Below are 287629 nucleotides of genomic sequence, written 5' to 3' on the forward strand. Positions count from 1 at the left end.
ATATAATACATTGTTGATTAAAATATATAAATTTTCAAATACAATCTTATGATATATTTGAGTAAATTATACGTATTCATTAATAAATTTCTTTTTTAGATGGCAGAATTAAAAAAAAGTAATGGCCAACTTTTCAAGGAATTAAGCGAGGCTAAATTCGAATTGGAGACAATGAAATTAAAATTTTCAGAATTTAAACATAGTTCTGATTATCAACCTGGAATGTTGTCAGGTAAAATTTTACTATTTTCTTTGATTTTGAATGAGTTACATATAAGGGAAGATTACTATAATACTATGTAAATTATTTTTTTCTTATGATTATATAGATCTTATTCGCGAGATCAGGGAAGCAAACAAAATGTGCGAGGAAGGATTAGTGATAAAAATACAATCTATGATGGAGGAGAAATCTAATCAAAGATTCGTGGATATAGAATTATTAAAGGTATGTATACACTTATATTTTATATATTAAATAATATTTACAAAATTTTATTTAATATAAAAAATATAAAGCAATTAATAACGAGAATAGATCTTGTAAAAATATTGCAAGTTTCAAAATATCAGGATAAATGATTCATAATTTTGTATATTTTCGAAATATCTTATTTATAACTAAAATAGAGTTTTTTTTTTCCAAAGTTTAGTGACTCGATCTTTCACGTAACTATTGTAGATATACTACTTATGTGTTGGTACACGTTTTGTTTGATTAGGATAGCCAGGTGATTCCAAGATCCTTTGTTCATTTCTTTTTTCGATCCTTTCCCTCCGATTATCACTTATACGCGAATCTCTATCAGATGATTATGTTCGTATTTTTCCAACTTGGAGCGTGAAAATTTTATCATTTTCTTCATTTCCCCACACAAAGGAAAATTTATCTCTACCTTCATTTATTTGTTTTTTTCATGTTAAATACTTGATCAAAGTCATCTTTTTAATATAACGCGTAGATGAAAATTGATTGAATTTTTCCAAGCGATAAGATGAAGAATACCTTCTTTTTAAACAAGTTAAAATTCATTAAAATAGATAAAAAAGAAAATACGGAAGTGAAATAAGGACATATACAGATAAGGGTAGCGTCATAAGAATGATCTTATTCCTGACCAAAGGGAGATATTGACGTTATAACTGACTGTCAGTTGATATCGGAGAACCTAATGTAGACATAATACGAAATATCCGTGACGTGGTAAAAGTGATTAGGTTTCACATGGGGGAGAGAGACGGGATGAGAGAGTGAGCGAATGAATGCTAGAGACAGAGAAAAAGAGAGAACGAGAAGAAAAAAGAAAGAGAAAGAGAAAGAGAAAGAGAAAGAGGGAGAGAGAAGGGAGGTGCCTGGAGAAGGACGCGTTTGAGGAGTGGAGAAAGGTGGAGGATGGGGCACTTAACGGCTGTCAGAGCCGGTCTCCCTCGTCCTCTTTTCCCTCTTTGCCCTGTCTTCTCAGGTTTCAACCATCCATTAGCCTCATCAACCGAAGCGATGGCGGCCACCGCCATGCCGCTTGCCTATTGGCAATCTCGTAATTGAACCTCCGGGAACGTTTCATTGTCGTAGATGTAAATGTAGTTCAGTTAACTATGGACGATGCTCGTTGCGATCGAATAAAATACGACGATATTTATACGCGTTCAATTTTATCATCGCGTCCTTCTATCTTTCCAATAAATCGACGTGTCTTTATAAATTATGCTTTTTTATTCTTTTTTATTCTTTTTTATCGTCGTTTATACCGTTCTCTTATGAAACATATAAAAACATACCTTTTTTTTTCCTGTTCAGGGCCAAATATCAAAGCTCGTGAAGGAGAAAGAGGAAAGCGAACGACGAGTATCCAAGTTGGAGGAAGAAGTAGCTATACTGAAGACGAGCGCAAAGTGAGTGGCTTTGTGTTACCTTTTAACGTATGAAAAAGATGCTTCTTGTGTGGTAAGAGGGTTTGATGAAGGAAAGAGGTCTTTACAAAATTTCATATAGTATTATTCTCTATCTGTCGTAACTATTAGAGCGATCATATTCGTCAAGTCCTACGATACACGTATAACATCGTTTTACATAAATCGCGAAAACGTATCAATATGTTGTTGCATTGGGGATAAAAAGAAACAAAAAATGAATGATTGTCTCGTCCAGTATTCGTACGTTTTGTGATCGAAATCATTTTGACGGTAAATAAATAATCATAATAATGAATAAATTGGATTATCGTTGAATATTTTTGACCAGGAGAGAATGGTATTCGTTGTCTAGGGTGAACACTCCTTGTTCGTGATATCGGACGTTAAAAGTAATAATAGTTTGTGATAAGAAACGATAGGCCGGTACGGTAATAAAGAGCAATTCTATTCCGGGATAGCAACGAGGGCCGAGAGATAGCAGCTTTCGAGGAGGAGACTTTGGCCTTGCGACGGGAACTACAGGAGGCACTAGCAACTAGGAATCTGACCGATGGAACGACAAAGCACGGGACAAAGTGCGTAAATGCGATATCAAGATCTGTCACGCCTGTAATTTTCGAAACGCCCCGTATAACGAGCACCCCCGTGCGTACCGCTCTTACCGAGACCTGCAACCTTGTTCCCGCCATCTCCTCCTCGATTCCCAGCACGTCCGTCGTCTCCGATCTCCGTTCTCGATCTTCGGAGTATTACCGTCTTCTTGACCGCGATAACAAACAGGAGGAGGAGAAGGAGGAGGAGGAGAAGAAGGCCAATTTGCTAAAGTTCGGCCTTGCCGAGTCTATGAACGAGGGGAAGGAACACGACAAAATGGTCATGTTCCCAGCCGAGCCACCATTGTTTCTGCTTGCCAACGAGGAAAACGTAGAACAGTTAGAGTCAGTTCAAGAGAATCGGCGAAACGAGAAAATCGACGAGGCAGAGAGAACGAGAGCTGCCGGAGGAGGAGAAAAAGAAAAAGAAAGAGGAGGAGGAGCTGGAGCTGGAACCGGAACCGGAACCGGAACCAATACCAATGCCAATACCAGTTCCAATCAGAGAAAAGGATCGAAGAGATCTCGTAAGAAAAAAACAGCCGCGGCGAGAAAGACCGATGATAATAAAGAAGATTCCATTTGGACGACGCGATTGGTAGCAACGACACCCTCGAACACCTCCCCGATAATTAACGAAAAGAGAGAAAAGGAAGAAGAGGAAGCTCGTCGTTCTCCTCGCGATCGGCTCGTCGTCGAGAACGTACCGGAGGTCACCGTCGTCGACGGTGGCTCCTTCGTACCAAAAGATCTTTGCTCGGGAGCGGGAATCCTGACCTCCAGAGTCCTGACAGCACCTTCACGCGCCACCTACACCACCGCCTACATTTAGGTTCCGTACGCGCGGGGCCCGACAAAAAAGCAAACCACTCGTCGGCGTATCGCCGAGGGCAAAAGGGGGCTTCAAAGGGCTTGCTAGAGGCTACTACTATGTACATGTCGAATAGCACGTAGGTCTCTATCATACACTCCTCGTGCATGCACTCTTCCTAGTTTTATATCTTTTTTTGTTTTTTTTTTTTTTTTTTTTTTTTTTTTTTTTTTTTTACCCGAGATTACGTCGATCATATTCAACAGGATTTCACAAGCTTTATTACCTATATTGATCCTTCCTGCGATCTCGTTCTTTTTAAACGATTGCAATAGTCTGGTTAGTCTGCGCGTACTCTCGGGAAAAACGAATGATTCGTAGGATGCTTGGAATGTCTCTGGAATATCGTCCTTTTTATTATTTACTATCTCTATTCCTGTTAATAATGTGTTTCATTTCTTTTTTTTTTTCTTACTCCATTCCCATTTCTTTTCCTTCACCGTTTACGTTTACACGTCTTCTTACGCTACTCCACGTATGCACGTATGCACGTATGCACATATGTAAGTAAGTATTTATATACTTGCATATCTCTCACTGTTTGGTAATCACACAAGTCTTTTTAGACTTTCTAATTCTTACGCACCTTCTCCTCCCTTTGCACAAATCGGCACGATCCCTTCCTCCCTCTCTTTATTCTTCTTCCATTTCTTTGCTTTTTTTATTTATTTGTTTTTTTTATAATTTATAGTACGTGGCACTGCTTTATACCAGCACATTTCCTTTGCTTGCTTCTGAATATTTTGATGGTGCTTGATCGGTTCTGATTAGAGGTGGTCCTATTTGAACGGATGAGAACGTAACGAATGAAAATGAAATGAAACGTGATTTGTCAGAATGGACAAGCTGATGGACGGTCTACGAAAAAAGGCAAAGGTCACCGTAAACAACGACGACGGCGACGAAGAGGAACGTGTCTTCTCTTCCGTCAATCGTCGTTCGTCTACCTGCCCTTCGTTCGATATTACTTCTACGGGAAAACGATGTCGTGCCTCGAAAAATTCTTCTCCACCCCCGCCTCCGTCATCGTCGTCATCATCGTCATCATCATCGTCGTCGTCGTCGTCGTCGTCGTCGTCGTCGTCCTTGGCATCCTCGCGACTCGAAAACGAACCCGAGACCGAAGAAGACGAAGAAATCGGTTTAAACATCGACGAGGATCTTACCTCGACAAATTTCAAGGATTATACTAATCGTTCTGATTCTAAGCTAACTAATATACACGACAATTGTATGAATCTTTCAGGACCCGTTACCGACCTTTAAAAAATAATCTCATCATCCCTCTTTATCCTCGATATTCCTCGATATTAATATCTCTCTCCATGCGCTTGATTAGTTATTAAGAATAATTTATTGTTAACTTCCTTCGTCCCCTCTCACAATCCCTTCTACGTATTTGACTTAAAAATCTTATGGTTTCACTTATTTTTTGTCGTTAACGTTAACTTCGAGTACTTAAATGAATGATCGCTTTAAATGAATTTTTTTATCTCTCTTTTTCTCTTTTTTTTAAGTAAAAGCCGATGAACGAGAGGTTTTGCTTTTTTCTCTAATACTTTCCCCATTTTTTTGTATACGCGAAGAGCTTCTTATTATTATTCATATTATTGTAAAAATTGTTCATTTTATATGTATATAGGTATATATAGAAGATACACATATACTCTTACGTATTTGTTCTCAAACGAAAACAAATTATCTTGAAGATCTGAAATGATTAATTACCGCGTATTATTCTTTTCGATATAATTACTGCCAAATCATTTTTGTTTCTCTTTTTTTTATTTTTACTTGTTTCTTTTTTTAAAGCGAAAATAGCGAATGCACGATCTTTATTGCGTCCATAATATTTTCATTTAAACGATATACAACGATAAAGTAGTGATTCTTCATTGATTAGTTCGTAAATTATAATAAACTATAATATAAACGTAGGGAAAAATATTAGTAATATTAGGAATGAATAATTGAAAAAAAAATAAAAATAAAATAGTTGTTAAGGAAGAAATGATCATGTTATTGCATGATCATCGTCGAATAGATTATTATATTTTCGTATTTGCATGTAGGATTTATTATATTAAAATAATATAAATTGTATATAACAAAAGAATAACATTTAATAGAAATGTATTTTAAACGAATGATTTAATTATTACAGTCGAGCAGAGAGCGTTGCAGTTTGAATTCTTTTGCACTTTCGTGTTTGAATTTTGTTTAAATTTCATTCGATCTAGTAACATTAATTTGCAGTTATTACTCGTTATTGTTAGATAAATAACGTGCGAGCAAAATATCAAAGCAATTTATTTTGTCCTAAGACGTAGCAATAAATTATATCGACGCTCAAATAGTCGAAATATTTATGACATTTTTTAAAAGTATACATATTTAGAAAAAATACATATAATTTTGTCGTTGATAGGAAAATTTATATTCCAAAATTTGACGTAACTTCGATAAAGAGTTTAATTCGTTAAAAGTGTTTATACTGGTCTGGCGCTTTAAATATATTAACTTACTATAAATAATAATATTTTATTTTTAAAACTTTTCTAACGACGATCAATATTTTATATAAATTCTAGTAATTGATCTAATCAAATTAGTTTTAGATACTCGAAAAGTTAACAATTGCCTTATCGCATATAGTGTTTGCAGGAACAACATAACGTTTAAGTTGGATTGTAAAAACACAATAGGAGCGATAATTAAGTGATATATTGTTTTTATTAGAATTAACCAAAGATCGGGATTTTCTTATCTTTTATTTTTATTTTTATTCTCTTCCATGTATAGAGTTTTATCATAAAGAGAGTAAATACGATCAAACTAAATAGTTAACCGTTTTACTAATGAAACACCTACTAATGATAATGTTTATATGTAGTATATAAGTTTAACTAAGCAAATAATTCGTCTCTTAATCGAAATAATAAATAAATAATTATCTAAAAAAAGACTATTGGAAGATAAGGCCGTAAATAATGTAAGTACGGTTTCCCGTACTATGAAATTTCAAGTTAAAGTGTATTTTCATGAACATTTTTTATAGACTTTGTAGTGCTTCTGATTAAACAAACCTGTGTGTCATCGCAGAATCGCATATATTCAATATTTAATCTCTTTGTAATAACGATCTTTGATAGAACTGTATATATATATATGTATATATATATATATATACATATATATTATATGATTTAATGTTAACCGTATTTGTAATATTTATTTTTTTTTTGCGGCAGCATTTTTCAGTTCAGTACTTTTCAAATGAATAGCTTCGTATCGTAATTAAACGGCTGCTGCAATTCCCTCGTTACATACACACGCTTACGCACATACACGCATATACACCGTGACGTGTATATTTTTATATCACTTTGCATACGAGGTAAGAAATTCTCAGGTGACAATTTAAACGTCGTCGTGTGTAGGTTCGACGAGGCATAAATTATGATAAGAGTTATGATAAGTAGTAGGGCCATGATATGCTGCGCTGAAGAAAGAGAGAGAGAAATACATCGTGTTCGTATATTCGAAATAATCAATCGGATTCTTCTCTCGTATATTGTATTATTTTTGTAAAATGATAAAACATGTGAAATATTTTGTTAGCCGAATTTTAATCTATTTAATAATTCCTTATGATATAATATAACGATAGAAGGGATAAAGAGAAAAATTTGTACGGTTAATTTTCGTCAGTTCGAATAATAAAAATATGAGAAAAATCAACATCGTCCTAGAGATTTTTCTCTTTTCTTTTAAAAAGATTAAAAGTAATGTAAGTACACGCGTATCGTTTTAGTAATCGATTATTTCGATTTTTCCTTATAAAATAGATTGTTGGTATAGTACATTGTATATATTGTAGATACGGGGAAACCGTGTATTATTTTGATTAGCAGAAAACGTTTAAGTTAGTTTCTCCTTAGGTCGTTAATCGTAGTAGTTCTTACTCATTTCCTTCTTGCTCGTTTCGTTCGAGATGATCGAATGTTTATCCAGTGTCGTATCTCGTCTAGGTATAGGGTGTTCCAAGTGTTGTGATTAGCCAGACGCGGAAGGTGTTATTCTTGCGTATGGATCTATGTTTTTGCGTGCTGCGCAACCTCCCACGAAGATCGTCTGAAACAGTAAAAGGTATCTCGGTAGTATCTCGATAACAAGGTAGTAAGAAAACATTATTTCGACATCGAGATCCAAAGTAATGCTAAGGGAAACTTTCTACTTTCCACCCCCGCTAAGATTCTATCTGTATTTCTTCTTTTACAGATATTTATCGCGTAATATAAACTACTATGCCGAATTATTTTATTTCTAATTAAAAAATGATAAGAGTCAATTTATAGTCGTATAGATAGAATTACAATTTATTTTTCTTTAATTTGATCAACTGACGCATGCGTATTTATCGGTAATGATGAAAACATGTTTTCAAGATTCATCATCATCATCATCATCATCATCATCATCATCATCATCATCATCATCATCATTGTCGTTATCGTCGTCATTTCTCGGCGATAGATTTACAAAGAATCTATATATATACCTTCGAAAGAAACCTTCGAAGGATCAGAGCGAAAAGTACCGCGGTCGTAAATCGATTATGGTTTTATGGTGGCGGCATTTGCGACAAAAAAGTTTTTCGTTTGCGCGTACAACTGCGAACCTTTGTTCTTCCTATCTTGAGCAATGAATTGGTTGTGTTACCTTGTGCGCAGGTACTTTTGAATGCTTTTATGACGATTGTAGCCGTAACGCAGTATGCAGGTGAGAACGGAAGAAAAGAGAGATAAATAGAGAGAGAGAGAGAGAGAGAGAGAGAGAGAGAGAGAGAGAGAGAGAGAGAGAGAGAGAGAGGGGAAGAAAGATGGGTTAGAAATATTAGGTTTCATTTTCTTATTGCAAATAAAGAGTTTCATAAATTATAATAAAATAAAATAACAAAAAAATAACGCGAAGATACGAAATTCATTGAAGATAACTCCAAACGATGGCCACTTCCGATGATATATACTTAACTAATAACGTAAGAGGTATTTAATAGTCTAAAATAATAATAATAATAATAATAATAATTAATTATAATAATAAAAAAAATAAAAAAGACAAGTTACGCGTTAGCTTTTCCTATGTGCATTCACCGAACGGCACGATCGATATCCCATGGAGAAGTTAACTCGTGGGAGTAACTCAGGTTCTCGGATAATTGAAACTTGTCGGTGAACTCTACGAGTCATCGCGTGAGCACGTTGCTGTTCGGGAGTGTGAGAGAGAAAGGGATAGTGGGGGTTGAAATTATTAAAATTGACTCGGTCGTAGAGTGACGTATGGGAGAGGTAGAGGGAAAGGATACTCGGACTAAAAATCGCCGCTAATTTGTGCCTTTTGATCCGCGGACTCATCCACCACCTGTCCTTGGACTACCTTTAGCGTCCCTTATCGATCGTCAAGCCTGACGAATTTTCCTTTACCTAAACGTACATATGATATTCATCAAAGTTAAAACCCGTCTAAAATGAATCCATGGTAAGATCAAGAAACGAGGTTTGAGGAGGCTAAGTTAGATCCTTTCAAAATTACGTTGGAAATATTTGGAATAGACGAACGATAATACAAAAGAAAAGGTTTAAAAGTCAATGTTTTCGTTTTCTCTTTTCCTTTTTCTATTTCTTTTTTTGTTCCTTCCTTTTGTTTCGTTCGGTTTTTCTCTCTTTCTTTCGTTCTCTTTTTCTTTGACTTTTTCTTTTTTTTTTTTGTCTTTTTTCTTTTTTCTTTTTTACCCTGGCACGATAGGCTGCTTACAACTTTTACCTTTTTACAACGTTTACACGGAAACGGTGAAACGGAAATTTAACGAGAGAACGGCGGATAGAAAATGGAGAAAGAGGGGTAGGAGAAAGAGGTTGAGGTGGTGGTGGTGGTGGAGGTGGTGGTGGAGGTGGAAGAGGAAGGGGAGAGGGAGCTGGGCTCTTGTTTGCACAATCGATCCCCCCGACCGTACGTGCTTTTACATGTACTGAAAGAGCTTCCTTTCTAGTCGGAGAACGTTGAAAAAAAGAGAGATAGAGAAAAATAAAGGAGAAAAAAAGGAAAAAAAAGGAAAAAAAGAGGAAAAAAAAAATGAAATAAGAAGAGAAAAAAGAACGGGGGAGGGAAAAAAAAATATAGAAAAGTCTATTTCCTCTGTTCGTTTTCCGACGAGAACCGCGACGAACAGAGCTCTCTACCTACGATGATGCACTCCCCTCGCGACATTTTACATTTGCTCTCTCATTTCGTATCTCGTGACTAATTTTTCTTCACGTTTCCCTCGACGTCACACTAGCATTCAGATTTCAAAGTACAAGAAACCGAAGTTTTCTTCGATGAGTCATTATATGATACATTTAAATTTTGTTTTTATTTTTTGTGAGAGAATCAAAGTTCGAGAGTCAAGGTCCATAATTCCTTTTGTTACCTTCTAAATAAATAGAACAAGGTAAAAAAAGAAAGAAAGGCTATCTATCCGAATTCTTGGAAATTAGTGTAGATAGTTAAAATGAATAGTTAAATCGTTCAGAATCCGAAAATCTTATCTCTTCGTGGTCATCGTCCCTATAACAAATAAAATGATTAAGGAAAACTACGAACATTTAAGGCGAGGATTGAGAAAATACCTGGACCAGCGATTTTTAAAAAATGAAAAGCAAAAAAAAACAAAGATAATAAAAAATGGATACGATAAGGAAAAATAGATGGATATTTGTTGCGTGTGCTTTATCGTGACGGAGGTGGTGCAGACGCTATCCAGACACGTGCCGTGCGTGCTTCGTTGTGCTTTTCTCAGATTTGCGAGGGCCAAATCATCGGATGGGTTCTATCGGCCCGTCGGAGGGTTGCTCGGATCACCCCTTCTCTATCTTTCTCTTTCTCTCGATCGAGAACAAGTAAGAAATAATAGACTCTTCCCACGTTTCTCTTATTTTTCTCCTTTCTTTTCTTTTTATCATTTGTTATTTTTATTCTTATTATTATTTATTATATTTTTCATCGGAAACATTTTGTAAATACGACATATTACGATTTTGTACGCGATTAGACCATAACTATCGTTGTTACTTACATCAATTTTTCTTTTTGTTCTCTTTCTTTTTTGTTTTGGTTACCTTTATGAGTGATCGTTAAAAAAATGTACAAATGATTGTTGATCGGATTTAAAAGCACGGACAAACATGCGACTATAATGGAATTTAGAATACCCTAATAAAAAAAAAAGGAAAAAAAAAGCATTAAGAACGTCGGCCATCGGCGATGGTAAATCTAATTTAACGTTTAACAAGTTAATTCAATAATTTCCTGCGAGTGTGAAAATTGTGTTAAATTAAAAGTATTAAATAAAAATAACAAATACGATTGGAAATGATATGCATATATATATATATGTATATTGAAATTGTTTACTCGTTTAATGCAAATTTATATTTTTACATGTGTATTTCTCTATGTGTGACTGTAATATATTTACTTAATACAAATGAAAAAAAATGATCTCGTTTCGTTGATAAGCAAATTAAATATTAAAATGATACTCGTAATATTACACAAAATGTATGTTGTATTTTTTGTACCGGTAAGATATTTTATTTGAGTACATTCTTTTTTGATTGTTGATAAAGGCAGTAAATCTGTGCTGGTTAAGGTGGAGGGGTGGAGGATTGTCAGCGTTAGAAAAATAGAGTGGAACGTTCGCGGGAAGAAATGGACCAGAACTCTGATACATCTACCTGTCGTGTTATCGCAAAGGTTTGTTCTACTTTGGTCTATGATGATGGGTGCTAGCGATTCTTTAGGATTTGTTGCTTTAACGTCAGCAGGACAACACAGAGGTGCTGTCAAGAAGTCAATGTTTCACGCCAAAGAAAATCGTGTGTGTTCACTTTTGAGATACGTTAGAAAAGTATATAACGGGGCTATGTTTTTGGAAAAGGCAATTTTGTTAAAAAAAATAATTCGAGTTCTCGGTTAGATTTTATCCCTTGTCACGTTATAAATAATATCTGAGAAATATTATTTCTTGAAAAATATGAAAATTATCGTTATAATCGCGTAGAATACATTTTATTTCGAATAGATTTTGTTCGGTATTCCTTTGTCTTCCGTAATTCCATAAAAATCTAAAAACTTCAGAAAAGTAGATAGAAATATTATTCCATGAACATGGAATGATCTTACGAAAGAAGGTATATAGTTTCTATATGCGGCGAGGAATCATCATTGGTGTTAATAATACAAAGAAAGGGATGAGACCACCCACGTGGAAGGGTCAGGTAGAGTAGTCGAGTCTTTTGGGAAAATCACGAGTTACCGTCGCTTCGGATCTCCACGGTTCTCTTCGTTCCTCTTCCGTCGTCTCTCTTTTGTATTTGTTTTTAAAATGACCAAACACATTTTTATTATGGTCAATAGTCATAAGTAACCTTTTTTCTTTCTCATTGCCATTGATCATCGGTTATCCATAATAACAGGATTTTTATAAATTTTTGAAATGGGTAAAGAGGTGTTCGAAGTGCTAAAATAACAATTGTTGTACGTGTAGAAAAAAGAAAATAAAATAAAATAAAGAAAGAGAGAGAGAGAAAAGGTTGGTAAGAAGGGGAAATGCAAACCTTGACGCAAAGGCAAAAGAGTGTTGTCGCGCGCGTTTAATCGTATCTTCGTTTAAAAGCGGCCGTTTGACAAATCGATCGAGTCCGCGATATCGGTAATCTAGGTCAAATAGCAAATCGTTATTTAATCGTAGATTAAGGACCGAGACTAACCGAGACAAACAGATCTCGATTGCGCACTTGTATCCAGACGGGACGAGGCACGAGGGGTACGATTTGTTATAACGTAGAATGCTTTGCCCGGCACATTGTAGCTACTTGTTTACAGGGACAATATTTTCATTCCGCAAACAATTCGTGGCTCGATAAAGACCCGGTACAGGTGGGTGCTTGGATCTAACGTTGTAACGTGCAGCTCGTTCGTGAATGCTTCTATACCTATACTATGCGTGTTTACGAATCTCTCGAGTAAAGTATTAGCCGACTCTAAACGCTCGAATCATCGAGTTGTGTGCCTTCAATTCGTCGCTCGACTTTTCAACGATATTTCCCTTCCCCCCTCCCCTCCCCTCCCCCCTCACGCCGTTATTGCGTGTGATATATTATATCGACAGGTATCTTACTTCTTTTTTTATTTTCATAATTATCGAATCATTTTTCAATTTATCTTGAACGTTAAATTAAATGATCTCCCGTCCTGTAATTTCTACAAAAAAATATTTTCTTCACCTTTCAATAGGCTAACGAAAATTCTATTCTATATTAAGATATAAGTTTTCTTTGTAAAGCGGTGGAGATAGGTATTCATGGAAATGTCGTTAGGGTTGACGATAAAATCATTATAAATTTGTTTTCTATATATGAAAAATTTAAATCATATTAGAAGAATGCATTAAGATAAATTCCTAATATAAAAAGAAAGATATTCATAAGTTTACAATATATAATCGTACAATAAATCTTGTTTAAAATAATAAAATCAGAAAAAAGATAGCAGGAAGAAAGGGTCTCTCGGTAAAATAGCTATTTTTGAGTTTGTAAGCTGAAAATAAGAAAAAAATACAATTGAATTAACGAGAAATGTGTAGCCGGAACGGCACAATAGATGTGACTAATCGTTTAAGGGGACGATCTTTGTATTTTTTCATGATAGTTCAACAAAAGCTAATAATTATAATAAAAATGTTTATATGCGTTCGTTCGTTTTTTATAAAAAAGAAAAAAGAACATTATCCGTATATATTAACATAAATAGATTAGTAGAAGAAGTAAAGAATAATTAACGTCGATCATCGATAGCCGGATCGGTTGATTTATTCATATTGTTTTAATGCAAATAAATAAATAAGTACATGCACGTGCATACGTTTGGCCACACAGACTGATATTTCAAATAAATCAATATTCTTGTTAATTATTTAGCCCGAAAATTAAGAAATACATGATCGTTAAATTGTTTTCTAAATGCATACTTCTGGGACAAACTGGTGTTAAACATTGCGTTAATTTGCTCTTATTTATTATGATAGATAATCAAATTAATCGTAATTTATTTTTGATAGGTCATTATTTAATTTTGAATCACCGCAATTTGAAGATAAATAATACACGTAATAGCAGCGTATACTTATATAACAATCCTTTCTTTACATTTCGGATAAAACTAAAATGTACAAATAGTAAATACACATATATATTAACAAGTAGTTTTTTTAAACGACAAAAACAAAAAAGGATCGATCTTGCGTTCAAATATTTATAGCTGGCCTACGACAAGATCAAGCTGTTTGTTAACAAATGTTGTATTAACGAAATTTGAAAATAATTTGAAATGGTAATAAATAAACAACGAGGAATTTGATAAACGATAACAAACGTATATCTATGCATCTATTTAGGTTTATCGAAATACCTCGTTCCGATAGGGAAGAAAACCGAGATTGTTACGATGGGATGAATTCAGCATATGTGTTAGTCCTTCACCGATAAAATAACATCCTTGTTCGCATCACCCAAACGAAATTGAGAAACACCGCACGAAAAAAAGTACACCTTAGGAAAAAAACAAATAGAAATAAATTCCGATAAGATGTAAAAAGGATAAGAAAAAACTATCACGCTGACGCGTGGAAAAAAGATAAAGATAAAAGAAAAGTAAGCTGGACATCGGGCTATCTCGTGAAGAAGGAGGAGAAGGTGATGATGAATAAAGGCAGGTAAAAAAACGTTGCGAGATAAAAAAAAAACGAGGGAAAAAAAGGGGGAAAAAAGGGGGAAAAAAAAGAGGCGACGATTAGAAAGGTCGGACGAGGAGAGCGATAGGTGTAAAAACGCGTGGCGGATCGGTCGTCGCGAGGGGCCGGGGGGCAGGGGAGGAGAAAGAGAACGAGAGTGAAAGAAGGAAGGAAGGAATGAAGGAACGAGAGAGAGAGAGAGATAATATGAAAGCAGAAAGGAACCCGAGAACGTGGTCGTCCCGACGCTCGACCCGACCCGACGCCCGACGCCCGACCCGACCCGACGCCCGACCCGTCGACGGCGGCGCTTATCGGCCAAGAAAGAGGAGAGAGATTGCGCAAGCGGCCTTCGGACGTTTCACAGAACCCCGAGGATACGGCGCTTGCGCTACTAAGGGAAACAGAAAGAGAAATGATAAAGAGGGGGAGAAGTTGTGAGCACGATTCATCGCATCTCGAAACTCGGTGCTGCGGCCACACCACTGGCACGAGAGGCTAGCTTATTCGATTGGTTGGTCGAACCGAACGGTGGGGATGTAAATGTTACGATTGGTTCGAATAGAACGATCGGGCGCGGCGCCATATTGCGCAGAGTAGGGGCTGTGTTTGAACAAGTCTTGGCCGACTCAAGAGTAGCGGACTACACTCGCTAACCGGCCTCCATCCATACGGCATACAGAGCTAGAGAGTAGTGTAGAGGTGAGGTGGTTTGAACAGGCACAATTTAAACAACCCGAGCGCGCTTCTACGCGACGAACGGCTAGTGTCGCCGCCACCGTCGACGTCGTCGTAATAGTCATCGTCGTGTTGTTATCATCATTGTTGTTGTTGTTATTGTTAATTGTTGTTGTTGTTGTTATTGTTTTTGTTGTCGACGCCGCAGCCGCCGCCGGTATTATCGTTCGCGTAAGTGTTCAGGTCTCGCGTCGTTTGTCAGAACAACAATTCCAATTTGAAAATATACCGAGGCCGACCCGTGTGCGCGTACGACGAGAACCATACACTCGCGTGTCATCAAGTGTCCTTCGCGCCGACCCGACGGACGTGCATACATTCCTTCATTCGAGAAGAACTAAGTGCACGAATAGGAAATAGATATCTTTCGTGAGAGTCTATTGTTCATTTTGAAAAATTATCACTGAAATTCCGGTGAACTTTCATCAAAGTGTGAGGACACGAGGATAAGATTTTCAGTGCTGGTAAAAAGATTTAGTGAGTTTTTCGTGTAATCTCGAGGAATAAGGACAAAAAGGAAAAGAAAAGGAAAACGAAAGATTTCGAGTTAAAGAAAATAAAAGTAAATTGTAAAATATAGAGAGTGAAGGTTTAAAAATTCTTGATAAAAGAAATTGAAACGTTAAACGCGTGCCAGAGTGAGAGACGCGTGGATTAAAGTGAAGGAAGTACGGGAGGATATAAGATTAAGGGGTCACCGGATTATCAGCAGTCGTGGTACCGAGGCTTTCATGATTCCCGCTTGACGTCTCGACAACAGCCCACCCCGGCGCCGGTGAGCTCTATGACCATGCTCCAGTCGCAAAAGCTGTATAGCGAGGCTGGCAGTCTCGGTGGTGCCATGACGAGCGCCGCGATGTCCAGCATGGGCAGCATGGCACCCACGTACAGCTCGATCAATTCTATGGGCTGCGTGTCTATGGGAATGTCGATGGGCGTTGGAGTTGGGCCGAGTTGCAGTCCTCAGGGAGCCGGCGGATTCAACATGAGCACGATGAGCTCGGCGATGGGGATGGCTTCCATGGGAGGCGGTGGAATGGGCGGCTATGGAGGTACGTCAATGGGTGGCGGTGGCGCCTGCATGAGTGCCGTTGGTTATGGCCCTTTAACGCCGGGAGGTGGTACCGCCGTAAGCCGAGATCCATTGTCGTTAGCCGAGCCGGACTCTCCGAATTCTGCCCTTCAGCGTGCACGCACCGACAAATCTTATCGAAGAAGTTACACGCACGCGAAACCGCCTTACTCCTACATTAGTTTGATCACCATGGCGATACAAAACGCGCCGACCAAAATGCTCACGCTATCGGAGATTTATCAATTCATCATGGATTTGTTCCCGTTCTATCGGCAAAATCAGCAGAGATGGCAAAATTCGATAAGACATTCGCTGAGCTTCAACGATTGTTTCGTCAAGGTACCGCGAACGCCCGACAAACCGGGCAAAGGTTCCTTCTGGACGCTCCACCCGGAGAGCGGTAACATGTTCGAAAACGGTTGTTACTTGCGCCGTCAAAAAAGGTTCAAAGACGAAAAGAAAGAGTTGTCGAGGCAAAATAACAAACACCAACAACATCAACAGCACCACACGGCGGGTGCTGCGGTCGCTGCCGCCGCCGCTGCTGCAGCCGCTGCAGCCGCCGCCGCCGGTCACAACAGCCCTAATTCTCACGATCTCGGACATGGCGGCAAGAAAACGCCCTCGTCCCTTCATCACGCTCCGCAACAACAGGACGACAAAGACCTTCATTCTTTGGTCTCGTCCCATCATCACCATCACTCGGCGGCCGGTCTTCATCAGCATCACGCTGCTCTGAAAGGCGACACCACCGATATCGGTGGATTGTTAGGACCAGATCTCGGTACGACTCACGACGAGCTTACGGCTATGGTCAGTCGTACTCTTCATCCTCACTTGTTGTCCGATCCGGCGGCTCTTCATCACGGCATGGCAGGTAGCTTGAAACAAGAGCCACCTTATACGGCTGCCAGCCACCCGTTCAGCATTACCAGGCTATTACCCGGTGCAACGGCAGGAACTTCGCCGGGTGCTCAAGACACGAAGCCGCCAGAGATGAAGATGTACGATCAGATTCATCAGAGTTACGCGAATTTCAGTTCGCCCCATCATCCGCACGCGCATTCCGCGCCGCCGAGTCATCATCATCACAACGGGATGCATGCTGGCTCGAACACCGGCGGGGGACCCATGCATAATATGACCAATCACCATCATCAAGAGTATTACCAGAGTCCTTTGTACCATCACGCGACCAGCGTGAGTACCAGCAGTGCGCCTCCTCCCCCGTCGGTAGCGACGGCGGCTCCGGGATTGTGACATCACGCTACCCACCCCTACGCCTTGGCTTGAGTCGCTGCCGTTGCGGCCTATGCCGCTGGTAGTACCGTCGCTAATTTAACCCATCATCCTCGGACAATTCTCGACGACGTTTTTCCTTCATCGCCACCGCCGTTGCCGCCACCACCACCACCGCCACAGCCACCGCCACCGCCACCGCCACCACCATCGCTCCCTCCTCGGTCTTCCTCTTCGTCTTCTCTCCCACAACATCATTATCATCAACAAGAACAGCAGCATCGTCGTCGACGTCGATCCGACGATAGCTCTTCTTGGCTAGACGAGTACGACGAATACGAGGAAGATGAAGAGAACGACGAGGCGGAAGGTATCGCGTGAAAAGGAGACTCTGATTCGATCCAAGGTACGGCCAAAACCGGTATTCGAACAATGATCTCGAAAATTCTCTTTTCTATCGCAAATCACACTTCGTTTTGATCATTTTATTATCTTTCCATCCTCTACGATACGTATTGTTTTACTTGGAAAGTATGACGCGTCGGCGGTCATTTGCGATTTATTTCCCTTGCTTTCCTTAATAGTTTTCCTCGTCCTCGCGAAAAAAAGTGAAAAAGCCTTGGACTTTGATTCACGCACGTTCGAGTTGCTAACTCGCGGCAGGGTGTGTGTTGATGATGATGATGGTGGTGGTGGTGGTGGTGGGTGGTAGTGATGATGACGAAGACGAAGGTGGTGCTACTGCTGCTGCTACTACTACTACTACTACTACTATGGAATTTTAAAGGCATAATTAATGATCATGGGTGCGTACGTCTAATCGATAAATGTATACATTGCAAATTGCAATCGAATGGCAAAACCAAAAAAAAAAGAAACGGTGCGAAAGTGTCTCTCCGATATGCGACCGATTAGCTTCGAACATCGATATTCGATAAATATCTATACATATATCACTGTATTGGTCGCGTAAACGTGAAAACGTTATTTATGTTTTCACCCTGTTGGATATTATTGCGAGGACAATATTTTCGATTCTATATTTACACGCGAGACGAGACGAAGAAGAATATGCTTTGACGCGAGCTTAATAAAGAATTTTAACGGTTAGTCGAACCAAGAGATTAATATTAATAATAATTAACAAGAAAGAGAAAAAGAGGAAGAGAAGATGATGATGATGATGATAAAGAAGAAGAAAAAGAGGAAGAAGAAGAAGAAGAAGAAGAAAATAATAATAATAAAAGAAGTAAAACGTTGTTGCCACTGCGATTACATTTAACCGATAATGCAGACGATGCTTTATAGTTTTTGCGATAGTTTTATTTCGCGCACAATCGTTCCTCGAGCCTCCGTCCACGATCCTGTACTTACGTAGCATGGAGTGGTATACAACGATTCTTATAGACGCTAGAATTTAAATAGAAAAGAAGCTCGTAGTGTGCTTTACTTTCAAACTAAACGATCGAGAGTTGACTGACCATCGATCGCGATTCGTCTTCTTCGACAATTATTTAACTCGTTTCTTTTTTTTCAAAAATTTTTCATTTTCATTCGACTTTCCGCTCAAACTTATTTCTCTTTCTCTATCATTTGTCTCGATGATTTTCTAATCAATCACTTATAAGTATAGATATATATATCAAAGTATGGGAAAATGTGTGCGATGCTTTGCGTATACGATGCGTGAAAAAAGAAAAAGGAAGCTTTTCATTGAACGTAACTTCGAGCGAATGCGATGTTCGAGTATCGATATTACGATTGGTATTATCAAGCGACAAGAAATCTTTCGATCAAGAAATCATTTACCGATTAGTTATTTTCTACGTATATTTATTATCGTTTGTGTTTAGAAAAGCACGCTCGCTTATTTTCGGTCGTTGATCTCGATTTCGCGCGTCACACTTATCGCCATCGGTCTCTAATACTACTACTACTACTACTATACTATTATTACTACTACTACTACTATTATTACTACTACTAATACTAAACTACCGCATATTTTCAACGTATATCGTGGTGGATGATCTTAAGGTATATGTTAAATCAACGATTTATATTGTTATCGCTCTTTGCGATCAAACGTTCGATAGAAATCAATGGCGATAAGAAGAAAAAACGAAGAAAAACAAAAAGGATGAATATAAAATAAATAATATTAATAATATATTATTATAATAATAATAATAATAATAATAATTTCGCTCGAGTTCGTTCGCACGAGGATGCATCTTCGAAATGATTCGACGTTGAATTACATATGCAATGTTTGTAGCTGTTGTCGTCTAAGATCTATCGAAGAAGCATTATCGTAATGATAGCGGGAGAAGAAGAAAAATAAACGAAAAGAAAATGAAGAGAGGTAGAGGATTTAACTTGAGCAATGTTACCTTGTACGCCTATGTATTTATAACGTTTCGGTGAGTTTATCGATCATTATTACATAATATCATCGTTCGGCCGTCGTTCAGAAGCCGTTATCTTTTTAAGCGTGCTCGTAGAAGTTATAAAACCTAAACGTTGGTACAACGAGATCGTGAATATACGGTGTGTATCGTCCATACCAAATATACAATTATTATAATTCACAATCGGTCGGAGACACGAAGCAACTGTTCAAAAAATTAATTCATTAATTAATTAAATAGAAAAATATACAAAGAAAAGATAAATAAAGAACAAGACAAAAATCAAAAGAAGAATAAAAATGTGAGGAGGAAACGGAAGGCGACGAAGAAGAAGAAGTAGAAGAGGAAGCGTGTATAAAAAAAAAATAAACAAGAAAAAAAGAGAATAAATCTGAGAAAGATAGGTTGTTGGCTGCGGTGCTGTTTAAATAATGACGGAGAATATTAAAATTAGGGTGGTGGGTGATATGCCGGCACAGGGCGACAAAAATGTGATAATCCGCGAAATTAAATATTAATTAGCGAACGTATACTCGCGAGGACGATTATATGCATTTTAAATGCGTCCACTTGTGCGTGCGTGCATGCGTACGTGCATGCGTACGTGCATGCGTACGTGCATGCGTACGTGCATACGTGCGTGCGTAAGCCTCTCTCGCGCGTGTCCCAACAAACGGATATAAAAGAAATATTAAAAAAAGAATGAAAGAAAGAGATAAAGATAATGATAAAAGTAATGAAATATAATATAACATAAAACGTTTTTCGAATGTGATGGACGATTAAAATAACAATGTTTTCGCCCACGAACGTTTCAAGAATGAATTTTCTTGTGAATGCGTCGCGCAGGATACGTTCAGTGTTTTTTTGTATGATACGTGTAGATAGTCGACAACGTGTAACACGTATAATGTACAATATTCTATGTTACAGAGAGGTATATATATAATTAAATAAATACAAATATAAAAAATATATATATAAAAATAAATGGAATCTTTAATGATAAATAATGTTAGGTGTATACATATTATATATAAAAATGTATGTATGTGTGTGTGTACGCTGATGTGTGTGAAAGAAATGCAGAAAGAGAGAGAGAGAGAAAAAGAGTTAGATCAATTGAGAAAACGAAAGAACGAAAGAGTGAACGAGCAAGTGAGAAAGAAAACGGTGTCGCAATGCACTGTAACCGCGTATTTCAAAAGTATATATGAAGATAGAGAAGACAGAATTTTTTCATTCACGCGCTATGTTTTCTTTTTTATCCTTGCTTACATTCGCACAGATCTGTTGAAGAAAGTTCATAGGGATCTTTTTTTTTAATCGTCAGAATTAATAATAATAATAATAATAAAAAATGACACTTTTGAAATACGCGTCTAGCACATAGAAATCTGTACATAACGACTGGCGTATCGCAAGAGATCACTCCTCCTGAATATTATTATAATTATTAGTATTATTATTATTATCATCTCTTCATCATCGTAATAATAATATAATAATAATAATTATTATTATTATAATAAAAATTAATATTTTAAGGCATGTAAACAATGGAGCGGTAATAGCTCGTAGCAGTCAACCAGAAGTTGGCTGGTTAGGTTGGANAATACAAATAAATATTATAATAATTATTATTATGATAATACAAATTATTATTATAATTATTATTATTACTATTATTATTATCATTACTATTATTATAATTATTATTTTTACTATTATTATTATTATTATTATTATTGTCATTTTTATTCTTATTATTGTCCCTATGATTACTATTATTATTACTATTATTATAAGTATCACTGCAATTATTATATAATTTGATTGTTTTATTTTAATACCGTATTACGTCTCGCCGTCTCGCATCATCATTGTTTAATTATTTCGAGAGAATTCGGCCGATGGAAGAATCAAGGACGAACGAACCTTGTCGACAGATCTCGAGTGGAGGAGGCATACGAAATTGAAAATCTCAAAAGAACGACGAAATCTCATACACTTGTATATTAAAAATGCTTTCACTCTTACTTGCCTTGCCCTCCGCCTTTTTATCAACCATTTCAACGAAAGTTTCTTCCCTCGGCTGTAATTCGTGCTGCTCGATAGATTATTTTACATTCCTTTTTTTTTTTTTCTTTTTCTTATTATTCGTCGTTTTCTTTTCTTCTTTTTTCCTTTCTTAAGAAATTCATCTCCCTTCCATGGTATTGCATTACAGTTTCACATACGGCGAATCCCCCCCGTACGTCACGCAACCTTCGAACGTCGTTGGTCCGACCGATAAGGGTTGTTGATAAATAGCGAGGTGGACAAAAAAAGAAAAAGAAAAAAAAAAGAAAGTAATATTATCGCGGTTAGGACGAAACGACGAGAATCGAAGATGTAAGTGTTTCAATAAAGCAACGTATTTCTATGAAATTTGATCAGTTTACATATTTTTTACACGGCACAGACGCATCCTCACGCATACACACCACAATGTTTCCTATCTCTTAATATCCATTTCCTAAATTTATTGTACGTTACCTATACTGAACGTATATAAATAGTGGCTGGGCCGAATTATATCTTTTATTTGTTCCTTTTACAGGTAGAAAATAAGTTTCCTCGATCATCGAGATATCTCGTGTGAAAATATCTCCAATGTTTTTTTGGGGTGATTCAAAGTTTGATTAGGGAAAGAGAGGGGAAGGAAGTTTTTTTTGTACGACTAGTGTATATTATATTCATTTTTATTATACACAGCTCAAGAGAAAATCCGTTTATTTGTTCCGATACGGCCCAGACGATTAGCAAGAGTGTGATGAACCCTACTTATTCAGAGTTTATAATTAATTCATTTCAGATACGATCCAAATCAAAGACGAATATTGGAAATACAAATAGGACAAGTGAGTATCCATGAAAAAACAAGATAAATTATGAACAGGTGTATCGCAGAGTGTTTTTGTATCGTGTTCGTTAGATGATATCTATTTAGTTAAAATACCGGAAAAGAGAGTGAGAGAGAGAGAGAGAGAGAGAGAGAGAGAGAGAGAGAGAGAGAGAGAGAGAGAGAGAAAACATCCCGTGGCATGTAGCTGCATACGCGCATAGACAAATCAGAGAGTTCTTATCGTCCTGTTTGAAATGAAAATATTCATGCGCGCGATGCGCAAATGAAGTGGTTGTCTATACGATAATATTTAACTTCCATTCGGATACATTTGTACGAGCACTCGAAGATGTGCTCGTTGACATAGAGCCTTTTGTCGGATAAGTGCCATCAAATATCTTGTGTAAATGACCTAATCTCGCTATTACTTTATACAATCGATGGGCTATGCTCATTAGAAACAGAATCGCTTGTTAGTTATTTCGTATAAGGGAATGTTTACATGAAAATTCGAATTCGGATTTTAAGTATCCAGAGAAAGAGAAGATAAAAGATAGCGTCTGTTTTACAAAGATCTAACGGGTCATTATCGCGATGACTATATATCTATATATAATAAATAGATAAATACTTACATAAAGACATACGCGCGCGTACTCCTAAGTAAATATATTTCTATATTTATTGATATAAACTCGAGAGAGGGAGATGACAAAATCTTTGAAATAAAATTCAAACGGACGAGCTACTCGATACTATGAATTTTCCCAAGTAAGTATATTTTTATGGAGCAAACAATAACAATGTTGGATATTTGATTCGACTGCAATGTATGAGTCTTACATAGTTAACGGCTGGACGATCTAGGTGCAATTTAGCGTGGATTATTTGGTATGATATACATCGTTAGGCATATAACTACGTATACATCTACTTACCTACCTACCTACCTACCTACCTACCTACCTACCTACCTACCTACCTACCTTCCTACCTTCCTTCCTTCCTTCCTTCCTATCGTGAGGTACTACAAAGCTGTGTATCGCACCAATATTTGACTAAATCATGAACAATGTTTGTGTGTGATTGTATACACGTACTCGTAAAGTGCGCGCGCGCATACACACGACATTTAAACACGCACGCGCGCGTCTGTGTGCGTAACTTACGTAGTTGAACGTGCAGTTTCACGAGGAGAGCTCCCCTCTCTCTCTCTCTCTCTTTCTCTCTTCCTCACGTTATATATCATGAGAGGGGAGTGTTGGAGGATCGAAAGGGAAGAGGTTCGTGTTGATAAAAAAGGGAAAGAGAGAGAGAGAGAGAGAGAGAGAGAGAGGGAAGGGAGGTTTGCCGTATCGACTCGAATGTTCTCTCTCTCTTTCTTTCTTGCGCGCGTGTGTTGAGTGTCGTGTAATCGAGCTACGTGCAACAGTGTGCTGGACCATACATACCAGTTTGTAATCTCTCTTTAGGTTGTGTGCACGTGCAGCCATAATGCGTCGGAGATATCGCGCGCCAGGTACTATCTCGTTGCAAAGCCTTGACGTTCAATGTACGCATCTTGACGTTTAATAGTAAACGTGTTGGAAATAAAGAGAGAGAGAGAGAGAGAGAGAGAGAAAGAGAGAGACTATTTTTTTCAATAATAAAATTAAACCAAAAAATGCAGGACTGTTGGATTATTTTGGAATTTGTTTGAACCTATTTTAGAAAGTAAAGATCATCCGATAAGACTAGTAGATAAAAGATGACGATAATAATAACAATCGTATCATAATAATCGATAATACATCTCTTATACTAAAGTCTCGTATCTCGTGTCTATATTCTATGTATTATCTCGACTAGTTATTTGTTTTTCTTTCTATTTTCAATAGTATTTATCGAGTATATCTTACTGTAAAATAATCAGAAACTCTTGAGAAAGTTCTGATTTAAGAAAAGAAGGATCGAGTGAAAGAATAGATATCTAGGATAATCTTCCCAGTCTACGCGGACCTATGAAAAGCCTTAATCTCTTCTTTCGCGAACGATTTAATCTCCGACGGCACAATTTTGTCTGCGAAAATCGAAAGACAAAGTCTGTGTTCTTTCTCTCTCTCTCTCTCTCTCTTTCTCTCTCTTTCTCTTTGGTAGTTTGCACTCAGGCGACGTGATCGCCGAATTTCTAGCGAACGTGCGGTCGAAATCGTGGGATATCCGGTTTACTTAGGTGCGGCCGAGAAATTGAAATTTTCGTAAACGGATTAGGGAGCGGTCACATACGACAAACTCCTTGTTAATTAGAATGTAATCCGGGTGTTAATGTCACGCTTGGCACGTACCATCTATCTACCTAATAACATTCCCTAACTTTTGACGATCCTTTTTATTTTTTGTCCTTTCCTTTTCCTATTATATTCCCCGGAATCTTTTCTATGCGAGGATCAATTGAATTGTAAGTATACCTGAATATATACATCTACGAATAAAAGTAACGATAGGACGATTTTGTGTAGACTCGGAAAAAAAGATCTAAACGATAAGAAATCGTTTAAAGGTGGCAACAATTAAATAGCAGCAGGGTATTCTCTCGGTGAAAGGGACGAGAATAAAAATTCATCTTTGGGAGAAGTTCGTGCTGGTTTTGTCTCTATCCCATGGGGCTTTTTAATATTTCACGCGGTGCTACATCTCGCCATTTCTCATTCGACCAATTTCCTTTGGTTCTTGGACGCTTTATATATCTCTATATATTATCGCCTTTTCTCTTTGTCGCGTTCACGAGTTTCAACGGTGGCGGAGAGAGAAAATATAAAATGAAATCAAATGAAATATAAGAATAAACGAGGAAAGGAAAGGAAAGGAAGAAAGAGAAAAAATAACGAATGACCACGACTTTTAACTCTTATTTTCTTGATTCCGTCAACGTCGAATAGAAGTCTAGATCGCGTTCATTCATGAATCCGAACGCGTAACAACTACGCGTCGTAATGCCGAGAAAAAGACTTCGAATGGGCATTACCGATCGACTCTTTAAGCGTCGTTCAAGATGTTCTCAATTATCTTATCTAAAGTAAAGAGATCATCCAGGGTCTGTATCGATTTTACACGCTTATCAACAAATATATTCGCGTTGAAACTATATCGAGCAAGTACTTTACTAGAATCAGATTCACCATACTACGCGAGCAAGTAAGTATGCATATGTATGTATATGAACACACGCGCTCACGCATACGCGCGCGCGCGCGTATAAATAGCTAAACTCAAACGTGTATATCGTAACTATTATGATCTACTTCGGTAAGTTGTTATCGTCGATTCGATATGGGAAAAGAAAAAAAATGAAAATTCGATAAATTACGATCTTATTGCGTCTACGATATCATATTCGCATTAGGAAAAAAAGTATAGAAAAAGGAGAGAAAGAAATGAATTTGAAAGTTCGATCGTTTCAGCGTTCGCAGTTGAAGTATCCTTTCGGTAAGGATTCTTGCTCGTTTCTCTCGTTTTCTTGGAGAACGAGGCGGCAAAGAAGAGGAGTTGGAGTGTAGTATGGTCGTGCAGGAGGAGGAAGGGTGGAAGGAAGAGAAGGGGAGGAAGGGGGTGGAAGGGAGGAGGGAGCGTTGGTGATGCAGCTCGAACGACGAAGCGTTGCCATCGCTACGGCGAGGTATCAGGTTGCTTTCTGGTTGGTCGAGGCGAACGCGGCCTACGAGAATTGTGGTCCCGCGGGGTGCGCGGAGGAGGGCAGCCTGTGGTATTGACGCGCCTCGGAGAGTGAGAGGAGGTACCGAGCACGCAGGCTCGTTCAACATGGCCGACACCTCGCGCACACCCACACATCGATAAGCTCGAGTTACCCGGCTCTCACTGATAACCAAGTTCCCCGTGCTCTCGCCGACCTCGCCATATTTCTCTCTCTCCCTCTCTTCTTTATTCTCCTCTTTTATTCTTATCTCTTTCTTCCTACGCGCTACGCCGCTACTAGCTGCTCCGCTTTCTTTAAAGTCGCGCTCCGTCCATTTCTATCGGTCTCTTCCACTCTGCTTTCCATCCACTCTATCTCCACGTAGATATATTTCTTCCCTATTCTACCTATCTCCATTGTTCATCATTTTCTTTTCTTCCTCTTTCCTATTTTCCACCGTACGTTCCGCTCTCTTGTCTACCCCTTTTCGCTATCGCATGAATAGCAACTAAAATTTCATTTAAAATTAGTACGCATTAGGCGTTGGACAGAAATATTTTCTCATTTGTCGTCTAATACCAACCCGATCGCACAATTTCATAGAGTTTTCCTGAAACGTGCCATTTGCGAATCTCCATTAATGGCGTTTTAATAGAGCCGCGTTTCCAATTTCACGCACGACACCAGCACCCTCCACCCTCGCCGGTGTTTCCTTGCTTCCATTTCCCGCGCTTTTTCACAGCCGAGGAGTTCGATTGTTATTCGGTCGGTGGTTAATTTCGATGGTAGCATTGCGTCCCCTCTTCCTGCGACGGACAAACGACCGATTCGAATGAAAAACAGCTTTCGGATGGTCGTGGCAGTGTTGCCGATCGAAACTCCTCTGATATTTGCCGGGACATTCATTTGTCGGTGCCACCTTCATTTAGCTTTTTCGCGTAGAGAAAAGGCAAAGCTTTGAAATTGATTGGTAACGGGTTGTAAAAGGTTGAAAGGATGCGAGCTTTATAGTACTTTTAATGTTTTTTCTCTCCTCTTCTTTTATTTCGTATTCGACCATTTCGAAAATATTCATCATCGAAAATGGAGCACCAGGGTTGTTTCGTTAAGGAATTAACGAACGAACGATGGAATAAAACATATCTACGAACAAAAATAGGATAGATTTTGACGCGGAGATTAATTCTAAGCTACTTTCCGGTGTCTCGCGTACAATAAATATGGACTAAACGATCCCTTAATTCTTAGGGCGTCAAAATCAGCAGGGCGAGTCGTGCGGGGCCGAAATCAGGTGTGACGGATCAAAAGCGGGCGCACATGTTGCATTCTCGTAAAGACCCCTCCATTCTCGATGTCTCAACTACACCCTCGATCTACAAAGCTCGAAGCCCGATTCTAACGCACCATCTAATTATACGCTATTATGTATACTATAGTTCCTTAATAGGATGAGACCATAGGAAGGAAGATTGTTAATTCGCGAGGTACAAAGTTACTCTTATGAAAAGTAATTCGTCGGGTTCGCATAAAGTTCTTCTTCGCTGTAATCCCTCGTCGGATCGATCGATGACCGGCGCGTATTTAAGACCATCGTCGTAATGGCCGACCAACGCGAATAGTCATGGCATGATCATCGGCATGGTCATCGGCCTACAAATCCGTATGATGCTTCGACCAGCACGTCGTGTTTCAACGAGAGAGACAGAGAGAGAAAGAGGATGTACGAGCACGTAGAACCTCGTCAATCTCTAGTCCACTCTAATCCACTCCAGAAAATTAATACGTCACTCATGAAACGTCCAGCCTGTCATCGAACGCGTAGACCGGAGGAAGGAACGTTTGTTGGATGCGTTGCACACTTTCTTCGCTGCGTTTTGCTTTAGGTCGCTCTTTTTATTTTTTTCTTTTCCTATCTCTATCTCTATCTCTCTGTTTGTCCATCGGCGATGACGGGAGAGGATGAGAATAGGGGGTTGGTAGGAGGGATGGACAGCATATAATTAATCACCGCTCATCCATCATGCAGTCTTGACGCGCGCGGTCACTCCACGGATAATAGATTTGCCTCTCGTAATATTGCGACCGTGTCTGCTTTTCCGATAGCAACGAACATTTCACCATCTTTTTTCTTTTTTCTACACTTTTTTCGTTGTTTTCTTTTATTGAAAACGAATCCAATTTTGTCGTCATTTAATGCAAGTTTCTATTGCACGAGTACTACGAAGACGTTTAAGTACAATTCGTAATTTGGCGCCTTAATCGGTACCACGCCGGTACACGCATGCGCACTAGTTTTCAGTTTCTTAGTTTCCGCGCGTCCTAATCTTTTTCGCGAAGAGATTAATTTTATTTTTAAGTGTGTAATATAGTTCGAAAGTTGTTGATATACGTTTTATGGTGTCCATAGGATGCGAGAAGATATGGATTATTCGGTAAGATCACTTTGTTCTTTTATACTACAACAATTTACAACAATTTCGATGCATTCGAATAATATATTAAAACTTGATATCGATCTAGAATCTCGTTTCTTATCAAATATTGTTGTGATGCAATTTATAAAAGGAATGTCAGGCCGAATAAGTCAAGTGCAGAATCATCTTTTAATCTTGAATCGGTTTTTCCATCGTTCCGTGAAATTAGGTTATGTGATATAATGTTATCTATTGCTATTTTTGCCAATAGGATAATCGTTGCGTTTATTTTTATGATCGACGACGACAATCAAATCTAATTGAACGTATTGTTTGTTTTTTTTTTCGAAGAATCAAAGTATCGTACTATTTAAAAAATGTTCGGTGAATTACGTTTATATGTTTGACGTCGTATTATTATTTTGAATTTTGTCGCATTTGAATGAATAATATATAGACGTTAGGAATATATTTCGGTAAGTAGTTTTCTCGGTAATGAATTGTCGGTACTTTGATCATTAATGAATAATGAATGTAAAAATGGTGGTCGGTCGGTCTTGGTCGATTGGGAACAATGCGAAGCGTCTCGTCAAATTTGCAGCGGCGCACATTATTTTCCGCGCAAAGCGACTCGATTTTACTTCATTCAATAATCTGTGTACGCGAAGCAAATACTGCTTATAGTTCAGTTGGTTTAAATAACCGCATGCTCAGAATATTCGATGATTATTTAGAGTGAAACATACGGGACGATTTGCAAATGATCGAGGGTTGTTGCCGTTCTGCGCACGGTCGTTAAAAACATTTCGGATGTTTACATTTAATAACAATTATTTCCAGGCTGACGTTTCTGGCTTTTAATCCGGCGTTATCCTGTCAGCGGATAATTATTCCTAATCAATGCGGGATACGCACACCCGTTTGCATGGCTTCGAAATGTTCTACCACGACGATGGGAAAAATTGTATTCTCGTTAATAATTCGATTTACAATTAAAATATGATCGTGCATACATTTTCTCCCCGTTCGAACGAACAAAATGAAAATGTAAAGAAGCTATCCGAACGTGGATTCTCTATTTTGTTACACAGAGAGAAAGAGAGAGAGAGAGAGTAATATTGACAAATTAACCGGAAAAACGTTTTATTTATCGAAAAATAAAGAGAGAGGAACGCGCGGGGATATTATTTTGAAACGTATATCGTCTTTCCCTTTAACGAATTTCTCTGCGTGCGATGATTCGTACAGGACAAACAAGACGATTGTAAAAGACCACCTCCGATTTATACGGTCGACGGGACGTTCGTTCATCTAAATACTCCTATATTTTTGCTAATTCTTCGAACAATCCTTTGGGATTACCCCTTGCACGCGTCTACCAGTCTTTTTCTCCCTTTGCCAATTCTCCCTCCGATACGTTTCTATCAACCCCCGACGCACACTCGTCGAAACGGAAAATGAAGATCTCTCAGGCATGCTCTACAATAGACGGAACGTATAGACAAAATAATACAAGTAAAATATTGAAAAACAAAAAAAAAACTTATGAACAAATGTAAGAATTTTGATTAGAACAAAATCCAAAGGAATAAATTGTAAATAAGAATCTATATAGAAACATCTAAATATCGAATTGAGCAAATCGTATGGGGCGGGTAGCCGCAACGAGTGTAGTTAGCGTTTCATGGGGTGTTTTATTCGCGGGTGTTGCACCAGCGGCGTATCCACGGGGGTCGCAAACCGAACCCCATAGCCGATGTTAAACGGTGCGATCTTAAGCCGTATCCCCATTGAACACCCTCGCCACCACCGGCAGCAGTTGGCACGGATCCGTGCGCGTAGGGGCGTTTACGCGAGATTTACGTGATGCGACAAACAACTCCATTAATGTCGACAGATACGTTCGACCTTTCGTCAATCTCCCACCCGGGAGTCTATATGCACCTATACATACATCTGTACATTTATTATGTATGTATTCCAACACGATGTCTCTTCTATTTCTGTGTTTCCATATGGAATGTTTTTACAAATGTTACCTCTGTTTATATAATCAAATATTCAGACAAACCTTTATAATATTTATCGTCGTTTAATTGTGTGACCTATGTTTTGATTTCTTACATACTTTATTACATGTTTTCTTATTCGCGAGTCAGTCAGTTGTCGTCGGAAGGTTGGAGAGTAATCAGCACGGTAAAAGACTTACATATATTACTTTTACCATTATTTTCATTCAATTTCTGTAATATCGAGTAACGTCTAATCGATTAGAAGTGAGTATTGCAATCAGCTTTCTATCGATTTCTTTAAAACAATTTCTTTGTATTTTCATTGTCTTTTTTAATATTCTTAATATTACAGTTACTTTTTGTCGGATAGAATATATGCTGCATCGTACTTCGAACTATACGATCTTATTTTTTATTTGATATAAAACACGCGGTTGTTCCTCGTAGATCTTTTTCATTGGATACTTTGTCTTTTACGCGAATTTTTACGCGAATTTTTACTTGTACATTGTATAAAACGATGATCAAACGAATGGATCGTCATAATAATATGTGTGTGTTTACACGTTGTAAATTATAGTTCTCCTATTCGTTATTTACTCTAACGCAGTCCATAACACGTACACACACACACACGTACACGCACACCGAGAGACAGACGGTGCATTCTTTAGAGAAGACCGATAGGTTCGTCGGTTGTAGGTTGCTAGGATCGGAATAATAGAGCCGGCAATGGTACAGGCTTAACCGAACTAAATCCTCGTTCAGTCGTGTGAGATACAATAGCCGATAGGCGAGGGGTTAAACTTATTCTGATTTCTGCCACGCGACCAATCCGTTACCGTTGTTCTTTTTCTCTCTCCACTCGTTTAACGATAGAATGCATCGAATGCTTCCGGTATCCGTAGCTAATTCTCTCGTTGACGTGTCGCATTGCTGCCGAAAATTGAATAAAAGTTATTAACGCGTTATTGAACGATCACACAAGTATCCACGTTGTACACGTGTATCTAAGCGTGCAAGCAATTCACGTAATTATCCAATCGTACAATACGTTATTATTATAATAATATTTTGTAAATATGACAATGCTTATTTATACATTTTTTTTTTTTAGTATATGTGTTTTCATTTGTTACGAAGTAGAAATTATTTGTATTTAAATAAAAATAACTACAGAGTCCACGAGCGCAAAGCGCGTTCTCACTAAATTTTTAATATTTTCATTCAATTAATTAATAAACAACGTAAGATTATTTTTCCTTTTTCCGTGTCGTTTAAAGTTTACAATTAGCTTTACTCATTTCATTTTGATCCAACGTGTACAATAATATTCATTATCTCAAAGAAGTAAAAACGAACGTATCTGAGGAAGGTTTCTGGAATATTTTCGAGCGTTTTACTAGGAACGAGAGAAAAGTATGCAAGCGTAATGGAAAATAATAAGAGCTTTATTTCTGATACAAAGACACACGGGGATGTCGGGATCGTTAAGAAGATGGGCGCCAGGTAGAACTCGCCGTTATCTTTACGCAAATAAAGTCTCGTTATCATCGTGTGAGTATTTCACTGCGAGAGGCGGACGGAAAGAGAAAGAGAGAGAGAGAGAGAGAGAGAGAGAGAGAGAGAGATAAATAAAAAATGAAAAAATAAAAAGAAAAGAAAAAGAAAGAATAATCGCAAGAGATAGTATACCTATATATATAAAAAGAATTTATTTTAATATATATACTTCTATAAAGATACGCACACGTGTACGCAAACATCTGCGCGCGAAAGAAATGCAATAGATAAATTCATTGAAGGATTTTTAAGTTGAAGATATCGACGACGATAATATTAGATGTCGATCGAGTAGTTTGTTAGACTATGTTATATGCTTTTATCCTTAAAGTAGACGGTGTATTTTCTCGTAACGGAAATCGTTATCATAAGGTTCGATAAGCCGATACTACGAAGAGTTAGGTGATCGGTGAAAGTCGCGAAAATACAGAGAGTTCCATTCGTTTCTTGCTAATATAAGAGTCATCGTTTAAGTTCTCGAGGAAAGTTCTTTGTGAAAGCCGCGAGTCTATATTATATTTATCTCTGCTTCTTTTTCTTTCTCTCAGGTAAATGGTAGAAACTTGGAGCGCGAGTTCGCCCTTAACAGTTCGACTATATACCTACGAAGATACTTTGCTGTCCCTGCGAACGAACGGAGAAGTGAAATGGGCACGATTCGATGTTTGACCCAACTTGCTGAACAAATAGCGGCACGTTGAAAATTTTTTGGAAAGGGCCCGGCTTTCTCTCTCTCTCTCTCTCTCTCTCTCTCTCTCTCTCTTCTTCCATGTGTTCACGTACGTGTTGGTGTATGCGTTTTTTCTCGAGAGGGGTCCTACTTCTCTCTTACTTCTATGACTGCGTTCTTTCCTCGTCTTTTTTTCTTTTTTTTTTTTTTTTTTTTACAAGGAATCCAACGTTTAACACGAAACGAGTCCTCCTCGGTGTGTACTCGAAGCGGCAACTTTCGACTTTTAAAAGGGTACCAGAGAGTATCGGCGGCATTTCGAAAAAGATTAGACGAGTAGGGGGTCCATCCCCTCTACTCGATGCTTATTTTTCACAACGGTATTTTGATATTACTATCTACCAAGCTTGATAGTTTTTTTTTATTGATTTTTTAGTCGAAGTTCATTTTTCTCTTGTAATATCAATCATAATAATATTCAACGCGAAGAACGAGAGGGAGAGAAAGAGGATAGCGTGCAATAGCATATCATTGCAATGTAGTATTGCAGTTTATACTTGCGACGAGTTAAGAGATTGCTATTGATTGCTTTGTTTGCGAAGAACATACAATTCTCCGATGCACCGGAGTCGACTCTCTGTCTCTCTCTCTCGTTCCGTAGAAGCGTACGGGACACGAAGCGGGCACGCAGCGTGCTAATATTGGTGCGGAAATTACGTAAAACAAAGGAAACGCGCAACTGAGCTCTCTGTGTGTTTCTCGACAAATCGTTCGATCGATCTTCTCTATGCTCGAAGAAGAAAAGCCTCTTAGCGTAGTGCATCCTTGGTTTGGTTGCACGGATGTTTCGTCTTGTTCTACTTTCAGATCATCGACGTAACACGGATGAATAATCGATCGAATAAACTCTGCAATTTTACACTAATAATATCAACGTTAAGATTTGATCAACCCTTTTGGTTAATTTCTTACAGTTTTCGGAGTAAGTTTCGCCAATTTCTTTATTCGTTCAGAGCACGTGTCAAAAATGAATTATTGGCAACATACAATTTTAAGTCATCACTGCGCAGGCAGGAGCGTTCAAATAATTATATAAAAATGAAAAGAATACTAAAATATGAGCGTTGCATTCAGAAATTTTATTAATTAGGTGCATTATTTCCTTTATACACATGCGTAACTTTCGGAAGAGCACATAAACAAAATTGAATAAAGGTAATTATCTAGAGAACAATGACTCAGTTCAACGGCGAATTTTGAAGAGGATGGTACATAGATCGTATACTCCGAGCTTTTAAACAACAATACACATTTGTATCGATTAATTAAGAATTATTTGAATACTCTAATGCACTCTACTAGATTATTTAAACACATATATATCGTTTTAAACATTACTTACTTATTAACATATTAATCGTCGAAGAGGGACCATCTGGAAATCGTGCACGTACATGATAAACGACGCACACTTGCAAAGACGTTAGAGGTGTTAGTAGAATGACGTCGGGAGGATCTCCCCGATCTTGCATTCGTTCGGTTAAATAGTAGAGAGTAAGAGGAGGAGGAGAACTGACTGGGAGGACAGTTGAAAGTCGAGTATGATGTAGGGGGTGAAGAAGGTAGTAGTTCGGGGGTTGCCGAGGACAGGATTGTCATGGAGAGAACGACGACAATGAGAAAAGCAAGAGGAGAAGAAGAAGGGCTGGAGGAGAGAGGTGGAAAGGAGCCACCCACGGAGCCGACAAAGTCCGACAAAGGCTTCGCCACTTGTCCGATCTCTCGGATCTACGCAAATAGACGCCTCCGCGAGTACCTTCGCAACCGTCCACCAGGCTTTAACATCTATCCTTTCTCTTCCCTTCTCCATCCCTTCTCCATCCCTTATTTTCTCTCTCTCTCTCGACGACTTCTCGTTGTCGTCGTGGCCAAAAGTACGAGCTACAAAACCGCAGTCTAGTTGAAATCATTTGTTTGCTTCCCTACGGAATACCTACGGCTTTTTTTTTCTCCTTTTTCCTTCCTTTATTTTTCCTCCTTCTTTGTAATTTACTTACTCGATATTTTTCAAAGAGGGAGAGAATCAAAATCGAGACAGAGAGAGAGAGTATTATTTCGATTGATACCGGAAAATGAGGCTCCTTTTCCCCAGCGCATTCTTCCACTTCCTCTTCTTAATTCCTTCAAACAAAACTGAGACCTCTTTAAATATACCATGGAATCAACGGCATGCTAACATAGAGATCTCATCGCGAATCGAGTATTCTGCTTTCTCTCGCTAGCCAAAGTATCGCTGTAATAAAGTCTTGGCCAAACGCCATACTATGGAATTTTCATCTCCGACGATCTCTATTATGGTTTTTATATCGTTCAATATTTTACTCGGTCTTATAATTAATTTTAGGTTAGTAGAAATGTGTAATTTATGGATTAAGTCGAGATTAGATTATTCGAATAATATTATTTTCAGTTGCATCGGGTAAATCATAGGGGGGAATAACAGCGATCGTCTCCGTCTTCTTTTTTTTCTTTTTTACGATAATGTTGTGTACACCTACACACCCTATAGATATCCATCCTTAACGTTATCTCACCATGATGCTTCTTATCTCTACCTACGCGATGAGAACTTCTCGATCAGAAAAGAGCTTCCTAAGATTATTTCAATTCCCAATTGATTCTTATAGACTTTTCTTTTTCTATTTTTATTTGCGAAATATTCACGGGTTTCCTTCGAACCGTTCCAACTTCTAAACAGAAAATCGAGTGTTTGCACTGGAGACGTTTCGAATTTGGCCGAGTGATGTTAAAAATTGTAGAAAAAAGGAAAGAAAAATAAAAGCAAGAGAAAGGGAAAGAGAGAATGTGCTCGCCGCAGAGAAAAAGGAGGCGGGAAAGATGTCGAGGACGCGTGCTCGTCGTCGAAATTCCGAAGACGTCGTCGTCGTTGACTCGAACCGTTGGTAACCAGGTGAAATCACGTTTCCGGAAGGATGAGTAGAGACGCCTTCGACGATTTCCGAATGTCCCGGAAATTCTCGCCTCGCTTTCTGGATGCTTTCGTGGGTTTAACACATATCTCAACGCGTTTCCCGTATTTTATTTCTTACTTTTTTCCTTTTTTCCTTTTTTCCTATGCAGTTACTCACGCAATTGTTCCTACCTTTTTACTGTCAATTTTAAACAATGAATATTTATATGTACAACGCAATGTTTCCAACTTTTTATGCATAGACGCGCATTTTATTATAAAATTGTATTTTTATTGCGAGAGCACCGTTTTAATGCAAATGAGATTGCATTGTCAACCGAATATTACCAATTTTCTTGTCTATTTATGGCAAATTATATTTTTGTAACACACAATTTGAAATGTTAATAATTCTAAATTAGTTTCTGTGTACAAAAATGATAAAACTGCATTATAAGTAAATACTTCCCCGTATGTGTGCTTACATGGTATACACTCGTACGTGCGTTATTAAAAAAAATTGTCTGGTCGAATGGAGAAAATAAAAAAAAAAAAAAAGAAATGATGTGACATTTTTACGATAGAATAGTCGAAGTCGAAGGCGATTCGCTCGTAAACGTAAGACGTTATCGCAAAGTAATGTAGGTCGGACGTAAACAAAAGGTGCTTTTATCGATTAATTATCGAAGAAAACTATCCATGATATCTCGCGACGGTGCTCCCGCGGAGTAAAACAATACTCTGCGAGTCTTTGTTTCTCCGATGGTCGAGGTGTCATGAGTATTTTTATCTGAAAAGGGTCGAGGACCCATTATCGCTGTCTGTGCAAAAGCGTGTAAATAAAAGGAGAACGTATCGGAGAATTTTCAGTTCCTGAAGAGAGATGCGTCTGTCGTAAGGGACTTAAGGTGTAGGCGTCTATCTTTACGCGCGTATTTGTCTATGTATAAACGTTAGATATATGTGTTAGGTATACGTGAGAAAATAATTGCTCTTTAAACAAGACTCGAGTAAATGATAGGAAAACACATCCTACTGTCATCGCGATCACCATCGAAGACAGATCGCATCGCATGCATTTAGATGTATGCGTAGAGTCTATCGAAGTCGTATATTAAAATGCACCATCTACGATCCGTGCTAATTAAGATCGTGCCGATTGATGTTCGTACGGTCGATAAGTGCAACGAACGATATAACGCAGTGGTGTTGCTAATTAACCGTGCAATATGTACTGCTTAAAATTTCCGAGGGGAATCTGAATGAACGTGTCCCGAGTCGCGCTACGCGGTTAATACAAATGTATATTACCGAGTAAATAAATAAATATTTGGTCATGAGCGGAGCAGCTCAAATATGTTCAAGCAATGTCAGCAGCATCTCTGCCGTTTCTATCTTTCCAGTTTCTCTCTCTCTCTCTCCCTCTCTCTCCCTCTCTTTCACTCTCCCTCTCTCTTTCTACCTTCCCTTCGATCTATCTTTTCTCTCTTTTACTCTGGTGGAAAACGCGTGCTTAGCCAAACTCGTTCGTTTCGTCTATCTCGCTTTCACCCGGATTCGATTTTTTCTCTCTCTCTCTCTGGGTTTATTCGGTCGCTTTTTCATTTTCCTATTTCTTTCTCTCATTCCCTGTCGAGAGATGATGGTCTTCTTTCCGTCTCTATTTCTCTCTTTCTCTTTTTTCTCTCCGCCTGGCTGGCTGTTTTGATCTTTTTCTCTGTTTCTTTTTCCCTTCCTCTCATTGTGGTCGCACATGTGGATATATATACTTACTATTATGTCGCCGTCATAGACGCGAGCTCGCACATAAACTCGTATCCAAGGACGATAGAGAGGATGGTGGTACAATATGTACCCAGTCTATCCCACGGTTGACTCTTGCTATTTGATTCTTGAATCATTCTGTATACGCGTGCGAGAGAAGCGGCGGTTAATCGCAGGTTAAATATTTTGGCCAATCGGAACGCGCTACTCCGTGGGCGCGGTCGATTTGCTTCCGAACGTAGCTTCCGGCTAACGAGCGTACACCAAGATTTCGATTTTGAGGTTTTCGGTGTATGCGCACCGGTGTGCAGTAATGCTACCGGTACTCTGTTAGAATTCGCCTAGCCGAAAATTCGACAAATATCAAATGAGTCGGGTTCGCAATTTCTATCTTCCATTTTCATTTCCTTTTACATTTTCAAAGAGAGACAAAGTGGAACGAAAATTTATTAAACTCGAGTCGAAATCGAGGGCTAATTAATAGGACGTAGCGCACTTGTGTAAACTCGCATATGTCGAAGACGGTGTGCGCGTTCGCTTGTAATTCTCGTCAATCGGCTTGGCACGCGAAGCAAACCTACGAATTCGAATTCGAATTGAAAAGCATCGCGAGAACGACGACTGTTTAAATAGTTCCTACGAACGAACGAACGAACGAACGAACGAACGAACGACTCCAATTCATTGCCGCCTTTACTACCTTGTTATTATTTGTCAAAGCTCATCTTCTTACATTAAATACTACTTCTTCACGTTTCCGTTCTCATTTCACTCATTTGCGCCGATTCGATCCCACTTTAAAATAGAGAAAAAGGCTTCTTCTCTATCATAAGGAATAATTTTCCACGAGGAAAGATAAATTTTAACGAAAGAGGAAAAAAAGGGAGAGAAGGCTACTCGTATGTATATATATATATATATATATCTCTTTGTATATATGAAAAAGTACGAGTTTCGTAGAGACTTTTGATATCTACCTATCTATTCTCCAGGTTCATATCCCACCCCATAAATACGTTGCCAGATAACGCAGACTTCGCTATGTCGGTGATAAGATATCCGACGAAAAACGCTCGGTGGAGATTGTAAAAGTGAGATCGTTCGACGCCGGTGGAACGAGAATAACGTGTTACGTGTCTTTTTCAAATATTATTTTCTACCAAGCTTTTTTTACTTTTCACGATATTCCTTTTTTTTTCTTTTTTATGTTCTTATTATCGATGTCTTCGTAGACGTATCTTCTCTGATGAAGAAGTTAGCCTTACCTATACCTATACGTACACCTATGTATCGCATCGTAAAGCAGCAGCAACAAATGCTCTTTTCGTAAACTTGTGCAAGATCGAGAAGACCAATGACGTAGCAGAACGCGTGACATTAATTAAGATCCTCGTGATTAATAACTGGCTGACGCCCGTTTACTTCTCGAGTCTGTCCGACGTGTTAATTTACAAGTCCGTCTTATTCTCTCTTACGTATATCAAACTTTAATTCATTGTGTATGCATCTCGTCAAGTTTTATTATTATAAATGAGAAATAAGACGTTGTAAAAAATGTGTATAGGGCACGGTTTTTTTCTTTTTTTTTTTATATCGGATTTGATTTTATTTGAAAATTTGTGTTCGCGTCGAGTAGCGCAGACGTTTACCTTGATCGATCATTTAGAAGTAAATCGGCGCGCAATTGATTCTCGTTAGAGATAAGAGAAACGAAATGAACAAAAGAAATAAAAAGAAAAAAAAAGGAAGCTATGGCACAGAGTAAAAGTCAAGTTTGAAGGTATTGCCAAGCGTAAGGAGAAAAGATGGTCGGAGGGGGCGCGCGTCTTCGTTCGTTAATTTAAGAATTTGCTTCGTTAGTCAAATCACGTTCACATCGTTGCCTCGACGGTAGTTGATACAACTAATTAAGGAATCCCTAGCCCGAGGAAAACGGCTCCGTAAAATCGGCTCCGTAAAATCGGCTCCGTAAAATCGGCTCCGTAAAATCGGGTTACTTGCGAGGAAAGAACATTTCTTTTTTTTACTTCTTAGACGTCGTTTATTCCGGATATCAATGACGATTAATTAGCTTCGGCTTTTAACGAAAATTCATTTGCGGTTTCATTCTTTTTCTTACAATTCTCTTGATTTCTTTTTAAACCTCGATCGTTTAGGATAATTTTCTTCTAAAGAGATAAGTTAATGCTATCGATACCATCCAAAGATATACATTTTTATTTTTCTCTCTCGATAATTATTGCAACGTTATCGAATACTTTTCAAAACATTCCTTATAATTACGTAATATCATAAATATCAATATTTACATTGTTGTAATCCGCTTGTAGATGGCAAATTTTTTTATCGAAATCATAATTTATCAGCTGGGCAAAAACGATCGGTTATCAAAAATTCGTCCTCGGCGATCGATCATTGCGAATCAATGTATCGGTCTTTCGGTTTCAAATACGCAGATTCGAAAAGTAATTTTCGTCATTTCGGTGGGGATAATGTAATCTGTCACAGGTGCAAACAGTTATGAATCATTCGTCATAGATGTTCGCCTGTTAGATACCTAAGACATTTTCTTTTTCAACGTGATTGATAATATTACGATGGAGAAGTATTTTTTTCAAGGAATTATACTTATCTAACGGTTAAACGATTGTACCTTATCTCTTCTTATACGAACGAGAATGAGTCAATGTAAGCATAAAGTTCAACAATTTCTTTTTAAATGTACGAAGGGAAAAGCTTCATCTCAAACGATTCCAACAAATTTCTTTTGATTTTCTTCATGGCCTTTATTTTTACATCGGAAATTTCTTGATCTTGAACAAATTCATTACAAAATTCTATCACCCTTATGATAGTTATATCTACTTGTTATTATTTTAATTAACCCAATGAATGGGAATTTTTGGTAATAAACGTTCCTATTACAATACTTTGATCCGGGACAAATGGTTCATTTTGCAGTGCGTTCCGCAATTTGTGCCAGTCGACCTTTGATTTGCGAGACGAGTGGGTAAACGCTGATTGATTCTTTCTCTCTTCTTCGAAGATATGATAACCGTAAGCGTACAAAATAACCGAGCGAAACGGTACATTTTTTGTTTATTACGTAATAACATCAAATTATAAAAGAACTGAATAGAAACGTGTTGCATGAATGATTTGACTAGAAGCAGGTTGGAAGAACGATCGTTGATTCAGATTTTTGTTAAATTAATCGTTGCATCAAAGTTAGAAATAATTGTGAAACGACGTTTCTTTTTTGTTTTATAAGTCCCAATCGCAAGATAATTTTGTCCATTAGTTCGTATATATAGGATATATATACGAACGATTATAAAAAAGAATACACTTAGACATTTCTCAGAGGGAAGTTTTCGAAGCGAGGCCACAAAAACGTTTTTGGAGAGGTGTAAAGGGCAGGTAATTACACGGGCGCCCGATCGATTCCTCGGATGGGTAATGAATTTTTTACGATACACGCTTTGAACGGATCCTTTCGCGAACGATGAGGCCCGTATCCGATCGTTCAAAAGAGGAGGAGGGGGGGGAGGGAGGGAGAAGTCGGCCCGAATTGAAACGACTTTCGACTTGTACATTCGTTTCCCAACTTATTTTCTACTATTACGAAAATCCATTTATTAACTTTTATTATTTCACCGAAGAAACAACATCTTAATTCGAACGTATCTTATTTCGTTTCGTTCGATTAATAAAACATACATATATCGAGCAACGAATTTCCTTTAGATTTTCATCGCGATCGATTACATCGGTACGTAATAAAAAGGCTATGCGAGATAAAACGAGGATAATTTTGGTTAATTAGTTTCAGGTGAAATACAATCACCGACGCTAATAAAGAGTTAAAATAACGTAGAAAGAGAGAGAGAGAGAGAACGAAAATAACCGGCCATTAAATACTTTTATCGTGTTACGGGCTTCGCCGTAAGTGCAGGTAACTTAACGAAACTCCACCCTTCCTTCCTTCCTTCCTTCCCACCTTCGTTTTTCTTCACTTCCTACGTTTTTTTTCGTCTTTTCGTTTTTTATTTCATTTTTTTTTTTTTTTCTTTTTTTAACATTGTCTCGCGCGAAAAGGATGTTCCATGGCGATAATCGATAGCGCGCTGCGGTGTACTCGATAATCGAGGAGCGAGTACTCGAGAGCCGCACTACCGCTGTGATCGGTTTGTGTCGAGGAAATTCAGGGGTTCCCTTCTGCGCTATAAACGCACTGTTTGCTCAATCTATACCACCTACCTATCTACTACCCTCGCCTAGTCTTATTCACCCTTACACATTCTGAGAGAGAGAGAGAGAGAGAGAGAGAGAGAATATAGCAGAGATGTATACGTGTGTATATAAATATATGTATATAGATATGCGTATATAAAGTACATATATCAAGCATATACTATATATAATATATAGAAAACGTTTATATATATATATATATATATATAGTATAGTTTAGCTAGCCAAGCAAGCAGTCAACCTGCCAGTAAAGCTAACGTCGATTATCGATTGAACCTTATCGAGCTATCGGTACGTTCTCTAATATGCGTTTACCGTTTCGTCCTTGGTATCGTGCGAGGTAGGGGGAAACAAAAGTGTAGGCAATTTTAGACGTAAAATCGGCCCCAATTAGTGAACCTGATATTTGGGACGCGAGAATTGCGAGAGATCGATCGATGCGAGACCGAAGCAACCATACACATATATACAAGCATAGAGGGAGAGAGAGAGAGAGAGAGAGGATTTTAGTGCAGATTGCGCGCGCTTTTAGCGTGAGCTCGAGAGTAAAACATATGGCGAATTGATATGTACATATGTGTATACGTAGGTAGCATACGTAGGTAGCATACGTAGGTAGCATACGTATATATGAATCTGCGTGTGTATACCTATATCGAATTAAGTTTCAATATAGCACCTCTCGATGTGCCTGCTAGCTGCTAGTTCGCGTTGAACGCGTTATACAACCTTACGTGATGCACGAAAGCTTGTCACGTAGATATCCCGGGTGCGCGAGTCACGTTGGATTATTTAACCCCAAGAATAGCATATGTGATCCCTCCTTCCCCCATTTCTGTCTGCTAGTTGTCTCCCGTAACGACGACGCGTTATCGCAATTAACCCCCGTTGAAATCAAACCTTTGATAGCGATCGCATATAAAAACCCGTTTTATATCCACCCCCTTCCTCCTGCCCCGACGAAACTAAAATTCATCTTTTTCTTTTTTTTGTCTTTTACGTTTCGTTTTCAATTATTTCTTTCCAATTGTAAGCGAACTCGTTGCTGTGGATTTACAGATTACGATATTTGTTGTTCGTCGTTTAGATTTAAAGATCGATCGATAGGTCGGAAAATGTTGTTTCTTATTGCACTTGCAGTATCGATCGTTGACCCCTATGGTTCAACCGAGATAACAAAAACGAAGAAAAAGAAGAGGAAAAAATCGTGAGAGTAAGAGAGATATATCCTGGTGACTTTGTTCCGGGCAAACTATTCGTAAGAAAAGAACAAAAAAAGATAGAGAAAGAAGAATATCTCGATCTTTCCAGAATCGTTTGAAGTCCGTAGTATACGAGAGATATTTTCTATCTTTTTCTTTCTACTTATCGTTTCTCGCGTCATCTATTTGTTCTTCCTCTGCACTTCTCGAAGAACGGACGAAACGAGACAACATTTCGCTCAACGGCGAATCGAGTTAATGGCGTTGTAAATACATATATACATACACATATATGTACATACTTAACATCTGCGATATATTGCAGACGTTAAAACGATAGAAAAGAGAGAGACAAAGCGTTATTGACGTTTAATAACACTGGACATGCTAAAGAATATTGAGAGAGAGAGAGAGAGAGAGAATTAAAAAAATATATACTGGATGTCAGAAAAGTTCGTTCAGAAAGAGAAAATAAAAATAAAAGGAAACGTTAATACTAGCTTCTTTAAATAGAATGATAATACTTTGTCCAGTTATTAGAAAATAATATACCTGCGAAGAGTGATGTTAAATTCGTCAGTTTTGGAACACCCTGTAAAATAAGATGGATTTGGCCGATCGATTTGATGTACTCGATCGTCTCTCGGGGTTGTTTTAATTCTCAAATCGATTCGTTGTTGCCGATAAGAAAAAGAAGAAGAAAAAGAGGAAGAAGAGGAAGAAGAAAAAGAAGAAGAAGGAGAAGAAGAAGAAGCACGCGTGCATCGCAAGGTAAAAGTCTCGCTTTTGTAAACGGGCCACCCTCAACGACGGTGATGCGGAAGGGCAGAAAATCCCGTAGCTCGGCCGAGCTGCACGCAAGTTTCAGTGCTTTCGAGTAGTTATGGAGGGCGCATGCCTGCATATTTCATGAGCAAACAGACTTGAATCCCTCCCCGGCCGTTTCCCTCACCCTTTGCCACCACCCTCCTTTCCCTAGCCCACATTGCTCCTGGCATGCACTGCATCCGCACTTCCCTCGCTTGCTTCGACCCACCACCCTAAACACCACCCTCCCCCTTACCCTCTTCCTTCCGATTCTACGTACGAGCTGCCTCCTCCCTTGTAGTAGGAGCTTTCGCGAGAGTCTGGGAAAAAGCTTCGAAAAGATTTCCTTCTTTGCTAAAGCCAACTCGCTCGGTTAATCGTCGAGAGACTCCACCTACTTAAACTTCTGTTAAACGATTAATATTTTCCAACGAACAGTGCACACACACGTATACCTTATGCTTTCCCTCCCCCTGCTTCTTTTTCTTCTTCTTATTCTTCTTCTTATTCTTCCTATTATATTTTTGATGCATAATTGGAACGAAGGTTAAAAAAGGAAAGTTTGTTACATCGAATGATGGGTAATGCTCGATTATTTAAAGCGAACTCGAGTAAGCATTAATAACGCGATAAATAAATTCGTAAATATTTTGTTTCAATATGCGGAGATATATCAGTTTTATTAAAACTTGCACGCTTAGCACGCTGCTTCTCATTTTATTGCTCCATTACCGGAAACGTATTTATTCCGTTTTCTTCTTATTTTTGTATTATATATTTTCCTTTCTCTCGTAGATTATAAATATTCGTCTTGAACGTTATCGATCATTTATCGATCCAGCCTTCGGCCGATAAAATGGACTAAACGTTGTCGTCGCGTTTGTGGAAACATAGAGCAAATAATTGTCGTCCTCGCGTTTTGCTCGTGCGGAACGAAAGTTTTATCCTAGTCCCTCTCTCTCTCTCTCTCTCTCTCTCTCTTTGTGGAAAATTTCTCGAGTTCGTCGACCTCTCGCCTGTAAACATAGATTCGAATTTTTCTTACGGATCTTTTTATTGACAATTGGCTCTTGGTTTGTTAATATCGCTTAAAGATTTTTCCTCTATCGATCGATCGATCGATAGATTGCGCAGATTAATCATTTCGAAGATCATAAAATCTTGACGTTTCTTTTTTACAATCATTCATTTAAACTCGCGCAACTCGTTGTAACTTTATCGAATGAATCAAGGGACAAATGTGTGCGCGTGTGTGTGTGGGTGGGTGGGTGTGTACGCAGAGCAAAGTATCAGACGATCATAATCTTGTACATATTTTTCATTGGCTCTCTAATCGCCGTTCTAAAGACAACCTTTCAAGTAAAGTCGATGCACGCAGCTCCGATGCCGGGAATTTCTTGTTTGCTTATTTGCTACGTGTAAACAGGCGCGAGTTACAACTTTCGTTGCACAAACAATACGGACATTGTACCCGTCACGTTCCTTCGTTTTATTCCGCGGCAACGATTCGCGACGACACCTTTCCTAGCTCTAGCTAGCTAGCTACGACGTTCTTACTTTCCTTCGGTAAACAACAAAACGATACGATACGATACGGTGATTATGCGACTCGATAACTCTATACTAGTTCAAAATCGCGTCTTTATTTGAAAAATCATGTAACCAAAATATTTCACAACTTTGTCAATTGGTCGTATAAAAAATACATAGTAGTCAACATTAACCTTGCGTAAAATCGATCTAACGAGAAAACGATTACATCGAGCCGTCATCCGTAACTGATCTGCTGAGTCAATGTCTCTCTCGCTGTCTCATTGTGAGGCCCGATAAGAAGGGATTTTCCTGAATTATAATGAGAGAACGAAAAGAGGAAAGGGGGAGAAGGAACGGATGAAAGAAGAAAAAGTAAAAAAGAAAAAGGAGAGAGAGAGAGAGAGAGAGAGAGAGTGTCGTCGCGGTCAGAAAAGAATCGCAACATCCCTTAACCCGAGATAGGGTATTCATTTCAATTAGATTATGGCGTGGTTGGAATCGAAATCACGGTGGCGCCTCTCAACCAATCAGAGCCTTTTAACAATACACCCCTTGTATACGTAGGTACACTGGTTTTACCTCTCTTTTTGTCTTATTTTCTTGTTCTCTCTACTCACTCGACGCGCATCTCGAGCGGCAACAACAATACGAACAATAGTTCGCGTACCGAACTCACGTGGCTGGCGGCCGGTTAATATCGGCGCGATAAAGAACCGAACGATGTTTTACAAACAGCTATGCGCCACGTGTGCCCACCCCATGTCAAAACATTCCAAAGTTCGCGCACGGTGGTCGCGTGCCCTTCCATCCACCCTTCCTTCCTTTCCTTATTCCCACAATCCCTACGAAAGAACCGGACGAATTCGAAATTCTATGGGAAATCGAGAAAGTCCAAGTTTTTGTTTTGTTTCTTCGAGGGTAGATTTTAATTTCGTGCCATTTTTATATTTTTTGAAATAACGTACAATATATTCTGCGTTTTGTATTAAACACAAATTGTTCTATTATATATTGTTTCGTATAGAATGAATCACTTTGATCAGTGGTAAAAATTCGTATAAATAGCCGCACGGATGGTATGCGTGTGGGAAATCATTAGGACGAGATTCGTTTGGAATGAAGGGGAAGGGTAAGAAAGAGGGTGAGAAGAGGAATACAGATCGACCGCCTAAGGGAATTGGTACCTATGCAATATATTGGGTGCCCTCCAAGTATCATCGAAAACTAGTTTACATGAACTAGTACCGTTTTGCGATTAATTTCTCTGTTCTCAGAGACGATTGCTTTTTAAGTAGACACTTTGGTGGTAGTTGTGGGAAAGCAGTTCGAAAGACGAAAGTACTCTGGGGGGGCTAAAAGAAGATAAAAGAATAGAGTATAGGAAAGTTTCGATTTTTCGTTTTCGGCAAACATTTTGATATCTTTGACAAATGTTGAACGTCTTCTTCACCGTTACAATTACCATAATTAACAAGTCTGGGTTTGGTCAGTCGGTGGACTTAGTTTTATCAATTCACCCATCGGACGCGTTATTCTCGAAATACATTTTTTTTATCCATTTTCTTTTCTCTTCCATTTCGAATGTAAATTCTATTTGCAAAATTTCAATTCGCTACGACAAATTTTGATTATTACGTAAATTGAATATTAATGAGATAACAATATTTGATAGATAACATGGGAACCGTAGACGGTTAACATTGCCCGCAACGTTTTACCATGTCAACTGTGTACGGTCTCAAAATTCGACAGGTAATTCTGATAATTCCAATTTACGACGTCGTTAGAACCGCTAATTGTCTGATTTATTGGTGATTTGCCGATAATATGATTAACGTACGCGGATGCTACGAGACATCTTAACGTGGCCTCTTATTAAACTTGCGAGATGGAATTCGTATTTAATTTGAATCATATTGTCTGGGCGTTAAACGCGTGGAATTCATTCCAGTTATTAATTAGTTAATAGAAACAGAGAGAGAGAGAAAAGGGTTGGGGTGAATCGTTTTGTTATTTGCTTTCAAAGATTAGAATTCATCGATGGATATTGTACGATCGGATTTTAGCGGGAATTTACAGAATGGTATAATGACATTTATACTGCAAACATTTTTTATTAAGTAAATATGCGTACGCACCGCCTAGCTTGATAAGCAGCTTGTACATATATACATACATTTATACATAATACATATAGATATATATAAAATATATATGCTTATGTATTTATATATATATATATGTCTCTCCCAATGATTGCATCGTATGTGTGTACATAAAAGAATACTAACAAAATGCAAGGTATAGTTAGACCAATAATAAACATTCTAGTCATTTGTGAGATCGCGCAGTGCAGTTTACAGAATCATCAATGAGAATAAGACAGGTTAAAAAAGTCATAAGCGTTATTTGAAGATCGTACTAAAAGTAACTCGAACGGCGTGACTTCAGTTTGTGTTTACGTTGTAGCTTATCTCTATTGACATTTGAAAATATTCAGCATTGTTCGCGACGATCGCTAAATTGTTTTGTAAATTTAATAAACGAGCGCTTTCGATCGAGCTTGTTTGCTTTAGTTCGTCAATTCATAGTCGCGTTGCTGGTCACTCGTCGTCGTCGTCGTCGCCGAATTCAGTTCAATAAGGAAAGTTGAAAAAAGAAGCACCGACGTCGATTGAATAGAAGATAAGGGATATAATAGTTTCTTTAGGAAAAGATCTTTAGGACGATCACCGTAGGGGGTTGCGTGTCTTTTTCGAGTGGTCGAGTGGGAGTGGGGGAAAAGGGTAAGCGTTTAGACGGCACCCAGCTGTGACCCCTTCCAGTTGCAGCAAGCAATAGAACGACTTTCTCTTTCTTTCTTTCATTTTATTCGGTGGTCTGGAGGCAAGCTTAGGTTCGTACCTAACTAATAACGGGGGTGGTTGGACGCGTGCTCGCCGCACGCTGCGCGCTCGCCACCTGTTCTTCGAGCGAGCTGCCAAAGGGTGAAGTTACGATCATCGCTAATATTTTCAACCTAAGGGCTGAGCTTAGCGCGATCTTCGCACGCTATTAATAATCCCCGTTCCGTTTCCTTTCTTTCGGATGATCGTTTTTGCGATCACGCGAGATGGTTATGGAATTTTTCGTCGCGACGATGACAACGATGACGATGAGGACGACGCTGACGACGCTGACGACGACGCTGACGACGACGACGACGACGACGACGACGACGACGACGACGACAGCTCGATCAATATTTGCGCAGCCGCGAGCAGAAACCACTACGTCACTCGACCTTCCGTGGCCACACGCGAAGAGAGAAACGCTATATATATGTATGTGTATACGAGAGTATATAAGCGTCCTAGTCCTAAACGATGCACCGAACTTCAATAAGATGGAAAAAAGAAAATGGGCAATTGGATGTTTGTCGTGGCAATTATTTTCATCCAATGGAATGAACGTATCGCCAATAGACGACTCGGAGTTGGTGGCATGCACGCTAAACGCTCGTAATGAGTGATTATCTTATTTAGCCTAGTTAACACGTGGTACCCAAGGTAGCAGCAAGTGTGCATGGCTCGTTCGTTCTTAGTGACACGTGCCTAAGAAGAGGACTGACAAGGTGAAGGAGGAGGAGGAGGAGGAGGAGGAGGAGAAGGAAGAAGAAGACGCAGGCGCGAACACATCTCTCCATCTTACGCAATTTCATTTCTAATAGACGTTCTTACGTCTTCTTCTTCTTCTTCTTCTTCTTCTTCCATAGAGTATATACTTTTCTTCATCGAACGGTAGAATAATTTTCAAAAGCGCAAGCGCGCTTCAGGGAATTTTCTTAAGAATTTGTAGGACAACTCTCTAGACGAAGAAATTCCCTCGGAAATGGTGCGACGCGTTACATACATATACACAACTAGTACGTAACGTGTAACATCGAGGAAGGGAAGAGAAAGAGGAGGAGGAGGGGGGGGAGACTTTCAGGACCCGGGCGCGACGGGTGTTTGAACGACAAATATTTTGTCGTCAAACTTCTGTCGCGCGGAATGAACGTGTCTATATGTGCAGGGCTAATACAAAGTGTTTCGCGGGCATTTGCTAAAATCAGATTACATTCCTCGAGCCCGCGGATACGCGATCTGGATCTTCAACTATCCTTTGTCTCTTTCTCTGTTTCCTATTGAATTTCGCTGTAACTCGTTAATAAGACGAAAAGGAAGCGTTTTGCTACTCCATTTCTTATTGCGGATATATCCAATTGGTGGGATGGTTTGTTCCTCGCTTAGAAGAGCGTCAGCACGATGCGATAATGACTAATTTAAACATCGTAGAATACGCAAGGTTGGGTACCAGTAGATATATCTCTTCGACGAGGTCCAAAACCCCCTTCGGCGCGTTTAAACGCGAGAGTAAGCGTATTTACATGGAGCTCTAAGAGAACGCGTGTAACGGAGCTCGGCTCCTAGTAAATCTTGGATTTGTTGCGTCTACCGGCGCTTATAAACGCTTCTACTAACATACGATGGAGTAGATAAGAGGAGGATAGCGATGTAGATGTATATACCACTGGTGTATGCCAGAGTGAATCGTGTTACAATGATATTCTCTTTTCCGTTTCTATGTGGTGTGCTACGACGACCGACGATCCGCGTGGTGCATCCGCGCATCTCGTCGTTGATCCTTCCTTTTTCATTCGTTAGTTTTTTTTTATCAAACAGAGTAACCCAGAGGAGAGAAAGAAAAGGGTCGTTCATTCGTTCCTTTTCTTCATTCATGTCTACGTTCTACGCAGAGTCGTTTTGAAACGGCTGAAGATGCTGCAAAACGAGCGTCGAGTGCTATAAAAGCAGCTGCCGTTGCCTATCCCGATCACTTCGCACCTTTGCGAGAAAAGCATCTAGTCTTTTTTTCACGCCAACGCACCTTCTTCTTCTTCTTTTTCTTCTTCCTCCTCCTCCTCCTCCTCCTCCTCCTCCTCTTCCTCTTACAAACCGGCCCAACCCATCTCGTTCCGTAAAACTCTGTGAGATATTCTTCTTATTATTTTTCTTCTTTCCTTTCTAAAGAATATTAAACCAAACGATACGCGATGTACTTCACCTACTATATACTCGGAAATAACGTAAATACATTGAAGATCGCTTAATTATACGCGAGATAATATACACGCAATTAACCCGATGAGTACTCGTTAATATTATCTACGTAGGTCTCATGATCGTTGTTTGTCTACTTGGAAGGTTCGTCTCGAAAGAACAAGGAAACGAGAGTAAAACGGAGACACTTCGATCGTAATTAATTAGAAATCTTTGAGATAAGAAAGAGAGAGAAAGACAAGGAAAAATCACTGATGCGTATTTATTAATTTTTCAATGGCGTATTTATTAGCAAGTTGTTCGTAAACAACCTTGAATAATTAACATTGTCAACGCGAACGCAAGAAATTTATTAAGAGATCCTAATAATTATTTCATCCTTCTGGAAATGAATTATACGATGGAACGTTAAATGAATCTTACGGTTGATTGAACATCTAATGATACGCCTTTATATATATATATATATATATATATATATATGTTACCGTCAAACCCGGAAATCAGTCATTGCTAGTAATTAAATATAATAGTAATAGTATTATTATTATATATATATAAAAAAGAAAAAAAATTGTACAAATCCAGCGTGAAGCGATAATAATAAAATCATTGTTATCCGTTTGCAGGAAATAATAAATACTCGGTTTAAAAATGATGCTAGGTACGTAAACAAAAATAAGAAGGAAAGAAAAACGCACGCACCGAAAAGTATGACATGACGAACTTACGAGGAGAGTATATCGTGCTAATTGATTTTGCCTCCTTGCCTTGTCTTCTCGGTTTTACCTCTCTCTCCCAGAAGAGAGATTTCCGTTTTAGCTCGGGGCCACTGGTATCCCGTCGACGACATTAATATTTCATTAATATTTCGCTTGGTATTCCAAGAAAAAGTGGTGGATACGGCGAAGGTGCGCTTTATTAATAAAACGCGCGGTGCGACGCGACGATGTTTTCGAAGCGTCTTTCATAAGAGAGAGAATGAAAAAGAGAAGGAGAGAGGTGGAATTTCTCGTCTCATCTTCTTCGAAGACTGGTCGGGTCGGTGGTAGTTAATTAAGTGCTAACAAGGAGAGAACCACGCAGTTCACCTCGAACCGACTAAGATTCTTCTCTCCCTCTCTCTCTCTCTCTCTCTCTCTCTCTCTCTCTTCTCGGTGCTCGGTTAAAAATTCTCTACCGAGACTGTAGATTTTTTTCTTATTACCTCCTTCTCTCTTCCTACCTTCGATCACCGTCCTCGCGCAAACTCCTTCTCGTCGTTTTCTCGTTTGTCTAACGTGAAAAGATGATTCGATAAAATAATCAAGACAAATATGCTCGAGATATATACGATATAAATTCTATCTTCTTCCTTTTTTTTTTTTTTTTATATTTAACGACGTAGTTTATATTAAAACGCGTGTTTAAATGTCTATTCATTTTTCAGATAATACAAATATATACATATATATGATAATGTTAATTAATTACCTATTACATACAATTTTTTAAATGTTCTACCAAATGCGCCTAGTTATTTAGGGTAAAACGGTACGGTTTCCACGATCCGATTGAATTATACAATTTAATATTGACATATATATACATATGTATATTTATTTTAATTTTATTTATTAATATTTTGTATTCTCTGTTTGTCATGTAATGTTCGATAATTACAATTTACACGTTAATTTATACAGCTACACATTCTTTTTTAATCGTTTATTCATTGTTTATCGATATTTCTGTTAATCGTTTATTTTTAATCCAAAGCGACAAACTTTCCATCGATTATGAATATACATATTTATTTATTTAAATATATGTACTTTAACTTTGTCCTTTTTTCAATCATTACTCATTAATATTCATATTTGTAATGAAATATTGACCGTAAATGAAGGATTGACTCGCGAATTGATAGAAAATTTGTCAACGTTTGGTAGATGATTTTCAACCGATTATAACGAAAAATCGTTTAACAAGTAACGACGAATATTTCTCGTTGTAGTAAAACGAGGATCGATGTCAGATTAGAAACGGGAGATTTAGATTCCTACGAGGAACCAGTACAAACAATTGCAGGGTATTTCTAAACTCGATAGCAATTTTTTGGCGACTTGGAAAAAAATAGAAAAGAAAAAAAAAAAGAAGAGTTTGTCGTGTGTGCGTGCGCGGATACTGGTATTCGCGTAAAATCACACAAGGACGTTGAGAGAGGCGTTGGTCAACAGTATCTCACTTTCCGTTTATTTCTCTTAACCCTACAATTTTTTCTCTTTTTTTTTCTTTCTTTTTTAGCGGCAACGGGAACCGTAGGCGGCTGTAAGAGGAACAAAGTAAGAGAGAGAGAGACGCGACTAAAAGAGGCAAATTAAAATTCATGAACGCTTCGAGCGTCGATGAATTAAAATTCATGACGAAATTATCGCCGGGTACTCGAAAACAAAGGGACGTGCGAGTTAGGCACACCACTCGTCGAGTCTCGAGAATCATTCTCGCCAAATGATACGGCCAAAGAATTTGGCTCCCGCGTAAAAAAGACTTTCAAAGGAATTATCTTCCTCTATCGGCGCGTAATTTGAAAATTCGATATCTAATTTTCAAATAAATTACCGAGCTTTGACGCATACGGATGCATAGAGTATGTAATACCTGACTAAACGAAAAATACCCGATAATATATTTATTCCTCTATTAGAATGAAAAAAAACACTGGAGTACTCGGATTATTAGTAATTTCTCCAGTTGAAAACAAGTGAAATTAATTTGTAAGGTAACTAACATTCAATCAGACTAATTTGCGCAATTGACAAAGTGTCGGGAAATAATTAGCATAGCAATTTTCTTATTAGCTGCATCTCCCTTTCTCTAGCGCAAAAATAATAATAACATAGAAGATGAGAAAAAGAGAAAACAAAGAGACAGAAACGCAAACCACCCTTGTAGAAATAATCGTAGAGACAGTTGATAGCTCGGAGCCAGGAACGTGAAGAGGGACGTGAAGAGGGACGAGTGGGAGAGGGTAAACCCAGTAGCGGCAGTGCTTTTTCCGCTTGCAAACGTAGAATCGAAAGACTCCGCGGGCGCGAGATATTCGTAGGAGCAAATCAGAGCCGGTAATCCTGAGCGACAGGGAGGCTTAGCACCCCACTTCTTCTCGAGGGTGAAGAGGGAGAGAGAGGAGACCGCGTTAAATGCACACCAGAGTATGCGTGGAGGGATTCTGAAGCGGCATTGTGCGCTACACTCGTGCACCACGTACGAGCCACCCCGGCTGTTCTTCGATCCTTGCCATTGGTAGTCCCATTGCGATCAGGGGTCACGAATAATGCTCGCTAAACGCTACATATTGCTCGGTTTGTCCCGAATTTACCGAGGGATTTGAATAACGATTTGCAGACCAATTTCCTTCTGCGTTCTCTTTCTCTCTCTCTGTTGTTATCTATTTTGATCCTGCTAGTACATCTCAAACAAGATGAATAATTTTGTTAATCTCCGTTCGCGCTCCTATTACAATTTCACGCTTACGTTTCATTTTTTCAATTTCATTTGAATCCTTTTTCGTGTGTAATAATGTACGAAAGATTTGGTAGGATTTTCTAGGTAGGGTCAGTGGTTCTGTGGTCTCGCGTATTAGCATTCGTTTGACCGGAAACGTAAAATCATTAAGCGGTTCTACTTTGCGGTTTTACGTTCGATCGTCTCGTAGAAAACCGCAAGATATACCTAATATTATATCCTACTTCGGTGGATTTTATCCGCTTTAAGCACGGTCGCAATCGGCGACTGGCTAACCTTTTAAGGACTTTCATTGAGATATTTAATTTTATGCGACGGCGCGCAATATCGCGATACTTATCAATGATTAAGTAAAAATGTTGGGAGAATCGATGCACTATCGTTTGAAGTATCTACTTAAATACAATGGTTTCGTGGAGAGAGAGAGAGAGAGCGTCACCCTGGACCACTCGAGGTTTGATGTAAAACCACAGCTTGGCGTGACATCGTATTACTTCTAGGACACTCGAGTAGGAGTACTCGATGTGTGCTCGATGTAACGGAGGATAAATTCGGAAAGGAAAAAATACGATATAAAAGAACATTTCGATTAAGTGGGATTTTGTTACATACGTTTATCGTTCCGATATTAAAATAATACAATTGATAATGAATCAAAGTTGTGTAAATTAATAATAAAAGAGTACGTCTTCATATATCGTGTAGGTTTAAAGAATACAAGAAAATAATAACGATTCTGCGTCTGACATCGCAGTAAGTATCTCGATACTCGTAGGCAATTCGAAGTATGGGTACGTCGTTCCCATCCTTCTGTACAACCGCGACATCTAAACATATTAACCTACTACAAGAAGGAGCGTGTTGTACTACGTGACCCAAAGTGCGTCGAGAACGGAAGGAGCTGGACGTCCCACGTGGTGGTTTGCTCGAGGACTCTCAACGTCATTGCTACAGAAGCGTTACTTCGGTCCCCAATCGTACCAAAGCTTCTCTTCATATGAAACATTGAAAAACGACTTAAACAGCTGTGCTACGTTGCTAAGGTTTCCTCCTATATACGCGAAGAAGAAGAAGAAAATGAATGAAAGACTAGGTAGAGAAGGTTGTATTTAAAAACAAGCGAATGCTCATAATCGTTAAGGGATTATGTACAGCGTACAGTAGATTTGACGACGAGGTAGAATGCACACACACACACACATGCGCGGGCGCACACAAAGAAAGACGTAAGAGGAAATAGCAAAGGAAGGGAAGAGCAGAGAGAAGAGATAAAACTAGAGATTAAGGTGAAACGAGAAACAAGAGTTTGGAAGTCTGAGGCAAGGTGAGCTTGCCTGGAAACTTTTCCAGAAGAGTTCGAGTGTAGAGTTTCAGTCGCATTAGACTGGTAAATTCTGAATCTAGCCGACGCTCCCGACTGCCTTTCCTTCGCTCTTTTACCGAGAGAAACTCCGAGTTATCTTCTCGAGACTTTCGAAACCGCCTCCTCTTCGCCCTCTCTTCTTACCCACCCAAGTCTATAGTAGCACCTTTCTCTTTCTTCCTTCCTTCCTTCCTTCCTTCCTTCCTTCCTTCCTTCTTTCGTCTTTCCAAGCCCCAAAGAGCTCGGATTTTACTTCCAAGAGTAATATAACAAGAAAAGGAGAGAGAGAAAAAACACGCCAGCTAGTAGAAGGCCAGACTCCGAGTTTTATTAATTTCGAAACTTTCCAAACTGATAATTAGATCCCCGTGGATCCAGGCGTTAAAGACTGACTGAGAGAAGTCCAATTGTAGGTCGTCCGTGAGAACGATAAAGCACCTTTCTTTTTCTCTCTTTCCTAGCCATGTACAAATTAAAGGGAAAAAGGGTAGTTACGTTTAACCGTTATTTACATTTTGGTGTTTATTTGAAACGTATTCCTAGTTTCGATCACTGTTTCTCCTTCTTTCTCTGTTTATATCATTCTAATGACTTTATTTTATGGCGATAGGATAATGTGTCTATGATAGTCGCCGACGCTGAATGAAGCGACACAATATTTGAACCGACCAACACTACCACTGGCACTAGCACTAGCACTAGCACTAGCACTAGCACTACTCGTACCATCATCTACCCAACGCTCCTCCATTGCTAGACAAATATACTCCGAGTCAACATTCACAATCCGGAATACAGCTACGTCGTCCTGTCTGATTGTGTTCTCCGTAGAGAGGAAACGAGAGACGCGTTGCGAGAGGACGAGATTGGCTAGAGATGTACGCATACTTCTCTACCTGTGTATCTATGCATTTCTATACGTGCTACGTAAATACATGGGACATTTTGTTCCTCGACGCACTTCCATCATCATCTCATTTGTTGCGACAATGTAAGGCCGTCAAAATTTCATTTATTACATGGACGCGACGAAAACATTCGAATACGCGTTTCAAACGAATTATTTATCTTTTTGATTTTTCGGTCACGCTAAACGTCGGACTTTGACACTGCGACAATTAAATTACATGACACTACGCAAAAGTATCGGATCATGATATAAGGATGATATACGTTGTTAACGCTTAAATAAAATTGGCGTACTATATCTGTGCATTATCCATCTCCGGCGGGCAGGTAAAGCTCGCGAGTTTCTATTATGGGGTCCAACGATTCGGCGTAAGCGTCTACCTATCTTACTTAAACAGCACGTTGTAACACATAGTCCCGGGCAAGGATGAAAGGCGGGGCCTGCACCAGCCAACCAGCACACAGGATTTCCATCTTAGCTCCGCTCGTACAGGACCACTGTCGAGCTATATACTTCTCGTAAAAGTCCTGCAGCTACCATAAATCCGCCACAACCGTTAATATACATATACCTATATATATATACATATCGCGTTAATATATAATACTTATATTGTAGAACATTGAAGAATCATGATTTTCTCTTTAGTCGATTCTAGCTGGTAACGGGACACTACTAGTAACGTAGAAATCTTTTTGTTCTTCTCTATTTCTCTTCTTATACGAACGGTGAATTTCGAGGTGAAAATCTCGGAGAGTTTCCGCAATTATGTATCGTCTACGAGAGCTCCAGGCAATATCGCGAATTTCCGCTCGACGAAGCGTGTTACTCGTTCTCGCTTTTCCTCCAACCTTCTTCTTTCAATGTTCACGCTGTCCCAGAGATTCGACTCGAGGGACGTCGATTTCTCGTTCTTCCGTAAAACCGAGAGGAACAAACTATAACGTACCTTTCATTATCTTTCATTTATATTGAATTTTTTCTAATGTAATCACCGCCAAATATAAAAGTTGAAAATGTTGTAAGGATGTATTTTCTTTGACACGATTCACGCATGCGAGAATGGTTCGTTAGAGAAAATAAAGTAGGGGAAATATAAAAAGAAAAAAAAAAGAAGATAGGTTGATTAAATGGATTGCACGAATGCATGGGATTTAGTAACGTCAGCTTCGATAAAATCAGTCCCATCATTTTTCGGTCCGATCACGTATTTAACTTAGCTCTCGAGGGAAAGGTAAAACCGCGTGCGGAATGTATTCCGCGTTGCATCGTCCACCGAGAAGAAGGGTGTGTGCTGGATGTGCACACGGAAGGAGAAGAAGAGAAAAACAGGCGGCCGACGGTGTGGCAGGCAGCTGAGTGTACATAGGGCCCTACTATGAGCTTTCCTTTTCTCTTTCGCTCTTCGAATTGTACAGGAGGAGGATGATGATGATGGGGTAGTGGATATATCGGGCGTGCATCGGGACCTATGCAAACACGAGGTATTCTTCGTCGAGCGTGTATTTCCGAGACGAGACTATCCAGCCGAGAGTGGTGGTGGTGGTGGTGGTGGTGGTGGGTCCGTAGTTCGATTTAATGGAAGAATATGCGAGAGGATCGGGGCACGGACGCGTACGAGTACGTACCTGCTTGAAAACTCTCTCTCTCTCTCTCTCTCTCTCTCTCTCTCTCTCTCTCTCTCTTTTCTCTCTCTCTCTCTATCTCTCTGTAGTGTTCAGCTTCCAACTTTACATTCTCTTCATTTCTCTTGCTCTCTAGGTTGCTGAGACAAAAGCGAGTGGAAAATGGAAANTCTCTCTCTCTCTCTCTCTCTCTCTCTCTCTCTCTCTCTCTCTCTCTCTCTCTTCTATCTATCTCTCTGTAGTGTTCAGCTTCCAACTTTACATTCTCTTCATTTCTCTTGCTCTCTAGGTTGCTGAGACAAAAGCGAGTGGAAAATGGAAACAAGGAAAGATGAAGAGGCTACGATTCAATTTCATTTTACCTTGTGTTTCCGTCTTCTTGTACCATCCTTTTCGTTCTCCCAATGCGAACACAGCAGACGAGGGAGCAAGGGAAAAAGACAAGTTAAGAGGGTGAGGAGGAGGAAAAAGAGAAGGGATGAGCGGCATGGGAGTTTCGCTCGAAAGCTCGCAGCTAATACTTTCCTCCCCGCAACGTTTCCAGCAGGATGAAGAGTCGGTCTTTGCCGGTGGCTGCTGCTGGTGCTGTCGCGAGGGTCGAGAGGAACGGGAGGAAGAAGCGGGTGGAAAAAGCAGGCTCGAGGAGCACAGGGAGAAGGCGGTGGCTCTCCGAGGAGTAAAGGGGGACGAGGAGCTATAGCTTGTAAGTGAATTTTATTGCGCGATTATATTGAATCCCTCGGAGCCACCAGCTACTGTCAAAGCCCTCTTTTCTCTCTCTCTCTCTCTCTTTTTCTCCAAGCGAAAGCTTCCCCCGGAGGTTACGAATTCGCCGGTGCTCAACGCGTTAATTCCAAATTCCCCGATGATTCTTGGGACTTTAGATTCTTTTTACCTTGCCTCTCAACAATCTAGACAATCGAGTATTAACGTTCACCGTAATAATATCCTGTAATCGTTTCGTCCACAAAATCTAAACGATATATAATTCGTATTTTTGATCTATTACAAAATGATGATCGCTTACCTTTGTCAAAGTAAATAGTCTCGCGTTATTGTATTTTTTTTGTTGTCTTATCGAAAGAAAAAGAAAGTAAAAAAAGTAGACCGTTTTGTACCATTATGATTTATCCGGAATTGTGAGCACCGCTTTCGAATCTCGAGGGTTGCTGCACGGTGTACTCGTTGGTGGTAGTGCGGCGGCGCACCGGATACCAAATCGAAGCCATTGCCCATGGGGATGTTTACACGTTGGATCACGACCGCCATGACGAAATTCGGCATGGTCGAACGGTGCGATTGACGTTGCGATTTCTCGAGAACCGCCCTATGTCGCAATTTGTTGTTGCTCTGCAATTTATTTATCTCGTTCGAATTAGAAAAAAAGGTATTGAAGATATAGGCGAGAGCGAGAGGTAATCGAAAAAGTGTCTCTCTCTCTCTCTCTCTCTCTCTTTTTACCTTCGTTCGTTTCTTTCCTAACTCGTCTCCAGAGTAATGCCAGAGGTTTCTTTTGAAGAAAGACAAAAATGCTCGACCGAAAAGAATTCCTTAGCGCGGTCTCAATCTCGTAAGAAATTAAAATACTTCGCGGCTTCGCGGATCTTCCAAAAGGGATAGCGAGAAGAGATGAGATATATCCCGGGAGGATAAATTTATCTCGAATTATTAGTCATTTTTTTGTCTTTTTTTTATATAACCGATTGAGATTTAACACCGAGAGTCGAATAGTTATGACTAATATTTTGGAATTCCCCGTAGAGGCGCCGTAGATCCGTATAGTTTCGTATGATTTTTAATAAACACCGATCAGACAGCCAGATGTACCGGTCGGTACTTGACTCGGTCGTTCGAGGAGGCACTCGCTCGGCTTACCGGGGCACTCGATGCACAAAACTGATGGACGGACAGGCATCATACCGGCCCTACTGCATCGAACATATTACGTCCGGAGTGCGCGGAACAAAGCTTACCCATTGTTTCGTGCCGTCAATAATCCACTTGCCCCGACTTCGAGGACCACTAGGTAGGGATGGCTGAATTGGAAAAAGCACCGAGGAAACACCGGGAAACCAAAGGCCTAACCCTCCGCTTATAAAGAAAAGGGAAAGACGTACCAGCTGGATTTCGAGGTCAATCTCGTGCAAAGACCTTCCTCTCGCTCTTTGATGTCCGTCCTCCCTTTTCATTTTATCGTTTCTTGCCTCGATTCATAACCTGACCACGACCACCACCACCCCTTTTCATTCTTTCTCGTATCTTCTTCTTCTTCTTCTTATCCCTTTTTAATTAATTTTGTCTTGGGGAAAAAAGAAAGGAAAAAAGGAATCGCGGTCTTGTTTTTGAACAACGTCCAGCTAGCGTGCGAATGCTAAAAGCAAATAGAAAGTCGGAAGAGAGAGAGAGAGAGGCACAAAGGACTCGCTCGAATATCGAGTTGGAAGGCAAGGAAGGCTCCGAAGCGTCGGCAATCGAATGATTAAAGGCGACTTCGCCTGGCTGCTCTGGATAGGGCGAAACTCCCGACGGAAATCAGAGTCTTGCTGGCCATCCAGTCGGATTCCCTCTTTCTAGCCATCAACCAACCTCGCTATACACCCCTCCATCCTCCACCCTTCACCCTCTCTCTCTCTCTCTCTCTCTCCATCCCTTCGTCCTCGTGGCCCTCTTTCTAAAACCACCCATCCCGCCTCCTAAACTCTCCAGCATCCGTATCCCTCTTGGCAAACACGAAGCAGTTCGAAGTACCGGAACAGAAAGCTAGGGATACGCTAGAAGCGAAGAGCTGGATACTATCGAACGGTATCTCTGTCTGTGTGTGTGTGTAAACGATTCGTGCATAGATGTAGATATATCGTACTAACACTAGGAAACCCTTATCCGTATAGAAACGCGTTGGCTCGCCTATATCTGGATATACTTCGGTTATAACAACGGCGCCGTTAAGCCAATAACATGCATCAACATCGATATTTCTCTAGGAAGATTTACTTCGCGTAAAGATTCTTTCCCGATGAAACTCAGGATTTTCGATACAAGCGTATACGCGTTTTCTCCTACCTACCCGCATATATCCCTTGTTCATTCATACATATATACATATGTATATGTAAATACTTTGATCATACATACATGTTTGAAAAGAAGCAAACATCCGTTAATAACCGTTTAAATCCTTTAATAAAAATAATCAATGCGGTCAATTATTCGATCGTTAAATACACTTTATCGAATATTTATGTAATTCTGATTTAGTTTATTCATTCGCGATATTTAGGATTGCCCGAGGATATGAATTCGCATAATATCTTTATAGAATTTCGTAACAAGCGGATGATTAAAGTTTAACGCGCTTTCGATCGAGTTAAGCTTTATTATTATTCGATAATCAACGATTAGAAGTAGCTCGAATAAACAATCGAACTGAATATACGACACGAAGTTATCACTTGGTTCTCGTCCTTTGGCAAACGAATGTTTCATTCCAACTTGGTTATGCGCATCATGTACTAACATCATTACCCATTATTTTCTTTGAAAAATTACACGAAGAGTGCTCTTTGTACAATCTTCTCGCGTATCGTTCTAGCACACGATGTTATTTTCTGGTAAAATCACTCGCGACAAAGTAACTTGACCGAAATAGAACGAATGCAAGAAACTCGGTAAAATGGCAGTACGTAGATCTGGTCTCGTTTACGAGCTCTTAAGAACCGATCGTTCGATCAATGGATTATCCGAGAAGGAAATCTTGCAACGGATTAGCGAGAGACATGATATATTTGCCGGTAAAGTTCTGAGAAAACAAATCTCTGTAGCACTTAGGCGTGGTATCGATTTTGGAATCATTAAAAAACGTTTCAACAAATATAAGTATGTTGGTCTTGATATAGTGCTACTACTAATAGCATGATCTATACGATCATTTTCTTCGAGCGAAAGAACAAAATGTCACAATTTCTTCAAACAGATTCGAGCCAGGATTTCTCGTTAATGTATCTTGGAAAAATCAAACGTCAAAGCGGAAACGATCGAGGAGCAAACGTAAAAAAGGAGGACAAACGAAGAAGGGCAGTGCTAAATTTCGCAAAGTTTCGACCAACAGGAAAAGACAAACTCGCAAGGGAAGGGTCATAGTACCTAAACCAAAATTACCGGCACGGCAACCATGGACACAGGAAAAACGAGATCTGCGAAAGGAAACGATACCGAGGCTCGTGAAGCATCGTTAAATTCTCATTTTCTTTCTCTACCGATCATTGTAACATTTATTTAACGAGATATATACACGAGTGAGAGAGAGAGAGAGAGAGAGAGAGAGAAAAAAAGAAAGAATAAAAAGAAATTCTATTCTCTTTCTTTTCAATTGGACGTTAGGTTGGAAACCGTTTCCCGGCGTAAATTTTCACGTCAATTAACAGCGAAATAGAGTTTTCTTTAATTTACCCTGTAGACGAACAGCGGTAGTTAAATAGACTTTACTTCAAATGTCTCTGAAGATTGGGGTGAGGGATACTTTATATTTCATTGCAAGTAAAATAAGAGACCGTGTACCCTAGAACATTTTTTTTTATATCTTTCCTTTTCTTTCTTTTTTTTTTTGTTGTTTTTTTTTGTTGTTTTTTTTTTATTCCTCGTCATAATGTATTTCAGATATATTCCTACGAAATATTTTTTTAAATTACGGTTTACGAGAACCACTTTATCGTCTCTTCTTTCTGTCTAAAAAAAGAAAAGAAAAAAAAAGAAAGGTGAAAGCCCCGTCCCAAAATTCAGGAAGTTTTCTTCCCATGAAATCTGCCTTCCGCTCCCGAAATTGAGATCCTGTTAGAGCGAAACTGGTGGTTCAAACGATGCGACCATTTTTCCTCGATCCTGGATCCACATAATCTCGGTAGCTTGATCCAAAGTAGAAGGATCAATGGGTAAAGAACATTGAAAACTTTTCGAATTCTTTCATTGACCACATTTACCGTCTCGTTTCTCGATCGGACACGGCTAGTTAGTTGGGTCTCTTCTTCCTTTCTCAAAATCTATCTTCTTCTGACCGACGATTATCGTTTTCTGTACTCTTTTCCCCCCTCACTTTCTCCTCTTTTAGCATCTTCAGTACGAGGTAGCAAGTTTAGATGCTCCGTGCAAATCATCGTAAAATCGGCATGTCCAATCGGTAGTTCAGTACATCCGGCACCTGTTCAACTTTCACCGATTAATATTACGATCCCACGATCTTTATCGTAATCTACAAAAATTCAAGATTTATCTATTAATTATTTAAATATATAATTGTCAATCGCATTGTCAATCGCATTGTCAATCGCATTGTCAATCGTACGATGTGATTGGAATTAATAATACTATTTTAATGGTAAAATAATAATGGTGTTATAGGGAGAATATAAAACGTCGTTTCTAAATCAAATCTTACAATAAGTATATAAACTAAAAAAAGGCACTCCTATGTGGTTTTATGCATTTGTTAGGTGTATACCGTATAATTTGAAGAGGCCATTATTTCTCAATTAACGAGAGTAACCGTAACGCATTTTGTAAAGTTTACCTGTTCCTGGAATGAGCTCGTAAAAGCATTGACGTTTTGTTAACCGTAACTATAAAAGGAAGAGAGAAAATTGTTGGCATCGACGACTAAATTGGCCTCTTTCTCTTTTGTTCCGAAATAGTAGTAGTAGTTCGTCCTATGCAATGGCAAATACAAAACTCGTAGACCTTTTTCTGCTGAGGGTTGCACAGCGGGGTTTCCTATTTAATGCCGCTAAGGTAAGCTTGTAAAGTCGTCAATAATGACCATATGTTCTAGATTTAGAGCCGATCAATTAGCGACGCCGATATTTTTAGCCCTTCTTTTAAATCGACCGATGTAATCTTTCCTGCTATTAGTCGAGACGTGACGTAACAGTTGAAAATTTCCCTATTGTTTTTCGATCAAATTTACTTTCCTAAGTCTTTTTTACGATTACATACATATATCGGTATTAGTGATTTATTTATTCAAGAAAAATGAAATAGATTTTCAACGATGATACATTTGGAAACGTTATAGAATACAAGTTTTGCTTATAAAAAGATACATTAGTTGTATTACAGAGTTTACGTATTGTTCATTTAAAAAAAATAAGAAATGAAAAATGGAATGAATGAATACTCGTAGAAACGAGTCTGTCTCGTGAATAGTTGTCTCATAACCTGACGAGGAACTAACGTGGAATTGAATCGCGAGAATGAAAACTTCACGTTCCATTTTATTTCTTTTTTTTTTTTGGAATGCAGCTATCCCATCCGATAGATCGTCTTATTGTCCGCCAATCAGTCGGAATTGAAAACGAGTCTTCTTTACGAGTTAGTCACGCGAGAACTTTCCCTTCAAAAAAGCAACCATTGTCTCCGTTTCGATGCTGGATCTAACTTTAGGAATATATTATCGATATAAAACTACACTATTGTCGAAATAAGTTTCAACGGGCATTATCCGTGCACGCGCGTGCCGCAGGTGTTTTTTTGAACTCCGTTTAAGATGGCCACTTCGTAGATACCTATTTTTTTCTTTTTTTTTCTTTTTTTGTTCTTTTTTTGTTCTTTTTTTGTTCTTTTTTTTCCTCTCCCCCTTCCTTTTATCTTTTCTGTCCATTTTTATTTTATATTTACGTCGCTTGCGTCATCGCACCAATCGACACGCGTCAAGTCACGACAGTACGTTGCATTCATTTCCTGTTTGAAAAGAACGAAGTCGAGTGCAACGTTATCTAAGTTCCATCCGATGATCTTCAAATAATGTGTTAGTCGAAGTCCAGGGTGTCAGAGGCCACAATTCCGCATATCATCCATATGTGTCAGGATGATTTATTTTTTAAACTATTCTTTATGAATATTTTGTAAATTATTTCTTAAATGAGGGATTATAAATTAATTTATTATTAATAAATGCGTAGAAAAAAATGTCAATGACCGATATTGATCGTTTAAGCGTTAGATCAAATCCGAAATGTCTTTCGATCTTTTGACAAAATTCCCATGCATTCGTAAAAACATAATGTGCTAATCGATTATATATAATGCAACGGGAAAATAAGATTTTGCGATAGTAGAATTATATCGTAAAAGAAGATAATTAGCGGGCTTAAATTATTATGTAGGCGTTGTTGCGAACGAGGACAAAAGTCGAAGGGTGGTAGTGTAAGGGTCGAACGACAAAGACTAGAGAGCGTCGTCTCGGCTCGAAGCAATTAGGAGCTTTATTGTTGCGAAGGAGGCTCGTTTCATTGGCACGAGGCGTGATATATTGTGACACGGATAGGAGGACAACTATAGTAGGTTTATTCGTCTCTAGTAGAATCGAACTAACAGTTACAGAACTTAACAGTTCTCCCGCTTTTAATCGGTTCTATCGTTAACGCCAAACGACTACGTGATCATCCAGGAACCATAACGGATCGTTTCAACGGTAACGTTTAATTAGAAAACCTTTTCCAAAGAATTTATCTTTAAGAAAGAATATTCCATAGAAAAGAGATTTCGTGAGAAAGGTAAAAGGCCCGGGGCCCACGTGAAATTCGGTAACACACGCAATAACGCTTTTTTGTGATACACGAACGTATCCGGTCTCGCCGTTATCTTCGCGTTATCTTCTTTTCGTGAGGTTAGCTTTCCTTGGTAGTCCTTATTTTAGTTTGTTCTTCACCGCGTCACTTTATCCGTCTCTCAAATTTCCTTTTTCTGACCGAAATTCTCCGGACTTCAAACATCTTTTATGCTCCTATCTACCCTAAACATGTCACCTTTTATTATTCGACTAACCAACAGTACAAATTTCCCACTTTGGGAAGATAACGTTCACTTTTATCTTATATCCTCTTTCTTCGTTTTTTCGATAAACGATAGTTACAATTTCATATCATTTGCATCGCGTATCACAATTGAAAAGTAATATAATATAAGAGGAGGACAACAAAATATAGAAACAGAGTGGCATGGTCGGAACAATAACACACGTTACATTATTTTTCTTTCGTTATCGCGTAGAAAATGGGGAATAGTAAGCCGAAAGAACGTTTCATTTTGTTAGCGATTCGAATTAGTCCTCTTTCATCGTTATCGTTGTAAATATACGCAGTCGATTGGTATCACCTTCTTCTTAGGGTTATTACCAATAAGAAGGAAAGAATGAAGGAGGGAGGGAGGGAGGGAGGGAGGGATTGGAGAAGAAAAGAAAGAGAATGCTTGATGTCAAAAAGAAAGAAAGAAAGAAAGAAAGAAAGAGAGAGTGAGAGAGCGAGAGAGTGAAAGGGTAGGAGAACTAGAGAAGGAGGTGGAGAGAAAGAGAAAGAGAGACACGGATCAAGGATAGTCTTTGCCAAATACCAATATTTGCGAGCGCCCTGTTGGTACCCCTGCTCGACTCGAGCCGGCCCGACTTAACTCCACCGATCCGGCCGCAACTCAACCCCCACCAAAGGGACTCGTTGGTTCGCGGGGTGATTCCTCTCCCTCCTTCTCTTCCTCCCTTCCTCTCTCTCTCTCTCTCTCTCTCTCTCTCACGCTTCTTTTTCTCGAATCACGCGAAAGAATGACGAGGTGTCCCGTGTCAAACATGTACATATCTTTTTGTCTTTTTTTTCTCTTCTTTCTATATCCCGGTAAGAACGTCAAACCGTTTGCCGTTTCATTCGTATATTCGCGCGAGCTAAACTATTTCTCTTTCTATGATAGAAAAAATAATGATAATAATAGATATAGATCGATCAATCTATCATAATATCTGTTTCGATCGTAGGATGAAAAGACGAACGATCCTCGAGGACGACCCAGATTGATTCTCGGGGGTTGCACGTGTCCTATGTATAACGTGGACCGCGATTGGCTTTTTGCCCGAGGCCATGGGCTTGCTATATCGTTTTCGGTTTGCGTGTGTCCTGTCTGTGTGTCGGCACAAACTCGCGAGAGAACCTCGTACGCCGAGCGTATATAGCAGCGTCCGATGCAATAAATAATAATTAGGCGCTAATTAGCGGCGGCCATGTTGCCAGTCGACAATTTCCGAACGGTGCTGGAGAAACGTCAAACGGAGGGAGGAGGGTTGTTAGAGAAGGGTAGGTGCTCGGTTTAATCGCGTACTATACCGTGTTCCAACGTGTGATTACCTACGCCCAGAGAGAGAGAGAGAGAGAGAGAGAGAGAAAGAGCGATATTATGCGGACGAATTCTTTTTTTTTCTCTTTTTTTTCCTTTTTTTTTTTTTTTTTTATTATTTTTCTCCACTTTCTTCGTTGTTCAAACACAACGTTTTATATTGTTACGTTAGTTTTAATATCACGTTATACGATTATTTCAAGGTAATCTTCGGGGGAGTAATAAATCAACGAAAAAATAGGGAGTAATTTTCGAAAAATTCCCTTTTTTCTCCCAACATATATCGCAATATGAATTCGACTCGCGAACGTTTCCTATATTACACGATTTCATTCCTCGTCCATTATGGTTTATTCGTAAAAAAAACTCTCTGATTTATCAGTATTACGGAGAATAGTCGTTCGCGCGTTAAACTTTAATTCGCGTTATAAGTCGAAAATACCCTCCTAAACTGGTGTATCGTTTAAAAAACGTGCGTTTTCTCTAACGAAGAAAATAATTCGACTCGGGGATTATTCGAATACTTTTGGGAGTTTGTTTATGCGAACAAGCGAGAGAGAGAGAGAGGCCGTGCTCGCCTCGAACATGTTGACGATGTCGAGGCTAGCCCGTGTGGCTGTAGGATAATAGCAGGGAAGAAAAGGGGAGAGGGGGAAGGAAAGGAGGTGGTGCAGGTGCTGGTGCTGGTGCTGGTGCTGGTGCTGGTGCTCGATTTCACGCGGTCGATCGTTGCACCCGCAGCTCCACCCTCGCGTTCCTGCAACCCCTACACACCCCACCTCTTCTCGGGATTCCTACGAACGCAGGAAACAAGTAACCGAACCGCGTGTTAACGAAGCACCTTTTCTCTGGATAGGAGGAGAGAGAGAGAGAGAGGACATCTTGTTGGCGGAAAGAGTACGCTTACTTGGAAATTTCGTAAATAGGTACTTCTCTAACGCCACAGTCGAGTTTCTGCAAATATTGAGACTGTCTAGTACAGGCTCTGACCGATGGATGCACGCCGCGCGTTCTTCGAACGAGAGAAAGAACGTCGTTTCTCGGGACTTTGTGAAAATAAAACGACGAGGACGAGTTCTCCTTCGTCGTTTGTCGAAGCTCGTTTCACCTCGACCAAGGTGCGACCTACTCGATAACGTTCGCACCATCTCTCTCATCGTGGCCTCTATTCTTTCTCTTCAAAGATCTTTCTCGAAAAAAGAAAAGGAACGAATGTAAAAAACGAACTTTCACGGTATTTATTTGATTTCCCAGTCGCATTCGATAATTCGGTCAAATTCGTTCGATCGAGCGACTAGCGTAATTTTCCCCAACGATTTTCCGTTTGTCTTCGTCGAATGATGCGGGCTCGCGATGCACAAAGATTCCAACCGATACGCGCGTCTATCTATTTATGCGTATCTATTTATATGTATGTATATATATAGATATACGTAGACGAGCGTCCGATGGAAGGAGGAAAATTCGTCGGTGTTTATCGTAATTCAGTCGCATTACCATTTAGATTAGTTAGATTTGCAGGTAAACAGGAGGACGCGATCGTGAAACACAAACACGCGGGAACGGGAGCGCGAGCGCGACGTTGACATTTTCATTTCATCGCGATAATTACTTTCAAACGAATGGCTTTTTAAGTAGATTAAAATATTCCCGTACCGTGCGCACGTCTGCATTCGTATAATTAATACATTTTCGAAACGACGAGAGAGCGTTAGAGAGAACGAGAGAGTGAGAGAGAGAGATGAGGACGATAACATTGCGTAAAGCGTAGTTCACCGCTTTTACGTGACTTTTTTAAACAAAACTTTTGTTTTAAACAAACAAACGAGAAGAAAAAAGAAAACAACTCGCATCATTGCGAAACTCGACGAATCTTTCTTTCTCGTCGATAGAAATTCTCTCTCTCTCTCTCTCTCTGTAACTCTTTTTGTTCCGTTCGGTTATTTTTTTTCTCTTCTTTGTCGGTGGACGGAGAAAGGTCACGCCTACTGGAAAATATGTCCCTTCGTTTTACCGAATTACACACGGGTCTCGATTTTATCGCGCGCGCAAAACACAATGGACATCAAAGAAATTAGCGAAAAGGGCTACAGGAACGAATCGTGTGCATAAGCATACGGGTTGGTTGGCCGAACACGCGATGGAGATCGAATAAACAAGCCTGTTTACCGGCAAATGTAATAATTGCTTCATACTTTCCGCTCGTGCTTTCGACTCTTTCCGATAGTCGATCGCATAATTCGGCACAAAGAGAGAGAGAAAGAGAGAGGACGGGGCAGATTTACATTTTCACAATTTACACTTTATTGGAGTTTGTACCGCACTGTGGATACGGACTTACGCTTAACAAAGCTCGCTCGTTGTTCGGGAGGCGCATTTTTAAAAGAGCGATAAAGTTTATTAATTTTCAGGAGTAATATTTTCAAAGGGAAAAGGTAGTACCGCGATCTAATATTCTCGGGGAAGTAACAGCAAGAAAAGAGGGAGAGGGAGGACGTTACTAGGGACAGTTTAAAGCTAGCTTCTCTCTAGGGATAACGAAGAGTATGATGGCCGTATTCGCAACAGACGGGCTGCAGCGCGGGTAAACAATGGCTCCACCTCCTTCAGGAAGACTAAGCGTAGAAGGAACAGGAGATATACGCGTCCCACGCGTGTGGGTGAGGTGCTTATTGGGTCCGCGTTACCAAAAGCCACCCCTGAAACCACCCCGCGGCCGACTGCTGCGGAGCAGAGAAACAACCCTCTAGCCAAACATCGCAACATCAATCAGCACCAGTCACTCGACCGTGGACCATTGGCGCCAACATAGCGATATTGCCTAGATTTACATGTTCCACGGGAAAAATATAAATGATCGTTCGCGAACCCATCCGTCCTCCCTTTTAATTGACAATCGACAACAAAGATACGCGTAACTGGAAATATTTGCGTGTTTGACTATTAATCCACGTTATCGATTCTTGCAATTTACGTATCGTACATTAGAAAATGTACTTCTTTTTTTTTTTTTTTGATAGATCTACCGTACCTTTTAAAAGCTTACGAAAGATATTATCCCTCGTCTAAGGTTTAAAAACACGGTTGATCGTTTGGAGGAGCTCTCGCAACCGGTCGAAAGATAACACGGATCTTCCTTTGCATAGCATTAGTTGCGATATTATTGTAACGTAGTAATTCTCGCCCCTCTAACGATTTCCCGCAGCAAGTTTTCTCCCCCTTGGTTCGAGTATCTCGCGATTTAATTTAATACCCTCGTGTTCCCGTTCCCTACCCTTCCCTTGCAAACTCGAGACCAACCTTCGAGACAACTTTCCTCTCTCCCTTCTTTCTTTCAAATTTCTTCTTTTGACTTTCGACGTGTTATCGATTGGGGTTATATTTTTGTTGCGAACAAATTAATGAAATCTTTGGGAAAGAAAAATCGGTTCGTTTGATTTCTCGTAGCAATACACAGGACAATCGGTCGATTTTCAAGCCCGGCTTGTCGATGACGATGCTGCTGGTGGTGGTGATGGTGGTGGTAGTGATCCCATGTTGTCGCAGTGACTCAGTATTTGGACAAGAGAACCTCTTGCGTTTCTTGCACGAGCTCTCTCTCTCACATCGCATTTCTATCATCTAGAAGAAAAAGTCAAGTTACAGAGAAATTTGTCAAATAATAAAGATTTTCGCAATCGTTTAGGTGGTAATCGCGTAGAAGATAAGTTAGCAGTGTAACTCGGTACGAACGACGGGTGCCATCTTGCAGGTTGTCACGTCGGCAGGTATAGGTATCTATCCCATTTGCAAGCAGTCGCATTATTGTTAGCCCTAGCTATGTAGCACACCGCGATGTACATACGACGCTTGTGTACACACGTATCTCAGGGTAGATAGCTTCGTACGAAAGCTCATCCTCCTCTTGCTCCTTCTCTTCGTTCTACTCTCTATGTATAAGTGTATATATATATATATATATATATATATATGCGCGTAGATATCTACACGGATAGATATACATATGTACGTATGCACGTATGCACGTAGGAGGTAGCAGAGGGCGTAGCGAGGCAAGCTCGTGCGATTTCTAGCGAGAATATAAGGGAGAGAGAGAGAGAGAAGGTTTCCATGGGCATGATAGAGGTGGATATAGCTAACTCCTGTAGCTCTCCGCTACGTATTGCGGGCGTGTGTGCGCCAGAGGGTGGTGTAATATAGAGAGCGGCTAAAGGCGGACGTAATTTCCTGCCCGTCTGACAACGCTGCAGACATGTTTGCGAATCTAACACACACAACCTACTTAGAGGCTACATGTGTCCCTAGGACAATGCGCCGACACACGGTTAATCTATTCGTCGCAGGTGTGCGCCGTGTATACGTGCATCCAGCTTGCAACGTCTACTGCACACGGCCCGAGGCGCTTTGATAGGAGTACAGAGAGAGAGAGAGAGAGAGAGAGAGAGAGAGAGAGAGAGAGAGAGAGAGAGAGAGATAGAGAGTAGTTATTCAAGAGAAGAAGGAGAGTCGAAGAGAGAAGATATTCTTTATATAATTCGATCGAAATAACGAGCCATTAATACACCTTCTACGTTTTCAACTTATTCCAAAATACCCGTTTTCGTTGCATTAACCCTTAAGAACGATTCGAATGGGCCTCTCGTGACAAGTTAACAGGTCTCCTTTCCTTTTATTTTTTGTTTTACTTTCCGACCGACGAAAGCATCCCCGCCTTGGTCTCGATAACCGACCGCCACCACCGAGCTTCAGTCCACTTCACTTTGAATCGGCTCGCACTACTCGCGCGCGCGGCACGAAGCACAGACTCGTCCAAACATTTCGGACTGCCTAAGGAAACACATTTGCCTGCGGGCAAACACTGCGAGCGGCGAGGTTAGGTAAGGAGACGTGAGAAAGAGACAGAGAGAGAGAGAGAGAGAGAGAGAGAGAGAGAGAGAGAGAGAGAGAGACGAGAAGCAAAGCGAAGCTAGGCGTCTTGGCGCAGCCTCGAGCTAAAGTGGAACGCAGAATGTGTCTGGGACTGTTTGCACTGCAGGACAATATTCCGAGTCTTTTGAAGGGCGAGCCGAGGAGAGAGAGCCCTGTTATTTCGCCTCTCTTTCGAGACCACCCTCGCCTCCCCCTCCTTTGCACTCGCTAACCTATCTCTCTCTCTCTCTCTCTCGCTTTTCTTTCTTTCCCCATTTCTTTTCTATTTTACGACTTGCGTTCTTCTCGTACACGATAAATCGTTGTTGCATGCAAAGAAAAGAAAGAATGAAAGAAATAGTGGAATAGCACGCGTAGAAACTTCTGAAGATCGCCGTAAAGCATCTATTTTGGATACTCCAAAGAGAGAAAGAGAATCTTTCCCGTGGTCTTCTCGTCTTGCTACGAATCGCGTCATAAGGCCTCCGTCAAAAGGCGTGAGCCGAAAAACAAACATGGTCCTGACCTCCTCTGACCTCCCCCGGCCATCATTGAAATTTCAGCATAGGGGAGAGAAAACGGTACCATCTCTACGGTTCGACCCTTCTTCTTTTACCAATCGAAGCCCATCGCCAGAGAAATGGTAACGCTACGAGGGAGAGGGGGAGCCTCCAGCGAGCAGCCTGGGGTTATGAGATTTTATGAGATCCAAAGCGGTTTACGCGTCTACGATTCTTTACCTCCCTCTTTTTCCCTCTTCCTATCTTTTCACGATCCGAGATTATTTTCGGATATTGTGCTTTGAAACGAAACGTAGTAGTAGGTATATTTGAAATAATCACTACGCATAATGATCTCTCTCTCTCTCATTCTCGGTAGACATTGAAATAAAATCGTAGATAATTCCGGTGGGACGACTAGTATGTATTACGATACTCGACGACAGCAGCCTTGGTAGTGTTACAAAGAGGAAACTACGAAGAAGACTATTTTTCTTTCCCTAGATGTGTTCTATCTCTTTCTTCGTTATTACGAGACGATGAAGAGGACTACGAAGAGGGCAGGATGGGCCTGGCTCTCTCTCTTTCTCTCTTGTTCTCTCGTTGATGTTATGTGGGTCGTTCCGTCTCATCTCGTTCCGTTCTGTTCCAGGACGGCTTGCGAGCCCAACTTGCGTCAATATTTGACTCAAACACGTTAAAACAATACCCAGGCCCCGGAGCAGAGAGTCGTTTCAACGTGCTTCCCGGAATTTTATCTCGCGTCAGAAAACGCCTAACGACTTCCCGCCGCAGAGAATTTCGGCACGGGTTAGTTGGAAGGGTGGAAGGGATCGTTCGCTCGCTCGTTCGTTCGTTCGCTCGTTCGTTCGTTCGCTCGTTCGTTCGTTCGTTCGTTTTCCTTTCTTTCCTTTTAACTTTTTATGTACATTTTCGTTTTAGCCTCATCGACGAAATGACACACGCGATATTATTCGTTCGATTCGCCAAAATTATTTCCACCAAACGATCCATTCGTCTTCGGATATTAAACTTTCCTAAATTGTCTCCCTTTTCTTCTTCCATTCCCGTCCATCCAGTCTTCTTTTGACGCAAATAGAATGCAGTGCCTAGGTTTGGACATTTCGAATGAAAAGGGCCAAGCGAGATGCGCTTGGATATCTGTTGGCGGCAGTGAACGACCCCGGTCATTCTCCTACGCCATTTCTTGGCCATTCCATGGTGTTTAGGTACCGTTTACCGTACCGTTTCACAAGCTGAATGAGCGTGTAACGCATTGCAAACATTTTACCGTTGGTAGTGGTGCTGGCGGCAAGCGAGTAAGCGAGCGAGGAAGCGAGCGAGGAAAGAGGGGGACAATTCTGAGCGGTACGACATTGTGCCTAATGTTTGGACATGTGTTCCGCTCCGGTCACGCCTTTTGTTATCATTTTCTATGCATGTTTGCCCGTTTAAAATGTTGTTTTAGTGCTCGCATCTCGACTCAGTTATCCACTGGCACCTCTTCCTCTCTCTCTCTCTCTCTTTCTCTTGAATTTCTAAAACGACACGCGTCGTTTTTCTTCTTTTTCTTATTTTTTATTCCTTTTTATTTTTCGCAAGATTTCAGTAGAGGATAGACGTAGGCACTCGCTCGAGAATACTCGTGCAACGTTCAAACGGCAGGTGGCGAAATTTGCGAGATTCCTTAATTGGACGGATTCTCGGTGTTGACGATGCATCGTTATTAACGTTTACTGCGCTCGAGTGAGGCGCGATATATCATTCGGAAACGTGCATGTCATCCCTTCGTATTCCACGCCCCAACGATATACGTTCGACATTAGTTTGGTAAGCGTTGCCAGTGAAATTGCACGTTCAGGGGCTGTTGAGGAGTTTACGGGGGTTGGCCGGGACTGGGAAGGGCGTTATGCTTTGAATACTGACGTTTCCTGGGGACACTTTTCAACGGGACAACGGTGGTCGTTGTTGATATCTCAAAACAGGACAGCCTGGACAAATTGCTTGGGAAAGACTCTATAGGTGTTTCTATTTATTTTTTTTTTCTTTTCTTTTCTTTTCTTTTCTTTTTTTTCTTTTTTCTTCTTACGTTATAGTAGATGATATCGTCCAGTTCGATTTATCAAAAGCCAGGGTAATTGTTTTCCTCCCTTTATTTATTCTTTTTTCTTTTTGTTGTTGTTGTTGTTGAAAAATAACTGATAATTTAAGAAAAGAAAATAAACGAAAGGAGTGTATCAAATATTTATTCGATTCTTCTCACAACTTCTCCCAAAACTTCAGTCCAGGTCTGACACGAGAAAGATACATTGGATAGATCTATTGAAAAATATGTCAAAAGAATCCCTAGGAGAAAGGCACAACAAGAATTTTACGGCGATTGAACTGCGTACAATCGACAATGGGAAGCCGCATCCGGACGTTTTGACTTTTTGTCCGGGATCTGACCATTACAATTTCCGTCGGTGATGAACGATGATGCTCTTTAAAAACGTACAAACCGGACGTCTAAGAGTTTGTTAAAAAAGAAAAACACGCGTATCTCTTCCATTATATGTACTTTCTCCTTCCTCTCGTCGACAGGGAAAAAATTCGCACGTAACGTTAGACTCGATTCCATTTCCCATCGGTTTTGTCATCGTTTTTGAAGATTTATTAAAAACTTGATCTTCGATACAGTGATTTGTATCGATACAGGCTTACACGTATGCACAGGTAACTACATACGTAAGCGAAATTCGAAGGTTTCACCCTAAAGTTTGTAGCCCTATCTAAAGGACAGGAAAGGGGCCGACTGGCTCGAAGCACGGATTGGATTGGATCGGCTTAACGCTGATTTAAGCCAATCAGCAAACACCCAGTCACCAGTTCTGAACTTCAACATTGATCTCGTTAGCTCTTACAAGTTCAATGTTGCGTTCGGAGTTTTGGCGGAACGCGGCATTCAACTCTGCCCTTGCGACGATGTACCAGCCCTTTTTACTCATCTCTCTTCTTACTCTTCTTCATCCTTTCTTTTTCGAGCAAAGATCCGGTCTCTCTCTCTCTCTCTCTCTCTCTCTCTCTCCCTCTCTCTACCAGCAACTCTAGCCGGCTTTTTCGAAAGGTATTACTACGATCCTTGGATAAATCGTTCATTCCAATAGAAAAATACATCGGACGTAGTACATTATTTGTCTCAATAAATAATAATATGGAAACACGCGCTCTTGAAATTTCTTGCCTCTTTGTAAAGAAGGAAAGAAAGAAAGAAAGAAAAAGAAAAGAAAAAAATAAAATGTCGATTATTATCTAGTATTTTTATTTAGATAATAATCGTTCTTATTGACAATGTGTTATGTCATCGTCAATTACAGGGGATTTCGGTAAACAAAATATTATTACCGATTACAACACTTTACATAACTAATGTAATCGCTTGAGTAACCACGAACGATCGGATAATTCGAATGGATCACCCACCGGTGCGGCCTAAAGATATAATTAAACACGCTTCTATAAAGTCATACACGCGCGGGGAGTACACGCAAGGCACATAGCGGCGTAGAACGAGGTAGATGTTAGTATTTTAAGCCTATTTAAGTGTGTTTGTCGTATAATATTGACATCGTGCTCACAAGCAAAGAGCACGCGTACACATGTACACGCATAGTCAGTCAGCTCGACGGTCTTTCCCTCTCTCTCTCTCTCTCTCTCTCTCTCTCTCTCTCTCTCTCTCTCTCTCTCTCTCTCTTCTTCTCATTCCCTTTCTCTCTCTTTTTCTCGCAAAGACCGTCGAGGAGGAAAGACACGCACAAACGAGAGAAGGAGCCAAGGGAGCCAACCCAGCCGAGCTAGCGAGTGAATCAAATCGCGGTGTGTGCTTGGCAAACGACGCCGAGCGTCGCGACGCTCTTCTTCTTTTTCTTTTCCTTCTTCTTCTTCCTCCGCTTCCTCTTCCTCTTCCTCATCCTCTTTCCTCGACGAGAAAGGAACGCAAAAACTTTGACGTAAGTGGCAAACTCGTCGACGTTCGCTTACGCGATTTCAAACTCCTTCAATTCAACGAACTAACGCTCCAACTTCTCATGCCTACGGAATGACTTCGTTTATTTTTTCTTCTTTTACTCTTTGTGCATGTACATTTACTATTTTTATTTATTTATTTATTTCGTTACACCTGATGCATCATCGATTAATAATATACTTGCTCGGTTTATTCGTAGACATTTTTCTTACCTCGAAGATTATAATTAGTTTATTATGAAATTTGTTAGTTAAATTACGTTTGATTATTTTTCAACGTCGCGTCTTAATCGGAATGCAAGCAGGATGTTCGATTTCTCATCCGGTAAAGGATGAAATGGCAAAAGACGGAGTTTGATCTCCCAGGAGAATCGCGTTAACGTTAGGCTGTTTAAAGGGCGGAGCATAGAGGAGTCATGCTTGTAAACGGTAAGCAAAAGGTTGTCAGCGAGCCAGTAATCTCCTGGTAATCATGACAAATTACGGTCGAAGTTATGGACCACGTTCTCTATGGCACGGCATGTTACGGTCCTCTATAGTCCTGAGAATGAACGAGGGCTATGGTGCCAGGTGGGGCGAACCCACCCCATGCTGTGAGCCAAACAATTATCTAACACCATGGAACACGCCGCTAGCACAGCGGGAAACCGGACAGAGGTAAAAGGCCCTTCGGTAGTTTCTCTCGGAGATCTTTCGAATTAGCCAAACACACAAGAATCCTTCCTCGATCTTTATACCTTTTTAAGCACGAGCCATACTACGGAAGAAAAACGCCTCTTCACATTTTTTATTCCTTTTTTTCTAAATAAGATTATTTTGTTTCACAAAAGAAAATAGAAGAACAGAAAAGAAAAGAAAAGAAAAGAAAAGATTTGGAATGTTTTGAAAGCTTTGGTGGTCGATTGCTATAGATGAAATATATTGTATTGTAAATACCAATTGAATCACAATAAGAACAATTTGCGGTAGATCGATCGCCGTCGTCGCAGGTCACGCGTCGTTCCGGCAAGAAAATCTTAGCAAAGTGTTTGATTACTCGAAGTATTCATCACTTTGCGTATGGATTTATCATTACAGAAAGCAGTTATAGCGTGTTAGACGTTCGGAAGGCGCTGTGTCACTGCGCTGGTGTTTAGCCAAGATATTTGGCCTCGCAAATATTTGGAGATTGTCTACAGCTTCTAACCACTGCGCTCTACTCTATCGGCTCTTGTTACATTTAATTAATGCTATGTACATTTGTAGTATCCGTTCGATGCTCCTCGATATCGAGTCTTTATTCGTTTGTTTTTGGATTTTCTTCTTTATTTTTCTTTTTTTTCCTTCTTTCATATTATCTAGATATAATATTTTCTTTATCATTATTTTCTCCCCAATAGTATACAATAGAAAAGAGAGTATGATTTATTTACATCGGTATTGTGACGTATTTATTTAAACGCAAGCTCAGCTAAACCACCGTCCACTCACGCTAATATCATGCAAGAATAGAAGAGGACACCATAAAAAAAAAAAAAGAAGAAAGGGAAACCGCATATACGGTGTTTCGAAGAACGTGACCCGAACCAACCTCGATCGACCTAACCGATTATTATTAGGTTTCGTCCTTTATTTTCTTATAACGTGCGTACTTTGCGGCGACGTGCCCTAATAGAGCGAATCGATGCAAGATTAATACAGTAATCGGCCCGAATGTTTACGCAACCGAGTCCATTATCTCTGCATCGTTCTTCGACATTTTATTCGACCAAGCGAATTTCATAAAATACGCATATTTATTTTTTCTCTTTTCCTTCCTTTTTTTTTTGTTTTTTTTTTTTTTTATACGAAAAACCGTCCGACGGATAATTTAAATGAAACGATTTTATACGCGTATTTTGTTTCTCTCTCTCTACCTCTCATTTTTTGAAGCACTTAATATTCCTATCCGTAGCAGGCCAAACGATGTTCATAAAATTCACGTTCTCCATAAATAAATATATTACCGGGTGGAAAAGGATGAGGCACGACGATGACGACGGTAATTCATTCAATATTTGGCAGGATATTTAACGCTATACGCGACGACATGTTGGCGAATTAACGTCATAATTCGAGGTCCGCGATGTTGTTTACGTTGCTTTTCCGCATACATATCGGAAATTAAACTATAAGCAGTATCTCTCCTGTTCGACGATAAGAGGATAAGGTCGGTTAAGGGATATCCTAGTTGAATTACCGTTACTTCGATACGACGTGCTACTTTCTACACGCGTGGTATCTAACGAGAGGACGTACGCGAACTATCTCTAACGGGTGATACGAGTAAGACAACGACGACGACGATGAATCTTTCCAAAGTTTAATCGAAACATTTTCAATATCGTTATTATGAAATACCAAAATTCCCCCTAAAATTATTTATCGATTAAAACTAAAAAGAAATGGCGAATATAATAAGGAAAGAGTCCGATGAATGCAAAGCATCGATCCTTTTTTCCCTGTTTTCGAAAAGCTTGATGACCTAGCCGTTAGGAAAGTACGGATAGGCAAACACGAGTACTACTACTACTACATGCGAAAGCAAACGCGAGACTTTGATCGGAACTCAAAGCACGAGTTACGCGGGTATTAAGCTTTCGCTCGTATATCCGTGAGCCCGTGTCACGTGGTCACCCGGTACGTGAACGGTTATAATGTATGGCCTAGTCAGGTTCGGCATGGTCCAGTAGGGGGAGTTTGGTTGACAAATCATTAACTATGCATCGAGCCGGCCTGCAAATACTCGTTACTAGTGCTTCCCCGTTCTGGGCCACCCTCTCTGCGACCCCCGCTTGCCACCCAGCTTGCCACCCAGCTTGCCACCCAGCTTGCCACCCTTCGTCACCCCCTCGTCACTGGGAGCGGCCTGCCACCCATCGCGAGCTACGGACGCCTCTCTCTACGGGCACGGCGACGGCCCGACGACGGCCCGACGACGGCCCGACGACCTAGCCAACCCCTAAATACATCGCTCTAACCATTATGCAGCATTATAACGTCGATGCGCGCGCTCCAAACTACCTATCGATATTTTATGAGGACCGCCGTCGAGCCGTTTTCCCTCTTTGATCGCAACACATTGCCTTCCGTACTCCGCCTTTTGTACAAAGATTATTCAACGAAACTTGCGAGCTCCAAACCAAACCGTGCTGCTAATCAAAATTACAAAGTAGGATCGAACGATTGAAAATACGAAAGAAATGGAGAAATACGATCATTTCTTCTATCTGGCTAGTAAGGCGCATCGCGCGTCAAACAAAAAAGGGCTGAAAATTGGAAAAAGGATAGCTGGGACTGCGGTTTCGAGCCATTCGTATGTACATGGGAATTTGTTGTCCGTTATGCGGCGTGCATAGAGAAAGATAGATAGATAGATGGTGGGAGAGGGAGAGGGAGAGAGTGGATAGGGCGATATCGAGCAGACGAAGGTTAGGGTATAACGCGAGGGTCGGTACCAGCATACGGCGCCAAGCTGGAACGCAACCCCCGGCCCGTTTCACCGGTTGTTGAAAGGAGAAAGACGAACGAGAGAGGAGGAAGAAGAGAAAGAGGAGGACGGGGAGGGGAAGGAGAGGAGGAGAAGGACGGAGGGTGAGCGAATTCGCAGCATTAAACATGGTGGACTCGCGCATTGGTTGCGCAGTAGCTGGGCGTTACGGACCGCACCATCGACCAGCGAACTATACGCGGTACTGTACACCAACCGTCCTGCGGCGAGTCCGCTTTCATCCCCTCTTGCTATCAACCCCCTCCACTTCGCTCCAACTCTTTCCATCTCTTACTCTATTTCCTTCTATCTCTTCTAGTTCCCTCCTTACAAGCTCAGGTGGAAATGGAGTAGAGATGGTTGCGTGGATACCTACGTGCGTGGCTAACCTTGCACGTCCTCCTTAATCCGTTCCCATCGGTACTTCGGTCAAAGTCGAATCAAACTATTGTATAAACTGTCCGATGGAAATATACAAGACTTTTTTTTTTATTTCATAAATGGTCTCCTTCTAATTGAAAAATATAAATAGCCCTAGAAATTATTTCTCTCTTTTAAATATAATCGAAAGGAATAATTTTAGTGATCGTGTATCTTCTTTCGAAGTCATTTTTTATCCTACTTTTTTTTTGAATAGATAATTGTATATAATGTATAATAAAATATATTATTACCATTGAACCATCGATCCATTTTTTGAATGAATTTTGTGCAATGAACGCTCCAACCGAAGGATTTTACAACGTAACTCTCATCGAATTTCCGAGAAAATGTTAAACCCCGAAGAAGAAGAAGAAGAAGAAAGATTTTCAAGGAGAAAAGAAAAAAGGGAGAAAGATGCCCTGCGGTTTTCCACGATTCGCTAACGTAAGAGAAATAAAGAGGAAAGGCGAAGAAGAGGGTGGACGAGGAGCAACGAAGATCCGTTGGAAGAGAAGATGCGCGAGTATAATAAAGGGTAAACATTCCTCCGGCGGGCCAACCCCTTACCGCCGAGGGGTCCTTTGCGATTTCGTGAGATTTTCAGTTAATTTTCTGGTTCCTCTTATGGATCACTCCATCAAGCATCCCCTACCAGTTTTCTGGGGCTATCTCTCGTCCACCATTCGAATTCTCCGACAAAACCCCTCCCACTTCGTAAGAGTTTTCAACCCTTCCAACGAAGCAGCCTGGTATAATATTCAATTACATAGCTGCAAGTAAAGTCAAACAAGCCCACAGGGCCTGCAAATCTCTCTCCTTCCTGTTCTGGGCTTGGTCGAGACTTCCGACCGGCTGAACGGGGGTGTATAGAAACTATATCTATATATAGATATATATATATATATATATATATGTATACGGAAAATGGGAATATATATATTATATCTGTGTATAAGTCTGTATATATATATATATATAGGTACATACAAACGCGCTGCGTTGCTCCACATCGCTTTATCGTACCGGTTTCTCTACCTTCCGGAGATGCTTGCCTACGGTAACAAAGAGAATACGAATATCTCTTCTAAATGAAAAAAGGATTATCTAACGCATTTATTTTGTTTTTATTTTATCTTTCTTCATTTTGTTCAACGAAAAGATATATATTTTGTTGTGAATGAATTTATCAAAAGACATCTTATAGAAGGATCGAAAGGAAATAATGGCTGCGGCGATCCGATAGAATTTTGTCGACGACAACGAAATTGAATTCGCGTGGCAATACAGTGTAATATCCCACGTTTGTCTCTGTGAGTAGAGGCAACCCTCTCTCTCTCTCTCTCTCTCTCTCTCTCTCTCTCTATCGAGGCTCGTAACTACCCCTTGACGTACCACCGGCAAGCAAGCAGAATGAATTAAATATGAATAGACAGAACGGTTTGCGAGCGAAGAATGACGAGAGACTAACCGATTCTTGTATGCTTCCCTTGATTCACCGGACAAATGGTCATTTAATATTTCTCACATACGAATCGAGCTGTATAATCGACAACACCTTCTTCCTTTTATTTTTGTTTTCTATCTAAATTCGTATCAGTTGGATGACGTCTGTTCTGACATTGGTTAGTTTTATCGATCCTTTCGTTACTATATTTTGGATTGTAAAAGAACGAAGGTTGCATCTTTTTAGCTAAAAAACTCCCGAGCCTTTCATCGTCTCCTACCTTCTTTCTTTTCTTGATGAAAAACCCTCCCTCTCTCGCTCTCTCTCTCTCTCTCTCTCTTCCCTTTTCCTCCTATCTTCTTCTTCTTCTTCTTCTTTTTCTCTTCCGTCGACTCCAAGGAACAGGAACAGCCACGCTCTTAATGCCAGCTAATTAATAAACTTTTACCATCTCCGTGTTTGTACCCAACCCTATCATCACCCTCGCAATCCACCCACCTCTAGTCTACCTTACCACCCTCGAGCTCTCTTTCTCTCTTTTTACTCGAAGCTGCCTTCGAATTCATCTTCTAACTGGTTTGCTTCAAAGGGTAGCTTCGTTCGTTCCTTCCTTCCTTCGTACGGCCCCCTTTTCTGTCTTCTTCCTCCCTCTCTTAACTTTACCCTTTCGAGAACGATTTCGAACCCGGTTCAAAGACACCGTACAATTCTTCACTTTTCCTTTATCAGATAGTTCCCTTTTTATCTTTTACATCCTACCTTTTTTACTTACATTAGAATAAAAAGAATATTTTACATCTTATATTTATTTGTTAAATGCATCTTTTTTTTTTTCTTTTACGTCCAAAATAGAAATTGATTTATTATGTTTCAAAGAAGAAGAAAAACATTAAAAAGCAAATAATTGATTTTCTGTGCAGATACTCGGGATAACTATTTGGGACCACCACCAGGAGAGAGGAATTATCTAGAATAACTCTGGATGATAAGTTTTAGATATAGCTAAGGTCGAGATCTCAAAAGATCCCCGTCCCTTAGATGTTTGCACGCAGCGTGCCGTAATACACGTTTGAGTATGTGGTGTGTCTGTGTGTGTATGTGAATGTCTAGAGGAGAGAAAATTATGAGCCAATAAAGGTTTCACGAGGTCGACCGAAAGAAGATAGAGCACGTTGCGCCGGGTCCGTCGGAACGACGCAATCTACGACTTCTTGCTTCTCTAACGACGCGAACGTGGAATAACCGTGTATTTCTCTTTTCCCTAAATATTCGATCCTAAACCCAAGTAGTATAGTCTGTGAGTATCGATCACGTTTAACGTCCCCTTTCTCAAAGGTTTCAAAATAAAAATAATCAAACTCTCTGAAAAATAATAACTCTCTCTCTCTCTCGATGATTATTGCGATAACGATCGAGTAGTCCTTTGAGTAGTAGTCCTTTTAGGTAGTCCAATTAGGTGATCATTAATTATTATTACATGGAAGATCGTCGAGTTATTTACACGTGTGCCGATGTCCTCGATGTACTCTTTCCGTTCACGTGACCACCAGGTTCAGGGAAAAGAGGGTCAAACGAGAAAGCTAACCCTCATTAGGCACCGTATATCAGGACAAAGTCGCGTGGCAATGACGTGTAATTATTACGCGTCGAGTATTACTTGCATATTACCAACAGAGAATAACGTTCGGCGAACCTATTAAATACAGCAGAAATGTACGTAAGGTAAGTCTTTAAGATAACTCGGCAATTTTATTTCAGGTAGGTGTGACACGTTAGGATATAACTGATTCATTGCGCGAATGTTCCCACGAACGAATAGAATGAACGATCATTTGTTCGAATAAAACGACAAAATTATAGGTACCCAACTACCTATCCTTTAACTTTGTTCTTTACTTTTTACAAACGTACAAAACCCAATCGAATTCGGACTTTGATTGTAGATCAAAGATCAATTAGAAAGTTAATGTACCTAGACATTAGCTGTTCGCACGACGGATACGTTTGGAAGAGTGATAATTATTTGAAACACTTTTATTAAGCGAAATCAAGCGAGTCGAGAGAGAGAGGGTGGGTAGGGAGGTGGAGGGGAAGGGACGATTAAACTGGAAAACGTGGAAGCAGAAAGTGTGCAAAGAAAGTTCCCTCGCTGGATGTCGATTTAAATCGACACACGGATATCTATAGGAGTTTAACGAACAACTAGGTATATTTGCCAGACATAAACGAAATGGCAATCGTTAATTATTATTACATGGAAGATCGGCGACGTCGCCGGTACCATGGCGTTGCGGCCAGATATCTATGCTACACCACTACTCTGTAATAATAGGCACTCGCTCAAATATTTCCTCGGTTAAATATTTGATCTCGTTTTTATTCCATTTATTAAAAGCCACGAGCGAAAGGCGCGGGGTCGTTGGGTGGTGGTGGTGCTGCTGCTACTGCTACTACTGCCTGCTGCTGGTGAAAAGAGGGTGTGTGTGTGTGTGTGTGTGTGTGAGAGCACGACGGACCGTACGCTCGCGAAATCCACATCTACGATGATTTAACGAGCCTGCAAATAGAAAGACGACGACAACGACGACGACGACGACGACGACGACGTCAGTCGGGTCGCGAAAACTTCCAAGGACCGATTAGATCTTTGCGTTTGTATATTTTCTCATCAGTTCCACGTTCATAGCGATTCCTAACATCTTCTTTTTCAATTTCAATAATCTCTATAACTCTTGAAGGAAGATTCGCTAGATTCGTCATTTTGTTCGTGTCAGTCAATATAAGCGACTTCTCCAAGTGAGTATTATTAGCATCGGGTGAGCGTAAATCCAAAGGTAATCGAAACACGTATCGCTTTCCGATATCGTATTTGCATGTTACAGGACTCGCGTGTTTTCCTTTCGTGGTCGACGCCGAAGAACGTATGTATATATACCTACATGTTCTGGGAAATCTATGGTAAATAGAACCAAGAGTTCGATCAAATTCTTCCCACGTTTGATATGATTTCGGTGTCAGTGTATAAAAATCGGTAATGAATGCGATTGGAAAAGTATTGAAGAACGTGATACTTAACGAGAGAGACAGATAGAGAGGGTGGATGAGAGACGGATATTGAAAGATCGATCTTCTCTTCGGATAAATGACCTTGGCGTTTTATCAAGATTAGCATCGATAGCGAATTCTTTAACGTTAGAGCTTCGATGGTCAGAGTCAGTCAATATATTCAGGGTAGCGAAAGAGAAAAGCAACGGAGAGAAAAAGAGAAAGATAGAAAGTCGCACTAGAACGAAGGGTGGAATGATCGTAAACGAGAGCAAGTGGGAGAGTAGAAAAGTAGGAGAAAGAGAGAGAGAGAGAGAGAGAGAGAGAGAGAGAGAGAGAGAGAGAGCTAGAGGGTGGAGAAATGGGTTGTACGATCGAGGGGGAGTGGCGCAAACATTTGCCTGCCGCCCGGTAAATTAAAAGCACACAGAGAGGAGAGAATAGAAGTGAGAGGAGAGTGAGTAAGTGAATGAACGACCGAGTAAGGGACGAAGGATCCTAGGTGTCCATAGTTTCCTCTTCTCTTTCCACTATATATCTATTCTTCGTTGCATCTGAAAAAAAAAAACGAGATACATGCAAATATGATATATATCTTACATTTAATGTATATATTGCGGTCATTGTATAAAATTTCCATTAAGATTGGGTAATGTATAATTTCAGCATGTTTTTCTTCCCCTTCCCTTGCAACGTATCTCGCCTACTGAATTATGAAAAATATTCTTTTCAGCCCTCCGCGCCTAAATGACCAACCATTTCGGCAAATTCATCGACGAAAAATCGTACTCATCTTTGCTCGAACCGATTCCTTCCGCCACAACCAACTGAAGCATATATTTTAGATTGATCAAAACCTTCTATGCATTCTATAGATTGACCGTAACATGTATATGTATAGATATTTGTATAACTGAAAAAACAAGATAGGCACACACGCGTTATCTCTCTTTGATGCCAACAGAGGAAGGATGTTCGAAAAGTGTCTTGATCAAAATTCCATTTGATTTTGTCTTTTTTTTTTCGTAATCGTTACTTTGTCATCCACCGTTTATGATTCGTTTGGCAGATTTCCCAGCAGGAAGCAGCATCTCCCAGCAACGCAGCGTCCATCAAACGTCCTCTTGGCTATGCATGTCGTTTGTGGTGGTTGGCTACGGAGAAGGGGGTAGTAGCGCGAACCTCTCCGTGTTGACAGACAAATATTTGTCGCGGCATACACCACCACCGTCAACCACCAGCAACTCTGCCGCCTCCGACGATCTCGACCTTCCTTCCTTCCTTCCTTCCTTCCTTCCTTCCTTCCTTCCTTCCTTCCTTTCTTCCTTCTTTGCTTGTTTCTTATTTTCTTCCTTACTTCCGCTCGATCGTTTCCAAACTTACCACACACAAGTTTAACAAATGATTTAACGAATACAGATTTATAAGAAAAATTGTAAGATTCAATCGTGCAGACGAGTACGTATAAACACGTGTACATAGAAGAGTAAATCTGAAAATAATAGAAAACATCGAGTACGGGAGAGTGTAATCAAGCGGGAAAAGAACACAAGAAACGATGCAAACGTTTGGATCAGAGATGTGCCATCCAATGTCGTGTTTCGCCGACGTGTTAATGCCGAGGACGGGCTCCGAAGCAGGAAACGAGAATCGGAGTGGGTGGAACGGAATGCAATCGAGTCTTTGTTGCGCTTTTGACCCGGAACTCAGCTAGGCCGACTAGTGTCTGCCCGTGTTTGTCCCGCGCAAACTTTGTTTTTGCAAATAGAACCACGTGTTCCTCCGTTCCCTCTCCCTCTCTCCACTCTTCTCCTACTTCCACCTCCACTCTTTCTCATCCTCCGTCCTCCTCTCTCCCTCTCCCTCTCCCTCTTTCTCTGAATCAACAGCCCCTTGCGCATACACGCGACAGGTGTCCAATCGGGAAAGCGGAACAAAAAGTAGACTAATTCGAACGCTTTGTGGTCGATTCGATCGAAGATTCGTTCGGTCGTCCGATGAATTTCTTCGTCGCACGTTTCGTTCCAAGTCCTGTCATCCGTAATGCGTGTAACGCGTTAACTGGAGAATTTGAAGCTACAAAATGTCCCATCCGGATCGACCTACTTTTGGGAAACAATGGGAGAAGACAAAAAAAGCGAATAATAGTAAAATGGGCCAATCGTGTATCGTTGAAATTGAAAGGTTAAATGCGTAAATTGAAATCCTAGCTTAGTGAAACTGGAAACTCGAAACTCTGGCAAGGTGAGATTTCGAGTCGGTGGGTAGGAGGATGTTGTACGATTCGATGGAAGGTAGAAGCGTACTAATTGAAGGGCCGGTTACGAGCAACACGGTAGCAAGTCTCGTAATTAGCACCTTCCTGGACCACACGCGCTGTTGATTCCACGTATTCGACGGTGCGTCCTTAACGTCGAGTCAACGAAAAGGGAGATAGAAGCCTCTCCTTTGAAACTCCCTTTCTAATCGTATAAACAAAGATCGATCATGCGAATTAATTTCGATTATTCTGAACAATTCGATCGTTCGTTCGTCCTTTGTATTTTAACTTTCTTAGGAAAAGTCAATTCTCAACTTTCTTATTTTATGTCGTAAAACGAGGAGAAAAAGAGATATCTTCGACGGCGGGCGAAGGKGAAGTCGACATCGAAAAATGAAAAGCAAGATATTAAAACGAAAGAAAGAAAGGAAGAAAGAAAAAAAGCAGCGACTTTCGGAAGTTCATGAAAGTTCGTTTACACAACTCTTTCCCGCGCTGCAATGCATTATGCTCTCGAGACGAGCTGACCTGAAATCTTCGACCTCCGCTGCTCTTCAGGAGGGAAGAGCGACGCAACTCGTCATTCCGGTACACCTTCTACAAGTTTGTCACGCATACAGGGTGCTCCGAAAGTATAGGACCAACCTTACGTTAAATCATTCACAAATGTATAAAACTTATCGCTGCTCGCGCGAATCCAGTAATAACAATTTCTCTTAAATTGGCAATATCGTGGAAATTTTATGAAATTATTTAATCGAATAACACACAAAATGTATCTATTTAAATATATTTGCTCTTAAGGTCAATTTCATTCAGTATCATCCGTATTAAGAACATGTTCGTTATTCTATCCGCATTATAATTGATATTTGAAATATTTGTAATTTTTCAAATCAATCCGAGGGAACTTAAAAGTCAGGAATGAAAATGAGGAAGACGCTTCTGGCTACTCCTTTAAATTCTTTCGGTCGAACAAAATATCTATTTTACTTGCGATGTCGTTTTCTATACCCGGTACGCAACTCGTCCGACTACTTCGTCCGATGGAGTGCTGCATCCGTGCGCACAACCCTTGAGTGCACTCGAGACCAAGTCAAGAGTCCCTCTCTACATGGGTGGTCCATTCTTCTTACGCATGCATTATATAAGTTCAGTAAAGTTCACACCATGGATAACTGAACGAGAAACTGATCGTTTACCACTATCGGAGAGACGTGTTCTTCCAAATACTTACATATTTCTTTATCCAATTACGATTTAATCAATTTTCTTTTAGATATAAATCATATAGAAAGAAACTAAGATTTAATGACATAGTCGATGGATCATCATCATCATTATTGAATTAAGAATGTAAGGTATATGCTGATAGAAATATAGGGACGACAAAGGGCCGAAACGGTAGGCGAATTTTGCCTGCTGGTTGTAGATAAGAATAGGCCATATATCGTCCATCCAACATCCCCACTTACATCACCATAACTTTTCAACGTGCTGGAGATGTCCCATGCAATATACGTGAACGTTGCTTCAGATATTACATTCTTTTTAATTATTAAACATTTCTTGAATTCTTACTAAAGAATTATATACCTAATCAAACTGATTAATGTAAAAGAATTGTGTGAACTCATCAATTTAATTCGTAATATTTACGAGTATGCATTTTTATTGATGCATTTATATAAAAATATATTAATACTGTATTAAATAAATTTGAAATATAAATTATGCGTGAATAGATTTCTGAGGGAAGAATTTATCAATGATTTTTAAAATTATAATAAATCGATAGGAGTTTTCGCGTTAACGACTGTAGGTTCATTTACAAAGGTTCGTCGATGGGGACGCCATTATCGCCGATTAACTTCTGGAAGCTGCAACGTTGCATTAGATACATCGTCGATAAAACAGAATGCGACATGAAAATAATTGAGTTTCTTGTAGTTACGAAGATCAAAGATATTTTTTTTCTGATCTATAGATCTAATTTTAATTTATTATAAGCTTCCATATAAAAATTGTTTACTTATAAAATATTTCGATTTGAGTCTTACAATTCTGAGCTTTATTATTATGAATAAATACATAAATTAAAACGAAAATACTTTCATTGAAATTATATAATGACATTTGTAATAGATTTTACTCATAAATATCACATTAAATTATTCAAAAAGAAGCTGTACTGCATTCAAGAAATAACAACAGATTTTGTTAATGGAAACGAAACTGTTCATTGATATGATTCACGAATTACATTTCTCGTTTACTTGCATACAAAATTCTTGAATAATAAATAAACTTACGTATGTTTGTGTGTATATATATATATGTTTCCTTCGAAACGTGACTTTAATTAATCGGAAGATATATTGACGATACTTTTCGAAAGGGCCATCGAGATAGTTCTCGATTATCGAATGTTTTCGATTTATCGAATCGTTACATTGAATAATCGAATGGGCATTCACGTCGTAAAATCTGCCATTTTAATAAGATTTACTTAGGAAAACAACCTTTTCTGTAATTGCATTATTTATTACCAAAGTTTCGATAACGGTTAAGTCAATTTTTGTGTAATTTTTTGAATTTATTATTAAGAAAAATGCTCGGAATAGGTGATGTCGATAAAATAGAAAAACCTACAGTACTCGAGGATATTGCCAGAGCGGACAAAATCAAGGAGGAAGCCAATGAATTTTTTAAAAGTACGTTCTGTAATTTTATCTGAATTATAAATGTCTTGTTAATTTTTAATCATCTTGTTATTTTTTTCTATTCATTTATGAGAATCATTGGTAGTGCATACTAGAGTCACGTTTCTTTTTAACCTGACTTAATTTTCGTGATTAGAAAATTCATTGAATATATTACAAAGATAAGTCAATAACGTTAGAATTGTATTAAATCTACGATAATTCTATTCAATTATAAAGAAATAATATTGTTATTTATTTTTTATTTTACTGTGTTGATATTATTTCATATGTTACATTGGATTTTTAATATCGTATCAATTTGATATCGTTCAATACTCTTTTAACTATTAGTTACATGCTATTTTATTGAATATATTAAAATAAATAAATCCATTTCATTTACTTATATTCCAGTTCAAGCTTACGACAAAGCCATAGAATTATATACAGAAGCCATCAAATTAAATCCTAATGTAGCACTTTATTACGGCAACAGGAGTTTTGCTTACTTAAAGACAGAATGTTTTGGATACGCGCTAAAGGATGCATCCAAAGCTATTGAATTAGATCCTAATTATCTCAAAGGATATTATCGTAGAGCGACAGCTTACATGTCGCTGGGTAAATATAAATTAGCTCTTAAGGATTACAAAACTGTATGTAACGCAAGACCAAATAACAAAGATGCTTGTGTAAGATATAAAGAATGTTATAAGACATTAAAAATTAAATCTTTTGAAGAAGCTATCTGCGTACAAGAGAATGAGGAGAGTTTAGCTTTATTGATCGATTTAAACATAAGGGGTAAATATTAATTTTCTAAACAATTTTCTTTGTAATAAAAGTATCAGTGAAAATTTCCTTTATCGTGCGCTAAGTTAACATTGGACATTTCAGGTGCCAAAGAAGATGAAGAAGGGCCAAGTTTAGAAGATGGCAAAGTAACGCTTAAATTTATGCAGGATTTGTTAGAATGGTATAAAAATCAAAAGAAATTATTTATCAAATATGCCTATCAAATTTTAGTAGACGTTAAAGCATTGTTTAAGGCGCAACCAAGTTTAATAGATATTACCATACCAGAAGATAGTAAATTTACGATTTGCGGTGACATACATGGACAGTATTATGATCTATTAAACATATTTGAATTAAATGGACTACCATCGGAAACTAACCCCTATGTATCCTTTTAAGACCAATACTATCGTATGCTCTATATCATACTCTTGTTTGTTATAGCATTCAATACTTAGAAATTGTATTTGTTACTAGCAAAGCATATTCCTCCTTAATGATGTGTAGTTATTTAATGGAGATTTCGTAGACAGAGGTTCTTTTTCCGTTGAATGCATATTCACTTTATTTGGTTTTAAATTATTATATCCAAATCATTTTTTTATGTCTAGAGGTAGGTAGTATATATTTTATTCTACGATAAGCTGAAATTATCGAAATATATTATATTCGATCTATTAGGTAATCACGAATCTGCAACCATGAATCAAATGTATGGATTTGATGGAGAAGTTAGAACCAAATACTGTCCTGCGATGGCAGAAGTGTTCACAGACGTATACAATTGGCTTCCTCTTGCGCATTGTCTTAATAAAAGAGTACTCGTAAGTTTACATTAATAATTATTTTATTATATTTCTCTTTTTTCCTATTGCATATTTCATGAATATGTTTTTCAAGGTAATGCACGGTGGATTATTTTCAAGAGACAATGTAACTTTAGAAGAAATTAAACAAATTGATAGAAACAGGCAACCACCCGAGGAAGGTGTAATGTGTGAATTATTGTGGTCTGATCCGCAACCACAAATGGGTAGAGCAGCTAGTAAAAGAGGTGTAGGTGTACAATTTGGTCCTGACGTAACACAAAGTTTTCTTGCCTTAAATAATCTTGATTACATTGTGAGAAGTCATGAAGTTAAAAATGAAGGTTACGAAATAGGACACGATGGAAAATGCATTACTGTATTTTCTGCCCCAAATTATTGGTAAAACGAATGAAATTATGTTATGCAAAGATCCCATATCATTGTTTGATATCATTAACTTTAGTTATAAATTTTTAGTGACACAATGGATAATAGAGGTGCCTTTATCACGCTTAATGGAAAAGACATGACACCATGCTTCACCTCATACGAAGCAGTGGTATGTATTTTTTTCTTTTCTTTTCTTTGTCATACAACAAAATTAATTAATTTTTGTATTTGTTTTCCAGCCTCATCCAAATGTAAAGCCAATGATATACGCTAACCCGTTAATAAAATTCATGTGCTAGTGGAACACCTTATGTATATTATTGAAAAACAAATAAATAAATAATGATAACTAAGTACGAGTAGCCCAATCAAAGTGTGTATGATATATTTGATACTGAAAGAGAGAAGGTAAAAACAACTTATGCTTCTCTACAACAATAATTATTGTATTCTTTTAGGAGCTAGATAATTTTCTGTATCATAGTATATGCAAAGAATGCATATTGACGGGTACAAAACTGAAAGAAAGTTTGCTTGTTTAATCAATTCGCAAACATAATTATCAAGTTCTCTTGTCTATGATAAGATCAACGCCTCATTAATACATCAGCAATTTGTGTTTTGCTTATAAAGCAAAATAATACACGAAAGGAATATTTCTATTTTGTACCCTTGATGAAACCACCATATTCATTAAAGATTAAACATATTTGCGCACAAATGAAAAATATGGTCTATGAAAAAGATTTCTAATAAAAAATATTATGTTAGTATATTTGCATATAAAAAAAAAGGCAAAACTCTCTGTTATTTGTTACTTTATTCATTTATTCTTTACTGGATAATGGTGGTTTCTTTTATAAGACAGTGAATATTACATATATATAAAAGAAAAAAAAATCTAATAGATATGCGATTTGGCATGACTATGTAGTACAATATTCCAGCCAATCACTTTTTGTCACATCATTTGTGACTACTTTTTTGCAAACTTATCGTGATTGGTAGAATTCATTTAACCGAATATTTTGTTTTGTTAAATAATAAATAATGCTTATAATGTACATAAAATATGTGTTATCTTTTGAACAAACGTTTAAATACGAAAAATATTAGCAAAATACTTACGACAGCATAGAAACTATTTCATTTGGCAGATTATTTCGATTGGCAAGATTAACGTTTATAATCTTAAATCTTTTATCTTCGTGTAGCTTTTGAAATATCACTGGAAAACGTGGTATTTTATGCTTTTGCGGTATGGTAGCAATGATAAAAGTCTTCTTATTCGGCGAATTAAAAAATATATTGTATATTTCGTCGTGAAACTTTTTACTGCACATTTCCATTTTTCCAATCTCGTCAATCAATAATATATCCTGTTGAACAAAAATGAATTAGCGCGGAGAGAAATTATAAAATTAATTAAATACATTGATACTTACCGTATCAGTTTTTATAACAGGCAGAACAAATTTTTCAAAATTGTCAACAAACACATGATAATTTCCAATGCGATGTTTAGAAAATTCTTGTTGACTTAATCTAATTTTGTTTAAACGTTAAGTATTAATAAAAGAAAGTGTATAAATAATTGATAAAGAACAAGAAACTAACTCGGTGCGTGCTAAAGGTATCCTCTTCTCTTTATCTTTAATAATTACAATATCAAATCCTATTCTACTTCCATTTACCCCACGAACTTCTTCCGTATAAAATCCATCTAACGTACGATTTTGTTTTTCCAATATGGAAGCAATATTCATACAAACCGTGGTCTTTCCTATTCCTACAAAAATAGAAAAATAGAAAAAAAAAGAACGAAATGAATGAAATACGAAAACAATTACAATAATAGTTTTGAAAATAGAAATAAGATTTTTTAAAAAGTCGCGGTAAATACCGGGTGGACCGGTGAGAAGTACGCAAGAAATGAACGAGGTGGCGCTGGAATACATGTTGCTCAGTAATCGTATTTTCGTGTTTACGAATGAAATGGTTATCGGCCAACCAAAAGTGATTTTCAGACAAAGAGACGAAGTCTAACGATAAGATAAATAGAAGATAGAAGAACAAAATAGTGACTTTATGTGGATCGACAAGAATAATGTTTTTACGTGTAATAAGAAGACTGTTATTAAAGAAAAACAAATGCGAGAATGGTCAGAAGCACGAAGCAAGGTACGGAAACACTCGAAGTTGCGGCTCGAACTAACCGCGAAGAGGGATACATCTACGGCGATCAGCTGATCGACAACTCGAATTCTCAAGAGGAGACAACAGAGCGTGATCGGGTAGCCTGAGCAAAAACTCGCGCGTGTCTCTATCTCACCTAACGTATAACTGCGTGCGCGTTGGCATTGGATGCGTGACTGTTAGGACTTCTAGACGTTTTATACGTAAGTTAAAAAAGTTAAGCTAACCAGCCGTCAACAGCATGTATCTATCTCATTAAAAAAAAAAAACAATTGACAATTTAAAGAATTATTTTTCGAAAAGAAAAATAATAATAAGCGTTTCGATTTATTAACTGTTTTTCCATTTTTTACTCGCAGTTAAATATGCGTGTGTGTGTCTTTCTCTCTCTCTCTCTCTCTCTGTCTCTCTCTCTCTTTGTCCATCCCACTCTTTCTCTCTTTCTTTCTCTCCCTCTCCCCGTCTCCCCACTCTGGTTTCTTTTTCTTTCTCTCTTTCTCCGTTGGGACTGCGATTCTGTTACAGTTTCCTACGCAAGAAGGGAGGGGTAAAGGAGATAAGGAAGGAAAGAAAGTTGAAGCAAGGGTGATATTTTGGTAAGAAGGATAACGAAGACACATTGTCGCTATATAGATGGAAGAAAGAGAAGAAAGGTGAAGAAGGACGGTGGTGTTATCCCTTTTGGTGTACGTGTCGTCGTGCCGATAACCACAGAGAAGAAATGGCTCGTCCTTCCAATTCTAGTCCTCTTTCCTACGTTTTCGCACGACAGATCGATGACAAAATCGACCACTGTAAAAGACTCGTTAATTCGAGATTTGTTGAATCCGAAAACTTATTTAGAAAAGATCTCCTATCTCATTACGGTTGTGTCAACGCCATCGAATTTTCACGTCAGGGTGATCTTCTGGTATCTGGTAAGATTTCTCATTCGACTTTACATATTTTTCTATATATATTTTCAATTATTGCGTCAATATATTCGTCGAATTTAAATGTCGGAGGTCGACGAAGGATCGAAATGTTTTTAGTTTGGGTCGGACAAAAATATATTTTATAAAAACATTTGATTTCGTATCTCTTTCGTAATTGTTAGCTTAAATTCATTCGATACTTCTCGTGCCATACGTATTTTTCTATAGATCTTTTTAATTTGCCTTTTAAATGTAGAATAATACAAGAGATTAATTAATTCAATTTTATATTACAGGCGGAGATGACAGAAGAGTTTTATTATGGAAAGTAGAACAAGCGATACAAGGTATTGGAAAACCTACTGTTATGAAAGCTCAACACGTTAGTAATATATTTTGTCTCGGATATGACAACAGCAAAACTAAGATATTTTCTGCGGGAAACGATGATCAAGTTATAGTTCATGATTTGCAAACGTAAGTAGTTCCAAAGTTCGTTAAATTTTAATTAGAACCTTATTAATCTAATTGCTATAAGTTATTATATTGTATTACATTGATATACGATACATATGTACAGATCAAAATTTTACTTTGACATTATAGTTGCGACGTCCTCAATTTCTTCCTACACGAAAAGCCTGTATACGGTTTATCCATTCATCCTCATAACGATAATGTTTTTGCAAGTGCTTGCGATGACGGAAGAATTTTAATTTACGATATTCGAGTATCAGGTGCCATGGAAACTTTTTGTCTAGCACAATATAAGACACCCTTTCATTCTGTTATGTTCAATCCAGTCGAACCCAGAATGATAGCCACTGCCAATGCTAAAGAAGGAGTTAGTATGTGGGATATAAGAAGACCGCTGAGGTATTAAATCTAAACTTGATAAGAAATATATACGATATCTAATATTAATTAAATACAATTTTAATATTAAATTGTTAATGCAGGCCCATGTTGCGTTATGGAAATGAAAGTCCAGCTCAAAGTTGCATGAATGCAAGATTTAATTTAGCTGGGAATAGGTTGTTAGCATTGAGGAGAAGGCTACCACCAGTCTTATATGCTGTCGACTCTTCTTCCTACCTATGTCAATTTGATCATCCAGGGTATTACAATAGTTGTACGATGAAAACTTGTTGCTTTGCTGGTGATAATGAAGAATATGTACTCTCGGGTATTTAACATAATATATATTTGTAAAATTATAAAATGTCAAAATATATATTATATTAATTTCATTTTTTTAGGTTCAGACGACTTCAATCTTTATATGTGGAAGATTCCATCCGAAGGTGTAAAGTGGGTAGATTCCGCTCATATGGTTTTACGTGGTCACAGATCGATTGTTAATCAAGTTCGCTATAATCAATCGAGTTGCGTACTCGCATCATCTGGAGTTGAGAAAATTATCAAGATCTGGAGTCCATTTTCTTTGGGCGGCGGATGTTTAGGTGGCCTAAAGGTATTTAAAGGTATAATAATTATTTTCTATATTTATAAACAACGGATTTATTAATCGAATTAATTTCTTTTAGCGTGATGCTGGAAAACAAGAAAGGCAACGTCGAGTATTTACGCACGACGAATACATTGGTTTAGTATTACGTAGCGGCCAATTTATGACCCATGATTATAGTCATCAATCAACTAGGGAAGATCCAAGAATGATGGCATTTTTTGATTCCTTAATACAACGTGAAATTGAAGGATGGAGTTCAGAAGACATGCCAACTGCATCGCAAACTCCTAGCGATTCGGAAAATAATCCTACGACTGGACGTACCTATAGTGCAACAGATTCAGATGGTATATCAAATATTTTTTATATTCATTTAAACCTAGCATTAGAAAATAAAACATTTGCTACATTTTTATCTCCTTTTTTTGTTAATTTTTAATGTTTTTTTTTTTTTTTTATACAGATTCTATCGCGTCAGACCGTCACATAATGTTAAGTGTTCTAGGATCGGCAGTAAGTTCTCGTAGTTCGTACGGGGGTGGTGTTGCCCCTGAACGGCCGCTAGAATCACCTAATAGAATTACGCAACTCATAGCAAATCGTAGAGAAAAGCTTATGAGACTCGCCGGGCTGGAATGTGCTACGGCATTAAATAATTCATCTAATACAGTTCCTGAACCTTCTGCTTCAGGCTATGTTAGTGAAGGGGACAATTCGCAAATAAAGTGTAGATATAAGCCAAAATCAAAATTAAAAGGTGTGAAAAGAAAACACGGTAGGATATCTGGTAGGAGGAGCAGAGTTAGAAGAAAGTGTACTGTGTTAAAAATTCATAGTGACTCTGATAGTGATGAGCAACCTGTTGATGCGACCCAACCGAGTACCAGTTCAGGAGTCATTTCTAGGAGATCACGATATACTACCAATGCATTAGAAAATGATTCTAAGCTTCTTTCAAGTTACAGCAGCAGTAGTTCAGAGGATAATGATCATTCTGGAAAACAGAAACATTTGAAAACCGATTCAGATTCTTCCATAAAAACTCGCAGAAAGAAACATAGAAAATGTAAAAATAACATTAAACGTGATTCTAGTAAAAGTAAAAGCAAGCAATTACAACTCGATAACGATGGCGGAGGGGAAAGTATTAAAAAAGAGTATGTAAATGGTACTAGTACAACAAAAAATCAAGAGGACGAAATCTCCACACCAGTTAAGAAATTGTGTAAAGTTCCTTCGACTCCCGATAGTGGTATTACATCTGGAGTATCTACTATCGAAAAAAATAGTAATGAAATACAAAAAGGGCATAATGGTGCTGAGAGCTCTGATCACGAACAGAACTTGAAAAGTTTGGAGTGTTTCAGAAAAAAAGTAGACGTAGCAAAAAGAAGCTACCGCAATCGATCTACGCCTTTATCCCAAACGATTTCTACTACAACAGATTCTTCCGATTAATGTCCTCTTACCTCTAAGCTATTAATCCCTTTCCCTTTGTACATAATAAATCTGTGATTCCTTGAAGTATATTTTTATAATACTAAGTTTGATCATACGTAAGAACTGTCGGTTTTTCTATTGTGTCTTTTTAGGTTTTATCAATATTATACTAGTTCTTGCGAATCTCCTGCATTTTATCATACTTTCTTGATGCAACAAAAGACTGTTATGATTAAACTAAAATTTCCTATATCTCTACATTTAGTACTCTTCATATTTGAATTTGTTACAACATTATTATTACAATGAAATTTAAAGTAAAATTAAATACTTTGTGTTGCTTTTTATTTTGATATCAGTCCTACTTACAAAGAAACCGACAGTCTAATCGGGCATGAAAAATTTGTTCTTTTTATTGCAAAGTAGAAACGTTTATAGAAATCGATTTTCAAATTCCATTTAATCTAAACTATCGGAACATCACCAAGAATTGTAGTTAAATCAATACTACATTAGCTATAATATTATAATCTAGCTAATGTATACTGTTAATAATATGGTTTATAAGTGTGATGGAAATTAATAAAATAACAAATTGATACATACATATGTATATATATATATATATATATATACGTACGTGCATACATACATTTCTTTTTATGTGTTGGAACTTTAAAAAATGATTATAAATACGTCATAATTTAATCTTGCATTTATACATCCTTATTAACTAATTACAAGTAAATAAAAATCATTACTTCAACGTATGCATTAATTTATTATTAACATATGTCGTATATTAAAGTTCTTTTATTTATATTTCTTTTTTAATTGGTTGACATATATCTGATCTAATTATGACTCATAAGTAAGTGATTGTGGTTTCCTGGAACACATACTTTCCTTCTAGGTGTATAACTTATAATGAAGCATCTTAATAGTCCGCAGTTCTATCCAACTACTTATAAATATATATTTATTCAGACCATTTTTGTCCAAAATTTATTTTTTCTAAATATTTTCAAATGTTGCTTTGTGGTTTTTTGTTTAAAATCTTTCTTTCTAATACGTTAGCTTATAATTTGGATATTACCAATGTTATTAAATTTGTTATTCCACAAAAATTAAAAGATACACGAAGTAGTTATTTTGGATATTCTACTGCTCTGTATAATAATGGTAAAAATGTTTCCGGAGTACTTATCGGTGCACCAAGAGCAAATACCAGTGATCTTCCATCTATATTAGAACCAGGAACCGTTTACATGTGTTTGTTTAATAATGTATGTAAGGAATGGGTCGTTGACAAATCTGAAAATGAATTCTATGAGAATAGAAATAATTCATGGATCGGAGCAGTTGTTATGACAGGGAATAATGGAATTAATTCTAAAGTTCTGGTTAGTTATCAAATTTATTTTTTGAATATTTTCTTTCAAATAATTTATTTCTCTTGGATAGGTTTGTGCTCCACGATTGATAAAAAAATGTGGTATAGAGTGGTATATAACTGGTATGTGTTATTGGACCACTGCCACTAGCTTAAAATCATTTGAAAAAGAATCTGAGAAAATATCAGTCGATGGCGATTATGTTAAATTGCATAATTATCTTAAACGTGAATATATATATCATTTTGGAATGGGTCAAGTTGGTTTTTCGGCAGATATAAGCTTCGATAAATCAGAATGGAATGTTGCTTTGGGTGGCCCAGGTTTATTTCATTGGAAAGGTGCCGCGGTATATTTTACAGAATCAACTTCTGGTTTTAAACAAACTATTACCGCAAATAATAAATTGGACTCTTATGATTATTTAGGTATAGATATTGAATTAACATATTAAGTTTCAATAAATTATAATATATATGAATAAATATTATATTTCAGGATATTCAACAACTTCCGGATTTTATTTTAGCAAAACAGAACGATTGTTTGCGTCAGGTTCGCCGAGAGGTAATGATATGAAAGGATGTGTTATAGTATATTCTTTTTCCAAACATTCAGAAGAAGATATAAATATTAGTAATACCCTGAACGGTTACCAATGTGGAGAATATTTTGGAGCTACTTTGGCATCGTGTGATCTTAATAATGATGGTAGAGATGATTTAATTGTCGGTGCACCTTTTTGGACTAGAGATATGGATGAGGGTCGAGTATACATCTTTATTGCATGGGAAAATGTACTTTTATGATTTCTAGTTATTTCTATATGTTTTTATTATTTTGATTGATTATCTAATATCTTTGTTTTTTTTTGCAAATGAATGTAGAATAATTTTATAAAAGGATTAGAAATTGAAGGTGATGTAAGTGGAGGAAGATTTGGCTCTTCTATAACATGTTTAGGAGATATTGATTATGATGGATACAACGATATAATAATTGGGGCACCATATGAAGGAAATAGCGGTGCGATATATTTATACAACAGTGATAAAAATGGAAATTTAAAATGTAGTCAAAAGATAGTTGGTTCGGAATTTTCACCAAATGTTCGTGGATTTGGTATATCAGTATCGAAACCTTTGGATATAAATGGCGATAAATATCTTGATATTGCAGTAGGAGCTTATTTGTCTGAGCAAGTTTTTCTCTTAACATCCATACCTGTTGTTTCAATAGCAATAAATCTTGTATATCCTGATAAATCATTGTCTAGAGATTCCAAATTTTTTACCATTAATATTTGTACTAGTTATAAAGGTGTACACGCTCCTATGGAATTAAGTAAGTTTTGCAGATTTATATTATCAGAATATATGGCTTAATATAATATGAAAATATTCACACACATATAACATTATAATGGAAATATATTTTTAACAGATATTACTCGTTATTTGGAAATAGATCTGTTATATGAAAGAGCAGTATATTTGAAAAATGAAAAAACATATTTTACCTGTACTTTACCAACTGCATTAAAAATATCCGAACGTCAATGTGATTCGTTGAAAATTCATCTTAAAGTAATTAATTTTTCTTATTCAATATTTTGATTGTGTATTTGAATAAATTAAATAACATATATATTGTTCCATGATTCTAGAACAATATTCAAAATGTGATTGATCCGATTACATTATCTGTGGTAGTAGATATAAATAATAACACGCAAGAAGTTAATAAGTCAAGCAACATTGTTCATAGATCATCAGCAGTAATAAACAAACTAAATTCAAAAATTAAAGATGTTATTCAGTTACCATTTATGTTAGAATGTGGTACTGATGATATTTGTAACTCAGACTTACGAATATCTCTTCGAACTAATTTAAAATCTAATAATACATACATTATTGGATCAGCATCAGACCTTAAACTTATTATTAATGTTCATAATAATGGTGAGCCCGCTTATCAAACACAAGTACACATTTATATTCCAAATCCCTTGTTATTAGCAAGTATACCTACGGCATGCCTAGAATCAGCTCGGACGAATGAAGATGTTTTGCATGTCATTTGCAAGATTGGAAATCCTCTTACCAATGAAAACAACGTAAGTTCTCTTTCTTCTTAATACATTACTATGTAAATTAATAATAATACAAAATAATTAATTACTTTAGAAAACAATTGTATTAGAATTGGATACAAGTAAAGTTCGTTTTGATGTCAAGAGTTTGGAACTATTTGCAAATGTTTCTACTCAAAGCAAAGAAATTAATGAAATTAAAAAAAATTATACTATGACTATTTACTTTGATATCGACGTTGACATAGCTATAGCAGGGTAAGTATTATAATATTTATCAATAAACTATAGTGTCAAAGAATATTTTTGTAATCATAAAATCATCTATTTTAGAAAAGCTCCAGACAATGTATACTCATACTCTCAGGAAGATGAAGGAAGTTTACAAAATATCCAATTTAAACATATTTACGAAGTGCAAAAGTTTGGACAAAGTCCAATTAACGAAGCTGCTTTAACGATAGAGATTCCAACACTTTTGAAAAGTACTGATTATGATATAGAATTGATTAGTATAAATCAAACTTCTGCTCATATGGATGGTAATATTCTTAACTTGAAAATCAATGACATGGATGATAGTAAAGATTTTCAGACAAATATTAAATTTCTTGGTGATGGTCAGTTTGACGTCAATAATACATCAATAATTACTTCACCTGGAAACAGTTTAAAAAAAACGACAAATGCATCTCTTGAAAATAGAGTACTGTTCATTAATTGTAGTAATCAACAAATTGTGTGTAAAAGAATAGAGTGTAAATTAAATCCTTTTACAAGTTCTTTATCCGTCGCCCAGCTCATAATTACTTTAGATTTTAAAGTGTCAAATATTTTATGTAAGTTTGATAATTATTTTACAACAGATAGCTAAATTATTTCTATATTGTAATCTTTATAATTTCTTACTTGAATTTTTGTATTTTAGCATCCTTTTTAAAAGAAAAAAATATAATATTATTTGCGTCTAAAGGCAGGGTGAACATCACTCAACCACCTAATGTTATTCAAGGAAGTACAAATAAACCAGATAGTACCATCATAATTACAAAATTCCAAGGATCTCCAATAAATGAACGCGTAGCCGTGTGGATAATAGTTTTATCAATATTTCTTGGAATCGTATTTTTCATATTAATTCATCTAGTTCTCATTAAGTTGGGTTTCTATCAAAGAAAGAAAAAAGAACAACTGGAGGCTTTAAAAGCTATGTCAGATGTAAGTTTATATACATTATCTGAACAAATACGTTCGTATTATTTTATATTTTCATTTCGAATATTTTAGAGTAAAACTCCTACGGTTCTAGAAACAACTTCGTCTGAACTTGTTGATCCAGACAGAGTAAGTGAATAAGAAATATGTTATTAAAGCTTTTTTTTCATGTCTTCTAATTTATTTTTGAAAACAATTATAATAAATAGCAACGTGCATAAACGTTCATTACAATCGTATAACATGTAAAATAGAATATATATTCATTTTAAAAACCACAATTCTTTATAAAAATATAAGTCGTAAAAATAGCAACATATTTGGTAAATTTATTTGTGCTATTGAGTGTAATCTGTGTTATAGAGCGTTAGCAAATAACGAAAGAAAGTTATATAGTGTGATGTATAATATTAAAAGAAAACCCTTATTGCACTAATTTTACTGGAGAGCATTAATACGTAGTCGCATCACGCGTATTGGAAGATCTTTGTTATTCAAGACGACATGAATCAAAACGTGAAGGTGATATTAATCGCTTCCGTTAACCTGTTATTGTATCTTGTTAATTATATATTTTCTCTTTATCAACTGTTAGAAGAGATATTTGGTAAGTCATAATAACGAACATATTATGAAACATTTGGCAGTAAGCATTTTTGATACTTTTGTTATTTAAATATGAATTTTGTATAGGCCAGAAGCGTATTTTTTTACTTTTATATATACTTTTTGTCTATATTTATAATTTATTCTTAAACCACACAAGAGAACTGCAAGTTTAATTGCAGGTATAGAAAATGCAAAACTTAATACTTCAGATCTTTGAAAAAGAGAAAGAGAGAGAAAAACATTAATATCGAATAATTTTTCTTAACTAGAGGCACTTCTCTTGTTTTCACCTCATCTACAAAACGGAGTATTTAATCATCGAGACCAAGTCCTTTGGATATTTCTTCTGCCGTCATTTTGTTTCCTCCTGATTCAGGAGGCTTGTTCATATATGCGGAAGGCATTGGTGTATTTGATGGTACATAACTCGGAGGTTGTTCATGGGATTTCTGTATTACAAAATTTGACAAATAGATCAATAGTATGAAAAGTAGTCAAATATATAGTAATGATATTCATTTTTCTACTCACATCTTTTCCGTGTTTGCTTAATCCATCCATAGCAGAACTAAATAATGAAGAACCAAGGGCAGAACCTATACCAGACAAGAAGCTCGAACCACCAGATGCAGGTTGAGATCCTCCATACGGTGCTGAATATCCACCATAGCCTCCCGATGGTTGGTATGCTGGTTGTTGAGCTCCACCACCTCCAAGAACTCCACCAAGAATAGATCCTAATGCTCCACTTAATGGGTCAGTATTACTTGGTGGTGGTGGTGGTGGTGGTTGATATGCTGGCCGTTGTGCTCCAGCTCCACCTTAAAAAAAAACAAATTGTAAGAATATGTAATGTCATTAATTGTTCCTTCAAAAAATAACGTTAGTTCACAGAAATCATTTTCTTCCTCTTATAACTTTTTGTTGAATTATTTTTTATATGTAATACCTAATGCTCCAAGAATAGAGCCAAGAACATCGCCACCAGGTCCTTGAGAAGGATAGCCTTGTTGCGCATGTAAATTCCTTTGTATAGCGCTGGTTGCTATATTGGTGGCTATAGCAGTAAGTGTACTTGAAAGTGCAGAACCACTTTCACTCTTTGTATTAGGAGCGTCTGTTTTTCCCATTTGTTCCTCTTCTTTCTTTCTCTGTAATGTTTAATCAATGTTACATTTTTTTCGTTTTCAATAGAATAATAATTACTCAAAGTTGGAATGCATACATTGGCATATTCCATGGCAACCATACTACCTGCAGCAGCTAATCCACTCCAAGGTATATTACTGAACAAACCACCGAATGAATTTTCTTTCTCACCCGATTGATTATTTTCTGTAGAAGGACCATAAGGAGAAGGTGGTGGACCGTAACCCGGAGGTGGAGGACCATATCCCGGAGTTGACTTAGTGTCTAAACTTGGATACAAGCCACCTGGTGCTGTTTCAATCAACAACATTGATATGGTAATTATCTTTAAGAATTATTTTGTAGAAAAAAATATTAAGAATAGAAAAAATATTAATAAATTCTTACGAGGAGGACCAAATTCTGCAGACGGAACTGACGGCATAGGTGGGGAAGAACGTGCTGATCCAATGGGTACATGTTCATAAATAATGCTTGATACTTCAACGTCACCGTCGATCACTAAATGCGTTACTTTTTCGTACGGTAATCGATGCGCAAATTCTGCAAAGTGTCTGCCATTTATAGCAATTTTATAATTTGCATGATCGCATAAAATAATCATTTCAAATTCTTGACCAGGTCGTATGCACAAGGGACCTTCATCCTCGTTAGCTCCCCATGTCATAGATTCGATATGGTTTCTTGTAATAACACCCTCAGAAAATCGTGGTGATATATGAAGGGCTATATCATCCCTTGGGTTTAATATCGGCCCTAATTGATAATTGACAGCAAAGCGTACAGCATTTTCAGGAACTTTACCCCGGATCCTTACCATTTTTCCAGGTTCTAAACCATTTTCAACCGTTCCCACATAAGGAATTTCCTAAAAAAAAGATAATCAAAAAGAAATTCATTTATTAAGACAGTTCGTTTACATGACAGCTCATGTTTATTAATAAAAGGTGCGGTAATATATTACCATCATCAATATAGTTTAATGTAACAGCAATGCGGATAATATTAATGTACCGGATAACTCATATTTTATTGAGAATAGATATACATAAATGGTAATAAAATAATAAAAGATTAACTTACCGGATTTGTTGCAACTTCTGTAGCCATTATAATATAAATTAGTGTAATACAATTTAAGAGAAAATGATAGATATTCAACTGTACGTCACTACTGCGTACAAAAAATATGACGCGCAGCTTCTTGGCCTTCGTTTATATACCAACTTCTATTTGCAGTGGTGACGTATCGGTATGACACAATTTTAACTGTAAAGTAAAGTAAAGTTTAGTTCCTCTCGTAAGTAACAGATGATGCTAAAATCTTCTTCTAATACTGATTTTGATCACTAGGTGATGTTAACGTTATGATTGTGTACAAAATTCGTTAACAATAAAGTTAAGTTTGTTCACACGCAATTCGAAAGGTTATTAATTAATTTAAAGTAAAGTTCATATAAAAGGAAGATATATGTTTAGTTTATATTTTCATCAAATTTTCGACCGCTGACATTGAATTGTTTATCTTATTAATTAATTATTGTGGATTTCGTTAAAACGATCGGTAAACACTGAATACAATTAACTGATATTTCAAATTACAATAAATAATATTGACAATTCTTCGAAATAAATTGATTGTCTGACAATAAGATTAACAAAACTAAATTTGGTTTCATGATTTTCAATATAAAGTGAACGTTTGTTTTTGATACATTTTATTAAAATAATTTAGCAAATTGTTCATACACGTTGCGTATCATAATATAATATAAATATTTAGTGATCTATATATTATAAATCATGTTAAAAACAAGAAAAATAGGTTATTCCATAAGGAAGAAAATTAGAAGTAATCAGACCAAGGTTAAGAAGAAGAAGAAGAAATGTAGGTCTGTACTCAGATTATTTTCTTATCTTTGAATATATATTTTAATTTTTTAATAATGCAACATAATTTCAACAATGAACAATGAACTTACAGCAAATCACGAAAAAAAATGAAAACAAATGGGAGAGTGGAAGAATATAAGCCATCAGATTTGCTTACTGTAAGTATTCATAAATTTTCTACAATTTGTCTTATATAAATTAAGCTATTTATGTGTTTTCCATAGACATTGAATTATATGTATTTCTTTCAGATGAATGGTTCTTCGCCTGGACAATCTCACAGTTCCTCAACTACTCAACTAAGTAATCCTCCTGATCAGAAAAAAGTAGAAAAATATTCTGATACGAAAGCGATAGTTCCCTTTAATAATAAGAAAATTATTCTTTTACATAAAAACAAATATACGTGGGAACAATCTCAAGACGATCTTTTCCATTTCCTTCATACACAACGAATTAGGTTAACTCTTCCGAATCGATCATGGTCAATACATTTTACGGATAAACCAATACGTTCCATTGTTATTAGCGAAATTACTTTATATTGCAATAGCATGTCTGGATATATACCTCATTACTTAAAACAAGTATGGATTAGGTTTATGTTATCTTATTCTATTGTAACAAAAGTTTCTCTCCTTTTTTATTTTTTTTAAATCATTTTATTTTATATTTTCTTTCAGGTTGTTTTGCATGAAAGAATGGCATATGAAATTTTTTTATTCAACTCGAAAATTATAGATGATTTATCTCCGATAGAATCAGTACCAGATCTAATGAAGGTTATATCAAAAATAAATAATGTAAAACTTTGCTACGGTGGACCTGAAGTAAGTTCCTCTAAAAATATTAATTTAGAATGCGCTTATAAAGATAACAACAAATGGAGACATAATTTATGCACTATGAGAGTAAGCAAGGGTGATACATGCGCGTCATGTCTTACATTAGAAGATAAATTAAAAAAATGTATAGAACGTACCAAACGATTGAAAACTAAGACCTCCAGTAAATCGCGTAAAAGAAAAAGAAAATCTTGATATAATAAATAACCTTTAAGCGATAAAGTAACGTTTGTGTTTCTTTTCATTGATCTCGTTATTTATTTCTAAACAATGAAGCATTTTATCGATGCGTCAGAAATCATATTACTTCCTGCAAACTTTTTGCGGAATATGTGTGAAAATTCAATGCATGAAATTAATCCATTTTTCGTATTTGAGTATTTCTATTTTTGTATAATATAGTTTCTAGTATGCAATATTCAAATAGTTTTGTGTTACAAATTGTGTGATATGATTTTTATACATATACATATATATTTTATTAATTTATATAGAAATTAATTAAAAAATAAGATATTCATTTAAATATATACTTATGACATTAATTGTATGTATGTTTATAAGTTCGTTGGTTTTACAATTAATGTTCTTTATAAGTATATATTAAACATACATTACATTATAAATAAAAAGAATAAATTTTAGAATAGAATTTTTATAATATAATAGCTTTTTCGTAAAATATGTATCCGACAATCCAAGATTCTGAAAAGAACGACACACATTTAGGAAGCAGAAGGATCGTTTATTTAAAACGTACACTTAACGATTCTTTATTAGAGACTGTTATAATTTATTTCATATAAACATTTGATACAATTTGATGTTTTTACTTTAAGTGTTTATTTTTTAATCGGAATTAATACAGTAATTAGATTCTATAGAATACAATATATTATAGTTAAATGAATGGAGTAATGAAAAGTGATCAAGATTCGATTTGGCATGATATACAATGATGACGTTATCAGTGTACTTTGATAGAATTTAAAATGAACCTTTTTTTTTCTCGTGAGCAAATATTTTCATTGTAAAAGAATAAAGCGATAAGAGTAATATGTTATCTAAAAAGGGTGCACACACACACCAAAGGGATACCGCCGCCGATCGTTCGTTCAATTTCGAATAAATTGAAGAATTTCATCGAATTCGAAAACTCGGAAAGGCCAGGCATTTTGTTTATTCGCTAATTACATATTTCATATATTTTTGTAACAGTTTGGAAAAATCAAAAGAAACACGTTTCTTCTTTTTTTATATTTATTATAAACACGATTGATTCTTGATATTAATCCTTTCGTTAGCAGCAACCTATATAAAGATCGGTATAAATTCGATAGCGAAAAGTATGTCGTAACGAAAGGGTTTCAATTTGATCAATTTAGAATAGATTTTTGTATACTCGAGACAAGAGAAGTATTTGGAAAAATAGTTCATTTTATAAAAGATATGTTCGCGTATAGCCACATCCGCAAACGTTGAGATATACGGCTTGCATATTATCAAATGATATCTAATAAAAATTATTATTAATGATAATATTGCGAAAATTAGAATAAAATTTTTGTCAACTTTTTTATATTGTTATTATTATTATTATTTCCAGTCAAAAACATATTTAAAATCTACTTTACAATCGATGACAAAGGAAGTTTTTATTTTTATCGACAGTTTCGATTTTAGAGTTCGATGTTTGATAAAGAATCGCAAGAAAAAATACATATCGTTGTGGAAAATTCACATGTATATATATATTGTATATGTGTATGTATATCATTATTTTAATGACAATGAGTTTCATTGGTATACATAGGTGTGTATGTATCCGTTAAGCGGATAGGCTTTTTTATACTAAGAATAAGCTTTGTATGTATAAAATTGTTGACATTATTTAAAGGACCAACTTGAGATTTTCTCCTAAGAACGACTGAAAAATAGTAGTATGATCCGTTTGATATGAGCAGAGCTAACTGTATCTTATATTCTATCATATCTTACCCTAATCGTGTTCGTAAATATGTATATACCTTAATAATAAATATACAGTAAATATACATTTATATTCAAACAGTGACAAATGTTTTTCGCGCATCTTACGGAGATATTTTACTGACTTATATTTATCACGTTTTATTATTAATTTCTTTTTTTTCTCTTTTTTTTTCAAATGAAACAAAAGTATAACACGCTAAAAAGTATATTATTCATTATACAGATACATACATTTCTTCCTAATATATGTCCTTAGAACGTTAGAATGATTAATTATTATTTTGCACATATAATATTGAAGATTGTCTATGGATTTATTGATCAAAAACGCGAGTACATTGTCACTGTTTGAACACAGTGTTACTAATTCGCATCATATATGGACTAGATTCGCGCGATTATTTCTAATAATAATATTTTTCTTAATTGTTAAAGTATTGCAAGGAAAAGAACAAATATTTTTATGTTAGATGTTATTATGAGAGATTGGAAATGTGATTTTATATTTCTGTTTAACGTTTAAGCACTCAGATCTAGGTCGAAGCGAACTATTATGTTATACCAAATAAAAAAAAAGAATAAGAAAAAAGAACGAAAAAAAGTAGATAATGGTATACTTCTTTGATATTATACTTCGATTTTTAATATTAGGTATGATTTTTTTACAATTGGCAGCAAATATGACAATACGAAGTATGTAATCGAGAGTTTTTCTATTATTTCAATTTGCCATTTAAATAATATAATACGAAAATAGATGTAAATAAATAGCACTGATAATATGATTATGCCAAAGGAAGGTTTTTCTTCTCTTTTTTCTTTTTTCTTTTAACAATAACGCTCCGACCGTATAATAGTTAAATCTATTTTATTCATTTTATTGCAAAGTCAATTAGGATTTGCGTTAGGGAATAATCATAAGGGAACATCGTTGTATCGAGAGTAAATATTATTGCAGTGCTACACACGAACAACGCAGCAGTTTTAATATTGAAATAATTGTCACAGAAAATGATAATAATATTTTAATAATTAATTAAATAATGAATTCTTTCATTTCCATTCGTAATAAATAATATGTCGTGCAATCATTTGACTTTGCAAACGTGTGAATATTTGATGAAAAGTTTTAAAGTTATGGAAGGCTCGCTTAGTTTTGCTAAATATGCGTTACACATGTACATAAACGATGTATAAATTAATTAAGTACAAAAATTACAAACTTATTAACAGAATATATTGGCAAGACTGGGGATCGGCCGGATGAGAATACGTTTTATTTTCTTTAATTAAATAGCTCACGTTTATTTCACGTTTTATTATCTTTTTTTTGGGGAGATCGTGGGCAGGAAGAATGTTGAATTTTTTCTTTTCTTTTTCCTTTTCTCTACGTTTCATTTCATATCATAGTCTTCGACGAAATGTATTTGCATTTTCCTAAAAAGACATTTTAACAAGAAGAATCGTTAATTGAATAATTTAAACGAAAAATTAAAACAAATTGACCTCTTTTTATAACATTTAGAATTTGCCTATCAACATAATCGTTCCTTTATCTTTCTACAACATAGCAGTGTTTCGTCTCTTCACGGTGACCATGGGTCGAATGGTCAAGAAATTTGATTATCTCTTGAAGTAGCCAAATGTGCAAGAAAGCCATGATTCGCGTAGGAAATGTGTGTTCAATTCTCTATTCAAAAAATATCATTTTCGAAATTCCTTTTACCATTATTTATAATTTATTTATTGTGTGTGTATAAAATGTGATGATATGTGAAAAGTGATATTTCATTGCGAGAGAAGAGAAAAACATGTCTTTTGAAATTATCTTTTATCTAATATGAAGAGAGAACAGGAGATTTGTTTGTTTTTTTGTTTATTTGTTTCGAAGTATTCAAGCTTTTTAACACGGTGGTAGTGGTGGTGGTGGTGGTGAACTTAGAGAATCGCTTACGTGTACGCATGGAACATCGACAATATTTTTTTATTTTTTATAATCTTTGGAGTAAGTCGTAGGCACTTGCCACTCGCACGTAGCTTTAATCATACTTATCTAAAGTCTTTCAAAATTCACATCGTTCCTCTTTTTAACATTCTCCTTACAGATACTATGTATTTATGTATGTACGTATGCATGCATGCATATGTGTGTATGTACGACGCGTGACTACGACATACGCCCCAAGTATTGTTTAGGAAAGACATCGCTTACACGGTCTCTGTGCACGGTTTGCTTTTTCTCTATTTCTTTCTATCTTTAATCTTTTCCATTCAAATCTTTTTCTCTTTATCTCCTTTATTATTATTATTATTATTATTATTATTATTATTATTATTATTTTATTTTATTTTATTCTTCTATCCTTTCTTTTCTCACAATTCATAAATATTTCGTTCGTTCGAATATGCCTTTGAAGAATATTGCATTCGAAGATTTACCTAAGACGTATCACAGAATTAACAATTTCTTTTTTTTCTTTTTTTTTTCTTAATTAACGCGAACAAACGAACAAATAATAATAATTTAAACAAAACAAAAAGAAAAATAAAGAAAAAGAAATCGTAAAGTAATCGTAATAGTAAGCTAAAATGAAAACAAAAAATAATAATAAAACTCTAACGCGCGTTCGTCCATTATCATCCAGGATAAAGTTAGGGCGACAAAAAATAAATTAAATCTCGTAAGTGTGTGTTGCGTTTAGTTTAGTTGGATAATACACATTCGTAGAATAAATTTTGTGCTTTTTTTTTTTAATCGAATGAATGATATACCGTGCATGGTCTACTTGCACCGGTAAACGATCAATTAATTTCTTTGAAAATAGTAGCACGCTCATCTCGATCTCCCGTTTACCTAGGACGCTCCGATACACCTTTTAAAAGGGAACTAGACATTTTCTAATACGTCGTTTATTGTTAGTACTTAACTTTTTCTTCCAGTACCCTGATATCCTAGATAGAGATCACTCCGCTTATTATAAATTGATATTCGACGAAAGAATATAGAGGAAGGTGAAACGTTTTGAATTAGTTTCACGATAGCACTAGTTCCCCCCCCCCTCGCTGTTTTCTTTTTTTTTTCATTATTAATCGACATAGACGATTATACATAGAGATAGTGAAGAAGAAGAAGAAGAAGATGCTTGTCCTTATAACTTATAGATCGATATTACGGATAAATTAATATAATGAAAGATATTATACCACGTAATGAGTATATATTACAATACCATATGAATATTCTTACAAATTAATAGTTTAATCGGTATTATCTGTATGATACAGTCACGTGATTTGTAATCCGTCTCGGTGAGGACATCTCCATTGAGATACCTGAAAGTTGACGAGTAAACCGTGTGCGTTTTTCTTTCAACAGAATATTAATTGCAACAATTATGTCTATTAAAAGGAAAATAATTGATAATGAAATCCTTACCATGATCACCGAGATAAAGGGACGTTGTGGCGGTGATGGGGCTATTGGTTGAGCAGGGTGTTGGTCACCTCAGAGATGGACAACAAAGGACTCCCGGCGTCCGGTTTGGAATCTGTGGTACAGTTGATGCCACCGTTGCCCCCGTCGATGAGCCCACTACGTGATGGTGGTGGTGGTGCGGAGGATGATATAATACGTTGCTGTTGTTGGTGGTGCTGTCCGAGCCTAGGGACATGCCCATGCCCATGCCCATGCCCATGCCCATGCCCATGCCCATGCCCATGCCTATTCCCACCGCACTCCCCGCTCCCGCACCTGACGGCGGTGTGCTGTAACCAAAAGTATGTCCCCGTTGGTTACCTTACGACATCTTCGTCATGCCTAACCGTATCACTAACGTGCAATCGAAATGTGGGACTAATAATATCGATCACGACCTAACGATATTCGATCAATAAATAGATTTCTGCCTTTATCAACAACAAATTTTTTTTGATATATGTTTACTCTTTTATAGTTTCCATGCGATGACTTTATGATTCAAGTATTGTACATTCTACACGATACGAAGTCATTTTATTTCAATTCGACTTGGTGCGCAAAAAATGGAAGGGAGAGAAATAGAAATAGAAAGAAATCGAAATAGAGATAAATTAACGGATCTACAAAGTTACGAGAATTTGTACTTATTTCACCGTATTGTACTATTATTTAGGCGATCTCGTATCGTATGATGATATGACGGAGTACTTAAAGATCAGATTCGTTTATAAAAACAGTGAACGTCACAATAAAAGTAGTGAGGTAGCGGTGACACTCACTGGGGCGTGTGCCTTGGTGGTGCGGGGTGGTGATGGTGGTAGGGATAGTACTGGTAGTGATGGTGGTGTTGCACTCCTTGCCATACCTCGGAGCCCGCTTCCCCGTGGCCATGGCCTGGATGAGAGTGCGCGTATCCTATGCTGCTCGCTGTAGCCGCCGCCGCCGCTGCTGCTGCTGCGGCAGCTGCTTGATATTGGGTCGTGGCAACAGGATATTGTGCCTGATGTTGTTGCGATTGCGGTTGTTGTTGATGATGTTGCTGCTGCGATTGCGGCTGCTGCTGTTGTTGCTGCTGCTGTTGCTGTTGCTGCTGCTGTTGTTGTTGCTGTTGTTGTTGTTGTTGTTGTTGCTGTTGTTGTTGTTGCTGCTGCTGCTGCTGTTGTTGTTGTTGCTGCTGCTGCTGCTGTTGTTGAGGGTGATGCTGTTTGTTTCTCGGAGGACTAGAAGCCGTGACCGCTTGATGCTGATCACTCGGAGACGTTTGTCGCCACTTGCAATCACCGTTCATAGAATTCATTTCCGCGAGAGACTTCAAAGGATCACCGGCATTGGTGACCGGAACGTTTGTCGAGTGTGTAGAAGAATGCGTCGAATGAGGAGTCGGAGGGCTGTAGCTACCATTGTTCCTCGGTGGCGTACGAGAAGGTGGAGCTCCCCACATGAGAACCGTTTGCCGTGGCGCCTCGTTTCCGTAGACTTCCGGCTTAACGTCTTCCATTTTGGGAGTAAGGACTCCGTTGGTCGTTCCGGTAACCGGTGAACTTCCGGCCGAGTTACTCGAAGAGGCACCGCCTTCGAGCGAGTGCCTACTACCGGCGCGAGCGACGTTGATGTCTGCGGTCGTAACGTGCATCGTCGACGCACTGGCGACTGGGCTGGCCGCGTAAGGGGAACCACTCACGCTACTCGGATGTCTGCTTGCTTCGACGTAGTTGTATTTCGGTGACTCGGCGGTACCGAGTTGCTGACAATACAGTTTCTCCTCCGTTTTGCTGGTTAATTGATGAGTCTCGTAAGTTGGTAGGGATACGTCGATGAACCCATTGTACGGCGTACTCGTGTGATATTCTGGGTAGTACGATCCTAGTGGCCTGTATTGAAAGAGATTCTCCGTAGCCGCTGTAAGGTACCTAATTATGACAAAAACTATCGTGAGAACTAACGCGTTATTATGAAAGACGAGTCGATGTTAGGTTTTGTAAGTAGACTTTGAAGTACCTGTTATCCAACGCAGTGGCTGGGTAGAGCGTTTGATGGTAATTACTCGTATGACCGATGTAAGTAGTCAAGGATGGATCGGCGCTCGCAGCTACGGCAGTGGGGGCGTAAGGTGTAGGATACATCGTGTTCAGGTTGCTGTAAGCTGCAGCCACTGCGGCAGCGGCACTACTATCGGCCGTGAGATAATCCACCGATGCCATCGTGGGAGTAGCTGGGGGTGATACTGAGGATTGCGTGGAGAGTTTGGTCCTTTTACTCCGACACGTCGATAAAAAGTCGCGCAATTGAGTTTTGTATCTTCTGTTCACCCTTTGCGGCGTTGATTGGGTTGGAAGCGTAGGTGTCATCACGGAACCCGTCAAACTATCACTGTCGGAAAAGTAACTGTTGGTTAAACCGGCGTCCAAGTAGCTCACTTTGAAGTCCATGGTTCGTTTTCCCAACAGATCTCTACCTTCCTCTTCCCTGCGATCGAAGATAAAGAAAATCTTGTAGCATTTTCGACACTAAAATTATTCTATTCATTACTCATTAAATTTCAATAGTATACTAACATCAACGGACGATGAGTACTTATTATAAAATCCGGCTTGGAATTTTTATATACCAGCCTGGAACTCGTCTGCAACCATTGCCATCCACCGTCTTTCGTTTGGAATCTGTATGCTATCATACCGGATGCTCCCGTTTTTAATACTGCAATCATATAATACTTAGTTTAAATCGAGAATTAACGAGAGAAACTGTTCGGCAAATGTTTATTATATAAATGTAGAAAAATAGGGCTAAAATAAAATATGTTTTTACTTACATTCTTGGTGCGCACTAGCTACGTAGGCCAAATCATCGTAATGAACGAGATCGTAACCACCCAGATTGGCAAGTTCAACGTCCGTATATCCTAAAAGCATTTTTCCTCGTTGATCCATCGATACCAAGCCGAGGTCTAATTTGTGTTTGCTCTTAAACATGACTTCCTTCTGTGGTACTTCCAAAAGCGAGGGCGGCCCGAATGGTATACACAAGGCAAACAAAGCCAATGGCGGTTGTTCGGTTTTTTTATTTTGTCCATGGAGTACCTTAACTCGTCCCCTGATATCCAAGCGCTGAAAGGAAACATTTATCAAATATCTTTAGCACGAACAATTAACATAATCAAAGATCGTCGTTTAAATGAAAGCGAATAATATTAGAAAACACGTTTCCCGGTTGAGTGAGTGAATGAATGGCTGCAATAATTTCATGTAAATGCTTTTCCACGTTCTTTTTTTTTGTTCTTTTGCTAAAAACTTCACTCGCGAATGGATATCCTCGTTGGGTCGAGAGATACCGCCGCCAAGGGTGAGGGCCGGACTCATTGCTAAACCTTTTACGCCGTGAACCTTTTACGATTACAGTTTCATTTTCATAAACGTCAAAGCGGTCCTGTTTTTGCGAAGGCGTTTGCGCGGCCCTCTTTCGGGCCGCGACTTAAAGCTAAATCGTTCCTGTCCTTTTATAGCTATATATGTAGTTGCCATATACACGTCTTTGTCCCTTAGCTTACCTTCGACAGAAGAATATACCTCTCTACATCTGTCGTGTGTTTGTCCTAAGATAATTAGTGTTTTACCGCTTCCACGGCTCCCTACACATCGCCATATCCGAGGTTACTCGGGTTTTGCTCTCCATATTTGATTTATTTCATACTTATTTACTTGACCGTATACTACACGCAAAACGAGACACAGATAACACGACGAATCCAACAACGACCAAGTAACCTAAGTGCTTCTGATCTCTCTGCTTTATTTTATTAATTAAATAAATGCCATTATAAATTATCCATATTTCAATAAACTTATATCATAATGGTATAAAATCAAGGACGCAAATTTTTTCATTGCCAAAATCGATAAATGTAGAGAGAGAGAGAGAGTAAAGATTTGTTATTGAAAAAAAACAAAACAATATATATACCAGATTCGAAAATGGTTCGGCGGCTCGTTGTCTAAGATAGGAACGTGCAATTTCTTTCTCGTGGAAAAACGAAGGAGAACAGAATGGTAAGAGATGTATAACGTAATATACCTACATGAGGAAAGAAAGAGGTAGAGGGGTAGGTAAGCGTAGAAGAAAAAAGGCAATTACTTGGGTCGACGGGGAAACGACGAAGGCAAACGGATGACCACAAAACGGAGGTCGCCTTCTCACTCCCCCCCGCCTCCCGCCTTCTACCTTTGCTCCCCGGGCCTCCCTTTATGACAGTGAAATTATTAATTACTGTTTTGTATGCCGGCACTTTGCTTTTGTCAGCGTGGAGAAACGTCCTGAGTGCAACCGCAATGCGCTCGGTGTAATCCTCCCTATCCTCCTCCCCCTACTCTCAACTCCTTTGCTTCACTTACTCGTTTCATTTTTGTCGTTTTCAGGTAGATAGGATTCCATCTTGTAATCTCAGAAATTCGCGCGAATAAGCACAATCATTTGGACCAGTTTAACCCATCCCTTGACTCAAGGGTTGGACTGTGGTCAGCCTACAAAATTCTTTATGCAACTTTTTGATATCTTCATGGTAATCAACGCTTGTATATTTTTGTCGTACAATTCGCTTTGCACTCGAGCTAATTGTAAGCGGTTATTTTCTAGAAATTTATTCTCGACTTTAATTTCGTTTTTTCTGTTTTTTTTTCTTTTGTTTTTTTACTTTTTTTTCTTCGTAAGAAAAATATATTTCCAAGTACGATAAGATAAGGGCTCGAGATACATTAAGGTTTACGATTCCTTCTTTTTTTGCGATCCTAGAAATTCATTTCGAAAAAGAAACTATCACTTTTACGAGTCCGAAGTTTTTCTTATTAAAGCTTAAACTATAGTCGAAGCCAACGTTTAATCCTCGCTAAAAAGTAAAGGCGACTATAGTTACTCGACAAAATTTTCCATATATATTAAAAGTACTCTAGGCGAACTTAGCATATCTTGATATCATCGTGGCAACCCAACGCTCTTTATCCTGACATATATTTCTTTATATAATTCATTCCATATTGATTTGATATAACTTTAGTTAGATATAAAAAAAAAAAAAAAGAAATTTCAACGATTAGCATAATACGAATGAATATCTTGATTGTATATACTTTATGGAAAACTCCGCTGTAGTAAAAGGTTCATTTTGTACATTTTATATTTGTTTTTCCTTCTTTATTTTAGGAAATTAAAGAAGATAGACTTACCAAAAATCCCGACGTATTGTCCAAAAGGCAACGGAAGCGGACGGTAAAACTGCGTTCGAGAAGATGACTATGTTGAGGTGATAGTGCATCGTGAAGAGGGAGGCTTGCATTTTCAGCAGGTAAAAATGAATTCCACATTAATTGTCTTTGTAATTCTTCTCTATCTTCGCTATGTACCAACTCGTAAACGCTCTGATGAACGATGTCCGACTGAAACAAACAAACAAAATCATCGAATTAGATTAATGTTCATTAATTATTTCTATACAATTGTGTTTAAAATTATGTTCAACTGAATATTTAATATTCGCAAAATATGTGTTATTTAAGAAACATTAAGTTTTATTTTTATTTTATTTCCAGATGAAATAATTGAATATTATTATTACATATATGTAAATGCATATAATATATGTATTGGTAATTACGATGCAGATTAAAGTGTAGCTTACTCTATTATACGATTACTAATATACATATGTATACGAGATAACCACCACATACATTCTACTGTACATGGATATTTTGAAGGGCTCCTTCCAACAGCAGAGTGGCGCAGTGGAAGCGTGCTGGGCCCATAACCCAGAGGTCCGTGGATCGAAACCACGCTCTGCTAAGATATATTTTTTTGCTTTTTTTTTTAATTAATAATATTTCGCATCCTTTCCAAGAAATAAAACAATGGCTTTAATATTTCACTCGCAAGTCACCACGTTGAATTATATTATTACAAACTAACTCGGTATGATTCATTTTTCGTTTTTTTTTTCAGATGCATCATCGCGAGTGCAGTATATATCACGAGTACTAATGTTGCTTGCGCAAATATTCAACTCTAACATCGTAAGATTGTAAATATAAGTTGAACCTATCGCATTAAATAAACGGTTAAATATTTGTTTATGTAAAAACTAAAAAAGAAGATTAAAGATATCTTTGATCGTGATATGAGTAGCAAGTACTGGGCGGTTCGATGATTACACGTTATCGTATACTTTCGTGTGCGACTTCGTTTCTCATTTCTTTAATAATTCTTATTAATATATAATCTCTAGGAAATATATATTAGATGAAACAAATTTCAGGAAGATTTAGAAGATAACGTAACACAGAAGCAGAGTGGCGCAGTGGAAGCGTGCTGGGCCCATAACCCAGAGGTCCGTGGATCGAAACCATGCTCTGCTAGGAAAATTATTTTTTTTCAATTCCCCATTACGATATCGATTTTTACGAAGAATCCTGCTAGGTTAATCGCGAATCCTCCGACGTATATAGGAATAATAATGCATCGTTGCTAAGTTAAAATAATACATTTCATAGAATATTTTTCGTTCCACTTGTACTCGATGAGTGTGTTGTCAGACGTTCGTGGTGGTATCTTTCGCTATAAGTCTAGCCATATCGATCCTTTTACTTTCGGACGTAAGTAGAAACAAGCAGGATAAGTTGATTTCCTTGCAATAAGTCCTAGAGAGCAAGATGCAACGCATAGAGAAGAAGAAGAAGAAGAATAATCTACTAGAAGACATTAGAATTTATTTTAGTTGGAAAAAGAAATAATAATAAGAAGAAGAAGAAATAGGTATGCGAATGATAGGATGAAAGGTAAAAAGAGGAAGAGGAAAAGGAAGAGGAGGGGGAGGGGGAGGATGACTCGTGAAGCGATGGCATTAAGAGAAATCTTTTCTCTCGTTCCTCTTTCCGCTCCGTAAAATAAAACGTTTCGAATGCGAACGGTACGGCGTGGAGTGGCATTATTTCAGGAAATATCAGATCGGTCGTGACGGCGTGCAGCGACACAAGCGCATATACTGCCCATGTACCTACACGTGTTCGACGCACTTTATCGCGCATAATTAATCCAGACTAGCCCGGCCTCGAATGATGAGTCTCCGCACGACAGCGGCGGTGCATAGTTTTACCTTTTAGAAACGGTCATGCTCATCGTCTCTTTCTCTCTCTCTCCTAGGGGCTTCTGGTTCCAGAAAGAAAGAGAGAGAGAGAAAGAGAGAGATCTAAGATGGTGGTGACGGTGTAAAACGAGAGAAAAAGAGCTAATCAATCCGGTGCCGTACGGTACCAAGAGAGAGAAAGAGAGAGAGGGAAGAAGGATACCTCGAGCATAGGTGTAACCGCGTGACTTTTAATCCGATAATCGGTGTGCCGATGCCAGCACACGCATCCCTGAACGTTCCTGAACTGAAATAAAGCTTGGTACTACTCGAGAATAGATCGGACTCGGCTCGTTCGACCATTACCTGGTCATGGCTGTCAGGACAGGCTCTGCTCGCTGCGAATAATATAATAAATCACGCGCTAGAGACGACGTGAGAGAGAGAGAGAGGGAAGGAGAGAGATCACAGCGTTAGCCTCGCGTTAACGTTTCTAACCGAAGAACGTCGTTGCACTGCTCGATGCACTGACACCTTCTCTCTCTCTCTCTCTCTCTCCTTCTCTCTTTCTTTCTATCTTTTCCCGTGTACCTCTCTATATACGCGCGTACACGCGCGTGTACATTTCGTGCCCAGGCGAATCTCGGGGTATCAGCGTCGTGAGGATCTCACGACTTCCATGTTACCCGCGCACCATCCCTGCCATTATGCGCGAACGTACCCGATCTTACTGTGTATCCTATATATAGTTAGATGCACGTACATGCACACACATATACGTATAAATTCCGTGTAACCGTAAGACTGCATTTTCCAAAGTGAAAATGTCGAGGAGAAGCGTATCGAACTTTCACCAATCCCGAGGTCTCTCGCGGTATATCATTTTTTTATTTGTCGTTGTCGTCATTTTGTCGAATGCATTTTTCTTTTCTTTTCTTTTGATCGATTTATCATCGGCTGTTGGCATTTGTGGCGGCACTATCGGAGCTCTCTCAAGCTGAAACGGAAACCGAAACAAGAGACCGACTCAAGTCTCGTAAAACTCTCACCGTCTCGATAAATATATAGCAAGAGGTATCGCAAAATCGTTCGTTCGTTCGTTCGTTCGTTCGTACGAACGAAACAGCAGGTAAGGGAGAGAGTAGTCGCCGCCTTGAGAAAGGAGTCCCATGAAGTTCTTCTCCATGGGATCCAATGAATTCGAACGTCCCGTTTCCCGCGGTTAACCGTCTAGTCGCAACCCTGCTGCGATCGCGCGGATGCGATCCACGGGTAGAAGGGGAAAAACGATACTCCCTTTGCTCTAATTTTAATCAACGATTATACATGATTTCTCTGCTAATCGATGGAAGAAAGTGATTTTAACTTTTTCTCTCATCCTACGTCGTGCATATCCAGTTGTTTTATTTGAAATCAATCGGATTAATCGAGGATTGCAAAAAGGTTTACTTTGAGTTAACATTGGAAACGGTCAAAGTAATTTGATATTACGTTATATCTGTACGTGTGTATGTGTGTGTGTTCCTACTCAAAATTAAGCTCGGCTACCGAGTCTTTTCTAAGACTTTAGTCAACCTACAATCATAAGTTCCAGTATAATGGCTCGCCGTCACGTATTCGCCTATAATGCCACTAGGATTAAACCACGGCAGCTTTTATTAAGCGAGCTTAATCGTAAATTATATTTTAATTGTCGAACGATAGAGAAGTTTATACATACAGGTTTACTCTCTCGTTCTATGTAATAATTGGGCGTGATTAGCGAATGCCTACGCAAATTATTCTCCCTCTTTATTACCAACAAATTTTCTTCATTCAATTATATAACATTATATACCTACATAGTAGTCTATTATTTGTCGAAGATTTAAGTTTAAGTTTTGTAAGATATGTTAACGAGTGTGTTATTTGAAGTATTAAAATAGTTAAATTTGGTAGCGTATCTTGGTCCGATACCTTTGGGCATCGATCGTCGTCTCCGAGTTACTACTCTCATCTTAGATTTTTGTTAGTTTCATTTGGTTTTATGCTCGTAGGTTGGTTGGCTCGCGCGAGTTGAGGTCAGTTACCGAAGGCAAGGCGGCGGGCGGTTTGCCGGTAAGGTCCGTAACGTTTGTTACCATTGCTCGTTTAAATAATCTCGAAACATGTATCCGCGGGACGGAGCGGCCGAGTCATGGATGGCTTTACGATCGACCCTCGTCGTTAATTAAGAGCTTGTAATTATTTAGTGGAGACGCTAGCGCACCCCCGCCGGCATCGGAGCAGTCTCGCTCCCTCGGCAGACTTGATTTACATTCCAACGAAGAATGCCGAGGCAAAAGCCTCGCCTTATACTCTTCCACTTCACCTCGCCTCGCCTATTTCCTTTTTCTACTGCTTCCACCCTCCCTTCTTCCACCACCATGTTCGTCTTTGCCCCTTGCAAGCAACAACGGTATCCTTTTCAAAGAACCTCTTTGCTTTCTTCTTATCTAAGGAAAACCAATCGAAATTGGAAAACTTTCTTAGCGTTATGCGAACTCCCGCGGATCCTGTTTAATAATCGAAACACGTCAGGATTCTTTCTCGGCACGGTTTCCCTTCAAATCTGTAAACAGTGTTTCGCACGAGAACACTTCTTTATCTTTCTTTCCTTCCTTCCTTCTTTCTTTTTCTTTCTACCGTCCGCAATTTGAAAATCGTTATCGCGATATTTCAGTGTCAGCTAGCAGCAGGTACCAAGGATAAACAGAGGTACGTACCAAGATACGTTCGGGTACCGAAAAGACGCTGTCGAGAAATAAATCGAAGCTGGACACCGGGTGAAAAAACCGATGGAACCGATTCGGCGCGATCAAAGGACCCGCTACAAATTGAAACAAATCAGGCAGGTAATAATAATTAATCCGTGCCGCTCATTAATAATCGAGGTTCTCTTTCTATCGGTGTTCTTTCTCATCGTACGCGTGGTTTCGTGTATTTGCACGTATTTACCGTGTAGGTATGCGCGGCGTACCCACACACGACGACAACGACAACGACGACGACGAATAAAGAAAGGGCCAAGTGTATGTTGGTATACGTATATATATATTTACGTATAATAATATATGTACATAGTAGATTCGCCAAGTGGAATATCGCGGCCTCGAACGTTGAGCTCTCAATTATGTCGGAGAATTATGAAGCCGCGTCAGCGTTTCATTCTTCTACTCTCTCTCTCTCTCTCTCTCTCTCTCTCTCTCTCTCTCTCTCTCTCTCTCTCTCTCTCTCTCTTTCTCTCTCCCTTTGTCTCTCGAACTCGTTGAACGAGAAAAGGGGTGAAAGGCGAGAGTGCTCCGGGGCAGCCCGATTGTGTCTTCATTAGCAGCTATTAATTGTCAAAACGTTGCCACATAATTTAGATGGGGCGCGAACGAACCCTTAGCGCCTTTGTATAATCATTTATACCTATACCTTTCTATCCAATACACTCTCATCGACTCGATATACGCGAACGCGTATACTACTCAAATACGTAAGATATATAAAGCAAACAACGAAAGAAACGAAAGAATTCTCGTTCTCGTTCACTCGATAAAAATGTCTTTTATTAACGTAGACAAAAAAGTAAGTAAGTTTCTTTCTTGCGCGCTACGAGATTCCTTGGATTGTTTCAATATTTTCTTTTTTGTAGTTTGTTTTTTTTTTCTAAACCACCCTAAAACCATTCGTCCTTGTTACTTCAAGGATTCCTCGTTTCCCTTATTACGTTCGTCAATTCTCCCTCTACTTTTTCTCTATCTTTACCATCTTCTTCTCATATTTCTCTCGAAGCACCCTCTTTCGCCCTTCCATATTCCGGCTCCGTTAACCGATAAGCACCCTTTGACCTTTTGTTTAAGTTATTACTTTTATCCGGCACAGGTCACGGGGTATAAAGGCTCGTTGAGCATCGAATCAACTCTATCAGCCCAATTAACCAACCCGCCGAGGACTCGAAGAACCTTGCGAGTTTCAATCCATGCCCTTTTTCCTCGACTTTGCTAGCTCGTACGTTTGTTTTCTTTCTTTCTTTCTTCCTTCCTTTCTTTCTTTCCTCGCACGTTTATCGCGTGAGATATCCAACTAAAAACGACTCTTTTCTCTCTTACATTTATTTTATTTTATTTTATTTTATACTTATTTTTATTTATTCGGTTTCTCTTCGAATACAGTTTTTCTTTTTTATTCACTTTCGTCCGTGTGTCATCGAGAGAATATTATTAATTAATTATCTTAGTTAGATCGATTCGTTCCTTCTCCAAATTCATTACTCCTTGATAAAACGAATAATGCAAAATGTAAAACGTCGTCCTGTGTTCATAAGTTTGTTCTCGACAAATTAATTGACTTCAATTACTCGAGAAAATATTGTCAAGATCCTACGGATATAAACGTCATAAACATTTACAAACTTGTTAGAAATCGTTGGGCGTCCAAGAATTAGTGAATTTTGCTAAAATTTGTACGAACCCGAGTATATGGGGTTCTTCAAGGTATTGCATTTGTTCATATAAATATCCCGTTTCTCTTGATGAATTTATGAATATAATTTAGATATAAGGAATACGCTTACTCTCGCACTTTTCTACGGAGTTATAGGGCCGTGTAATCGCGTCGTCCCGAAACGCCCTGCGATTATGCACTCGGATACACGGTCATCGAGTAGGGAAATCATCGTCCATCGTAGTTCTCCTTTACAATGTGTGCACAAAGCGTTCGCGTGTGTTATACTATATTCAAGGGAGGAAGAATCCACCACGCGATCGCGCTAAGAAATTTTATAGGCGGATGTCTGTGTGTTTAAATTTCTCTTTTCTTTTTCTTTCCTTCCTTTCTTTCTTTCTTTCTTTCATTCTGCTTTTATGCGGGCTACTTGAAAATGACGACACATTTTATAGTTGAGAATTTCTTTCTTTTTTCTTTTTTTTCATCTTCTACTCGTTTTATTTTTACGCAAGATATTTGAAAAGAAATTTGCATAGTCGGCCGAGTTGCGTCTGCTTTTTTTTTACGATCCCCTCCACCTCCCTTCTTCTCTTTCTAGATTTATGTGGAAAAATTGAAATTGTCGATCTGTTTGCGTTGTCGTTTCATTTTTATGCGGGCTATTTAAGAATGACACTTTGTATTCCACCTCGGTTATCAATTGTTTTCTTTACTTCGTATCATTTTCCTTCTACTATTATTTTTGTTCTCTCTCTCTTTTTATCGAACAAGGGACTTATTAGAAAACGTCAATCAAGTTTTTCGCCCGAGTGAGCGCTCGTCGGCTTGAAAAATGATTCTTAAGGATTACGAGCGGGTTGGTGCCTTTGCCGATCGGAAGCGTTTTCCCTGCGATGTGTGCACAAAGCTTTCAGGTGTAACGAGTCACGATAAAAGTAATCTTGGTTCTACGATAGAGCAAGGTGACATCGTTCAAAGATCTAAATCTCGAAATTAGTCGTAAAAGATTAAACCCATTGAGGTGATTAGCTTTTGCTTTTAAATGATTAAACGTTTCATTAAATTCTGTCCCTAATTGAAAAGACAATTACGATTACGATGAATGATTCATTTTATAATAAAACAAAGTATCAATGTTTCTAATGAAATTCACGTTTCTATCGGAAAAGAAAAATCCGAAATAATTGTATTTTAGTTCTCGTGGCAGATCGTTTTCTAAAGTAAACGAATCAGCAACGCGTTCGGTTCTGTTGGCTCGTTTGACGATTCTGTTTGCAGGACGTTATTAGCATTGAAAAATGTGTGCACGCTGTCGAGGGAAGAGTAAGGATACGTCGCGTTTGAGAAAGGGATGATGCTTGGGCAAACGAGACACGTACGGCAAACTTGACAAGGCTGGCGTGACTGTCGAGCGAGCGAGCGAGTGGAAGGGTGTAGCAGTAGACGAATCAACAGTAAACCGACAATAATAAGGGTAAAACCCTTAGATTTTTTTTTCTCCCTATAGGTTTTCTACCTCTTGACACGTATCACTAACGGGGTGGTATGGGTTAGTAAGTTTTCCCTTTTCCCTTAGCTCATTCCAATCGGACAACGTTAATCGTGATAAATATTGCAATACGTTTACTAAATGCTTACCTGATGAAAGCCAAGGTAACTTTCTATGCTGTGGGTAGCGAAGAAAACCTCCCCGTCGCAGGTTAATATCAGCAGAAAACCGTTCAGTGCCTGGAACACAGATACAAAGACTCTTTTGTTTTAGATTGAAATCTAATTAGGAAAGTAAAAAGGGCAAAGATAAAAAATAAAATAGAAATAAAATAGAAATAAAATAAAAATAAATGGGCAGAGAGAGAGAGAGAGAGAGAGAGGAAATGGAGGAAACGCAGAAACGAACGCCACCGTGTTTTGTGGCGTAACAGAGTTAAAACGTTGCGGAAAGTTTTCCCATTTATCGGTAGACCCGATACCGACAAATACCAAACGAGCTTGCGAACTCGAACGTTCGCATCGAAGCCCAAAATATCCGTTCCAGTTTCTAACGGGTATTTGGTATAGGATTATACTACTAGCTGAGAAAACCATTTAACCCTCGGCCGCACCGTCGTTTCGAGTTAAACGTGGATTGTTTTGTTTTATTTCGTCGGGTTCCTGGCCCGTACCAGGCACGCCAGTTAGACCTTATTGTTCTGAAATATGGCGAGCGTTCGATATCCTTCCTACCGAATACCATTTTATAAGAGAAAAAAGTAGAAAAAACGAGAAAGAATGGAAAGGGAAACGAATTCCATCGAATTTCGTAGCATGCAAATCTTACGCGAATTCCTAAGAGACTGGCACATAGTTCATCATCGAATCCTACAAAATTTATCGACCTTCACGTATTATCCAACCTTACAATAATTTCTTAGTATTTATGGAAATAAATGCATTCTGGATACAATTTTATTGGTGTTATTTTCCAAATGTATCTTATCGAGAGAGAGAGAGAGAGAGAGAACCAATTCGAACTAATAATATACGTATTCCTGGGAATAATAATAGGCAGAAAAACATTGAATAGAAAATGGTACCCACCGGAGCGATCGCATGCGCGGATGCTGCGTTTTCATTGGCTTATTCGGAGGGTGGGCTTACTGCGTAGCGTCAATAGCGATGTGCGGCTAGGGTGAGCTTCGAGTTTCGAGCATCGCTTGCTATAGTAGGATAGTGCCTCTCTAATAGGATTTTCTCGGCAGTGTTCTCCCCTCTTATTATAGCTTAACCTTACCGTATCACAGAAATGGCCGACATGGCCATTTCGTATAACAGGCGCATCGTCTCACGGGAATCTTTCTTAGTATAGATGGAACTATAATTGCGAGTTAATGCAATTACCAATCGATCTGTTTGATTTGACTCGTTTAATATTTTTCATCTCTACACAAATTTACAATGAAAATATATCTTTCTTCGTAGATTACGCCTAAGTTTACAGTTACGATTTCCCATATATTCTGTGGAAATAAATATTTGAAGACCTATATAATAACCGTAAACGTCGTGTAAGAATAAGAAGAAGAAACGGGGATAGTACTCGCGGAAGTATAACCGTCTGTTTAAAGAAAACAAAGATTGGTATTTATCGCGTGAGCTCGGTTGAGAATCAGTCGCGTGCCACTCGCGAGTACTTGGCGTGTTCCGCCCAAGCGTGAACACTCCTAATACCCCTTCATCCTCACCTTGACTCTCTCGTATTAGCTGTTCGCCGATAATACTTCACGCACGAAATCTTTCTTTTTCCGTTTTCTTCCGTTGCTCGTGCGAGCGCGACTAGTAGCATTAACTTTGCAAAGATACGAATAATAACCCCCCCCCCGCCTCCCCCTAAAACGCTAAAGATAAACAGACCGAAGGAATATCGATTCGCATTAAATTCATATCGACGTTCAGCTCGAGAGTCTACACTATCCCTTGGAACTTTCTTATCGCACGACCCTGACATTTCTAATCGACCTACTAGGCAACTAAAGAATCTACTACGTAAAATAATTCGTTTCATTTTTTGCGAACTGTTGCAGGTTTTGTTGCAACATTGGCAATTAGGAAAGAAAGAGAGAGAGAGAGAGAGAGAGAGAGAGAGAGTAGCAGCGGGTGTCGATGCGAAAAGGGTGTATCGAAGTAAGATATTCCGCAGGAAGGAGTTGGCTAAGAGAGGGTCGGTGTGGTATCTAAGGGAGGAAAGGAGCACGCGATCAATACGCGGGAAGGACTAGCGGTGCCAGACCAAGGCGAGCCCCGTCGACCGGCAACCTAACCTCCCTCATATCATCCCACCCAACCTAAGCTTACCTTTGACTCACTCACTGACTCACTGCCAATTGACTTCTCTCTCTCTCTCTTTCTCTCTCTCTCTGTTGCTCTTTAGATTTCGCTATTTCGCCTGAACATAGACAATTTAAACGCTTTAAACCGAGTTTAGTTGAAGCCAATTGTCTAGGACACTTCCTTCCTTTAGTCCGGAGGCAGTGAAAGTATCGAAAGGTCTTTTAAAAATCTCTACCACCACCGTACGAAGCTGTCTCCCTAGACGACCCCTCTCTTCTGCCTTTAACTCTCCTTCTTCTCCTCCTCCTATCGATTTCAGAAACTTTCAATAGATTTAATGACTCGGAACGACTCGTTCGACCTCGGCTTCGTTCTACGATTAACGTACCGAGGGAATTATTTCGACAGGATTTTTCTACTATTTTCTTTACCTTCTATGACTCCCTATCCTATCTATTAAATTGGTCTACACAAATAATTGTACCCTTTTTAAATGTCGAGTTAACTGTTAAACGATCAACATCGAGTTCTTCTGCAATCTCTCCCCGATCGTTTTTATCGAGTTAACTTCTATAATGGTTCTTAAATCATTATAACAGTTAATTGTCTCTGGTTGTTTAGATTTCAAACAATTTTTATGCGGGTTTTGCCAATTTAAACTCGTACGAAATTGCTTTTTTAAATAAAAATCCCTGCCAAATATGGAACTAATCGAAACTGCGATATTATTTATGCACCGACCTAATATTAATCTAATATACACATATAAATATATAAATACGCGTATGCAGATTTTGGATATAATCGAATTAGAGAACGCAACGATTAGACGAGAAAAGTTTTCAACAGGGTCTAACCATGGGGGCGGGGACGGGTAGGGAGGGGAGGAGAAGATGTTTCCCGTTTGTTCTCTTCACCCCTTCTAAGTCTTCTCGAAAACGAACTTACCTATCTTTCCTCACATAGGGAGCAATCAGGGCAGAGTAGACATGCAACCATCAGCAACAAGTAAGAGCCTTATAGCGTGGTGATCGAGTTGGCCGTCCGTTCGTTCGTCCGTCCGTCCGTCCGTCCGTCTGTCCATCCATTCGTTCGTTCGTTCGTACGTTCGTTTCTTGGCTCCTTACTTCCCCGTCTTACAACCTCTACACCAAATTCACTTAAGTCGGTGTTAGAGAGATCGCTTATGCGACCTAAACGCGAATCTAAATTGCCTAGCTCACGTAGGGGCGCACAGGTACCTCGTCATCGTTAGTAGTTCGTTTCGTTTCACGCAACAATTCAAATTTACTTTTATCTCCTATTTACTTATATTAAATACATTTTATTAATAGATTTATTTTGTTGTCCTCTTGATCTTTATTAATTCGACTTTGAATTTATCTTTTAGAAAGAGAGATATCTTCTATTCGTGCGTCTATTACTAATAGCAATCGAAAAAAATTCGTTGGACGTAGAGCACCGTGTAGATGTGCCGGGGAGAAAAATAGCTCGGTTGTGATTACGGGTTACCAGTTGCGGGGGTCATTCCTGACCACGACCCTCTTTTACCGCTACCAACCTGCAGCTCCTGTGTATTAATGCGATACACGATAGCCTGCTGCTGCTGCTGCTGGCTATTAAATAAAAAATATGAGACCAAAATGGCTGCTCTCGCGGCGATATACGTCACTGAGAGGCGTGATTCCTACCGAAGTTGAAAAAGGGAAGGGGGGGAAAAGGACAGACAGGTAGACAGACGGACAGACGCACACACAGAGAACGGACAATTTTAGCGCGCGCCCGAATGGTAAAGCAGGTAGGTCTGTCTATTGTGAATTTTTCTTCGACGCGCATTAATATTTCATCGAGTGATCGATCGGAATGCATTTTTCAAATACTAAATTAACGCTCATCCAACAATGCGTTACTCTCGCGAAAACTATTCTCAAATGGCGTATTGCCTGGATCGATCGATATTATGGCGATTTCACGGAAACGATAAACTCGCCGACGTTTTTGCATAAATGCATAATAGGAGAGAACTTTACTACTTTTAATTCATATACCACGGATTAGAGGATGGATAGTAAATTGCGTTTGCATTCGCGTCGGACGTTCTGAGCTTTTTACCGTTCCGCGGAATATCGATGTAGGATGTAGAACGTATAATAACTTCTATATTATAATATATGTAAAAGGTTTCAAATAAACATTTTTCGCTAAAGTCGCCCTTATTATCCTCGACTAATTCAACGTGTTTGCAGAAAAGAGATACGGTAAGGACCAGAACTTTTTGTTGCGACATTTTCTCTCCCCTTATTACTTGAAATCTTTACTCTAAACTTTTTCCATCAACTTGATGTTATATTATATTAGTATGATACGCATACAGACATATATTTCCGTATATTATGTGTCTTCGAATCGTGTCGCTTTCTTAGCACCTCCTCTCTTCCTTCGGTGCGTGTTCGTTAGTCGACAGAAAGGAAAACTAACTGCAAGAAACACGCGACGCCTCGTGCCCAACGAGAAATAAGCCCGTTTTTATCGTGATACATTCTTGGCTCAAAAAAAAAAGAAAAAATTGCAGTCTTTTATATGTATACCGGTTATTAACTAAAGCATTTATTCCAGATTTCGAAGGGAATATCTGTATTTCATTAACCTACAAGGATTTCGTCGTTTACGTTACGAGCAAAGATGAACGACTGACTACTCGTTATATCGTCCTTGTCAAAAATTCAACGATCAGTCTTCAACGATTTGCGTTTAATGTCCATTACTTCAAATAATCCAGACACACACACTCTCATTCGTTTCCTTTCGCTTGTCCAACTTCTCTCGATCCACACACGCTCAAAAAAATCGTCTCCCATTCTTTTCTTTTTTCTTCTTCTCATCTTCTCGATATCCCTACCTTTAGAACCAACCAATACCAACCTACCTATACCTACCTACCTACGTACTATACCATACAATATATACATATATCAATAACACGTTCAAATGATTCGTGAGCTCCATCCAAAGCTGGCTCGGCTGGTCGTCGTCTCTTCTTCCTCCCACGCAATTTCAATCTCCCTCTCTTCTTTTACTCCCTATCCCTTCCTCCATTCGTTCGACGACTCGTTTCCCCTTTTCTCGCAATATATACACACTTTTGCCGATCCTCGTAAAGCTCACAAAGGCCGACAGTAAATCCGGTTTATGACAAGACGACCGCCAGCCACCACGATGCCCCACCATCCACGAAATTACTACGCTTTACCGATCCGATCTTTATATTCCACCCCAATTATAAAAGAAACCCCTTACCTTAAAGTACATAATCTTTTACTACCTACACACATACAGACAGAGAAAAAGAGAGGGAGTCGTCCGTCGTTCGTCAAGGATATCGAATAAAATCTTCGGAATGATTTTGAACTCGAACCTATCATTTAAGTATTTCAAATAGATAGTTCATAAAATGGTGGAGTATCGTTTAGCGGTCTTGTCGGAGGCCCGTTTCGGAATTAGCTCCGGGCACGAGCTACGTAACGTAATTAACGAGCAGACAATTAATAACGCGCCGTTATAGATGCTGGCAGGATCGTTCGATCGTAATGCAGGAGGACTCGCATGAAAGGTACGCGTGCCTCCGTACGAGTTCATGCGAGTATATTGTATGCCTTCTCTTTCTCTTTCTCTCTTTCTCTTTCTCTCTTTCTCTCGCGCGCGCACATGAGACTAAAACGCAGGAAAGGGAACGTAATAGCCTCGCATGATACGCCTCCATTAATCCGTGTATATACCCTTCCATACTTTGGAGGAATAGACACCTCGTACGCCTCGGTTTCATAGCCGGTTCATCAGCCGGATATCTTGCTCCTTCTCTCTCCCCCCCGACCCCTTTCCGTGCCATTCCTTCCTCCTGCCTCCGCCTCCTCTTCCTCCTCCTCCTCCTCCTCGCCATCCGCCCCCAACCCCCACCTCGTTCGCAATGATTTAATTTCGGCTCGATCTTTGCAAATTAACGAGCGCGATACAACTTTGCTATTACTTTTCTTACGTTATTCGAGAGAAAGAAAGTTTGAAAGGTAAGGAAGAAAAAAGGGTTAACGCGTATCGTTTTCACGACGAACGCTTTCAATCACGAAATCATTCGGTAACACGCGTACTCAGTCAGACCGACCATTCATCTTTCCACAGAGTCTCTTCCCACAACCATTTATTTTCATTCATTCGTTCGTTCGTTCGTTCGTTCGTTCGTTCAGTTGGCCTGATACAACGATCGATAGATAGGTCTTACGTAATTAAGGTGGGAAAAGATAGATAATCCCGTTCATGTTTATTCCATTTCAATTTGTTAGATCTTAAACTATCGGAGCTAAGATTTCTATTAACTCGTGTTAACGATTTTTATAACAAATGAGTAATATCTTAAACGAATTTATTGAATGTTTCATTTGAAATATGTGTAAGCTTAGTACCGTGGAATATTACCCGTTGTATTCGATACATTTCGATAACCAAGAATATCGACTTATATTTTCTTGTTTCTAATCTTGACGATCGAACCGAGACGTCTTGATCGATACTGGCAAAAAGGACAGGTGCATTTTACGCGTCATAAATAGCAGACAGGAGTGCGCGCGCGCGTTCACCCTTTCGTAATTAGTATGCGCCTTTTTCTCTCTCTCTCTCTCTCTCTCTCTCTCTCTCTCTCTTTCTCTCTCGTTTCTCTGGTCTTCAAATTTCTTTCCTCGCCGAAATGAGATCATAAATGTTAAGTATTGAAACGGTGATAAGAGTCTCGAATGGAAGAAGCAAGAGCACACTCACCTGTAGGAACATTTCACCGTCAAGGTGATGATGATCGTACGCAGCTAGGGCAGCCAATTCACGTGCACGGTAATGCGAATCATGATGCGAATTTTCTTCTTTATCCTTGTGCATCACCACTGTAAAGGAAGAAGAGACACGAACGGATTAGAAGAAATCCTGTCTGAATCAAGAAAAATGAAGTTAGATATGCGTATTTCTACGAAAACGTGCAACGTAATGTAACAAAATCAAGAGGACACGATCGGAAAGTTGAATTCGCGATAAAAAAAGGCAAGCGAAAACTTTGTTAGTCAAATTCTTTTCTTTTGCCGTGTCGCAAAAAAAAAAGAATCATCGGAACGATTAGAGCAATCGCAATCAGTTTTATGATTTCTTTAGCTGGCAATATAAAAAAGGGCTGGCAAACCGTTTCTTATCGTAACTCGAGAACTTAAGATACGATTTACGATGGCCACCCTATAAAAAGGGACTCTCGTTCGTTCGTTCATTCTTCCTAAAACTCTATATTCAAACCCGCGTGCCCCCTTCTCCCCGTTAACGTTTTTATATCCTTGACATTGTCAGTAAATGATGCGATGTAGCCTTTTTTTTGGTTTTTTATTAATCCCATTAATATATAATAAATAAAGTATATGTTCTCGTTCGTGATTCGTAAAAAGTTAACGCGCAACATTCTAAGAAAAGATTCGTTTTTCGCGTTCGTTAAGTGCCGCGCTTGCTCGTCCACCGTCACGTTTATCGTCGAAAAAACGGGCCGCGACTTTAATACGGCCGGTTTATTATTTAGTACTACCGTGCTCTCGTATGTTCTAATTATGGCGCGCATATTAAAGCAGGAGGTAGGCAGGTGTATGGAACTGTAACAGATCGACGGAGTATTATAGGGCTTAAGAGGAAGTGTCGCTCACTTCCTGTCACGTCGTGTGTATACACGACGCTCAACTTGCCCTCTTTCCTATCGACGTCGAATAAAAATCGCTAACGCGTTCCGTTAATCTGCCAACAATCCTCCAACAAATTCTTTACTTATCGATAAGCAAAAGGATACCCGTCTCCCAACCCAACTCAAGAAATTGTTTCTAAATTTATTTGACGCACATCTCTCAAATCGTTCATTACGTTAAAACAAATTGATTTATTTCAATATAAAATATTCGACAAAGTTTCGTATACTTAATCGTTGTTTAGACTCGTGTGCAAGTCGAACTTTATCGAACGGCATCGGATGCGTAGAAGAAGGATACGCGACTTGGTTCGTAAAGAGCGACACGCAAGGAAGCAGCACGCGTGCGCCACGCGATCCTTTTGGACCCCTCCCGAAGAAGAACAAGAAGAACAAGGAGAAGCTTTCCGAGCCGGATAAGAGAACGGATAACCGTGACAACGGGTACGATGATGATCGTGAACGAAATCTTTTTCGAGGGAGAAGGGGGAAAAAAAGATGCTCCGAATAAGATTCCTCGTCGTCGAAAAGGGATCTTCGAAGGGATACGTTACACCTTTTATATATCCTCGTACTTTTTATATAATATTATCTTGACGACAAAAAGATAAGCCTTTTGATAGATGGTTATTTTCTATTAACATAAAAAAGTATAATTAATAGGTTTCGCACTCGAGACGATTTTCCGCATATTTAAACTATCTTCGCGTACGATGAAACGTTGAAAACTGAATTTTTCAAGTAAAATTAATAGCGAGAAACAAATGAAATATTGTTATCGCACACAGGGGAAATGGCAGCGAGTCGTGGGACGGAATTTAAGTTGATCGGTCGTTCGCATAGGTTTTCGAGCACTCGTAAATGATTCCGTGCAATATCTCGAATGGTCTGAAGCCATTAGGGAGGCCTAAACTAGGATCGGAATTGTCGTTAGGGATAACCGAAATTTCCTGCGACACGAGTTACAGGATTCGATCGCAGGATACTAAGGAAGGGTCTTTGTTGTGGTATCTCTTACTGTTTTCACTTCCGACGTTCAACGCTTTTCCGGAGGATTCGATTTTTAATCACCCTCGAGTACTAAACGACCGTGCCTAATGTTTCCTGACGACGGAGATCCTTTTCTTTAGAAAACCACCGTAGAATCTAAAAGGAAGTCTCGTTTCGCAAGAAAAACGGAAAGAAACCTGAAAAGTTAGGAAAACAAAAGAAAAATAGGATAGCGCGATAGGATATGGAAAGTAGCCAATAGTCGGATGACCAGAGTCACTTCTTTAATTGTAAGTAAGATTTGTTGTTGTTGTTATCGTTGTTCTGCTCGATGCATTGTCATGCAATTGACATATCCCTCTTCTCTCTTTGCTTTTATTTGCGTGCATCGTTCTTCCACGAAAACGATGAGACTTACGTGCGGGATACTTCTAAGCAATTTACTTTACGCTTCAAAAAATAGATCCTTGGTGTACCTGGATAGGTAAAACGGAGTACGGAGGTAACCGACGATATCATTCGTAGACATTACGTTGACATTAGTCATTTCCGTTGACTCGTTTTTTCCATTCTTCCGAACGTTCAATCCTGATGAGAGAGAACGCAATTCTTATTTTTATTCTTACATTTTTTTTCCTTTACATTCTGGAGTATCTATCGATTGCAGTAAATAGATTTAAAAATCTCTCTTTCCCTCAGAAATACTCCAATTACTTGGCAATTTATTTTCTAGGATAAAACGCCGATCATCATTTTGGTTTAAAGTAGCAACGGTGCTTCCTTTTTTTTTCCTTCCCTGCCAATGATGACTCGTGTTTCTTTACGCAGTCGTATCGATTGTGTTAAAGTCGAACCCATCGTGACGGGTCCCTGTTCTAAGTGAATGGTTAAGTAAGTGATTATCTTTTGACCACATAATCGATGGATGATTAATGGGAACGTTCTCTCCCTCTGTACGATATCTATTAAGAAGGTATCCTCGATGATAAATACGGTGACGCGAGCACGAGTTCATTCTTTTTTCTCATTAACTTTTCTATTGGACAACTGTGACAATTCTGACATCTTGACGTTTCAGTTTACTTTTCTATACGCTAATGGTTAACATCGGCACGCGTCCGTTGTATTACGAAACCCTGATAATATTTAACTAACAAATGTATCTTTTTTCGATTAATAAGAAGGAAATTGGAATTAGTTGCTTTATTTGATTTTATTTTTACTTTAATTACCAGATCGAAATATGTCAAAAATTTTGGATCAATTTGTAGATAAAGAAAACTCGTGAAAGATTAGGAAAACTTACTTCGTTCATGCGATTCTTACTAAGAAAAGATATTTTTGGGTGCACCGGCGGCCTACTTGTTAGCCGCTTATCGTCAAGGGGCGTTTTAATACTCGAGTGGTGAGTTTCCAACATCGAATGACACGGCGCGGCGTGGTGCGGCGTCCGTCGTTCGGAATCTCGTCGCTGCATGCAAATCGCAAAGTGCTCGGGGACTTTGCACTAAAGGTTTACCTAAAGGTTTCTTGCTGAGTCAGTTCGTTCCTTCCTCTTCTGACTGACTAACAAAAGCTAAAAGCTACCTTACTTACACCAATAAGGCTTAGTCTAATAGTACATATACACTCTTAAATGTATTATACATAAACGTCTATAAGTTGAATATTAAAGATCAAGCATGGAACATGCAGATTAGCCCCGCTAATACACTTGTTTCTTACAAATTACCCTTTACTGTTTAAGACAATCGATTCTGTTGGAGAAACGTTTTAGTACTCTTAAAACTAACCGAAAGAAAATGACCTTTGTCACCCAATATTTGGCCCCGATATTCAAGAGATAATCATTTCATAAATTATGAATATTATATATTGGAGAGAAAAATGTTCGATAAAACAGTGAGATCTATTTGAACGCATTAGGATAATAAGTTCCTACTTTTTTTTTTGGTTTGTAGGCTTGTAAATGTTAACGTTGGTACCTTTTGATCTTTCATTTTCATACCAGTAGGTAGGAGTTACATCCATAACGCGAATAAATCAGAACGTCAGACGGAAAAAGGTTGGCAACGAGAGGTTTTGACTTGTTGTAACCGAATGGAAGGACTCTCGTACTAGTTGGTACAATGCGAACGCGTCCCCCTGTATAACCTTCGGTTGGCATACGGCGGACAGCAAATTGGAGGAAACGCGATTGTTCGACGTCGAGTTAATTCGCGGTCTGGCCGTGCCCGCATGATAATAGCGGCCAAGAGAGAGATTATTAGCCCCCCGAGTAATGAACGATCCTACTACGGACGCGAAAACCTAAGCAAAACTGTATCCTACCGTAAAACCGTACACGCTCACACGCAAAACTCTATCGGCGATTGTTATATTGTAATTTATAAACTGCATATACCAATTACCAGACATTTCTGCATACCTGCTTGCACTTCAATCGTGGAAACGTTTTCTATGGCTGCGCGTTGCTACGGAGAAAATAACGCGAGATTGCAACGTTAAAAACCGATGGAACTCTCTCTCACTCTCTCTCGTTGCTTTTTATTCGATGACCCCGCGAGGTCGACCAAAAATTACTCGCTCCTGACTAACGTCGTTTTCTGTGTCAAAGAACATGCCAACGATTTCCGAAGAAATGTTCTCACACATCTGCTCTGTGCGACGTTTCTTTTTTTGAAAAGAAAAATAATGATATTACCGTTAAGTTATTCGAAAAATATTTATCCTAAAAATGAACGAAATAAGAGATCTATCTATTTCTCCGTTCTCTTTTCCACCCTCCTCCCTCTCTCTCACCCTCTCTCTCTCTCTCTCTTTGTTTTCATTATTTTTCCCTTTTTTCACAGCAAATTCCATTCTCCGATCAGATATCGCGGCAGTCAGACACCGGGACTTTTTATCGAGGCGGACCCTCGGCTCGCATCGAGGAAGAGAGTAGTTTTGCAAGCGCTCTTTAGTGCTCGATTCCACAACGCGTATGTATATGCACGGTGACCGTATAAAGTAATCCGTCAGACAGAAGTGGGCAGTGGGGTGATAATGCATGAGTGCGGTAGCCCCGCCCTATCCCTGTAACCGCGATAAAATCTCTCATTACGCAACGAAACGGACCCTCTGTCGCTAGACTCTCTGTTATCCTTAGGCAGGAACAACTCTAATAAACCATACGTATGTAAAAATTTATTTTTGTTTTCGCTGTATATATATATATATATATATATATATATATATATATATATATGCACACACACCTCCGCCCCCCCCTCCTTTTTCCCTCGCCGTGCACCACCAACTCGATCTTTACATATGATCGACGCCCAATGTCATTCAACTGTCTCGCTGAACTAGATCTCATCGTTCGATGAGACATTTATCATTCGCATGGAAGCACCGATTTCCTAGTATATTTTCATTTTTTTGTGTTTTACAATCTATATCCACGAATTCGAGATTGACCCCGTCAGAAACGCGTTTAATATTTTTCTTATAAATATGTATATACCTAAGTAGTATAATATATATATATATACCTATAGATATTTCTTTACAAACGAATACTAGTTCACATATATTTCTTATAAATATGTATTAAGTATAACTAGTACGTCTATTTAATATAGATATCTCTCTTTCTATATCGTGTATAGGTAAAATATGTATTCCCGAGTAATTTACATATACATTTAAAAAAGTTCCATAAATTAAATAACCCTAACTTTATACATATGTATGCATGGGATATACGATATATTAAAATATTTTCTTTTAATAATAAAAGTAAAATACTTGACGGGGGGAGTTTTACAATAAATTCTTAATCAATCTCGATGAAATACAAAAGTACGATTTTCCTTTCTTAGCTCGAATAAGAATAAGAATAAGAAGAAGTCTGTTCTCGGTGCCCTTCGCAAGGGCAAATCACGTAATAATTAGCGCGTACAGCCGTAGGTAGGACAATCGTATTAATGCATACCGCGGTAGGGCTATCTAAAGAGCTAAGCAGCTATACACGCTATATCTTATATCAAAGAGCCAGCTGTCGAGCGAGCAAGCAGAGCATATACTGCCCACAAACACGACATCGTCATTTATCACCGCTGAGCCGGCCTCGTGTAGGTTTTCTGCATTACCTAATGAGTTTCATAACCGAATTAAATTTTTGGTCTTGACAAGTTTTAACCCGCGAGAAGGGACAACGGGGGAAGAGGATGAAGAAGAAGAAGAAGAAGAGAGAGAGAGAGAGAGAGAGAAAAAGAGAGAGAGAGAGAGAAACCGATCCGGTCGTTAAAAAGGAACGACGTTAAATTTTCAAGATTAATCTTCATCCTTGCCAATAATTTTATTTATTATTTTTTTTCTTGTTTTTGTTTCTTTCTTTATATTATTCCATAAGGAACGCACTTTTTACGCAAGCGGGGTGTGGGGGTGTCGGGGGGGACTGGAAGATATTAAAAATTTGCGCGTCGTCTGAAATAACTGGCGGTCGTTACTTTCTTTTTCTGAGATTCTTTTTCATGGATCTTACTAGACGGAAGCAATGTATCAACACTCGAAGTCTCGGGTCAACACTCGATTCGCCGTCGCTCGAGTAAACCAAAGGATTAATGTATTTTGCTTGTTTCCCACCGTCCCGTCCCTGAACATTTTTTCTTCTTTTCTTTTTTTAACTTATTTCAATCGTATGCGAAAAGGAGAAAACCGAGTCGTTCCTATTTTTGGAAATGTTTCTATAATGCAATTCCATTTCGATATAATATGTATTTTATGCAATTATGGTCGTTGGCAGTTCGTCCATTTGATCGTTCGGTCAGTCGTATTTGGTGGGGTTACGGTCATTGCTTACTGCTCATCCGCTAATTAAATTAGATAAAATCAAGAGCAACATGATGGCCAGAGAAAGAGAAAAAGAGAGAGAGAGAGAGAGAGAGAGAGAGCACAATCATGTGATGAGTAGGACGAGTTCTCCAATCCAGTCCTATGCGAACATATTGTCGGTGATCGTATAGAACGTAAAGTAACATACGTCGAAAGAGGGTCGTTCCTGACAACAACGACGCATACTACTAACAACCACGTTTTTCTTTCTATATAAGTGTATATATACACATATATACACACACCACACCACATATATATATATATATTAAAAACACTAGTTTGAAGAAGAAGCAATGAGAGATACGTTACTCTTGGGACGTTCGCGTGACTTTTCGTTTACACGGTAGCACGATCCGTTAATAATCTCGGGTGTCTTCTTTCATTTAACCTATTATCTTGGAGGAAGAAAAAAAGAAAATAATCTCGGAACGGGTGGATGGATAAAAAGATGAAATTCGAGAAGATACCGATCACCGATCTACACTACCGATCAAAAGTTTCGATACCCGTACTCTCTTCTCCTATATGAAATATCTCGACATTATTGCAAATTATATTCTCCCAAATATTATATATATATATATATATAATTACGATACTATCCTAAATCAACAAATAATTCTATAAGTATAACAAATTTATTTAATAATATAAATATATTTGCACAGGTGTAAAAATATAAATCCTAGAATTAATGTTAACAATTTTATAACTCATCCGAATATATTACGAAGTCATCGTTTATGTGACATACGTTAAAGTATAAGTGCGGTAGTATTTTAAAGATAAAACAAATACGATGAAATAAACTTCATTGATTGTATATAAAATCATTAAAGTATTTGGTACGATAAGGGGAGTCATGGATCATTGAAGTTCCATGGACCTGAACCGAGCCTGCGGGAATCCGAAGATCGTAAGTTTCTCTCTCACTCTCCCTCTCTTCCTTTCTCTGCTTCATTCTGAAAACGGCTTCGTATATACGAATACGTATAAAAGTAGATGCGTGTGGTAGTATTCGTCGCGCATCTAACTAGAATGAATCGCCATAATTTTTCAAGGAACCGTGCTGCTTCGGCTACGTTTCGGGGCCTTCGCAAACGAGCTTGACAAAATACAGAAGGTGGAAATAGATTAGCGCGATCGTTTGTCTCGTCCTTCGTCTTTCCATTAGCCACGCGTGTGTGTATGCGTATAAATGTAAACCTCTATATATGTGTATAACGTAGATATTTTTCGTACGATTAAGGAAATAAAAATCTTCCTTAGAGTTGAAGAAGTCTCAGAGGGGTAAGATCCGCGCAAACGAAGTTTTTTATTTAATCGCGGTACGCCGAAATTAAATTAGTAATTTTATTCGTATCGTAGCAGAAAAGTTTTTGACTTTCTTTCAGAGGATCTCTCCCTGGCCCCGACGTTTTAAAGCTGCTTGCGTGCTCCCTCGCAAAGAATGTATGTGTGTGTATATATACTTATGTATGTACCTCGAAGGCCTCCGAATTCAAATCAACCGGCTAAGAGTACGAGGGTAATCTCTGTCTTTTTTTTTACTTTTCGTTTCTTTATTTCAACTTCAAGATTCTGCCATTCTTTTTCTCGTATTATTAATAAAAGAAAATGTAATATCTACGTCACCTATCGTATATTTTTTCTTTTCATCTAATATTATAACGAATCTACGAATATATTTTATTTATCAAATATCATCCATAATAAACGACAATGATACGAAACTTTGATAATATATAGTAATTTTAAAATACGAAATAATTTCAATGGATAAATGTATTGATAAGTATTAATAGAAGAATCCTTTGCTCATAAAAATATAAAAGATTTTAGTGATAGCCCATAACAATCGTTATCATCATCGCCGATCATCATATTCATCGAATACCCTTTTTCCAGATAACGATTAATCTTATCATCCCGAGTTCTCGCCTATCGTACCAAGACGATAAATAATAAGAGAGTAGAATTTGTACAACTCAGCCGGTAATTATTATTTACGACGGGATATAAAGTATAGCATAGCTTTATTAAGCCACTTCTCGATTCGAAGGCACTGGAATGGAACTCCTGACTCGTGAGTTCTCTACCGTTGATATGCATCGTCCGACACTTCAATGTCTGCTCGTTTCGTCTTATACTACTTTTACACACCATATATATATATAATAATTTTATATTTTTTTTTACGCGACGCGAGTATATCATCAATAATTACCAAACTAATCGCTTCCCTTTAATTTTAATATAAAATGTTAATATATATTATATTATATTTATCTTGCTAAGAAAATGGATATAAAAATATCGAAATATATTTGATAATCAGATCAGGAATGATTTGACATCGTCGTCGTTCTTAAACTTATCCCTTCAAAGGGCTAAAATTGAAAATAATTCTAGTCTTGCCATTGGGTAACTCTTGGTGATATCTTTGAATGAAATCAGTCGGTAATTAGGCATCCACCTAACAGGCGGAAGTTCGCGACTTCGAGCGATATCGTCGAAAATTCCAAAATTCGTTAATTAAAACGACCAAAAGTGACCGCGTGTTCCAACCTGCACCTTTTCATTTGAACGCCGCGTGTGTAGTAAAACGTAGGATAACCATACCTACTGTGTACCATAAAAATAAGATATTTTTCAAAAGATGATTACGCGTCGTTCGTTTGCACCGTTAACGATCGAGAAATTGTCGTTAGATCTTTCGTTGGATCTTCGGAACCGATCGCGGTTTCGTAGCTCTCTAGGTAGGAAGATCGAAAACCGTTCGACCGAGATCGTACTATAGACATATAGCCACGGCTAATCTACTTATGGTATCCGATGTCGAATACGCTTCGACGGTGTTCGGTTTCGTTCGTAAATAACATGGCGAGGATGGTTAATTCGCAAATCTCTTCAAAGCGTGAAATCCGACGTTCGAAGGTACGTACGATCCTGTGGTCCGCGTTAAATAGATCAAACAAACAATACTCGAATACGAGGATAGAAACTTATCGTTTTACATCGACTTTACGAATGATTATTCTTAAGAAATAATGAATAATGTTAAATAATACAAAATCATTGTCATCGAGAACGCGTTGGTCGGGTGCGACGCATCAAGAAAAAGGCATCAAGAAAAAGGCATCAAGAAAAGGCATCGTTTCTTGAATTCCACTGGGACCGCGGCTCATTAGCATCATAATAACGAGCCCCTATGTCTTTGGGTAAGTATTTACGACGGCGTCCGAGAGAGTTGATGCGTATTGGTGCCGTGTATATATCCGTGCCACTCGGATACCAGAGGTGTAAGGTAACATCGCGTTCCTCCATTTGGGACCACCCTGTTGTGGAAGCCATTTACGTCGCGATCGCGAGATTTCTTGTCGCCATACTTTCTCCAAGTTGACGAACGTTCGCTTAAACGACATTTTATTTCCTCCCCCAAAGTACGATCGAACGATCAAATCCTTTATCTATCCAAAATGGTTTATCGAATATTTTTTATTCGAATCACCTGCGTTACTTAGATTATTTCTTTTCTCTTTCTTTCCTTTTCTTTTCTTTTCTTTTCCTTTCTTCTTGAGAGAACGAAATAGAAGGAAAGAAAGAGGGAGAATATAACCTCGGTAATTTCACATAAGACAGGGCGGCGCACGCGCCACCAAGCGGAAGTGCTTAAATCCATCATGGCGTCGACCGGAAACCGCCTGAGTCACTCGCGTAATCGTACCTCCTCCCGATGTATCGATTTTCTTGGACGTTTCTCTCCAAGCAAGCTAGCCCAACTTTTGCTTATCTTAACCGTTTCAGGCACATTAATTAGCTCGAGAAAAGAAAGCACCCACTGAGAATATATCTAACCAGAATAAACGAGGAATTTCCAGAAAGTACCTGAAAGAATGTTCCCTTAAGGTCTCCTCCTCCGTCTCTTTTGCTTCTACTCGTTCGAAGACTCTCCTTCCAGTTACGATATAAAACTGCACGCCACGATATAAAAATGCTAAACCGCGAGACGAATTCTCGCGAGGAATTAGAGAAAATAACTATTTTAATAGTCACGAGACTTTTTACCGAGAAAATGTATCAAGTAAATTATTATCCCCGAGACATTCCTATGGTATGGTATTCTACACAAATTTATACTAACGAATATATATTTCATTTTTTTTTATTCGTAATTAGAATCACTAATGTAGGATTAGATGACAAATTATTCGATTAGCGTATCATCAATTTGTCAAATCATTTTTGAACCTACGACCTCCTGTATTATAAATCTTTAACATTTATATTTTATTTTACGATTAGAATGATTTCGCTATTTGAATTGATGTATTTTTTATGGTATACGAAAATTGTTTTATATGCAATTTTTTTCTTTTCTTAGTATTGTATACTATTGTGTTCGTTCATAAACGAGGAATAATTTTTCTATTTCGTTGTAATCTAATGAAATTGTCTACGCTCTTACAAGGGAAAATAGTTGAAATGTCGCATACCGTCCATTAACAAAGATCCTTCTATGCCTATGGTTCAACCTTTTAATAATTGCTCATTTAACTGTCGAGGAATTTATCGAGCTCTTATCGTAGCTTTTTCCTGGAATTCTCGATAATCTCGATTTCATTCCGTAGAATCGTATCGTTGACGATTTTCAAGTAATACCATCGTGAATCGTAACGTCGCATGCTCTTGGCAAATATGTCTATGTGTGTATAAATTTGAAATTTATGGCGGATAGTTGGACGAATAGTTTCTTGGCGTTTATACATCCTCCTAGTAAAATAACATAAAATTGAAAATTCGTTTGATCGATTGTATCGAGTATAAAAGTTGTACAATAATGAAAATAAAAAATAATAAATAAAAATTGAAACACAAAATTTGTATACCGGTGCTAATAATTTTGTTTCACTATTGTATTTTTATGGTTAAAGAATAAATGACAATAAAACAAGTAAAAAAAAGGGGAAAAAAAGGAAAAATGAAGATAACGAGCCGATTAACGATTAAAGTGTATCGTTTTCTAAAAGAGGGATAAACGATCTCGGTAGTTAGGTCGAATCGTAGATAGATTCACTAGGCATCAAAGGCAAGAAGGAGAGTGCAACGGACACGCTACTAGGTTTATTGCCGATGTACATAGAAGGAAGAAGGTACCACGGTGGTAGTTTGAGGCCACGAGAGATCGATAAAGTCTGCCACCAAGAAACTTCAGCCCAGTCCTCTTGCTTGAGGTTAACTCCGCCAGTCAATTGTTCTCTAATCATAAACTTCTCAAATAGGCTTCGACAATCGATATACTATACGGTTTAACGTTATTTTAACGAATAAATATGCGTAGGGAATATTCCGTTTGTTTCCACGATAATTTGATCATTTATTTTGATCATTTCAAATAATGGATTTAAGAAATTTGAAATATACATTTTACCCCAATTAAATTCACATCGATTTTTATGAAATTTCATTGTAAGATTTGATAGAGATAAAATTGAATGCTTAATAATATCGGTAAATAAGAAAAATGTGTATGCTTGTCGCACGTCTTATTTTTTGTCATTTATACGATCGATCAGGGTTAGAAAAACGAAGGAGAAATCGTTGAAATAGAACATACACGCGTAGCCACGTGTCACCGTGCGCTGTCTCGAAAAAGGGTGATTCACGAGAAATATAGTCTTAATGACAGCGGTCGGATCCATTTTTGACCGTGGTGTCTTTCCTTCTATCGTATTCCTACAGCAGGTTGAGATCTATAAATCCTGGTGTTCTAGCGAATCGACGGGAGATATTTATCGCGTGGTATGGGGGTTCTTTATGGCTTTACGAGGGATCAATCGATTTCTACAATACACACACACACACACACACACACATATACATATATATATAAATTAACTTTGTCCTTTAACCCTTTCGAACCAGGGTAAACGTTTATCCTGCTGAATGGTGAATAACACGTGACAAAACGGATAATAAATGTCGAATAATAAAACGAAAATCTCTGTTCTATTGTAATTTGACGCCTTATAATACTCCCTCGTTAATAATCATTTTCTATTATTTATTTGTCGAAATAAATCATATTGGCTTGACGTTGGTAAACATTAGAAATAATAGGTAAGAAGACATAGAAATTAATGAGATAAGATATTTTCTTCTCTCTTATGGATCGATCGATCATTCCGGGGGGGGGGATAGAGATCCAAGTATCGCAATATATCTCTAGCAAAGCCATAATAATTAATGATCCGATCGTGTTCGCACTTGTGTCCCGTTTAACGGCAGCGTACATTTTTCTACGTTTCCAGGGGAACGAATAAGATAGAAAGAGATGCCGAGCTCGTCTCGGCAACGTCATTAGAAATTCGCAACATGTGTTTCAATGTAACGACAGCACATAGTCGAGAAAGAGAGAGGGAAAGAAAAAGGACCTAGCATGCATTGGCTCACGGTGGTCACTCGGAACACTCATGCAATATGAATGACTCCCGGCACACTCTGTAATTACCAGCGCATTTCATTAGGCGCATTAAATGATTTCGTGGCATGAATACATTTCTGCTAATGTTGATTGGCGTGCCGTCACCAGTGATGCACCGCACCGCCATCGAATTTGCTCGGTTCATTCGCCGTGTAACTCTTCGCAAAAAGAAAGAGAGGAGAGAGACTAACTTAATCTCTTTTACGTTTCTAGATAATATTTCTTTTCTTCTTTTTATTTCTTTTCTCAATGATCCGTAAAAGGATTGACAATAAAATACGAGATCTCTGGTACGTATCTTTGTTCATAAAGATAATTGCTTTGTTTATTCTCCCCCAATCGGAGGTATGCGATTAGCATAAGGAAGAAAGCACGTGTTCTCCTTCCTGCCAACTCTCTCCCCGTTTTTTTTTTCTTCTTTACTCGCACACCGATCAACCTTCGTTAGTTTGTTCCCCCTATTTGACTCGACTCCACTCGACTCAACTCGAACCGGGTCGTCTACTCTCGTTTTCATTTAAACCAACCTCAACGAAAGTTAAGAACTTCTTTATCTTAACGCTACTTAATCTGTCCTACAGAGATACAACGATTATATATATATATATTTTTTTTTGTTACAAATGATTGGTATAAATTTCTAATCCTTTTGACAATTCCGATGAAATAAAAATATCATAAGTAATCGATCGTCTCGTGGCGCCAGGTAAGAAAAATTTCTTCGAGTTTCGGATCCTTTGCAACTATACACGTTCGTCAAACTGGTCGTTCTTCCTTCCGCGATCTTAAGCTATAGCAATTAACATTCTAATGCCGTGACGCGTTTCGCGTGCGTCCTTAAGGCGTCGCAATAGTTCCTACCCGTCGCTTTGGAATCTCATGACTTTTACAATAAGTAGTATACGTAAATACGTACGCGTGCAAGCAACCGCGTAGGTGTAACAAAAGAAACGAGGTAGTTGAATGATATCGACTGAGTATGCTAATCACGGTTAAAACTCGAAACAACGTTTGGATTAGAATGACTCATCTTAACAGATCCTATTCTATTAAATGGATAGTCATAGAGTATAATAAAAAGAACGTTGCAATGAGTTGACCAGCTGCTGACCCTTTTTCATAATAAACCACCGAACGTTTTTATTATCAATGAACATTGACATCAGAGAATCCAGAGAGAGAGAGAGAGAGAGAGAGAAAGAGAAATAACGCCAGGTGATATCGAATTGGCATCGAAAGAAAAGCGAATGAACGTTTCTAACCAACTGTAACTCCACCTCCTCCTCCTGTCCTAAAAATATATTAAACCACCAAGCGGACTATCGTGAGGAGTTGGGAAGGATAGCCATGAGGCACTAACCGTCCGTCGATTCGAGCTGAACCGTCTGTCCGTCCATTCCATCCGTCTGTCCGTCCATCCGTCCGGCTGTCCGTCCGTCCACCCGTCCGCTCGTTCGTTCGTCCGAGCGTGTTCATCCATTACCTTCGTCATTAGGTCCTCGAGGGAAGAGAAGAAAAAGGAATAGGCTCGGTAAAGTTTTCTTCGTGGCGCCGAGGAAACGAGCGGATGTTCGTTCTTCCGTCCTAGTCCTTCGAATAAGACGACCAAGATGGGAGTAGGGAAAGGAAAGGAAAGGAAAGGAAAGGAAAGAGAAAAAGAAGAAAGAAAAACTAAAAAGAGTGGGGGGAGAGAGAGAGAGTGAACTTTGCAGCAGAAACCCTTTATTAAAGGTTGCACCTTTGTGAGTGAAACGAAAAAGAAGGAGAAATGGTAGTGGTAGTGGTAGTATCGGTCCGGCAAACCGTAGGTAGAAGGAATGAAGATGAAGAAGAGAAATGCGAAAGAGAGCGAAGGCCCTCGATCTGCCAAATGAAAGAGGCTCGAGAGGAGCATCCTCCTCGGTGAGATTACGTGATTCGTAGCGGCGATTCGCCATCAGTGTCAGTTTAATGAAGGCCTCTAGGTAAAAGCGAGAGCTCGCCCAGCGGGACGCGTCAGACTCTTTGGCTCTTTCCTAACAGAGTACAAGCAAGAGAGAGAGAGAGAGAGAGAGAGAGAGAGAGAGGGATTTCTTTTTGGAATCGAGCTGAGAAAATCGCCGTGAAACGACCTGTAGCGATCTTACCTAAGAGTTATTTCCTCTTTCTTGATCGTCTCCCATCGAAACGACTCCTAAAAGATAAAAAGAGATAGGTAGAACAACAACAACAACAAAAGAGAATTCTCTTCGCTAGTAAAACAGAATCCTATATCTCGGTTTCTTTCACCTTTCAATGGGTTTTTCCACGTTAGCGAGTGTGTCTCGAGTAGGAAGTAATAGTAGAGACGATTTCGGCACGCTACAGTGGAAAATAGGCGCCACGTGGGGTAGCACACGCGGAGTGCAGCAGCTGTGTGCCCTTTCAAATATAAACGAGAGAACATAATTTCTCCCCTTGCCACCCTCTCCCCTCCCCCCATCTTCCTCTCTCTCTCTCTCTCTCTCTCTCTTTTCTTCCTTAGAGTACCTCCAAGTACCGGAGATACTGTGAGATACGCCAGGTGCGCGTTACGAGGGCGGGTTCTGGTGGCCGGCCAGCTACGCCGCGATAGATTTACAGCAAATCATTTTACACGCCTATTCGGCGGATCCTACGCGTGAAATATTGTCGACATTAACTCGATGGCGATGCCGAAAAGAGGAGCCCTCGGCCGTTCTCTTAACAATTCCCCATGCGCGAATTCTCTTCTTAAAAGATCTATATATATATATATATATACACCTTTTGGCTTTCTCGTTAACGGTTAACGGTGGACGCCATTACCAACGACACGTTTCTCTTTTATACATATATAAAAGTATATATGATACCTATATATCTTTTGGTAAACGAGAGCAAGAAGGGTTATACCTTCGCGTCTTACGTGAGCTATGCGTCGCTTCGGTAGCGATTTTAAAAAGGGAGAGAAAAGAAAAAAGAAAAAGAAAAAAAAAAGAGAAAGAAAAAAGAAGGTCGTCGTGGTCGTAGGATGAAGGAGCCCAGCAGAAAAGGGCTCGTACAACGGGTCTCGCTCGGTTTTTCGGGGAGCGGCTCGTGGTCGGAGCATGAAAGGTGAGCCGCCGAAGGCGGCTGCCGAGTTACGCTCGACGCTCGGTCAAAATCTTCTTCGAGTACCTGTCCGTTCCTCCAATATGAGAGAGAGACGACCGATCCGGCACAGTTATACATATACTTATGCATGGAGCCACACTTGGTTTCTTGCTTGCTTGCTGTTCCTGGTCCGCGACGAAGACGAAGACGAAGACGACTCTCTGGTCGTCGGCCGACACTCGAGACACGCGTTCTTTTATTTCGCCTTCTCTCACTCGAAGAAGCAGATTTTCTGGAATTCGTCTGGTTCCTCGGTTGCCTCTGCAAAGCCCCGACTTTACCTTACCCTCCTCCTCTTGTTTCTCCTCTTCTTCTTCTTTAGCATCCTACAAAACCCTCTCCTTGCGCAACCTTCTTTCTTTCTTTGCTAATCTATCTCTCTCTCTCTCTCTCTTTCTGTTAGCTTGCTTCACTCGTATCCCAGTTCGTGGGAAAGCAACGAATCGATCGACGTCCAGACGTCGGGGCCCGGACCGATCGATCGCATCGCGAATCTTCGTCCATCCGTAAGATTCCAAAGTCGGTCTCTCCAATAGGATTATCTACTTTTTTTTTCTTTTTTTTTTCTATTAATATCTTCTTCTTCTTCTTCTTCAAATTGAACTCACATGAGAAAATTTGGAATATATTCGAACGAAAGTTAGATAAACATTTGTTGCGCGTAGATCTTTTAGATTTCAATCTTAAAAGAAGAATTCCCGCGAACGTTAGTCACAGTAAAGGCTTACGCTTTTGCTTCCTCTCCAAACAGACGTATATATATATATATATATACATATACACGTTCGCCATGATCATTTGATACATTCGTCTCGTGCTTTTTATCCGTTCGAGGAAGAGAGAGAGACGACTCTTTAAATAACGACAACCGAGGAACGATTCGTGAGATGATACGCGAGGAAAGGAGATGAAACGGCTCGGTTGGTAGTCCCTCGGAATATCGCCGAGGATGCGTTGCGTTTTCCGCGTATCAACGATCATCATAATTCAAGTTGATATCTGGTAATTTGCTAGGACGTTCAGGTATGTACACCGCGAAGCACCTAATCGATGCGATACGTTTTCTTTATGTACTTCGTAATACTAGCAAAGAAACGTTAATCGCAAATGAATTGAACATCGAGTTTAGAAATTGATTTTCTAATAAAATCATGAAAATGGTTTGACAATTTTTGCCGACTCGTTGCTGTCGGCCCTCGCTCCATTTGGACGACCTTGTTGCGTTTTCAAAGCCGCGGGAATAGTAGAGAAAGCAAAGGTGAATGTAAAAGGGAGAGCCAGGTGGTATGGCGATGATGAGATGATGTGATCGCGCCATATGCTGCTCCCTCTAGGGGGCTCACCGTGTACGCGCCTACTAATTAATTCCCAGGCCTTTGTTCTAGCTGCCACTACCGCTGGAATTACTCTTTTTTCCTTTTTTTCCTTTTTATAGTTATATTTCCTAGTGCTCGTAGAAGCTCGGAAAATGTTGCTACGAAAATAGCCTTTCCTGTGACGGTAATTCTCGCGACAAAAATTCTTCCTCCTATTTGATGAATTAATTAATCGAAACGCGAAAAGATTTCTTACGAATGTTAGCATATGCTGTCTTTCCAGGTAGGAAGAATCGCGAACGATTACCGCGACAAAGTCGTTAAAATAGTATCTCTCTCCTAATACGTATAAAGGAGAAAGGTATAGGAACATAAATACTAAGAGTTCCGTGGAGTCAATGAAAAAAAGGGGGTTGTAACCGCAAGGGTAGGTACCTCGATGCCGGAGTAGGAAAGAACGAGCTGTAGTGCCAGGTCGTGTAACTGACACCAGTCATTCGCTTTCCCCGTTTCACCACCATGTTGTGCCACTTGTACCCCCTACCATTCCCGCCCGCCACGGCAACCCTCCTTCGACGACGTTCGTTCGACGTTCCTCCTTCGAAAGCGATATGTTTGCGTTTCCTACTACTACGAGCTTTATTACGATTGGTAACCGATCGCGGTAATTCAACGAAATAAACGACACCGTAACTGAATCATCTCACGATCCTATATATACTTTCGTGAACTTGACTTTTACATTACACTTTTACCGAGTAAAACTTTCCATATCATTTTTCTATCCATTTTGTTTGTTCCATCAAGGACAAGAGAACGATCTATTTTTCACGGCGGGACGCGAAAGAGCAGGCATTTAATCGCTCATCAGGGATCGTCCGTTTATCTAAAGGTGAGAAAAGAGAGAGAGAGAGAGAGAGAGAGAGAGAGAGAGAACCCTTTGTGAAGTCTGACGGATCCGCTGACTAATAACGCCATCGATCAACCGGTGACTTCACACGGAGCATTTTACGATACGCGTACTTTGAATTAGTTCCACGATCAGAGGTTAACCTCGTACTTTTATTTCTTCCCGAGCTTGTCTACATGGGGCCCTGGGTTCCTGTTCTTTCCTCGTCGTTAACAAAAAGGACACCGATTTGCGTTTTAACACGTATGACGTTTATCTCGCATTGTATATAATTCGTTGGAAAAAAAGAAAAAAGAAAAAAAAATCTTCCTCGTGAATACATTTACGATCTCGCGCAAGGCCCCTTATTTTATTTCTACAGATATCTCTACGCTAATACCACACACACACACACACACATTAGTCATGCAGAAATGTCGCAAAGACCTTTTAATAGCAGAGTAAATTTCATTCTCGCCTTAGGAATCATTCAAGTACTCGAGTATGAAAGATACACGTGGTAAGATAGGAAGGATTTTCCGGATAGATTTGAAAGTAGGCGTAGTCCAGCGTGCATCTATCATACGTCAAGGTACGTGTCCCTGCCGGGTTCACTCGGTTCACTCGTCGACGAATGCTCGGGGTGTGAGGTTAAACGAGCGAGCACATGCAAAGGTGTCTTGTTCAGTAGGTCAGGAGTGCCAAGAAACCTTCCGGGTTTCCAGCTGATCGTGGCATGGCAGGCAGGCATAGCGTGGCGTGGCATGGCGTGGCGTGGCGTGTTGGCGTGATGCGTGCGTTACCTACCCGCAAGCAAGCACCAAGCAAGCAAGCAAGCAAACACCAAAGCAAGGAAGCAAGCACCAAAGTCTCTGCTCGGGGAGTTGCTTCGCTATGGTCTTCTAGCAGGCCATGGCCTTTAAGCGAGAATACCATAGGCCTTGCTGCTAGACGTCGTACGCGATATGTTGTCGTGCGTAGATCGATCAGCATAGGCTTAGACTTAACGATAATGAGACGATATCAAGATTCCTCATCTAATTGTAAGACCAACGCTACGACTTTGTACTTCCTAAGATTCCTTCCTACGATTTGCTCTTGAACTCGTTGTCACTCGGAAACGTATCTCACTCGATCGAACTTATTTTCTTTCCTTCTTTCTTTCTTTCTTTCTTTCTTTTGCTTTTGGAGATACGATCGCTAACGTAATCGTGGCCACGCTGATAATTATTCCCGGGAGGTGCGTATCTCTCGATTCAGGTGACGGTTCTCCGTGTTTGCCTCCCCCGCCCCCGCCCTCGCCAAACTCAGCTAACTTGAAATCGGTAATGATCTCCTGTCTCGCTACTAGATTGACTCGAAATAGATTGCCTGGCCCGTAGTTCCACGCCGTAATCTGGCCTTCCCGATAATATCGAGACTCAAACTCGTATCGTGACAATTAACCCATCGTGCGACTTGATTTATGTGCGAACTATATATATACAAACACACATATATATATATATATATAGGTACCTAGAGTTAACCAACCGTGTAGATTTCCAAATATCTTGAAATTCTTTAGGAATTTCCTTCGACCTAGTTTATACGGATTATTAATATTACATATATAAGAAAGTATTATACTATATATCAAATACTGCTATTCTCTCGAAATAAAAATATTCTAGTTCGTCGAGATAATATTTTTCACAAACGTTTACTAAAAAACAGCTTTCTATAATTTAAGAATTGTGAAATTTATTCGAATGACCCTCGTATCTCTTATAGGGTCTCGTGCTAAATTCGCATAGAAATGGCAACGTAATAATTTTATTTTTTTTTGGGGGGGGGTTTTTTCTTTCTTCCGGATCCTTAGAAATCGTCGTCGTCGTCGTCGTCGTTCACCGAGAGGTTACAGAGGAAGATAGGTGTAACGGCTAGGTGGTATGGTATATAGGTAGAACACGTAAATCTGCGTGATCCATCTTGGACCGTGTAACGCTCCATGTAACGCGCCGAACGCTATGAAGCGAGTGCTGATTACCATGCTCGTTAATTCTCGGCTAATATAGCAGGGTTTAACTTGGTACTAGTATACTATATACCTGGTGAGGAATTAGAAGGTCGTCGGAGACAGTATGTTACGACGATACCATCTCGAGCATATTTATATCACGATGATACTGTCTTAAGTTACAGCCGGAGTTACAGCAGCTGCAGATTGCACCTACCTATACCCTCCTCTCTCTTCCTTTCTACTCGCACCCCCTTCTCTCCTCTCCTCTCCTCCCCTCCCCGACCCTATCTTGAATTTTCGCGAATGTTGCTAATAGTTTTTTCTTTTAGCCTATCTTTCCTAACATAATATCTATTTATTCTCTCTTCCCGTGACACAGGAATTATGAACTGATATTCGAAAAAATGGTGGAACGGTAAAGAAGGTAAAGAAAAAGAATATAATATACGAAGAGAAGAGAAGAGAAGAAAAAAGAGGAAAAGAAAAGGAGGAGGAGGAGAAGAAGAAGATGATATTTCGAGTGTCGTTTGGTCGTGAGATTTTTATTAGCATCAACGAAGAAAGGGAGAAAAAGAGAGAGAGAAAGAGAGAGAGAGAGAGAGAGAGAGAGAGGAGGGTTCATGCGTGAATCTACTGGAGGAGAGCGTGGAATTTAATACCCCCGAGAGAAACACAAGAGGAGGCGAAATATTTTTCCAGACGACGAAGCTTACCTCCGGGCGCCGATTCGCGCGTTCGTGGAAATTTCACGCCGAAAGGCGTAACGTAATTCATTGCTAACAACAACAACCATAATCGTCCGTGCCGATAATAATGAGTCGTTATTACAGTCTAATTCGCATCTTCGTCGAGATACGTTGGATACGCTTCGGATACTTAAACATCGGAAAGAAAGAGAAAGAAAGAGAGAGAGAGAGAGAGAGAGAGAGAGAGAGAGAGAGAGACCGATAGAACCTAATTTATATTCATGTATACGCGAATAAATAGGCAATTTATGCGCACGGATTATTTGCCACTGAGTTGGTTGTCTGTTAGAAAACTCATCGCTACGAATTTGTATTTTTCATCGCGCGCGATATTATAATTCTAATTGAGAAAATATCCCTGAAAAGTACAACAAAAAATAATGGTGCGAGTGAGAGAGAGAAAGAGAGAGAGAGAGAGAGAGAGGGGGGTAGGAAGGAAAGTTGGAAGATCGCGCAAAAAGGGGTTGGTAGATTTTTGAGTTTTCCCTTTGAGATATGTCAACGGAGATCGTGTGTCTTGGCTAGTTCGAATTCTAGTTGGAATCCTAGTTGGAATTCTTGTATAAAAAAGGAGTCCCGACTACTACTACTACTACTACTACTCTTGCGGCTTTGTAGATCGCGCACGCGCGGATGTACGGGTGCCGCACCCAGCCGAAGAACCGTAGGTAATTGCATGTAGAACGCTCAAATAAAAACAACAAAGCCACCCGTTCGAACAGAGAAAGAGAGAAAGATAAAAAGAAAGAAAGAGAGAAAGAGAGAGAGAGAGAGAGAGAGAGAGAGAGAGAAACGTTCTACCGTATTATACCTACTCGTAGTTACGTAGCTCGAAGTGCGTGAGAAGAAAAAATTTACTCGCTCTCTTGGGCTCTGCTTCTCTAACTATGTTCCACCTTAGATTTTCATATAAAAATATTCAGAGCTCTTCGTGGTCGGTGAGCGTATGCTCGAGAAGAGATCGCTATCCGTCTTGCTGTTGTTGGCTATTGATTCGTACCACATTAACGAATAACCGCTACGTTTTACGTATATATATATATTCATATATATTTTATATTTTATATATATCTTCGATGTGTAGATTCTACCTTTAGTTCTTATCTACTGGATTCGTGCCACAAAAAGAAAGAAAGAAAGAAAATATGAACGAATCCAGGAAACATAATTAGGTGGGGTATCGTAGAAAATGTTGCCAAGATCATTTGCAAAAACAACACTCGCGAGTATAGTAAAAAGAAAAAAGAAAATCTTATGGAATTCTTACGTAAATATCGCGTTTATCTTATATTTTATATATTTATAAGTTAGATATATTGTTTGATTTTTTTCGCGCGTGTGCAACAACGGTATTAGTATGCGATCCCCTCTCTCTCTCTCTCTCTCTCTCTCTTAGTCGAATAATTATTAAAATGAAAAAAAGTAAACAAATAAATCTGTAACACTTTTACGTAAGTTGATTAATAAAAATGCGAAGATAAGAAAAACAATACATATTAAAAATATGAAATAAATCAAAATTACGAATTTGCTTTTTTATTAAATTAATTGTTTTTTTTTTTGCGAGAGATAAGATACGTTTGTTATTCTAAATAGGGCAATTATAAGACGACGCATTCGTTAGCACAAATATCGTCAGCTCACAACACAGACACTACCTTTTTCACGATCGTTCATCCAGTGACGTATTACCAGCAAGCCCATGATGGTGGTGATGGTGATGGAAGGGGTTAGATATACGAGGGGAAGATGGGGGTTATTCTTAATTAAAATGATTGCCGACATTACGGCTAAACTCTCGCAATTATGATTCCCTGTCTCCCATAAAAGTGCTGCTTGATGTCCGTTGGTGTTCGTCATATTTTCAGCTAATAACAGCCTTACGCCCTGCGCCATTCTTATCGGAGTTCATCATCGTGCAATGCCAAGACGTGCGCCCCCCGTGCAAGATGTACCCGTGTAACGAGCATCAGAGGATTACTTTTTCCCTTCTTTTATTTCTTCTTTTTTTCCATCAGCATTTAATAAAAGGGAAAAAAGAAAAAAAAAAAAAAAAAAATAAGAAACTTTCATCGTCGATCTCGAATCAACGACACTCGTTTTTATCCGGGTCAAGGTTACCCAACGAATGATTAGACGAGAGATCCATTCGATTTTACAATTCATTTTCGCGTATATCTTTATCGATCTTTCGATAAACCGATGATCGTAGTTGTAACTATAAATTCTCCTTATAAATCCTTAGAATATCTGATTGAATAAATCAACCTGAATTAAAGAAAGAAAGAAAAAGGAAAGGAAAGGAAGAATGAGCGGTTTATCTAAATGGATCCATGTAAATGAACTATCATAAATAATGGTAACTTAAGTTTGATTGTAAAAAGGTTTAGATGTTATATTAAAATGTTAGAAAGATAAATGGTTATGTAATAATAAACGGAGAAAAGTATGAAAGGCTAAAGAGAGAGAGAGAGAGAGAGATAGATTAATAATAAAAACCTGACTATCTTCTACTTGATAAATGTAAAAGTTTTCAACGACAAATGAATTTCATTTCAATCTAATAGATCAAACGCAAATAACAATTTTACATACCCGTCAAGACAGGTGAAAGGAAAATACTTTGTAAAGGAGTTTGTTAAGCGACGCGTTTAATATCGCGCCAATCGATTTATTTGGAGTTACTCGATGATTCCGTACGATTCTTACCCTCGTATTTTTACCATCAAAGTGTCTACGACTCTTGTAAAAACTTTTCTCACACGATAACCTTGCATTACACACCTATAAATATGCATAGCAACATACTTGAACGTATTTATTTATGCATGCATGCATGCATGCACGTATGTATGCATTTACGTATGTACCATCACCGATCTCCGATCTTTTGGTTACTTTATAAACACCGTCCCGCGTGTGTACGCGTAAAAAGAAACGCTATAAAAGATATCCAATCGTAACGAAGAAGAAAAAGAATAAGCAGCTGGTCATTTTCTTTCGCGAAATGGTTTTTCTTTTACTATTTAAATCTCAAACGTCGTTCACATTGATTTTCTTCGCGACGCATCGTATCGAGAAGGATAATAAAATCATGAAAATATTCGCATAAATTTGTCCTCATTGAACGCATTATTTAACGAACGGAATAAAATAAACGTGAAAAACTCTATGACGATTCGTTTACAAATAAGTAAAAACAAGTATGCACGTAGGTACTTACGTATACTAAATGGATTGGCCGAGTATCAGCTTGTCGAGTCCATATAAGTCGATATTCGGGGCCGCTCTAATTGCCACGCATTTTTAATAATGACATTAATGAGCTTGATGTTTATCGCGTGTCCGGTATCCGGTAGCGCAGCTTGGTGTCGAACCGATTAAAGGCAAATCGGATCTGCGATGTTAACGGTAAAGGAGACCTGTCCCTTTTTCTCCCGATATCGATCGCAGTAATATCACGATCTTACTTTTCTATATCTTTCTCTTTATTTCTATGTATATTCACATTCGTATATGCATACATTTAAAGGAATATTCACATTTCTGTGGTATCATTTTTAAACACGATGCGAATTTCTTCTTCTTTGGAACGGAAAAATTTCAAAAAAAAAGGGGTTAGCGTCTGCCGTGCACGCGTGCAAATGTGCGTGTGTATATGTTTCTGTCTTTTCTTCGAACAAACTCGTCATTTTATAGAAAGAAGAAGAAGAAGAAGGTGCCGGCAACGTTTCCCCGCTAACCGGCTATCGAACTCGGCAGCTGCCGTGATCGTTTCTACCTTTTCGGTATCCAAAAGGAAGCCACTTGACTGTCACGTCAAATGAGATAAAAGAACGTGCGATTTGCAAGCATTTTCTTCTTGTTTCTTTCACCACGAGACACAACCGGACGTGGATACATTCCAAAACACTTTAAAAGGAGCAACCGGAAATCGAACTACTTCGACAAAAAAGTAACGATCCTCGAGCGAGCCCCCGGTAGAATGAAATTCCGAACCTGGACCTAGTTGGTAAAAGAAAACAAAATGAGAAGAAGAGAGAAAGAGAGAGAAAGAAAAAAAAAAGAAATAGTATCCTTCGGGTCGACCAAATTTGCATTTCAAGATATCTTCTTCGCGTGGCAAAAAGAACCACCAAGAAAAAAGAGAACGACATAGAATAAAACACATATAAGAACAAGTGAGAGAGAGAGAAAGAATATAATCTAATAATGAGTGCATTAGATTATCGTGATAGAAAAACGCGAAACGCATTAACGTATTAATAATAAATAACATGAAGTGTGTGTGTGTGTTCATCTTATCATTAATTTCTTCGTAAAGGGTTTTAACGAGGTGCGATCCATTGCACGTCAATCGAAACTCTTACACTTTCTCTCCCTCTCGCTCTCTTTAGATTATATTTCTCTTTCTCACCGCAAAGCAAATCGACAGATCGTTTTACTTTAGCAAAGAAGAAACGACGCCTTAATAAAGCTTTCTCCATCGACTATCGAAGATCAACTCGATTGGCTTGGCTTGACTTGGCTTGGCTTGGCTTGGTTTGGTTTGGTTTGCTTCGCTTGGCTACCGTGTAACACATATCATCATTCTTTCTGCGCATCGTTTCTCGACACTCTCAGGGAAGACATCATTTGTCAAGGCTCGCGAACGCGCACGTGCTCGGTTAAACGACTCATCTACTCTCTTTCATTCATTCGTTCGTTCGTTCGTTCGTTCATTCATTTCATATTACGACACGATGTATATACAGGTAGATAAATACCTATCAGTTTGTAACCACATAAAAGACGACTCGAATCAAAGATAATTAGAGTAAACATGTCCAATAATGATCCTACTATCTATATACTCGAACATTAAATACAACACGATTCTTAAGAATACTAATTTGAAATTTTTAGACGACCACCCCGATTCGCGATAACGAATCTTGTTCTACATGAAAAATGAACTCCTCTTTCTATATAGATAATCGGTTTAAATTAATCGTTATTTACTACCACCTTTATATTATTATTATATTCGGTTACGATTGTTCCGTTGCGATTTTGCTCGTAAATCGATTTACGATATTTCTCGGTGTCATCCTTCTTGTAGTCTTTTGAATATTTCTTTTTATTTCTTTTCTTCTTCTTTTCTTTTTCTTCTTCTTCTTCTTTTTTTGAGATGAGTACTACGAAAGATCTGTTCCGTTGATTTCCTCGTGGAGTCCCGCCTGCCCATCTTGCACCTTAGTCACTCGTTTGCTCTCTCTCTCTCTCTCTCTCTCTCATTCTGTCTTTTTCTTTCTCTGTTTCTCATATATATAACCATACCACCACCTATTTGCCAGGTGCGAGAACGAAATGGAAAATGCAAATAAGCCGTAATAACGAAAAGGTAAACGTATCACTCGACGGATCTTCATCGCAAACTTACGCATTTCCAAACGTTTACGATATACTTTTGTAGATAGGCATATACGTGTAACATTATGTCACGCATACGCTGTAATAACGAAAAGATAAAACGAATTCGACGATAAAGTCATCGCTCAACGAGACCCGATTTTTCCATTCATTCTTCTTGCTACGTTTTTATCGTTGCTTTTTTTTCGAAAAAAATAACTCAACGAATATAAATTGAATTTTTCTCGATGAAAATTGACGATAACAATTAAAAATATCATTTTATTTGTCCACGTTTAATTCTAATGAAATATTCACAACACAAGTATCGAGAAAATCGTCGCTAAACGTGATCTTCGATTTTTCAAATCACGCACGGGTGCACCACTTTGACGTACGTAAATTAAACTGGAAAAATCGAAAAAAGAAAATAATCAATACACGATCTAACTTGAAATTTCCATTAGAATATACACTTACGAATCTAACAATAAGATATATTCATTTAATAGCAAGTATTGTACACACCTGTAATATCTACGATTGCGAGATGATCTTTTCAGTGTCTAAATCTAATGGAAATACTCTCTTCGTATAGAATTATCAAGGACTCGGAGAGAGCCAGGACTAATTCGTTAGCTCTTTATTATACCGGGGACGTAATTTTTTCATCTGTGGCAGATTTCGATTAAGGTGTCGGACGGTAACGAATTATTTAATGAGGATTTAATGTACTCGCGCGGTAAGCAATTAGTCTACAGACGTTATTAATGTACCACAAGACTAATAATTTCATCATAAACTTTCCCTTCTGCCTTCGCCTACGTCTCTCTTGCGTACACACACACACATTTATATATTAATGCATAAAAACACATATGCGCGCGCGCGTATATACAAACAACGTGGAAAGAATTCTCATCGAATATCTCGACGGCAGGACTCTCGGACTATTTTTTTCGCTAGAAAGCGATCGTTCGTATCCCGTACTCGTTAAAAAAGATCACCCCGTAAGTAATGTCCACATACGACAGGCAATTTCGAAGCTTGAGATCTTCTCCCCCCTCTCCCCCACACACCCCACTCCCCATTCTTCTCTCTATCTCTCTATGTGTCTCTTTCTTTTTCTTGTTCTTTAGTGAAAAAGAGCGAGAGAATACATATAACGAGGAAATTAATTAAAGTCGCAATAAAAACTTTCCTCGATAACAGCCAGCCGACAGGCAAGTTCTCGGGATTAATCGGCAACTCGTTAGCCCGTATGTGCTTCTCCGATTTCAGATTACGAGTGTGCCTCTCTCTCTCTCTCTCTATACGTATGTACATTTATAACTAAATATATACAGGTACATACTTACTCTATGAGGTGTACTTACCATCGTTGCATCTCAACGAGTAAAATCGATGGTTATTTCGTGTAATATAAAAATAAAAAAGAAAAAAAAGAAGAAGAAGAAGAGGAACGAAGATGATGAAGCAAAGGAATAAGAGGAGGAAGAAGAAAGAAAACAATAAATTCGCTTGAAATTGGAAGAAGGAAGGTGAGCGTGTCGTTAAAATCGCTCGGCCACGAACACGTTTATTGTTAGAGGTTGACTATCTCGAATCTAGTAGGAAGGAAAGAAGAAAAAGAAAGAAAGAGAGAGAGAGAGAGAGAGTATCAAGAAGAAATACGAAAGAAAAGTAAAAGCTTCGAAGAGTTAAAGTTAGTCGCGGAGAAGCTAAGATTCCGAGTACGAGACACACCGGAACTGCCAGTAATAAGACTAAGTGGCGGCGGTTAATTGCCAAGATTCGGTCGGTGGATCCTCTCTTTCCTCGCACTCGAACGGGCTTTGCAAGGGCTTTGCAAGGGCTTTGCAAGGGCTCTGCAACGGGGGAAAAGGTGCAACAACAAAGATCTCCTATCTGAATCCTCGAAGAACTGCTGCTGCTGCTGCTGGTGCTAGTGCTGCTGCTGGTGCTAGTGCTGCTGTGCAGGGGGTATCTTTTCAGTGCACACCGCCTCTTCGACACCCAAACTTCCCCTCCTACCAACACCTTGCCAACACCTTGCCAACAGATCGTGGCACGGCAACGCGACTACGAAGCACGCGTCCGCTTCAAAAATCACCGCTAATTAATTTGCATAACGGAGTGCAACGAATTCTTATTTTTATCTGATAATCTATGTTCAGATAGAGTACGTACTCCATCCACTTTATAACTTTGAATAAATTCGAAAGAGTAAGATAGGGGGGTGCGGGATGGGGGGAAGAAAAAGAATATAATATAATAACGCGTAACACAGGAAGCTCTTTGATGAGAATAGGATATTGCTAACACAAAGGATTATTGCTCTTGTTGTGGTCCGAGATATCAGAAAGTCTTTTTTTATCGGAACATCAGGGACGACAATCCGCGTTTCATTCTCTCTCTCTCTCTCTCTCTTCTGAAAGTCTTCGGAAAAGATCCGAGGTCAGACAATGAATACCTATTAAAACGGTGTGAACAATGCTACTCTCTGCTACCGTTTGGGCCGTTTCCCTGCTGGGGGATCGGTGAGCGGTAGCGGGTAGTATTGCTCAGGGACAAGAGCAACACCGTGCTAAGTAGAAGCCGGGCAAGCAAGCTCCTCTGGGTCCATGGTGATATACTGCGAGATCCGCGATACCAGGACCAGTGCTGCTTCGCGGACCCCGAAGAGTAGCCGAAGAACAGGCGCTTAGTTTCTCTCTTTCTCACTCTATCTCTCTTTCTTTTTCTGCACCTAACTCCTCCATCCGGATTCGTATTCGTGCGCGTGCATTACCTTGCATACGCTATTGCGCTCGATATCTCTCATCTCTCACTCTGCCGAGAATCCACTCCGTCTCGCTTCTTCTTTTTCTTATTCTTTTTATTCTTCTACTACATTTTGCCTTTTTGCCCTTTTTCTTTTTCTTATTCCTTTTCTTTTTGTTTTTATTCTTCTTCTTCCTCTCGAGAACTTTGCCACCCCCTAGACTTCATCTTCGGTAATTCCATGTGTCTTTTCATCTTCTGTCTCTCCTTTCAACGTTTATCCACTCGATGATCTCTCGAAAGAAGACTCTTTTAACACCCCTCGCGGTTATGCCAACTGTTTTCAAAGTAAGGTGTTATGATTATATATTATATATTCTCGAATAGATATTTCAAGAAAAATTGAACACCGCGTAATTATTAATGTACATGTAACATAAATGTTAAGTCTTTTTCATTCTTTTTCCCTTTTTATTAATTAAAGATCTAATTTTAAAAAAAGGAAATAGTCACGATAACGTTTATAAAAATAGAAATAACGTCGTCTATTTGATAAATCTAAAATTGTATTTCTCACGGATGACACTAAATCGATAAAAAAGCGTACCCTATGTAAGAGTTGCATTACGAAGGTGGTTTCGTGTAACTTTGCACAAGTCTGCTGTTCACCTTCGCCCTTAGATCAGAAAAGAGGGAGGGCAAGGTGGTTATTCAACCAACGTAAGAAACAGCCTAATGGCGAAGGCAAGAGAAGACTGTGGGACAGCCGAAAGAAAGAAAGAAAGAAAGAAAGAAACGAGCCTACCCATTATCCTCCTGTGCCGATTCTTCGATTGACCCCAACCGATTGTGATTGCAGATGAGATTGTGCGCGCGCGCGCGCGCATAAGGGCGTGCGTTACGAAAACGCGCGAGAACCAAACGCCATAAGAGTAACGTCGATAATAATGAACCCGATCTTTGATTTTCGACATCTTTCCCTTTCTTTTCTTTTCTTTTCTTTTCTTTTCTTCTTTTCTTTTTTTTTTACCTTTCCTTTAATTGCATCCCTTTTAAATTCCGCCGCTTTTTCGGATACTCGTTTAATACCACGATAAATTCTAACTCGGAAAATGGTGATGCTTTTTTTTCGGAGAAAAAAATTCAAGCAGGATTAATCCTTTGCACTTCGAAGTCACTTCTAGAATAAAATAAATTTCGGTATCAAACAATTTCGTTTTCAAGAAATGCACGTGAGTCTGATTTTTCCAGCACTGTTACGTATTATTAAAAATTATTATATTTTACAAACAAAATATAAACGATATTAAATGAAATATTTCAATTTTGATACGAGACAATAATATAGTGCAAAAGATTAATTGATATTGTAGAAGAAAAAAGGGATTAATCTGTTCCGGGTGATATATTTGAATTATTGTATTACACGATCCGAATTATACAAAATAATTTTGATTATCGTACAACTCGTATTATAAAAAGTTTATTTTCTTTTTCCTTTCTTGACACTCACAATCTATACTCGTATAAGATAGCATTGTGTCTTTTGATAATGAACGTTTCGTAGGAAATCTCGAACGAAAATGTTAAACGAGAAGAAGACCATTGTCTTCTCGAGTCATTGTTTTTCGACTGATAATCCAATAACGAGTGTTTCGCGTGTTTTCCCAAGTTTTCGCGAAGATAATCCACTTTCGAATTATCTATGATATTTTATATTAAACAAAATAAATTCTCCCCTTCCTTGGCCCTGCGAAAAAATCGAATAGCGAAATTTCTACGAGAAGAAACCGTGGTTCGGTTCGTCGTAATATTGTTCGTTAATATTTAAAACAAAACAAAAATTAACGTTTACCTTGGAAGTAACTTTTGGTGCGAAGATAACTGACGCTGAGCCTGAGGATACTGAGACGATCGAGTTTGCTTAGAATATTTTGTTCGAACGGAAGTAAAGATGCCAATGTATCCAGTTCGGCGTTCAAACGTTCTCTGTGTCGTTTACTCGGATTAGACTTCGTCACGCCATCCTTTTGAGGTGGTTTTAAACTGTAAACAAATATCGATACAAAAATATCATTAATACACGAGATCAACGGAGAAAAGTTGTAATCTTTTACGATTTATTCGAATAAAACATTGGATCATTTTTTTTCTTTTTTTTTTTTTTTTTAGAAGATATAAAACAAAACAAACGTGTATAAAAGATGAGGAAGAAAAAAAAGAAGAAAATGGAAGGAAGGACCGATAAAAAGAGAGACCGGTGGCTTACTAAGTCTCCAATTGATTTCTTTTTGTTTGCCACTCCTCCTCCGGTTAAAGGATTCCGGTGATTCCAATCAGGCAGTGTCGAGTCCTTCGAAATGGTTGCCAACGACGACGGACCGGAGAACGCGTTCGCAGGATTTCGATAATTAAAAGTTCTCGGTGCCAGCTGCTGATTGACACAACGTTCAAACCTTCTGGGCTAGTATATACAAAATTACACACATCCTTGTATACGTGTGTCTACGTGTTCGTATAAATATCCCCACATTCGGAAAATATATTCTCAAATTGTGTATACTTAAATTGGTAATACCGGCCTCGTAATATCGAATATTTACGTTAAGATGGCTCGCCTTTTTTAGCGTAAAGTGTACGAGTTATTTAATAGTTATGACAGTGGTACTTATCGTCAAGTAAAACTACTACATGGTGGTCGTCTACTAGTCGATAATGCCGTAAGCAATATAGGATTTATTTTTTGTTTCAAATTGACAAAATATTCAATGTAACAAATCTCGTTCACCAATCATCAAAATTTAAGGTCTAAATTATTGTTAACAGATTTCGTAATCAACGATTTTGATACATGACGTTTCTTCTTTTGTTTTTATTTTTTTTCTAGAAAATAGAATTCTTTATTAAATAAAAATCTTGATATAAGTACGAATACGTGTAAAGTTCCTCGACAATATTCGTTTAGTCTGTCAGTGAATGAGGTAATCGAGCATTTTAATTAGTAACATTAGCCACAACGAAATACCAATAACATGCTAATTGTTCTTTTATCTGACTCTGACGGTAAATTTGAAATTTGCATAATATCGTTCCCGATAATCGCTCGGTCTCTCTCGCCTGCTTTACCATTTTATTATTATATTGCATATATACCAGTTGAATTATTTTCCGTAGATTAGTGTTAACGACGTTTACTGCTCTGAGCCACATAATAATAATAATTATATAATAATAATTATCATAATAATATATTGAAAAGAAGAAGAAATAAGAATAATAATTCACGGGACATTATATCGTAGGACCATTCGCGTTATTGAAGTTCGTTCGTTAGAATGAAAATTGAAAAAAGAAGAAAAAAAAGAAGAAAAAAAAGAAGAAAAAAAAAGAAAATAGGAGAATTGTACCGGCGCAACAGCCGCCACTGATCGCTTTACCGAAATTAATATGCAAAATCAAATTTTACGGATACTACCTTTGAAACTGTTTGTTTAATTGAAGGCGCTCTCGACATGGGAATCGGGGAGAGAAGGAGAGACACGGTTTTAACTAAAATGCTACTAAAAGACGGAACAACCGTATCAAAGACACCGGCTCTTGCCCGACGTTCTTAGGCCTATACTTACGAATAATTATTATTCTTACGCATATACGTGTATATTTAACGACCGAGAGAGAAAGAGAGAAAGGGAGAGAGTGAAAAAGTGAGAAAAAGATAGAAAGAGAGTAAAGAAAGAAAGAGAAAGAAAGAAAATATAAGAAAGTTCAAAAGAGGCACCGAGTATACAAGAAAATGAGATGGACACTTTGCTACGAGTATTCTCGAGAGATATACGCACACACAACACACATACACACGGTAAAGGACCAGTTCTTATCTCGGGTTATTAAGGAAATAGTGTTAATGAGATGTCACTATGAATGACTACCGCTTACGCTTCTCTCTCGCAAATCCCTTCTTTGACCGACGCAACAGCATTTCTATACCTACAAGAGTCAAACGAAAATTAAAATAATAATAGAAAAAAAAATAGAAAGAAAAAAAACACAAGCCGAGAATTATTTCTTTTCAAAAAAATTATATTCTCGAAATTCGTGATATAACTATAAATTAATATGCAATTATTGATAAATTAATATTAGCAAAATGATGAAGATGAAAAATAATCGATAGAACGGTGATCGTTGCCATCCACGTGCATAAATAGATAGGAATGAACAATCGTAGGCGCAAAATGGCAAAAAAGAAAGAGACAAAAATTGAAAAAGAGAAGAAAGAGAAGTCGCGAGGAAGCATATTAAAAGCGAGGTCGTAACGTTGGGTCCGGCCCACGTGAACCTTTCTCTCTCTCTCTTTCTCTCTCTCTCTCTCGTCACGATAATGAGCTTTGTTTTGCGCCTTAGCCATGGAAATAGTGGAGAAAGATAGGAAAGTAGTAGATATAGGTAGGAAAGAGGAACAAAAGAAGACGGTCACACTGTTAATGGTATCCGAATGAGACCACTTCTGCAGGACCTCCGTCGTGTTCCTCGTCCCGGATAATGGATTTGGTGTCATCTAATAATTAATAGAGTTCTCCAGGTTGTGTACTCCGCGTGCAGCTGCGTACAACGCGAGCGATCTCATTCATCACGCTTTCTAACCCCTAAGCATTTTAATTAAACCCACCATTTTTTTCTTCTTCTTCTTCTTCTTCTTTTCTTTCTATTTCTTTTTCTTTTTCTTCTATATTTCTCTCTCTATATTTCTATTTTCTTTATCTACATGTGTATTGTCACCACCCAGGAAGTATTTCGAACGAAACAAGTTTTCCTACCGAGATACGCGCAAGCTTTGTTCTTCTTACTTGCACGACCGAACGATTCTTCTTATTTTAACAATCATAATATGAATTAATAAAGGAAACAAAAGATGGATTTTTTTTTTATTTTTTTTCAAATGTCTCCGCGAGAGTGATGTGTCTATTGATATGCGGTACTCTTTCTCTAGCTTTTGTATTACATGAGAATTTGCAATGACAACTGTACACGATGACAGATAGATTAAAAATTATAGATTTGAAAGAACAATTAGACATATCCCCTGCATAATCGTTATTTACCACTGACGAGCTACGCGTAATATGCCATTTACGTAACTAACTTTTGTTTCCAACTGTTCTTTTTATCATTCAAATGTAGGGAGAGAGAGACGCACACGCACGCACGCCCACATCTAAATATGTATTTACCTACGTATAAATTATTCTTATTAAAATTATTATTCTTGTAATTAAAAGGAACGTGCGTACGTACGTACGTTCGAGAATTGATACGGGTGAGCGAAATCGCGTGAACAATTCGTTGAACATAGGATTCGAATTTAGCGAATCCCTAACGCGAATAACGCACGATTTCTATATGCCAACAGCTCGGCCAGGTGATAAGCCAAGTATTCGTATATGTTCTATGGGACACCCTAGTAATGTTAAACGTTACCCTACTGGCATTAGGCCAGTTGCGTTGATTTTTATCTGGTCCGCGAAGCGTGACACCGTAAACGTTAACAATGTGCACCCAACTCTCGAAAAATGTTCCTATTTACTCACCTATTCTAATTCTAAATGCGATGCTTCGAAAATTCCTATCGTTTATGCTACGTATTCATTATTACATTAAATAATTAAGATCTAGGAAAAATATAAAGAGATACGATAGAAAATGATATATTTCATTATTTCACTTTACTCGACAACAGAATGCATTCGTGCATTCGATAATCGATTATTTGACCAACAAAATATAATTCGTTCGGTAATTTTGGTTTCTTTTTCTTTTTGTTAAATTTTCCCCGTTATTTATTGACCAATTCAATAGGATCTGTAAAAGAATAAACTTATCAAGATGTGTATAATAACAGCTTCATCTATCAGTGTCTAAAAATGAACCGACACGCCTATCTTAGAAACACGGTTATGCGACTTACTCATGCACTTTATAACATGTTAGTAGTACTTATGTAGTTATGCAGTTACGAATAAATACGTAGTCATCGCACTAATAATTATCCACTGTTTATCGAATAAAAGGAGAAAGAGGAAATATGAAGAAAAAAAAAAAGAAAGATAAAGGAAAAAAAGGAAAGTAGAATTTTGAACGGCACGCGCACGGCCATTTTGCATTTAATATTGGTGAAAATTCTTGGCCCTTTTTTTTCTCTCTCTCTCTCTCTCCTCTATCTCACTTTTTCCCTCCTCATTTTTCCCTTCTTCCTTCCCCCTATTTTGTAGACGATAGCGGCGATTCCGTGTGTACAGCTTGTATATTCGTCGGCTTGTAAAGGAGGTGGCGAGGGGCGGAAAGGGGTCAGAGGATTGGTTGTTAGAACGAAGCAAGCGAGATGCGCAGGCGCCCTGAAGGGTGGGTCCACTATGGATTTTCGAGGGTAGATAGAACGACGCGTGTTCCGGGGTGGTAGACAACAGCATGGGGTAGCAACGTTGCCTCCCGTTCCGATATGATGGCTGCTTGCTATACTATCCCTTAAACTTCGATAAAAGATACATTGACGTCAAACTTCTCTTCTCGTGGTCCATTTTAATAAAAAGAACAAATGAATCCTTAATAATTAATCGTTTATTTTTATTATTATTCAGATGTAACGTGTGAACGGTTCTCTTTAAATGAATTCATAAAAATGTATATATTGATTAATTAACGAAACATATTAGTGGAACCTTTTTCGATTGGAAAATATTCCATTGAAAGGTTTGTCTTCGAAGAATATTAATTCACTTTGAAGATACCCGCACCCACGTAAGCAGGCACCTACCTATTTTCCTCCGGTTAAAACTTCGTCGCACACCCTTTTGGAATTGGCTCCCTTCGGTACCGGCAAATGACAGAAAGATTTTATCGTATATCAGATTTGGTCTTACGATACGTAGGTGTGGGTCACGTGGCCGAAGGAATTATGACTTGCTTTACCGTAGATTACCGTTCTCCTCGAAAAAGGGGGAGAGCCGTTCTCGCGAGTAGACCGCGATAATTACATTCTGATGAAAAAGCGAACATTTTGCTCGGCGCCCACCGGAAGCGAACAACGCGGCACTACTGCAGAGACTTCCTAGGACCTTGCCTTCCGTTAAACTTCAATACTGACCGAGCTCGGCTTATCGCATTTTCTTTTTTTTTTTTTTTACCTTTTTCTCTCCATTTCCAGATATAAAAAAGAACTCGGTTTTAATTTATTCCGAATAATCGTCTAACGATTTCAGAAAGAAAAACCTTATCCAATTATGATATTATTATTATTATTTATACAATTATTTTTATTATTATTATAATAATATATGTTGTTTTCGAGAGAGAAGAGAATCAACCCCTTACGTAATATATCGGAGTACGTATTTTGCTTATATATATTCTCACGTTTTTATAACTATATCCTCTTATGTAAATGTTGCGCAACGATAATTACCCGGATACCGTTGGTGGTGGCTCTCGTACTCGTAACGAAGGCCACGTTTGCGTTTATCGTTAAGTATCGGATAGCAAGCACGCGTGGAAACTATCAAAGAAGGATGCACAGAAAGCTCCGCGTTCTAATAACGTTAGAGAAACGTACAGCGTGAAGAAAAAGCGATCTGCGTATCGGACTTATACCGATCCCGTTCTTTCCTTCCTTCCTTCCTTCCTTCTTTCTTTCTCTTTTTTTTTCTAATTTAATATTACCATTCATTTTACGCATAAAGAGAGAGAGAGAGAGAGAATCGCGGAAAGGGTTGGCGGAGAAAATAACCTCACATCTTTTTCAAATCTGTTGTTCCTTCTTCTTTAACCAAGGATTAGTCGAGTGTTTTTGATGCGTCGTTGCGCTTTGCCGATAAATTACGCGTAGCCAAGTTAACTTATTTTCACTCTGGCAAAGGAAAAGAAAAAAAAAAAGTCTGAAATATTATCCTATATCGCGATATAATTAATCTCAAACGAAGCGATTCGCGGTAATTAACGCATATATAAGAGCGATGAAAGAGTACTATCTTCATCTACCTTTAACTATTATCTTTCTATCTATCTCTCTCTCCTTGGTCTATCTATTTATCTGTTTATATCATCTATCTCTTTCTTTCTGCTCGTGACCACGTCGAAAAACAGATCGCCCGCACGAGACTGTTACTTCTCACTCTTCTTCTTCTTCTTTTTTTTTCTTTTTTTAAGAGGTAGGTAGATGTAACGCTTACTCTCTATGCACGTGCGCGTTTCTCCCTTCCCCACCCCACCCCGGCCCACCCACCCACTCCTCCTCCTCCTCGTATTCCTTCTTTTTACTTTATTTATTTAACGAGGGAACGATCTTTTATGCTCCCGTTAACAACGGAACACGCGGAAACCCTAATACATGCTCTTACGCTCGACGTGCCATGCCGATCTCAAGCTCCTCCTAATCGCGAAACCTAATCGCGAGTGCTAATCGCGAGTGCTAATCGCGAGAGCTAATCGCGTGCCACTCACGAAAACACTATGATGATGGCTAACGTCATCGTCGAATTAACTCGTCTCGAGACGCTTCTTGCTTTTTTTCGGCGCAACTACTACTTTCTAATTACGTATTTTTATGTCTTTTTTTTTTTTCTTTCCTTTTATAATCGACTAATTGAATTGCATTTATGCTATCTTATTTATTCGCGGTGTGTTATTTTACGAACAATTTGTTGATATACCTATCAATAAGAAACACCCCCTCATTAAAATGATATATACGTGTCATTTTATTTGATTTCTAATAAAAGTCTATATATATATATATATATGTACGATTATTATTATTACTATTATTATATAACAAACCCTTTTCCCCTTTGAAGAATAATTCAACGTTTTATACGTGGGGGAAGATCGTCGAAATTGAAATTTGTCCGAAACACCATAAAGTCATATAACTCGTCGTTGTTCGTCTTTTTCCATAGGACATCGTATACAATGTATCGTAACAAATGTATAAAAATGTATTAAGAACAGAGAAGAAAGAACTTTCACGAAAAGAACCGGGGACTGAGTAGAGGAGTAGGGTTTTTTATTTTTTTGGGCAACGTTCATTGTCCGTTTTCCTGGCCGAAAACCGCTAATTTCAAAATCGACGTTCGACCAGCATATGGTCGATTGTATACGAGCAGGATGTTGAAAATCCTCCTCTCTTTCTTTCTTTCTTTATTTCTTTCTTTCTTTCTTCTTCTTCTTCTTATTTTTATTTTATTTTATTTTGTTGTTTACTTCGACATCAATCGACAGATCAACGGGCTCTCGTACGGACAGTTAAAGAAACACTCGATGCAAGTGAAAATGCACTTCCGCTTCCGCGTGTTCGATACTACCTACTACTAGTTGCGAAATTAATACAAGAGATCAAATTTATTCTATACGTTTCATTCAATACCCAAGTATCATTTCATCAGTTTACGCTACAGAGAATATATATCTTACAAGTATATGAATATTTAATATAATTCGTGTATAACGATCGAATGATTATTTATTAATAACACTCACTTACTTCGAACGATTAAACGAAGATTTTTTTTGTTATAAAGCAATTAATTAACTATTTAATATTGATAATAATCTAATAAACGTTTCGATATCTCTTTCTAAATCTTATTAATACGTAAAATATGTCCATATTTTGATAAAGAAATAATAATAATACAAATGAATAATACGATAAGATTATAATTGGTATAATGATTGAAATTGTTCTTAAGAGTTGGAATGATTTAATGAAGGAATTTCCAAAGAAATTCTCTATGTTTGTTTAAATTAATATTGATCGAGTAAAAGTTTCACGTTTCTCCAATTTTATTGTACCATAATTACGTACAAATTTCCATGAGGTAGATTAAGAAATAAAACATAAATGGTATGCAATAAAATTATAATAGAGATATCCTCGTATCGAATCTTCTTGAAAAAAATTCATTACTAATTGTAAGATGAAAGGATGACGTATAAACTTTCCCAAACAAGATCTCTCTCTTTCTCTCTCACGCACTCTCTCTCCTTTCCTCTCTTTAGAACCGGTTGTATAGGACCTTTACCTCGTCTATTTCTTCTAATAGCATCGTACGTTAGAGTACACGTGATTAACTAATATCCTAGACTGGCTATCATTTATACTATCGAATGTAATGACCCGTAGAAATTTGTAATAATTTATTTTACGATGTTAAATTCTTATTTTTATTATCATACCCCTATATATTATATTTCATTATATTTAAATTTTATAATTAATTATTCATCTTATTTGCATTTACAATATTTTTCATAAAAATTAGTATAAAGTTATTATATCTCTATTATATTATTTATATATTACATAAATCTTATTCTTTTAATTTTTCTTTTCTCTAATCGACAAATCAACACGATATAAGAACATTTTAATAAAGATATATTAATTTTTGCAATTACTGTAAAAGAAAAAATTGGATTATTAATTCATCCACCCCTGATACATATAAAAATATATATTCATTTCTTTTCGTTGTTGTTGATTATATCAAAGTAACACGCCATGGATGGTAGTAGAAAGAGAGAAAGAGGAAATGTATATAGGACAACGATGACAGCCCGAAATCTTTTGCATTTAAATGCAAGCCACGAATCGTTCTTTGAATACCGGCGATTTAAATGCCACGACAGCGGGTATCGAAAAGACGAGTAATCACGGGGACGGGGGTAGCTCGGTGAGAGAAGTAAGCTCATTCGAATACCTGAATATATTATTCGATGGAATGCTAATTGCGAAGCGTTTGTTGTGTTCCCCTTTCCTACACTTCATTAAAGCTCTCTCTTTCTCTCTTTCTCTCTTTCAATCTCTCTCTTTTGCTTTTTCTCATCAAAACGAATGCTATATATTTCTTCATTAAAAACGACGACGTCTCTGGACGCTGTTAATCTTTAATTACGCGTTCTCATCCACGAGATTGAGATGTTCAATAAGAATTCCCCTTGAAAATAACATTACCCATCAATTCGTTTATTCCTATTCATTTTTTTTCCATTTTTCATTTTCATCAAATATTATATTATATTATAGAAATCGAAATTTTGGAAGTATGCATCGGTCGTTCCTCTAAATCATTAAAATTAAAGAAATTTAGTTGTATCTTAATTAGTATCTAAAAAAATAGAAAGAATCAATTAATAAGATAGTTTAAAATTCAAATGAAACGTTCGTAAACCGTGTATTATTCGTAAATCTTATTTCAAACTGAATGAAGACGTTACTTATAAATATAAAACATAATATGTGTATGCATGTACGTGTATAATATTAAAAAAAATGAACTGTCAATACATTTTAATCGACGTAATAAAAATTTAATGCCAATTAATTCTTATTCTTTCCTAATTAAGTGATATGATAGAAAAATTCCAAAGTATATTTGACAATACAAATACATCTTATAAATAAAGTTAGATAAAATTCCTATCGTGAAATATGGTCCTCCTTTATTACTTGATGTTTACCGCTAAATCGAATAATCAATGAGGGATAAGTGATAAAATGTCATTCGTTTGGTAATGACTCGATATCGATCCAACTAAATGATTCGAGTTCGCTTTAATGTCAGATACCGTTAAACGTACCGCATCGAATGAAACTTTTTATATAAAACTTTTGCTTACGAATTACGCATCAACCGACGAGAAGGATCAACGTTGTGATTAACAAGTCAATTTATGTTTACCCATAAATTGAAACGATTAACCGGTGGCTTGAAAAAATGCAAAAATAAAATCTATAAAAATAAAATGGAAAAGACACGCGATTGATTTTCAATCAATCCGACGATTATTTCGTCATATTATTTCGAACGAAGAAGGACACATTCTTTATCGGCTAGTATAATTTTCATATATTAAAAGTAAAAATGTTAATATCGCCATAATTTGTCATGTTAATTAATTAAATAAAACAAATAAAAAAGAGAAAAAAAAGTTGTTACTGGTCAGAAACGTTAAAATAATAAAAAATATTAATAGAGTACAATACTTTATTGAATATACCTTAAATGATTGTTAATTAATCAAAAAATATGTATATTATAATTTAAAAATAAGTATTTACCTTTTGGTCTACCTTCCTCTTCGAAATCAAACAATAGACTGAGTCGTTTATCCTCTGTGAAAGTACTTTTATTACACGTTGTTTATATGACTTTCCATAAGAGGAAATTTTATTGATTTCGAGTATTACGTATGTTATGCATATACAACCTTCGGAAAATCATATAATCAACATTGAATAAAAGAATTTTCATAGAGAACAAAAAAAGCAGTCTAACGGAGAATTTCGAAGAGGACGGTGCAACGAACTTATACTCGGTGCTTCTAAACTAAAATTTCTAAAATCAAATATTTCTTTCGATTAATTAACAATCATTTCAGATATACCGATCTATTGTGAATTCTATCTCACTCCCACTTAGTAGTTACCGTCGCAAGTTTTATTTAAAAAAAATGCGTATAAATAATTATACGTATATATTAACGACGAATAATTGAAAGAGGTAAAATAAATATGATAGGACGTAATAAAAAATGTCAAAAGAAAGATTAAATGTGTTTTTTTTTTTTTTTCAAAGCATGTTCGTTAAAACGGGAAATATCTTGACTCAAGATAAAAAAAAAAAAAAAAGATAATGAAGGAAAAGAGTGAAGATAGTAGCCGGGGATATTCGACGTATTTGAAATCTTTTCTTTCTTTCGAAGGAAAGGAAATAACAAAGGTAAGAACGATTTATCTGCCGACAGAGGTAGAAAATGTACACACAAATGTATAGAAATGTATATGCAATATCTGTACACTTCTATACACAGAGACTTATACACATATGTATAAATATATGTTTGAACGTTAAGCGAGAAAGCACCGATCGGCACTCAATCTGTGCAATTAATGGAGACTCCGCGAGCTTTTCGTTTCGTCCCACGCTTTCTGCCTTTGTTTACGGCACTACCGACGACGTTATTCTCATCTCTGATCTCTATCAAGGATCCTCCTCCTTGTATAAGGCAGCTGCACGCATCACTAAAGACAAAAATTGACTCTATCTATTATTCTTCTTCTTCTTTTATTTCTTTATTTTATTCTTCAAAGATATCATGAATACGTACGCGCATGGATACATGCATGCAAAAACCTAGGATATAACTAATGAATCAAAAATAAACGAATTAATATAAGACTATAATTAATATTCCAATATATATACGTTTTAATACTTCTTCTCCTCTTTGCTACTAGAATTTCTCTGCTCTTGAAAGTAATCCTAAAAAGTTTATCGTTTTCATTTTCGTCAATGGGGATGTTGACTCGCGCATGAACACGCACACAGACAGGATAGGTGTGCGATTGCACGCGAACTGACACAGCTGGATTCGAGGACTTGACAGAGAAAGAAAAGAAGAAGAAGAAGAAGTAAAATAAAATGAAAGAAAAAAAAAAGAAATAAGAAAGAAAAGTGACGTAGGCTGTGGAAATCAATAAATCTGTCATCGAGGTATCTCCAATCAGATATACCGGGCAATTATCGGTCGGACGAATCGGCTTCGTTATTTCTGAAGAGTATAGGTAGTCCCCGTATATACGTGGTGGGCCGCGTTAATGAATTACCCTTTTCTTGGGAGCGGGATTCCCTGTTAACGGTCCCGCGGAGGAGAGCACACCGCGCATATCCGCAGAAAAAAGAGCGAGACGGAAGGAAGGAAGGAAGGAACGGGGGAACGGGGTGGGCTGAAAGTCAAGCACCGGCGAGGACGACTAAATTAAATGAACATCTAAATCGAACGAAGAGCTCCTTGTGTGTGAGAGAGAGAGAGAGAGAGAGAGAGAGAGAAGGAGACCACAAATCTTCTTGCCGAAAACTCCAGGGACGACGCGAAACTCGGTCGAACATCTTCTATGGGTTCTCTTCTTCGCCATGGAAGGGGTGGGGGGGTTGACCGTACGAACGGCCATAAATTTTGCGAACGAATTCGAAATTCGGTGGTACACCTTTCTTCGATACCCTCCTCCTCCTCCTCTCGTACGAATCACGCGAAACAAAACGAAAATAAGCGAAACTAACTTTCTTTATTATTTTTTCTTTCTTTCTATTTTTCGCTTGTGAACTTTTCGAAAAAAAAAAAAAATAGAAATTCGAGGGTATAGGTAAACGTATTCTTTGCCTAACGACGTGTCTAACGAGATCACTAACCGATACACTTGCACGAAAGATTTGCTATATTTACGTACGTGTGCTCCTTCCTCCGGAGGATTATTTTTTCTGATTTAGCGTGAGAGAGAAGGCGGAGGGGGGTCGTATCACAAACAGCAAAACACTTACGACACTTAGGTCGTTCTTCTCGCCTACGGTCAAGAAACGAAGCAAGAGCGCAGAGATCGGAACGATAGATACGCGAGTGTCGCTATCGATTCAAGAACGATTAATTAGCGCGGTAATTAGGGACGTTCTGCCATAAAAATACCTATCTCCGAACTCGCGAACGAACGAGTAAGAGGGGCGAGGGCGAGGGGGAGGACGACGAGGGCGGTGGTGCGGGCGGGGGCGNGGGGCGGGGGCGGGGGCGAGGAGGATCAACGAATAGAGAACTCACGTGTTATTTTTCTCACGTTCCTTTTTTATTCTCTCTCTCTTTCTTTCTTTCTTCTTTAAGCCCCCTTCTCCACCCCTTCACTCTCTCACTCTCTCTCTCTCTATTTAATACTCGTTCTCCGTTGCTTCATAAATACGCATTGTTAGTTAATCGAACGTTTTAACAGAGATTATTTTACACGTGTTTTGATAACCATTCTTGTTTATGCGATGTGAACGAAACTCGATGTTGGAATACATTGAAGATGATTTTTCACGATTAAAGTTATATTCATAATTTAGATACTTTGAATATTTTTCCTATGATTAATAATTTGATTATTATTTGTAAGAGTAATAATGCTTGATTAGTTGATCTTTGCATTGCTATATTCTTGTAAGACTATTAAGTTATCATTTATGTTCGATTGATAATTTGAATAATTTGAAATGATGTTTCTGTGTATAAAAATTGGATAATATTGTATTACGAGAAATGATTTGAAATAGATAATGGAAGTACGGATATTTTTATAAATTCATTGCAGATACAAAAGTACTTTTTTAAGTATCGTAAAAGAAATAAATCGTCGAACGGGAAATATAGAAACGTATTATACCAAGTTGTATATAAATAATACACTTTGCCGACGTTTAGATCAAAATCTCGCCTCTTCGACGCGTGTAACGTTCGCCATTTTCTATGGCGCCGTGATTTTTTGTTGTCCTTCCAATCCTTCCATGCTCGTTTCGCTTGCTACACTCTACTTACTTATTTCTATACCACACCAACAATAAGGTTGCTTTACCGACACGTGTACCCGAGCATACATTAACCAGTCTATCCATCTTAGGCGAACGAATAACAAAAAAGAAAACAAAACCATGAATATGGTAAAGAGCGTGTTAAATTTACCATAAGTGTAATCGTATCTTTGTTTCTTCCCTCTCTTCTTTCCTCTCTTTGTCTCTTTTCCTTATATTTTTCCTTTTCTTTCCTTTTTTTTTTTTTTTGAATCATTCTTACATCCTATATTTCACTATCCGTTAGACGAAAATTTACAATCAGATAATTTGCATTACGCAAAGAGTCGTCGTGCATTTCTTTATTATATCTTTTTTTTTTTTTGTTTAAATAATATTACCAAATGCTGGAGGAAACAAACGAAAGTTGTATTATCTAATAAGATTTGTGTCTTTTATAAAGAAAAACACCTTTTTTTTTCTTCGTAGCTTCCGATTTTTGTAACTAAACTTGTTTTGCAAGAATAACAAGGAGAAAGGGAAAATCAAGTGAGTAATCACGAGAGTATATGATTTAGGATCGTTAATCAAGCTTCCGAGTTAGATGCCAACAGGTGCAGGTAGGCGCCAGATCTACCTATACGTATCTCATTTACACCAATACATACGAATGTATACGTGTAAGCAAATACGCAGATGAACTAATGTCGATCTTGATAAATCTCTACGGGGTAAAAATAATAAAAAAGAAAAAAAGAATAAAATCAGTTTCACAACTAGACATGGGAGAACGTGATACGTGCATTAATCCACCTTTCTCACATCTTAATCTCCTTAAACTCCGTGCAACATAAATTATTTTTAATACTACAAATCAAAATCGAAGAAGAAGAAGATGAAAAGAAAAAACAACGAAAGTGATAATTCAATCTGAAGACAACCTTTTGCAACAATTTTTTGTAATTACACCTAACACGATCCTCCAATAGTTAGTCGAATATTTTATTCGTTAACGTACAAGTATTATAAGTAACAAATTGTTATTCTATAAAACGTGGAATGAAAATAATGACACGAAAAAGAAAAACAAAAATTGGATCATTTTGAACGATCTTTTTTTTGCAACTTTAAAATTACTTAGAAAAAGTTTGCAGGTACTCTTAATATCTTACTTCCTTTAGCTTAAAAGAGAACGAAGAAGACTATAAAAAGAAGTAATGAAAAGCAATAGGAAAGAGGGAAGGGATGGGGAAGAAAAGAAATAAACGGAGATAGAGAAAAAGAAAAATAAGAAGAAAAATAAGAAAGGATATATCCGGAACGATGTTTCGTTTCTCGGTCGGCATCAGCCACGGGTTAACAGACCTGTTAAAGGAACGAAGAAGAGAAACGAATAAGAGCTCCGTCTTTTCTACGTTCCTCGTGCTACCGTAAATGTAAATATATCCTACACATCGCATTAACATACGTCCCAGGCGACTCATTAAGGGTGAAATTAATTATCTAATGGAATCGTTTCTCCCAACCCCCAGCTCCTAATTCCCCCAGCCCCAACAGCATCTACCACAACCCCATCTCATCTCACAACGTTGGTTCGCATGGTACGTGGATCCGGATGGTCGGATACGAGCCATGGATACGGAAAATCTGCTTGGATATGTTCGGGACTATCCAGATTTATCGAGGTGGAGCTGTTAGATGTCGTATCGCCGTTTCGAACATTACACCTTCGTCGTTGTCGTTGTCGTTGAGCAAGGATTCATTTTTTTCTACCTCCTTTTTCTTTTTCTATTTTTTATTTCGCACCCACACCTCTCCCATTTCGAATGAGAACGAAGTTAATTATCTTTCGCGAGAGAACGGATATACTAGAAATATATATTTATTTGATACGAGAGATAAACACTTGACATAAGCTCAAATTAATATAATCCTTCGTTATCTTCGTAATTATTCCTCTTTGAAATAAATAATATTTATTTAATCGATCAATATATATTACCCAACACACTACCATTCATAATAATTAATCTATCTGCCTACTACATGTCTTGCTTCATTTCGAATTATTCATAAAAATGATTTCCTTATTATTCATTCGAATAACGCGTGATTTATCCTACGAGATGTATTATATTATCAAATTATTATCGATCTTACGATTCTATATTTGTTCAAAAATTCTTAGATTTTCTTTTTATATTTTATAATTTTGATTATACACGAATGAGATAGAGAGAGTAATAATACCATCTCTCGCAAATGATTCCAATAGGCAAATGAGAATGAGAAGAAGGGATGCAAGACAAGTTGGTAGAAAGCTAATGGTACGTGTATCACACAGCATAGTAACGATGCTAACTATTCGTTGGACGAGTAGTATCCGCCTTTCTTTGAGTCCAAGAGAACGCACAGTTACTGCACATACTCTATCTCCCTACTTCCTAACTCGTATTTCTGCACGCATGCACGCACGCACGACGCACGCACGCACCATGTTAAAGTATATGCATATCACCCATACGTAGAAACATCGTTGCATACGCGATAGTACCTATATATACATATGTGTGCAGTAAACAGATACACATAGGAATAACATGCACTGTTTGATTGACAGATGGGCCGTCCCAAGCTGACCATGTGCTACTGGAGACGCCTTTCCTTCCCCCCCCCGGCCCCGCCAGTTTGCCGAGCATTATTCGTTCCTTTCCAAGAACTTTCTTACCGCGAACATAAGGGGAAAGGGAGACATTTAACCGAATTTCTTGTATTTTTCATCGAATAAATGAAATAAAGAAATAAAGGATTTGTAATAAAGAAAGAAATAAGAGAAAGAGGGGTGTTTGTGGTTTCCACTTTCGAAGCAAGCAAGCAAGCAAGCAAGCAAACAAGCAAGCAAGCAAGCAAGCTACCTAGGTAAGCTAGCTAGGTAACTAACCCTTCTACATCATCTTAAATTACCGAACACTTTAAAAAGGCTTTACGTGTATCGTGTATTTGTGCCGAGCGCGAACTAGATTACGGATTAACATAAATCGGCAAAGTAGCGAATAAACGAACGACAAGAAAGAGAGAGAGAGAGAGAGAGAGAGAGAGAGAGAGAGAAAGAATTGACGATGAAAGTAAAAAAAAAAGATGCAAGAAGCTCGCATCCACCATTGGAACGTTGACGATAAGAGGGAGACGAAACTGGTCAACTCTTAAAAGACGCTAACTGCAATCGATGAATTATCATACACCCGAACGAAAAGAACGAACGAAACTAACTTCCACGTGCGCGTAAAGCAATCAAGGTAAAGTTAAAGGGAAGAAATCACTCGGAAAGACTTAGAGGAGCAATTATACTAATGGATGCAAAGTCGCACTCTGCTCCCTGCACCGGGCATGGTAATGAGTCGATATCACCGCATACCAAGACCTTGTATCCTCGGTCCACTCCTGACCGAGAGAATACGAGAAGAAGAAGAGCTTGCCGATCGTCTTCTTCTTCTTCTTCTTCTTCTTCTTCTTCTTCTTCTTCTTCTTCTTATTTCTTCCTTCTTTTTTTCTTCTTTACCTTTTATCCTCTTCCTCTCTCTTTTTATCTTTTTCTTTTTTTATTTACTCTTTTATTCTTTTCTTGTCACTTTGTTTCTCTCATCGTTCTCTCTTTCTTTCTTTTTTGTTTTATATGCGTTGGTGGATGCATCAAAATAATTCATTCATTCACTTTCTTAGATTGAAAAGATAATATGAAATATATTAACGAAATTGTATAAAATAATATAATTAAAATTTGTTAGAAAAATCTATACAAAAAGATTCCCAGGTGCATTCCTCTATCTTATTTAATTAGATTGTCCCATAAATTCTTTCCGCGCCATGCTATGTATGACTTCGAGCCGGCTATGTTTGTAGACATGCAGGCTTATCTATTGTCCATTTATGGCATCGATTTCTTGAGAGATGGAAGAAGGTAATAGAGCAGAACGATTCATATATAACACAGTAAAACAATCTTAAACAATAAATATCGTCTATTGAACTCGCATAAAAAGAAAAAAAAAAAAAAAGTAAGGAACTTATGGGACAAGCCAATATTTGATCAAATGCAACATATTCGATACGCAAGATCGATCGATCAAAGTAAACAATAATGATAGTTGGACCATAAAAAATGACAGAGAATGGTTTCGCATCGAAGGTATTAGCAAGCCGCGTGTAAGGTTGGCTACTTTCTTAGAAGGTGTCCACGAGTACACCTAACAGAGGCAACTATGGTGTCCGATGGTATGACCTCAACCGTTCGCGATGTACCTGCCAGTACCTGCTGCCCTTACTCTGTTATTCTTGCTCTTGCTTCTCTTGCTATTGCACTGTTGCTGTTACTGCTCTTTTGCACCTCTTACCAACCTGCTTCTTCTTCTTCTTCTTCTTCTTCTTCTCTCCTTCCACCGTCCGATGACTTCCTCTTGCCGATAACGGCCGAACACGAGCTCACGATTCGCTGAAATCTCGGGTACCGTGTTGTAAGGACGAAATGTTGAAAATATATCATCCTGGGATGACCTCCTAACCTTCCAAGGAAACACGCGAGAAAACTATTCCCTTTTTACCGGACGGGGGGGATATTAACCCTTTGCGATCATCTTCCCTATTGATCGTTCTTTTTCTCTTTTAATTCTTCATCGAACTTAAAACATCAACATCAATTGCACGCAAGTTGTTGTTTTTCTTTACAACAACAACAAAACAAATTCAAATTTAAAAAATAAATGAAGTGATATTAAAAGACGTATAAATAAAATTACTAGAAAAATTGTGTAGATCGCAAAGAATGAATCCTCAACTATAAAGTAAAACGAGGAACGAGTTACCGTAAACGATAGTTACCTTCGCAAGGACGCGTCCAAACTGTGAAGAAAGTATAGAGGGCCCTATGCTTTTGTACCTTGTAGGTGCATTGATTGAAACGTGAACCAGTTAAAGGGTGCAACCCAATCTCCCGAATAAGAGAAAGTAGATAAAACGCCGCACGGCCACGCGACTTTCTACAATAGGGCTAATCTCACATTGGCATTTGAGTAGACCAGTGTCGTTTTCCGCCTTCTAAATGGGACAAAAAGTCGATTTGTAATCTATGAACTTGTCTTAAGAACAAAGATACCATTTCAATTAACGCGCATTCCTTTCGGACCAGTTTATCGATGAAAATCCAAATATATCTGAAAATTGCTTTACTTATTAAAAAAGAGAATGAGAAAATTTGACGACGATGTCTGAATTTCTTGCTATTTATTTTTTAGTCTGCGAAATGTTGAATCGTTGCAATTTGAAAAATGTAGCGAATTATCTTTTTAAAGTTAGTCGATAGATAATAATAAAAAAAAGAAAAGAAATGAGATTGGAATCGTTGCAAATAGAATTTGAAATGATTTGAGATAGGGCTGTCGACTTTATACGAGCAGGTACGATTACGAGGTTACATTTCTCGGACTTCCACGAGAAGTCAGGTGTATTAGATAATCAGCCATAGCTTGGGAATCTGTTGGGTCGGAGAGACGCGTATCGGTGGGTACTACGTCCGGCATAAGGTAAATAAAGATATATCGGGGTATAAGCCGAGGAGACTTGCACATAGATGCTAGTGAACTATTGGATTATTCGTGGCGTACGAGTAGAAGAGCCGCGGTTAACAGGCATCAGTCTGAGTTTGTTGGATTCGGGATCAGAGTAATCTCATTTGCCACCCCCGATCAGCCTATCCCTGCTGCGCAGGGGTGAGTAAACCACGCCCTATCGTTCGCTGATATTTCTCCAAACGGGACATTTTTCAAAAGTAATCGCAAAATGAATGGATGACTTTCGTTGAATCTCGCCGATAACTTCCAACACCCCATGTCCGATACGATTCGAACGAATTTTCCCCAAGAACGACCAAAATAATATTCAAAATGTGAAAATATGTCTAAACGTATTCGTTGAAAGTTTTGAAAAATATTACATTGAATGAATTAATCGAATTTGTTGATACGAAATTAGAAGAATGGTATACTAGAATGGAACGTATTTTACGTTCGAATCGGGTTAGAAACAACGTGTCGTTGCTTTTTTCTGTGGTTTTCGCCTATTATTTGCAGAATCTTGGACACCCCTGATGTTACTTGAGGTGTGTGATCTAATTAGTGCACTCTAGGGTGGGTTTTGCCCTCGGCAAGCCACAATCCGCTCGTTTTTCGAGCTGGGATTAACTTATAAGCAAGTGGTAGTGTTTATATTCGAATGGAAAAAGCCAGCCGTTTAATTTCTTCAAAATTATCGATAATTTGTTAAGAGAACGATTATTATACCGACAACGAAGATAATCTTCGAATAAATATAATTGGAAATATTTCTAAACGGTATTTTATTCGTACGGGATGCATGCGAGTCAAGTCAAATGTACAAATACCTTACGTCAAATGAAACTTATGTTCTACGAACGTTAACACTTTTGCAAATAGAACGATCTTCAATTTGTTTTATGCAACCTCTGAACTTTGATACTCTTAACTCGATTGAATAATCGGATTTTCCCTCTATCACCTATTCCGACGTGAGAACGCGCTCAGCTTTTAGAAATACAAAGAGATAGTGCCAAGAAAGAAGAAAATCAAGATAAGTTATTTTCTAGTACGATTTGAAAACATTTAATCGAACATTTGTTTAACGATCTTAATTAACGATCCCTGTTAATCTCTTTCTTAAATCGAACATAAACGAAATTTCGAAGGGCCGAGCTTCGCGTGAAAAATAAAAGATGGAGAAAAAAAAGAGAGAATCAAAGCAGAAGTCCGTGCTGGCGTAGGGACAAAATTTCGTTGCACCTTTGTGAACAAGATTTCGCGACGAGATCTAACAAAATCAAGCTGCCAAACTGGGGTAGACCATTCGAATCAACGAAAGAGAGCGAGAGAGAGAGAGAGCGAGAGAGAGAGAGAGAGAGAGAGAGAGAAAACATTCGCCGACAGTTGCACTTGACAGGCAGGTGCATCGCTTGATTCTTCGATCATCAGACGTGTTCGCTGATAAACTCGAACGGTATCATTGACCATTTGACTTCCTTTCGAGACGTTCATAATTGGATACGGTAGATTGTAACGAGCGAATAAGGGTATTTGCGAAAAATATCAAGGAACTTTCGAAAGGTTATTTTTTTTTTCGGTTTCTTTACCTTTGTCGAGGATTTTTCTATAGGTTTGCTGCGCCATTATTCGCCAAAATAAAAATTACAAGTAACAAATATCTGTATTTATAATAAAAACGCGAACGTAAATTGGTTTGTTTCATTCTCGTCTTACCTGAAAATGATTAATCGCGATTAGCATCGACATCGATCTATCCTTGGAAATTGTGCGCGATTGAAAAGTAGGCCAAAAGAATTGGAATGGAGAAACAAACAAACAAACGGATAGATAAAAAGAAAGAGATAGGAAGTAAGGAATGAACGAAACGCAAGTAAACTCGTCTGTTTTTCTTCGTGACGATCGGTCCCGTGTGCTGTTTAGCTTCGTGTGGTCCATTCTCGGACCAGCAAAGAAGCACGCACGATGACGTGAGCACGCGACCGTTAAAACCTGACTTAACTCGGCAAGGCCCGAGCGTAACACACGTCACATCCTCCTCCTCCTCCCCCTCACCAACCTTCCAATGAATGAAATCGAACTTTAACGCGAGCAGAAAGAGAAACAGAGAGAGAGAGAGAGAGAGAGTAAACCCTTTTGTCGTAATACCATACCAGGGAAAAAGAAAAGAACGATCGATAAAAAGTGCACCTTGCCACCGATTCTTCGGAAAAGGAAATAAGAAAATATTGAAGAATAATTCGTCCTCGTACGTCATCGATGTTATCCTCGAAAAATATGAACCATTTCAAATTACATATATATACTTAAGAGAAAAAAAAATAAAAAGGAACTTAAAGTGGTGGACAGATCATAAAGGCAGATGGTAAAAAACTTTGGGGAAGTAACTCGATTCGATCTTTCCTTTTCGATCCCATAAATATTATCGAGGCGGCCTGCAAAAGATAATTAGGTATCGCAGAATATATATATATATATATGTATAATATATATATATATACTATACTCGGACCCCGGCCACGGCGATTCAACGGTGTTTCATTATACTCGAATCGATATTACGCTTCTTCGTTTGACCTCTCTCGCGACCGGTGACCTACCCACGATTCACGATGATATAATAATCCAATTCGCAGCTACTTTATCTTTTATCGATCTTTATTCTCGATCTCTCCTCATCTACAATATCTAATTACGCGTGTACGAATGTAATAATAACGTGCGTGTACGTATACGATGCCTAGGTACGATGCATTTTCAAAGACACTTCAATCTTTTGCACTTTGTCCGTCGGGGGGGAAAAAATCTTAGGAAAGTCCGGTTTGAATTGTAAAAAGAAGGAAGAAGGTATGGGCGAGGCTGAAGGGGGGAAAGGGCTATATACAGAAAACGCAGGAATCGAGTGTGGTAGCAGCTCCTTTTCTTTTCTCTTCTCTTCTTTTCTCTTCTTTCGTTGGATAGAAGCAGTCTTGTAAAACGATCTCTGGCCAGTTCGAAATGCATGGCCATTAACGGCCATAACCATTACCGATTCGACAAAATTGTGAGGTTAGCCTGCGTCGATTCTCTTCTCTTTCTCTCTTTCTACGTGCTTTACTTACCTGTCAAGGAATTAGCATATTATCTGGGTGCTAGCCTCGTTGCCTCCGATACTCTCTGAGAAACCGGAGGATGCTCGAACCTTCTCTCTCCTCCTCCTTTTCCTCCTCCTCCTCCTCCTCCTACTCTTCTTCTTCTTCTTCTTCGTCTTGCATCTTTGGAAGTCTTCTTTCGTTGTTGTTCAAGTCCAAGGATCGTTCTACCCTACCTTCGAATTTCACGCCTTCTATTATTTCTTCTTTCCTCCATTCATTCTTTATTTGATTATTTTTCTGAGCCATTTAATAGCTCCTCTCGTCGTCGTCGTCGTCGTCGTCGTCGTCGTCGTCGTCGTCGGGAATTGAAACGCGCGCGAACGTAAGAAAAAGTCAAAATAAAAAAGGGATTCGTATAATCGAGTATAAAGAAAGAAAGATAACGGGACGGAGAGGGATGTCCGGTGTTTTAAAAGATTTCGCGCTTCGACCTGTGCCCTTTTTCTTTTTTTTTTCTCCCACCACCCAAAAGAAGTAACAATTACACGGGGGAATAAAGAACAATTACGACTTTCGTAGTTTCCACGAAGGTTAATGTTGCTGGTTCGTCCGGTAATAACGAGGATAGGTCCGAGGCCGTTTCGATACGATTTGTCGAAGATGGAAAGGCAAACACTGAACCTGAAAAAGCCCACCCTAAGTGGAGGACTTGCAAACGGCTTTAAACGAGAGTAAAAGAAGAAGATGGAGTTTCTACGTATTACCTTAACTCGAGACCCGTTTGAAATCTCGTAAAAATAACTACCACCCTCTCTCGCTCTCTCTCTCTCTCTCTCTCTCTCTCTCTCTCTCTCTCTCTCTCTTTATCTCGTTCTACTTGGAACGATTATTATCTCTTATTCTTTCGTACCTCGTAGCCGCAAAAGACTCTTCTCTCGAAGGATGAACAAGCCGATTGCTTGTTCTCTTGCTCGTTCGCTTTAGCTCGTTCAATCTTTCACCGTCAACGAGTTAATCGCACCCAATAGAATCGCTACAAATACACGTTTCTCTCTTCTATGAGTACAGATGGAATTCTCTTTCTGTTTCTTTCTTTCTTTCTTTCTTTCTTTCTCGCTATTTGCAGCAAATAAAGAAGATAACGGCGTTACCTTTAGTAGCTTTCCAACTCGTTACCCACTACGATCGTGTCGTTATTCTCGATATTTTTGTTGTTTTTATTTTTTTTTTGAAATTGTTCCAACTATAGCCGCTATATTTAATTGATCGTCTTTCGATTTTAATCGCGTTCGTATCTGTTAGATTTATTTATTTGTTAATATCGAATGAAAATTAATACGTTGAGAAATAATTCGAACAACCGCTTACGTGTATCTTTAATGCGATAATATAATCACACGACAATGATAATAAATTCATTTATTTTTCTTCGTATCTCCCATGTACTTGAACAAAAATTTCGCTTACAATCCGTTCAAAGAAGAAAATCTTAATTAAATAATTAATACAACGTATCTCTTATAATTGTAATTAAAAATTGTAAAAAGATATGAACCAACCACCCTCCCTGTCTTTCACTAACAAACGAAAATACGAACGAACGAACGAACGAAAGAAGTAATAGAAAAGTTTCGAGCAAACGAACGTAATGGAAGCTGTTAGAAAGAAATCGAAATAAAGATCGCGGTAACATAAGATTTTACGGCATTACGGACTTAATGGAGTTGACCTCGACTAACCTACTGTATAATTAAAAACTGAAAGTGGTTCGAGGCTGGGCGGTATTATTGATCCGAAGATTGCATTGCCCATTCTCGCCATCTTCGAGATGCGCTTAACTATTCTAAACAGTTCTCGATTAGAAACGATTTTACGTATAATATATCTTATGGTAATAACGTTTTATTTCATTTACCAACGAAAATCTATTTTCATTACGAATGAAATTTTGATTGACAGATGGACACGTTAAGATTCATTTCTTAAAGCATCTCAACTTTCAATCATTTTGTTTAAATGGTAAAATAATTTTTTACCAATACTATATACACTTGTTTATAATTCTTTGATCTAACAATTTATCTTTAGGATCAATTAAGAAACGATTTAAAAAAATTGATTTCCATCATTCTTAGCGTGAGTAAACTAACAGCTGCGTTGATTTTCCATAAGTAAATCGTAGTTGAAATAAGTTAAAAAGCTCGGAGGACCAACAGTATTCTTTGTTTTGCCGCTATGTACGTGTGTATGTGCATAGAGTAAAACGATTAATAACTGTCCACGACTAACGAACTAACTTTTCTTTCTTAGGCCAGGATCGAGAACATAGACGTGGGCATGGAACGAAGGTAGCCATCTTGGATTAACACCATCATCTGGTAAGGAAAATTCGTTGAATATTTATAATATGTTAATTCAAATAGCTTTAATAGGAAGGCAAAATTAATGATCGCATTTGAAAATGTTTTATCAAACTACGGCACATTTTCATTTTACTTTTAATAAGCGTCCTATGCCTATTTGCAAATAATCACTTCTTGCCTTATACAACGACTTAACGAGAGTGTTTAACTATTTTTTCTCTATTTTTTTTTTTTATTAATATTCTTTTTTGCATAAATATCTTTCCTCTATACAAGTAGAACTCGTGCAAACGTTACGACGTCGTACGACGAGTCGAGAGAATAGGTAAAATTGTTGAAAAAAAAGTGAAAGAAAGTGGAGGAACCTGAACTTCTAGTAGTTCTAGTAGTTAAGTAACATTATATTTGCCAATTTGCACGTATAGAAGTTAGGTGCTATTAGAACTCTACGACTTGCTGATAATTATACATCCCTAATTAAAGTAATTAACAGTATAATAGATCTTTCCTTCCTTTTCCCTGTTCCTCCCCTAGCTTCGCAACTACCTCTTCTCGGTGTCTTTCTTCCTGATGCTATCTATCTCTATCTTTATCTCTTTTCTCCTACTTTTTTCTCTCTCGACAAAATTCTGTGCAACCTTGTCTCCGATATTATATACTTTTTTGTTGTATTTCTCTCTCGGTCTATCTGTCCTTCTCTTTCCTTTATACCGGGTTTTAAATATTTTGACGATGCGTACGTATAGATATACGAGACCGTAGGTGCTCATTCTCGACCCTTATGATCCTCTTAACCGTCTTGGATTTCCACAAAGCAAGGATGCCGCCGTTTCATTCACTGATTATATTACGTGCCGGAGGAAGTGGGGTATTTTTATGAGCAATAACGCCTCGTTTTACGATCTGCCGCATTATCAATCGGTTTCTTTTTATAATACCTACTTTAAATCTAATGATTTACGAGCGCCACTAGATTTACGACGATTCCGCAACTCTATTATCATCGGTGTAACGCGTTAAGAGACTGTTCTCTTCTACTTACTTACTTACTAACTCACTTACTTACTTACTTACTTACCGAACACGAACTACCGTGCCGATCAAAACGATAAATCCTTATCGTTAGCCGAAAAAAAGCCAAGATTCGTGCCCATTGATAACGAGAGAAAAAAAAAATATATATATATATATATGCATTATATATAATTTGTAAGAGAAAAAAATGTTGATAAATTATTTTTCTCTTCCCTTAAAAGTCGAATAAAATTATTCGACAAAAAAATGTTTCATTTTATATTACTTTTTTAATGTTTCTTATTATATATCTCTTTTTTATGTTTCTCTATATATTTCCACATTTTACTCAATGCGAGACGTTAATTATTTCTGTCAACATTTATAATGGATACCATAAAACAGTTGCGCGTAGAGTCATTTATTAAAATTATGTCAAAAAGATTTCAGATATATTATTCTCTTCTTGAACGGCAAGATCTCAATTGATTGTGGCAACTTCATTTTTTCTTTTTTTTTTTTTTGTTCTTTTTTGGTTTTAATACACGTCATGCGTGAAGTATATTATAAGATCATATACTCGTTTCTACTTCTCTGTATTGCTTACTTACTTATTTTTTTTCTCTGTCTCTCTCTCTTTCTCTCTCTCTTAACAACATCAGAAATGAACGCTCGGAAGGTAAAAGACTCGAACAAAAATTCGCGAATCGTAACCATCTATCCAACTTCCGGTTCTTGATGAAGGAATCTATCTCTTTTTTGTCATCATTTTATCTTCTTCTTCTTCCTCTTTCTTTCATTTTAACGCGATTCTTTTAACCGTTGGAAAAAAAAAAGCATACGTTAAGGTTAATAAAAAGTCAGCACTTTTTATTAATCGTTCAGATATTTATCGGTCTTTAACGAAGGGACCAAAGCCAATTAATGAAACGGTGCGCCTGTCCGTCTTTCATACAACCAAGAGACACACCTGCGTGTCTCTAATTTTCACGTTAAAAACGCATCTTTTACTTTACATCGGTGTAATACTCAAACGAAATCTCCGAAAAAATATATACTTATTTATATTTTATTATTATTCATTGCTATTAACAAGTCTTTGTTTCTTATTTTCTTTTTGCGAATTTAACGTGTTAGTTATTTTCCAATTAATTTACCAATAAAAATCAATAAGAAAAATTATTGGTTATTAAGAAAATAAAGAGGAGAATATAAATTTGTTATTAAACGTTTTTGCGCATAATTGCATATGCAACAGTAAAATCTTACTAATTTGTCTGTCAGTTTTAAAAATACCTAGTATACATATATATGTATTAAATAACTGGTAGAACTTTATGTGTTGAAATTTATCATGGTAATATCGTGATAATACGATAACAATATTAATGGTATGATGATGGTGTAGGTGGTGGTACTGGTGTAGATATGATAACGATAGCAAATAATAATAGTAGTATTAAAAGAAACATAACACTAATATATTACAGTTCCTAATTTAAAATAAAAAGGATTGATAATATTAATCTATTCGTATATATTAAAAAAAAAAACAAAGAAAAAAAAGATTGGTACTTTCTTAAAGCTTTCTTCTTAGATGGATCGATTAAAAAAATCTGCCATAATAATATTTAACTGTGGTATTTTCTGTAGACGCGTTGGACGATCTAGCTTGTCATTATTTTGAGTAGATTTATCAAACGGGCGCGGCAGAGCGGTGAGTAATTTGTTCTACTCTTCTTTCTAGGCTTTTCATTCCCCCGGAGAGTATGCGAATGCTTGCTGGTAGTGGTTGTGGTGGTGGTAGTGGTGGTGGTAGTGGTGGTGGTAATTCTTTCTTTCTCTCACTTATTGTGTGTGCTTTATGCGAATGTCTATAAACCGGCGTGAACGGTCACCTTTTTCGTGGTAGTCAACGTAGTAGTCACTTCTTTCGTGTCACGTGCTGAAGAGGTGTCACGTAAGTTCCTATGAACGTGATTAATGAAAATAAGTCAGCTATCACATGGCACACCCTCAAAACGACGCTCGATGTTAAAGTCACCCTTCTTCCTCTCTTCCTTTCTCTCTTCTCTCACTTTTCTTTCTCTCTCTCTCTCTCTCCCTCTCTCTCCAACCAATCCCGTTCTCCAGGAAAAAAAAAAGAGCAAACTTTCCGACTTCGATAAATGTCACTATTAAAAGCAATCACGGGTAATCCGATAATCAAAGCCGTTTTCTTTTGCCTTTTCAACGTAGCATAAACGATAAATCGTTTTAATACGATAGCTTCGATACTTTAGCTATTACTTTAGTACGATGATAAGAAGCTTTTCGATAATCTTTCAGTTATTTTTTAATCACTCTTATACTCTCGTAACTTGTGTATTCTTATAATTTAATTTTCAATTTTTCTTTCAATTATGTATTTATGTATTATATTTTGTGTACTTTTTTATTTCTTAAAACTTTTCAGGTCTCATACCCCGTACTACCCTTTTCGTTCTTATATATAATATTCATATATAGTATATTTATTTCATTTATTTATTGAATTTTCTTCTTTATAGCATTAATAGACAACTACATAAATAATTTTTAACCAATATATTTTTATTAATTTTCGAAAATTATAAACAACTTTTACGTACCACTTTCTCATATGTTAGTAAATTATCTAATAAACTTATATAGCATTATAATAGGGGTGGATTTGTAGAAAAAATCTTATGAACAGAAAATGAAACCTCCCTTACATCTAAATCCTCGTTAGTATAGTGGTTAGTATCCCCGCCTGTCACGCGGGAGACCGGGGTTCGATTCCCCGACGGGGAGTAAATTTTTTTTTTATACATCAACGAACAATATCCATTAATTATTTAAACCTTTACATACATTACACATTTTTTTAGATATTCAATCATATTTAAATTAAAAATTGTATTAAAATTTGTCCACAAAAACATGTGTGATATAAGATGCATGGTCATTTAATATAAACATCTTAAATAATATTTACAACAATAATAAAAATACTCCGTCGTCGAAGGTGTTAATTTTTGTCGACAAATTTCTTCTTTTAAATGACGAAAGATAAGAAGGAAAAAAATATAAAAAGAAAGCAGAGTCCGCAAAAGGAACGAACGGAAGAATCAAATATAAAAAGTGAACGTCATAAATTAATGTCGCTCGCGCGTTTTTCCGGGCGAAAGGAGCACACCTACGTAAACGTATACATACACCCACACCTGCACAGACACACATACACAAAACAGAGAGACAGAGAGTGGTAGGTATAAACACAAGCGCGTAAAACAGCGACGCGTGAAATACGGCGTGAGTATTAATATGCGCTAGCTCGGAAATAAATCCTCTTTTACCGAGACGACGAGGTTGAATTTCCATATCTACGACTTTGCCATGCGAAATATTTTGCCCCTTTTTGCGTTCTTGGATACTCAAGAGACGGAGAAATAAAAAATAACCGAGAGAGAGAGAAAGAGAAAGAATGATAAAAAAGGAGAAAAATATTTAAAAAAGACTAAAACTGAGATAAGTAGACAAAAAATGAGAAAGCTTTTGATATCAAGCGTTAGAATCGTAGGGTGTAGGTGGTAGTGGAGGGAAGGGGTTGTTCAAACGTAAAATGAAAATTTTTAGGTATACTCGATGAACGGGAGCGGCGAGAACAATCGTGAAAACGTAAACGAGGCGGCGAAGGTCGTTAGAATCTTTCGTAATTACTGAGCTGGATTAAATTAGTACCCCCGAGGTTTCGCGTGTCCACTAATGGCTTTAACTATTTGTAAATGTAATCATGGAACCGCATGCACACCGCATTTACACCGAATATGTATATATATATATATGTATATATATATGTATATATATATATAGATTACACTAGTCTACTACGCCTACGTTCTACTCTTCCTGTTTCATGCTTCATTTGTATTTTCTTTTTTTCCTTCATCCGTAGTCTACTTCAAATCTAACGTTTATTTAAATTTATATGCATTCTTTTTTTTGTCTAATTTACAAATTTTGAATATATATATACGTATACAAAATATCACATACTTATGAACGAATAAATGTATTATTAATGTATATATTTTTAATTTGTGTGGTTCTTTTTTTAAATTATGAAAATAATCAATTTTATAATTGTTTTAATTAAAGAAAGATTGAATAATTAAATTCGACGAATGTATAGATGTTTTACATATTCTATATAATAAGACATATAAGTTTACGAAAAGAAAATCAGAGCATATAACATCGGTTGTAAGTTAAATAAACGAAAGTATATAAATGGCAGGTGGTCGAGTATAGTGGATTTAGCTTGCATATTCATTGGATTCTCGTTTATCGCTCTTATATTATCACCGCGTGCTTAATTGACTTCAGATTCTCTCATTAGCGCTAATGAGTTAATTCGAAAAGTGATCGAACGTAAGAAAGTTCCAAAACAACACGGATGCCGCAGTAGTATGAGCCATACTTACATGCGTAAGTGCAATTACAATCGAGAAGAAAAAGATCGAAGGAAAAAAAAAGAAAAAAAAAACGTCAGATAGATGATATATAATAATTTCGAAGTAAATCACGCACAGTACTAAGAATTTAATAGCAATCGTGATTCAATTTCAATCTTATAAACATCAACCGAGAGATGAATGCTACGCTAAATATACATTTTCATGAAACGTTGATCGGTGATTAATAATATCTCTCACGAGTAAGATTAATCTTTTTACGCCTTTTACGTCAGATTAATATTCTTCTTAAAAAAAAATAAGAATTGAGTCTTTTGTATCACCGACAAACAGATATCGAATAGATTAAAAAGAAACTACTAAACGTACTCTATTCGTAGTCATGTAGTTTAGAAAATTGATGTCACTTTCGATCGAATATACTACTCACATTGAGTAAGCAGGTATAATATGCAAGTAAGTAAGTAAGTAAGTAAGTAAGTAAGCAAGCAAGCAAGCAAGCAAGTAAGTAAGTAAGTATACGTATGTATTTATATACCAGAGTACTTTATTCAAGTGAAATAGGCTCGAAATAAAGTAGGCGTGAAGTTGGTTAATTCGTCAGGCAGTTTAGAAAAATGTTTCTCTGTCAACGCGAGCATTGTGCAAATTGCAAAGTTTCGTAGGACAAGAACCTAGTAATAGTATATATAGAGTAGCGAATACACACACAATTGAAGCAACTAGTACTATAGGCGCGCGTTATTTATTATTTAAGCAAGCTATAGTATCACAGCGATACAGATAGCCAGGACATTTTATTATCGGGTATATTTACTATCGCTGCCAAGCGAGCACCAGTATGTATGGTCCGTAATGATATCATTATGATTTCACGTCGAACCTAAGCGATAAGAAGTTAGTACGCGTCCAAAGTACTTTCATAGTCGATTCAAAAAACAAATAGTATAACAGAAACGCGGAACGAGAAGAAGAAGAAAAATAAAGAGAGCAATTCCGATGTCTAGACGAGTAAGAAACTTTCCAAGTGCGAGCACACGCGAGCGGTGTAAAGAATCGCGGAATTCGACGATTCTATAATACTCGCCAATGAATATGTGTGTATCTATATACATGTTATATATATAAGTATAAGTATGTACTTAGAAAGAGCAAGTACATAAAAAGACGAACGAAAAGCGAGTTGCAAAGCATTGCGAAGAAAAAGTGAACGATCGAAGTTCGAGTCCGAATAACAAGAACAACAACGACAAGGTATTCGTGCATGTAATCCTTCCCTTTCTAACTTCGCACGTACGCCTTTATTGTTCTTTACACCCTCGTGACTGGAAACCAAGCGACAGTGTGGGACGCACGAAAGCGATAGAGAGACGAGTAGCCACTTAGCTGCTCGTTGCACATCCTTTCCTAATTTATCTTAGATTCTCTTCTCGTTTCTCCTATCTTCTCTTAATAGTTCTCATGTATTTGTCTAATTTATTTTATTGCGATTTTTTTTAATTTCATCTCGAAGACGTTCATTTCTGATTGATGAAAAACTCGTAGAAAATTGTTGGTTTGGAAAGTGCACAGAATAGAGTTTTAGTATATCCACATCTATCGTGGTATCTTTTTTCAAGGCTACCGTGAAATCTCCGTCGTCTGTCGAGGACATATGGAAAGACCGAACTTGAGATACCGAAGACGAAAATAATCGACACCCACGTAGAGTACTTTTTACTTGGGGATAATCGTTTTGCGAGACTAATCTATTTGGACGCGGATCGTCGCTCACGTTTAAAAGTTCACATCGATCGGACACCTTCGTTCGGACCGGCAAACCGGACGTATCCAATTGGCGGAGCCGTGCACCGAATGGTAGTAGAGAAAACGAGCATACATCCGCCATCTTGGAAAACAGTGAGGGGGCAACGACGCGTTAGTTTGATATCATACAATTTGCACCGTTTATATAGCTGGTAACGAGTAGAAAGATACGTCTCGAATAATGGTCAAATCAAAATCTGGAAAAATATATTATATATATGTATATATATATATATATATATATATATATACACACACGTACGTGTATACGCACGAATGTGTCTGTTGTTTGTAAGATATCAAATAACGTGATATACTTGAGAGTACCCAAGGAAGTAAGTAGAATCTCGAGAAATGTTCTACTTTATCGGATGGATACTGAAAACCTTCCGATTTCTCAAAAAAGATACAACTCCAGCGGAAAAGTTCTAAAATGGCAACACTGGATGATCGTTCTCATCGCGCGTAGGTACACCACGACACGACTATCACGTTACAAACCGCGTCTACCGATTATTCTTAAAAGTAAATGATTTTTCAAACTAGTAGCATCGATCATCACCGAGTTGAGCGATAAAGGTACAGGATGTTGCTATACGATCTTAAAACTCATGGATGGATCGAACGAACGTCACCGTCATCGATCCAGTTGAGTTCGTCTTTGTAGAATGTATGTAAATTCGGGATACCGAATTCGTTTTTACTAATTCGTGAGAGAAAGAGAGAGTGAGAGAGACGAAATTCGATCGCAGACGTGTAATCTTCGAAGGTAACCTCTAGGCAAGCTAATAATATACTCCTGATCAATTTCGACCTAAGCTTTTTACCCCCTCTCCCTCGTGAAAAGTAAAAATTTCGGTAAAGTTTCGACGTGAAAATATTTTTATATTCGATTATATTCGAAATTGAAAAACTTGGCGCGCGTGAAACGAAGCTGCAACGATGGCAACCGAAGATATACGAAGATTCACGAGTGCATCGAACAAATTGATTTAAAGCATGCTTCCGATAGATAATTCTCGTAATTCGGTAATACGTAATGGCTCCGGGCAAGCTCCGGAGGAGGATAAACAACCTTATTCTTCGTTTTCGCGATGAGGAAGAAAATGAAAAGTCGATGTGAAAGCGCGTAGACGATGATGAACCTGGAATGGTCAGGTCTACCCTGTCTTTACACGGCGCTGCGGTCCGCCCCGCGAGCATTAGCTCTATCTTTGCGCCGCCCAATTTTGCGTTCTTCAAATGCAAATTCTGCCGAAACGAGCGGATACCGAAATCACGGGATTCAACGAGGAACAACCTGACGTTGAAGGTTCCTGACGCCTACCTTCGATCCTTATTTCTCTTTTTCCTATCCCGTCCGCTAACTATTATTTCATTTTGCAATAACTACGATCCAAATTTTAATCCAACTGACTATTGCTATTCTAATTTAATGTTTAAGCTACCTTAAACAACAAAAGTCAATAAATAAAATCATCATTTTAAATTGTAATCGTCGTAAAGTCCGATGCAGAATTTTAGTTTACAAATTTCATAGCCAATCATTTGATCAATCATGTTAAATTGCATACACCTTACCACCAATACCTTTTAGACGCAGTGACTTTTTGTTTGTTTTTTTTTTTCCATTCCATTAGGAAGAAAAGTCATCAGAGCTCTATCGCAAGGAAGAGAAAAATTGGAAAGCCGAAACAAATCGTAGGACACGTGGAGACGTGTGCGCGCAGCTGCGTTAGATTCTTGTCCGGCGTAGTGTCGGTCGGTTGGTTGGTCGGTTGGTTGGTTGGTCGGTCCGTTGGTCGGCCCGTTGGTCGGTCCGTCACTCCGTCCTACCTTCTTTACAACGACTCGTCTATAATTACGATCATCAAGCCCTCGTGTATCCCGCGGTGAGAAAAACGGATGCTTGAAAAAAGCAAATGACAGAGTCTAGTGACGTAATGACAATGAGATATACCCTGGACTTCTGCCACCGGAAATATGTATAAATGTATGTATGAATATGTGTGTGATTGCGTGTGTATGTGTGTATGCGTGTATACCTACTTACTTACTACCTGACTCTAATCGAGGACCAAACGTCGATGTCACTCCTACTACGATGTCCCCCCTCGCGTCTTCTTAATAATGGAAACAGAAAAAAAGGAAGAATAAAATGATCACCATTGACGTGATTAATTGTCGACCTTCGAAAATGTACGAGGAAACGATCGAACAAGGTAAGATTTTCTTTTTTTTCAAAGTCTACTTTTCGTAGAAATTTTGGTCTGTTAATTTTGACTGAAAAAAAAAAAAAAAGAAGAAGATTTTAAAAAAGAGAGATAAAAATATAAAACTATTCGAAAGAAGAGATACGAATAAAAAGAGAGAGAAAGAGAGATCTCGCCCGCGCTCAGCAAACAAATCGAGACTAATAAGAGTTTGATTCATGGTGGGGGCAAACTGGAGGGGGCCAATACATAAAAATAAGATAAATTTTACACTTCGTTGGTGATGAATGGCGGGATGAATTATTGAATAGTTAAACACACAGCGCCGTACCGGTCCAGGTTGGCTCGAGTCTGGGCCCAAATCCGGATGAGATACATCGTTGCCAACCGACACACAGGGCCGCCTCTTTCCGAATGAAATTTCAAACGTTTTCTAAGACTATTTCAGCAGCGTTAGTAACCAAAGGATTTCGACTAATTTTAATCTCTCTCTTTTTCTAACTTTCAACTTATAAATTGTAATAAGAATTTCGTTTGAAAAAAAAAAGAAAAATTTGGGAAAGATTGTATGATTTTCTAATATAATTGAAGGTTCCAATTACCTCGTTGATCAACGAGACATTAATATTTCTTATGAATTAATCTGAAGAATATTTGCATATTTCGTTTATGCAAATAGAAATTGTAAGAGAAGGAAACTCGTTTGTCGTCCTCTCTACTTTGCTTCGCTTGAAAGGATCCTTCGATAGGTAACTATTGGTCCCGCGTTGAAGAAACGAGTGCCTAACAGCGTCCGTTCCTGGAGCATAAATTCACCTGCACATTTCACTTCGTTATGGCTCTATTCACGGTGCCGTAACCACGAGGACGGATATTTCTTGCTGTGCGGCCCATTCAGCACTCCTGGAACGCCGAAAGATTGAACGCACAACCGTTCGGCTCGAATCGTTTTTGCACTTTCCTACACCAACGTACTACCGATTGTCCCTTTAATAGACACGTCCCTATCTTAACTACGATCAAACACATTTATTTGTTTTTTTTTGTTCTTTTTATTCAGGGGAAAAAAGAAAACAAGTACGCAACTCTTATTTTTATTCCAATTACACACCGAGAATTATTCTTATTATTTGGAAGATTGAAGAGAAAAATATGATTCGTGTATATCGAAAGAAAGGGATCGAAATGAATTCAGTTATTTTTGCACGGATTCCAAGTATTATAAGAAACATATTACATTTTACGTTTGTTGGCATGCATACCAGGGAATCTTCATTTCGGAAGCAAGGTACTCGCAGGTATAACCATAATGGAGCACCAATCATAATTGGATACGAGGTGTTAAATCTGTTTGGAACGGCGGGTTACGGGAGTTATGACTCTTCCGCGAGTAATGGTCTTGTCGCGAATCGGCTATACGCGTTACACGGGGCAAAACGCATCTTGGGCTCTGACTAACGTAAGGTGAGTCTATTAAATTACAGGCTGTGCAACGTTCCAACCTGGAAAGGAGTAGGTAAATTATATCCTCGATTAATACCCAATGAAATTCTTCTCTTCTTCTTTCCTTCCTACCTTCCTGCGACACATTTTTATTTCTACTTCTTCTTCTTCTTTTTTTATTGCGAGCTGTATCGAACGAGTAATGAAAAAGAAAAGAAAGGATATGCAAAAATAAACAATGAGGTAAAAAAGTAAAATTATAATAAAAGAAACAGAGGCATCGATCGAACGTAATTATATCTACATGACTGGCAATATTGTCTCCCCTCCCTTCGAAATAAGAAAGAAAATAAAATAATGACAAAAACCGAGATGCACGTAGGATGATTTTACGTAACGTTATTGACAACGACCAGGGACACCGAATGATTTTTTTCAAAAATCGGTTAGGTACACGGCCAACGAAAATATCCGTAGCGTATAACAGCAGCAGCAGCAAGTTTGGTTTAACCGAGGCAAACGTCTTTGGAAGCAGGTTCATTACAAGGCTATAAACCCACGTTATAAGGTCATAAGGATGCACGGCAATTACTTAAGAACTAATCAACCAAAACGTGGTGGCTCTGCTCCGCGTCTATGGATGAGAGAATGATCGGGGGCTATGCTCGTTGCAGTTTCGAGTTTAAGTGCTTTTCTCCTAATGGTTTGAAATTCCATTCGACGATTGATAAATTTCAGCTTCGAGTTGTTGCAACGCTTCGAAAATTAACAAGAATATTATTTTTTGATATAATATTCAATAATATTTAAAAAAAAAGTAATATTAGAGAGGAGACGACGATGAATTTTCCCTCGTAAATATGTTGAACGTGTTTATGATGGTAACTTGACGCTCGTGTTTGCGTTAACAAAGAGTGCGTTTAAAAAAGAAATAAAATAGTATTTGCAAGAGAGATTAACGAATCGTTTGGACGATCACAGAAAGAGGAATTAAAGTTAAGGGCCCGTCGTTTCTCGAGCCGTCGTCTCTTGTAGGATCGAGAAGGGCGAACGAGAGTGAAGCTGACAGTCGAACGAGTCAAGATCAAGAGAGACTGACTAAAGTATAATCAGCTTTCGACTGAGTCCGCGGCCGCGTGTAATAACAGTAATCCCTTGGTTCGCCGGTAATTTAGCCGTTCGTTCAAAAACTCCAAATTATAGAAGCTGCTGTCATTAGGCCACGGGAAGAGTCGGCGTGCATCGCAAGCCAACTTCTTCCTCGAACCATCGAAAATTTGAGGGAAACTCCAAGTTGCCCTCGTTACAACAGATAACCCTCGCTCGATCGTTAAAGATAAATCTTCCTCCTACATTGTCATTCGAAATAAATCTTTATCTTATTAATTATCTTCGATCTCCTCTTATATCTGTCTCTCCGATTCATTTCAATTAACCTCTTTGTTTCTCGTATTTTGCAATATATTTTACATGGGAACGTTTATTCTTCGTTTAAAAATCAAATATTGCGTTTGCACGTTGACGGGAAAATCACTATTCTCCCTTTTTTTTCGAAAGGGCAAACGGTTTCGATCGAAATCCCTATGGCCCGAGGGAAGAACTCTGTTCTTCGTAGATCGACGCCTCGATGGAAACCGAAGGAGCCAAGGAAGCAAAAGATGAATCAGGCATGTAGAAAGCCTCGAGGCATTCCCCCATTCGAGGGAATACGTCTGACTCTTCTTTCCCTTTCTTCTTTAGCGTATCAAACGAAAGCCGAAGTAAAAGAGACGAGGAAGAGAGAAAGAGAGAGAGAGAGAGAAAGCGAATCGACGTTCCTGTTGCCTGTTGCCTGTTGCCTCTGCACCTACACCTTCAAGCACCGTTTAAAACTCCATTACGTTCTTTCGTGATCCTTGAGAGATCACGAGCTAGGTCTCCTTACGAATGTATCCTCGACAAGATACCCCCTTCTCGAAGGAGATAACTATTCCGGTGAACGATCCCTTGACGTAGCAAAATTTCAACAACAACGAAAAAAACATTCTCGGTATATTTTACCTCTGCGCGGATATGTTAATTTTAATCTGATAACTAAATTAGAATGATTTTTAACGCTTTAATGTCACGCGTATCATTCATTTAAATATTACAATCTAATATCGAGTTACTTTGACTTTTGATTAAGAAAATATATTTAAATAGTTAATAAAAAAGAAAAATTAAATCGAAATATTTTTCTGTTATCTTCCAATAGGACGACTCCGTAGTTGGTCATTAAAAAGACAAAATGATGTAAGTTGGAGAAAAGTCTTGGAAAATTTATTGGAACATTTAATTTCACATTCGTTCGTAATCAAGCGCGCATTATGTTGCCGTCGGCTTACGTTTAGTACCCAGTACACGAACGTATCTTCTTTCGTTCGATACGCACGAGGGTGTACGTGTAATTCCTTCGATTTATAAAGCACGTGCTTTCGTTCTAGCGGCCAACCAAGAAGCACGTGTTTGCACGATCGAGTACACGGATATGATAACAATAAATATAAAAGGAAAATAAGATACTGACGAGAAAGATGACGGTGGGAGATATCGTTCTTAAAGGATTAAAGGATTTTACTCGATTGCCAAAGATAATTCGAATTTCTCATACGAGAAAATCTCGCGTGTAAGTTTCTGCGATATATATATTCGAGTCAAATAAAATAATAAAATTAACATAAAAAAATAATCACGTAAGAGTAGACATTTAGAATATGTATATCAACGGATTTTGTAAAAATGTTCTAACATAAATGTCAACCAATTTCAAACGAGTTTTGTTCATTTTTGACTTAATTTATATAACAGAGTTATTTATAAATAAATATAATTATTGGTATTATATTGCAAATAAAAGTGTCGCAAGAGGTTAATAATTAATTATTATATTTACAAAGGAAGAAAATATTCGTCGATTGATTTTAAATGACATCAAAAATGAATAATTGGTAGTTATCCTTAAAAAAAGGAAATCCACGTAAATATCCAACACACGTTGGTCGTCTCGATTAACGACTGTCTAATGTCTTTAGAAACGTCTCTAAATGGATACAATTACCTATCTACGCGCGAGCAGTTCGAGCCTCTCTTCCATTAACACCTTCGAAGTCACGCATGATTTATGCAGACGATCACGATACTCGGGTGCTATCGTCCCTTCGAACGATTAAACTGCACGTGAGTCGCCAGTATCATTCTCGGTTTCATTGACACGACTGCGTTATACGTCCTTACTAGATCGTTTGTTTAAAGTTCATTGAAAAAAGAAATCTATATTTCAAAATTGGTAAAGTAAGACGAAGGTTGGGTACTAGATAGATCTCGATAAGAATGACATTTATATTTACCGGAGAACCTGCTATCTAATCGGAATATAAATCACGATGATTTATGTTTAGCGACCGATCAGCAGTATAATTTACAAAGATAATCATTTGTTCTTTCAACTCGTCTAACACATCTTCTTCTTTGGTAACGCGATTGCGATTACTTAACTTAATGCGTCAAATAAAGAAAAAGATGATGGGTTAGAAAAAATAAGAACAAGTTCCTAACAGATTTGGATGATTGGTACAATATACAAACCTTTTGCCGTTTCTTCGTCTTCTTTTAGTAGCATAGACAGTCCCGAGTTGACTCATGGCAACAGGATTGTTAGGACCCGAGGCCGAGGTCGGGGTCGGCACAGGTGCTGACGTTGGCGTCATCGTGGTATCAACGACATGAGATATAGGGTGTTGTTGGGAGGTAGAAAGTGGGAGCGTTGATCCCGTGGGATAACATGCCGCCGCTGCAGCCGCTGCCGCCGCCGCTGCCGCTGCTGCAGCCGCAGCTGCAGCCGTCGTGTAATCCGTCGGCGGTGCAAGGGATGTTCCGGGTGGTCCACAAACGTTTATCAAGTTTGGTGCCGTGACACCGACACCCACACCCGCACCCGCACCCGCACCCGCAACACCTACGACACCTACACCACTCCCGCACCCTCCTCCTCCTCCTCCTCCACCTCCGCCTCCTCCTCCTCCTCCTCCTCCTGCCCCTCCTCCACCGCTGCTGTTGCTATTGCTGCTACTGCTGCTGCTGACTCCACCGCCACCCCCGACCACCCCTAACCCCGCCGAGGCGGTTCTATCCAGCGCGTACACCGTGCAAACCGTAACGCCCCTTGCTTCCGCTCGACGCTACGTCATCCTCGACGAAACTCGTCGAGCATGATCGTTCCTTCCCCAGCAGCTGCCGTTTTACTACCCGTTGATGATGCACCCTCTCTTGTCTACCTTATTTGCTACTTGCTTTCTACGCTCAAGCTATAGCTTTTCTCTCTCCTTCTCTCTTTCTTTATCTTATACTGATCTTTTTAATTATTCTATTAATGAGAAAATGTGTGTGTGTTCACTTTGCAGAATAGACGAACCACCCACGATCCCTATCCACGGTAAGAAAGTTCGAGCTCCGATGATACAATATTAATAAAAAACTCGCGTTGCACTCCCCCCACCTCCCGCGATTACCGCCAAAAATCATCCTGACTTTTGTCTCGACATCGTATAACGTTCGACCGATCACGCGTCCACTATGCAATCAATGATGGGGTTTCTCTTTTTTTGCAAAATCAATTTTTTCTTCTCTCCCTTTCAGGATGTCGCAAATCAAATAAAAACTTTTCCACGTCGTAGTTCCTGCCGTAGATCCAATATAAGATCACACATCGCGAAAGATTTATAAACGTAACAACACCAAATCGTTGAATTCACGTAACATCCCTTAGATAAACGTTATTCACAACCCTCGTACAACAATGCGACACACTTGTCAATCTTTTCGCGAAGTTCCTCGAAAATCACGTGACTCGACGTAAAAAACAATCTCTCCGATCCAGGTTCTTTCTCTTCCTCTTCCTCCTCCTCCTCCTCCTCCTCCTCTTCCTCCTCCTCTTCCTTTTCTTCCTTTTTCCTCTCTCGGCTCATACACAACGCTTGCATAACACTAGCCCGACTATTTCGAAAACAGTCCGATAAAAGAATATGTATCGAAAGGAAAAGATGAAAGAAAAAAAAAAAAAGAAAGAAAAAAAAGGGGAAATATTAATGCATAAACGCGTGTATAAATATTTATGTATATACAGTATCCACGTGTATGTATGCAAGCAAACCCGCACGCATGCACGCACGCACGGGGACGCACGCACACACGTATGTGATAATATGTCAATGTATATATATGTATATGTATATGTATGTATGCGTATGTATCGAGAAGAAGCAGGTGGTGGTGGTGGTGGTAGTCGTAATCGCGTGCAAATTGACGCGATCGTGTGTAACGGGGGTGACTTTTCTCGAGATAGCAAGTCGAGTTAATTCGTCGTCGTCGTGGTCGTCATCGTCGTGGTCGTCGTGGTCGTCGTGGTCGGAGGGTGCTTCAAAGGCCGAGGCGCGAAAACACGATGCGGTGCTCGCTTCGAAGAAGCGGCTCGTGTACTGCCGAGGCCTGCCGGCCGTACCGTACGAGACCGTGCCACACATCCCAACCAACTTCTTCTTCTGTAGTGGTAACTCAGGTGAGAGAAAGAGAGGAACAAGGAGAGAAAAAGAGAGAGAGAGTGTCCACTCGGTTACCGCCCATTATACTCCCTAGCCAATCATTTCCTTTTAACTCCCACCACGTATTATAACCACACCCACAAACCATATAAGATCGACCAATCCGAATGCCAGCATGGCGCTACCGACCTAACCGCAGAACCTACGAACAACGATACCATCGCAAGAACATACTTCCAGATTCTTCGCTTCTTTCCTCTTTTCATCCTTTACCTCTTCTTATTCTCATTCTTATTCTTATTATTCTTCTTCGTCCTCTTCGTCCTTTTATTCTTCTACCATTTTCTTTTTTTTCTTCTTCTTCTTTTTAATACTCCCGCTATAATATATCGAACAAGATCGAAAATTCTTTCTAACGATTCAAGGATTTCTTTCACGATAAGTCCCGACTTTTTTTCATATTTTTAATCACGCGTTCTCTTTTTGTGAAGAATTAATATAGTTTTTCGCGAATGAGATATATTATTGTTTTCGTTTAATCTTCAGAGTATTTTAATATATATTTTGATACACCAAAATCATTTCTTTTCTTATGGTGCAAATATTTTTTATCTACTTATCTACCATTAGATTTTTGTCATTTTTATAAATTATCATTTAGATCGATATCTATTCTATAAATTACAATGATTACGTGACAATATTTAATTAAAATCATCGATGTTATATTTAGTATAAAATGAAACCGAATGGGACAATAAAAATTCAACGCTAAAAACAAAACGTATAATATTCGAAATAATTTATGATATTAGCTGTGTAGTAAAATCTGTTTGTAGATAAAAAGAACGTTCACACAGAGCAAGCAACTCTTTAGAAAAACTGCATACTACGAACGCTATAATAATAATTGGAATAGTCTCTCGTAACATAATTATACATATGCATATACATATCCATATATATATACGTGGAAAAATATATTTGAAAAAAAAAAAACGTTTACCATATAAAGATATAACGAAGATAAACAGGTGCAAACGTTTTCAACGCAACGTACCGCCTATTCTCGATTTACGTGTTACGATCCGCTAGATTCTCGGTGACGATCCACACGACCTTTGTATGTCGTTCACACATACGCATTCATATGTAACTCATCTAAATTTACAGGGAGTCCCAAAAGTTTGAGTCAAAGAGTTTTAATATACTAGTGTAGAAAGAAATTTGTAAAAAACAAACATATATATAAAACTTTTTAACCCACCCTCGCAGATAGGAGTTATCGGTTAGCTTCGTTAAAAAATTATTGGTTTGTAAGACAGTCGTTTAAGATACTCGTTAAAAATATAATAATTGCATTCAGTTTGATTTTAAAATTCGTCAAAAGAGACTTTTGGGACAACCTGTATTTAAGTGTTCTAAGTGTTCGCCAGCATTAGAATATGCGCTTACTCGTATGCTCGTTTTTGCCGTCGCGTTATTCTTATCCGCGAGGAGAAAGAGAGAGACTCACTCGCTTCGTGAGTGCTATCGGATCACGAGACACGAACGATATCTCTTGGTCGTTGTTGTAGTAGTAGGAAACGGTGACTCCACGATTGCCGATGGTTAGGAAACGACGACGACGACGCTGACGACGACGACGGCGACGACTACTGGCGACAATGTTCGTGAACGAAAAAAAAAATAAAAAACAAAAAAGCAACAACCCTGAGAAAGCAGTACGATGATCCCCGAGCTTTTGGCACGATTGTACACTTGGACGATCGTGTGCCGACTGAGATAACACCGATAAGGGATGAAACGCAGGAGGTACGAACAAAAATACAAAAAAGATAATGAAAAAAAAAATTAAAAGACAAAGATACCACGGTAAAACCGATCGAAATGTATCATTGACATGCAACTCTCAAAATGTATGCGTTAGGTATAAAGTGAAAAAGAAATAAATTATTCAAGTTCTGGTAACACTTACTTAGATAATGCAATTGTATTAATAAATAACGAAAGGAAAAGTATTGCTAACTTATAATATTGAAAAAAGGTTTTCCAATTTATTCGGTATACAACATTGACTTTTCATTGCTTGCTAATTTTCTTTATTTCTTTTTTCTTTGTCGCGTGTTTTGGATGAAGTTATTTCAATATTTAAAATATCGTAGAAGTTATGTATACGAGCGATTCATTTTCTACTTAAATGTTTGTACGCGTTTTCTTCAATTTGTTTTTTCGAGCTAATGTACGCGATAACGTTAAAAATTATTGATCGATTAACTTTAACGAGGGGTCATTTCGTTTTTTATCAACTATTGCGTCGTTTAAACTATTCACAATGAATCGACAAATATTTGATTTTGTTTTTTTCGTAGAGTTGAAACAATAAACATAAAGTGAAAAAAGAATCTTTGAGTTAACGATAATTAAATATTTTCTATTTTCTTGAATTTTTTTGACATTTACAAGATATGAAATTTGCGGGTACCACAAACTCCTAGACGTTTTGCTGCACGACTTTGAAAACTATGTAATTTCTACAATTATAAATATTTTATTTTTAAATATTGATATTTATTATTTTGAAAGATCGACAAATATGATAGTTAAATTTCAATATTGTATCTTTTTTATTTTCCATGAAAAATATTTCTATAAAAGCGTAACTTTCCGACACGAAAAATCAGGACACACCTAAGTTAAAATAATTCATATACATTTCGTGTATCTTTTCGTTAATTATAATCAGTACAAAATATTCTCTTAACTTTACTTTCCACAATAAAATAATATTTATTATAAATAAGTCTCGTAAAAGAGTAGAAACGTTCTATTCATTAAGTACCGTCGGCACATGGACCTTTGAAGTATTTTCATGTCCGACAAAGAAAGCGGATGCAGCACGTTCCTGATCTCCCTTTAGCAACAATTAATTTAACTTGCATGGTACGATCTCGCATCTTGTAAGAAAATCTTAAAAAGAAGAAAATGAAGTAGAAGAAGAAAATGTTCCTTTTGAAATTCAAGAAAGTGTAACGAATAGTTTCATCTACGATATATTCAGGTCTCATTTTTAGATGACATTAATTAACCTTATTCGCTCTTATCTTCTCAGATCGTTTAATCGTCCAATTCCGTTATCTCGCCGATGTTTAAAGTACGAATTACGTCACAGAATTGTCGGCTCATTGCATCTTCGAATAAACGGTTTCTTCCTTGTTTCTCGATCTCTTCGACATTAATTTAGACGATATTAAAGTTTATAATAATCAGAAAAATCATTGTAAAGTAACGTTGATGTCTTCAGTGCTTTATATCTAATAAATATCACGATATTTTTCATTAGAGATTTTATTGAAAATGTTGTATTATATTCTTGTTCATTGATCATGACGTTTCTTTGATGTACACACTGTCAAATATTTTTGCTCTCACAAAATTTCGATGATTATTTTTATTATAGCAAATCCAATTATATATGCTTGGCATAGAAAATGAAAATGATCAAATAATTTGACATAGCAAGCTTATGCGAAGAAAAAGATTCTTACAGAGGAATAGTTAACAATTTCTTAACGTTTCAACATGCCGAACAATCACGATTGTCACCAAGAATTATGTTTCACGATTAGATAACTTAGAAAAAAAAAATTATTCTCGTTATTTGAAAGAACGAAAACGAAGTAAAATAAAAAGAAAATTCGAAAGATCGTTGATACCGTACTCGCGAACTAGCGGTGACAACAATTGGTGATAAAATTTCTAGGAAATCATTCGTTTGAAAAAAAGAAAAAAAAAAACCAGCGCAACAAAGTTGGAAAAGTTTGAGAATAGGAGGAATAACGTATCTGTACCGGTGTATCGCTATTTCGTGCGGTAAAAATAATAGCCGGTGATTATAATGGTTATAAGGTGTATATATAAGAAAAAAGAGAAAAGAAACTAAACGAAACGAGAGAGAAAGAGAGGAGGGGGTGGAGGGAGAGAGAGAGAGAAAGAAAAAAAATGGCGTCGCTAACAATACAAAAGTGAGGCTTAATTAGATAAATAGATTGTTTTCAAACGTAAAGCTGCAATCAAGACTGCAACTAGTGCCGCTATTGATGCAACGATACCAGAACTTGAACGTTACCAGCGACATAGGAGCGCGCATATTGCTGGTAATTGCGTGCTATGAATAATTACTCGTAGGTATACTACTCCCTCGACTGTACATGTTGGCTCAGGTAAACCTTACCTTACCATTCGTGAACGTTCACATTGGAATATGAAACGAATGCGTACGCGAATACTTGCTTTCTTACTTACTTACTTACTTACTTACTTACTTACTTACTTACTTACTTACTTACATATCTATGCTCGAAAGATTAAACAAATTCTTTCTTGGATAAATTATTATATTTTTACCGAGATACCCGTAAATCTTTCACGTCGAAAAAAATACCTAATCATTCTCGAACGTTCAAACGTGATTTACCATCGTGAAATGAATAAAATGTATTATTTTTCAAACAAACTGGAACGCGAAAGACAAGACCGTGAGGTTTGACCCCATTTTTATTTAACTACACACATGTGCACGTATATTTCTTATCGCGCATAATTCCACGAAAGAACTGTACGCGAAACAAAAGTTTTTCTTTCAAAAAAAAAAAAGAAAAAAGAATAAAAAAATAACGAAACACATAATTCCTTGTTATAAATTCAAACAAATACTTTCGTTTTGGATAAAAAGTAAAAGAAGTAAATGCAGACCAGGTTGACTTCGTTTAAAAATACTTTTAATGAATAGATCAAAAACAGAGATGAATTATTATTCCGAGGAAACGGATAGTGAAACTACTATTTGATATACCGATAAAATATTGTCATTCGTTTTTCGAGTAGATGAAAAATATCGTTTGAAATGTTTCAAGATAAAATAATATGGTTGAATTGTAAATTTGTCGACCTTCGACCGTAAGCGTTTAAAGTAACATGCGTGAATCGAAGAAGAGAGAAGCCGGAGGATGTCTTCCCCTATTCACCCCTCTTACGTTCAGCTAATTGGCTTGGAATATGTATCGAACCGCAAAAATATATCGGCCTTAGCCGTGTGTCGAACCAATCATTACCCCGACTTCCAGACTCGAGCTATGGCGCGCGTTACATTGTTATTATAATGAAAAAAGGATAAATACAAGCCGGTGGTACGTGATCGGCGCAATTACCTTCTTATGATGATTTTCGTAGTGAGGAAAGAAATATAGAGAAAGAGAGAAAGAGATGGGCCGAGGCTGACCGCGCCAGTTCGCTCGGTCCGAAGAAATCATCAGAAATTATAAGCGAAGAAATTGGTAGTCTACCCCAGGAATGATTGACAGCCGGTCTGCACCCAACCATTCCTCTCATTTCCCTTCCCTACAAACTTTCGTATTACAGGAGGCCGCGTATCTTTTCCTGATTGTCCCTACGGACGTAGGGATAATCCCATGATTGGAAAGCACATTATAGTAACATAGCTGCTCCTCGGTAATCGTAGCAGAAACTTCGAAAAAGACAAAGGAGTATCTTGTCGGCGTAGCTTTACTGGAGAACTCCAAAAGTCTCCAAATTAATACGCGCGATGATCTTTATTCGTCTATAACTTTCTCTCCTTTTCTCTTTCCTTTGAATAACTAATCTACGATAGGGGTATGATAGTGTTGATCTCTTCGGACGAAATTTGAAAGAAAATCATTCTATCTAGGTATCTCAAATTTCATTATTTTCAAATTGAATCTTGAAATCAAAATAATAACTATGATAATAACTATGCAATACGTTATATACTTATTGAAAATGTCGCAGAATAATTTTTCTCAAATATTTCTTTCAATATTCGCGTCTATGTTAAAGAAACAGAAATTAATGGGAAGTAACGCGCAAAGAAAATTCCATTTTTCTTATGAAAAATAAAAAGTTGGAGAATAAATTATGAGGATAAAAAATAAATCAAAGTAAAGAATCGATGGATTAAAAAAATGATTCGCGAATCCCCATGGATCGGATGCGCTGCAGAACGGCGTTCGACGTATAACTCCACGCAAAATGGCCGACGTGAATATAACTGAATTCCCCGTTCTCCAAGTAAGAACAAATTCGAGAACACGAGTACATATTATACATTTTTGTGACTTATTTGAATTTTAATAACAGCATTTCAATATCCGACCATTCATTCCATCCATCGATACATGCAACTTTGTATCGATATCCAATAAGCGAATAGAATGTTCGCTGGTTCGGTTCTTTCGTCCGCTATCTCTTCGCTGAAAGTTATTTCCTTGTCAGACCGAAACGACGACGGTCAGTCGAAAATTCGAGGGCCTTAATAAGCGCCGTAGGCACACACACAGTCGCTATTACGACGGTATTGTCGGCGCTGCGTTTTATTAGGCCTCCCCAAAAACACAAAACATTTGGGCCACGTCAAAGTTCCTTGGAAGGAAGCAAAGGCGGCATTGTAATGTGTCCCGACTCCTTTATATATCTCCTGAAATTGGGTTGTTAAGGAATTACTCTGAATCCTTGATCTCTTTCACGTATGTACAATTTTCAAAAGTATCTTTTCCCCTTTGTTTTTCTGTTTTTTTTTTCTTTTGTTTTCTTTTCTTTTCTTTTTATTTCCTTTGGACTATCAACTATTGTCAATTCACCGGGAAAGGAAAGATCGTTTACGATATCTTTTTGATATCATTTAGTCTTCCCTACAAATTTTAACCCTTTCTTAGAATCCATAGATCGGATCTACGATAAACGATTTTGCTTACAACGCAAATATTAAATTGCAAAGAATGTTCGTATAAGATTTAGAAATATTTTCATTAAAATATACAAGTTTTATTCATCAATTTGTATTAAAAATCGGCACGGCAAACTAATCACTTGCCGGGCAAACTAATAATTATTTAAGAATTTCAAAATAATATATAATCGACTGAAAAAGAAAAAAGAAAAAAATAGGAAAATGAAAGAATGAATGAGAAATAAAAAATAAAAAAAAGAGAGGTAAAAGACGTAGAAAAATAGTAGAGTGGAAGTGCGATAATCAGTAAATTGGGAAGAATTGAGGCCAAGTATAGCAAAGCATACCCGGAACGTCAAAATGATACGAGTAAAATAATCTCAAGGCCACAACGTTTACCACGATACGACGCAAAGATGGATGGATGGATGGATGATTGGTTAGTTGGATGGATGGATGGATGGATGGATATCCTCGATCGTACGGCAAATAAGTAGGTACACTTTATATTAATATCTTGAACTATGTAATATAAATATATATGTGTGCACGCGCGCGTGCGTGCGTGTGTGTGTGTGTGGGTAAAATTCGTCGTCGTAAGGTTTCGTGGAATTGAGATTTCTACGTATACGATCAGATTGATCAAAGTAATTCGACTGTTTGTATCGCGCCTGGACCCGTCGTCGGTAAATTTCTTTGATGTTAAATCTTTCGAATGATGCTCGGAGTTGATCTTTTCGGTTCATTGTCACAGTGATACGAGAAAGATGACACATCGTTTTTCGTAGATATTTTATATATTATTGGCATATGTAAAAAGAATTATGGATATATTCATGAAAATTCAATAAAACAAAAAGTTTAGCGTTCTTCTTGAAACTTTGATATCACATGCGTAATATGCAGATAGACGAAACGCGAAAACAATGCAACGACTTGATCATGTTGTCATTGCTATCAAATAACTGCTCCTAGTCGATGTCACAATCGTCTAACAATCGCTTTTCGTTGACAGAATTGTTTTTTTTGAACGTGGTAAAAGAAGTCATCGTAAAGAATTTCTCGTCACATACTTTTGCGCATGATGCGCCTAACAAAGAAGCCTTGGACCGGGTGCATGGGAATAAAAACTTGCACAATTCTCGCAGCGAACTTTGTATAGAACAATTATCATTAATTCACTAATTATCAACGAGTTCTTTTTAATAGGCTGGAAAACGTTGCAACGTTTAATGACCGGTGTCATGCGTGTCACACTGCCCTAGCTCTCAACACACATTTCTGTCTCTTATATTTAACTAGTACGTAACCAGTAAACTGACTCTAGACCCACATTTGAAATAATTCGATCGACCTATTTGTTATAAAGGAAGGACCACACAAATTATCTTTCATCTAAGAATAGTACAACTCTGATGAAATAAATTCGACTATTACGATTCGTAGTATTTTAACTTGCTGACTATGAAAGTGATCTAAATCATATACATATATATTTTTATTATTATTATATTACACATATAATTAAATAAATGATAAATATATCAAATATTTTCCTATCTATTACTACAAACAATTTTATAATTAATTCCATGAATAGCATTTGAAATGATCAGAAATAAAAAAAACCGATAGGAAATATTCACCTACTCGCGTTTATCGAGAATGTGTCAAAGGAACGCCGTATAGCAGGCAATGTTAAATCACTGACGTGTTAGCGTTAGCCTTACATAGGGTTACTTGATATTCTTTCAATAGTAACGTTACAAGGTGGACACTTGACAAGTAAGTGACAACTGTGGGAGTGGCGATATGCTGACAACGATATTAAAGCGGTTAAAACCTAGACACGAACTGTCCAGCTTAACGTGAGAATTTCTTTGATAATATCCGCCGTGTTAGAATTAAGAATTATACCTATTTTCCTCCGACGATTAAACTCGATAAACAGCTATGACTTAAATGACTATTACACCATTCCTATCATTTTTATAATTCGAATATTCTCAATTTGAGGAATCGCTAGTATTGTTTCATTAGACTCGTTTTTAACCGATCTTAATAATAATTTCTAATGAATAGTTTTAAAAGAAACATAGCATGCATCTAACCTGAATAATTAATGACACCAAATGAATCAAGTAAGATCGAGCAATGAGCCAAGATCGGAATCGAATGAAGATCGATGGAAACTGTAATAATAAGAAGAGAAATAGAAAAAAAGGTTAAATACTAGAATAACTGTAAATAAAGATGATGAAATGTAAGTATGTAAGTCGATGAGTATCCGACGATATCCATGAGAGTATGCGGATTCGGTAGGAAAGGTTTTAAAAAGAATTGCGAGAAAGTAAAGAGTGCACGCGACCAAGATGGCGGCCAGCTGTGTATATAAGATATACCGGTTACGGGGACGACCACAGGAAACAGGCATGGAAGCCGTAGGAGGACGGGGATAATTACGTTGGGAATGCACGAAGCTCCTCCCCTTATTCAAACCTAAAGCCTGTAACTGCAAGTGCCAAGCTACACACTTTGCGGTGCGCACAAATGACACGTTTGAGGACTGGCAATGCGCACACAGCGCCGATACCAAGCCCTCCTTCCTTCCTTCTATGCGACAAATACGAGACGTCCTCGTGCAAATAGACGGAAAGAAAGATAGTAACCATCGAGAATGAAAATTAGAAAGAGAAAAAGAAAGTCCCTGGAAATCTGACTCACTCACCCTCTTCCAACCCCCCTTATCTATACACCTATCAGTTTAAATTACTTATGATAGAAACTTATGCGAGAAAATGCAATTATACTTGAAAAAGTATACAAGTGCGACGAAATACAGTGATTGAATCGAGAAACTTTCTATAAGATAACATCACCTATATTTACCGATGTGTATTATATTTATATAGGGTGGTACATGAGGGAACATAATCATTTTAGATCAATCCAAATGAATATTTTATTTTTAACTAATTTAATATGATTCAAAGACAACTTTATGATGACTATATCAAATTTTTTCTCAACCCTAAGCCTCCTCAAGATTCTCAAGATTATCCCTTCTTATACATCTTTTTTTATACATCATAAGTCCATATTATATAAAATAGAGTTTTCATTTCATATGGTCTAAGATGAGCATATTCATTAGACCACCCTGTATATGTATAATAATTGCTTACGTTCGAAAAAAAGGGAAATCTAAATTTGCTAGATATTGTTTTATACTTCGAATCTTTCGTAGAAACTTACCATACTGTATTTCATTCTTGTTAATTTATGCATAAGTGAGATTAACTTTATTGCAAGTATATATTACAAATATGTTCACAATATTTCATTTACTAAATTACCTAGAACGGATAAAATATTCTTTTTTGCAATGTTCGATATGATTAGGCGCAAATTTTTAAAGAAGAAAACGTTCTAAACATGCACTGCTATACGCCATCATGCAAAAATTTGTTAATCCAAAATATGTAACTTCGATTAAAAATATTGTGAGTATTTTATAATATATAAATTGATAAAAAATTAATTATATCTTATTAATACCTGATAATCAAACAAGATGTAAGCCGAGAACTAACGAAATATTTTTATCATCGATAAAAAAACAATTCCCAACGTTTAAAACAAAACAATTACTGATTTTCAATATTTTTCGAGATCTACTAAAAAACAAATGAAGTCAATATTAAATCCCGAATTTGATTCTTATAATGCGTAGCATTGGCGCTTCTGATTGGTCAAAAACACAATTTACTTTCTAAACCAATCAAACTACAAGTTGCAATTGCAATTGCATAGGATCGGTGTTCATTGGTCGAATAAGAAAGGATTTACTTGATTATCTGATATGTTGTACATATACATTGTTTTTTGCGAACCAATTATAAAATAAAAATATATTATAAATAAAAAAATCTTTTTTTCTCCATTGTACTCAACATGTTATGCACATATGACGATATATATATAAGGGCTTCGATTGGTCCGACTCTCGAAAGTATATTTCGATAGGTCGTTTCTAGTTATTTCCATTCCTCTCAACTTATACACCTTGTACACATGAGAAAAATAAACAGGATTTTATATATTTTTCAAAACATCTACAACAAACATAAAATTTAATTTATTTGTTTAATTTAGAATATAATTTTTATAAATGAAATTGTACATTTGCATTCCTATACCAACTAGAAAAGGTATAGAATCGTAGCACTTTGAGGTTATCTTTGAGTTTATCTTTTCGTGAATACTTGTTAAATATTGCAAATATGTCTATGAAATACAATGAGGGATATTTTGATTTGTGTATAAATGCATCGAAGGATGGTAATGCCTCCGATTTACGTGAAATATTATTAAAATCATATAAGCGTAAGTTTCTTAATTTATTGGTGAAGTTAACCTAGTTGTAATTTATATGTGAAAGTGTTTATATCTTTTTAAGCATCATAATAATATAATATTTATTAGTGGGATATAGGTCAGTGGCAATTAATCAAATCATAGATGAAAGTACTTTTGAAACTAAAAAGAAAAGGAAAAAATGCGACGACGATTCACGAACGTTTCTTAATCCAATTGACGTCGATGATTTGGTCAAAGAATTTGAAGGCAAACTTAACATTTTTAATAGAATTACATTTGCTTTTAGTGATGAAGAAAAAACTCGTCTGTTGGTAAGTATTATACTATATTCAAATTTAATGAAACAATAAAAACATATTTTTCATGAGAAATAAAATATTTCTTTTTCAGAATCAATGGAATGTTTTAAAAAAGTTCCACGTATATTCTGTCATACCAAAAACAAGCGAAGCACTTCAGGTAATAGTATTCATTGTCAGTTGTATCCATTGTTTTATATTTTAATTCATTTATGAAATTTTTAGTTCGCGTGTTCCCAATTAAACACAGATATCATTACTTTAAATGCATCCAGCACTCAATTCAAAATGACTAAAAAACTTTACATGCAAGCTTTAGACAGAGATATACATTTTGAAATACAGTATACAGATGTGATTAATCAAGAATCACGACAACTTGCTATACATCAGGCTCATTTATTTTATGTTTATGGAAAAAGCAAAGTAAATTGCATATTAATATATGTATTTATCATTTTTTCTGTGTGTTCAAATAATGAAGAACTGTTTCATTGTTTTTTAGAATGTGATAATATCGAGTGGGGCTAATAAAGTTACGGATATCAGAAATCCTTACGACGTTATCAACTTGTATCCTTAAAAATAATCTAACAAATCAAACATTTGAATTAATATTTTTTATGTTAAATATTATTCCTTATCTTTACAAAATTATTGTACGATCAAAACAGGGCAGCTTTATTGGGATTAAACGAAAATATGTCTAAAGCAGCTATTCTGTACCAGAATAAAAATCTACTTTTAAGAGCAGGTAAGTAAACTTTTATATATGATACAACTTATTCAAAGAAGTTATTTATAACATTATATATAGTAATATTTAAATGATTTTATGGATAAAAACTTTTCAGAAAGACGACGTTTCGGTAAAGTTTTCGCAATAAAAATAGAAGAAGAAGTAAAAGAAAGTGATAGTACCGATTCAAATGCAAAAAAGTCAAAGTTATGAGTACTGTAAATATTAGTGAATTTAATTTCCAATTTATTTTATATCTAATATGTATAAAGAATTATTTATTATTAATTTTATAATAAAATATTAAAATAGGACTTATTTTTTCATTGGAAGTTACAAAATGTCAATAAGATGATTAAACCAAAGAATACAGAAATACATACATAAAAGCTCACAAGTCCCCTTTTTTATCTACCCAGATTCATCTTAATTTTTACTAGGACCACCAGTGAGCGACAGTAGGTACTTAGCGCGATGACGGTACAATACTATCAAAGAATACTGTATTATTTGATAGTGTTGTGTACCGTCATCGCGTTAAGTACCTACTGTCGCCCACTGGTAGTCCTGTTAAAAACTAAGATGAATCTGGTTAAATAAAAAAGGGAACTTGTGAACTTCTATGTACTTCTGTATTGATATATTTACCGATATCGATAATAATATGATTAAACAATTTCTGTCAATAAAAAATGTATCATTTTGTATTTACAGTCGGTAAGTATGCATGTAATATAAATCAGTATGAATTGATCAAAAACTTTCTAAGCTTAACATAAGATGACTCTTTGACAGCACCGACTGTATGCAAGTAATCATAGCATTTGTGAAATATCAGTCAGTATTATTAAGAGGTTCTACCAAAGTTCGTCTGATAGATCCATTTATTGATTGAGCCTATTAACGTGATCACATAGTTTGAGAAGATTAAAAAAAATAAGATAACCTTGAGAGGAAATTTAGACGAAATTATAACGAAAAATGGTTTTAGAAGAATACAAAGATATTGTTGGAACATGTGCTGCAATTACGACAATAGGACACATGTTGTCAGGAACGTGAGTATCTAATGCAATACCTATATCAAAAGAAAAAAAAAATATAAACTTATACATAATATATACTAATTGAAAAGAATAGACTGAAGCGACATTTGAGAAACAAGCACGTGACGATTACACATCTAAATGATAATAATTATTATATAGAATCTAAGAAGAAATAAAATAATTAATTAAATTAATAAATATTTTCTTTTAGTTTTGTATGCAAAGACATTTACAAAAAGGGAACTTCGAAGGGTTTCGATCCTATGCCCTTCTTAGGTGGTATAGGAATGTAAGTATCAAGTCTTATTTATATTTTGTAAATATATTAAAAATCTAATAAATTAATAATTAATTGTATGCTTGTATAATTAAAATATATACTGGATGGAATAAAAGTTACATTACTTAAAACAAATCTTTTTGTTTCTATGCAAAAACTTTCTGGGCTAAGCGACTTTTATCTTATCTTGTACTTTAATTATTAATTTCTTATTTCAATATCTTCTATCATTAAATATTATTAAAATAAAAATAAGTAAGAATAATATATTAACGATAAAAACTTCGTGCAGGACAATATTAATGCTGCGCTATGCTTTGATGCTTGGTGATTCTGTCATGGTTAAAGTTAATGTTTTTGGATTTGTAACAAACGTAATATATATGGCTGTGTATTACTATTATTCTCCACATACGGTAAGATGTTTCGTTTTATTAACATAGTCCCTGCCAAGTTGCATTTGACTAACAGGTGTTATTAGTATTTGCTACGTGTACCTGAAACAGTACACCCTATAATCCTATGGGAAATGAATACTATCATAATTCAAAAATGATATATTTAACGATTATAAATTCTAAATAAATATTCAACTAATTAAGAAATTATGTGTGTGTACAAGCCGCTATTCTCTTGCGGTTGATAATAAAAGATTGATTACAATTGCCCTGAGATATTAAAGCAATTATGTAATCATGCGACCATTTTTCAATCAATGAATACCTTGTCCGGATATGTTTCATTATATCCTATAAAAGCAAATCCGACATTCGTTCATTTCTCTTATCTATAGTTATAGGATTAGATTTATTAAAAATATAAGATTATAATGAGAATTCTTATCATATGTGATTATTTTTCCAGAAAGATACGCTTATGTTAATAAGCAAAGCAGTGGGTCTAATAGCAATGTTCCTAACGTACGCTCAAATGGAGCATCCCGACAAAGTAGAATACAGATTTGGTATAATCGTAACCATTTTACTTTATCTTTTAATAGCGTCTCCTCTTATACATCTTGTAAGTATAATACTTAAAAATATATATATGATTGTTTACAATATTAAATATATGTTCATATTTTTTCTATATTTATTATATTCTATACTTACAGGGAAATATTATAAAGACTAAAGATACGTCGATTCTTCCATTCCCGCTTATTGTTATGGGTACCGCAGTATCGTTCCAATGGTTGTTATATGGAATTATTATAAATAACATTTTCGTGATTGTAAGTACATTTATTAATTTAAAAATATAATATACATTTTTATTTAAGATTTGAAGGGTAGAAATAATTGAATGAAATGATTATAGTTTCAGAACTCTGTCGGTTTCCTTCTATCGGTTGTTCAATTGTCATTGTTTGTTATTTTTCCATCTAAGCCATCCAAAACTTTAGTGTCAGAGAAGAAAAAGGATTAAAAATATTAGCAGAATAGTTTTTTGATTTACATTACTAATTGTATTACATTACTTAATAGAAACATATAATATAGGTACACTGAAGCCAATAATTTTGAACATGTATTTTAAATATGTAAGTATCTGTGAAATGGAAATTCACAAATACATTACACAAATCAAGATCCGGGTTTGTTAATTACGCGTTACTTAACACGTGCAATAGGAAAAAATCTTTAATAATCGTTTGGTAACGTAGTTCTATTTTATTTTCAAATCTTTGGTTGATTTCATTTTTAAATTTGCAGTCAAATGTTGATAAAGTAGTTCCTCGTCATTTTAAATTGTAGCTAAGTGTCGGTAAAGTAGTTCCATTCCATTCTTATGTTTTTCGTAGACAATAAGTAGAATTTTAATAGAAAATAATAGAATCATGTAGTACTCGGATATGGATTGTATCATTTTTAAAATTATACATGGTACTAATGAATCACTGATCGCAAAAATATTTTTTTACGTAAAAAATACAATAGCAAATTTACACACAATCGCGTTGGACTTCCGTATATAACAGACACAAAATATAAATCTATATTATATAATAAATTGTGAATATTATAATATCTGCTGGCCCGATATATAATCTTTATTTTTATATTTGCAACTGAAATTGAATTTAAGTAGGATATTTTTCGCTTCATTATTCACATGAATAATTGAAACAAGAAAAAATACATATTGTACATAACTGATCTATTTTCATGGAACTTTGAACAATTTTTAATGCCTTGGAGCTTTCGAAAGTTAAATCTACCAGTAAAATTAACATATATACATATTATATATTAATATATTATTAAGACAAATATAATTAAAACGTATAAAGAAAATTAAAATAAAATATTTTATATAAAAATCGTTTATATAATAATCAATATCGATCCTATCTCAAAAATTGTATTTTCAAATTTAACAATTAGCGAATTTAATTTTGGAATCTGTGAAGTCGAAAGAATATGGAGAATAAAAAAGAAGCGAGTAATCCCACGCAAGCTGATTTCGATCATTTTCAATTTGGATGATCACTGACGAGGAAATTTCCGAAGCTTCGATAGCATTATTATCTTTCAGATCGAAAAAGAAACTATATTTTTTATCGAAAAAATACAGTACAGTAAAAGAGAAAGAGAGATTGATAAATATTATTTATTCAAGTCAAAGTTCACTATTTTGGAATTCGCTTTTATTCTTACCAAATAGCGATAAAAAAAGACTTGTTTCAATAAAAATAAGGCAACAGATAATCTCGCGAGAAGAACAAACGATAAAAGAAAAAAACGTAAAAGAGAAAAGCCTCATTCAAAACTGAAGGTACCGAAAACAAATAGAGCACAAACTCATCTTTGAAAACTATCCTCGTCAATGATCGCTCGAAACACCGGTGAAGTGTCTTTCGAATTTATAATTAAAAAAGATCACAAAATTGGTAACAAATGTTTTATTCTTCAATCTCCCACATATCTCTGTATATATTAAATACTTTATATTATTATCACATTGATGAGAATGATCATACTTAGACGATTGTACATTTTTTCTATAGTATATAACATTACAAAACAATTTGATATATGTACAACCATTCTAAGAGAATTTTTTTCTTCACTCTTCGAGTTATAATTTTCTCCTCGTATCTCTTACCCAAGAAAATAGAGAATAACTCACAAACGTAATTTCGAATTATGTATGTATGTACATATTTCTTGATCCCACGAAAAAATCGATTGTGTAACTCCTATAGTAAAAATTCATCTCTCGCAAAATATGACGTATGTTTGCGATTTGTCAAATAATGTAATAATTACACACATCGTCGTGAAATTATTTCCTTTGTGGATTCGTAAAGAGATCATTTAATTTACATTAGTACTTTTCCAGCACGTGAATGTAAAATCCAGGATTCTTTACCATTTCCAACGGTTTAAAATCAGCATATATTGTGTGGTTTGCTTTAAATCTAAATGCTTCTGCAAGCATTTCGCTAAAAACATTCAATCTATGAGGATAATAGGATAATCTAAATTCGTTAATATTATCCGAATTATTTCTATTTGATTTTCCGTCGATGGTGATCATGTAATCCAGAGTAACGATAGCTGGTTTGCCTGATATAAAAAGTACTGACGTTTTTATGTCTGTCGTATGTCGACTCTAGAAAATGTATTTTTATTATTATTATTGTTATTATAAATAATTTGTTATCTTATAAAAATAAATATTATCGTGATACTCACGTTATAGTATATGCATTTCGATGGTGTGTTTCCGGTTTGTATGATATAATCGTAATTCCTGTGATCGATCAAAAACAATCCACCTGGTTTGACGCAACGTTCAAAGTTAGCAAAGGCTTGTCTAGAAAGTTAATGGAATAAAAATGAGATTAGATATACAAATATACATTATTTATTTATTTATTTATTTAATTATTTATTAAAAATTATACTTTTGTTCTCTTTGATCGCCATATGAATCAGGCATGTGTGCAAAACTATTTCCAAGGCAAATAACAGCATCGAAACCGTCTCCGATTAGATGACTGATATCTTTCGATAATGTCAGCCAGTTTGCTTCCTCGATCACTGAAAAATAAATTAATCAGAAGTCAGAAGTGAAAGAGAAAAAGAAATAAATATTCGTCATCGAAATAGAAGCTATCAAAGATTTATTAACAATTATAATGAAAAAGATAAATGATGGAAGAGAAGAATATACGATATAAAGCACTTCGATTCATCGATAACATACTGACCCTTTCCTTACTCATCAATTTTAGTATCACCCACTTAATAGATAAGAAAATACGATATTCATATAAATATTTTCGTCAATCAATACAATGATGGATAAATGCTATATCACGGTACGCGGTTCACGATAATTTCATAACTTTCTTCATAATGAATCGAGAAAAATAAAAAATAAAATGACCAATTCTTACCCCAATTATCAAAAGCTGATTCCTTTCTTCTCTCCCATCTGGATTTGAGAGCATACTTGAGCATTTTATCAGAAGCATCAACACTAACGACTTCAAAACCTTCTTCAAGGAGCATCACGGAATCAACGCCTGTACCACAGGCAACATCTAAGATTCTCTTGCATCCTTTTTCTTTAAGGAGACCAACCAAAAAGTCTCGATAATTTTGTGTCCTTTGATTTTTATCGCCGATAAAGATCTCCCATACTTTGGCAGCTTTTCCATCGGCATATTGATCCTTTACACCTTCCGCTGGTGTACCAAACGAACGTGTTAAAAAGACGGAATCCACCATCGTGATACTTTGCTTCTTGATACTATTTGAAAATCACTGAAGAAGAACAACGAAAAAGATCGATTTATCTCGTGAAATAATTATTATTCCTTGCCTATTTTTTGATCGTATATTTAACAAACAAAAAATCATTCTACATCGACCCACCGATATTCTAAATGTTCAAAAAGAAGCAACGAAATGTATTTACTTTTGTATCTATATCACCGTTTAGCGCAATTTTAATTTTTAAATTCAAATAAATTAAACTCTTTTGGCTATCGATCATTAATTTAAAAATAACAATATACGATTTTTTTAAAACTTGTCATTAAAGTAAGAACTGTTAACTGATAGAAATTCATGTTTCACTGCTCCCAACTCGATAAAAATAATTCTAATCAAGTGTATTCAATGATATTTCGAGATATAATTCGTAATTTGATATCGTCATACATTGGGATTATCCATATGTGTAGTCGAAAGATTTTATATGCTCAAGACCGATTGTGTGACTCGAGATTATCGTATTTAATTATCTATAACAATTCGCTATGTGATCATTAAATATAAAGAATAATTATTTTTATATAATATTATGTCCTTTTTTTTTTCTTTTCTATATACGAATAAATAATGACAATATTTTTCAACAACTTATGGTAAATTACAAATATTATCATACTAAATAATAATAAATTATTTATTATTACGAAATAAAAAATTTGTGGATTTTACAATAAATTAATATATTTTTACAATAAGCAAATGTTTAAAAAAATAATAATTATAATAATAAAATATATATTATATATATAATTTTTTTTTATATAACGTTTGTAGATTTCGTACCTATACTTGCGTCAAATATTGCCTTCTTGTAAAACTTGTTTGTATTTATATTAATATTATGAGAAACAAGAAATATGAGATGATAATATAAAAACTTCACCGAATCTAATTGAAAACTGAAGAGTCAGTTGCTTACTTGACACTTATATATGCTCTGACAAATTGACACTCTTCTGCGTGCTGTCTAATGAACACGTGGTAATCAAGTTTCATCATAAGTGATGAATTTCAGTTTCATCGTAATATGATGTAATGTTTTCATCTTCTTACTAGATCAATTTGACGCGATAAAATATCTTTTGAATAAATAATATTTTTTCTTTTCTTTTTTTCTTATAACAGTAAATGTATATTTTCAAAATAACTACATAAATTTATCTTGAAATTATCAATTTTTGATATAAATATTCATCGTCTCTGCAAACGTAGCAAATAAATTATCTAATTTTTAAACTCTCGGAATAAAAATGTGATTACTGCAAGTTATACGATATAATTCGTTTAGAATTTTATTAATAATTCATAATTATTTTTATAATTTTTATATTAAGTTTTATTCAAACAAACATAGTCAAAATTGTATTTTTTAAATAAATTAATTGTACAGTTGATATTACATTCTAGATCAAAAGCAAAACTATCGTACAGACTTTCACAACGTAATATATTTACTTTTCTTATGAATGACTCATATAGGGAAGATATCTATATTTATGTCTTTACGTCTTAATCAAATAAAACGCATAAAACAACATTATGATATTCTAATATTAAAAATATACTTACAATAGAATACGGAATACATATATGAATTTATTTCTAAACTTTTTTCACAATACAGACGTTAAATTTAATGAAGATCATAAATAAACACATTAGCAATGTACGTCTCTTGAAAATCATATAGAAGTTATTTTTGAAAATACAATATATAATTAAATATTACTGTTAATTCTATAGAGTAATACTAAAAGAATAATATATATATATATATCTGAATTAATGCTAAATGATGTTCGTATATTCACATATGGGCAAATGAAGCGCATGATGTGACGAAATAAATTCACTTGATCTATATATATATATATATATTTATAGATACTATGTCTATATATTTATATAGATCAACGTCTCCAGAATCCTATATGTTATAACATTAACAATTTAAGTACAATTTTCTACTTCGCTCTTTAACATACCGTTCATCCATGTTAAAGTTTTAAAATCGTGTTTTTTTTTCATTATTCTTAGATTAACATAAAGTTCTATATAAAAAGGACTTCAGCTACATTGTATTTGCTTAGATAATAATCGATACAATCTCTCTAAATTGGCAGTTATTTTGTTGTTAGACATTTTTTAATAAAGTAACAAAAGCAAATAATCTCAAAATATATTATTTGATGTGGCAATGTTTTTATAAAAAATTAAAAGCTGGATAGTATACTTATTATGTTTGTCACACGAAAATTGTAACTTTTAATTATTCTATTCGGTGATATATAATATTTTTTCTAGATTATACAAATTTTTAAAAGTTCTCAAGTTATTTCATCTTTCGCATGGCAATTTCTGTTTGTAAAATAGACAAGAAATTGACCATTTTTTATAACTTATTAAATTAAATCACATTTTTTCTGAAATTATTATTTTACTAAAATCATTAAATTATTTATTTAGTAATGTACAGATTCTGATGTATTCGTGCTATGTTTAAAAGTAGTTAAAGGTTTGATTTATATGAATAATTAAGGTATTTCTTTACAAATCAAATTTTACCACAAGCACATCATGAATTATACACAAATGATTAGAGTGTGCATGATAATTCATCTCTGTAACTGTGAAACAGTTCCTTAAAAACACTAGCAGGGTGTTGTTTATTTCTTTGTTTTGAAACTATTTTAATATTGGATGAATCTTAAACTATATCACTCAATTGTAGTTATTATTTCTCTCTTTCTTCATGCTTATGTGCGATTCCTTGCAAGCATTCGTACCCTCATATATTTTTCAAATCGTCAGGTAGATCATTCTTAGGATGTTTGTTTTCAAAATGTTGCTTATAGGTTTTTGGATCTGGCATTTGGGCCTAATAAAATAATGATAACAATATAATATTATTTAAATAAAACAGTATAATAACACACTTAACACAGAACACAAATACATCTATATATTTAAATGTTCTTACCTTACAAACCGAACATACATGAACTAGCGCTTTCTGCGCTGCCTTTTTTTGTTCATTAGCACTATGCCCTTGTTGTTTCTTTACTTTAGCAGCTTTTTCTGCTGCTTTTGCTTGGGATTGTATTTTTTGTTGTCCTCGTGCCATTCTACATCAGAAAAATAAACTTATTACAAATGAACAGTACAGATATTTTTGTAGATCATACGAATAAAGATCAGCGCAAAAAAAAACATTTTACACCTTTCAATATAATTATTATTTAATTAATTATATATTAATTAATGAAAAAATTATTTTATTGCACACCTTTAGAAAGACTTTTATTTAAAGAGCAATAAGCCTAAAAATATGTCTAACTAATATACCAGCTGTATAATCTACTCAAAACCATTTTTGTAATAAAAACATATTTATATTTATTTATATATTCGATCCTGTTACTAATTTTAATACATAACAAAGAAGATTTCATACATAAAAAAGGCTAGCTTTCTCAAAATGTTTTCTAGGGCAAATCAAATGAATAAATCACTTACCTGCCAAAATTAAAATGAACGTATTGAATATGTTCCTTTCTTCGTTGATAAAGTCAAAATTATTCGTTTAAGAGAAAACAAATGGCAGAGATCTCTTTTAGGAAGATATTTTCACGACACGATATTATATCGCTTAATTTTGTTTAGCCAAATTTAGAATAAGATCGGATAGAAAGAAAAATTATCGAAAATAATTCTTTAACAGATCTCTTCGAAAGTGTACACGTTTTCCGATGGTCTCGTAGAAACGAGTAAGTATGTATATACATACGCATATACTTTTACTTACACAAATGTAAATTAATCCAGAGAATCGTGAAACGCGGATGCGCTACAAAGTATTAAGAAAGACCACGAAGAGACAATTCACGATCTCTTTCTTGATCTCTTTATTTATTTATTTTCTTTCTTTTTTTTTTCTTTTGGCCTTAATTTTCTCCTTTTTTCAATAACACTGTTAATTCTTCTCAATGTTACTATTATTATTGGACGTTTTTAAAAGAAATCATTAAAGTTGCAGAAAAAAATCAAGATATATTTGCTTTAGTTTTTTCGCATATAGTATTTCATTCAGCAATATACAATAAGATGCGTTCTATACTTGCTTCTGCGTAAAACCTATGTTAAAAAGTGACCAATCAAGAATGGATCAACCATTCGCTTCAAAGGGTCAATGAACTCTCTAATAAGTCATTACTAAATAATTTCATACAAAATTTATTTTAATGTTTTAAAATGTTGATTTTTTTTGTTTTTATAATATTCGAAATTTCTATTTTCTAATGCTATTATATGCAGCCATCTTTATTGTTAATTATTATTTATTCCCCACTTACCTATGTATATGTCTTTCTTTTTATAATATAATTTAATAAGCCTTAGTTCTTTATAGGAATTTCTATCTTTTTTTAAAATATTATTATTTTTTAATATAATTTTCCTAAATTATCTATTTATCTCTTAAACTTTCATTTTTAAATAATATTATATCCACCAATCAATGTGTGTGTGATCTCGTTCTATTCTAAATCATCTTTTTGATAGGTTAATGAAAATTATTTAGCATGCAACAATGTAATCAGTTAATAAATTTTTTTTTTATATAAATATCTTTATATTTTCATATTAAATATAAATAAATTTGAATAAAATAATATATTTTGAAATTCCATGTAAAATATATTGAAAACAGTTAATTTATTCCATTTCTTGAAGGATGACAACCAATAGGAATAGTTGTATGATATCAAGTATTTCCTAATCAAAAAAGAAACTACGTTTCATTTGGATATTTTGTACCTTTCTAACAATGATCATTTATTATCATAATTCTAATCAAAATTTATCTATAATAGATTAACAAAATTATAGATAAATTAGTATTATTTTCAATTAGTTTTTAGTAATAAAGTTAATTTTATTTTTTGAAGTTTTCTAACTCTCTAGTAAATAATAAAAATAAATTTATTTGTCTAGTAAGATATGATAGTATAGATAAAATAAATAGTTTTGAAAATACTCATATTTTTAATAATCACGAATTGTGAATAATAAAAATTTATCGGTATAATGTATACATTAAGTAAGTTTTTCTAGTGTTTTCTATCGTGGCGTGACGTCACGCACGTCAAATCGATGTAATCACATATTTCTTATCGTAACTTCATAACCATTGGAGTTCTCTATACGCGTGGAGCTTTTGTACTATTATTCACATTAAATAATAAACAGTTTTTTTATTCGTTTGTAAAAAGAAAAATAAAGAAATAATATTTCGTTGATTTTTTCTAAGTAATATCGTATCAGATAATCTTCAGTGTATTTGTGAATACATCGAGAGATAGTACGGCCATATTACTTTTAGGAACGCAGAACTGGATGTTTCCGAAGGAAACATGGCCGAAGAAAATCGTTTCGCTTGTGTAGTGAAATTCTGTGTAAACATGTTTTAAGATATTTTTCGGTAAGAAAAGCGTATCACAATAAGCAAAGATGACTTCGATACACTTTGTCGTTCATCCTTTACCGGGAACCGATGATCAACTTAACGATAGGTGAGTATTCCTTATGCTGTAATGGATGTATCTGTCTTTCAGAATGTCTGCTGACTATTCTACCATGGAATTTAATCCGTACTCGTCCGTTTTTTTTTTATCCCTTACCAAACTATATCCTAATCGTTCAGTTTTCTCGTTTTTTTTTTCATTTTTTTAATCTATTCGAATGAAATGTTTCCTCCTTATTTTTCTTTGCAGAGTTACTCATTTTGATTATCGAATTTTTCTAAACCTATTTATCAAGAAGACATTAAGGAGAAATTGAACAATACGTTAATGAGCACCATTACTTATCTAATTTCTCGTTATTTCGATTCGTTTTAATTTAATTTCATACTTTTTTTATTAAATGAGTTACAATAATATAATTCACTTTGTCATTATTCATTATGGATTGCATTAAATTAGCACATATTTCGGAAAATATCTAATACTTAATATATTTATGAAGCATACAATAATTCTGTAGCATATTGATAACATATTTTTATAAAATAAACTAAAGAATATTTTTATATCCTAATTTCTAATGATAGTGGCATATATATATATATATATATATACATATATATATAGTAATAGTGCCATATATATATACATATATATGTAGTAATAGTGACATATATATGTGTGTATATATATAAACCAATTAATTATTCTAAAGTATTTATTACACATATTATGTATGTGTTTATTCGCATTATATTACCATATAATACTCACATTTACAATTTAATTGATTTATTTTTTCTTATTAGTTACAATCATAACAAGGATATATAAAATTAAAATTTATATATATCATACATTCATGCATTCATTTTATATATAATTTTTGCTAAAATATATTAGTTTAAGTAAATATTTTAAATGTGTGTGTATGTGAATAATAAAACATTTACTATTACATACAAAATAAATAGTTTTACGTATTGTTAAATTAAGTAAGCAATTAATGTCTATTATTTTGAAAATTAGCGTATATTAAATTTAATTATTATTTCTTATTTAAGGTTTAAAGAAGTTGCAGAGAAGATCAATAGATACGGTTATGTTACCCCAGCTGCATTTAATGGATTAAAGGTTCCAATAAAACGTATTGTCATTGGTCCGACTCATATAGCCTTACTCACAGAGGACAATAGAATCTGTCGTGTCGCATTTACAGTATTGTCTGATCGACTGGATTTAAGTAAAACTGAACCGAACAGAAAGTATGTATCATGCTTTTATATTTAAAGAATAGATTAAATACTTAATAAAATGAACTCTTTTGAAACTGATATTTGTACATTATGCTATTTCAGTACAACCAAAAACCATGTTGGAAATTCGAATTCTACTCCTAGTGGTAGCGGAAATAGTGGAAGTGGTAGCAGAGCAGGTATTTCTCGTTCAAGGGCAAGGATTATGAGAAGCAGTTCTGCTATTCGGGGTGGTAGTAATAGTGGAGGTAGTGGTAGCAGTGGAAGAATAGGACCTCCTGGAGTGATCATGGGAAGCGGAAGTGGTAACAGCTCACGTCCTATTGCTTCAGTTCCTGCTCCATTTGTACCAGAAGATCTAATATCTCAAGCTCAAGTAGTATTGCAAGGAAAAAGTCGCAATTTAATTATCAGAGAATTGCAGGTTATTATTTTATAACTTAATCATCAATTATCTTATGCAACTGTATAAATTACATATTTTTGCAGCGTACTAATTTAGATGTGAACTTAGCTGTGAATAATCTTTTGTCACGTGATGATGAAGAAGGGGATGATGCCGATGATGCAGCAGATAGTTATGTACCAGAAGATCTTATCTCTTTATTAGATGGAGGCTTTAGTAATAATGATCATTCTGTTATAATCGATGCAGACTCTATGTTTTCTGAAGACATGTTTGGCTATGCAGGCATACGGCAGTAATGAATTCATTCAAATTTAAATTCAATTTATATATAGATACTAAAAAGTAGATATATAGTAGATATTATATTTTTTAGCCGTGGAAGTTCTTCTAGAAGACTTGGTAATGACAGAGAAGGAGAACGTTCATCTGAACGTGATAGAGACCGTGACAGTTTTAGCAGGTGGAGGGATCGTCAATATTACGGACCACGACGTTGGTTAGAAACTGCTCTAAAAGATTCTTGGGAGAAAGATCCTGGTAAATATACTTTGATCGACATATATACACTAGTTTTTAAATGTTAAAAGATATAAATGTGTATAAAAATTATTTTATTTTATTTTATATTTATAGAAAACAAAAAAAAGGAATTAGCTTCTCTAAGCCCTTTATGGATATCAGAAGAATTGGAGTGGTGGCACGAACGTAGTAATGAAGCTGCTCCACGTTTTGTTCAAATTGCTGCACTTTACAGCGAATTAATAGCTGTTTCCACATCTGGACAATTGTACCAATGGAAATGGTCTGATCCGGAACCTTACAAACATTTAGAGGTACCTATAATTGTATATATGTATTAATTTAAAATTTACGTAAAGAAACACGATACAAATAATATAGTTTTCCATGTTTAGAATCCAAATGTCCATCATCCAAAAACTATACCACTAGCATTATTAACAGAAAAAATAGTTAATATATCAGCAACAGCAATTCGCTGTTCTGTTAGTACAGAAAGTGGCAAGGTAGCTACGTGGTTAGACGAACTTTTGGGTCATGTTGCTTCTCGTTTGGAACATCCAGCACAAGCTTTTACTGAATTTACATTGGACAAAATTGTATCACTTCATACATGTGCTTTATATACTGTAGCAAAACTTGAAAGTGGTGCATTGTATTGGTGGTTAGTAGTATTATACGTTTTTTATTAATTATTTACCTAATTAAGAAATTACAATTAACTATTTGTTTTTCTTTTTTTAAATAGGGGAGTTTTGCCATTTTCTCAGCGTAAAAAATTATGGGAAAAATATAAAGCAAAATCACGTAAACATAGACCATCTACAGTGATATCAAATGACATTAGTTACGGTACACATGTTTGCATGAAAAACAGTCCGATGTATCAACCTGGTGCAATAGGTAAATTATTTAAATTGTTTTTGATAAAACAAAAAAAACAGAATCGATATCATATACTAGGAAGTATCCTATATACTTTCTTAAAATATTTTTTTTTTATAGGATTTACAATAGCTAATGGAGTACCAAAAGTAGGACAACTATTATCAGCTGCTTGGAACTTAGATGCAACTTGCAGATTTAAAATATTACCTGCTGGATCACATTTACCTAATTCAAATTTTGATAAACGCGAATCAAATGGAAATGGAAATACTTCTATAAATAAGTCAAATCATAAAGAAACAGCTGATCGTCTTGATATGCCACCACCTCCTTCGCCTGCTTCTAGTACATGTAGCGACACAGGTAGCATCACAACAAGTCATAAGAGACAAAAACGTTTAACACCTCGAAATGAAGGAGAACCCGAGCGAAAGGATGAAGAAGATTGGCAGTTAAAAGATGTGATATTTGTAGAAGATGTTAAAACCGTTCCCATCGGGAAAGTCATTAAAGTCGATGGTTGTTACGTAGCAGTTAAGTTCTTTTCAAAAGATTCAAAAGAAAAGGAGAAAGAAACTAAAGAGAAAGATTTCAGTACGTCTGATTTTAAAGATTTAACAGCTGAGGAATTGATCAAATTATTAGCAGACTGTAGACTACTAAGAAAAGATGAATTACAAGTTATTAAATCATCGATGAATCCGAGAGCACCCGATTGTTTCCAACGTACACCTAGAAGAGTTAATATAGTAGAGGGCTCGAGTGATAATCTTTTAACTATTGCAACAGACGGGCAGGGAATTCATGGAATATTAAAAAGTGGAAATAAGTTGAGCTATGTTGTGTATAATTTAAGTACAGGAAGATATGTCCAAGATTGCTATATTCCTTCAGATATTAATGCTTTCTTAGGATTACAGCCTCAAAATATTAATTTAACAAGTGCTGGAGAAAATATTGAATGTTCCATGATACTTAGAGATGGAAATAATACAATTTATCCAATAGCAAAAGATTGTGCTGATGCTATTCGAGATCCAAATTGGTTAGACTTACTTCCAGTAGTTTGCATTGGAACATCAACTATCCCCATACCAAATTGCTCTAATTCAATACATCTCAAAAATCAAGTTGCAGTAATTGCATTGGCGTTTGACAATCTTCTACTAATGTCACGTATACTGAGATGCGATTATGATAGTGTTAAACAAGTATTTTGTAATTTAGAACAAGATGTAAAGGGTAATACGGCTCAAATTCAGTCAATACTATTAGAACGTTGTGATGGTAATCGCAATATTCTTCATGCTTGTGTTACTATGTGTGCACCGACTTCTAACAAAAAAAGTGAAAAAGAATTTGGGTATGCAATGGTATCAAATTCAGATAATACCTCAGCGCCTATTGAAGAACCAATACCAACTTTGAGTTGGCCACCTGAGGCATTCGACAACACATCTGGAGAAGAAGACAGTTTGCTTAGTATAGGTGCTGCTAGTATTTCTATGATGAATAAACCTAGTATAGGAGCAGCACCCAATAATACGTATATTGTAGATTCCAATGAAAGAAAGAATAATGCGATACTAATACTGAAGTACATGTGTGAAAACAATGTATTAGCCCCTCACTTGAAAGAATTACTTACAGCAAAGGATGCTCAAGGACAAACACCATTAATGCTTGCAGTGTCTGTTCGTGCATATCATGCAGCTTTAATTTTATTAGACACTATTCAAAAAGTTGGTAGAGATTCCAAAGAATGTTCGGCAATGATTCTACCTCCTGATGCTAATCCGGATTTATCTCCTTTATTCGTGACTTGCTGTAACGACACTTGTAGCTTTACATGGACTGGTGCAGATCATATCAATCAAGATATATTTGAATGTAGAACCTGCGGTTTAACAGGATCTTTATGCTGTTGCACCGAATGTGCTCGTGTTTGCCATAGAGGACACGACTGCAAACTTAAAAGAACATCACCAACGGCATATTGCGATTGTTGGGAAAAATGTAAATGTCGTGCACTTATAGCTGGTTATCAAGTTGCACGTTATGATCTCTTATGTCGACTTGTGGTCAATACTGATCTTGCCACAAAAATCAATTCAAGAGGAGAATGCATTTTATTATTTTTGGCCCAGACAGTAGGAAGGCAATTCATAGAACAACGTCAATTTAGACCAGCAACTCGTCCTCGATCAACATCTGCAAGTCGTAAAGCACCTTCTTCGGATGGTATAATATATTTTTATTATTATATATATTTATATATACCCATATTTATATGTATATAGATATAATATATATGTATAATAATAAAAATATTTATTAATAGGATTAGGTGCTGATTCCGACATGCCTGATCATGATTTAGAACCACCTCGTTTTAGCCGAAATGCTCTCGAAAGATTGTTAAATGACTGGTCAGCAGTTCAGTGTATGATTATGTCAGGAGTATCGGAAAATGGGAATGAACAATTATTCGGAGATCAAGGGCAACTATGTCGTCAGAGTGGCACAGCATTACTAGATAAATTTACCCATTTGTTACTTGTTAAATGCAGTACAGAAGTAATTTTATATTTATTTATCCATTACTATTATTTCTAATTTAATGTAGAATTTCAGAGAAGTGTATAGAAATGTTAATTCTTAAAATATTATATACTTTTTAGATGCTTGATATTTTACTTATTACTCTTATAAGAGAATTGCATAATGATACTATACCTGGACGACAAGAAGAAGCAAACAATGTTGCTCGACGATTTGTAAGATCTGTAGCTCGAATATTCGTAATATTTACTATCGAAATGGCACCTAATACAGCAAAAAGAAAAAGGTATAAATTCGTTGAAAAAAATTATTCTTATCGCTATTTCCACTTTGAAATAATAATAATAAAAATGTTATTTTTAGTGCAAGTCAAGCATCTCAACCTTTAATGAAATGTCGTAAAGTTTTTCAAGCCTTAATTAAATTGGCAATTGAAGAATTATGTGAAACTGCAGATTCATTAATAGCTCCAGTAAGATTAGGCGTAGCACGTCCAACAGCACCATTCACGTTAACTAGTTCTGCTGTCGAAGTAATAAATGGATCTGAAGAATTGTTTTCTATAGAGCCATTAATACCTCACAGTGGAGTTAGCTCTCAAACTTTAGATGGTGGTTTACAAACGCAACAAGTAAATAATAACATAACTATTGCAAGAGATGTTTCTGCAATGGATGAAGTTGAAGGTGGAGAAGGTAATATTTATATTATGATAATTATTATATAATTATTAAATATTTATAATCGTACTTTTCTTGCTTAAAGATGTCCATATGGATATGGATGGAGACATAAGTGAACATGACGAACCAGGTGTTTCCGGTACAGTTGCTGGCCAGCCGCTCGGTGAAGTTGACAGCAATGCAGGTGGTGTTGGAGAAGAACAAGCAGGAGAAGGGGAATCTGACACAGAATTAGACCTTTTGGCTGAAGCTGAAACTGAATCTGATTCGGACGATAATCATAGTAATCAAGATGCGGCATCTGCTCAAAGAAGTGTACAAACTGGAGCTACTGCAGGATCTGATGGTGGCATGGGTTCAATATTATTATTTCCTGAAGACGAATCTGGTGAATCTAGTCAACAAGAAGACGATGAAAGTGAAGCAGGCGAAACAGATGAACAAGATAATGAAGATTTTCAAAATGGAGATGAACAATTGGAACGTAGAAGGTATAACGTAATTTTGTTATTGATGTTTATCTGTGTAACTTATTTATAATATATAAATTATTTAATTTAGTGGATCATCTGGTCATTTGCATCGCAACAATCTGGCACCCGTTTCTATGCAATGGGCTATTCGTAATCGTGAGTCAAGTACACGTACTGCAGGCTTACGAGTTACTGGTGGCAGTAACTTAGTTTTCATTGATCCTGTATCTCTGAGACGTACTACTGCTACATCTGCCGTTGCAGCTGCACAAGAACCTATAACTATGGGAACCACTGCAAGTTGTTTGGCACGAGCGTTTGGAATTGTCATTCGACAAATTGCTGATCTATTAGTTATGATGCAAGATTACAAAACATTAGCACCTACTTTACCACAACTAATGGAAATTACTCTCCAAGATGCACTAAACTTACAGGTATTAATTTTGCTATTCTTGTGGATATTTTTCAAATAGTCTAATCTAATTACAAAATTAAATATTTCTATTGTATTTTTTGCAGTTATATTTAGAAGCACATTTGAAACCTACATGGGATTGGCTTTTAACAGTTATGGATGCAACCGAAGCACAATTAAGATTTGGAGTGTCTTTGACTCGTAGTGCCGATCCGACACATCCTGAACATCCACTTAATAATGCTCCTTCACTTTCTGGCGGAAATTTTACTGGACTATTGAGTTCGGCAGCTCTTTCCTTGACATTACAAGGAAATGCAAGTCGAAACCAACGCAGTGGTATTGCAACAAGTTCCAATATTTCTGCTCCTCAAGCTTCGACAAGACTTACTGTTGGTTTTGCTGGTGTTAGTGAACCTGCTAGGAATAGCAGAGAACGTGAAGGTTTGTGTGAAGATATGTTCCTATTGCTTTATATATTTATGCAATTTTGAATTTTCTGTAATATAGCTAAACATTGAGTTGATTTAATAACTTTCTATTTTACTCACATTAAACTGCCAGCTTAACCACCGAAGCTAGGAGCACAATTAATTTTTAAGTACAAACTTTGGGTTCCTAACAAGAAAACTAATGACACTTTGTGAAGTAAGAGAAATGAATAAATACATTTTGTTTACAGGTGGTGATTTGCATTCTGCTAGACGAGAGTTTTTGTCTTATTGTTTATCTTTGATGCGCGCTCATAATGGAGAACACAGAGACAGTTTACCAGTTTTAGATGTTTCTGCATTAAGACATGTAGCATACGTATTTGACGCTCTTGTATATTATATGCGCTGTCTTTCTGAACCATTAACATCAAGAGGCGAAGCACAAAAGGAATCAGCAAATTACACATCATGGCATGAACAAGTTAGTATACTATTTTATCAATAATATTTCACTTTACGTCATTAACATTTATCTAGGACAGGCGATTATAGTCATTCTCAATATGATGCCTTTGAAATACAACAGGCGTCGTATATCACATTATTCAAAGTTCAGTTAAAAATGACTTTGTTAAAAAATCATTAATCCCTTCGTTATGGAAAGATTTGTTTTTTCTAAAAAACTATCTAAGCAAATTTAATTGCGGTAACTCATACACTTTTGGCGCAGCATCTCATATAGTAAAAACATTATGGCAGACAGACAGTTCGTTGCGAAAAAGTTAAAATTTTCTTTATTATTTTCTAGGATGAAAATGATAATGATGAAGGAGAGGAATATAATTCTCCAGCACCTAATGCATTAGAACCTGATTCTGTAGAATATCCAGATTTACTTCAAGTTTCCATGTGTGGGTCTGGAAACAGTAATTCTACATCTAAAGGAAGAAAACATCCTTTTTTCCAAAGATCAGATTCTACCTTATGCCTTGGTTGCCCACCTCTCGATCCATTTGATACAGTTATGAGCGAAGCATTACCTTTAGCTGATCAGCCGCATTTATTACAGCCACATTCAAGGCGTGAGGATCTCTTTGGTATCCCACGACAGCAAACAGGTACTGCCAACCAAAATCCATTGGCAGGTTTACCTACAAGACTTGGCCTCTCCGCACGTGGTGCAGACAATCAAAATTTGTCTTCTTCTACATTCGGTCAAATTGTTCCTGGACCTACATTCACTTCTACAGAAATAAGACGACCTTCTGCTTCTGCTTCTGCTTCTGCTGGAGATTCTGGATCAATAAAATTTTCTGTACTAATTTACTTGATCATCATTTATACATATAATTATTAATACATATATTTATTGATCATAAATAATTATCTATTACAGGAAAGACCTACTAAAGTATTTCGTGTAAATGAAAATCACGCACCATTGACGACACCATTGCAAATGACTTTTCAAAACCCAATACTAGAACATATAGACAGGGCTCCGATTATAGTATCTACCAGTAATCAAAGTGAATCCGCAAATAGCAAGATTGCAAAAGATTTGTGTAAAGCAAATAGAAGTGTTATAGTTAGAGCAGCTAGCAGTATGGTTGTAAGCAATTCATTTCATTAACGCAGTCTATTACTTTATCATTCATCTATATATCTATCGTTAATTTTCATTTATTTTTTATTTCATATAGGAAAATTTACACAAACTTACTGCACCTGAAATACTGTTCATTCCATCGGTAGAAAATCCAGACGTCTCCGAAGAAGTCGATCCCGCTGTAACGAGTCAAGAAATTTCTGCCCACGAAACAGTAGTAACAAGTCCAGTGGAATCTGCTAGAACTATCTTAAATATTGGGACAAATATTTCTCATAATATTCTATTAGGACGATGGAGATTATCATTGGATTTATTTGGTCGAGTTTTTATGGAGGATGTTGGTTTAGAAGCAGGATCAATTGTATCCGAACTTGGCGGTTTTTCTGTGAAAGAAGCTAAATTCCGTAGGAATATGGAAAAACTTAGAAATTCTCAACAAAAGGATATCACTTTGTCAAAAGTAATTTTATTGTTGACTTATAATACATAGTATCACAGTTTTATATATCATACACGCGCGTAATACTAAATATTTATTCAAAAAAATTTATTAAGAAATAAATATAAGCATTTAAATAATAGAATAATTACTGCTGATTGAATATTTTATATAATATTAATATAATAATAATATTTCATACACTTTTTATAGATTGAACGTGATAGAACTCAATTACTGGTGCAAACAATGAAAGAATTAAACACACAATACAATTTGTACAATAAAAGAACTTCTAATTCTCCACCTTTAGCAGTAAATCGAGTAAAAGTAACATTTAAAGATGAACCAGGTGAAGGTTCAGGTGTTGCTAGAAGTTTTTATACTGCAATTGCTGAGGTTTGTATTATGAAAGTAGTGTGAGGGATTATTTAAAATTTATATTATCTTATAATTTTGTTATAATATTTAATGTTGCTGTCAATCAATTTTATTTATCATTAGATTTACGAAAATTAAACCGTTTACATTTCTCTCTTATCATTTATGCTGACTTTTATCTATTTAATGAAATATATATATCCAAATTCATTTTTTTCTTAATCTTTTAATTTCAAAATTAGCCTTAAAATAAGTTATTTTTTTTTTTTTTAATGTGTGGTTTCTCATTCACACATCAATTTGACGCATGTTCGTAAAGATAGATATATAAGAAATGTCCGTAAACCTAATGTTAAGAATTACATATGTACAGTTGTAAAAATGACGAGTGGGAGATTGTAAATACTATGTACTTATTCAATAATGCATATCAGAATTCATGATTTAATTTTTACAAATATTTTTTATCTATTAAAATATGCATAAATATTGAAAGTCATCGTATTTACAATATCCTACTCGTCTTAGAGAATTAATCCAATCTTTTGTTATCTTCAGGCCCTACTTGCAAACGAGAAACTACCAAGTCTTGAAGCAGCACAAGTTGGCTCCAAATACACACAGTATAATGTTTTACAAAAATTAAAAAGCAGAGATCGCGATCGTGATCTTAGAAGACAGGTGTGCATAATATTCCAAATTAGATGCAAGTACGACTGTTCGAGAAGAGCATTTTCTTAAAATTTTAAATCTTATTTAAGAATCCTAGATCATCCGGGAAATGTCGTGAAACACGTAAAGCATTATCTTTCGAAGCTCGTTCCTTTCATCCATCAAGTTCCGTAGAGGGAAATAATGCATCTGGATCTGGAAGCTCATCATCCAATACTCATCCTTTACCGGCCAGTCATCCTAACAATGAACATTTGACAGTGCATCAACAACAACTTGGTGATAGATTGTATCCTAAAGTAAGAATCTTTCTTAAAAACAAAATAAGGAATTTGCGTAAAAAGGATAATGGTGTTATATCCTCTGTTTAGGTACATGCATTACGACCTGCATTAGCAGAAAAAATAACTGGAATGTTACTCGAATTGTCTCCGGCACAATTATTGATGCTCTTGGCTTCAGAAGATGCTTTAAGACAAAAAGTGGAAGAAGCATTTGAATTGATTCATAGTCATAATCAAGATTTAACTAGTGAAGCACTTTTAGATCTTGATGTATTCAGTTTAACTGAACGTTGTGCAGCTAATAAGAAGAAGATAGAAACTAATATTATGGATGACGGAGAAGATAATGCTCCTCTTTTCTATTCACCCGATAAAAGAGGTTTTTATACACCCAGACAAGGTAGAGCCACTTATGAACGACTAAATGCTTTCAGAAACGTAGGCAGGTAAGTTCTCTACAAAACATTCATCCCGTAATTATATTTAAAAAGTAGCTATGTTAATCGCTTAATTTTCTTCTTATTTTCGTTTAATAGATTAATAGGCTTATGTCTATTACAAAACGAGTTGTGTCCAATATTTTTAAATCGTCACGTTATTAAATATATATTAGCAAGGCCAATACGTTTTCATGATCTTGCCTTTTTTGATTCTGTAATTTATGAAAGTTTGAGACAACTCGTCATTGATGCTGAAACTAAAGATAGTAACAGTTTATTCTCTGCACTGGATCTTACTTTTAGGTAAATATACATATGTAAATAAATATATATAACAGAAAGAATTGTACATGCATTGATGTAATTTAATCTTGGTTTCTCTTTTTTTTTTTTTTTTTTTTTTTTTTCATTTTTTTTTATTTGTATAACTAATTACACTGGATCTTACTTTTAGGTAAATATACATATGTAAATAAATATATATAACAGAAAGAATTGTACATGCATTGATGTAATTTAATCTTGGTTTCTCTTTTTTTTTTTTTTTTTTTCTTTTTTTCTTTTTTTAGCATTGATTTATGTCCTGAAGAAGGCGGTGGTTCGATCGAACTTATAACAAGTGGTCGTGACATAGAAGTTACAGCTAGCAATGTATATGATTACGTACGAAAATACGCAGAAGTACGTATGATAAAAGTACAAGAGAAGGCCTTGCATACAATGCGAGAAGGAGTATTTGATGTTCTTCCGGAAGGAGCATTGGATGGTTTAACATCTGAAGACTTAAGACTGCTTTTAAATGGAGTTGGTGACATTAATGTGTCAGTTTTGATATCATACACATCCTTTAACGATGAATCTGGAGAAGCCACAGAAAAATTAGTAAAGTTCAAGAGATGGTTATGGTCAATTGTAGAAAAAATGTCACACGTTGAACGACAGGACTTGGTAATAATTTTTTTTGATATTATGTGCTGCATACACATGAAATTATGTATATACATATCAAGTTGGTCAAGGAAAGAAATTAACATTTTCATTGTTTTAATACCCTTTTTGAAATGACTTAAAAGATGTTTATTTTATTTTTTAATTGTTTTAGGTATATTTTTGGACAGGGTCTCCTGCATTACCAGCGAGCGAAGATGGTTTTCAACCAATGCCAAGTGTCACGATTCGACCAGCCGATGATGCTCATCTACCAACTGCAAATACATGTATTTCTCGCCTATACGTTCCACTGTACAGCTCTCGTCATGTTTTACGGCATAAGCTACTTCTTGCTATCAAAACAAAGAACTTCGGATTTGTATGAATTTGTCAAGTGATCATCATGCTCGCTTGTCCCCCTCCCCTAAAAAAAAGCCACATTACTGATATTGACATAAGAAAATGGTTATGTGTTGTTGTTTTTCTTTCTTTCTTTCATAGAAAAATTTATAACATTTATAAATTTATAAGGTGTATTTATGAATTATAATTTCCCTTATCATAAAGCGGTCTTTGTCTTGATAAGGATTTATGTTAAAGTGTCATATTTAGTCTTTATAGTGGTCCAATAAACTTTCCCAAAATTATATTGTGCTAATCAATCAAGTAACCTGTATTTTCAAAGAAGTAATTTCACATTCTATAGGCTATGTATAATATATTAACATTACATTTACTTAAATCGTGTAATATAAATCTTTTGGCTCATTATCACGTATATTTCCTTTTTGCTTTTTACGACAAAAGCAACGTTGAAGACTTTTAAGAAATTCTAATGATCGTACAATGAAAAAATTTTTTTATTAGGCTCATATAAGATGTAACATAAAATGACAAAATATTGCGAGTTTTCAGATGCACACCATAAGTTTCTTGGACACTTGTTTGTTGTTAAATATAATACATATCAGTTTAAAAACGAGACTATTGACACGAGTATCGAAATATAAACTATGCGATTTGACATCCATGGTACTAAAATTTAAAGTGTCGTGCCAAGATTTAGCTTACAAAATGCAATGTAAAAATTATTAGATAACTAAAATATGTAATAGGAACAATACTTTCAAATGCTTTTTGGCATTATAATCTTTAAAAAAATACAGAACGGTACACTATAAGATCCTCAAATGTGATGTAAACCAAATTAATATTTTATTTTATCGACATAATTTTCGCTTTAATCAACGTAATATTTTAATTTCGTTACTTAAATATTAATAATAATAATCTAAATCACGGAAAATTTAGTTTTTTTTTAAAACTATTACATTGACATGATCATCCAAATTAGCCAAATATTAAAATTATATTAAGGATGTCTAGCTGCCTATTTTGTATCGTTAAATATCTTCTTTTAACACGTTCAAAATCTTCAATTCTATCGTAAAACAATATCAACTCTGGTTATGTATGCTGTTTAGTCCTGGCATGCATTCATATACGTCTTTGCTTGTGTCTAGGATCGCAACAATGTTTTTCCAAAACGGTTGACCATTTTGAAAGAAAAATTCAATGTACAGTTTTAAATATATTTCCTAATCAATAAACTGAAATAGTAAAAAATAATCTATTATCTTTAATTTACTTAAAAAAAAAAAAAAGACTAATGCTAATATGTATAATATAATAAATCTCATTATTTATAAATTTCTAAAAATCGTAAAGTTATATACAATAATTATATTATGTTCTTGACAAAGTATTGATAGAAACTTATGTACAATGGTTACCTATTGACCACTTCCTGAACTGTTTTGGGGTAATTTTGCTGTTGTTTGACTTAATTGAGCCAATGTTTCTGGAGTAGCATGGGCTTTTAAGATTGAATTTTCAGCTTCCAATTGGTTAATACGGTCCATAAGTTCTGCGATTTTTTCTTTTAATACCTCAACTTCTTCTCGTACAGCAAACATCAAATGACTTTTTACCAGATCCTATAAAGGAGTACAGTATTATTATTGTTAGTTTTCATATTTATAAAAATTATATTGTGTTTTTTAATTAAGAAAGTTAGTTACCATAGCTTGTTCAATTTTATTATCAATCGCTACTGCACCTGTTCCTGACACGCTGTAACAAAATTCAATTATAAATTGCAAAAGCACACATTTAATGTATAATTTATAGGAAATACATGAAAATAGATAAAGTATACATACCTTTCACTATCTTCAAGAGTATGATGTTCATCGCTTCCTTGTGTAACTTCAGTTAAAGATTCCAAAAGAGTAGCATCAGCTGATTGTGCTGCAGCAGTAGTAACAATGCCTGAAATAGAGTCCTGCTCTGGATCAGGTTGATGAAATGCAATAGTCCCTTGCTGCATTCCTGCCACAACATTTTGACAAGCAGCTGGCACTTGAGCCATTTGCACTTGAGTATTGCTACCAGAGGATTGCGTTTGCATTTGTGTTGGTGGTATAACTTGAGATTGTACCGGTGGTCCTGGTGCATGAATAGTTGAGGAAGATTGCTGTGTACCTGTTTGAGGAACTTTATGTATACTTTGAATGCCCTGCATTCCTTGAACGGCAGTTAGTGGCTCGGAAATCTGAGTCATTGGTTTTTGTGTTTGCAATGGCTGTTGAGGCTGTTGCTGTTGTTGCTGTGGAGGGTGTTGCGGTTGCTGTTGCTGTTGCTGCTGTTGTTGCTGTGGTGGATGCTGCGATTGTTGTTGCTGTTGCTGTTGTTGTGATGGATGTTGGGTAACAAGTATATTTGATGCTTGAGAAGTTGGAACAGTAGTTTGCTGTACCGATGAAGGACAAACAGTTTGTCCAGGTAAAGATTGATTTTGCGTGCTAACCCCCAGATATGGATCTTCTTTAGAATGAGTCATATTTTGTTGAGTTGGAACACTATTACTACTAGTTTGAGTTATAATAGGTATAGAACCTTGAGGCATACTCTGAGGTTGCCCCAGATTATTTGGATGCGTAGGTTGTAAATTAGATGGCAACGTAGATCCCTGTCCTTGTTGTTGAGAAGCTAACTGTTGCGCAGATGACTGAAAATATTGAGGAATTTGCGAAGGTGGTTGAACGTTTGGTTGCGTGGGATTATGCTGTACAGTAGAGGAAATAGAACTGTTTACTGCATAATTTGAACTTGTAACTGAACTATTGTTCGGTACACCAATCGATGACTGCACATCAGGATGAGAGTGAACTGTTCCATTGACGTCAAGATTAATGCTCTTATCGTCAGATACAACAGATTGTTTAGATGCATCTGGGATTACAATTCCACTATCTGTAACCCCATAAGATATGCACACCTCATTTGGATCAGAAACTTTAGGGGTACCAATAGCTGGTTGATTCACCGATGTATGATCCAAATAATCCATGCAGGTCCATCTACCTCTCTTAAATGGCTCTGTACTTTCAATTTTGACTACTTTAAAACGTTCATTCCTCCCATGTGAATGTACCTCTCGTAAATCAGAATCTTGCTTAGCATTACTCGACAGTAAATTAATAATATTGTTGTCGGTAACAGATGTAATGTCTAATGTGTTGATATTGCTATCGTTGACTGAATTGTTCACACTGTTTCCTTCTGATGGTACAATGGCCAGTCCATATTGTGAACTGGTAGGAATCACCGGAGCAGTACTGAGAGCAGCATTACTGGTGTTGAAAAATACGTCCTCTTTAGAGAAGGTATCTTCCGAATAACTAGGCGTCTCGATATCAATATCGGTAATACGCGAATGTTCCACAGAATTATCTTCTGTGTGGGATTCGTCCAAATCGTCATTGGAATCTTCGCCGGCATCGTTGCTCATACGACAACCGACTGTAACACTTGTAATTTGAAAAGACGACGTCTTTTTTCTACACTGATTACTACTGGTCACGTTGCTTGAGGTAGTCAAGCTAACCGGCTGGTGTAGTTTATCTGGTTCTCCTAACCGAATCGTTTCCGTAGTCGTACGATGCACTGGATTAGATATCTTTCTACTACCATCCGAGAGTTTATGCGATTTCCTGTGTACATTATCTGCCATTATTATAGGAACTTAGCATTCGAGAGCCACGATCTTTGCACTCGTTCTCCTCTCGCATGTTAAAACCAACATTGCTGCATGCCGGTGTCCGTTCACTTCGATGACCAGTCGCGTAATCTGCGATCTTTACCGGACAAGCTTCAGGCAAGACCGCCCCAACTCTCGGCAAATATACGAAATAAAATCATGTTCTGAGATTGGTAAGGTGTTGACAGTTCACCATTTCTATCGCACGGGAATGTAGTTCGTTTGCTCGAGTACCGTCCAATAGAAATGAAACTCGAACTGAGCAATACGAACTCTCTATTCCTTCACGGTCAATTATAAGCCATTTGGTGTCATTCGTTTACATTACTATCTCGATGCGATTTTCATTGTCCACATCCTTCCTGTTCTATTATAGTAAGTGAGCAGTTTAAAAATGGCTGCCAATTCACTCATAGAATTGCCACGAATTATAGCTAGAGTATCTACGAGCGTGTTCGTCAGCTAAAGTCTATTTCCATGAACGTAATATAATCCTTAGTCCACAGTGATTTAACCATTCGATTGTTGAACAACAACAATTTCGAACTTCCGGAAAATGGTGAACCGATTGTAAGGCACTATATTTAAATTTTAAAATTTATATTCATGTATATCATTTTCATTTTATTCTTAAGAAAATTTGGAATTCTAATCGATCATTCTAATTCCTAATTCTAAACATATTCAATATTCAATATCCTTTCTATATATAGTCAATTTTAATTCTTTCTGTGGATGATTAATGTGATGTGTGTGATGTTAATGAAGTCTTTGTAAACAACATGAATGTCTTAAACAAAATCCACTAGTAACATATAACGTATATGTAGTATTTATTTGTGAAATTTGTATTTCTTATAATTAAAATTATGTTGAAAATAATTAATGGACTTAAAAGAATCAATAAAAATATAGGATTAGGAAAATCCAATCGTAAGAAGATAAAAAAGGACATTTTACCTGGTAATAACCTTAAAATATATTTTTTTACTTTTAGTAATGTTTAAAAATATTAAATAGTATTTATTTTATTCTCATATCTTAATTATTCTATAAAAAAAAAAAGCTTAAGTACATTTTTTTTATCATTTCATTACAGTATTTAAGTATCCGATCAGTAAGGTGGGTGATCGTAGAGTATATGTTTGGGGTCTTGCGGAACATGGAGCTTTAGGTACCATTGATAAAACATTGTACAAACAAGACATAGCTTATCTTTCAGCACCAAGAAGATTAACTTTTGGAGAAAGATATAAAGTAATAGATATTGCATGTGGTTATGGTTTTACAGCTTTTGCAATAAGTTCTTCAGATAAAAATATCGTTTATGGTAGTGGGATAAACACAGATTCTCAACTTGGTAATAAAGTATTTTATTATGTAAAATATTAAATGCCAGTAAAATTAATATGCTGCTTTCAGATACTTATTTCAAATGAAATGTCTCTTTACTTAGGTTTTCAAGAAGCAAATAGAATTTATTTAGATGTAGTAACTTCTCCAATGCCAATAAATCTGCCACTTAAAAATTCAACGGGTGAAGTTATAAGTATAGCAGCTGGAAGGGCACATTTATTAATATTAACAAACGAAGGACTTTTTACATTAGGCAACAATGGATATGGTCAATGCGGTAGGCCAATTATACTGAATGAAAATTACAATCGTAGTAATGCAGTTCATCATATACCTAGTATAAGAGGAAATCAAATAACTGCTGTTACAGCTGGTCAAGATCATAGGTATAAAGCTAACAAATTATTCTGATTATCTACTTGTATGTCTACCGATGTAAACATTTTCTAACATTGCTTATTAATATATATTATATCGTAGCATACTTTTAACAGAATCTGGTGAAGTATATACATTTGGTTGGGGTGCTGATGGGCAAACTGGCTTGGCACATTATCGAAATGAACATCAACCAAGTTTGGTCAAAGGGGATTTAGCAGGGCAACACATAATAAAAATTGCTTGTGTTGCAGATTGTGTATTGGCTCTTAGCGGTAGTTATTAATATTTACATTAGGGTTTATTCAGAAAATACATTTATAATAATATTTTCAATTGCTTTATTTTTCATTTTAAACATTAGATAAGGGAAAAGTTTTTGGATGGGGAAATTCAGAATATGGACAATTACTAATGGACAGTAATAATTGTCAAGTAAATATTGCTACAGAACTGAATATACCTAAGGAAGTAGGACATATTGTTGACATTGCTACTGGAGGCTGTTTCTGTATGATATTGAATTGTAAGAACAAAACAAATAAATATTAATTAGAAGAAACAAGAATAATAGATAGATTACTGTTCATAATAATATGATTTATTGTATTATATTTTGTAGCTTCAGGAGATGTTTATGTGTGGGGATATGGTATTCTTGGTCTTGGACCAAAAGTAGAGAGAGTTTTAAAACCTACTTTAATTCCATCCACATTATTCGGTAACAATGCGTATTCACGTAATACCAAGGTAAAATTAAATTTATTTAATATGGATTTTTACATAAATATTCATTTGGTGTAATGCAATCATTTTTATTCTTAGGTTACAAATATATATTGTGGAATAAATCATCTAGCAGCGATAACAAATACAGGAGATTTATACATGTGGGGATGTAATAAATTTGGATCTTTAGGATTGAGACATCAAAATGATCAATTTTTTCCTTTCAAGGTAAGATGTGTATTTTTTATTGTATTTCTTCCTACAATTTTTATTTATGTTTTGTAATTTTATTTGAAAGGTGTCTGTAGGAGCTCAGGTAAAAAAGGTTTCCTGTGGAATTGATCACACAGTAGCACTTTGCAAGCCCTTCATCTAAAGGTACATTATATTGTTTTATATTAAGTAACAATTTATTTATTATTGGTACAAAATTTTCATAACATTTTTTAAATATCTGTACATATGTTTGTAATATATAAACTTCCGATATAATTTGTTGAATATGAAATGAATATAAGAAAGTGAACCATTACTTGTATTACGCTCTAATGAGATAACAAAAAATAATCTCTTATTATTTAAGAGAAAATAGACTCTAATTTAGCTACATTATTTTAACCTATTATATTTACTGTCAATTAATTATTACAAATTTTTAAAAGATGTTAAATTATAAATATAATTTTTGTAATTAAATTTTATAATGATTTTTTTAAAAACTTATTATTTGATAGTTTGAATCATAGATTATTTTTGTTATAAATAACTTTTTTTAATAAGATCTGATATTTGATAAAAGACAATACATTGCTATTATTATCAAAGCAATAGAATTGATTGCCATTTTATTTGCACTACTTGTGCATACTAAATGCTCGTATGAAATAGTATACTTTATCATATGTGGATATCTACACCTGCTTGGATCTGAAATAAAAAGTTGTTATTTCTATAACTGTTCACTGATATTTTTATATAATATATATTTATCCATTATTTTCATTTACCTGTGCATTGATATGATATATCAGAAACATTAGCAGTTACAGATATATATAGTGGTTGACATTCATGAATAAATGTAGCATCGCCACAAGAAACTGAAACACTATGTTCGTTGTTACTTATTGATGTGCAAGAAACTTCTTGATTAGCTTTTGTTGTATTAACATATAATAGATTTCTTGATGTGCATACTGTTAAAGATCCCCAACCAGATCCTAAAATCTAAAAAGTATATCATCAAAAATACATTTAATTCTTTTGAGATTTAATTTATGTATATATATTTCTTTTTTGTACGTTACATACCTTTACTGTAGCTGTAGTATCATGAGAAAAGAAATAATTAGGATGAAGTCTATAAAAGTTTATTCCCTGTGGTTGGACATAATCCACAAATGAATTCGAAGTTCCAATTGAAACATAATTTGCACCACATTGTGTGTTAATTAATCTTTTAGGAACTGTAATTTTTGTTTTCTATTAATATTTGTGCATCATTATAATGTGTTTATTACAGTAATTTGATATTTATTTATTTCATAATATTTTATTAATATTATGTGTTTTATCACATTTATATCTTACTTTGTTTTATTCTTGAAATAAGTTTATCAAGTGGTGCTAAACCATCTCTAGTATCTGCCTGTCCAACTGAGAACAAATCTGATGTAGAATCTTGTACTATATTTGCCCATGTATCCTTTGATCCATAAGTTAAAATGAGGATGGTTGCATCTAAACACAACGTTTACAAATTAATAAAATAATATAAAAGGAGTAAAGAGTATACAATAAAATATACTGAGGAATATATAAAATATTTCTTGTTACCTGGAATTTCTTCACGCATATATTTGAGTTGTTCTAAACAATATTCTTTATCAGATTGCGATAACTGTGCATTATATGGCATAATTAACACTACATCTGATGCTTTTCCTCCAATACCTTCGCTATGCTCTCTATTTAATTTATCTTGCTCTAAAGTTCTTAACATTTGAAGTGACTTAGATAGGTTTAAACCTTTATGAACTGGAAATAATTATTTTTATTTACTATTTCATTAAATAAGTTCTAGATAATATAAGAACAAAAGATCATATGTATGTAGTAAACATACCATTAGAATAATTAGAAGAATTAAAACTGTTGAAATTTAAAATAGTATTGGTACTATTAATTATTATACTTCCATCATAGCCATTAAGTATAGTAAAATTACTATTGAACTGATTAATCTCCGTATTTTCTAACATATGCCTGCATGAAAAAAAGAATATGTAAATAGACATTTAACAAATTTTTTCATTGCTTTTTTTAAACTTACGCTAATATGAGTTGTACTAATTTAAAAGGCCAATTTGTATCAAGAATAATAGTCAAGTCCACAGAAACTGTAGTCGAATCAAATAGACGATCTGTCTCTTGACATGATAAATCTTGGTTCATTGATGAAGCTATAAAAGATAGAAATTTGTTAAAAATTTAGTATATTATGGGATTGATCATATAATAGGATATAACAAGCTTGTGTAATACTAACGTATATATGTTGATAATTCATTTGCAGCATCAACTGCAAATTTTTCTATAATAGGTGGTTTTAGTGTGGCTTTTGCTAAATTTTCACTTAATACTAAAGATGCGCTGTATGCCTGTAAACAAAATAATTTATTGAATTATTTTAATATATTGTTTTATTTTTATGTAAAACATTATAATATTCAGAAAAATTATAATAATTAATTTACCTGTGCAGATAATGTAGAATTAGGTGCAACATATCTAAACAACGATCTACGATTACATGCTCGAATTGTAGAATTAAATAAGCCTGGAGCACTGTAATACATATCCAAAATTTGAGAAAGACGTAAGCTAGGTATTTTTGAATACCACGATTTAACTTCATTAGCAAGAATCAATCCATCCAGATCTCCTCTAATTTCGGCAGTCGTAAATTGAAGTTTCTCATTAGAATTTAGAAAATACCAACGTGGCATTGCAGTAGAATTCCAATCTCCATTTACTCCTACTTGTAATTTTTCTCCTCTAGGACCTTGCATAAGCGCAACTTCAGCTAAGTCTCCTGCATAAATTTAATATTACTTTTCTTAGAAATATATAAATATAAATGTTAGATATAATAATCAAATTAATCTAAAATTATTTGAATATCTACCAGCTAATGTGGCTATCCACTTATTATCTAAAGTTATATCAGATGAATATGTAGTTTGTAGTATTTCATCTTTCAATACATCTCGAAGTATAATATTTTCTGGTTGTACTGCTGCAGCTATACCAGCAAGAATTGAGCCACCAGAAATTGATCCCCAACTATAAAATTATTAATCATACATGTTTCAAAAACAATTATAAAGAATAATTCGTTTTCTTCATTTTGAAAAAAGCTTTACTTACGGAGTCTTAATTACTCCATTCTCAACAGGGCATTTACTTAGCGGTGGTAGAGCAAATATTCTTCCTTTATCAGGATGATTTGGTGGCAATTCTGGATAGAATGAATTAGGATCTACTGCATTTTCCGTTGAATCTTTTCTATTTTTTATTGTTTCTCTATATGATAATTAAAATTATTATTAAAATATGTTTTAATGGAAGAAAAATAAATATATATATTTACATTTCTTCTGGAGATAAAGTTTCAACATCGTCATTAATATTTTTTGTATTGTTACTATCATTTTTATCAATACTTCTAATATTTCTGTATGCACTATTCGCAGATCTGCAAACTGTTCCTTCATCGCCTCTTTCAAAAATGTTTACGCTACTTGACAGCATAAAATGCAGAGTACACTGAAATAAATAATCTATCATTATATGGTCACATTTGTTTCATGTTAAGGTATAAGTTGGAAATGATTTATAAAAAAAATATATGTATATCTATGATTTATAAAGATTTTAACTTATCAATAAAACTCTTACTCTTTCAACAGCAGTAATACTGTTATTAGGAAACAACATTGCATTTCCTTGTATAAATCGAAGTGTTTTTGCATGACGAAAAAATTCGTGACCAGTTGGCGCGTAAGGAGATATTCCATCTTGTGATACCACAGATGGGTTTGGACGTATACCATCTTGGCGAAAACTATATATTGATAATATTTAAATATTAATAAATATATTTTATGTTATTTAAAAAATATTATAAATATGATTAATTGGCTTATTAGCAAAATCACAAGAGAAATATTAAATAAGTATTATCAATAATAAAATTTACTGACAGTTTGCATATGTATATGTTTTTACCGATGTAATAATGCGACAGACAAACTTCTAAGGTCCATATTCAATCCTTCTGAATTTTCAATTTTTCGCACTATTGCTATAAGTGTATTTAAAGTATGGGGTAATCTATTATCCCTTTCTAAAAGATATTTATTTTCATAACATTCACGAAGAGAAGTTGGAAGAGTACGCACAGCATTTTCTTGCGCATGGATGCCTAAAATATGACATCATCTCAATGCTACTTTTAAAATTTATTAGTACATATAATGTATATTTAAAAAAAAATTAGATAAATAAAAATTTTAAATCAATAAAAAAACTTACCTAAATTGTAGACAAAACCCATGATAAGTAAATAAAGTATCTTCATCATAATTTTGTTCGTATATAATAAAATAAAATTCAGTAGATCTACAAATATAATATATTACTATAAACTATAACTTATACTAAACAATATATAACTGAAGTTATATAAAATTATGAAGTAAAATATCGACCAACTTATAATGCATTATTTTAAAAATATCAGTAATTTGGCACAACTTACATTTTATTATAAAAATGACTTATTTAATTGTTACACAAAATATATTGTCCTTACTATTCTTCTTTGAAAGGTACTACACTTACCTTTTAACACAAGTAGAAATATCTACTATCACTATCAAAAGATAAGATATGAAATATTGTGAGTAATATGTCCCCTTTTCTTATTGCACAGATCATACTTATATGAATAAGGCTAATCTTGAAGAAACAAAAAAGCAAAAAACATTTATTTTCATTTAAAAATTTACTATATTGAAATATTAATCTTTTAACTATAAATATATGTTATATAAATATTTATAACATAACTATTTTACTTTTTATCTTTGTAGGTATTATTTATGTATAAACAATATATATTATACATTTCTATAAATAATTTATTTTTATAAATTAATATCTTATTGTATACTTATTGTATACTTATTGCATTGATTTTATATAAATAATTAAGAAATGTAAATAATATAATTTTTATAGAGATTTCACACATTTATACATTTATCTTATCAAGATTGGAAGTCGAGCATTATCTTACTCTATCTTTCTAAAACATAGTGATTCATTGCGGAGTACATACGTTATTATAACATGTGCAATACTCTTTCAGTGACATAGTGAACTGTTTCAAAATGTTAATATACAAAATTTGGTGTCTTTTATGCATCGGTATGTATTATACGTTTACATTTTTTTATTAAAAATTGTAGATATAATATTTATATATTGAAAAGAGGAATAACTAATGGATTGTATTTCATTTTACAGGATATTGTGTAGTATATTCTCAAGTAACTATACCAGATTCTCTTAAAGAATGCTATATAAATCGTACTAAAAATGAGATTTTATTGCCCTTTAATATACGTACATTCATTGATATTTTGCAAAAAGCTGAAATAGAAACATTTACTACTATGGATATGAGAACATTCTCTTCGTCATTGTTACACAGGTAAAAGAAATATATAAAATATCTTAAATTTAAATTAATAATGTTACTAGTTATATATTAGGTTTAAATTTGATGGAGTTGAATACGTTGAAGGCTTGCATGAAAGTGAAGGAATATTGCCTTTCATTGGACGTGGGACACAACGAACAAAAAATATAATAATAGAAGAATTGGTTCCAGGCAATGCTGATGCTTTTCCTTCTAAAGTACTTTCACAGTTAGAAAGATGCACTCTTCATTTTGCCATCTCAAATACTATAAACAAATATAAATCTGACGACATAAACAATCTGTGCCAAAAAATTGGGAATCAAGAAAAATTAACTGGTAACATCTTATCAATATACAATTAAATCTAGAATTATTATCTTACAAACTTATTCTCATAGGAAGAACCATATCTATTAATGCAACAGATTGTCCAAGAGAATATGGAGTTATTCTCACTCCGTATGGCACAATTGCTCCTGGTGCTATTATAGGAGCAATAGCTGCTAGTTTAGAGCATCAAAGTATTACTTTGAATCAATTATTTGCAGCATCAGCTACAACTTCTACAAGTATACCATTGAAATATTATTTTTTTTAATATAATATTTTGAAAGAGACATTCATATAAATTTCTTTTATTATTAATTAATCTTATTATTATCTTAATTTTAATTATAATCATATTAAAGATTTAAATTGTTTAAATGTCAATGAAGATGAGATTGATTTTATTATACCAAAAGACAAAATGATTATTGAAAGATCAATGTGGCAGCAATCTATAAATACATCAGAAATAACAATTGATAATATATGGCTTACCACAATTGCTGGTAAGAGATATTTAACTACTATAATGATAGTAATAAACTGTTATATATGAAGAAAAATTGAAAATACACAATTAAAATGTACATTTAAGGGGACTTGGGTGAAATGGTAATTTATCAAGGACCTTTAGCAAAAGAAAAAATGACGTTAGGAGTAACTGGATTTTGGAACAGTACTATATATCCTAATATTTATTATCTTACAAAAAATCCTGATAGTTATGACGCAACACGGGCTGAAATAGTTGGTGACATTGATGGTAAATTAATTGTAGTAAAATATATAAAACATTATTTAATCTTAATATTTTTAAATTGTTATTTGTATTTCACAGGTTTAATACTTGCACGCAATTTAGAAACATGGACTGCCAATTTTCATAGCCTTCGACTTAGTCAGATTTTTGATATGTATTATTCTAATCAAGGCATTAATTTTAACCCAAATATCAAAGCTTGTAATCGAAAAACAACTTTTGCACAAGTTACATCCAAAACTATTTTAGCAGAACAGGTATATTCAGAATTAAATTATTAAGCATTAGTAGGTATTATATTGTGACAAAAAAAGAAAAATTATAAAAATTTTATATTATAGACACATGCAGTATCATATTTATTAGCATATCGTAATAGCATAGCATATATATCTGAAGAAGCATTAAAGCGACTGGTTAACTATGCTGTTGATACATTTATAAATTATACAGAAAAACATTTACTTACAGAATCGCACTGTCGTAATAAAAATGTTCAATTACCAGCAGAAGTAATAATTGCTTTTGACGGTGCATGGACCCCAGATTATACTATGGATTTTATTTCGTAAGCGTATACAACTGTATTTATATATACATAATTTAAAAAAAAAAGATTTGAATATAAAAAACTTTTTTCAGAGTTCTATTAGAAGATTTAGATGTATCAATATATGGTACTAAAATAGGTATATTGCATGGCTCTACAGGAAATTGGTTACTTAACGTCACCAATAGACCATCAGTTGCATATGAAGCTATATACAATTTTACAAAAGTGTCATGTAAGTTTATATCATTTATTTGTAAAACGTTATAAGTTAATTAAATACTATATTTTTAAATATTATTTATGTTACTAACAATATCAACTTAATATGTGTGACTTTTGTGTGTGGATTCATTTTTAATTAATAAACTGTTTTTCTATTTTAACAAACATTCTACTCAACCAGAACATTGAGAAACGTAACATTTATAAATAATTATTTTTAGGGCCCAGTCAGTTTAATTATACTAATACACTTCAAACAATATTTACTTATTTAAATGTTACATTAGAAGAAAATCAGAAAAATCATGTAATTGGTAATTTAGGACAAATTATAATTTTATTAGTTCCATTAGCATTTATGACCAACGTACAACAACAATCGGTTCTAATGTTATTACAACAAATCAAATTATATTATCCAGGTAAATTATCTTTAATTTTTCACTAACTAGTAACATTAATGTGCTAATATTGATATATTATTTTATATACACAGATGTACATTTCTTATATTACACATCGGAGTATAATGCATATTTATTTCAACCTTTTATAATGTCAGAAGAAGATCATTTAATTAAAACTTTGCAAATTGATGATATTATTAATCATTTTAGTGCAGGTATATATAATTGTAATCATATTTACTCTTATGATGTAATAAATATTCATAATAATGTATTTTTAGTACATTGGCTATTAAGACCTTTACCAAATATAAATGTAACTACTGAAAATCATAAAAATCAAATGGAAAATTATATAGCTCCAACACAATCTATTTTATACAAATTACACGGACACTGGAGAAAAAATACGAAAAAAATAACTGTTACGGTTTGTATATTTCCTTTCTTTTAAATTTTCTTTCTTTTTAAATACCTATATAATTCTTTAATAAATTAATGTGATTATATTTTAGTTTCATAGCGTTGGGTATGGTGAAATAACAGTATGCTCTTGGATTCAGTTCAATAGCACAAAAAAGAAATACAATGAATATTGTAGAGATGCAGACGGTCATAAGGATATTATATTAAATGATTATACTCTTTGTCCTAACAAAAAAATGTGTCCTCACATATATTATCGTGTACAGCATGTAACTTCTTTACGTAAATGTGCAGGTATGTAATAAGTGAATAAATTATCTACATTATAAAAAATCTTAAACAATTAACATATAAGTATTAGATGTAAAATTAAGATGAAAAATATTTTCAATGATTAGAAAAATTATTTATATTTTTCATTCCAGAATTAACTTGTAGAACACCAGATCATGTGCGATATATTGTTAGAATAGAAAGTACATACTATAAGAATAATGCAAGCAGAAATATATTATCAATAATACTTTCGACATTCGTCTTTCTTTTATTTATATTTTTCAAATAACTTATATTAAGAAAATAGATTATTAACAATTTTAATTATTTTTGTACTTTAAAATGTTATTCAAACAATTATAAAAAAAATTTATTGACAGTTTATATATAATTGTTATTTATTGTATATAAAAATACAAACTTAGTATTTATATTGATATCAGATTAATTTATTAATAATTATCATAAGCATATTCGTATAATAATTTGACGAGAAATTGAAAATTACTGGATGCTGCAAGAGATCCTAATTCGGGTTCCATAAGAAGTGCATCAACTGATGGTAAAAATTCCTTAACTTTACCACCTACATATAACAATGAAAGCGTAAATATATGAAGGAAAAATTATTCACAATTTTATCATATAACATACCCATCATATATGCAAGTTCCATTAATTTAAAAAATATGGTTCCTTGTGCTTGTTGTTTAGGATTTTTATCAACTGTTTCCCATGAATCTCTTCGAGCTGCACGTGCCCAAATTCTCAATCTTAATGAAGACTTTTCATCTTCTTGTTTGACGTAATCTAATAAATCTAAAGCTTTTTTAAAATCATATTCGCTTGCTATGACATTATCTTCAGATGTATAAAGCTAAATAAACAAAATTAGTGTAATATTGGTTAATATTATAATATTTATCACATATAAAATATTATAAAGGATTAATTATTATACCGTGATTAATTCCACTGGTGTAAATACTTTCAATTTTTCAATATCATATCCATATGTTGTGAGTACTCCAGTTGGTAGATCTTCTTGATGAGCAATTAAAGCTAGTTCATTGTCGATACTTTTTACACAATCTTTTATTTCATATTCTGGTTCATCGGATGCAAGAAGTGCCAATTTTGCCAATGACAACATAGACTATTAACAAAATGATATAAAATCATTTTCTAGGATACAATCTTTATAAAAATAACAAATACATACTTTTTTGCGTGTTACTAATTCAGTTTCTTGAACTGCTAACGAGTGCAGTGTATTAGCTGCAAATCTTAATTCATCTGTCAACACTGCTTGTACCCACGATAAAGTGGGATGCTCGGATAATTTTTCTGCCAACTCAATTGAACCACCACGTCTACATCGTTCTACTAATTGTCCTTGTCGTCCATCTTTCACGTACCTTTATTTTTAATTATTACATGTTTTAAATATTATCTATAATATTATTATAACAAAATAGAAACAAAATAGTCAAATATATATTTACCATGAAAATAAAAAGCCTGCAAAATCTTGTGACGCAAATTTATCTATGTAACTATCAAGTCTATTTTTATTATTTGTTAATTCGCAAATTTGGATGAGAGATCCAAAATCACAATATTTTTCAGCAAGTATGGCAGCATTTTCATATTGTTCTTCCTTTACTGAAAAAAAATATTACAAATTAATTACGCGTATTGTATTAATATAAAGTATATAAAAATAATATTTATAATAATACTTACTAAGAGGTTGAATCAAATTCATTCTATCTGTTTCATATTGTTTTAAAAGTACTTCAAATTTCTCAGTACCACGAATACTTTCTAAATGACATTTTCTTCCATCTAATATTAGATCTATAAGACTAACCAGTTGTTCATATAATTCATTTTTAATTGTTGTATCATTCGTTCCAGTAACACCATGTTTTAAGGTCATATTATGCTGTGCACGTTGAAAATAAAAAATTCATTATCACATTTTCATTAAAAAGAATAGCTCCTTAAGCAAATTAAATACACATACCATTGTGGTAAGACAATGTCTAAGACCATGTTTACCAGAAGCTGCAGTCCAAGGAAGATATTCTGTTATACCATTTGAACATCTTGTTGGTACGAAACGTTCAGCATTATATTGTCGATATTTTACTACTTCATTTAAAGTACCCTTGTTACAAAAATATAAAACTATGAAAAAATGTGTAAAAAACAACGTTAAAATCTTACATATGTACTTACCAATAATATAGAATTTACTTGCATTATATATTGTGCAACTTGGTGCGTTGGTCTTTCCGATAGTGTGATTTCAGTCGCATTGTTTACTAAGCAAGGTAAGAATAAATGTACAGCACTTACTTCGCGATAAAATATATCACGTGAAGTTAATTCTTCGGAGACATATGTTTCAGGTTTCAATGTTTGTTCAATAATAGAATCAATAAGTTCTGGATTTCTTAAAAAATAATAAATGTTAATATAAACCAAACATAGTTTTATTTTTGATAAAAATTTAACAGAAAAACATACCTATTTTGAAGATTATATATAGTCATAGCAGCAACTATTTTTTCTGCATATTCGCTAAGAACATGCGATGTAGACATGATTATTCCTCTGTATGTTACTGCACAAAACTTTATAAAGGGGTATAAAAGTTATAATGAGAATAATATATTTTTGAAATACTCCAGTTATAATTCAATACTTACTTTATCCCATAAATTATGTTCTTTCAAAAATGATACAAATAGATCTAATGCTTTTTGTTTTCCTTCTAATTGATGCGGTATTTGAATAGCGGTAATAGCATTTATTGTTATAGCTAAACAAACAAAAAATATATTCATAAAGTATAGTGACTTTATACATAAAAATTAAATAGATTAAAAAATAATAATAATTACATAAATCCCTATGGTTTGTCCAACGTGGATCATTCGCTGGATAATCATTAATTAAATCTTTTGCAACTTTCAAAGCCAGTGTATCAAGAATTGCATCAATGTCCATTACAGGTTCTTCTTGCAAAGGAAATAGTTGCGTTAAAATTTCTTCGCATTTTGACTAAAAGATTAAATATTTTATATTAATAGTGTATCGTTATATTTTCATAATTAATTCAATTTGTCACAATATTATGTTCTTTGTACCTTATTTTGACGTAAACTTAGTAAGAATGCAGCTCTTAATTGTGTGATACCATCAGAACTATAAAACATATCTTGCAATTCATCGTTACTTGTAAGAAAAGAAAAGTTTTGTGTTGTTTGATCATTTTTATAACTATAATCTATGGTAGCATTGGTATCTGTATAGTTCCTGTAAATAATAAATAAAAATTATTATTCGACACAAATATAAATTATTAAACATATATAAAAAAAAAAACGAACGTGTTAAAGTCTTGCGATGAAAAATCTGTTGGTATAATAGAAACAAGTCCAATATTTTTTGTAAATAGTACTGGTGTTCCAGAGCATAAAGCTCCTCCCAAGATACTGTCTTCTTTATCTCTAATTAATTCAATTTTATCTTGGTCATGTTCAGAAGCATCTAAAAAATAAATATAATTAAATCTTTTAATAACTTTACGTATAACTTGTAACATGTAATGGTATTCTAAAGAGCACTTACAATTAACTACAATAACATGATATTGATCATATATAATTGCTTCCCAACCACACAGTATGAAACGATGAGAAAGTAAAATTGTTTCTATATCAACATTATAGAAGGCAATATAATCAAATTTCACAGGTATAAACCATTTAAAACTATTTGCCATAGATGCACCAGACAAAGGTATTAATCCTAGAAGAACACATGGTGAAATGGAAAATATAAATTAAAGAATGAATAATAAAATTATAAAAAGTAATTGTAATAAAATTGGACAATATAAATTTTTTACCAAGAGCAAAATAAATTTGCATAGAAATATCAGCACAATAGGCTGCCATTAGAAACACTATTCCTTCTTCGCAAAATTGCATATCAATTAACCAAGTATCCATACTTTGTGGATTACATGCACTTGCTTCCTATGAATTAAAAAATATTAATATATTGACAAATAATGATTAATTAATAGCAATTTTTGAAAAACTCTTTGATTCTAACCCAAACTTTTCTTTGAAAAGCTTGTGAAACCATATGGCTAATATCTTCATCAAACTCCATTTTTTCTTGTTCATTATGTGGAAATGACCAATACTGTAATGATAATCCAGCAAGAATCAAAACCCTTGATCCTCTTTCTCCAAGTCCTGAACATACGACTTTTACTAGTTTCTAAAAAATAATCATTTACTTATTATGTAAATTGCAACATTAATTTATAATCTTATCTATATCTGTAATAAAAATTAATAAAATACCGTTTCTGCAACTGGTGATTGTGGTATAGCTCCAAAAATAAGGGATGTCATTCTACGTCCAATACCACCCAACCATCCTTGACTTGTTCTAAGGACACGACAAATAATACTATTTTTTCCACCAATAAATTGTGGTTGTAAAAGTGCTACTGTACAAGTGGTTGTAGCTAAAATACAACCATGCCCTGGGATATATGTTAAACAATTAACTTCTTGTCCGGCAAGTTCAGCACTTGTTTCTACGGATGATCCTTCATGAGCTATACTAGCCCAAAATCGCACAATACCTTCCGGTGAAACTGCCATACAACTTGGAACCTAATGGAATATAAACATTATCTTTATTCTTAGAAATTACAATTCTTTTACATGAGCCACTTATTTGTTGCCATGAAGTTAATTGCTTTGATCTGCTCACATAGCTATCAATACTATTTATAACAATGGATAATCTAAAGAACCTGTTGTCCTTGAGGTAACCACACGGCTATACATTCAGCTTTATGAGCGAGATCGCTTTGAGGTAGCTGCAATTCTCGACATTGACTTTTATATATTCTTCTTTGTTTAGGATCATGTATTGTAGTTTTACATTGCCAAACTAAAATTCTACGACCGCATATAAGCCAAGCCCATCCATCTGCAGATACGCTGACACTAACAGCTGTACTTTTATCAACAAATGTTAAAGCTTCTGTAACAAGAACAGGTAAAGCCGATCCAAAACTTTCGACAACATGACTCGGTGTTCTACAAATAATTTGTACAGATTGATTTGATCTCCCAGACACACTTAATCCTCTGAAATGGTAATATTTTAAAATAAATACAAAATAATATCATTTTGATTGATAAATATATAAAATTGTACTTACGAACTATTTTTCTTTAAAGATTGAACTATTGACATTCTTTTTCTTGGAGAATTGGCACTTCTTCCCAAAGAATTTCCAGGACCTGTTCGATCCATTTTTATATTTTTTTTTTATACAATATTTAATATATAAACATTAAAATTATGATCAAATGTGTTTATTTAATTTATGAGCTAAACTGAATTATTAGGTTAGCCTGATTCGCGCTATAAACCGGCTGCACATGACTACATGTGTTTGGCACGAACTATGTATATTTATAATGGTCAACTGCATACGTAGGTTTAGGTTTTATATTTATTTCTATAAATAATAATCAAATAATACATTCGTGAAAATATCTTGATTGAGAAGTGTATCATAAATTTAGTTCTTAATAAATTATTAACTATTTTTTTCAATATTAAATATATATACATATAAGAGGTATTTATTTTTTAACGTATCATTTTACGTTTTGATAGAAAAATATTTCTAAGTTGACGGAAAATCTACTACAGCATTAATCTATGGATATACCCCCATATTACATATAGATGATTTGTCTGATAGTTTTGATAGAGAAAAATTGTTGGTAGATTGCATGTGAAAAGCACATGGTTAACTTTGTTATTTATAAAACAGTATTTTTAACTAGTACAGCTTAGTTAGCAGGCAAAAATCGTAATCAGGAGAATTATTGACTTAAAGATGGTTGACACTAGGATTGAATTAAATAACGGCGAAAATGTGCCTGAAAAAACTCCTAAGCAATTGCAAAAAGAAGCTAAAAAAATGGCAAAACTGGAAAAGTTTAAACAGAAACAAGAGAAAAAACTAACTGACAAACCGGTTAAAGTGAAAGAAACAACGGAGGTGAGAACATTCTTCCTTGTATGTCAATTATTTAATTAATTTTAAAGTATAGCTTTTCTTTCCATATGGTATTTATAATTTATATGGTGTTTTAATTAATTATATTCTAATAAACCTAGTTTACATATTTATTTAAATGCTTAATATTGATTTAAGAGAAACGAAATTACATGAATATCATGAATATAAATGTGTTTAGATAATTCAATGAAATTGTAAATTGTCTTCATCATGTTGTATCATTATTACATAAATCGAAGTTTTTACTAATTATTTATTAATGATATCTAGAAACTTGATAAGAAAAAGGATAGTAAGGATACTGCCTTATATACTATAGACACACCAGTGGGAGAAAAAAAAGATGTTACTGGTGCAATGCCTGATACATATAGCCCACAATATGTAGAGGCTGCTTGGTATTCCTGGTGGGAAAAACAAGGATTTTTTAAACCTGAATATGGAGTATAAACATTTAATATTATTATTATTATATATATTCTATATCTTTTTGTTATTTTAATTATTAATTATTACAGAGAAAAAGTATATCAGAAATAAATCCTAAAGGAAAGTTTGTAATGGTAATACCACCACCAAATATAACTGGTTTTCTTCATCTTGGTCATGCGTTAACTAATGCAGTTGAAGATGCTATTACAAGATGGTAAACTTTTTTCTTATTACAACTTTTAAATGAAATTATATATTTCATTTGAACTTAATCTACTTAGGAACCGCATGAAAGGGTGCACAACTCTTTGGAATCCAGGTTGTGATCATGCAGGTATTGCAACTCAAGTAGTCGTAGAAAAGAAACTTTGGAGAGAAGAGCAAAAAACTCGACATGATATTGGTAGAGACAAATTTATTGAAAAGGTTTGGCAGTGGAAATATGAGTATGTATAATAAGTCATTAACTATGATTTAATAATTATCATCTCTTGGAACCATTATGTAATTATTTATTATATTAAAAAATTTATATTTTAGAAAAGGAGATAGAATTTATACACAATTAAGAAAATTAGGTGGTTCCTTTGATTGGGATCGTGCTTCTTTTACTATGGATCCAAAATTATGTCGTGCTGTAACTGAAGCTTTCATAAGACTTCACGATGATGGCACAATTTACAGAAGTAATCGTCTTGTCAATTGGTCCTGCAGTTTGAAAAGTGCAATATCAGATATTGAGGTGAGTTTTTATAAGAATTATATTTGCATATTACATATATTTGTATATTACAACAATGTTTTGTAGGTTGATAAAATGGAATTGACTGGCCGCACTTTGTTGTCTATTCCTGGTTATAAAGAAAAGGTTGAATTTGGTGTGTTAGTATTTTTTGCATATGAGATTGAAAACTCCACAGATAAAATAATTGTAGCAACAACTCGTATTGAGACGATGTTAGGAGATACTGCAATTGCAGTACATCCAAAAGATGAACGCTATATTAAATATATTGGAAAATTTGTACAGCATCCTTTTTGCAAAAGAAAAATACCTATCATTTCGGATGAATTCGTTGAAATGGAGTTTGGTACTGGTAAGTGCAACTTATTGTATTTTTTTCACTTATTTAATTTTTGTACAATATTTTTATTAAAATTAATTAAATTTAGGTGCTGTAAAGATTACACCAGCTCATGATCCAAACGACTACGAAGTTGGGAAACGGCATAATCTTCCGTTTATTACTATCTTTGATGACAATGGAAATATTATTGGTGATTATGGAGAATTCACGGTATTTTACATATATTTTTATATATATTTAACATTAAACAAGAAATTCTTTTAAAACAAATATATATTTTAAAACTGCAGGGAATGAAGAGATTTGAAGTTAGAAAAGCAATTCTAAAAAGATTAAAGGAAAAGGAATTATTTATTGAAATTAAAGATAATCCTATGGTTGTGCCAATATGTAGTCGATCCAAAGATGTGGTTGAGCCACTTATAAAACCACAATGGTAAATTGATTATACAATAAACATTCTACAAAAAAATTATATTTAATAGTAAAATTGGTTTTTCAATAGGTATATTAAATGCGATGAAATGGCTAAGACAGCTATGAAAGCAGTACAAGATGGTAAGTTAAAGATTATTCCTGAACAATATAAAAAAACATGGTATCACTGGATGGATGGTATCAGAGATTGGTGTATTTCTCGACAATTGTGGTGGGGTCATCGTATTCCTGCTTATCTTATTAAAAATATAAATAACACTGTGAGTACAGAAAAGATGTAATATCTTACAGAACTATAAATGAAATAAATTTCACAATATATTTTAATGCATAATGCATTTTATTAGATAGATGATACGTATTGGGTTAGTGCTCATTCTGAAAACGAGGCTAAAGAAAAAGCAGCTAAGAAATATGGTCTAGATATTAATGACATTATTCTTGAACAAGATCCAGATGTTTTAGATACTTGGTTCTCATCTGGTCTATTTCCATTTTCTATATTTGGATGGCCTGATAATGTAAGTAAATTATAATACACCACGATATTTGTTAGAAAAATAATAAATAAATAAAAAAAAGGAAATTGAATTATCTATTCAAATTATAATTTTATACAGACAGAAGATCTGAAAGCTTTTTATCCAGGTACATTATTGGAAACTGGACATGATATATTATTTTTTTGGGTTGCTAGAATGGTATTTCTAGGGCAAAAATTATTAGGACAATTACCTTTCAAGTACGTATTATAGATATTTATAAATTATTCATAAATTATTCATAAATTATTCATAAATCTTTAAAAATGTGTTTCAACAGGGAAGTATATTTACATGCTATGGTAAGAGATGCTCATGGAAGGAAAATGAGCAAATCTCTGGGTAATGTAATTGATCCCATGGATGTGATTAAAGGAATATCTTTGGAGGTATTATAAAATTTAGTATGACAGTAAAATGAAATTTAATAAGAATATTATTTAAATGAATATCATTTTTCAGAACCTTCATAAGCAACTCTTAGATTCAAATTTAGATCCAAATGAACTTAAACGAGCTATCGAAGGACAGAAGCGGGATTATCCACAAGGCATACCTGAATGTGGAACCGATGCTTTACGATTTGCTCTTTGTGCTTATACTACACAAGGTCGTGATATCAATCTAGATATTCTTCGCGTTCAAGGCTATAGATTCTTCTGCAATAAAATTTGGAATGCTATTAAATTTTCATTGATGTACTTAGGTACTGAGTTAAATTATGACGAACCTCAATCGGTAAGATATTATTGATAAATCGTTTTAAAAGAATTCATTTATTAATATATAATTTAATTTATTTAGAATGGAATTACTATGATTGGTGATAATAATTGGTATCAATCAACTTTAAATGAAAAATGCATACAAGATGCATTAAATCATTATTTAGAAGATTATCCATATCTTGATGGATATACGCCATCTCAAGCTGACGTTAAAACTTATAACATTTTTAATTCAATAGATGTTCAATTTTCAAATTATCCACATTTATATCGTTGGTATAATCACATGGAAACCTTTAACGAACATGAAAAGGCTGCTTTTCGTATAGAACAAAATACAATGCTACCACAGTGTACATGTGAAGATCATAAGAATAGCAATAATAATTCTCAAGTAAGCATTAATATTTTATTCATTTTTTACTATCGATTTTTTTCCAAAAGATTATGCACATTCTTTTTTAAATATAATTTTATACAATTGATAAATTATTTACAAAACAATATTTACAGTTAACTGGTAAAGAAACAAATGTAGATTTATGGATGCTTTCAAGAGTAAGTTATGCTGTTAAAACTTGCAATGAAGCTATGAGACAATATGATTTTACAACAGCAACAACTGCATGTTATAATATGTGGTTATATGATTTATGTGACGTTTACTTGGTGAGCATTTTTTATAATACTATAATTACTTAAAAAAAAATACTTCATTTTTTCAAATAATACAATAATAAATCTTTTGTAGGAATACCTCAAGCCAATATTTCAAAGCAATGATAATGAACGTAAATTGCAAGCAAGAAAGGTGTTATTCAAAACTCTTGATGTCGGATTAAGATTATTACATCCTTTCATGCCATTTATAACGGAAGAGCTTTATCAACGTTTACCTCGTAAAAAACAATCTTACCCAAGCATATGTGTTAGTCCTTATCCTGAAATCATAGAGGTAATGATAATGACAGTATATTATATAAAATATTATTTGAAGCTTGTGTCGGTATTTAATAATATTCAATATTTACTAATACTTATTCATTAGTGTCCATGGAGAAATCATGAAATAGAAAAAGACATTGATTTTTTGCAAAAAATAATAAAAAGTATAAGATCAGCACGAGCGACTTATAATCTACCAAATAAACTAAAAGCTGAGGGATATCTCAAGTGTGATGATTATGATCTAATATGTAAAATTATGAAATATCAAAGCTTAATAGAAACTTTAGCTAATTCCACAATTAGCTCAGAGAAACCTCCTTTGGGATGTGCTATTGTTACAATAACCGATAAACTTCAAATACACGTAATGTTACAGGTATTTATAAAATAATATTACTTATATCTTTATGATTATATACAAAATGCGCAATAATAATACTTCTTCTTTTACTCAGGGTATAATTGATCCAAAAAAAGAATTAGAAAAATTTAAAAAGAAAGAAATACAATTAATGGAAACCGTACAGAAAATCAAACAAGCTATATCTGTTAATGACTATTATACTAAAGTACCTCTCGATGTACAAAAGAGCAATGAAGAAAAACTGACTAATAGTGAAGGAGAATTACAAAAAATAGCTGATGCAGTAAAAGCTGTACAAAATATCGAAAATTTACTTTCAGTTTCATAGTCTTTAGAATTTATTTATGTATTATTTATTTATTTGAGCATTTAATTTCATAATGAAATATATCCTAGATAAATGTGTTACTATTGCTAGAAACAAGTCATGTGCTTGTACGTTCTTAAATAATAGTAAAAGCTCATTTGTATGCATACGATCTTTGGCAAGTACTGAAGAGCTTATATATTTTCACATAATCCATAAATATGTAGAGAAGAACAAACAAAATGTTCTCTTAAACCCAACGCAATTTGCGTTTCGAAAAAGTATTAAAGTAAACTAGGGAGAAATTTAACACATTGACAGCCGGCGACATAAAAGACATCTAAGGCCTGAGCGCCGGCCTTATTCACTTGTTTCTAATCACTAAATAGCTTAGAAATCCGCGTTTTCGCGGGGCCGGCGCTCAAATGACAGACTCAGAATTGCGCGTTTTTGCGGGGCCGGCTGTCAATGTGTTAATATGATATTTATAACATATTTATTGCTTTACAAAAAAACGCATATATAAACATGGGCCAAAGGTATTTTTCAAAAATAAATTAATAAAACAATATTAAAATAGATATATGTTGGAATTCATTACTTTGTTAATTTCATAAAACAAATAATAAGACATTGACGCTGGACAAAGCAGATTTCTTTTTTGATGGGTATATACATTAAATGTCTCAACTATATAAATAAATTATTAGAATCAGTTTATATTTATTTTTTTATACTTTTTTATTCATAAAGCATTGCCAGTAATGTATAACGATTATTAAAATTGTTATAATGAAAATCTAACAAGAATCTAAATAATAAAATTTACTAAATTTAATTTGTTCTGCTTGATACATTTCTACCAATATCTGCAGCTAAGTTAGCTTACAATGTGCTTATTAAATAATACATTTACAATTAAAATTATGCCCTTAAGGAGTTATATGACATATAAACTACTATTGAATAATTAAATTATTATAATATTTAGCTATATATATATATATAAAATAACAAATATTTCTCATCAGAAAATTTTTCGGAATTTTTCAAATATGTTATACGTGAAAAATTATTTTTATGTATGTATGTATGACATCATTATTTATAATACGTAGTATATATTTTATATGATTAAATTATTACATCACTATAAATCACTTCTTTAGAATAAATCTTAAAATATGAATTGGATAATTTTTATGATTTTTTAATTATCGTATAAAATTCAAACTTTAAACTGATGTATGTGAATCTGCCTTGCTTACAATGCTTGTTTCCCTGAGCTGATTTTATTTATAATACTTTTAGATTAAAACTCTTGAGGGTTATTTATGAGAACGAATTATATACATATTAAAAATGATTTAATTGTAGATAACAGAAAAAATAATAATAATAATAAAATTTTGTAGTTATGTACAAATAAGCATTTTTCTAAACAATTAGATTACAAGAAATTTTTCATATAAATAGATATATTAAATTCATAATTGTGCATCAGGATAGGAATGATACACTTCCTATCAATGAAAGTAACAATAATCCATGTTCTAATATAATATTATTATGAACATTTGCATCAATTATCTCTCCAAAAGAAAATATACAAATTATGCTGCAGATATATAGTGATAAATAACAAAAACAGATAAATATATATATATAGATATATACAATTATGATATGCGAATTCTAATCTTTTTTATCTATTCAAATTTTGTCCAATTATTTTGTGATTTAACTGTAGATGTGCCGAGCGATAAGCTAAAAGCATTATCCATATTTTTAATACTGTTTCCAGGTGCATTTTGTGTAGATACTACTGAACTTTTTGTTGGCGATGCACCATTAGTTACACTAAATTTATCAAAATCTAAACCATATGCTTGCAATAGATCCAAATCACCAACACTATCAGAAGGTTTATGCGAATGTTGTACATCTTTTCCACTGTGTAAGGGTTGAAAATACGGATATAAAGGGTTACTTAGACCTTCACCCATTTCTGGAATATGTAAGGATTGTGTCATTTGTTTTGTATTAGAAAATACTGAAGATTTAGAGAGTAATGGATCAAAATCATCGTTGCTATTCGTAGAATCTAATCTGATTAAATCTGGCACTTCTGGTGAACTCTGTAACAAAAAGTAAAAATAAAAAAGAAAAAAAGAAATAATATACATTACAGAAACACAAATATTTTCAGTGATATACTCTTGTACATCAATCACGTAAGACAATAATGCAATGTATCTATATACAATTTAATTCTTGCATAATAATTTGGAAAAATACTAATAATGAAAATTTTTATTTTACAAAAATTTCACATATAATATATTGTATAATTTTAACATAAAACGTAAGTACTACGTGTTTCAACTTAATGAAGAAAAATATAAATATAAATAGTAGCAACAATGAACTATGATGTTTACCTTAGCTTGTGCAGAACAGGATGTAGTACTTACAGGATGGATTGGTATGTCAGAATTAGTAGATAAAGATGGATTTGTGGAATGAAACAATGGTTTTTGTAAATAGGAAGGAATAAACACTTTGCTTGTATCAAAAGGATCATCCTCAGTTTCTTGAAAAGAATTAGTAGTTAAAATACAATTATCACTTATATTGTCATTCTGTTTTTTCAACACTGAATCGATATTTGTAAAAATATTTTTATAATCGATTTTAGTAAGATTCTGTGAATGAATTTTAGATTGCGATTTTTGCTGTTTAATGTCATTTTGTAAATAATGAGGAACATTAATAGCAGGAGTAATCCATTCGTTACATGTATGCAAATCACGTAAAAAATTAGATTGTGCAGATAATCCATGTACAGAGGATGAACTATGCATGAGACATGCTTCTGAATCTGTTTCAGAAGTAATTTTATTTGATTTATCAAACAATGTATCATTACTAAAAGGTTTGTTCATATTTATCTGTAATGCTTCCATTGAAGAATTACATTGATCAATTGTATCATTCATGGTGGATGTTGGTTGGATGCAAGATGAAGTAATTTTTGGAGGGGATATTTCATGAGTGTTTCTGACAATAGTACGAGGTAGAGGGCCATGTCGTGAATGCCCACTCCATGCAGATCTCAAGCTGTCTAAACTGCGCACTGGCTTCAACTGAAAGGTGGTGCATGAGACACGTTTATTTGTAATGAGTTAAAATATATATTAAATGAAATTAAATATACAAATAAAATAAATATTCGCATAAATTATTTCTTTCATATATATAAATATATATACATTTACAAGATTTCATGCTATTGCATGCATTGAATTATAATGTGTTTCAAAAATGTGTCTTCATGTAGCTCTCAGTAATAGCACGCATTTTTGCAAGAACATGTAATACAAATATTGAAGATCATGTAAAGGAATAATTGAGATAGATTCACGTTACACAGATACGTATTTTTATGAACACTAGTGTAATGATTTTTTTATTCATTTTTATTCATTTTCTGTGATAGCTTTATGCTGATTTTATTTTTATGAAAAATGTATTACTTACATACAATGATAACATGTAATACATCACAATAGCACAATAAATTTGCAAACGAATAAATAACAAATATATATAAACATTTAACATTCACGCAAAAGCATAAGAAGTATTACAAAAATGTATAATCAAAGATTTATTTAATTTATACTTTAATTTTTATTTAAAAAGAAGACAAATAAATAAATTGTGGAAGTAGAATAATTGACATATAATGTTATGTACATGCATCATGCTATTACCTGTATTATTTTTCATTAAATATGCTCAAAGTGATAGTGAATATATATGTCTATGTTAAACTGTATAGTTCAATTAAATCGTGGAAACAAGAAGAGAGTTTTAAAGTTTTATAACTTCTCCAAAAGTTTTCATTAGACAAAACAAAATACTATTGAATAAATTACTTACAGTTCTATCCACAGGTGGTGTATTTGGATATATTACATCCCGAAGTTCATGCATAAGATCTATATTTATACGTTCTGGTGGTGGTTCCGATTCATCAGGAGAACTTGGACTTAATGGTGAGTATTGTTTTCTGTTAGGATAAATAAAACACGCATTTTTAATAAAAGTATTACATATTTTTATTATATAATTATTGATCTATTAAATGGTATTTTCGTATTGCTGAAAAAATATAATTTTTACCTCGGGTCTGTAAAATTGCTATTACGCAAACGTAATTCCTTTCTATAACTAGTTGTAGCAGTAAATCCATTGGGAGACTTAGGTGGTGCTGTAAATCCAATAGGATTTCTGTCTAGTGTAGGCGAACTAGGCGCAGATCTTGGTTGATGAAATCTCATACTATTCTCACTTCTATTTGATCGTCCTAAATCAAAATATTTGTTAATAATTATTTAATAAAGATATATATATATATATATATATTCTTAATATTTCTACAGATAGAATAAGTAATAAATAAATAAACAACACACCCTTCCACTTCAATCCTTTATATGCAGTTTTCATATCTTTTCCTCTATCTTTGACCTGTAATTAATTTTTACAGAAATACATTTTATTTTTTAACTATATTTCATTTTAATGCAAAATTAAAACTAGAAATTTAAACAAATGTTTGTAAATGATTATTTTTACTACTACTTCTACCATTAAATATATTTCTATGTACAAATTATTTAAACTTACAGATTTAACTGCATATTTTACAGCTGGATTTGCCTACGATTAAGTAAATTTTATTGGAATATTTACTTATCAATTAATAGAATAACAAAAGACAAATTATAACAATTTGTTTTTCAAACAACTTACTTTATCCTTCACGCTACGGAAAAATGCTGAGCTTTCCTTTCGCATGGTGTAAGTCCATTCTCTATATTGTTGCATAAATTTATTGCTAGATTTGACTGAATAACTGCATGCTTCCATCTCAAATTCATCTGAGAATCCAAGTCCTGAATTGAGCATATTTAATCTCTCTTCTATAAACTAAAACATACATAATATTCTATTGTTCCAATATTGATTTCTTTATAACACATGGAGTTGCTAAAAAAAATATATTATAAAAAATGTATTTTTGTTTTTTAATCAATACCTTGTTATACAATTAATACATTAAGATATACAAATAATTTTGAAAATTGTTATGATCCAGCATTTGGAAATTTGTTAGTAAAAAACTTACAAGTTACACATACTTGTTGAAAAATTTGAAGTTCTAACATTTTTCGTAGAAAAGGTTGCATAGAAGATGGTCTACTTTCTACAAATGCATTTTGATCAAACGTGATACGCTCTCCTTGTTGCAAAGTTAATGCTTCTCTATATCCTGCAGTCAGTTGTACTAATGCTCGTAAAAATGCTCTTGATACTCCATCCCCGAGTAAGGCAGGTCTATTACGCAATGCTTTTTTTAAATTTGTTACCTGAAGTAAACATACTTTTTATTTATTTTTAAAAATGAACTATAGTTCCTTTAAATAGATTTATTATTTGAAATACATAAATAAGTATTTATACATACTACATCTTGAGGTAAAGATTCCAAATCTTGAAAAGGAGACTCAATGGTGTTATTATCAGCATCTAAAATAACTACTTCACCTAAATCACTTTTGTGAACTCTCTAAAATTAAAAAATTATAAAATGTTTTTATATTAAAGCCTTTTTTGATATGAATTAAAAATATAATCAAGTAATAATTACCTGAAGTGTTGGAGCAGGTACACCTATCAGAAATGGCATTGGTGCTAATAAATAATCCATTAAAGATAATGGAAGTACTGGGATATATATGTGCTGCCAAATCATTGGATAAATTAAAGCATTGCATGCTTGTACACATGCACTTAGCCTTGATAGACGTTTGGAAGTAAAAATAATACGCCTTTCATATAGCATAGACGCGAAAACTACCATCATATTATGAGCATCTACAGCACTGTAATATTCTGTCAAATTTCTCTGTAAACATATGTAAAATATATAAAGTAATATAGCTTCTTCATCATATGTATACTTTATAACTATTTTTCTAATTTATATTAATAAAATATGTACATATAATTACTCACATTTTCTGGAATACTAGGTAATTGAAATTGTTTAGGACTTTGGCAAACAAAATTCTAAAAATAAATGTACGAAGATTTTATAAATTTAAAGTTTTTAATAATCATTTTTAAAATTTTATATAAAATATAAATTCAATATTATTAGCAATTAATATGAAAATTATAAGTTTGTATAACTTACAGAATTAAGACTTGGTATTGGTATAGATATTGAATTCCCAGGTATTGGAACACCGCAGCTGTGTACCTTTTCAAGAAATTTACAAAGATCTTCCCCACTTCCATTATTTGTTAAAGATGCAATATGATTTAATAATCTAAATATATAAGAAAAACACGTTATATTTAAAACTATTTAAAAAACAAATAAAATGATTACAAGATAACACATAATACATATATATATTTTGTTTTTCGTCTAAATATAGATAAAATACTAACTTATAAAATGTTTCATGCCATGGCAATGCACTTAAGACCACTAATGCGGTCTCTGTTTTTGGATCATGCCGACAAAAACCAAAGGTCCACTTTGAATCTATACTAGTAAGCACAAATGAGAAGTGCTGCACCAGTAAACTAAGAACAATATAATAATAGCACAGTTAACATAGAGAATCAATATTAAAAAGAATATTTTTTTAAATAATCAATATGTCACAAACACAGAAACATTATATATATATATATATATATATATATNATATAAAGGATTGAAGTGGAAGGGTGTGTTGTTTATTTATTTATTACTTATTCTATCTGTAGAAATATTAAGAATATATATATATATATATATATATATGTATTTATACATTACTTTTCTATTTCACAGGGATACGCAAATTTAGGGACTGACTTCAAGATCTCTTCATCTGAAAAAGAACTTGGATATTTTTGTAGAATCCAAGCTTGTTTGTTGCTAACAGGTGCAGCAATTTCACAAAAACATTCAAATAACTGCTTAACGTCCTCCCTGAAAACATAACAAATGCTATATATAATATAACATTAAGATTAAAGAAAGATGAGAGATTGAAAAATACATATAAATAAATATTGAACGAAGTGAATCTATTTTATTTTATTTTATCTTCATTTGAATTCTAAAGTATACAATGCTTTTATACCAAAAAACTTTATATTTAATAAAGATTGATCAATTAAAATATTATTAACCAATTGTCAGGGCAATTTAATTTGAATACAATACAATAGAAGTATTAATACGAACTTTTGAAAAATGTAAAAGCAGAGTTAATCGCTTTGACTTATGACTCTATATTTTGAATACATATAATAGTAAAATAAATAGTACAACTAAAAATAAAGATATTAGTTAAATAATGTAAATATCAATAAATTTATTTCTACCATCTGTCTGTAGAATATCTGGTATGATGACACGATTTATCCATTTTTAAATAAAATTTGATCTATAATACTTACATTAGTCTAATTGCATATAAGTAAAAATAATATAAGCTATTTAAAGTTAGATTTTGATAAAAAATATTTGTTATAGAAAGTATAAACGATCTCGATGTATAGACAAAATATATGTATATATATATACTATTTATTCGTGTATGCATTATTATAAATGATTAAATTCTTATTTATGATACTAGATTGTTATTTAATAATAGAATAATGTAAATAATACAAATCTTCGAATTACCTTAATCTGGATCCCATGATAATAGTCAAAAAAAAGTAAGTACTTTATATATTCCTGACGTTTATACGTCATTGTACTACATGACAGTAATGAATTCCATTCACGTGAACTTTTTATCACTATCACAAATGTAGTTCACTATCAGCTTGTCACTATTTACACAGATACTTTTTTGATTAATCATAAGTCGCGTTGAAACTTAAACTATATATATATTAATATATACATAAAATATACCCTGTTTTGAACACGTAGAATATTCGAATATTAAAAAGTTTTATAAATAATTTTTAGAAATTCAATAAATTATAATTTTCCTTTCCATTTTTTCTTCCTTGGTATTAAGATGCAATATAGAAGGAATATGCTGTAAGTTTCCTACAGCTGCTCTGTAGATTTTTAATATACTATATATATAAAAATATATAACGAAAGTTCAACGAGCGCAAGTAGAACATCAGTTACAGGATGCGTCATCTATTTGAACCAATGAAAATTAGTAAAATATTTTTTATACTACTTGCATTTTAATGCATTACTTTCTATTTCATTTAAAATGTTGGTTTCATTTTTAATGAAAATTTATTTTAAAAAAGGAAAATAGTATTTAAATCACAATTTTTATAGATAATTCTTCTGATCTAGATTGTATACTTACGAATAAATAGAGGTTGTAAATCTTTAACCAATCAGACGTCTGTAAATATGCAACAATCAAACCTCTAAAAGCTTCAACCAATCAAACATCTATAAATCCCTTCTGAAGGTACGATGCACGAAAGCGCGTAAATTTAAAATAAGATAAAAACAATAAATATTCAGTTATTTAAATTTTAATTATTTTTATTTATTTTATTTTGGTAATTGAAAATTGTTCTTCTTTCTTAATGAAAAGTTTCTTCGTTTCTTTCCTACCAGGGTGCGTTTCATATCTTTATATTTAGTAAATGCAACAAAATCTTGATACATCACTATCTATATTTCTTATTTTATGCTTTTAGCTAGTTTTGGTCGTTTGCCAGACAGTTTAACCTGCTGTTAATAGTCAACTTTAATTCCTGCACTAATATTTACAAAATAAATTAATAACATTATAAATTCACAATGGTAATTAAATATACTCTATATTAATATAATATTCACGATTGATTTACCATATACAAATTCATAAATATATTTATCATTTTTCTATATGAACTTCTTGAATTTGAACTTCATAGAGAAAAGAATATAATACTTATAAAAATACCATTATGATATATATATTTGCATAATATTTCATTGCACTTTAAATATATATACTCGTTAAACTTGAATTACGTATTTTTATAGGGTAACGAAAGTTCTCTGCCTATGGAATTGTGCTCTAACTGTAAGTCAATAATTAAATTTTAATATTAATGTTTATGTTTTATGTTAATGTTCTAATATTGACGCTTTGCTTTTACAATTGAAAATAAATAAGTTTTAATTATTAGTATGACATATAATTTATTTTATTAAATATTGCATTTTCTTTTTAGAAATAACTTGCATTATATATATATATATATATATATATTCATAAATATTCATTTCAATAAAATTTAGTACAAATATCAGAATGCAAATCACATATTTCATTTTGAAATCATATATGCATTTAATTATGATTGATAGTTACTTGTATCCAATATATAAATTTATTTTAATATGGTAGAAAATATTGAATTAATAATATTCTTATGAAATATGCTTGATGACTTAGTTGATGTGGATGAAATTAGAAGATTGGGAAAACGTTTTCGGAAGCTAGATTTGGACAACAGTGGTGCACTTAGTATCGATGAATTCATGTCCTTACCTGAATTACAACAAAACCCTTTAGTTCAACGTGTCATCGATATTTTTGATGCGGATGGCAATGGTGAAGTAGATTTTAAAGAATTTATTCATGGTGTTTCACAATTTAGCGTTAAGGTTAGCATTTGTTAAATTTATGTTATGAAATGCATTAATTATGTATAGTTTATTCTCTGATATCGCCTTGGGTGTGTATATGTATATATATATATATACACATATAATTCTACAGGGTGACAAAGAAAGTAAATTACGATTCGCATTCAGAATTTATGACATGGATAACGATGGCTTTATAAGTAATGGAGAATTATTTCAAGTATTGAAAATGATGGTAGGCAATAATTTAAAAGATACACAATTACAGCAAATTGTTGATAAAACAATATTATTTGCTGATAAAGATGAAGATGGCAAGATCAGCTTTGAAGAATTTTGTTCGGTAAGAAATTACATTTACATGTAAAATCAACATTTCTTATTCATATTACCAATGAAATTATTTTTCTAGGTTGTTGGTAATACAGACATTCATAAAAAAATGGTTGTGGATGTTTAAATATTCAAAAAAAAAAAAAAGGAAACAGAAATATAAAGTAATTTTATGTGGTTTAATGCTTAATTCCATAAATTCATAAATTCATTATTAATAACAAATTTATTGGATAGTTGTAATTAACTAAGATCTGTCTAGGGTGAATTTACATGATCATTAAAAATAAGTTTTCAATGATATTGAATTAACTTATATGCAATTTTGTTGTTACTATGATCTTTTCCATGATGCAATATGTATACATATTAAATAGATTATTACACGCTTAATCTCTAAGAATTATGCACATTATTACGTGCAATAAAAATTTTGTGCCCCAAGTTAATATTTTGTTATTTATATTTTATTTATTTGGTACAAAAAATTAATGCAGTAGCATTAGAATAATCATATAGATTACTTAAATTCTATTATAACTTATACTTTTATTTAATTATTGTTACTTCTTTTTGATTACAAGAGATTTTTTATATTTAAATATACTTATATAATTAATTAATGTTAATTGTTCTTCCATTATGAGATGTAATTGAAATGTTGAATATCTATGTAATTTTGTAGAGTTTTGCAGTACTAATTGAAAAAATGAGTTTTAAATTTGTCATAATTAAATCTTCAACAAATTGTATTCTATAACATTTAAAAAGTATCACACGTTTTAAAGAAAATACAAGAAGTTATACTTCGATTTTGTATAAGTTATTCAATAAATTGCAACAACAAATAATTATTGTGTGTTTGAAAGAGACATAGACAACGTTGTGGATCATTGTAGTAAAGATCATAGTAACCGTGAACCATAGATGTGATCCATATGCGTCAAGACTGAAATACGAATGGGACCTCTATGACTTTCGAACGCGCAATCATAAGATTATTGTTGTACACTAAGTGAGTACTTAAAGGATAACTTATGACAGAAAATTATAAATATTATAAATAACAATATTATATCGTTATAAATATTTATATAAATACATATAAATATATACACATATTAAATGATCTTACAAAATCACAAAAATATCAAATCAATTTCTGCATTACTAAAATATTGTGTCATATGTGATTGTAGATGATGCGTACTATATTTATATATCTATATGTTGTGCACTTTTACTAATATATGATGTATTACTCTTTTATTGCTATTTAATATACTGTCAAAACTTATATTAAGAATATCTCAATAAAGTGTACAAAATCTTTTACCCTGATTATATGAACTAAAAATATTATAATAAGTACATAATGCAATAATAATAATAACAACAACGCTGTGATGAAAGAATTTTTTAAATCTATACAATTTGAAATATAAATTGCATGTGTAATCAAAAATGTTTCATTTCCAATTTATTCATGTATATAATCATACAAGTTTAAAAATAAAACGGTTTATACCTCTACTAAAAATAGATCGATCATGTGAGGATAATAGAATGCACATTTTGCGCGTAACGTACATTATTGATTTTATTAAAATAGAAATAAAAAAAATTAATCGATATATAGAGAATAGTATTCTTTAAATATTAAATAAAAATTTGTTTTATAAATATATTTTTAAAGAAGAATTCTCACGAAGATAGATTACCAATTTATTATTCATTAAATTTTTAAATTATAAATAATTAGAAAGAAAGATCGCGCGCGCGCGCAATTACATCTTTGAAAATTTTCGTTGACGAATACAAAAATATCCAATCAGTAGTCGTAATAACGATTATGTAATTATTTTGAATAAATCGAAATACTTGGTTACGAGAGACGCTAGTAACATTTGTTCTTAATAAGTTGGTATTCCTGCGATTACTCCGTCCTCCCCTTCATTGTTGCTGTTTTGCATCCGGTGTGTTTGCGTTTTTCGTTGTTTCTCGTAAGAAGTTTCACAGAAGGTTTCAGGAAGTAATTTACGCAAATTCTTGATTTCGATTGTTGGTTAAACGGAGGAGGTGGAGGGGTGTAGTAGGCGAGGAAGATGGAAAATTTGGAGGAGGTATTACAGGCTCTCGACGAATTTCAGAAAATGCGACCAACTGAGATACCGCGAGAATTGGAAGACTATCTTTGTTGGGTCGCCAAAACAGGTGATCCGGTTTATCAGTGGTCAATGATAAAAACACTTTTTAGAGAAAAATTAACTCGTGTAATGACAGATTTTTACGAAAGCTGTCCAACTTTGGAACTTGCACCTTGTCCTAACGTTGAACACTTTAATTATGACACAATGAAAAGCAATCTTCTGGAACGACTAGAATCCTTTGCTAATGCACCATTTACTGTTCAACGAATCTGTGAGCTTTTAACTGCACCTAGGAAAGAGTATAATCGTGTAGACAAGTTCATGCGTGCTATTGAGAAAAACATATTGGTAGTATCTACGAGAGAACCTGGCCCAATAGCACGACGCAGTGAAAATGGAGACAGTATGGTCAATGGCTCCGTAGATGAGGCTGCACCTGTAACACAACCACCTCAAGATGTTGAAATGGAATATTGGGAAAAAGATTGTACTTCCACCGTAACCATAAGTGTACATACTGTGGAAAATGAAACATCTCTATTGCAAACCGTTATTCCATCAGCAACAGTAGTCAAAAGTGTATTTGGAACGGATGAGAATCAAGAAAAGGGTACTTTATCCTCGTCGAGATCAGAGGGTGTGGTATCTAATTTCATTGAAACTTCCTCTGAATTTTCATCCGTCACAAATCTAACCTCTCAAGTTCAGCCACAGGATTCAACTGTTACTCCAGGTATGCAAAACTTATCTACGATAAATACTGAAGCCTCAGGTATTGTTAATGACATACCAGAGGCTATTATGAATGAAGATACGAGTTCACAACCAAGTTTAGATTTAGAAGGTGAGGATAGTGATGTAACAGATTCTACAAAAAAATTACAAACAACTTTTCAAGCTAAGGACTTTTCATTGGGCGATTCGAAAATACCCAAATTTTGTTTAGATGATTCTAAAGTAAAAGATAAAATAAACAGTGGTACATTGGTTATGGATACGGAGGATGAACCAACTAATCCCATAACAACTGAAGAATTAAAAACAAGCTCTGAATTGAAGACAATTATAACCACAGATAACACTACAATTCCAAACACGGAAGAAGAAAATATTACAAAAACGGATATTGACAAAGAGGATGAAAAATTAAATTCAGAATCTGATATTTCAGACGCACAAGAAAATGTTCACAGGAATATACAGAGCATAGATGGTAGAAAAGTATTAACTTTAGAAAATAAAAGTATTGAAAATTCTTCTTCCGTTGACAATTCAGAAGAGATAAGATGTACATCTGTAAAATCATATGAATTGGAGACAGATGTTACAGCCACTTCTGAAGAGTGTACAAATACCTCGTTAATGACAAGTAATACTATGGTTTCAGGAATGTTAGAAAACATAGAAGATTCTAAAGATATCCCAATGGATACCTCTACTAATGAAATTTCAGATACTGAGCATGCGAAACAAAATATTGAAGCTACAGAATTAACAACAGAAGATGTAAAACCGATTATCGAAGATCCAGATTCAAAAAGCAGTGATATCACAGAAAATATTAATAATTCTAATACTGATAAGAGTGGTGTTACAATAGTGGAAGCTTTAGAAGATGACAGCAAAGTTATGAAATCCATAGTACCTGACCCAATTCCTATTATAGAAGAACCTAAAGATTCTGAACCTAAATTAAGAAAAGTACATGACCTGTCAACACCCGTGGAGATAGAAGAAGTAAAAAATGATGCATCAAATACTAATTGTCAATCAACAATAAAAGAAAAATTAATTTCTAACAAGAATCATGATTTAGAAGACATTGAAGGTAATAAGACAAAATCTACTTGTAAAGTAAAAGAAAATGACTCTTTGATAGTAGATAGTACTGTGTGTAAAAACGAATGTGATTCAATGGAATTGATGGATGTAGATGATGATGAATCATTATCAATGTTTCAAGGTGAACCAATGGAGCAGGAAACAATAGAGCTAGCCAAAAGTTAATGTAGAATGTATAAAATAAATATTGGTTTTTTCACAAATCATTTCTATTTTAACTACAACCATTAAAGCAGAAATTTATGCGAACAATAAACGTGCACACGAAAAAAAGAAAAAAATCTTTACAGTATCCTTGGTATTGATAGTATTATTTCTGATTTATTATGACTGCTTTTTTTGTTTAACTTTCTGACGGTTTATTATTTTCCAATACTTTATACTCGAATATATTAATTAAAGATATTTAATGCTTTATTAATTGCATTTGTAATATACTTGATTAAATTCTGATATTTATGCAAAAGTGTATAAAAATAAATTTGGAAAGTCTTAAAAATAACAAAACACTGCCTTTTCCTAAAACATTATAATATTAAAAGTTTGTTTTATGATCAGGGATTGGTATCCATATATATATTTCAATGCACTTTGTAAAAATTTCAATGTAGATTTATATAAATACTGTTGATATATATTTGCTTAGGTTAGAGTTGTATTTCTTTCTAATATGTATGACTATTGTAATACAAAAGTAAAGGCTTATTAATAGTTGAAGAAAATCAATATATACGATTACTCGTATAAGCCAATTGTGATTAAGTCATACAATTAGCTAAAAATATGACTGTAGCCTTTATAAAATCTTTTTAATACAAGCCTTGATCGTAAAGCTGACTTCAAGGTTGTCTTATATAGAGAAACAAACACATAGAACTTTTCAAAATAATGATATTTGGAAGTGTTTAATTCGCATTATTTTGAAAAGCTATCCAACAATTCCATTGTAAGACCGACTTTGATAAAAGTTGACTGAGATACAAATATTTGAACTATAAAAATAATAAATGATGATTAAAATATAAATTCCAATATGACTTTAGATTATCATCAATGAGTGAATGTCTCTATTATGCGTGTTTGCTATGAGAAAAAAAGTATAGCAATGACAAGCATTTTTCTTGTAACTAAAAAGATAGCATTGCTCTCTCCATGTCTTGCTATGCTTTTAATGAAGAAAAGATTGATTTCAAAATTTATATAAGAATATAGTTAACTTTGAAAGTAAGTTCAGTACATATATACCGATTTAACCAAATGTTTGAATGACATATATATGTATGCTGAACTTTGATCCAAAATGCAAAACTAACAAGATGATAAATTATACAGTAATTATATCATATTATGGCATATTAATTTAAAGGTTATATAGAATAATATTATTATAAGAACATGAATAACTTAAATTAGCTGTGTATATTGTTTTATAGCAAAATACATGAGGATTATTACCAAAATGGAATTATTTATAACATCTGCCTTATAGATTAAAGACATATTAAAACCAGTCTATGTTTTTATCAAAATGACTTCAATCATATTGTTCTGTATAATACTACATGCATTATATTTAAGGCTTGGGTACCAGCAAAAATTTTAGATATATAGATTACTGTATGTAAGAAAAAATAATACATGGTATTATACATCTTTACATTGATTTCATAATTCATTCTTACATCCTACCCCTGTTATTAAAAGTCTTAAAAAAGCATTAAATATATATCATCTTAATTTATTATAGCATTTCTCATACTTTATTGTTAATTGGTTATTCTTATTATGCAAAATATAAGTCATATAATATTTTTATAGAAAGTTTATATTATTTATTCATCCAATGTGCATAAAAGTAAATAACATATATTTTTCTAAAGTTCATGCTTCCCTCTGAATAAAAATAAACAAACACTTATCATTTAGTTTATAACTACATATATTTTTTTTATTATTATTCTTTTTTAATAATATACTTAATATACACGAATGTACAGTATACAAAAAAAAATTGCATTTAAAAAATCTACATGTCAATTTAATTTAATTTATGTAAAAGCTTGATGTTTTACCAAGTTTTTAAAGTAACCTTGTTCCAAACTCATTAAGGTACTATATGTTCCTATTTCTACAACTTCTCCTTGATCTATTACCACAATTTTGTCAGCATTTTTTATTGTACTAAGTCTATGAGCTATAGTAAGTACTGTTTTCCCATGAGTAGCATGTTCTAATGCTTCTTGAACAAAACGTTCACTTTCTGCATCTAATGCACTAGTCGCTTCGTCAAAAATTAAAATTTTAGGTTTCTGAACAAATATATTAAAAATATTATTCGAAATTAAATACGATATATTCATGTACAAATTAAAAGTAATTTAAAATGCTTGTACCTACCTTCACTAAAGCTCTTGCAATAGCAATTCTCTGTCTTTGACCTCCGCTAAGTGTAATGCCTTTTTCTCCAACAATAGTATTTAAACCATCTTTCATTTTATTTGTAAATTCTAAAACGTGTGCCTTCTTTGAAATTTCTTCTATTTCATGTTCTGTTACATTTTCTGTACCATAAAGAATATTTTCCTTTATAGTACCACTAAAGAGAATTGGTTCTTGAGGAACTACTCCAATTTGTGATTTTACCCAAATTGGATCGAGCTCTTTGAGATCATGATCATCCAATAATACACTTCCTTTACATGGATCATAAAGTCTTAATAATAACATAGCTACTGTAGATTTTCCAGAGCCAGAGGAACCAACAATAGCAGTTATTGAATGTTTTGGTATATGTAAATTAAAATCACGAAGAATAAGCGAATTTTGTCTTGTAGGATATGAAAAATTAACATTTTGAAATATAATATCACCAGTCAATTCGTTCTCCAATATTTTACCACCTTTAATAGGTATTTTTGGTTTTCTGTCAATTAATTCAAATAAATGTGAACTTGCGCCCAAAGCTTTGTTCAATTCACTGTAAAATGAAGATAATCCATTCAATGATATTCCTACGTATGCCGCATATAATAGAAAAGCACTCAAATTTCCAATTGTTATAGTTGAATCAGATACCATAACTCCACCATAATAGAGTGCAGATAATATAATTACATTCCCAGATAAACCTGTCATACCAAAAAATATCCCTCTATATAAACTTTCTTTATAACATAATTTAAGAACGTCTTGTAATTTAGAACTATATCTTTTAACTTCTTGAATTTCTTGCGCATAAGCTTTGACAATTCTTATATTACTAATTCTTTCTTCTGCCTCTGTATTTAATACTGCCAAACTATCTTGTACATTTCTTGAGATTTTTTTCAAGTAACGTCCATTAATGATAGCTATACCAGCAACTATAGGTACTACTGACAAACCAACAAGAGCTAACTGCGGTGATATATAAAACATCATTGATATTCCACTTGTCGTCATAATTAAAGATCTTAAGCCATCAGATACATTGCTAGTAACAGCATAACTTACTAATTGAGCATCTCCTATAAATATGATATGTGTTACATTCAAATTTCTAATATGAATTTTCTATATGCTGTAATATGTATAATAAAAGAAAAAAGATAAAGGTAAATGATTAAACAACAGAGTATATGTACAAAGCTTACCTGTTAATCTTCCAACAAGTTCTCCTGTACTCTTCGTATCAAACATTGCTGTCTCTTGACTGAGGATTGCTGTGTATGCTTTTTTCCTTAAAGTATATGTAATTCTATGGCCTGCAGTTGACATTAGATAAATACGACAAAAATTACTTATAGCACCAATCATAAATACTCCAAATAAAACAATACATAATTGATTTAATTTTTCTGTCATTTTGTCTACATTCACATTATAAATAATATCAATTACTTTTCCTAGACAAAAAGGAACTGCCATCGTTACAGTAGATGATACTATTAAAAAAGCAATAGCACTTAATAACCTCCATTTTTCAGGTGCAGCCAATATAATCAATTTTTTAAGATCCGATTGTTTTTTTGTTTTTAATATCACATTTTTAGGGGCATTTTGAACATCTGTTTTTAAAACTTTTGTTGTTTGATATCGTAAACCAATTAAAGTACATGGTTTTTTTGATACATTTCTCGATGAGGTCCAAATTGTATGTACACATTTTTGCCTTACAGAAGTAGAAAGATAAATGGATTTATGACGAATAATATTAGTTGCAAGAAATTTACAAAGAATAGTCATCCTTCTGAATTAATCTTGAAAAATGATAACTCGTAACTTCAATTTGCAGAGATAATTTTAAGATTTCTTTGAAAATGAAATAACCTCAAAGTTAATTTTTATATTCTTGATCATTTCGATTTCATTTTCATCTAATTTTACAAAAATATTCATTTTAAATTATAATTACGTGTATAAATATTAACATGTATATTAAGAAGGTAATTGTTATCTTCACATTTCTCAATGATAAGATATTCTGATCAGCTGTTTTAGCACGTGATGCCGATTATAAATAAAGAGTACTCATTTAAGTTAAAGAATATTTTAATTCATTATTATTTAATGGTAATAGAATTGCATTAAAACAAGAAATGAGAAAGATAAAAATATTGCTAAATAATTGTATTGCATTGATATTAAACTAACATTATATATTTAATACTTTTCTAATTATAGACAGATACAGAATAATATATTCACAGGTACATTACATTCATTTGTTACTATAGCCTATGTCGATTAAAAAATAATACATATTTGAGACAATTGTCATTATTTGTTCATATTTCTTTGTTAAATGAAATCAGACATTCTACATAAATATATCATACTCATATATCTAATAATTATCTACACATAATTAAAAAAATTTTAATTTAATTTTTTAATAATCTTTAATTTGATTATAAAAAATATAAGTATTTAACGTAAAATTTCACAAATATTATATATATTTAATAGATATTTATCTTACAAAAAAGATGTAGAAAGAGAAAAAGTTTCATTTAAAACTAATGCAATGATATATTTTTAAAATGTGAATAATATATATTAATCTTCTGTTAATAAATACTATAGGCTGTAAATATATATTTACAATAATAAGGAGAATATAAGGTTCTATAGCTGTACACATAAAACATCAGATACTTATATTTATTCATATCTGAGACATTATTTATCAATTATTGTTTCTCCTTTTCGTGATCGTTATGTAAACGATTTTTTACTTGCAATAATTATTTTGAAGGAAAACTTTGAATTATTTTTACGTTATATTAAATATAATTTATGTTAACAATATATACATTTATTAATTCTTTAATCTAGGACGCAAAAGTTTTTTGTGACTTACAGATATATATAATTATAAGTACTTTTAATAAATTTTATACTTTGCTTATTATCGCAAGTAGTTTGAATAATTTTTTAACAAAATATTGCAATTTTGATAAAGAATTATATCAATGTGAAAATGCTTAAATAATTCTTATCTGTCCAGAAAAATACTGACAAATTATAGAGAATTAATGTAGCAACGCGAGTGTCTATTTAAAGTTAAGTACTATACAGGTAGTTTTTATGAATTCAATTTTATCCTAAAATAAAGTTTATCGTAGCTTTACAAAGTAGCTACATTTATAGATAACTGTTTTAATTATGTCAGCATATTAAAATAAATATCTTCTATACTATGTTTATATGGTATAACATAATACATGTATTAACATGAATGTAATGGTATGGAACTATTAGAATACAGTGCACATATATTATACACTGTATGATTTTTTTCTATCTTTCATTGTTTTCTCTTGAATTTTTCATTTCTATCTAACGATGTACAATTAAAAGAATGTATTTAATCACTGAAAGCAGATTTTAGTTATTAATTAATTTCATATTTCTATAATAACA

General features: G+C 35.5%; 24 protein-coding genes, 1 long non-coding RNA gene and 3 other non-coding genes across 40 annotated transcripts in view; 18 read left to right on the plus strand and 10 right to left on the minus strand.

Moving 5' to 3' along the window:
• The window catches only part of LOC106788765 (uncharacterized protein DDB_G0284459-like), a 7886-nt gene extending 1395 nt beyond the window's left edge, over positions 1 to 6491 (plus strand). The window contains exons 3-7 of one of the 3 annotated variants that reach the window (XM_014752317.1): positions 100 to 232; positions 330 to 448; positions 1799 to 1893; positions 2373 to 2489; positions 4215 to 6491. In XM_014752317.1, the coding sequence (XP_014607803.1) occupies positions 100 to 232; positions 330 to 448; positions 1799 to 1893; positions 2373 to 2489; positions 4215 to 4644 (894 nt within the window). In that variant the 3' untranslated portion in view covers positions 4645 to 6491. Of the gene's footprint in view, positions 1 to 99; positions 233 to 329; positions 449 to 1798; positions 1894 to 2372; positions 3462 to 4214 lie in introns of all 3 variants that reach the window. The other 2 variants (XM_014752315.1, XM_014752314.1) reach the window with 2 other exon arrangements.
• Positions 6492 to 13892: 7401 nt separating this feature from the next.
• Positions 13893 to 19956, plus strand: LOC106788766 (silk gland factor 1-like). The gene has a single exon (XM_014752318.1). The coding sequence runs from the start codon at positions 15735 to 15737 to the stop codon at positions 17283 to 17285; it is 1551 nt and encodes a 516-aa protein (XP_014607804.1). The 5' UTR covers positions 13893 to 15734; the 3' UTR covers positions 17286 to 19956.
• Positions 19957 to 57867: 37911 nt separating this feature from the next.
• Positions 57868 to 85182, plus strand: LOC106788767. The gene is made up of 3 exons (XR_001381938.1): positions 57868 to 57906; positions 58201 to 58614; positions 82764 to 85182. It is a non-coding gene; the product is annotated as an uncharacterized LOC106788767 (long non-coding RNA).
• A 4423-nt stretch (positions 85183 to 89605) lies between these two features.
• Positions 89606 to 92910, plus strand: LOC106788760 (serine/threonine-protein phosphatase 5). Of its 2 annotated transcripts, XR_001381937.1 has the most exons (9): positions 89606 to 89862; positions 90268 to 90657; positions 90751 to 91037; positions 91159 to 91264; positions 91333 to 91475; positions 91552 to 91859; positions 91938 to 92019; positions 92090 to 92223; positions 92309 to 92910. XR_001381937.1 is itself a non-coding variant. In XM_014752309.1 (8 exons), exons 1-8 carry the CDS (start codon positions 89760 to 89762, stop codon positions 92147 to 92149), a joined length of 1479 nt encoding a protein of 492 aa, XP_014607795.1. In that variant the 5' UTR covers positions 89606 to 89759; the 3' UTR covers positions 92150 to 92910. The 2 variants fall into 2 exon arrangements, 1 of the variants encoding a protein (XP_014607795.1); XM_014752309.1 differs by having other exon boundaries at positions 92090 to 92910.
• Position 92911: 1 nt separating this feature from the next.
• Positions 92912 to 94063, minus strand: LOC106788761 (cancer-related nucleoside-triphosphatase). Its single transcript, XM_014752310.1, has 4 exons — positions 93754 to 94063; positions 93468 to 93639; positions 93296 to 93395; positions 92912 to 93229 (listed from the first exon to the last, which is right to left on the minus strand). Exons 1-4 carry the CDS (start codon positions 93806 to 93808, stop codon positions 92975 to 92977), a joined length of 582 nt encoding a protein of 193 aa, XP_014607796.1. The 5' UTR covers positions 93809 to 94063; the 3' UTR covers positions 92912 to 92974.
• Positions 93896 to 98114, plus strand: LOC106788759 (DDB1- and CUL4-associated factor 5). Its single transcript, XM_014752307.1, has 8 exons — positions 93896 to 94249; positions 94572 to 94963; positions 95257 to 95437; positions 95567 to 95836; positions 95920 to 96146; positions 96220 to 96434; positions 96508 to 96778; positions 96895 to 98114. Exons 2-8 carry the CDS (start codon positions 94768 to 94770, stop codon positions 97887 to 97889), a joined length of 2355 nt encoding a protein of 784 aa, XP_014607793.1. The 5' UTR covers positions 93896 to 94249; positions 94572 to 94767; the 3' UTR covers positions 97890 to 98114.
• A 383-nt stretch (positions 98115 to 98497) lies between these two features.
• LOC106788762 (integrin alpha-8-like) lies at positions 98498 to 102884 on the plus strand. The gene is made up of 10 exons (XM_014752311.1): positions 98498 to 99274; positions 99336 to 99693; positions 99764 to 100062; positions 100153 to 100609; positions 100709 to 100851; positions 100932 to 101384; positions 101455 to 101618; positions 101694 to 102199; positions 102289 to 102578; positions 102648 to 102884. Exons 1-10 carry the CDS (start codon positions 98900 to 98902, stop codon positions 102714 to 102716), a joined length of 3114 nt encoding a protein of 1037 aa, XP_014607797.1. The 5' UTR covers positions 98498 to 98899; the 3' UTR covers positions 102717 to 102884.
• A 417-nt stretch (positions 102885 to 103301) lies between these two features.
• On the minus strand, positions 103302 to 105623 carry LOC106788763 (large proline-rich protein BAG6-like). Its single transcript, XM_014752312.1, has 6 exons — positions 105417 to 105623; positions 104721 to 105201; positions 104410 to 104624; positions 104134 to 104335; positions 103716 to 104005; positions 103302 to 103633 (listed from the first exon to the last, which is right to left on the minus strand). Exons 1-6 carry the CDS (start codon positions 105441 to 105443, stop codon positions 103496 to 103498), a joined length of 1353 nt encoding a protein of 450 aa, XP_014607798.1. The 5' UTR covers positions 105444 to 105623; the 3' UTR covers positions 103302 to 103495.
• A 58-nt stretch (positions 105624 to 105681) lies between these two features.
• On the plus strand, positions 105682 to 109114 carry LOC106788764. The gene is made up of 4 exons (XM_014752313.1): positions 105682 to 106225; positions 106318 to 106384; positions 106478 to 106813; positions 106910 to 109114. Exons 1-4 carry the CDS (start codon positions 106137 to 106139, stop codon positions 107264 to 107266), a joined length of 849 nt encoding a protein of 282 aa, XP_014607799.1. The 5' UTR covers positions 105682 to 106136; the 3' UTR covers positions 107267 to 109114.
• A 3426-nt stretch (positions 109115 to 112540) lies between these two features.
• LOC106788754 (aryl hydrocarbon receptor protein 1) lies at positions 112541 to 203347 on the minus strand. The gene is made up of 11 exons (XM_014752298.1): positions 203226 to 203347; positions 164113 to 164303; positions 132715 to 132833; positions 125740 to 125829; positions 117758 to 117967; positions 115354 to 115648; positions 115097 to 115238; positions 114540 to 115007; positions 113672 to 114451; positions 113407 to 113539; positions 112541 to 112828 (listed from the first exon to the last, which is right to left on the minus strand). The coding sequence occupies exons 1-11, from the start codon at positions 203345 to 203347 to the stop codon at positions 112541 to 112543; spliced, it is 2838 nt and encodes a 945-aa protein (XP_014607784.1).
• Positions 118302 to 118373, plus strand: Trnam-cau. Its single transcript has one exon. It is a non-coding gene; the product is annotated as a tRNA-Met (tRNA).
• Trnam-cau lies at positions 118871 to 118942 on the plus strand. Its single transcript has one exon. It is a non-coding gene; the product is annotated as a tRNA-Met (tRNA).
• On the plus strand, positions 192422 to 192493 carry Trnad-guc. The gene has a single exon. It is a non-coding gene; the product is annotated as a tRNA-Asp (tRNA).
• A 12600-nt stretch (positions 203348 to 215947) lies between the features above and the next one.
• Positions 215948 to 217745, plus strand: LOC106788753 (ribonuclease P protein subunit p30). 2 transcript variants are annotated; one of them, XM_014752296.1, is made up of 7 exons: positions 215948 to 216329; positions 216429 to 216634; positions 216714 to 216782; positions 216848 to 217048; positions 217128 to 217195; positions 217297 to 217376; positions 217477 to 217745. In XM_014752296.1, exons 1-7 carry the CDS (start codon positions 216227 to 216229, stop codon positions 217572 to 217574), a joined length of 825 nt encoding a protein of 274 aa, XP_014607782.1. In that variant the 5' UTR covers positions 215948 to 216226; the 3' UTR covers positions 217575 to 217745. The 2 variants fall into 2 exon arrangements, with proteins under 2 accessions (XP_014607782.1, XP_014607783.1); XM_014752297.1 differs by lacking the exon at positions 216848 to 217048.
• Positions 217746 to 218156: 411 nt separating this feature from the next.
• Positions 218157 to 220715, plus strand: LOC106788779 (sugar transporter SWEET1). Its single transcript, XM_014752341.1, has 6 exons — positions 218157 to 218419; positions 218622 to 218699; positions 218983 to 219106; positions 219555 to 219710; positions 219805 to 219924; positions 220011 to 220715. Exons 1-6 carry the CDS (start codon positions 218343 to 218345, stop codon positions 220116 to 220118), a joined length of 663 nt encoding a protein of 220 aa, XP_014607827.1. The 5' UTR covers positions 218157 to 218342; the 3' UTR covers positions 220119 to 220715.
• An 869-nt stretch (positions 220716 to 221584) lies between these two features.
• On the minus strand, positions 221585 to 224573 carry LOC106788778 (glycine N-methyltransferase). The gene is made up of 5 exons (XM_014752340.1): positions 224264 to 224573; positions 223099 to 223468; positions 222604 to 222739; positions 222392 to 222512; positions 221585 to 222308 (listed from the first exon to the last, which is right to left on the minus strand). Exons 2-5 carry the CDS (start codon positions 223430 to 223432, stop codon positions 222021 to 222023), a joined length of 879 nt encoding a protein of 292 aa, XP_014607826.1. The 5' UTR covers positions 223433 to 223468; positions 224264 to 224573; the 3' UTR covers positions 221585 to 222020.
• A 1333-nt stretch (positions 224574 to 225906) lies between these two features.
• LOC106788784 (zinc finger protein 706-like) lies at positions 225907 to 227587 on the minus strand. Its single transcript, XM_014752346.1, has 3 exons — positions 226997 to 227587; positions 226461 to 226605; positions 225907 to 226358 (listed from the first exon to the last, which is right to left on the minus strand). The coding sequence occupies exons 2-3, from the start codon at positions 226602 to 226604 to the stop codon at positions 226269 to 226271; spliced, it is 234 nt and encodes a 77-aa protein (XP_014607832.1). The 5' UTR covers position 226605; positions 226997 to 227587; the 3' UTR covers positions 225907 to 226268.
• Positions 227588 to 228620: 1033 nt separating this feature from the next.
• LOC106788756 (E3 ubiquitin-protein ligase hyd) lies at positions 228621 to 242046 on the plus strand. 2 transcript variants are annotated; one of them, XM_014752300.1, is made up of 26 exons: positions 228621 to 229050; positions 230067 to 230267; positions 230361 to 230682; positions 230748 to 230959; positions 231041 to 231204; positions 231301 to 231500; positions 231582 to 231850; positions 231935 to 232089; positions 232192 to 234315; positions 234416 to 234651; positions 234756 to 234922; positions 235000 to 235331; positions 235402 to 235810; positions 235881 to 236229; positions 236315 to 236654; positions 236893 to 237125; positions 237453 to 237959; positions 238041 to 238256; positions 238348 to 238716; positions 238909 to 239094; positions 239635 to 239757; positions 239838 to 240047; positions 240120 to 240478; positions 240569 to 240775; positions 241042 to 241420; positions 241575 to 242046. In XM_014752300.1, the coding sequence occupies exons 1-26, from the start codon at positions 228989 to 228991 to the stop codon at positions 241785 to 241787; spliced, it is 8544 nt and encodes a 2847-aa protein (XP_014607786.1). In that variant the 5' UTR covers positions 228621 to 228988; the 3' UTR covers positions 241788 to 242046. The 2 variants fall into 2 exon arrangements, with proteins under 2 accessions (XP_014607786.1, XP_014607787.1); XM_014752301.1 differs by having other exon boundaries at positions 236315 to 236549.
• Positions 242047 to 242167: 121 nt separating this feature from the next.
• On the minus strand, positions 242168 to 245890 carry LOC106788757 (protein bunched, class 2/F/G isoform). The gene is made up of 4 exons (XM_014752302.1): positions 243625 to 245890; positions 243484 to 243535; positions 243196 to 243399; positions 242168 to 243012 (listed from the first exon to the last, which is right to left on the minus strand). Exons 1-3 carry the CDS (start codon positions 245475 to 245477, stop codon positions 243196 to 243198), a joined length of 2109 nt encoding a protein of 702 aa, XP_014607788.1. The 5' UTR covers positions 245478 to 245890; the 3' UTR covers positions 242168 to 243012.
• A 375-nt stretch (positions 245891 to 246265) lies between these two features.
• On the plus strand, positions 246266 to 253414 carry LOC106788758 (Williams-Beuren syndrome chromosomal region 16 protein homolog). Of its 3 annotated transcripts, none has more exons than XM_014752306.1 (9): positions 246266 to 246467; positions 246604 to 246864; positions 246961 to 247246; positions 247341 to 247513; positions 247603 to 247764; positions 247861 to 247988; positions 248064 to 248195; positions 248266 to 248345; positions 253402 to 253414. In XM_014752306.1, exons 1-8 carry the CDS (start codon positions 246374 to 246376, stop codon positions 248341 to 248343), a joined length of 1314 nt encoding a protein of 437 aa, XP_014607792.1. In that variant the 5' UTR covers positions 246266 to 246373; the 3' UTR covers positions 248344 to 248345; positions 253402 to 253414. The 3 variants fall into 3 exon arrangements, with proteins under 3 accessions (XP_014607792.1, XP_014607791.1, XP_014607790.1); XM_014752305.1 differs by lacking the exon at positions 253402 to 253414 and adding an exon at positions 251723 to 251808; XM_014752304.1 differs by lacking the exon at positions 253402 to 253414 and having other exon boundaries at positions 248266 to 248563.
• LOC106788750 lies at positions 248657 to 252609 on the minus strand. Its single transcript, XM_014752294.1, has 15 exons — positions 252564 to 252609; positions 252258 to 252459; positions 251928 to 252093; positions 251620 to 251795; positions 251397 to 251552; positions 251155 to 251312; positions 250724 to 251061; positions 250516 to 250627; positions 250300 to 250429; positions 250093 to 250232; positions 249804 to 250004; positions 249558 to 249707; positions 249279 to 249433; positions 248975 to 249194; positions 248657 to 248894 (listed from the first exon to the last, which is right to left on the minus strand). The coding sequence occupies exons 1-15, from the start codon at positions 252607 to 252609 to the stop codon at positions 248740 to 248742; spliced, it is 2505 nt and encodes an 834-aa protein (XP_014607780.1). The 3' UTR covers positions 248657 to 248739.
• A 9-nt stretch (positions 253415 to 253423) lies between the features above and the next one.
• Positions 253424 to 256982, plus strand: LOC106788751 (the record flags this gene model as incomplete). Its single annotated transcript, XM_014752295.1, has 14 exons — positions 253424 to 253460; positions 253560 to 253746; positions 253808 to 254079; positions 254136 to 254324; positions 254427 to 254570; positions 254660 to 254827; positions 254903 to 255081; positions 255166 to 255392; positions 255467 to 255609; positions 255821 to 256021; positions 256096 to 256221; positions 256288 to 256436; positions 256522 to 256726; positions 256858 to 256982. Coding segments are annotated over exons 1-14 (2352 nt in total), but the record flags the coding sequence as incomplete, so codon positions are not given.
• Positions 256983 to 257092: 110 nt separating this feature from the next.
• LOC106788781 (nuclear pore complex protein Nup133) lies at positions 257093 to 262198 on the minus strand. Its single transcript, XM_014752344.1, has 19 exons — positions 261972 to 262198; positions 261558 to 261897; positions 261097 to 261414; positions 260840 to 261010; positions 260631 to 260760; positions 260351 to 260530; positions 260110 to 260269; positions 259867 to 260035; positions 259621 to 259780; positions 259426 to 259538; positions 259244 to 259350; positions 258953 to 259169; positions 258738 to 258881; positions 258455 to 258656; positions 258214 to 258373; positions 257931 to 258126; positions 257670 to 257864; positions 257363 to 257585; positions 257093 to 257294 (listed from the first exon to the last, which is right to left on the minus strand). Exons 1-19 carry the CDS (start codon positions 262064 to 262066, stop codon positions 257161 to 257163), a joined length of 3414 nt encoding a protein of 1137 aa, XP_014607830.1. The 5' UTR covers positions 262067 to 262198; the 3' UTR covers positions 257093 to 257160.
• A 275-nt stretch (positions 262199 to 262473) lies between these two features.
• Positions 262474 to 268675, plus strand: LOC106788769 (valine--tRNA ligase). Its single transcript, XM_014752324.1, has 18 exons — positions 262474 to 262826; positions 263118 to 263291; positions 263366 to 263493; positions 263561 to 263725; positions 263820 to 264021; positions 264088 to 264376; positions 264453 to 264577; positions 264658 to 264803; positions 264873 to 265065; positions 265153 to 265326; positions 265426 to 265547; positions 265628 to 265736; positions 265810 to 266085; positions 266152 to 266469; positions 266589 to 266744; positions 266827 to 267030; positions 267124 to 267399; positions 267479 to 268675. The coding sequence occupies exons 1-18, from the start codon at positions 262662 to 262664 to the stop codon at positions 267713 to 267715; spliced, it is 3459 nt and encodes a 1152-aa protein (XP_014607810.1). The 5' UTR covers positions 262474 to 262661; the 3' UTR covers positions 267716 to 268675.
• A 91-nt stretch (positions 268676 to 268766) lies between these two features.
• LOC106788771 (DENN domain-containing protein 1B) lies at positions 268767 to 275846 on the minus strand. 4 transcript variants are annotated; one of them, XM_014752326.1, is made up of 16 exons: positions 275697 to 275846; positions 275460 to 275611; positions 274599 to 274754; positions 274223 to 274360; positions 273963 to 274098; positions 273782 to 273835; positions 273414 to 273671; positions 273231 to 273332; positions 272905 to 273132; positions 272516 to 272692; positions 272390 to 272422; positions 272176 to 272230; positions 271883 to 272066; positions 271640 to 271769; positions 270136 to 270840; positions 268767 to 269832 (listed from the first exon to the last, which is right to left on the minus strand). In XM_014752326.1, the coding sequence occupies exons 2-16, from the start codon at positions 275474 to 275476 to the stop codon at positions 269404 to 269406; spliced, it is 2802 nt and encodes a 933-aa protein (XP_014607812.1). In that variant the 5' UTR covers positions 275477 to 275611; positions 275697 to 275846; the 3' UTR covers positions 268767 to 269403. The 4 variants fall into 4 exon arrangements, with proteins under 4 accessions (XP_014607812.1, XP_014607811.1, XP_014607813.1 ...); XM_014752325.1 differs by having other exon boundaries at positions 275460 to 275846; XM_014752327.1 differs by lacking the exon at positions 273782 to 273835 and having other exon boundaries at positions 275460 to 275846.
• Positions 275847 to 276429: 583 nt separating this feature from the next.
• On the plus strand, positions 276430 to 278175 carry LOC106788783 (calcineurin subunit B type 2). Its single transcript, XM_014752345.1, has 5 exons — positions 276430 to 276566; positions 276792 to 276831; positions 277207 to 277418; positions 277534 to 277743; positions 277813 to 278175. The coding sequence occupies exons 1-5, from the start codon at positions 276564 to 276566 to the stop codon at positions 277858 to 277860; spliced, it is 513 nt and encodes a 170-aa protein (XP_014607831.1). The 5' UTR covers positions 276430 to 276563; the 3' UTR covers positions 277861 to 278175.
• Positions 278176 to 279646: 1471 nt separating this feature from the next.
• Positions 279647 to 282216, plus strand: LOC106788776 (serine/threonine-protein phosphatase 4 regulatory subunit 2-like). Its single transcript, XM_014752335.1, has one exon. It carries the CDS (start codon positions 279839 to 279841, stop codon positions 281888 to 281890), a length of 2052 nt encoding a protein of 683 aa, XP_014607821.1. The 5' UTR covers positions 279647 to 279838; the 3' UTR covers positions 281891 to 282216.
• Positions 282217 to 283692: 1476 nt separating this feature from the next.
• Positions 283693 to 286223, minus strand: LOC106788777 (ATP-binding cassette sub-family B member 10, mitochondrial). 3 transcript variants are annotated; one of them, XM_014752338.1, is made up of 4 exons: positions 285605 to 285763; positions 285358 to 285468; positions 284123 to 285231; positions 283700 to 284034 (listed from the first exon to the last, which is right to left on the minus strand). In XM_014752338.1, exons 1-4 carry the CDS (start codon positions 285681 to 285683, stop codon positions 283774 to 283776), a joined length of 1560 nt encoding a protein of 519 aa, XP_014607824.1. In that variant the 5' UTR covers positions 285684 to 285763; the 3' UTR covers positions 283700 to 283773. The 3 variants fall into 3 exon arrangements, with proteins under 3 accessions (XP_014607823.1, XP_014607824.1, XP_014607825.1); XM_014752339.1 differs by having other exon boundaries at positions 283704 to 284034; positions 285678 to 285746; XM_014752337.1 differs by having other exon boundaries at positions 283693 to 284034; positions 285358 to 286223.
• Positions 286224 to 287629: the final 1406 nt, after the last annotated feature.

This window comes from Polistes canadensis, unplaced genomic scaffold, assembly GCF_001313835.1.
Source record: "Polistes canadensis isolate GaletaPanama2010 unplaced genomic scaffold, ASM131383v1 scaffold_153, whole genome shotgun sequence".
In the NCBI taxonomy this organism is placed as follows: Eukaryota; Metazoa; Arthropoda; class Insecta; order Hymenoptera; family Vespidae; genus Polistes; species Polistes canadensis.

Bases quoted from the DNA above. Each gene is read 5' to 3' on its own strand.
- LOC106788766 (XM_014752318.1), top strand. From the start codon at position 15,735: ATGACCATGCTCCAGTCGCAAAAGCTGTATAGCGAGGCTGGCAGTCTC.
- LOC106788760 (XM_014752309.1), top strand. From the start codon at position 89,760: ATGCTCGGAATAGGTGATGTCGATAAAATAGAAAAACCTACAGTACTC. The intron at 91,476-91,551 runs GTAAGTTTACAT...ATGTTTTTCAAG, and splicing joins GTCTTAATAAAAGAGTACTC to GTAATGCACGGTGGATTATT. The intron at 91,860-91,937 runs GTAAAACGAATG...ATAAATTTTTAG, and splicing joins TTTTCTGCCCCAAATTATTG to TGACACAATGGATAATAGAG.
- LOC106788761 (XM_014752310.1), bottom strand. From the start codon at position 93,808: ATGTATTCCAGCGCCACCTCGTTCATTTCTTGCGTACTTCTCACCGGT. The intron at 93,640-93,753 runs GTATTTACCGCG...CTATTTTTGTAG, and splicing joins ACTTCTCACCGGTCCACCCG to GAATAGGAAAGACCACGGTT. The intron at 93,230-93,295 runs GTAAGTATCAAT...TTTGTTCAACAG, and splicing joins CTGTTATAAAAACTGATACG to GATATATTATTGATTGACGA.
- LOC106788759 (XM_014752307.1), top strand. From the start codon at position 94,768: ATGGCTCGTCCTTCCAATTCTAGTCCTCTTTCCTACGTTTTCGCACGA. The intron at 95,438-95,566 runs GTAAGTAGTTCC...TTGACATTATAG, and splicing joins ATAGTTCATGATTTGCAAAC to TTGCGACGTCCTCAATTTCT. The intron at 96,435-96,507 runs GTATTTAAAGGT...AATTTCTTTTAG, and splicing joins GATGTTTAGGTGGCCTAAAG to CGTGATGCTGGAAAACAAGA.
- LOC106788762 (XM_014752311.1), top strand. From the start codon at position 98,900: ATGTTGCTTTGTGGTTTTTTGTTTAAAATCTTTCTTTCTAATACGTTA. The intron at 99,275-99,335 runs GTTAGTTATCAA...TCTCTTGGATAG, and splicing joins GAATTAATTCTAAAGTTCTG to GTTTGTGCTCCACGATTGAT. The intron at 101,619-101,693 runs GTAAGTATTATA...CATCTATTTTAG, and splicing joins GTTGACATAGCTATAGCAGG to AAAAGCTCCAGACAATGTAT.
- LOC106788763 (XM_014752312.1), bottom strand. From the start codon at position 105,443: ATGGCTACAGAAGTTGCAACAAATCCG. The intron at 105,202-105,416 runs GTAAGTTAATCT...TCTTTTTTTTAG, and splicing joins CAGAAGTTGCAACAAATCCG to GAAATTCCTTATGTGGGAAC. The intron at 104,006-104,133 runs GTATTACATATA...TTTTTTTTTAAG, and splicing joins CTCTATTCTTGGAGCATTAG to GTGGAGCTGGAGCACAACGG.
- LOC106788764 (XM_014752313.1), top strand. From the start codon at position 106,137: ATGTTAAAAACAAGAAAAATAGGTTATTCCATAAGGAAGAAAATTAGA. The intron at 106,385-106,477 runs GTAAGTATTCAT...TATTTCTTTCAG, and splicing joins AGCCATCAGATTTGCTTACT to ATGAATGGTTCTTCGCCTGG. The intron at 106,814-106,909 runs GTATGGATTAGG...ATTTTCTTTCAG, and splicing joins TACCTCATTACTTAAAACAA to GTTGTTTTGCATGAAAGAAT.
- LOC106788754 (XM_014752298.1), bottom strand. From the start codon at position 203,347: ATGACGCCAACGTCAGCACCTGTGCCGACCCCGACCTCGGCCTCGGGT. The intron at 115,239-115,353 runs GTAAGTAAAAAC...ATATGATTGCAG, and splicing joins AGCTAGTGCGCACCAAGAAT to TATTAAAAACGGGAGCATCC. The intron at 113,540-113,671 runs GCAACAACAACA...ACAACATCAGGC, and splicing joins CAGCAGCAACAACAACAACA to ACAATATCCTGTTGCCACGA.
- LOC106788753 (XM_014752296.1), top strand. From the start codon at position 216,227: ATGTCTATGAAATACAATGAGGGATATTTTGATTTGTGTATAAATGCA. The intron at 216,330-216,428 runs GTAAGTTTCTTA...AATATTTATTAG, and splicing joins ATTATTAAAATCATATAAGC to TGGGATATAGGTCAGTGGCA. The intron at 217,049-217,127 runs GTAAATTGCATA...ATTGTTTTTTAG, and splicing joins ATGTTTATGGAAAAAGCAAA to AATGTGATAATATCGAGTGG.
- LOC106788779 (XM_014752341.1), top strand. From the start codon at position 218,343: ATGGTTTTAGAAGAATACAAAGATATTGTTGGAACATGTGCTGCAATT. The intron at 219,107-219,554 runs GTAAGATGTTTC...TTATTTTTCCAG, and splicing joins ACTATTATTCTCCACATACG to AAAGATACGCTTATGTTAAT. The intron at 219,711-219,804 runs GTAAGTATAATA...CTATACTTACAG, and splicing joins CGTCTCCTCTTATACATCTT to GGAAATATTATAAAGACTAA.
- LOC106788778 (XM_014752340.1), bottom strand. From the start codon at position 223,432: ATGGTGGATTCCGTCTTTTTAACACGTTCGTTTGGTACACCAGCGGAA. The intron at 222,513-222,603 runs GTATAATTTTTA...TTAACTTTCTAG, and splicing joins GGCGATCAAAGAGAACAAAA to ACAAGCCTTTGCTAACTTTG. The intron at 222,309-222,391 runs GTGAGTATCACG...TACATTTTCTAG, and splicing joins CGAAATGCATATACTATAAC to AGTCGACATACGACAGACAT.
- LOC106788784 (XM_014752346.1), bottom strand. From the start codon at position 226,604: ATGGCACGAGGACAACAAAAAATACAATCCCAAGCAAAAGCAGCAGAA. The intron at 226,359-226,460 runs GTAAGAACATTT...TTATTTTATTAG, and splicing joins ATGTATGTTCGGTTTGTAAG to GCCCAAATGCCAGATCCAAA.
- LOC106788756 (XM_014752300.1), top strand. From the start codon at position 228,989: ATGACTTCGATACACTTTGTCGTTCATCCTTTACCGGGAACCGATGAT. The intron at 230,268-230,360 runs GTATGTATCATG...ATGCTATTTCAG, and splicing joins AAAACTGAACCGAACAGAAA to TACAACCAAAAACCATGTTG. The intron at 230,683-230,747 runs GTTATTATTTTA...ATATTTTTGCAG, and splicing joins TAATTATCAGAGAATTGCAG to CGTACTAATTTAGATGTGAA.
- LOC106788757 (XM_014752302.1), bottom strand. From the start codon at position 245,477: ATGGCAGATAATGTACACAGGAAATCGCATAAACTCTCGGATGGTAGT. The intron at 243,536-243,624 runs GTATGTATACTT...ATTTTGTTACAG, and splicing joins ACTCTTGAAGATAGTGAAAG to CGTGTCAGGAACAGGTGCAG. The intron at 243,400-243,483 runs GTAACTAACTTT...ACTCCTTTATAG, and splicing joins ATAAAATTGAACAAGCTATG to GATCTGGTAAAAAGTCATTT.
- LOC106788758 (XM_014752306.1), top strand. From the start codon at position 246,374: ATGTTGAAAATAATTAATGGACTTAAAAGAATCAATAAAAATATAGGA. The intron at 247,765-247,860 runs GTAAGAACAAAA...TATATTTTGTAG, and splicing joins TTTCTGTATGATATTGAATT to CTTCAGGAGATGTTTATGTG. The intron at 247,989-248,063 runs GTAAAATTAAAT...TTTTATTCTTAG, and splicing joins CGTATTCACGTAATACCAAG to GTTACAAATATATATTGTGG.
- LOC106788750 (XM_014752294.1), bottom strand. From the start codon at position 252,609: ATGAAGATACTTTATTTACTTATCATGGGTTTTGTCTACAATTTAG. The intron at 250,430-250,515 runs GTTAGTATTACA...TATCTTTTATAG, and splicing joins TGAATTATCAACATATATAC to CTTCATCAATGAACCAAGAT. The intron at 249,434-249,557 runs GTAAGATATAAA...CAAAAATTACAG, and splicing joins TATTTCAAGAATAAAACAAA to TTCCTAAAAGATTAATTAAC.
- LOC106788781 (XM_014752344.1), bottom strand. From the start codon at position 262,066: ATGGATCGAACAGGTCCTGGAAATTCTTTGGGAAGAAGTGCCAATTCT. The intron at 258,657-258,737 runs GTATGTGTATTT...CAACGTGCACAG, and splicing joins GACATTGTCTTACCACAATG to CATAATATGACCTTAAAACA. The intron at 257,586-257,669 runs GTATAATAATTA...TTGTTTATTTAG, and splicing joins CACCAGTGGAATTAATCACG to CTTTATACATCTGAAGATAA.
- LOC106788769 (XM_014752324.1), top strand. From the start codon at position 262,662: ATGGTTGACACTAGGATTGAATTAAATAACGGCGAAAATGTGCCTGAA. The intron at 264,022-264,087 runs GTGAGTTTTTAT...AATGTTTTGTAG, and splicing joins GTGCAATATCAGATATTGAG to GTTGATAAAATGGAATTGAC. The intron at 265,066-265,152 runs GTGAGTACAGAA...GCATTTTATTAG, and splicing joins TTAAAAATATAAATAACACT to ATAGATGATACGTATTGGGT.
- LOC106788771 (XM_014752326.1), bottom strand. The intron at 273,333-273,413 runs GTAATTATTACT...TTTTAATTTTAG, and splicing joins TACCTGCTCCAACACTTCAG to AGAGTTCACAAAAGTGATTT. The intron at 272,693-272,904 runs GTATGTGTAACT...TGTATGTTTTAG, and splicing joins AACTTCAAATTTTTCAACAA to TTTATAGAAGAGAGATTAAA.
- LOC106788783 (XM_014752345.1), top strand. The intron at 276,832-277,206 runs GTAAGTCAATAA...TTGATGACTTAG, and splicing joins TATGGAATTGTGCTCTAACT to TTGATGTGGATGAAATTAGA. The intron at 277,419-277,533 runs GTTAGCATTTGT...ATAATTCTACAG, and splicing joins TTTCACAATTTAGCGTTAAG to GGTGACAAAGAAAGTAAATT.
- LOC106788776 (XM_014752335.1), top strand. From the start codon at position 279,839: ATGGAAAATTTGGAGGAGGTATTACAGGCTCTCGACGAATTTCAGAAA.
- LOC106788777 (XM_014752337.1), bottom strand. From the start codon at position 285,949: ATGACTATTCTTTGTAAATTTCTTGCAACTAATATTATTCGTCATAAA. The intron at 285,232-285,357 runs GTAAGCTTTGTA...TCATATTTATAG, and splicing joins ACTTGTTGGAAGATTAACAG to GAGATGCTCAATTAGTAAGT. The intron at 284,035-284,122 runs GTAGGTACAAGC...ATATTTGTTCAG, and splicing joins TTGCAAGAGCTTTAGTGAAG to AAACCTAAAATTTTAATTTT.